The sequence below is a fragment of the Tamandua tetradactyla genome, chromosome 24 (genome assembly GCF_023851605.1).
Source record: "Tamandua tetradactyla isolate mTamTet1 chromosome 24, mTamTet1.pri, whole genome shotgun sequence".
Classification (NCBI taxonomy): Eukaryota; Metazoa; Chordata; class Mammalia; order Pilosa; family Myrmecophagidae; genus Tamandua; species Tamandua tetradactyla.
Genome location: NC_135350.1, coordinates 14,851,603 through 15,125,975, shown reverse-complemented (window position 1 = coordinate 15,125,975; position 274,373 = coordinate 14,851,603). Strand labels below are relative to the sequence as shown.

General features: G+C 39.4%; 2 protein-coding genes and 1 pseudogene across 7 annotated transcripts; 2 read left to right on the top strand and 1 right to left on the bottom strand.

Moving 5' to 3' along the window:
* The first annotated feature begins 39,304 nt into the window (after positions 1-39,304).
* On the top strand, positions 39,305-130,807 carry HADH (hydroxyacyl-CoA dehydrogenase). The gene is made up of 8 exons (XM_077142597.1): positions 39,305-39,570; positions 94,700-94,828; positions 98,314-98,471; positions 104,114-104,240; positions 107,730-107,819; positions 112,209-112,281; positions 128,204-128,320; positions 129,932-130,807. Exons 1-8 carry the CDS (start codon positions 39,439-39,441, stop codon positions 130,048-130,050), a joined length of 945 nt encoding a protein of 314 aa, XP_076998712.1. The 5' UTR covers positions 39,305-39,438; the 3' UTR covers positions 130,051-130,807.
* LOC143668444 (small ribosomal subunit protein uS2 pseudogene) lies at positions 58,950-59,961 on the top strand (annotated as a pseudogene).
* An 8,597-nt stretch (positions 130,808-139,404) lies between the features above and the next one.
* Positions 139,405-271,920, bottom strand: LEF1 (lymphoid enhancer binding factor 1). Of its 6 annotated transcripts, none has more exons than XM_077142592.1 (12): positions 271,588-271,919; positions 269,107-269,173; positions 267,585-267,718; positions 176,240-176,372; positions 172,060-172,150; positions 170,094-170,177; positions 167,870-167,992; positions 166,769-166,931; positions 160,635-160,742; positions 155,747-155,795; positions 154,977-155,011; positions 139,405-140,607 (listed from the first exon to the last, which is right to left on the bottom strand). In XM_077142592.1, exons 1-11 carry the CDS (start codon positions 271,795-271,797, stop codon positions 154,983-154,985), a joined length of 1,191 nt encoding a protein of 396 aa, XP_076998707.1. In that variant the 5' UTR covers positions 271,798-271,919; the 3' UTR covers positions 139,405-140,607; positions 154,977-154,982. The 6 variants fall into 6 exon arrangements, with proteins under 6 accessions (XP_076998707.1, XP_076998706.1, XP_076998711.1 ...); XM_077142591.1 differs by having other exon boundaries at positions 154,977-155,017; positions 271,588-271,918; XM_077142596.1 differs by lacking the exon at positions 271,588-271,919 and adding an exon at positions 270,335-270,523 and having other exon boundaries at positions 154,977-155,017.
* Between the last annotated feature and the right edge of the window lie 2,453 nt (positions 271,921-274,373).

Genomic DNA, 274,373 nt, shown 5'->3' with positions numbered 1-274,373 from the left:
TTTTGTTATTTAAAAATGAATAGAATAAATGCAGAGGAACTATGGGTGAGTAGAGAGATTGTTGTATAGTTTAAAAATAAGTAATACATGTGTGGATTACACTGTACCTTGGGAAAGATTTTTTGTTTCCAATATGTAATTTGTTTCATATGATTTTGAATTGCACTGATGACTGGACATTGGCATATTTATTATTCAATTTATACAGCACTTTCAGCATAACCAAGGAGATTTTAACATACTTGAGAAAAAAGTTCTGTTTTCTGTGAGATTATTTTGAAATCAGATTTGTATTAAACTTTTAAATGGAATGGTTCAAACTGCAGCACTTTACAAAAATTTACATGATAAGTCACTGAAAGGACTGAATACTTTTCTCAAACGTGTTAGCATTTTTACAATTTTGCACTTTATGGCCTATTGAAATGTGAATTAACCGTACTTTGTTTTATGAGTTTGCCTAATATCTAACTTTTAGTCCTCTTCTTCAGCATATTTTTTGATGTTTTTATTAATTTGTTTTATTTGAACCGAGATCTTGTCTGCTTTGTGTGTTTTTGAATTGCTCAGCAAAATTCTGCTTTACTAAATGTCAAATCAGGAAGTGGAGGATTGAGAAGACCTCCAAAAAGAGATGGCCACAATATACTATAAACATGGTATATGCTGGTGTTAGGGAAACCACAGATACCTGATAAGTAGCCATCACCCAGACTCTCACCTACCCCCACCTCCTTCTCCTTCACATGCCAAGTGCCCATGCTCTGACCTTCTACTCTCCCCACTTCCTTTTCTATTGTGTGCCCTTCCACAACCTGGGGAAGAGGTTAAGTCTAATAAAAAGGCCTGGCCTGAACTTATACCTGCAAATCAGTAATAAGCTGCCCCAAATGCTTATTAGAACAGGAATTCTCAGTGGCAGGGGCCCCTTCCACTGAGGTGGATAAATACCATATTCAAACACTATAGATTGGTCTCTCTTCTCTCTCTCGAAGTGGGGCAATAAGAGCTGCCATCTGTAGACTTGGACCCAGAGCATTTTTCTTCCATGTGGGGATACCAATGGTGATGGGACTCTTTCCCCTGCACTTTTAAACTCATTGTGCTGTGTAAATGACAAAGAGATTATTTGCCCTTTCTGGACTCTTTATTCTGTGCAATAAAGGGATCATTTGCTGGAAGTTTCTGTCGTGCCCTGAACCTGTGTTCCCACTACACACGATTGTAGGATGATTCTAAAGCAGCCTGCTGGGAGCCCAGTTACTCACAGAAATGTAATCATGGTCCAAGTTTTTGCACTATTCCAGGGAGGTTACAACCTATGTAAGTCCAATGTGGCCAAGTATGGAAGCATTATACTTCCCAGCTCAGGAGAAGAGCTTCCCAACACTGTTTTACCTTTGGATGCATGCCCTGCGGACTTCTCCATGGCACACTCATTCTGCATGCCCCAGCTCAAAGGTCACCACCTCAGATCCCCTATCTAAATTGGCCTCTCCCAGTCACGCCCTGATTTCATCACCAGTTTATTTCCTTCAGAACTCTCATCACTATCTGTAATAACCTTGTATATGAAAAACCTGAGTTCCCACCATTTCTCCTACCTTCAATTCAGGAGGCTGTACGGGGCTGACTGTCTTATCAGGCTCATGTGACCTCCGATGACGCCTTATACAGAGCAGGCATCAGTAAATATGGTTGGGCAAATGAAGAACGAAGAAGAGTTTAGAGTCAGGATGTTGTCTGATGACTTTATAACCTAGAGAGCGGTTGACACAGTAAAGCCTGTCACCATTCTCTGACTCCCTCTTCAGTGCTTTTGATTGTAACATAGAGTATGAATTTCAGTTGAAATAACATGTGATATTAAGGAAACACTGAAAGCATAATAACTTGGCACCCTCAAGTATGCTTCAGTTTTGCCGTACTGTTTTTAGAAACCCATTTCATGTAGTGGGGCGTTTGGTCATTGGTAAACTAGATGTGGTTTTATTAGCTAAGTGGTAAATCTAATTGGAGCATTATCACAATTGAAATGATATTTTGTATTCCTTTCAGTTCTTCCCTTTATATGAAGATTTGAATGCTTCATCAATTTCCATTGAGGAAATGAGTTATTTAAATGGGGCATAATTAAAACTCAATTTCTTCACCCTATTTAGTTAAAGATTTCATGGAGCATCAAGTCTAAAGTTTTTCTGTTTAGAGGCAACTTTGTTTATAGGACAACCTAGTTAATATTTATACCTAATATACGGTAGCTACATTTAACAGATCCTCTATGGCATATTTTTATAAGAAACCCATGGGAAGACAATGTGAGGCAATCTTCTAACTTTACTAGCAATATTATCTATTCATATGTATTTTTTAAATGTCCACAGGAAAGCACTAAAAAGGCCCTATTGAAATTTCAGACACTTTATTCTTGGAAGAAATACTGTCTAGAAATGAAATGTCCTATGAATTTTTCTGTTTAGTAGGAACACTCATTCACTGCTGGTGTAATGTAAAATGGTGCAGCCACTGTGGAAGACAGGTTGGTGATTCCTCATAGGGCTAAATATAGAATTACCATATGACACACAATTATAGAGTGGTAGAGGGGAAAGTATTGCATGCTATGGCCTATAGTTAACAGGAAGACATCAACATCTCTTTTAGAGAATACGTATAAGAAAATTGGGGCCTAGATTGTAAGCTCTTATAGCTGTCACATTTAGTCCAGAGTTATAAGTGTATTTCTAGATTCTGAGATGCTGTGCTATGTATGTATAACCTGGTATTTCCCTGGAACTTTGGATACCTGTGTGACACCTTAGACTCAGACTTGGAGTTCTGCAGCTCTGAAAGTCAGCATTGCTGCATACAATAACTGTTAAAGTAACTGAAAACGAGATCAGCCTTCAGTTAGAGATAAGAATGAAGTCAATCTGAACGGGACTAAGGTAAATCAGAATACAAGGGAAAGGAGGCTATTATCTCTATTATACGCTTCACCTCCTGTATGAGACCAAAGGCAGTGAGGTTTATTTTGTCCAAAACATAAATTTTCTGTAGCACACTGTCGGTAGCCGTCTCGCTCGGTGTCAGGTCCCCGGCCGGCGAGGGAGACAGGGGGAGAGAGACGGGCACAAACAAAACGACTCGGGCGGTAAAAACGGGTTCGAGACACACGGCGGTCGTAAGCACAGGCTTTTACTGGAGTCAAGCTTGCATACTCTCAGGCAGATTCCGCGCGGGCGAAATATCCCGCGGGGGGACAACCTCTATGCGGCCGTCAGGTACGGCTCCCTGTGGGTCGTCTCCACCCACCCTGTCCGGGTAACCTCTTATATACTGTGCCCAAACCCAATAGGTTAGTGCCACGTATACAGAGGTGATTGGAAGATAGGGTTGGTGGGCGCGTGCGTCATACGCGGAAACAGGATGCGGGCGCCATCTTGACTCACTCGATGGGCGGGGGGAACTCTAGAGCAGGCCGCAGCGTGTCCACTAGGCCAGACCCGGGAGGCGGCTCTCCACAGCACACAATCTAAATCAACCCGCCTGGATAGTTCATTCAAAGGACCCAAACACGTGGAGACTAGAATGGGAATGAGGGCTTGTACATTACATTACATTGCGTTAGGCTTGTAAAGTATAATGTAACACCCAGATACATCCCAGGGTATGTTGGGGAGATAATTAGAAAGTCTTGGCAAAGTCCCCTGACAAGGGACTAGGAGGAAAAATATGGAGCTATTAAACTTTCCCATCTGGGAAATCTCTGAAACTCTCTCAAACATTAGGGACTTCCAAGTTATAGGTCAAGCCCTTGGCTGTTGTGGGGCGCGCCAAAGGAGAGACCACACAAGTCAAAGCAATTTGCAAGGAGTCTTTATTAGCCAGCCGGTGACTGCCTCAGAAACCCAAGAAGGAAGATTCAGAGAGCAGCCCCGAGAGGTTCTCAAGGGGGGCTTATAAAGGCAAACACCACAAGCATATCCACAGAAGCAGGAAAAGGGACATTATGTTTTTAGAGCCACATCTTGGTTTGCAGCTGTGAGCAAGCAAGCTTATCCACAGAAGCAGAGGAATGCCATTTGCTCTTGCACAATGCATCCCATTCTTTTAGTTTCTTAACAATGATTATTGTTTAATTTTTAACTCTTGGGAACTTTCCACCCTGGATCTTGTGACTCCGGATGCCTTCTTCTTGCTAGGGCCTGACTTACTGCTCCTGACCCCCCACATTGACCTTGAGCCTTGCTCTTATGAAACTTATTTCAGTAGTGAAAAAGCTAAGCCTAACTGTAATTATGCCTAAGAGTTAGTTCCAGAAAACCTCTTTTGTTTCTCAGAAGTAGCCTCTCTCTCTTTCTAAGCCCAACTCTGCAAGGAGAATCATGACCACCCCCCTCACATGGATACGACATTCAGAGATGAAAGTCTCTCTGACAACATGGGACAAGACTCCTAGGAATGAGCCTGGTCCTGGCACTATGGGATCAACAATGCCCTCCTGACTATGAAAGGGGGAAAAGAAATACAGCAAAATAAGGTATCAACGACTAAGAGAGTTCAAATAGAAGTCAAGAGACTTTTCTGGAGGCTACTCTTATGCAAGCTTCAGCTTGAAATTGCCAATTGCCTTGGTTTGCCAAATCCCAACCAACATCAGTCCTGTTAACCCTAAAGAACACCTAGGGCTCTATCTGCTATTCTGTAAAAGTTTCATGTACTAAGTTTGCTTTCCTGGCACGTATAACCTCTAGATGGTTCCTTGGCCAGATAAATTCTAAAACCCACAGGGTTTCATCAGCTAATTCCATCCCCCATCCTATATTAACACTATCCCTTTTGAACGTGAAAAAGATACAAAGAGCATAGCCCTAATATCCCTAAAAATTGGGAGAAGGATCAAAGGAGAAGGAGGAGTTATAACAGAGAAGATAGGATTTAACAAATAAGTATGACTGCTGAATCATTATACTGGTATTTCTTTTAGTCTCCAGTATCTTAGAACAGCTAGAAGGAGAAACTGGAAATTGTGGAACTATAACCCATACCAAACTTTGAAATCTGTTCTAAACTACTTGTTAAAATGTACTTTGAAATTTATTGCTTTTTTGTATATATATTTCACAATAAAAAATATTAACAAAACAAAACAAACAAAAGAATTACCATATGACCCAGCAAATAATGCTTTGGGGTGTTTACCTAGTAGTGGGATTGTCAGGTTTTCCTATTTTTTGGCATCCTCTCCAACACTTGTGATTTTCCATTTTTTAAAGAGAAGCCATTCTAATGGGTGTGAAATGGTATCTCACTGTGGTTTTGATTTTCGTTTCCTTGATAGCTAATTATGTTGAGCATCTTTTCATGTGCTTTCTGGCCATTGGTATATCTTGTTTGGGAAGATGCCTAATCAAGTCTTTTGACAATATTTTAGTTGGGTTGTTTGTCTTTTTGTTGCTAAGTTGAAGGATTTCTTTATATGTTCTGGATATTAAGCTCTTATCATAAGATACATGGTTCCAAAATATTTTCTTCCATTGTGTAGGTTGTCATTTTACTTTCATTATAAAGTCCTTTGGTGCCCAAAAGTTTTTAATTTTGGTGAAGTCTCATTTATCTGTTTTTTCTTTTGTTACTTGTGCTTTTGGTACAAAGTCTAAGAGACCATTGCCTAACACAACACAAGGTCCTGAAGATGCTTGCCTACATTTTCTTCTAGGAGTTTGAGAGTTCTAGTGCTTATATTTAGATCTTTGATCCTTTCTGAGTTGATTTTTGTATACGGTGTGAGATAGGGGTTCTCCCACCACCTAGTCTTTTTTTTTGCAATGGAGATTCAGTTTTCCCAACACTATTTGTTGCAGAAACTATTCTTTCACAATTGAGTGGCCTTTGCTCCTTTGTCAAAAATCAGTTAGCCATAAATGTGAAGGTTGAGTTCTGAGCTCTCAGTTTGATCCCATTGGTCTATATATCTATCCTTATGCCAAAACAATGCTTTTTTGGTTACTGTGGCTTTGCAAGAAGTTTTAGGATTTGGAAGTCTGAGTCCTCCAAATTCATTCTTTTTCAAGATGGCTTTAGCTATTCAGGGCCCCTTATACTTCCATATAAACTTGATGATTGGCTTTTCCATCAAAGAAGCTTTTTGGAATTCAACCATTGAATTTTTTCTAACCTTTTTTATTGTATAACATAACTTATATACAGAGCAAAGAAATAAAAAAGCAATATTTTTCAAAGCACTCTCCAACAAGTGGTTACAGGAAAAATCCCAGAGTTTGGCATGGGCTACCATATGATCTTCTCATATTTTTCCTTCTAGCTGTTCCAGAATATAGGAGGCTAGAGGACTTAATTTTTTTTTTTATGAACACAATCGACTTTTTTACCTTTTTTTATGTGTGTGTAAAAAATAACATATATACAAAAAAGCAATGTATTTCAAAGCATAACACTGCAATTAGTTGTAGAACATATTTCAGACTTTGACATGGGTTACAATTTCACAATTTTAGATTTTTACTTCTAGCTGCTATGAAATACTGGAGACTAAAAGATATTAATTTAATGATTCAGCATTCATATTCATTTGTTAAATCCTATCTTCTCTGTATAACTCCGCCATCACCTTTGATCTTTCCATCCCTCTCTTTAGGGGTGTTTGAGCTATGGCCATTCTAAAGTTTTCATATTGGAAGGGTCTGTCAATAATATGGGGTAGGGAGATGGAACTATCTGATGTTCTAGAGAGGCTGGGCTAAGTTTCAGAGCTTATCTAAACCAGGGACCCATCTGGAGGTTGTAGGTTTCTGGAAAGTTACTCTAGTGCATGGGACCCTTGTGGAATCTTAAATATTGCCCTAGGTGTTCTTTAGGATTGGCTGGAATGGTTCTGGCTGTGGGTTGGCAGGTTATGATAGGTAGCAAGGTCTAACTGAAGTTTGCATAGGAGCAACTTCCAGAGTAGCCTCATAACTCTATTTGAACTAACTCTGCCACTGATACTTTATTAATTACATTTCTTTTCCCCTTTTTGGTCAGGATGGAATTGTTGATTCCTCGGTGCCAGGTCTGGATTCATCCCTGGGAGTCATCTCCCACATCGCCAGGGAGACTTTCACCTCTGGATGTTTTGTATCACATAGGGGGGAGGGCAATGATTTCACTTGCAGATTTGGGCTTAGAGAGACTGAGGCCACATCTGAAAAACAAAAGAGGTCCTCCAGAAGTAACTCTTAGCTATGCCTATAGGTAGTCTAAGCTTCTCCACTCCCTACATAAGCTTAACAAGAGTCAGCTTCATGATTGAGGGCATGGCCTATTGATATGGGTGCCCCTGAAGTTTGACACAGTATCTGGATTCCCTGGTGGTAAGGTTTAATAGTTCCATATTCTTTCTCCTGTCCCTCAGTATTGGACTTTGCAATACTTTTTGAATATCTGCTTAATATACTCTAGGATGTTTCCAGGCATTACAATAATCTATACAGGATTAAAGGACCTCTTTCTTATTCTGTGATCCCCATATTTCATTTGTTCAAGTGAGCTATACAGATAGGTTGAATTAGATTATGCACTACAGAAAATTTCAATTCCAGATCAAATAAACCTTTCTTCTATTGGTTCCAAAGAGTATGTGTGGTTCTAAAATATAGACACTGTCTTCCTTACCCCTATGTTCTGAATTAGTTTAACCCCAACCTGTTCGGCTTCATTCTTATCTCTAAATATCAGGTTACATATATAAAACATTCTCTCAAAATCCAGAAATAATAATCATCACTCCAGAATTAATGTGTCTGCTCTAAAAGCTTATAATCTAGGCCCCTGTTTTCTTATAAGCATTTTCTAAAGGTGACCATACCATTCTTGTTCTTCTGTTTCAGGCTTATTTTGTCTCACCAAATGCCCCACATGCTCATTCATTTCATTGCATGCCTCATGACTTTGTTCCTTTTTTGTAGGAGCACAACCTTCATTCATAAGTATACACCATCATTTGCCATTCTACTTCTCTGTCAGTGCATCCTTCAGCCACCTGCATTCATTGGGCATCATGTAGAAGGCCCAAAGTCCATAGTCCATCAGCGTTCTTTATGCTGGTCATAAAAGTGGAATCATACAGTATCCTTTTATGTCTGGCTAATTTCACTCAGCATTGTGTCCTCAAGTCTCATCTATCTTGTCATGTGCTTCAGGACGTCATTTTGTCTTGCTGCATAATATTCCATCATGTGTGTGTGTGTGTGTGTGTGTGTGTGTGTGTGTGTGTGTGTGTGTGTGTATACCACATTTTGTTGATCCACTCATCTGTTGATGGGTATTTGGTTTGTTTCCATCTTGTGGTGATTGCAAATAATGCTGCTTGAATATCAATGTGCCGATATCTGTTTGTGTGGTTGCTCTCAGCTCTTCTGGGTATATACCAAGTATTACTATTGCTGGGTCATAGGGCAACTAAATATTTAGTTTCCTAAGGAACCACCAAACAGTCTTCCATAGTGGCTGCACCATTATACATTTCCACCAGCAGTGCATAAGTGTCCCAGTTTCTCCACATCCTCTCTAACATTTAGTTGGAGTCCAAAAAATACTTTCCTGTTTGTTTAATAGCAACCATTCTTATAGGTGTGAGGTGGTGTCTCATTGTAGTCTTGATCTACATTTCTCTTATAGCCAATGAAAATGAGCATCTCTTCATGTGCTTTTGAGCCATCTGTATTTGCTCTTCAGAAAAATGCCTGTTCATATCTTTAGCCCATTTTATAATTGGGTTGTTTGTTCTTTTGTTGTTGAGTTGTATGATTTCTTTGTATATACAGGAAATCAAACCTTTGTCCGATACATTCCAAGTCTTTTCTCCCATTTGAGTTGGCTGCCTCTTCACCTTTTGACAAAGACTTTTGAGGTGCAGAAGCATTTGATTGTGAGTAGTTCCCATTTATCTATTTTATCTTTTGTTGCTTGTGCTTTGGGTGTAAAGTTTAGGAAGCTACCTCCTATTACTAGGTCTTGAAGATGTTTCCCTACATTTTCTTCTAGAAGCTTTATGGTGCTAGTTCTTATATTTAGGTGTTTGATCCAATTTGAGTTAATTTTTGTGTAGGGTATAAGATAGGGGTCCTCTTTCATTCTCTTGACTATTGATATCCAGTTCTTCCATGCCCAATTACTGAAAAGACTATTTTGTCCCCAGTTCAGAGGATTTGGGCTTTGTCAAAAATCAGTTAATCATAGATTTGGTTGTCTATTTCTTCACTCTTGATTTGATTCCATTGGTCAACACTTCTATCTTTGTGCCAGTACCAGGCTGTTTTGACCACTGTGGCTTTATAATAGATTTTTTTAATATATAATAGATTTTAAAGTCAGGAAATGTTATTCCTCCCACTTGGTTCTTCTTTTCTAGGATGCCTTTAGCTATTCAGGGTCTCTTACCCTTCTGCATGAATTTGGTAGTTAGCTTTTCCAAATCTTCAAAGTAGGTTGTTGGAATTTTGATTGGTACTTTGTTGAATCTGTAGGTCAATTTGTGGAGAATTGGCATCTTAACTATATTCAGCCTTCCTATCCATGAGTAGGGAATGTCTTTCCTCTTATTTAGATCTCCTTTGATTTCTTTTGGCAATGTTATGTAGTTTTGTGTGTACAAATCCTTTACATCTCTAGTTAAGTTCATTCCTAAGTATTTGATTCTTTTAGTTGCTGTTTTGAATGGAATTTTTTCCTTAAACTGACTCCTCAGCTAGGTCATTGCTTGTGTATAGAAATGTTACTATTTTTGCACGTTAATTTTTTATCCTGCCACCTTTCTGAATTTGTTTATTAATTCAAGTAACTTTGCTGTAGATTTCTCAGGATCTTCCAAGTATAGTATCAACTCATCTGCAAATAATGAGAGTTTTACTTCTTCCTTTCCAATATGAATGCCTTTTATTTCTTTGTCTTGCCTGATTGTTCTAGCTAGAACTTCTAACACAATGTTGAATAATAGTGGTCACAGTACGCATCCTTGTCTTGCACCTGATCTTTGGGGGAAAGATTTCAGTCTCTCTCCATTGAGTACAATGCTGGCTATCAGGTTTTCATATATCCTTTTTCATGTTGAGGTAGTTACCTTTGATTCCTATCTATTGGGGTGTTTTTATCAGAAAAGGATGCTGAATTTTGTCAAATGCTTTTTCAGCACCAATCGAGATGATCACGTGATTTTTCCCTTTCGGTTTGTTATTGTGCTGTATTACATTAATTGATTTTCTTGTGTTGAACCATCCTTGCATTCCTGGTATAAATCCCACTTGGTCATGGTGTATAATTCTTTTAGTGTGCTGTTGGATTTGGTTTGTTAATATTTTTTTGAGAATTTTTGCATCTATGTTCATTAGGGAGATTGGCCTATAGTTTTCCTTTCTTGTAGTATCTTTACCCAGTTTTGGCATTAAAGTGATTTTAGCTTCATAAAATGAGTTAGGTGGAATGACTTTTTCCTCAAATTTTTGGAAAAGTTTGAGCAGGATTGGAGTTAGTTCTTTCTGGAATGTTTGATAAAATTCCCCTGTGAAGGCATCTGGCCCTGGGCTTTTCTTTGTAGGAAAATTTTTGACGACTGATTGAATCTCTTTACTTGTGATTGGTTTGTTGAGATTTTCTATTTCTTCCTGAGTCAGTGTAGCTTGTTTGTGTGTCTCCAGAAATTTATCCATTTCATCTAAGTTGTCTAGTTTGTTGGTGTGTAGTTGTTCATAGTATCCTCTTATGATTTCTTTTATTTCTTCAGGGTCTGTGGTATTGCACCCCTTCTCATTTCTGATTTTCTTTATTTGCATCCTCTCTCTTTTTTTCTTTGTCAGTCTTGCTAGTGCCCATCAATTTTATTGATTTCTCAAAGAACCAACTTTTGGTTTTATTGATTCTTTCTATTGTTCTTTTGTTCTCTCATTCATTTATCTCTGCTTTAAGCTTTGTTATTTCTCTTCTATTTACTTTGGGGTTAGTTTGCTGTTCTTTCTCAAGTTCCTCCAGGTGAGTTGTTAAGTCCCTGGTTTTTGCTCTTTCTTATTTTTTAATATAGGCATTTAGGGCAATAAATTACCATCTCAACACAGCCTTTGCTGCATCCCATAAGTTCTGATAAGTTGTATTCTCATTTTAATACATCTCCACATAGCTAGTGAATTCTCTACCAATTTCTTCTTTGACCCACTGGTTTTCTAAGAGTTTATTAAATAACAAATCTCCATATATTTGTGAATGTTCTTTTTCCTTGGTGATTATTGAGATCCAGTTTCATCCCATTGTGATCAGAGAAAGTCCTTTGAATAATTTCACTGTTTTTAAATTTATAAGACCTGTTTTGTGCCACAGCATATTGATCTATCCTGGAGAATGTTCCAGAGCACTAGAGAAGAATGTATATCCTTGTACTTTGGAGTGTAATGACCTATATATGTCCATTAGGTATCATTCATTTATCAAGTTATTTAGCTTCTCTGTTTCCTTGTTGATCTTTTGTCTGGTTCTTCTATCTATAGAGGAGAGTGGTATGTTGAAGTCTCCTACTATTATTGTTGAAACATCTATTGCTCCCTTCAGTTTTGCCAATGTCTGTCTCATGTACTTTGAAGCTCCTTGATTGGGAGCATAAACATTTATGATTCTTATATCTTCTTGGTGAATTGATGCTTTAACAAGTATATAGTATCCTTCTGTGTCTCTTATGATGTCTTTACATTTAAAGTCTATTTTGTCCAATATTAGTATAGATACTCCTGCTTTTTTTTTGGTTACAACTTGTGTGGAAAATCTTTTTCCATACTTTCACTTTCAATCTATTTCTATCCTTGTGTCTAAGATGAGTCTCCTGTAAGCAGCATGTAGCAGGATTATGTTTATTTTTTAAATTTTTATTAGTTTTTTATTATGTTCTTTTTAAATTTATTGTTTTAAATACAAAAAAACATCAAATAAATGCAAAAATTCCTATTTTGATCATTTAATTCTACATGTATAATCAGTAATTCACAATATCATCACATAGTTGCATATTCATCATCATGATCATTTCTTAGAACACTTGCATCAATTCAGAAAAAGAAATAAAAAGACAACAGAAAAAGAAATAAAATGCAAACAGAGAAAAACAAAAAATATACATACCATACCCCTTACACTTCCCTTTCATTGATCACTACCATTTCAAACTAAATTCATTTTAACATTTGTTCCCCCTATTATTTATTTATTTTCCATATGTTCTACTCATCTGTTGACAAGGTAGATAAAAGTAGCATCAGACACAAGGTTTTCAGTCACACAGTCACATTGTGAAAGTTATATCATTATACAATCATCAAGAAACATGGCTACTGGAACACAGGTCCACATTTTCAGGTAGCTCCCTCCAGCCTCTGCATTACATCTTGAATAACAGGGTGATATCTACTTAATATGTAAGAATAACCTCCAGGATAACCTGTCGACTCTGTTTGGAATCTCTCAGCCATTGACACTTTGTCTCATTTCACTCTTCCCCCTTTTGGTCGAGAAGGTTTCCTCAGTCCCTTGATGCTGAGTCTCAGCTCGTTCTAGGGTTTTTCCCAATCCCATGATGCTGAGTCTCAGCTCATTCTAGGATTTCTGTCCCACATTGCCAGGGAGGTCCACACTCCTGGGAGTCATGTCCCACATAGACAAGGAAAGGGTGGTGTGTTTGCTTGTTGTGTTGGCTGGAGAGAGGCCACATCTGAGCAACAAAAGAGGCTCACTTGGGGGTGACTCTTATTGGGGGTGACTCTTAGACCTAATTTTAAGTAGGCATGACCTATCCTTTGTGGGGTTAAGTTTCATATGAACAAACCCCAAGACTGGGGGCTCAGCCTATAGCTTTGGTTGTCCACACTGCTTGTGATAATATCAAGAATTCAACTTGGGGAAGTTGAATTTTTCCCCGTTCTCATCATTCCCCTAAGGGGACTTTGCAAATACTTTTCCACTCCCTGACCAAATCACTCTGGGATTCATCGGGGCATCACTCTGGACAAACCAACAAAATCTCATGTCCTACCCAAGGTTCCAAGTACTTATGTTGTTCAACCAAGCTCTCTACATAAGTTATATTAGGAAATGCACTAGTCAAAATATAAATTTTGTCCCAAATGAACATTTTTGCTTTAGTCTCACATATAAGTTGAAATTTTTAAATATTAATTACCATCTATTTTCAGCACCCTGCAGTAATGACCTTCTTTGTTCTTCCTCATGCAAAAACATTTTTAAAATTTGTACATTTAGTCAATATCATTATACACTCTAGGCATTCCTAGATTATACAATCTCAATCTTTATGGTCTATCTTTTTTCTGATTTCATTTGTGCCCCCAGCCCTCTTCCCTCTATCATTCTCACATTCAGCTTCATTCAGTGTTTTAACATAATTGTATTACAGTTAGGTAGTATTGTGGTGTCCATTTCTGAGTTTTATGTTCAGTCCTGTTGCACAGTCTGTATCCCTTCAGTTCCTATTACCCAATATCTTACTCTATTTCTATCTCCTGATGGTCTCTGTTACCAACGAAATATTCCAAGCTTATTCACTAATGTCAGTTCATATCAGTGAGACCATACAGTATTTGTCCTTTTGTTTTTGGCTAATCTCACTCAGCATAATGTCCTCAAGGCCCATTCATGTTGTTACATATTTCATCACTTTATTCTGTCTTACAGCTGCATAATATTCCATTATATGTATATACCACAGTTTGTTTAGCCACTTGTCTGTTGATGGACATTTTGGCTGTTTCCATCTCATTGCAATTATAAATAATGCTGCTATAAACATTGATGTACAGATGTCCGTTTGGGTCCTTGCCTTCATGACCTTTGAGGAGATACCTAGCAATGATATTGCCGGGTCACATGGCAATTCTATTTTTAGCTTTTTGAGGAACTGCCAAACTGCCTTCCACAGCTGTTATACCATTTGACGTTCCCACCAACAGTGGATAAGTGTGCCTTTTTCTCCACATCCTCTCCAGCACTTGTCATTTTCTGTTTTATTGATAATGGCCATTCTGGTGGGTGTGAGATGATATCTCATTCTGGTTTTGTTTTGCATTTCTCTAATGGCCAGGGAAGTTGAGCATCTCTTCATGTGCCTTTTGGCCATTTGTATTTCCTCTTCTGAGAAGTGTCTGTTCAAGTCCTTTTCCCATTTTGTAATTGGATTGGCTGTCTTTTTGTTGTTGAGTTGAACAATCTCATTATAAATTCTGGATACTAGACCTTTATCTGATATGTCATTTCCATACTGTCTCCCATTGTATAGGCTGTCTTTTTACTTTCTTGATGAAGTTCTTTGATGTGCAAAAAGTGTTTAATTTTGAGGAGTTCCCATTTATTTATTTATTTATTTATTTATTTATTTATTTATTTATTTCTTCAGTGCTCTTGCTTTGGTTGTAAGGTCTATAAAACTGCCTCCAAGTATAAGATTTATAAGATATTTGCCTATATTTTCTTCTAAAAGTTTTATGGTCTTAATGTTTAGGTCATTGTTCTATTTTGAGTTTACTTTTGTATAGGGTGTGAGATATGGTTCCACTTTCATTCTTTTGCATATGGATATCCAGTTCTCTAGGCATCATTTATTGAAGTGACTGTTCTATCCCAGGTGAGTTGGCTTGACTGTCTTATCAAAGATCAACTGTCTGTAGATGAGAAGGTCTATATCTGAACACTCTATTCGATTCCATTGGTCAATATATCTATCTTTATGCCAGCACAATGCTGTTTTGACCACTGTAGCTTCATAATATGCCTTAAAGTCAGGTAATGTGAGACCTCCGACTTCATTTTTTTCCTCAGGATACTTTTAGGGAGCACCCTGCCCTTCCAGATGAATTTGGTTATTGTTTTTTCTATTTCTGAAAAGTAAGCTATTGGGATTTTGATTGGTATCGCATTGAATCTGTAAATCAATTTAGGCAGAATTGAAAGCTTAACTATATTTAGTCTTCCAATCCTTCCATCTATATGGTCTTCTGTGGTTTCTTTTAACACTTTCTTGTAGTTTTCTTTGTATAGGTCTTTTGTGTCTTTAGTTAAATTTATTCCTAAATATTTTATTGTTTTCGTTGCAATTGTAACTGGAATTCGTTTCTTGATTCCCCCCTCAGATTGTTCATTACTAGTGTATAGAAACACTACAGATTTTTGAATGTTGATCTTGTAACCTGCCACTTTGGTGTACTAATTTATTAGCTCTAGTAATTTTGGTGTGGATTTTTTGGGTTTTTTGACATATAGCATCATATCATCTGCACACAGTGAGAGTTTTACTTCTTCCTTTCCAATTTTGATGCCTTGAATTTCTTTCTTGTCTAATTGCTCTGGCTAGAATGTTCAACACAATGTTGAATAACTGTGGTGATAGTGGACATCCTTGTCTTGTTCCTGATCTTAGGGGGAAAGTTTTCAGTTTTTCCCCATTGAGGATGATGTTAGCTGTGGGTTTTTTATATATTTCCTTTATCATTTTAAGGAAGTCCCTTTTATTCCTATCCTTTGAAGTGTTTTCAACAGGAAAGGATGCTGAATGTTGTCAAATGCCTTTTCTGCACCAATTAAGAAAATCATGTGGTTTTTCTGCTTTTATTTGTTGATATGGTGTATTACGTTAATTGATTTTCTTATGTTGAAGCATCCTTGCATACCTGGGATGAATCCTACTTGGTCATGATGTATAATTCTTTTAATGTGTTGCTGGATTCAATATGCTAGAATTTTGTTGAGGATTTTTGTATCTATATTCATTAGAGATTGGTCCGTAGTTTTCTTTTTTTCATAATATCTTTGTCTGGCTTTGGTATGAGGGTGATGTTGGTTTTGTAGAATGAGTTACATAGCTTTCCCTCCTCTTCAATTTTTTTGAAGCATTTCAGCAGGATCGGTACTAATTCTTTCTGGAATGTTTGGTAGCATGTGAAGCCATCTGGTCCTGGATTTTTCTTTTGGGGGAGCTTCTTAATGACTGATTCTATCTCTTTACTTGTGATTGGTTTGTTGAGGTCGTCTATTTCTTCTGGAGTCAAAGTTGGTTGTTCATGCCTTTCTAGGAAGTTGTCCATTTCATCTACATTGTTTTATTTAGTAGCATAAAGTTGTTCATAGTATCCTGTCATTACTTCCTTTGTTTCTGTGGGGTCAGTGGTTTTATTTCCTCTTCCATTTCTGATCTTATTTATTTGCATCCTCTCTCTTCTTCTTTTTGTCAATCTTGCTAAGTGTCCATCAATCTTATTGATTTTCTCATAAAACCAGTTTCTGGTTTTATTGATTTTCTCAATTGTTTTCAAGTTCTCAATTTCATTTATTTCTGCTCTAATCTTTGTTATTTCTTTCCTTTTGCTTGCTTTGGGGTTAGTTTGCTGTTCTTTCTCTAGTTCTTCCGAGTGGACAGTTAATTCCTCAATTTTTGCTCTTTCTTCTTTTTGACGTAGGCATTTAGGGCAATAAATTTCCCTCCTAGCACTGCCTTTGCTGCATCCCATAAATTTTCATATGTTGTGCTTTCATTTTCATTTGCCTCAAGATATTTGCTGATTTCTCTTGTAATTTCTTCCTTGCCCACTGGTTGTTTAAGAGTGTGTTGTTGAGCCTCCACATATTTATGAATTTTCTTGTACTCTGCCTATTATTGATTTCCAACTTCATTCCTTTATGATCTGAGGAAGTGTTTTGTTATGATTTCAATCTTTTTAAATTTATTGAGACTTGCTTTGTGACCCAGCATATGGTCTATACTTGAGAATGATCCATGAGCACTTGAGAAAAAGGTGTATCCTGCTGTTGAGGGGTGTAATGTCCTATAAATGTCTGTTAAGTCTAGCTCTTTTATTGTATTATTCAAATTCTCTTTTTCTTTATTGATCCTCTGTCTGGATGTTCTGTCCATTGATGAGAGTGGTGTATTGAAGTCTCCAACTATTATGGTAGATGTGTCTATTTCTCTTTTCAGTGTTTGCCACATGTATTTTGGAGCATTCTGGTTTGGTGCATAAATATTTATGATTGTTATGTCTTCGTGCTGAATTGTTCCTTTTATTAATACATACTATCCTTCCTTGTCTCTTTTAATTGTTTGACATTTGAAGTCTAATTTGTTGGACATTAGTATAGCTACTCCTGCTCTTTTCTGATCATTATTTGCATGAAATATCTTTTCCCAACCTTTCACTTTCAAGCTATGTTTATCTTTGGGTCTAAGATATGTTTCCTGTAGACAGCATATAGATGGGTCCTGTTTTTTAATCCATTCTGCCAGTCTATGTCTTTTGATTAGGGAGTTTAATCCATTAACTTTTATTGTTAATACTGTATGGGTAGTACTTTCTTCTACCATTTTGCCTTGTGGATTTTATATGTCATATATAATTTTCCTTCCTTTTGCCTTTACTCGTAGTCTTCCTTTCTACACTCTTCTCCACACCTCTCTCCTCTGTCTTTTCGTATCTGTCCCCAGTGCTCCCTTTAGTATTTCTTGCAGAGCTGGTCTCTTGGTCACAAATTCTCTCAGTGATTTTTTTTGTCTGAAAATGTTTTAATTTCTCCCTCAGTTTAGAAGGACAATTTTGCTGGATATAGAATTTTTGGTTGGCAGTTTTTCTCTTTAGTAATTTAAGTATATCATCCCACTGTCCTTTTGCCTCCATGGTTTCTGCTGAGAAATTTACACCTAGTCTTATTGGGCTTCCCTTGTATGTGATGGATTGCTTTTCTCTTGCTGATTTCAAGATTCTCTCTTTCTCTTTGACCTCTGACATTCTGATTAGTAAATGTCTTGGAGTATGTCTATTTGGATCTGTTCTCTTTGGCGTATTCTGCACTTCTTGGATCTGTAATCTTAGGTCTTTCATAAGAGTTGGGAAATTTTCAGTGATAATTTCCTCCATTAGTTTTTATTCTCCTTTTCCCTTCTATTCTCCTTCTGGGACACCTACAACTTGTATATTCATGCGCTTCATATTGTCATTAAATTCCCTGAGTCCCTGCTCATATTTTTCCATTTTTTCCCTATATTTCCTTTTTCTTGTCAGATTTCAGATGTTCCATCCTCCAGATCACTAATCCTATCTTCTTCCTCTCAAAATCTACCATTGTAGGTTTCCATTGTTTTCTTCATCTCTTCTACTGTGCCTTTCATTCCCATAAGTTCTGTGATTTGTTTTTTCTGACTTTCAATTTCTTCTTTTTGTTCATTCCTTGCTTTCTTTATATTCTCCCTCAATTCATTGATTTGGTTTTTGATGAGGTTTTCCATGTCTGTTCGCATATTCTGAATTAATTGTTTCAACTCCTGTATCTCATTTGAAATGTTGGTTTGTTCCTTTGACTGGGCCATATCTTCAATTTTCCTAGTGTGATTTGTTATTTTTTGCTGGCATCTAAGCATTTAATTACCTTAATTAGTTTATTCTGCAGATTGTTTTCACTTCTTTTACCTAAGGTTTTCTTGCTGGATGAATTTGTTGTCTATCTGTTCTTTGATATTCAGTTCAGCTTTTTTCTGGACCACTAGCTTAGGTTTTGTTTAACAGAGGAGAATTTTTCAGTTCTTGTTTTCTTGTTTCTTGCCCTGTCTGTATGTTGCCTTTCCCCCCCACCCTTAGGAGGGTCTAATTAGGTATCATAGACCCCAGCCAGATTTTCCCAGACCAAACTGGCCTCCTATTAGGAGGAAAGAGTCACCTGCATTGGTTTCCCCTGAGGGTGAGACCCAGCAGGTTGAAAGACTTCCCTGTGAAGTCTCTGGACTCTGTTTTTCTTATCCTGCCCAGTAAGTGGCACTTGTCTGCCTGCAGGTCTCACCCGCATAAGATGATGTAGTACCTTTAACTTTGGCAGACTCTCCCTGCTGGCGGCTTGGTGGAGACAGAGGAGAGTTTGTAGGCTGGTTTTAATGGCTTCAAATTACCAAGCCCTGGTGTCTGAATTCCTTAAGGGAGGGATTCCACCTGAATTGGGCTTCACCCCTCCCCTGGGGAAGGCACAGGCTCCAGACAAGCCTTCAAATGAGCTTGATTCTGCCTATGCCTGGGGCAGTTGCAGCCTGAAAAATCCTACCGCTGTATCCAAAGGCTGTCAAGCCTTTGTAGAAACACATTCACCAAAACCTCTGTTTCTTCTTCTTCTTTTTTTTTTTTTTCCTTTTTCCTTCAGCCCTGTCCCCTTGGTGCCGGGGCAAAAATGAGCGACCTCCGCTTTCACCAGGTTCACCTGAGCTGGGGCCTATTTTTAGTTGTTAGAGTTTGTTAATTAATTCCACAATTGTTGTTTGGTTGGGCTAAGCCCCTGTTGATGGTAAAGTCTCTTTCCTTTCCCCTCTGGAAAGCAGCCTGTGGAGGAGGTGCACCGGCCGCTGTGGCTTGGGGAACTCATGTTTCTGGGGGGGCTCACAGCCTGTCCAGCTGGTCCAGACTGGGGTATGCTGTGTTTCCGGTCACTGACATGGCCCCAGGAGCTTCTCTGTATTGTTTCTGGTTATTTAGTAGCTGTTCTGAAGGATGAACTAAGTTGTGCACATTGCTAAGCCACCATCTTGCCTCTCTCAATTTCCAATTTCCTCCTCTTTTTTTAATGGAGGATCTCCTCAGATATTATAGACTCCAGTCAAACTTTCCCTGATCAGACAGGGCCATATGTCAGGAGAAACATGTAGCCAGCATCAGTTTTCCCTGAGGGTGAGACCCAGCAGGTTGACAGACTTTCCTACAAATCCTCTAGATCCTGTGTTTTTCCTATCCTCCCCAGCATGTGGCACTTGTCTGCTCATGATTTCCTACCAGTGTAAAGTGATGTGGGGTCTTTAATTTTAGCAGACTCTCTAGTTCTGTGTGGGGTCTCAGATGTTCCACCTGGTTCAGACTGGTGTTTATTGTGTGTCTGCCACTGATATTCTCCCAGCAGTTGTTCTGTACTGCTCCTGGCTATTTACTAACTGCTGTGGAGGATGAACTAAATTCCCTACCTCACTAAGCCACCATCTTGCTTTAAAAAAAAACAACTGTTAAAAATTGACCATAGCATGTACTTTGAGTTTTCCCCCTATACCCATCTATTATTAACTCTCTGTACAAGTAGTTTATGCAAGAACTTAATCATATTTGTAGTGTTCATTGGTGAGATACCCAGCTCTATACAACCCCTTTCAATCATAATCACCTTCCATATGTCAATATTACTTATAAACCCACTAATGAGCTAGCATCATTTCTATACCTTCCTGAACATTTAAGTTCAACCTCATTAGGTAACCATTCATCCATCTCTAGCTTCTGTGTATCTCTAGGTCCCCCATATACTACATTATAAGACTCTGAGTTTACCTTTTCCAGGGTCATATTAGCAAAATAATACAGTATCTATCCTTTTGTGCCTGGCTTCTTTCACTTGGCATTATATCCTCAAGGTTTATCCATGTTGTCATATGCTTCAGGGCATCATTTTGTCTTACTGCTGCATAATATTCCATCATATGTCTGTATACCACATTTTGTTTATCCACTTGTCTATTGATGGGCACTTGTATTGTTTCCATCTTTTGGCAATTGTGAGTAATGCCACTATGAACATTAGTGTACAAATGTCTGTTTGTGTCATTGCTTTCTGCTCTTCTGGGTATATACAAGTATTGATATTGCCAGGTTATAGGGCAATTCAATATTTAGTTTTCTGAGGAATCGCCAAACTTTTCCACAGTGACTGCACCATTATACATTCCCTCCAACAGTGAATAAGTGTTCCAGTTATTCTACACCTTCTTCAACATTTGTAGTTTTCTCTTTGTTTAATAGCAGCCATTCTTATAAGTATGAGGTGGCGTCTCATTGTCATCTTGATATACATTTCCCTCATAGATAATGAAAATAACCATATCTTTATGTGCTTTTTATCCATTTGTGTTTGCTCTTCAGAAAAGTTCTATTCATATCCTCTGCCCATTTTATAATCGGGTTGTTTGTTCTTTTGTTGTTGAGCTGTATCATTTGTTTATGAACACAGGATATGAAGCCTTTATTTGATATGTGGTTTCAAAATATTTTCTCCCATTGAGTTGTCTTCTTCTTCACCTTTTTTTTTTTTATGAAGTCCTTTGATGCACCGAAGCTCTTGATCTTAAGGGGTTCCCATTCATCTATTTTTTCTTTCACTGCTTGTGCTTTAGGTGTAAAGTTTAAGAAGCCACCTGGTATTACGAGATTTTATTATTATTATTATTATTATTATTATTTTTAATTTTTGCATGGGCAGGCACCAGGAATCGAACCCAGGTCTCCGGCATGGCAGGTGAGAACTCTGCCACTAAGCCACCATTGCCTGCCCTATTATTAGATCTTGAAGAGGTTTCTCTACATTTTTTTCTAGAAGTTTTATGGCATTGGTGCTTACATTTAGGTCTTTAATCCATGTTGAATTAATTTTTGTATAGGGTGCATGGTAGGTGTTCTATTTTGTTCTTTTGACCCTTTTTTTTTTTCATGGGCAGGCACCAGGAATCGAACCCAGGTCCTCTGGCATGGCAGGCGAGCATTCTTGCCTGCTGATCCACCGTGGCCCGCCCGTTCTTTTGGCTTTTGGTATCCAATTCTCCCATCCTATTTTTTTTTTTCACTGAGGTCCAGAGAGTGATAGCTATATAGATGGAGGGATAAAACTTGTCCTGTTTGCAGGACTTCTCTAGGATTCTTATCACACAACTGGGCTGACAGGTGGAGAGAATGGGGAGATTATGTTTTTGAAATTCAAGTCTGAAGATGCATTTCGTTTGCGCACGCGCGCGTGTGTGTTTTATTTGATATCTTTGGCAGGCTGTGTTTTCATCTGAACCATTATGACATTTTAAAAAATGAACAAATTTGAGCATGTTCATTTTGGCAGAATTGTGTTTCTTTGTGGTAAGAGATGTGGGAAACCTACAGCAGAGTAGTTGTGTATTTACTGTGTTCAGGAGGTTGAGATTAAGAGGATAATATTCGAAGTTCTGCATCCATGGGCACATACTTCCTTATGTGATGATGTGCCCTTCTGCTTCCTGTTTTGGCACAATAAATTACAAGAAATCTTATGTGGAGCTTGTGCTGCTTTGCTTCATCGTTCTATCAATATTTGGAGACCAGGTAGATATACAGTTAAATGTCTAACCTCCTTTTAGCAAGTCTTGGTTGGAATCCCAAAAATGTAAATCAGGGATTCTATAGATCTCTCTTTGTCCTATTTTTTGAAAAGACTATTTTGTCCCAGTTGAAAGGATTTGGGGGCCATATTGAAGATCAACTGTCCATAGATTTGCACTCTTGATTCGATTCCATTGGTTGATACTTCTATCTTTGTGCTAGTACCATCCTATTTTGATTACTGTGGTGTTTTAGTAGGCTTTAAAGTCAGGAAGTGTTAGTCCTCCCACTTCGCTCTTCTCTTTTAGGATTATCTTTATCTATTCAGGGTCACACACATTCCCTTACAAATAAATTTGATAATTAACTTTCCCAAGTCTTCAAAGTAGATTGTTGAGATTTTGATTGGTGTTGCACTGATTCTGTAGACCATTTTGGGTAGAATTGGCATCTTAATGACATTCAACCTTCCTATCATGAGCATGGAATGTCATTCCATCTATTTAAGTCATTTTTTACTTCTTTTAGCAATGTTTTGTAGTTTTCTGTGTACTAGTCCTTGATATCCCTGGTTAGGTTTATTCCTAGATGCCTAATCCTTTTGGTTGCTATTTTAAATGAAAATTTTCCCTTAATTGTCTCATCAGACAAATAATGTATATAGAAACATTACTGATTTTTGTATGTTAAAGTTGCATCCTGCCACTCTACTGAATTTGTTTATTAGCTCAAGTAGCTTTGTCATTGATTTTTCAGGGTTTTGTGGGTATAGGGTCATGTCATCTGTGAATAATGAAAATTTTACTGATTCCCTTCCTGTTTGGATGTCTTTTATTTCTTTCTTCTGTCTAATCACTCTAGTTAGGACTTCTAGTACAATATTAAATAATAGTGGTGACAACGGACATCCTTGTCTTGTTCCCAATTTTAGGGGGAATGCTTTCAATCTCTCAACATCAAGTATAATGCTGGCTAAGGGTTTTTCATATATGCCCTTTATGATTTTGAGGAAGTTTCCTTCAATTCCTACCTTTTAAAGTGTTTTTATCAGAAAGGATGCTGAATTTTATCTAATGCTTTTTCAGTATTAATCGATATGATCATGTAATTTTCCCCTTTTGATTTGTTAATGTGCTGTATTATGTTGGTTGATTTTCTTTTGTTGAACCACCTTGTATTCCTGGTGCAAACCCCACTTGGTTGTGATGTATAATGTGTCAGTGGATTCAATTTTCTAGCATTTTCTTGAGAATTTTTGCACCTATCTTCATTAAAGAGATTGGTCTGTAGTTTTCCTTTCTTGTAGCATCTTTGTCTAGTTTTGGGATTAGAGTGATGTTCGCTTCATAAAATGAGTTAGGTAGCATTCCTTTTTCCTCAAATTTCTGGAAGAGTTTGAGCAGGATTGTTTTGGAATCTGCTCTTTTTGGAATGCTTACTAAAGTTCCCCTGTGAAGCCATCTGGTACTGGGCTTTTCTTCGTGTGATAAGGTTTTTGATGACTGATTGTATCTCTTTACTTGTAATTGGTTTGTTGAGATCTTCTACTTCTTCTCATGTCAATATAAGTAGTTTGTGTGTTTCCAGGAAATGTCCATTTCATCTAAGTTGTCTAGCTTGTTGTTGTATAGTTGTTCATAGTAAACTCTTATGATTTTTAGAATTTCTTCATGTTCCATGGTAATGACTCCTCTCTCATTTCTGATTTCATGTGTTTGCCTCTTTGTCAGTCTAGCTGGGGGTGCATCAGTTTTACCGATTTTGTCAAAGAACCAACTTTTGGTTTCATTGATTCTTTCTATTGTCTTTTTGTTCCCCGGTGTGTTTATTTCTGCTTTAATCTTTCGTTATTTCTCTTCTTCTATTTGATTCGGGGTTAGTTTGCTCTTCTTTCTCTAATCTCTTCAGATGAGCGGTTAAGTCCTTGATTTTTGCTCATTTTTGTTTATTAATATAGGCATTTAGGGCAATAAATTTTCCTCTCAGCACCACCTTTGCCATATCCCATAAGTTTTTTTTTTCCCTCTTTTCACATGGGCAGGCACCAGGAAATGAACCCAGGTCTCCAGCATGGTAGGCAAGAATTCTGCCCCCGAGCCACTATCGCACCACCCTCCCATAAGTTTTGATATGTTATATTCTTATTACCATTCATCTCCAGATATTTACCAACTTCTCTAGCAATTTCTTCCTTGACCCACTGATTATTTAAGAGCATGCTGTATAATCTCCATATATTTGTGGAAGCTCTGGTTCTTTGGTGATTGCCGGTTCCCAACTTTATTACGTTGTGGTCAGAGAAAGTGCTTTGGATATTTCTATCTTATTAAATTTATAAAGATTTATTTTGTGTCCCAGCATATTATCTATCCTGGAGAACATTCCATGTGCACTAGAGAAGAAGGTGTATCTTGGTGTTTTGGGGGTGTAATAATCTATATATGTTTATTAGATCTAATTCACCTACCACATTGTTTAGGTTCTGTTTCTTTGTTGATCCTCCGTCTGGATGTTCTGTTTATAGTGGAGAGTGGTGTATTGAAGTCTCCCACTATTATTGCTGAAATCTCCATAGTTTCCTTTGGTTTTGCCTCATGTACTTTGGAGCTCCTTGATGAGGAACATAAATATTTATGATTGTTTTTTCCTCTTGGTGAGTTGTCCCTTTTTATAATATGTAGTGTCCTTCTTTGTCTCTTATGACATCATACATGTAAAGCCTATTGTATCTGACATTTTATCTGATATCCTACTTTCTTTTGGTAACATCTTACATACAACATCTTTTCTATCCTTTCACTTTTTTTCATCCTTTCGCTTTTGATCTATTTGTGTTATTAAAGTTATTCCTTTAAAGGCATTTCTTGAATCTACCATCTTATCCTTTAGTTTTTATTTGTCAGATTTATATATATTTTTTCTCTTTCTCTCTCTTTTTATCTTTTAAATTATGCTTAATGGTATCTTTCAATTCTGTGCTCTTCTCCAGGCGTCCCTCTCTTTTCTTTTATTTTCAGCTGGCAGGATGCATTTTAGTATTTCTTGTAGGGCAGGTCTCTTGTTGACTACTTCTCAGTCTTCCTTTGTCTTTGAAGATTTTAATCTCTTCCTCAATTTTGAAGGGCAACTTGTCTGGGTAAAGAATTCTTCATTGGAAACCTTTCTCATTCAGGATTTTAAATATATCATACCACTGCCTTCTTGCCTCCATGGTGCTGTTGAGTAGTCCAAACTCAGTCTTATGTGTTTTCCTTTGTATGTAGTAAATAGTTTTCTCATGCTGCTTTCAGGACTTTTTACTTCTCTTTAACATTTGACAGTTTGATTAGTATGTGTTTTTGAATAGGCCTATTTGGATTTACTCTATTTGGGGTTCATTAGGCCTCTTTGATTTGCATACTTATGTCTTTTATAAGGGCTAGAAAATTTTGCCCTATTATATCTTCAACTGACCTTCCTAGGCCTTTACGCTTCTCTTCCCCTTCTGGGACACCAGTAATGCTTATATTTGTGTATTTTGTTGTCCATCATTTCTCCAAGATTCGGTTCCATTTTTCCACGTTTGTTGTCATTTGTTCTTTTGTGTGCTCTACTTCAATTATTCTGCCTTCTAGCCCATTTGTTCTTCCTTCTGTTTCTTTGAATCGGCTATCATGTATCTCTAGTATATTTCTAATTGTAACTGTATCTTTCATTTCTGTGAGAGCTGCCATTTTTCTACTCAATCTTTTAAATTCTGCTTTATGCTCTTTTAGTGTCTTCCTGATATCCTTTATTTCTTTATAAATATCCTTGAGTAGTTATTCTTTATTGTGTGTCTCTTCCAGTGTTTTGATTTGGTTGTTTGGCTGGGCAATTTTGGCTTGAATCTTCACTTGCTTTGTGATTTTCTGTTGTGTTTGGAACATTTGATTATCTTAATAAAGTTATTTTGCAAGTTTGTTTCCTTTACTAGTCTGAAATTTTGTATTTACTTGGCTTTGCATTGACGGTTCCCTTTTGCACTTGGTTTGTCAGTAATTTCCCACCGAACCAAGGCCCTGTTCTCATATAGGGGCTACAATTCCACTTGAGGGTCTATTAAATGCTAGGCAGGGTTGCACAGGTGTTTCAATGGCAGAATGCCTGCCTACCACGTGGGAGGCCTGGGCTTGACTTCCAGCCCATGCACTAAAAACAAATAAATAATAAGATTATATATATATATATATATATATATACACATTATATATATAAACACCTCAGCAGTAGTAGGCCCCAATGTCAGAGGGAGAAATCCCAAGATATATTGAGAATGAACTCAGACTGGTGCCCACAGAAGGAAGAGAAAATAAATAAAAATATTAACATATAAAATACATAAAAATAAAAATGAAAAAAATAGTATATAGAAAAAATATATATTTTAAAGAACCCAGGCAGATAGGGCATTTGCCAGGATGCACTTACCACTTCTTCCCAGCAGATGGCACTCCAGAGCCACTTTCTCCCCTCAGGCCCACCTCTCCCTGACTGCAGCAGCTGGCTGGGAAGATGGCATGCACAGAAGGGATTCTGCTCCTGGCGCATGGAGGTGGGATGGGGGAGTCAATTAGAGTGCCCAGGGCAGCATCTAACCAGTAGTGCTTGGTGCCCAGTGGATCACATTCACTGCACCTGATGGGACGGCTACTTGTGGTGCCCGGTGGCATGGCTTTTCAGGTGGATGGCTAGGCACGCCTCCAGGTTCCCTTGGGCACTGCTGGCTCTGGGGCCACTTGGCAAGGTTTCCCAGCCAGCAGCTGGGGCAGGCTGGAGCGGAGGGATGGTCATTTTCCTCAGATCTGCACTTCCTCAAGTGCTGCTGCTGCCTGCTCTACCCGTTCTGATCTCCCCGCCTCTTTCCTCCCTGTGAAATATTGGAGGCCCTCTTCAATCACTCAACCCTGGGACTGCTGTCTTGGTCATTTATTCCGCATCCCCTATCTTGTCCTATGAAGCAGGGGTGACTCCGATCTGGTCTGATTCCACCATATTGTCAAGGAATATTGGGAGCAAGATGCCAAATTTTAAAGTAATCCTAGCCATCTAAAGCGATATAAGGTAGGATTACTGCTTTCTATTATTACCTAAGTTAAGTGGCATCATTTAAAAATATCTATTTCAAGCTATTCACTTTTTCATTTAAGAAATACATTGAATGGCTGCTATGTTCATGCATCGTTAAAAATCTTAAGATGAAAAAGTTTACCTAAAGGAAAAGCTATGCTTGTAGTTTCTTCCCAAATGTACACTTATTTTTAAAAAAGTAAGAAAGAAAGCCCAAGGAAGCACTTTAATAATAAAATGTGAGATCAACGTTGAATTTTAAGTTCTCTATAAACCATGTAATGAAAAAGCTCTTTGCTGCCCTCTTGTGGAAGAAAAAATATTTTCCAACTATAAATCTTAAAGGCAAGAGTTACAGTCGAAGTTACAAGATAATTTCTCTTTGCCGGGCCTGGGATTAGCAAGTTAGGTGAACACCCAGGGCTTAATACTACTTAGCTATATGAGCCATAAATTCTTTCTACTTGATTAACAGTAAGAAGTGTAATTATAAGGAAAATAATAGAGGCTTGCTCCTTTCAGGAATGGTTCCATGAGCTATGGAAAGGTAAATTATAGAAAGAAATTCCTAAGGGACCAGAACTGAAGTCAGTGGCAAGAGTTACTAACTTGGGTAAAAGTTACTAAATGAAGGAAGTGTTGCCAGGTAGGAAGCTGGTCATAGTGAGAAAATGAGAACAGGATTCAGAGGGTGGCAGATTTCAGGCCCAGTTCGTTCCTATGCCACTACCTGGCTATATGACCTCTCTGAGCCTAGGGCTCCTCACCTGTTAAAGATTTGGAGAGATGATCACTCAGGTCTCTGCCAGGCTTTACCATTCCATCTTTTTGCTCCTACCTTGAGCCTATTGGTCAAGTCCATGGACTGCTAACCCAATCCCCTTGTCCCTCACCCATATCAATTCCCAGATGTCAGGAGTTGGAATGCCCCTTGTAACTCCCATCTCCCTGCTTTTCCTGCTATTTAGCTTAAAGAATAAATGCATTTGGTGGAAAGAACACTGGACTGGAGTGCAAGGCCCTGGATTAGAGCCCTGATTCTGCAAATGCCCCTCTGGGTAACCTTTGGCAAACACTTAACTTCTTTGGTCCTTGATTTCTTTAGCTGTTGCAGCATAGAATTTACCTACATCAGTGATTTTCAACTCCTGTGGCATTTTACAATCACCTGGGGAGTCTGATAGCCACACAGGCTCCTTCCCATACCAATTAAATCTGACTCTTAGAGGGGTAGGGCCTGAGCATCCATAGCTGTAAAAAGTGCTAAATCTAAATAAAATGTATTTGTAAAAACACAGGGTCAAAATAGCCCAAACAAACTTGATATCAGATATCAAAACTCCTTATAAAAATATAACAAACAACATGTAAAATATTGGCACAGAGATAGACAAACTAAAAGAACAGAGCCACTCATAGAAGAGCACCTGATTTGTTGCCAACATGCCACAGTAATATGGTGGGGAAAGGTTGAAATTGTCAATAAATGGTGTTGTATCAATTAGATATCAGCAAAGCTAAAAATTAACTCGACTCCCTATTTCGTACTATATGTAAAAATCGATTCCAGATGGCAGGTAAACCTAAATGTGAAAAGTAAAACAATACATCTTCTGAAAAATAACGGAAAAAATCTTTATCCCTTGGGGTAGCGTAGTAGCTAGACTCCAAGATGACCCCTAATGATAATTTTGTGTGGTTCTCTTCCATAGTGGATAGGGTTGACCTGTGTAACCACTGAGATATTGAGGAAATGATGTGTAACTTTTCAGACTAAGCCATAAACAGCATTGTGGCTCCTGCTTTGCTCTCTTTCGGATCACTTGTTCTGGGGGGAGTCGGCTGCCATGTCATGAGAGCACTCAAGCAACCTTATGCAGAAATCCACAGGACAAGGAGCTGAGTCTTCCTGCTAAATGCCAGCACTAATTCACTAGATATGTGTGTGAACCACCTTGGAAGTGGACCCTCAAGTCCCAGTCAAGCCTAGTTGATATCTTGACCTCGATCTCATCCAGAGACCCTAAGCCAGAACCATCCAAGTAAACTGCTCGCAAATTTCTGAGCCTTGGGAAATATGAACTAATGGAGGCTTTTCTTCAGTCACTAAGTTTTAGGGTAATTTGTCATGCAGAAATAGAACACTGTTACATATTTTGGTACTGGAGGTGGGGTGTTGCTATAATAAAAACTGAAAATGTGATGATAGCTTTGTAATTGGCTCTGGTAGCCACTGGAAGGACTTTGAGGAGAGTATGAGTGAGGGCTTGAGTTAGCACCATAACTGAGTCTTTAAAAGGTGATTCTGCCATTCTGTCATTCCAGCTGCTTCACGATGGTGGTAACATAGTAAGACCAGCAAATTCCATGAGCAGGTACCCATCCCTGCACTTCATTTGCCGTGAAGTGGATTCCTTGATCAGAAGCAATGCTGTGTGGAATACCATGATGGTGGATGAGGCATTTTGTGAGTTCACAGATGGTGGTTTTAGCAGGAGCATTGTCTGCAGGGAAGGCAAACCAGTATCCTGGAGTATGTGTCTATCTAGTTAGAACAAAAATGCTACCTCGTCCACAAGGAAAGTGGGCCAATGTAACCAACCTGCCACCAGGTATGGACTGATCACCTTGGGGAATGGTGCCATATTAGGAACAGTTTGTTGGTCTCTGCTGCTGACAGATTGGGCACTCAGTAGTGGCTGTACCCAAGTCTGCCTTGGCGAATGGAAGCAATGTTGCTGAGCCCATGCATAACCCCCATCCCTACTACCATTGCTAATTTGTTCATGAGTCCATTGGGCTGGAGTGGTTGGGGAAAGAGGCAGACTTTTTTTATCCACAGAATAGGTTATCTTATTTGCTTAATTATTGAAATCTTCTGCTGAAGTCACCCTCCAGTGAGTATTCACATGGAATGCAAATATCTGCATGTTTTTAGTCCACTCAGAAAGGTCTATCCATATACCTTTCCCCCACACCTCTGTGTCAACAGTTTTTCAATAATATTCCTTCCAAGCCCCTGACCATCCAGCCAAACCGTTAGCAACAGCCCATGAATCTGCATACAAGCATACCTCTAGTCACTTCTCCAACCCAGCAAAATGAACAAATAGGTACACTCTCAAAGTTCTGCCCTCTGAGATATTATCCTTCAGCTATGTCCTAGAAAAGGCTGTAGTGCTACAGCTGTCCACTTTTAGATAGGATACGTGTATATCATGCAGAACCATCTTTAAATCAGGCTTGTGTTTTCTCATCCTCAGCCAACTGATTACAAGGAGTTCCCCAAGAGGCCATAGCTATGGTCTGGGAAAGAGAAGGTAATGTGGCCAGGAATGGAAGCCTTGTGCATTTGGGCTACTTCCTCATGTAACTTACTTGTGCCTTTAGGGCCTGCTGTACTGCTGTCTTGTATACAACACTTCGTTTTATGACGGAGTCTGCTGTGCATGCCCAACGTCATGGCCTGGTGGGTCAGACAACACCCAGTTCATGAAATTCAAGTCTCGTGGTAACTTGGTGTCCATGGTTAAGCATTTGGTCTCTACTAAGGCCCAGTAGCCAGCCAAAAGCTGTTGCTTAAAAGGAGAACACTTACTGGCAGAGGATGGCAGGGCTTTACTCTAAAACTCTAACGATCTGTGCTGTGACTGTCCCAAAGAGGCCCGCCACAGTCTCCAGACACCATCTCTATTTGCTACTGACACTTCTGGCATCACTGGATCTGCTGGATCATATGGCCCAAGTAGCAGAGCAAACGCACAACCTCGATTTGTTGCACAACTTCTTCTAGTTCTGGTCCCTACTCTAAACTAGCAGCTTTTCTGGTCACTCAGTAAATGGGCTGGAATAGCACACCCAAATGTGGATGGAATATGTTGTCTCCAAAACCCAAAGAGGCCATGTAGGCTGTAGGAGGGTCCATATGCAACAACTTATCCTTCACCTTAAAAGGGATATCTTCATATCTTGACATGTCACTTACCACTGGACACCTAGAAATTTCACTGAGGTGGAAGGACCATGAATTTTTGTTGGATTTATGCCCACCTTCTGACATGCAAGTTCCTTACCAACAAGTCCAGAGGAGTTGCTACTTCTTTCTCACTAGGGCCAATCAATATGATATCATCAATATAATGGACCAGTGTGATGTCTCGAGGGAGGGAGAAACAATCAAGTTCCCTGTGGACAAGATTATGACATAGAGCTGGAGAGTTGATATACCCCTGTGTAAAGTTATATTGCTCACCTTGCCAATTGAAAGCAAACTGTTTTTGGTGTTCTTTATAAATAGGAATTGATAATAAAGCATTTGCCAGAGCAATAGCTGCATACCAGGTGCCAGGGGATGTGTTGATTTGCTCAAGCAATAATAACACATCTGGAACAGCAGCTGCAATTGGAGTCATCACCTGGTTAAGTTTATGGTAACCCACTGTCATCTTTCAAAATCTGTCTGTTTTCTGCACAAGCCAAATAGGAGAGTTGAATGGGGATGTGGTGGGAATTACCACCTCTGCATCCTTTAAGTACTTGATGGTGGCATTAATCTTGTCAATCCCCCCAGGAATGCAGTATTGTTTTTTATTTATTACTTTGCTAGGTAGAGGCAGTTCTCATGGCTTCCACTTGGCTTTTCCTACCGTGATAGCCTTCACTCCACAGGTCAGGGAACCAAGATAGGGATTCTGCCAGTTCCTGAGTATGTCTTTTCCAATTTTCAACCTGTATATCCCCATTCCAATTTTCAGGATCCCATTCCTTTCCAATCAATGCCTTCACTTTAACAGCAGACACCCTGCAAGGTTAGAAATTCAATTTACATTGTAATTCAACCACTTGTACAATGAGAGTCTGGGGTTGGTTTTGAGAAATTTCAAGTCTGCAGCTACATAAAAGAAGAGTTTCTTTCAAGGCACATGTAGACATTTTCACATCTTTCATGTGGCACTTAATTTGGGAGTTTGAAGCCTTGAGCTCATTCCTTTCTTTTACAACTATATCCAGCAGATTTAGGAATGACCAGCCCAGCCAGCATTATTATACTTTTGAACTTCACAAACTCTGTTAATGTGTCAAGAACACTCTCATCCAGAGCCTTGCCTCTTATAAGTATTTGAGTAGTCATATCCAGTGGTGATGTTTTATGTACCTCTGTTGCCAAATTACACTGTGGATTATCAGTGATATCTTGACTGTTGGAAAAAAGTCATCTATATGTATGTAAATATTATGAGTTTTCTCAGGAATTGGCTCATGTGACTTGGGGGTGGGCAGGTGAAATTCCATAGAGTAGGCTGCAACTGGGATCTGACCTATCTACATTTCCTATTTCATCTTCACTCACCTAAAGGAACCCAGTGCTTTGCTTATTCTATACTGATTGTATTTCCATTCCCCACTCTGTTCTTTCACAGTCTCCACACACATTTTCTTCTCTGTCTGGAATGCCCTTACAACCACTTCTCTTTTTGAAAACCTTCTAACCATCCTCAAATCTTTGCTGTAATATCTCATTTATGATGATGCAGTTTAACACAGTGGTTAAAAGCAACAGCTTTGCACTCAGGTAGACTTGGGTTCAAGACCTGATCCTTTGTTTATCTATCAGACCTCAGGCAAGTTACTTGGCTCTCGCAGCCTTAGCTGTGCCATATGCGAAACGAGGGAACAAATAATGGCAGTCTTCATGATATTGCTGGGAGAGAATGAGAAAATACATAAAATATTCATCACAGAGCCTGCTGCATCAAGCACTCATTAAATGTCAGCTGTTACCCTTGTCATTCCGCCTCCTTTTCTGCCTATTCCCCCACTTTCTGCTGCAGTTAGCAACCTCCCATTCTCTTCTGGAAAGCACTGCTGACATTTCTATTTCCCCTAACACATTATGAGAGCTTGAAGGGCAAAGACCACATTCTACCAACCTATGATTTTTCCAACACCTAGGGCCATGATCAGCACATGAGATGGACAATAAATGTTTCTTGCTTTAATAAAACATTTAATAAAATATTTCTTGCTTTAATAAAATCAATGATTTTACTTTTAAATATTAAACAAGAATTCACTCTCAGCCTTTTTTAACTCTGAATGTCTGGCTGTGAAGAACATTGAAAATTATAGTTCGTCAAAACATATTATAGTACTGGGTTAGCTTTTAACTCATTTATAGGTAAAATGGCAATTCAGTTCTTTATGAAAGATAACTTAGCAATTAGGAAAAGCAATTTTGGTTCTTTATAGCTCAAATTTAGGGAACTTGGGATGGCATGGAAGGAAATAGAGTGTTGGGGTCAGGACCCAGAAGTTTGATTGTTAATCCTGTGATAAACCTTCTAAAGGAAGGAAGTAACAGGATCCAACTTGTATCTTGTCACCATCACTCTGAAAGGAATGTGGAATATGGTCTGGAATGAAGGGATATTAGTTACAGCAAGTCACATGGGAAAGGAACAGTTTCTAGACACAAGATGATAAGGGCCTGAATAAAAGGCCAGCAATTAGGTTAGAGGTAAAGCGAAATACAAGGGAGGGAGCCATTTCTAAGGCAGAATCAAAGACATTTGAAAATGTATTGGATGGAGATGTGGTGGTGAGGGTAAAGGAGGAAGTTCTTGATGATGCTTCTGGTTGGGGGTCATGATTAACTGAGATAGCAAATGGAAGCGGAGGTGGAAGTCTTTTTTGGGGGGTGGGGAATAATAGGTTCAAAATTTGAGGTTATGTTTGAAGTAGCTGAGAGGTTTCCAAGTAGAGGTGTCCAGTAGGCAACTAGAAATGCGTTTGTGTTTTAGAAACATGAATCTACCAGCTGAAAATCAGGATGGTTTCCAGCATGACAGTACTTAAAGAGTCTTTGGAAAAAAGAAAAAAAAAAAAGTCTTTGGGTATGTTCTATTTTGCTAGCTGCCAGAATGCAATATATCAGAAACAGAATGGCTTTTAAAAAGGGGAATTTAATAAGTTGCTAGTTTGAAGTTTTAAGGTGGAGAAAATGTCCCAATTAAAACAAGTCTATAGAAATGTTCAATCAAAGGCATTCATCTAGGGAGAGATACCTTTGTTCAGAAAGGCCGATGAAGTTCAGGGTTTCTCTCTCAAGTGAGAGGGCACATGGCGAATAGTCAGGGCTTCTCTCTCAGCTGGAAGGGCACATGGTGAACACGGCATCATCTGCTAGCTTTCTCTCCTGGCTTCCTGTTTCATGAAGCTCCCTGGGAGGCGTTTTCCTTCTTCATCTCCAAAGGTCGCTGGCTCATGGACTATCTGCTTCATGGTACTGCAGTATTTTCTGCTCTCTCCGAATCTCTCATTCTCCAAAATGTTTCCTTTTTTATAGGACTCCAGTAAACCAATCAAGACCCACCCAAATGGGTGGAGACATATCTCCCCTAATCCAGTTTAACAACCACTCTTGATTGGGATACATCTCCAGGGAGATGATCTAATTACAGATTTAAACATATGGTATTTAATAGGGATTATTCTGCCATTACAAAATGGAATTTTGATTAAATCATGGCTTTTCTAGGGTCCATGCATCCTTTCTGTTCTAGTTTGCTAGCTGCCGGGATGCAACACACCAGAGATGGATTGACTTTTAATAAAAGGGGATTTATTTTGTTGGTTCTTCAGAGGAAAGGCAGCTAACTTTCCACTGAGGCTCTTTTCTTATGTGGAAGGCACAGGATGGTCTCTGCTGGTCTTCTCTCCAGGCCCCTGGGTTCCAACAACTTTCCCCGGGGTGACTTCTCCAAAGGCCTGGGCTGAGCTGCAAGTGCTGAGATGAGGAATGCTGAGCTGCTAGGCTGTGCTACATTGCGTTCTCTCATTTAAGCACAAGCCAATTAAGTTAAACGTCACTCATTGCAGCAGACACGCCTCCTAGCCAACTGCAGATGTAATTGGCAACAGATGAGATTCACCTACCATTGGCTCATGTCCACAGCAACAGAACTAGGTGCTTTCACCTGGCCAAGTTGACAACTGAATCTAACTACCACATTTCAAACCAGCACAGGTATTAAATATTAGTAATCACTATTTGAAACTTGCAGTTCTCGGGTTTATTAGCAAGAATGTCTGAGTAAATTAATCTGCTTGACCTTCATGAGGATATTATATAATAGTTAAAGCTCCCAGTCTAGATATAGATAATGATTACTGGAGACCACTCCAATTTTTTTTCCCTTTGGTAGGGACAGTTTATAAGGTATATGGGATGATGGAAAGAGTGTGAGCATTGGGTCAGAGTAGGTTCAAATCCTAGCCTGGCTGATTACCAGGTGAATTACATTTGATAAAGTACTTAACTACTCTGAACCCCAATTTCTTCATCTTTAGATGAGGATAGCAGTACCAGTCTTAGGATGCTTTTGAAGAAAGGCAAGACAACATAGTGGTCAAGAACATGAGCCCTGAAAACAGATTTTCCTGTGATCGGATTCTGACTGTGCCTTTTATTAACTGTGTGTCCTTGGCTAAGTTTCTGAACCTCTCTGAGCCTTAATTTCCATACCAGTCACTACTATCACAAAGGGTTATTGTGAGGATTTAATAAATTAATTCACATGAAGCACCTGGAACACTGCAGAACACAGTAAACGGTTCCCAGGAGTTCCATGTTTCAGGCTTTCTAGATTTTAGCTTTCACTTGTGGATTGGGAATACCACTGTGCTCTTAAAGTGGAAGGAAAGTTTTCCATGCAGGGAAGAAAATCTAGATAGAAAACAGCTAGTATGTTGCTGGTATGGCAGGAAAAACTAGGAAACATTTAAAGTCTGCCATGATTCATTTTTTAGTAAAAGCTCAAGAGGATACATTTTTGCAAAACTGTTCAGTATTTGGGGTATATTAGAAATCTTGTCTTATATGTTTAAAACATGAGAGTATATTTTAGTAGGATATGCAAACACATGACTGTGCTTTTCAAACTAACTATCTGTCCTGATTACGCAAACCATTAGTTATTTCCTTGAAGACACTGTTGATAAGAGTTGTAGTATCTTCATTCATTTTGCAGTAGTTTAGCCTTTGGTTGAACTTTCTGGACTTTGCTATTGTGCCACTTTTCAGCCACCATGGCTTCTGGTTTCCTGCAGTATGAGATCTAAAAATTGCTCTACAAAATAGGAGTGGCAACATTAATTTTTTCACTCTTTCCCCAATAAGCCAGAAATCATGAATTTCACACACACACAGAAAGGAAAATTCAGATTTAATCAATGAGTGCCACCTCCCCATCAATGCTCCTCATTCATTGCTAACACACTCTGTCCTTGGGTCCACGTGTCTATCACATGACAGTGTAAAGAGCTCAGCTCCCTGATTGTCTCTATAAATCATGATGACTAGAGAGTCTTCGAGATCTTTCTGTCCACTGCTGTTTTGTCAGAGGCAACACTGCTGTTTTGCCGGAGGCAAATGACCCACCGCATTTCCTGCTTCTGCTGCTCTCAGAGTCACTACCAGGCATGTCTTCAGATAATGCTTCATTGATATCTATTTTTAAAGTATAACAATTGTGCATTTACAGGACAAAAATGAAAGCAGTTATTACTCCATACTCTGTGCCATCCCTTTCCTTTTCCAAAGCACTTGCATTCTCTGCACTGGTTCAGCGGCCAGGGTCATGCTTCCCAAGACTCCATTCTCTCTGCAGAGAGAAATGAAACTTGGCCCAGGAATAAGGTGAAGATGCAAATCAGGGATCACAGAAATCCTTAACTGTGCTTCCAAATGCCCAAGGCCGTGCTTGGGGAAAAGCGCTGCAGTCCTGGCGGAAGAAAAATGATTCCGTTGTAACCGCACAGGAGGAGGGCGGGGGTGGCTCCCCTTCTTCAGAAGACCATAAACAGGGATAGACTCTGCGTATGAAACAGTTGGAAAATTGTTCGTCCAACCATTTCTTTTGATAAATGAGGACCCTGGGGTCCAGGGAGGTAAGGTGAAGTGTCTTCCAGAAGATCATACTAGTAAGATCACACTAGTGGCTGAGCCAGGGTTCCAACTTTCACCTTACCTTTGTATAATACAGACTGATTGAATTTGAATATCGCCAGAAAATACTGCAGTGATTATGGTTTTCTTTCCCGAGGAAAAGAGATTATAGATCTCAAAATGTACCTGACTAACACTAACACTTCACATTAGGCAAAAATCTCATTTTTAGAAATTATAACACTCGAATATGTGTTTTGCTGTGTATTGGATCTTGTAAAAGAGAACTGCAAGTTAAAATTCAACTAAACCGTCCTCCTTGAGTCTGCCTAATCCGCTGTTTTAGCTTCTCCTCTAATCATACCTAATTCCTCATCCTTTCCTCACTGCAGTGTTTTCTCCTGCTTCTGCCTCTGCACATACTGCTTCCTCTGCCAGGAATTCTCTTTTCTTTATACATTTACTCATTTTTCAAGGTGCTAGGCATCACTGTCATGACTTTCCCTGCCATTTTAAGTTTTGTCATTTGCATCCCTGTTGCAATCTATAGACTTTAATTATTTGAATATAATGCTCTCTCCCTGTCCGGCAGTGATTTCCTTAGACAGCCAAGTCTAACAGGGTTCTCAACAACAGTGCTGCTCACATATTTCTACAGAGTTAGTTATAGAAAGGAAATCAAAGCAAAATACTGTGAACACAGGATTCACGATGATCGTTATTTTCAGTAGGGGGAGGTGACTATTGTTTGGATGGTGGATTTGTTGGTCTTTATTACATATTTAGAAATAAAATAACTAAGTTAATAAAAACTATGTGTCACTAAGGTACAAGAACTAGAAATTGGTCACCAGAGTGAAAAGATTGGCTTAGTTGGTATAAAGTCTTCCATTATTTGGAAAGACATTCTTTTCCTTTGCTTTTGAATATCATGAGATAATTCACAAATGTTGCTGTTCTTGACCTTCAACAGCTCAGGCGTTTTACAGCTTGAACGGAAGTCCAACGTTGTAATGTGTAACTAAGGGCAAGTCTCCTGCTCTCTTCCCTAAGTCAGATCTTTGTATTGGAACTCGTTGGTTAATACTAAAATACACATTTAGTAAATATATGTTTTGGATATGAGCAGCTTAAGTTTCCCTCCTTTTTTGCAGAAACGATCAATGTCCATTACAGTTAAATAAGCCCTAGAGTTGATTATTCAGTAACATGAACCACAAGTAAGCATTCTGGATAACAATATCACAGCAGCAAAACAGTATATATTTATTCAGCACCTAGGTATGCATAAGCATCAATGGCTAGGATTTAATAGGTTATTACCACGCACTTCATTTTTTTTGTATGCTGTATAGTGGGGGTCACATTTCATTCTTTTTTCCATCTGAGTATCCCCTTATTGCAGCACCATTTGTTGAATTTTTTTTTGTGGGGGGGGGGCCGAGAAATGCATGGGCAGGAATGGAACCTGGGTCTCCCTCATAGCTGGCAAGAATTCTACCACTGAACTACCCTTGCACCCCCTTTCATTTTTTTTTAACTTAATTTTAATAAATCTGATCATGCTGTGCTCATCTCTCTATATAAATTTGTAGGTTTACAGAAAAATCATGCAGAAAATAACAGTTCCATACACTCTCTCCCTTATTAACACTTCGCTTTAGTGTGGAAACTCGGTTACAATGAATGAAAAAAACAATCCACAGTTTACATTAGGGTTCACGGTGTTATACAGTCCCGTGTGGTTTTTTTTATTCTAGTAACATATATACCTGGAATTTCTCCTTCTAGCCACATTCAAACGCATAATTCAGCCCTGTTAATTACTTTCACAATGTAAAAGCACTTCGATTTAGAAAGGGCCTCAGCTTTTCTAAAGAAGAGCCTGCACTTTACACGATTGGGAACGTTGAACAGGGCGGAAGCCTCATAGCCCAGACACGCCTTTTTCCGCAGCCTGCCCGCCAGGGCTGCAGAGCCAAGCGCCCGCCTACGTGGCCCAGGGCGCCTAGCTCGGTGGGGGCGGTGCCCGAGACGTCTGGCCTCAGCCACTGGGCGGGGCAAGCGAGAGGCTCCGCCCCAACGCGCGGTGACGTCAGGGGCGCGCGGGGCGGTGGGGCCGCGCGGGAATTCGCTCCTAGAGGTCGGTTCTCAACCCGTGCCTCGGCCTTAGCGCCTGCGCCGCGCTCTTCTGGTCGCCGTCGCCGCTGCCGCTGCCGCCGCTGCACCATGGCTTTCGTAACCAGACAGCTCCTGCGCTCCGTGTCCTCTTTATCCACCGCCTCGGCGTCGGCAAAGAAAATCGTCGTCAAGCACGTGACGGTCATCGGCGGCGGGCTGATGGGCTCCGGCATCGCGCAGGTGAGCCGCCCCGCGCGGCCAGCGCATCCCCACCCCGGGCGGCAGGCGCGGGCGGGCAGGGGTCCCGCCCAGGGCCCCCACCCGCCGGAGACCGGGGACGTCTACCCCGCCCCTCCCCCGTGAAGGTGAAAATTTTGGAGTCTGGGCCTGCGAAGGCGCCATAGCCTTCACTCCCCCAGCGAGTAAGATCCTTGGACCGAGCCTCAGATTCCTCGTCTCTAAAATTCCAGCCGCCCCCAGGTTCCGATGAAGCTCCGCAGAGCAATTAGTGAAAGCGTTTTTGGAACCGGGCCGTGCAGAGAGGAGATAGCATTGTATGTGCACAGGGTTGAGGCATAACGTTTACTGGTTGATCGGCTCAAACAGCAGTTTACTTCAGAGACCGGGAAGAAATCAGATTTATTTTTGTCGGTTTTAAAAAATTCTGTAAGGTCTGTCAGAGTAGTTTTCTTCTTTCCTACACCGTCTCCCCACTCTACCCGGTGTTTTCTTCGCTTGCTAGATTGCAAAGCAAGACAATAATAAATCGCGTTTGTAGCGCTTGGTAAAGTACCGTCTTCCTCATCTGACTTCGCTGCCCCCCTGCGACTCTGCTGACACCAAGCAACCTGTCACCCTTTTTTTTTTTTGCCTTAAATTCTTTTTTTCCTCCTTGTTTTAAGGAAGCAGAATATAAATAACATATGAAAAGGCACAGATTAGGGTGACATTGATGGAAGATACATCTAACCCCCCACCCGGAAAGCTAGAGAGAACTGCCTTCACCGAGGTATCGGTGCTCCCGGCCCATCTGTTGGCAGCAGCCACGGGCCACGAGCTGCCCCTGGGAGGGATCTGGGGAGCCCTGGAATCGACCACCTCTCTCATGCTGCCTCTCTTGGGGAGGGCTCAAGGGCCAGCCAGCCAAGCAACCTCATCAAGCACAACCATATATCCTGGTTAAAGGGGACATGGGTGCCCCAGGGCTTGGAAATAGGATTTTATGGAGTGCTCAGGTGGAGAGGGCTACTCTCTCCTCTTCTGTATCATCCTTGTGCCAGAAGAGAGACCCTTAGTAAAGGAAACGTCACTAAAAAATGTGAATGACCTTAATCAGTTACCTGCTCTGATTATAGATTTATATTTGGCAGCCTTTAAGTTTCAAACAGAAGACTGAACCAACCTGAGTCAGCTTTGACCCGGTGTCCTCTGTGCGGAGAACTGTGTGGTTTAGGTACTGGGCCAGAATAAGAGGGGCAGATAAACGGGCAGAGGGCTCAGGAGGAGTCTCTAATCTCACAGTGCATCTTCAGGACTGTGCCCTCTTCCCCACTGGCTGTGGTTCAGAGTCATTGTGCAAATGATTACTTGGATACTGTATTGCCTGTATTTTATTTATTTGTAGCAGTTAACATTCCAGCTCACATTGGAGAACCATGATTTTCGTATCTCGACTAATTATACAGCATTTCAATCCTTTGCAATTTAGGTTGTTGGAGGGAGGGGCATCTAATTTTTCTTGTGGGGGATGGGCCGAAGTTCAGAAGCTACAATTGCAGAAGAGTTTAAATTTTGGGTCTTTCTAACCAAGACCACTCTATCATGCTTGCTTTTTTAAAAAAATCTTTTGTTATTATACTTCAGTTCCCCCCCTGCATTTTTTTTACAATATGTTATTTTGATTGCATTTTCTCCTGAAATGTGTATTTCTGTACTATATTTTATTCCTTTGACTTAGAGCTCCCATTTCTCTCTCCTGATAACCATATTTCTGGTACACATTGCCCTTTTTATGTGTGCTAGCTGATGGTGTTTATAATCTATGCTGTGTGTGTGATGGGAGGAAGAAGCCCCTTTAATCAGAAAAGTCCACAGAGAAGACAGCAAGAGGAATTTTGGCTTGTGAGCATTTATTTTCTGGTTTGGCCAAAGTCTCCTAAAGTCATGAGAGTGAGCCATGTTGTTGGTGGGAGTAAAATAATGTGTTTGTTTAAGAACATTTTAACAATATCTTGATTACAAGGTAGTAGAGCCTTGAGCCTCCAGTAGCAGATGGGTCCAGAAACTATTGTGGGTAGTGTCCTTGAAGACATCAGTGAGAGAGGATTAGAAACCAAGGAAGTATCACCCCAGGTTTTGTACAATATTGAGTTGCTCAGTCCTTGCGATATTGTAGCCATTATTGGTGACCTCCTGTTCTAGTTTGCTGGCTGCGGGAATGCAATATACCAGAAACGGAATGGCTTTTAAAAAAGGGAATTTAATAAGTTTCTAATTTACAATTCAAAGGCTGTGAAATTGTCCCAATTAAAGCAAGTCTACTGAAATGTCCAATCAAAGGCATCCATCCAGGGAGAGATACCTTGGTTCAAGAAGGCCGGTAAGTTCAGGGTTTCTCTCTCAAGTGAGAAGGCACATGGTGAACACAGTCAGGGCTTCTCTCTCAGCTGGAAGGGCACATGGCAAGCACAGCGTCATCTGCTAGCTTTCTCTCCTGGCTTCTGGTTTCATGATGCTCCCTGGGAGGCATTTTCCTTCTTCATCTCCAAAAGTCAGTGGCTCGTGGACTCTCTGCTTTGTGGTGCTGCTCTCTCTCAATCTCCTTCATTCTCCAAAATGTTTCCTCTTTTATAGGACTTCAGAAACTAATCAAGACCCACCCGAATGGGTGGAGACATGTTGTCACCTAATCCGGTTTAACAGCCATTCTCAATTATATCACATCTCCAGGGAGATGATCTAATTACAGATTCAAACATACAGTACTGAATAGGAATTAGAAGAAATGGCTGCCTTTACAAAGTGGGTTTAGGATTAAAACATGGCTTTTGTAGGGGACACACATCCTTTCAAACCAGCCCCCCCCCCCAAAAAAAAAAGAAAAGGTGTATTGTTGCAGGAAAAGGCCCAGAACAGCCTAAATCTGTGCTGTGGTATTGGATCTTTCATATGAAAAAAGAGGGAAGAGAAGTTACTGATGTTGGTGTGTAAAGCAGACTTGTGGATCAGATCCTTGAGGAGCTGGAAATAGAGGGCCTTTTTAAAACCTGAGGGGAATAAAGAGCTATTTACCCCACAGGTTCCAAACATAATGGAATTTGTCATTTCAAAAGGTGATGAAGACCAGGAAATCTAAATAGCATAGAGTAATAAACAGTAGTCATTCAGCTGATCCTGTGGAGGGAAGCATGCTATTCTGCAAAACATCTCTTTGCTCCGCTGTCAGCTAGTTGGTTGGTTTCAGCAGTATTTTCAATGGTTTTGAATATTAGCTAATTCGTTTTTACACTCTACTCCATTGGACACAGTTCTAGGCAATATTGCCTCATTTCTTTTGCTCCTTAACTGATTGCTTTTGGCATAGGGTAAATCTGCTTTATCACTGACTAAATACACACCAATGTATTTTGAGTACAGATTGGTTCCAGCTTAATGTAGTGTTTGAGAGTTTGAGCCTGGAGTCAGACTTGGCTTGGACACTGTTCCTGCCCCGTGCTAAGTGTGTTAACTTGGGAAAGTTACTTAACCTCTGGACCTAAGGTTTCCTTAGCTCTAAAGCTGGGCTAATACTGGCACTAGCTTTGAAGGGCAGTGAGAGGATTGAATGAGTTAATGCATGTGAAGTATTTACCATTGTATTTGTTACTTAGTATGAGCTCTACTAACTGAATAGCTGTCTATATTATTAGCTTCGTTGCAGTTATCTTTGCCCTGCTGCCTTCTTCTCTCATATCTACTTCTGTCCCTGATTGTCCTGCTGAGGTGTCCCAAAGTGTTTAGAATGGCATGTTTGACATGATTCTCTGATCCATTTTATTAAATCTTGAAAGCAAATGCTAGTTTATACTGCAGTTTCTGCAGTTTGTTGAGAGCCTTCTTAAAGGGGGAGGGGGGCACTGCTTCTCATCTTATTGTTAAACCTCAGTAAAGCCTTAAAAATACAACCAGCTGACATCTAGGTTACACTGCTAATTCGCATTTAGCATCACTCTTCTGTACTATTTCTGAAGAAATTGAATCAAAGTGCAGTTCTGTTTACAGTTTTAACTTTTTATTTAGTTATCATTTTTCCATATGTTCCAGTTCATACTGAGCAGAATGAAAAACAGTTAAACAGATTTTGTGGAGGCTTGATGTACAATAATCAAAGATTTAAACAATTTAAGACAAGCAAGCTTCCTGCTTAATTGTATTTGATCAGAGCACAGGACATTTGTACATCTGTGTTCTCCAAAAGTATCCACTTTACCTGTCATTTCTTTATTTGTTTTAGATTAAAACAAAACAAAACCCTTAGATTGCAGGTTAATTTTTAAGTAAGGGTGACTTGTTTTATGTGTTTGCCCATTATATGCTCCTCACTTGGTTCTGATTGCCAGTTTGTCTTCGGCTGGATACCTAGGCTGGCAGAGAAGCTTATAGCATTAAGTGATCCTTAAGTGAGGGTTTTAGGCTTTATGAAGGAGGGGAAAAAGAAAGCAAGCAAGCTACTAGCTGGACATTTCTCTAGTTTATAGAATTAATAATTTCTAACATCTGCTTTATTTGTTCCCATTTTTAAGAGAAACCCAGAGAGCTTAAAACTTTTGTTAAGTTATTGATAAATAGCCAGTGGGTTCCCTGGAAATAGGTAGATTTCTCTGGTCTTTCTGGTACAAACTTCCTTTTGTACTATACATCTTAAAGGGTGTTGGGAGTGGGTTCTTTTCACTCAAAGCTGTTTTCTTGTTGTGCTTCTTAAGAAGCAAAAAGTTGACATTTCTTCTGGAAAGAGCTTCTTAGGCTGTTTTTTTTTTTTTCAAAAAGGAGACATTCCAAGCCACAGATGAATATTTCCCTGACGTTTGTGGTACTTCCAGATGTTTGATGAGAACTGAAGTCTACCTGAAGGCTTCTCTATAGATGCTGAATGTGTTTACCCATGTCTTCCCCTTGCTGTCAGCTCTGAATTTTCTGTTGATAAACAGAAGAGTGATTTGGGTTGCTTTGTATTTTTTAACTTTATTCTTTTCTGGTACAACAGTGAGTATGTCTCTGTTGAAGATTTGTTTGCTTGAAAAACAATGTGGTGGCCTGGGAGTAATTTCAGAATTATAGGAGGCCAGCATAGCCACCTGGCTGTAAGCCCTCCTTTTGTACTGTTCTTTGTGGAAGGAATATTTTTATTCCTACGTGTTAACTTCTGCTTAAGGGTATGGGATGCATCTGTTTGTCGTGAAGTTATTCTCTCATTTTCTAGGTTGTTGCTGAATTCTTTATTGCGCTGTTCTGTGACATTAATTAATGTATTGGGACAGTAAAACCATCCTCTATTTGCTTATAGTCATAGGAATTAGAGTAGAGTTAGAGATACTGTCATTCCCAGAGGGGTAGAAGAGGTAGAGCTGATAGGTAAAGAAAAAGCATGCCGTGGAGTATGTTTGAACATTGTGTAGAGCGGAAGTGGTACCTTAATCCAATGTTGGTTTTTCTCTGCCATGCCTAGACCCAGCCTTATTGCTTCTTGCTCCTTGTTTGAGTTTCTCATTTCCTTCGCTCCCCATGTTCTCTTCTCCCCCTGTTCACCTTAGACACTCACCTCACTGCCCAATTGTACTGGGACAACAGGAAAATAATACTGCTGCTCTTTATTCTGTTTCTCCTGAATTATGCTAATGATATGATAACTTCTGGTGAATGGTCTTCTGGTACAAAAAAGAAGAGCTTGAAAATACAGGTTCTCAAACCTTGGAGTTTGAATCCCAGCTATTTTTATCCTAGATATATGAACCTTGGGCACTTAACCCTTCTTTGCTTATCTGGAAATAATGTTATTGGCCTCATGTTGTTGAGATAGAAATGAGCTAATACATGTAAAAGTGCTTAGAATAGTACTAGCATGTTTAATAGGAAGTAGCTATTTGATAAATATGCTTTCATAGAGATCCATCAGATCTAATCCAGTGAGGATTTCTCTTGTTCTTTTAGATTCTCTTAACTCTTTGAAGATATTTGAAAGGGAGATAAGGAGAGTTCAAACTATCATAAAGCTTTTACGACTAATTATGTAGGTTGTTGAGAATGATAATCTTGGTACTCCATTTATTCCCTTTTGGATATTATGAGTCCATATAAAGAAAAAAGGTCCACGTACACATCCAACATTTAGAACACAGACTGGCACTTAAAAAACACTCGACAAATGTGATACTTTATTCAGTATAAACACTTTCATGCCTATCACCTCATGTGACCAGTGTAATAATCACCCTTTCAGAGATGATATGTGGGGTCAAGGGCCAGCAGATGAGTGGGGGCTGGAACTCAGGTCTCAATTCCTGCTGACGGGAGACCCCCCTGAGACTGAGATAATCACAAGTTTTCCTGCATCCTGGCCCCTCCTGTCAAGGGAGGAGTGTGGTGTCCACAGGCTAGGGGATCTTTTGTGGCCATCTGGAATCAACTGACCATCTGCGTGGTATCTCCTAGGACCCAGACTCGCAGCTGGCTATCTCCATTTGGGTGCTCTGCTGCTGTCTTTGTGCCCGTAATAAAGACTCAGATTCACCTGTCAAAATTTGTATGCTCCCTCCTGGAAGCTTTTCCCAGAGAGTTTCCTTGTCTTAGTCATTGTTATTCTTCCAGCCACATGCACTTTGAAGATGGGGTCATGGTTACTGTCTCCTCCATACTGGAAAAGGCTCTATAGCTTTTCTTTCTGAGGACAGTCTGTTTGTTCTCTGCTCCGTCCTTTGCGTTTTCTGGCCCATGTCCTGTTACCTGAATTGTAGGAACCTTCTAATTGGTACTTTCTGCAAAAACTAGAAGGAAAAACCCACTCATCCTAACAAACAGTGCCAGGTTAATCTTTTTTTTTTATTAAGATTTATTAAAGATGGATAGTCTTAAATTTGCACAGTAGTGTGAGACCATAAAAATAACCATACAAACTGAAACCATGCAAAGCAATCTTGATCAGTGAGAAAAATTAGTATTGTTCCATAATCTTCAAAAAAAATTGTCAAAGAAATAAAAACTGTTGGTAATAAACGTATAGAGAAATAATAAAACAGTAAAACCAACTTATGTAGTACAGCAATTTAAAACATTAGCAACATGGAGAACTGAGGTGTTTTATTTCTTTGTAAAAAACTTATCTACAGTAGTTTGAACAGTGCATGTCTTCTAGTTGTTTAACTTAAAATATAAAGCACCTTTGCTACGTATTAGCAAATTATACATTTAAGTTTGGATCAGCTTCGAATAGCTAGCTTAACCTTTGCAGGTCCAAAGTCACAGAATCTCTATTGGGCCCTTCAAGGTGAGGACTTTTATGGGCATCCCTTCCTCCAGAGGATCTTCATCTTTTCATCACAACCATTTTCCTCAACGGTGTCAGTTCACCTTCACCAAGCTTCTCTGGCTGTGACTCTAGAAGTCTCTCAAACAGCAACAGCTATTTCGTCACTCCATTTATATTCACCTTGAATTTCCCTTCTGGCTTTATCATTTTTCATAACTGCACTATCATTTTTGTTGCCCAAGGTTAATCTTCTTGGAATCTCTTCTCTACCCATAAAATGTCTATCCTGGCAACAACTTTCAGGGATTCTTAAATACAACTCAGCATTGATTGAGATGCTGACATTACTTTCCTTTTCCAGAATTTGTGGGAGGAGGGATGGGAAAGTCCTGGAAGAGAAAGAGTCATTTCCTATAAATTACCAAATTGAGGTGCTTACTGAATTTTATTTTTTAGATTGTGTATTATAAAGTCTATTCATTATAAATGAAGGCACGTTTTCTTGTCCTTTTAAAAATAGTTTTTGATCCACGGTAAAACTACTAGAGCTAATAAATGAGTACAGTAAAGTGTCAGGTTACAAGATCATTCAAAAATCTGTAGTGTTCCTGTACACTAGTAATGAACAATCAAAGGGGGAAATCAAGAAAAAAATTCCATTTACAATTGCAACCAAAAGAATAACATATTTAGGACTAAATTTAACTAAGGATACAAAAGACCTATACAAAGAAAGCTACAAGAAGTTGCTAAAAGAAATCACTGAATACCTAAATAAATGGAAGGGCATACCGTGTTCATGGACTGGAAGACTAAATGTAGTTAAGATGTCAGTTTTACCTAAGTTGATTTATAGATTCAATGCAATACCAATTAAAATCCCCAAAACTTACTTTTCAGAAATAGAAAAACCAATAGCCAAATTTATCTGGAAGGGCAGGGTGCCCCAAATAGCTAAAAATATCCTGAGAAAGAAAATGAAGTCAGAAGTCTCACATTACCTGACTTTAAAGTCTATTACAATGCTACAGTGGTCAAAACAGCATGGTACTGGCATAAAGATATATATACTGACCAATGGAATCGAATAGATTGTTCAGATGTAGAACCTCTCATCTGTGGAGAATTGATCTTTGATAAAGCAGTCAAGCCAACTCACCTGGGACAGAACAGTCTCTTCAATAAATGGTGCCTAAAGAACTGGATATCCACATGCAAAAGAATGAAAGAGGATCTATATCTCACACCCTATAGAAAAATTAACTCAAAATGGATCAAAGACCTAAACATTAGACCTAAGACCATAAAACTTTTAGAAGAAAATGTAGAGAAATATCTTCGAAATCGTATAATAGGAGGCAGTTTCCTAGATTTTACATCCAAAACACGAGCATTGAAGAAAGAAAGAAAGAAATGGGAACTCCTCAAAATTAAACACTTTTGTGCATCAAAGAACTTTATCAAGAAAGTAAAAACACAGCCTACACAATGGGAGACAGTATTTGCAAACAATATATGAGATAAAGGTCTAGTATCCAAGATATATAAAGAGATTATTCAACTCAACAACAGAAAGACAACCTAATTACAAAATGGGCAAAAGACATGAATAGACACTTTTCAGAAGAGGAAATACAAATGACCAAAAGGTACATGAAAAGATGCTCAACTTCCCTGGCTATTAGGGAAATGCAAATCAAAACCATAATGAGCTATCATCTCACACCCAGCAGAATGGCCATCATCAATAAAACAGAAAACAACAAGTGCTGGAGAGGATGTAGAGAAAGATGCACACTTATCCACTGTTGGTGGGAATGTAATATGGTACAACTGCTATGGAAGGCAGTTTGGCAGTTACTCAAGAAGCTAAGTATAGAACTGCCATATGATCTGGCAATACCATTGCTAGGTATCTACTCAGCGGACATGAGGTCAAGGACACAAATGGACATTTGCATACCAGTGTTTATAGCAGCATTATTTACAATTGCTAGAATTGCCATATGATCTGGCCATACCATTGCTAGGAATCTACTCAACGGACCTGAGGGCAAGGACACAAATGAACATTTGCATACCAGTGTTTATAGCAGCATTATTTACAATTGCGAAGAGATGGAAACAGCCCAAATGTCCATCAACAGACGAGTGCCTAAACAAGCTGTGGTATATACATATTATGGAATATTATGCAGCAGAATAAAGTTATGAAGTATGTAACAACTTTGGATGGACCTTGACAACATTATGCTGAGTGAGATTAGTGAGAAACAAAAAAACAAATATTGTATGGTCTCACTGATATAACATTAGTGAATGAACTTGGAGAATTTCATCTAAGAACAGAGACCTCAGGAGAAAGAAATAGGGTAGCTATTGGGTAATTGGAGCTGAAGGAATACAGATTGTGCAGCAGGACTGATTGTAAAAATTCAGAAATGGATAGCACAATACTACCTAAGTGTAATACAATAGTGTTAGTACACGGAATGAAGCTGCATGTGAGAATGATAGAAGGAGGAGGGTTGGGGCACAAATGAAATCAGAAGGAAATACAATAAAGACTGAGATGGTATAATCTAGGAGTGCCTAGAGTGTACAATGATAGTGACTATACAAATTAAAATATGTTTTTGCATGAGAAAGAACAAAGGAATGTCCGTATTGCAGGGTGTTGAAAAATAGATGGTAATTCATATTTTAAAACTTTAACTTATGTGTAAGACTAAAGCAAAAAATGTTTATTTGGTACAAAATTTATAATTTGACTAATGCCTTTCCTAATATAACTTATGTGGACATAAGTACATGGAACCTTGAGTAGGGCATAAGATTTTGTAGGTTTGTTCAGAGTGATGCCCCGATAAATCCCATAGTGATTTGGAAAGTGAATAAAAAAGTATTTGCAAAGTCCATTTGGGGAAATGGTGAGAAAGGGGGATAATTCAGCTTTCCTATGGAGAATTCCTCATATTCTCAAAAGCAGTGTGAACAACCAAAGCTATAGACTGAGTCCCCAGTCTTGGGATTTGTTCATATGAAACTTATCCTTGCAGAGGATAAGCTAAGCCTACTTAAAATGAGGCCGAAGAGTCACCCCCAGAGAACCTCTTTTGTTGCTCAGATATGGCCTCTTTTTCTCAGCCAATATAACAAGCAAACTCACTGCCCTCCCCATCTCTACGTGGGACATGACTCCTAGGGGTGTAAACCTTTCTGGCAACGTGGGACAGAAATCCTAGAATGAACTGGGACTCAGCATCAAGGAAATGAGAAAACCTTCTAGACCAAAAGAGGGAAGAGAGAAATGAGACGAAATAGTGTCAATAGCTGAGAGATTCCCGACAGTTGAGAGGTTATACTGGAGGTTATTCTTATGCACTGTATAGTTATCACCTTTTTAGCTAAGGTATATTGGAGAGGCTGGAGGGAATTGCCTGAAAATGTAGAGCTGTGTTCTAGTAGCCATGTTTCTTGAGGATGATTGTGTAATGATACAGCTTTCACAGTGTGACTGTGTGATTATGAAAACCTTGAGTCTGATGCTCCTTTTATCTATGGTGTGGACAGATGAATAAAACATAGGGATTAAAAATAAGTAAATAATAGGGAAAACAAATGTTAAAATAGAGTAGATTGAAATGCTAGTGATCAGTGAAAGGGAGTGGTAAGGCATATAGAAAAAAATAGGGGAAACAAAGGCTAAAATGTATTGGGTAGTTGGAAATAAGAGCAGTCAGTGAGAGGGAGAGGTAAGGGGTATGGTATGTATGAGTTTTTTTCTTTTTTCTTTTTATTTCTTTTTCCGAATTGATGCAAATATTCTAAGAAATTATCATGATGAATATACAACTATGTGATGATATTGTGAGTTATTGCTCATATATCAAGAATGGAATGATCATATTGTAAGAATGTTCGTGTTTGTTGTTATGTTTAAAAAAAACTAAAAATAAATCAATATTGATATCACAAAAGTATTTGTTAATCATAAAATAAGATGCATGAGCAAAAAAAAAGTAAAAAATAAAAATAGTTTTTGGAATATAAAAATCTAAGTGTTAAAAAATGAAACCAGCATATGAATTTAACATTTTCAATAACAAAACAGCTGATTATACTGGTGGTCATTGAAATGCTCAGCAGAATATCCTTTTCTGATTGTTGAAGTTAATAAATGCAACTGGTGCTGATGGGAGAGTTCAAAGTATCATATGACTGGAGATAATCATAAACCCAGAACTGCCAGCTCTGAGAGGTACAACTGATTTATGTATGACTCTTTCCCTCTAGATCAAACCACGAGGTCTCAAAAGGGCAGGGCTTGATGTGAAGGCACAGCAGCCTGTGGGGTGCAGTCAGTCAAAAAGAGCATTGATTCAGCGTGTCTTTCTGGGGGTTGAAAGGAAGTCATAGTTTGCATGTGGTAGGTGATTTCACAACTTTGGAATTTTTCTTGGAGAAACAGTAAATTAGATGAAATGCAGCCCTCCTGTGGGGTAGGGGTAAATAGGACAGTCAGTGGACTGTGCTGAGGAGGAGGATATGGGAGACACCCGTCACAAGACCATTTAATGTAATTCTCACAAATTCACTTTTCAAATTATGCTTCAGAGAAACTACTTCAAATCTGGTGATATATTTGCAAAAATTTATATATCCAGTGATCCTCTTCCTGGCATGTTAACTTGGCTCTGTGGCTGTAGTTCTCAGTGGCTTTGACCATGTGCTAATCACTTAACCTATTTTTACAGCCCTGAAGCACGCCTGTCTAAAAATATTTCCTCTCTGGCTAAGCCTGCCTTCCACAAAGCCTAGAGGAGTTGTGGAGCAGAGGACATATCCCTCAAATAGAATTTTTTCCATTGCAGAGTGCTTATCCTCAAGGACTTACAGTGGGTAGGTCACTGTAATATAAAACAAGAGTTTTCAATGGGTTGATTAAATTATGGTCACTAATGCCAGGAAGTTTCCTTATTTGTCATAAAGATAACAGATGTCTGTGGGAGGAGAGAAAAAGTTCTTTTTGCTTTTGTGTTCTCCTTCGCTGCCATCTCCTTCTCAGTAAGTTGGGAGTAACTTGGGTGGTGTTATTGCGTAATCCAAGAAGAATGAGTGTGGTTGGTTTCCTTGCATCTAGGACACATGAAATTATTTTCTAAATAAGAGCCTCAAAAATATAATCATTTTTTTATTATCAGGGGAGGCCCTCAGCTATGCTAATAGGGTTATTTGCCAAAGAAAAGAGTCATGGACCACGAATCAGGATTCCCCATCTTATCTTGGCCTTACCAACATTTCCTGAGGGTCCGTCACAGCCTGGCAGGGGCTAGGTACCCTGCATGCAGAGATGGCTAACATTTAGCCAGGAGGGCAGTGTAAGGGAGTTTGGGAGACAGCACCTAAGGAGATGATTATAATACCCTGTGGTGGGTACAGTGATAAGAATATCCACTGGTATTACAGGAGCCTAGAGCGATACCTAGTTTGGAACTGAGAGAACTTTAGCAGGGCCTCCTGGAACTGATCCCAACATTGGAGAGAAGGGGTGGCTAAACAAAGTCCTGGAAATGAGAGGCAGCAGCAGGTGATGGGGAGCCGGGGGTGGGGGTTGGGGATGGGCATTGTGGTGTTGCAGTGTTAGGTAAGAGTGAAAGATGTGTCTACAGAGGGTTCGAATCCCGATCGTGGAGGGCCTTGCATACCAGGTATAGGGGGTTGGGTTTTATTCTTAGTAATGGGGAACCAGTAAAGAGTTAGACAGAGATAAGTGACATAGAGGTGTCTTTCACTAGAACTATGCTTAGATGAAGCACTGTAGTGTCTGTATATGTGATCTTAGGTGGATAATTTTCCTACTTTAGTCCTATTCCTCTACTTAGTAAAGTGAAGGTGTTGGATTAGATGAGAGGTTTTTACACTGTGCAGTGATGGATTCTGGGGATTCAATGAATCTCCTTGATGGTGCCTAAACCCCACCTTTCCTGACCTGTTTTACGTATCAGTGTTTTGTATGAGTTCGGATTAAGAAGGAATTCACAGCTAAAAAGTTTGAGAGCCACAACACTGGCTGATATCTAGGGTATCTTCTTGCTCTGAAAATGGCTAGTAAATCTGAACAATATATACTGTTGCTCATCTCTAACCTTTAGATAGTTGAGAGGCTAAGCTGCCTTGGTTTCCCCAGTGTCATGGAGAAGAAACCAGCATTGGAGGGAGTGAGCTTGTTTGTCTGAGGCCATCCCTGACCTGGCTCACATATATTTCCCTCACAGATGTGTATAGAAACTGGGTCTGTCCTTTCTGGCCCTGCCCATATCCCTGTAACAAAAGGTATAATACACATTCAGCATAAATTCAGCATAAATCCATCTCTGAACTCACAGACGTGGTTGCACTGCATAAGCAGTGCTGATCCTGCACGGCTCTTCTCTTCAGGCAATACACAGTGGTTGCTCTCCAGTTCCCTCTTTGCCTGGCCTTCCAACCCTCAGTGCCAGAAGGTGGTGAATCTGCTCACCAAAATAAAAAGAGACTTTTTAAAGTAGCGTTTTTGGGTAATTACCAATAGATTGACTTGGTAATTGACCAAAGACTGATTACTAGCTTCTAATCCTTTTCAGACTGATAAGTGATTTCTCATAATTCTAAAATAACTTGAAGGTCACGTTTCCATCTCTTGGCAATTGTGGATAATGCTTGTATAAACACTGATGTGGAAATGTCTCTTTGCATCCCTGCTTTCTGTTCTGAGTATATACCTAGTAGTGCATCATATGGCGCCAAATTGTCTTCCACACCATGAAAGCCATATAGTGGTGGCTCCACCATTCTGCATTCCCACCAGTAATGAGTAAGATTTCCTGTTCCTCCACATCTTCTCCAACACTTCTAGTTTCCTGTTTTGTTTTGTTTTGTTTTGATACTGGCCATTCTGGTAGGTGTGAAATAATACTTCATTGTGGTTTTTATTTGCATTGCTCTTTTGGTTAGTGATTTTGTACTTTTCGTGTGCATTTTAGCTATTTTTAGGTCTTCATTGGAAAAGTGGCTATTGAGCTGTTTTGCTCATTTTTTGATTGGGTTGCATATCTTTTCATTGTTGAGTTGTAGGATTCCTTTATATATTCTGGATATTAAACCGTTATCAGATATGTGGTTTCCAAATCATTTCTCCTGATGAGTAGGTTGCCTTTTTGTTTTCTTGACAAAAATCCTTTGAGGCACAAAAGTATTCAATTTTGAGGCAGTCCCATTTATCTATTTCTTTTGTTATTGTGCTTTAGTTGTAAGATCTACAAAAGCACCTCCTGCCACCAGATCTTGAAGATCCTTTCCTCCATTTTCTTATTTGATCTTTGATTTTCTTTGATTTTTTAGTTAATTTATATATGAGGTATGAGATAGGGGCTTCTGTTATTCTTTTCTTTTTTTTTTTTTAAACTCTTGTCTCTTGTTATTCTTTTGGCTATGTCCCAGCACCGTTTGTTGAAGAGACTTTTCCATCCCAGTTGCGTGGCCTTGGTAGCATTGTCTGAAATCAACTGATCATATAAGTGAGGTTCTATTTATGAATTCTTAATTTGATTCTATTGCTTATTATTATCTATCTTTATGACAGTACCATGCTATTTTCACCACTGTAGCTCTATAAATATGCTTTAAAGTCAGTAAATGTGAGTCTTCCCACTTAATTTTTTTTGTTTGTTTCTCAAGATGTTTTTGACTATTTGGGGTTTCTTGTCCTTCCAAATAAATTTGACGATTGGCTTTTCCATTCTGCAAAGTAGGCTACTGGAATTTTGATTGGGATTGCATTGTCTGTAAATCAATTTGGGTAGAAATGACATCTCAACAATATTTAGTTTTCCGATCCATGAACGTGGAATGGCCTTCCATTTATTTAGGTGGTCTTTGACTTCTTTTAGCAACGTTTTGGAGTTTTCTGTGTACAAGTGTTAATCTTCCTTGGTGAGATTTATTCCTAGATATTTGCTTCTTTTAGAAGCTATTTAAGTGGATTTTTTTCTCTAGTAGCTTTGTTGTTGATTTTGTTATAGATTTTTCAGGACTTTCTAGATATAGAATCATGCCACCTGAAAATTGTGAAACTTTTACTTTTTAATTTGGATGCCTTTTTTTCTTTCTCTTGCCGAACTTCTCTGGCTAGACCTTGCAGTACAATGTTGAATAACAGTGGTGACAGTGGATATATTTATCTTGTTCCAGATCTTAGAGGGAAAGCTTTTGGTCTTTCACCATTGAGTGTGATGTTAGCTGTGGGTTTTTTATATATGCCTTTTATCGTCTTGAAGAAGTTTCTCTCTTTTCTTATGTTTCGAAGTATTTTTATCAAGAAAAGATTCTGGATATTTGTCAAGTGCCCTGTTCTGCATCAATTGATATGATCATGTGTTTTTTCCCCCTTCAATTTGTTAATGTGGTATATTACACTATTTGATTTTCTTATATTGAACTACTTTTGCATACCTAATAAAACCCATTTGATCATGGTGTATCATTCTTTTCTTGTGCTATTGGATTTGATTTGTTGGAATTTGTTGAGGATTTTTGCATCTGTATTCATTAGAGAAATTGATCTGTAATTTTCTTTTCTTGTAGTATCTTTATCTGGCTTTGGTATTAGGGTGATTTGGCTTCATAGAATTAGGCAGGGTTCCCTCTCTTCAGTTTTTTTGAAAGAGTTTGAGTAGAATTGGTATTAATTCTTCTTGGAATGATTGGTAGACATCTTCTGTGAAGCCATCTGATCCAAGGCCTTTATTTGTTGGGAGTTTTTTTTTTTTTAATTTGTTTCCTTACATATATATATTTCTATATCTGTATGTATGTACGTAGAGGCGTATGTGATATATATACATAGGGATTTTGTTCACTTTTTTGGGGGGGAATGGTGCATGAGCTGGGTGTTGGGAGGTTTTTGATGTCCATTTCAATCTCTTTACCTGTGATTGGTTTACTGATGTATTTTATTTCTTCTAGAGTCACTGTAGGTTGTTCATGTATAGCTAGAAAATTGTCCATTTTGTCTAAGTCATCGAGCATGCAGTTGTTGATAGTATCTTCCTAGGATCATTTTAATTTCTGTGAGTTAAGTAATAATATCCCCCTCATTTCTGGTTTAATATATTTACATTTTCTCTTTTTCTTTGTTAGTCTGTCAAATGGTTTGTCAGTTTTATTGGTTTTCTCAAAGAACCCACTTTTGGGGTTTGTTGGTTCTCTATTGCTTTTTAATTTTCAGTTTCATTTTTTTCTCTCTGATCTTTGTTATTTTTTCTTTCAACTTGCTTTGGAGGTAGTTGCTGTTCTTTTTGTAGTTGCTTGAGGTGTGCAGTTAGATCTTTGATTTTAGCTCTTCTTTTTTAATACAGTGTTTGAGGCTATAAAATTCCTTCTCAGTACTGCCTTCGCTGTATCCTATGTTTTGATATGTTGTATTCTTATTTTCATTTATCTCAAAATATTTACTGATTTCTCTTATAGTTTCCTCTTTGTTCCACTTATTTAGAGTTTTGTTATTTAACCTCCATATATCTGTAAATGCCTGTTACTGATTTCCAGATTGTTTCCATTATGGTCAGAGAAATTTTTGTCTCTTTTTTTACACTTTTGCTAACTCTTACTGAAATACTTCATTTCTACACTCTCCTTCAAGCCTCTCTCTCCTGTCTTTTCTTTTTAGCCTGTTGTACTCCATTTACTATGTCTTGTAGGGCAGGTCTCTTCTTCACAAACTCATTCAGTTTTTGTTTATCTGTGAATATTTTAAATGCTACCTCATTTTTTTTTACGTTGATCATTCTGTTCTACAATAATCAGTAATTCACAATATCATATCATCACATAGTTGCAGATTCATCATCATGATCATTTCTTGGAACATTTGCATCTATTCAGAAAAAGAAATGAAACGAAAGTAGAAAAAAAATTATACATAACATACCCCTTACCCCCTCCTTTCATTGATCACTAGCATTTCAAACTAAATTTATTTTAACATTTGTTCCCCCTCTTATTTATTTTTATTCCATATGTTCTACTCGTCTGTTGGCAAGGTAGATAAAAGGAGCATCAGACACAAGGTTTTCATAATCACACAGTCACACTGTGAAAGCTTTATCATTATACATTCATTATCAAGAAACATGGCTACTAGAACACAGCTCCACGTTTTCAGGCAGTTCCCTCCAGCCTTTCCATTACGTCTTGAATAACAAGGTGATAGCTACTTAATGTGTAAGAATAACCTCCAGGATAACCTCTCAACTCTGTTTGGAATCTCACCGCCATTGACACTTTGTCTCATTTCACTCTTTCCCTTTTTGGTCGCGAAGGTTTTCTCAATCCCTTGATGCTGAATCTCAGCTCATTCTAGGATTTCTGTCCTACAATGCCAGGAAGGTCCACACATCTGGGAGTCATGTCCCATGTAGACAGGGAGAGGGTGGTGAGTTTGCTTGTTGTGTTGGCTGGAGAGAGAGGCCACATCTGAACAAAAAAAGAGGCTCTCTTCAGGGTGACTGGTAGGCCTAATTTTAAGTAGACTTGACCTATCCTTTGTGGGGTTAAGTTTCAGATGAACAAACCCCAAGACTGGGGGCTCAGTCTGTAGCTTTTGTTGTTCACACTGCTTATGAGAATATCAAGAATTCAACTTGGGGAAGTTGAATTTTTCCCCATTCTCACCATTCTTTGATTTTGCAAATACTTTTCCACTCACTGATCAGATAACTCTGGGATTCATCGGGGCATCACTCTGGACAAACCAACAAAATCTCATGTCCTACCCAAGGTTCCAAGTACGTATCGTGTTCAACCAAGTTATCTACATAAGTTATGTTAGGCAATGCACTAGTCAAAATATAAATTTTGTCCCAAATAAACATTTTTTGCTTTAGTCTCACATATAAGTTGAAATTTTAAAATATTTATTACCGTCTATTTTCAGCACCCTGCAGTAATGACCTTCCTTTGTTCTTCCCCATGCAAAAACATTTTTAAAATTTGTACATTTAGTCACTATCATTATACATTCTAGGCATTCCTAGATTATACCATCTCAATCTTTATCGTCTGTCTTTCTTTCTGATTTCATTTATGCCCCCAGTCCTCCTCCCTCCATCATTCTCAAATGCAGCTTCATTCAGTGTTTTAACATAATTGTATTACAGTTAGGTAGTATTGTGCTGTCCATTTCTGAGTTTTTATATTCAGTCTTGTTGCATAATCTGTATCACTTCAGCTCCACTTACCCAATATCTTACCCTATTTCTATCTCCTGTTGGTCTCTGTTACAAATGAAATATTCCAAGTTTATTCACTAATGTCAGTTCATATCAGTGAGACCATACAGTATTTATCCTTTTGTTTTTGGCTAATCTCACTCAGCATAATGTCCTCAAGGTCCATCCATGTTGTTACGTACTTCATCACTTTCTTCTGTGTTACAGCTGCATGATATTCCATCGTATGTGTATACCACAGCTTGTTTAGCCACTCATCTGTTGATGGACATTTTGGCTGTTTCCATGTCTTTGCAATTGTAAATAATGCTGCTATAAACATTGGTGTGCAAATGTCTGTTTGTGTTCTTGCCTTCATGTTCTTTGAGTAGATACCTAGCAATGGTATTGCAGAGTCACATGGCAATTCTATATTTAGCTTTTTGAGGAACCGCCAAACTGCCTTCCCACAGTGGTTGTACCATTTGACATTCCCACCAACAGTAGATAAATGTGCCTCTTTCACCACATCCATGCCAGCACTTGTCATTTTCTGTTTTATTGATAATGACCATTCTGGTGGGTGCGAGATGATATCTCATTCTGGTTTTGATTTGCATTTCTCTAATGTCCAGGAAGTTGAGTATCACTTCCTGTGCCTTTTGGCCATTTGTATTTCCTCTTCTGAGAAGTGTCTGTTCAAGTCTTTTGCCCATTTTGTAATTGGGTTGTCTGTTTTTTTGTTGTTGAGTTGAACAATCCCTTTGTAAATTCTGGATACTAGACCTTTATCTGATATGTCATTTCCAAATATTGTCTCCCATTGTGTAGGCTGTCTTTTTACTTTTTTGATGAAGTTCTTTGATGCACAAAAGTGTTTAATTTTGCTTTCCGCGCTACCCACAGAGGGGTCCATACGGCGTTGTCCTCGGTTCCCATCGTAACTTAAAGGGAAATTTAAACAATGTCCGGAGCCCTTGATGTCCTGCAGATGAAGGAGGAGGATGTCCTCAAATTCCTTGCAGCAGGAACCCATTTAGGTGGCACCAACCTTGACTTCCAGATGGAACAGTACATCTACAAAAGGAAAAGTGATGGTATCTACATCATAAATCTGAAGAGGACGTGGGAGAAGCTTCTGCTGGCAGCTTGTGCTATTGTTGCCATTGAAAACCCTGCTGATGTCAGTGTCATATCCTCCAGGAATACAGGCCAGCAGGCTGTGCTAAAGTTTGCTGCTGCCACTGGAGCAACTCCTATTGCCGGGCGCTTCACCCCTGGAACTTTCACTAACCAGATTCAGGCCGCCTTTCGGGAGCCACGTCTTCTGGTGGTGACAGATCCCAGGGCTGACCACCAGCTTCTCACAGAGGCATCCTATGTTAACCTGCCCACCATTGCATTGTGTAACACAGATTCTCCTCTGCGCTATGTGGACATTGCCATCCCGTGCAACAACAAGGGAGCTCACTCAGTGGGTCTGATGTGGTGGATGCCGGCCCGGGAAGTTTTGTGCATGCATGGCACCATCTCCTGTGAGCACCCATGGGAAGTCATGCCTGATCTCTACTTCTACAGGGATCCTGAAGAGATTGAAAAGGAAGAGCAAGCTGCTGCTGAAAAGGCTGTGACCAAGGAGGAATTTCAGGGCGAATGGACTGCTCCAGCTCCTGAATTTACTGCTACTCAGCCTGAAGTTGCAGACTGGTCTGAAGGCATACAGGTGCCCTCTGTGCCTATTCAGCAGTTCCCTACTGAAGACTGGAGTGCTCAGCCTGCAACTGAAGACTGGTCTGCAGCTCCCACTGCTCAGGCCACTGAGTGGGTAGGAACAACCATTGAGTGGTCATAAGCTGTTCTTGCGTAGGCTCGTAAACAAGTTGCCGGAAAATAAGCAAGTTTCTATAAAAAAAAAAAAGTGTTTAATTTTGAGGAGTTCCCATTTATTTCTTTCTTTCTTCAGTGCTCTTGCTTTGGGTGTAAGATCTGTAAAACCGCCTCCAAGTATAAGATTTATAAGCTATTTCCCTACATTTTCTTCTAACAGTTTTATGGTCTTAGACCTAATGTTTAGGCCTTTGATCCATTTTGAGTTAACTTTTGTATAGGGTGTGAGATATGGATCTTCTTTCATTCTTTTGCATATGGATATCCAGTTCTCTAGGCATCATTTATTGAAGAGACTGTTCTGTCCCAGGTGAGTTGGCTTTGACTGCCTTATCAAAGATTAATTGTCCATAGATGAGAGGGTCTACATCTGAACAATCTATTCAATTCCATTGGTCACTATATCTGTCTTTATGCCAGTACCATGCTGTTTTGACCACTATAGCTTCATAATATGCCTTAAAGTCAGGTAGCATGAGACCTCCAATTTTTTTTTTCCTCAGGATACTTTTAGCTGTTTGGGGCACCCTGCCCTTCCAGATGAATTTGGTTATTGGTTTTTCTATTTCTGAAAAGTAAGTTGTTGGGATTTTGATTGGTATTGCATTGAATCTGTAAATCAATTTATATAGAATTGACATCTTAACTATATTTAGTCTTCCAATCCATGAACATGGTATCCCCTTCCATCTATTTAGGTCTTCTGAGATTTCTTTTAACAATTTCTTGTAATTGTCTTTCTATAGGTCTTTTGTCTCTTTAGTTAAATTTATTCCTAAATATTTTATTGCTTTCGTTGCAATTGTAACTGGAATTCGTTTCTTGATTCCCCCCTCAGATTGTTCATTACTAGTGTATAGAAACACTACAGATTTTTGAATGTTGATCTTATAACCTGCCACTTTGCTGTACTCATTTATTAGCTCTAATAGTTTTGCTGTGGTTTTTTTTTGGGTTTTCACATATAGTATCATATCATCTGCAAACAGTGAGAGTTTTACTTCTTTCTTTCCAATTTTGATGCCTTGTATTTCTTTTTCTTGTCTAATTGCTCTGACTAGAACTTCCAACACAATGTTGAATAACAGTGGTGATAGTGGACATCCTTGTCATGTTCCTGATCTTAGGGGGAAAGTTTTCAGTTTTTCCCCATTGAGGATGATGTTAGCTGTGGGTTTTTCATATATTCCCTTTATCATTTTAAGGAAGTTCCCTTGTATTCCTATCCTTTGAAGTGTTTTCAGCAGGAAAGGATGTTGAATTTTGCCAAATGCCTTTTCTGCATTAATCAAGATGATCATGTGGATTTTCTGCTTTGATTTGTTGATATGGTGTATTACATTAATTGATTTTCTTATGTTGAACCATCCTTGCATACCTGGGATGAATCTACTTGGTCAAGATGTATAATTCTTTTAATGTGTTGCTGGATTCGATTTACTAGAATTTTGTTCAGGATTTTTGCATCTGTATTCATTGGAGAGATTGGTCCGTAGTTTTCTTTTTTTGTAATATCTTGGTCTGAATTTGGTATGAGGGTGATGTTGGCTTCGTAGAATGAGTTAGGTAGCTTTCCCTCCTCTTCAATTTTTTTGAAGCGTTCGAGTAGGATTGGTACTAATTCTTTCTGGAATGTTTGGTAGAATTCACCTGTGAGGCCATCTGGTCCTGGACTTTTCTTTTTGGGGAGTTTCTTAATGACTAATTCAATTTCTTTACTTGTGATTGGTTTGTTGAGGTTGTCTATTTCTTCTGGAGTCAAAGTTGGTTGTTCATGCCTTTGTTGGAAGTTATCCATTTCATCTACATTGTTGTATTTATTAGCATAAAGTTGTTCATAGTATCCTGTCATTATTTCCTTTATCTCTGTGGGGTCAGTTGTTATGTCTTCTCTTCCATTTCTGATCTTATTTATTTGCATCCTCTCTCTTCTTCTTTTTGTCAGTCTTGGTAAGGGTCCAATAATCTTATTGATTTTCTCATAAAACCAGCTTTTGGTTTTATTGATTTTTCTCAATTGTTTTCATGTTCTCAATTTCTTTTATTTCTGCTCTAATCTTTGTTATTTCTTTCCTTTTGCATGCTTTGGGTTTAGTTTGCTGTTCTTTCTCTAGTTCTTCCAAGTGGACAGTTAATTCCTCGATTTTTGCCCTTTCTTCTTTTTTTTGATATAAGCATTTAGGGCAATAAATTTCCCTCTAAGCACTGCATTTTTGCGTCCCAGAAGTTTTGATATGTTGTGTTTTCATTTTCATTTGTCTCAAGATATTTACTGAGTTCTCTTGTAATTTCTTCCTTGACCACTGGTTGTTTAAGAGTGTGTTGTTGAGCCTCCACATATTTGTGAATTTTCTGGTACTCTGCTTATTATTGATTTCCGACTTCATTCCTTTATGATCTGAGAAAGTGTTTTGTATGATTTCAGTCTTTTTAAATTTATTTGAGACTTGCTTTGTGACACAGCATATGATTTATCCTTGAGAATGATCCATGAGCACTTGAGAAAAAGGTGTATCCTGCTGTTGTGGGGTGTAATGTTTTATAAATGTCTGTTAAGTTTAGCTCATTTATTGTATTATTCAAATTCTCTGTTTCTTTATTGATCCTCTGTCTAGGTGTTCTGTCCATTGATGAGAGTGGTGAATTGAAGTCTCCAACTATTATGGTAGATATATCTATTTCTCTTTTCAGTGTTTGCCACATGTATTTTGGAGCATTCTGGTTCGGTGTATAAATATTTATGATTGTTGTCTTCGTGCTGAATTGTCCTTTTATTAATACATAGTATTCTTTTTTGTCTCTTTTAACTATTTTACATTTGAAGTCTAATTTGTTGGATGTTAGTATAGCTACTCCTGCTCTTTTCTGATTGTTATTTGCATTAAATATCTTTTCCCAACCTTTCACTTTTAACCTATGTTTATCCTTGGGTCTAAGACAGCATATAGATGGGTCCTGTTTTTTTAAGCCATTCTGCCAGTCTGTGTCTTTTGATTGGGGAGTTTAGTCCATTAACATTTAGTATTATTACTGTATGGGTAGTACTTTCTTCTACCATTTTGCCTTTTGGATTTTATATGTCATATCTAATTTTTCTTCTTTTTACCTTTACTGATAGTTTTCCTTTCTGCACTGTTCTCCACACCTCTCTCTTCTGTCTTTTCGTATCTGTCTCCATTGCTCCCTTTAGTGTTTCTTGCAGAGCTGGTCTCTTGGTCACAAATTCTCTCAGCAATTTCTTTGTCTGAAAATGTTTTAATTTCCCCTTCATTTTTGAAGGACAATTTTGCTGGATATAGAATTCTGGTTTGGCGGGTTTTCTCTTTAGTAATTTAAATATATCATCCCACTGTCTTTTTGCCTCCATGTTTTCTGCTGAGAAATTTACACCTAGTCTTATTGGGCTTCCCTTGTATGTGATGGATTGCTTTTCTCTTGCTGTTTTCAAGATTCTCTCTTTCTCTTTGACCTCTGACATTCTGATTAGTAAGTGTCTTGGAGTATGTCTATTTGGATCCATTCTCTTTGTGGCATGCTGCACTTCTTGGATCTGTAATTTTAGGTCTTTCATAAGACTTTCATTAATTTTTCTCCTCATTTTCCCTTCTCTTCTCTTTCTGGGGCACCATAACACGTATATCGTGCATTTCATATTGTCTTTCAATTCCCTGAGTCCCTGCTCATATTTTTCCATTTTTACCCCTATATTTTCTTTGGCTTGTTGGATTTCAGATGTTCCATCCTCCAGATCACTAATCCTATTTTTTGCCTCTCGAAATCTGCCATTTTAGGTTTCCATTGTTTTTTCATCTCTTCTTCTGTGCCTTTCATTCCCATAAGTTCTGTGATTTGTTTTTTCAGACTTTCAGTTTCTTCTTTTTGTTCATTCCTTGCCTTCTTTATATCCTCCCTCAGTTCATTGATTTGGTTTTTGATGAGGTTTTCCCTGTCTGTTCGCATATTCTGAATTAATTGATTCAGTTCCTGAATCTCATTTGAATTGTTGGTTCCTTTGACTGGGCCATATCTTCAATTTTCCTAGTGTGATTTGTTATTTTTTGCTGGTACCTAGGCATTTAATTACCTTAATTAGTTTATTCTGGAGATTGCTTTCACTTCTTTTACTTAGGGTTTTCTTGCTGGATGAATTTGTTGTCTTCTGTTCTTTGACATTCAGTTCAACTTTTTCTGGACCACTAGCTTAGGTTTTGTTTAACAGAGGAGAATTTTTCAGTTCTTGTTTTCTTGTTTCTTGCCCTGCCTGTATGGTGCCTTTTCCTCCCCACCTTTAGGCAGGTCTAGTTATGTTTTATAGACCCCAGCCAGATTTTCCCAGGCTAAACTGGCCTGTCAGGAGGAAAAAGTCACCTGCGTCAGTTTTCCCTGTGGGTGAGACCCACCAGGTTGAAAGACTTTCCTGTGAAGTCTCTGGACTCTGTTTTTCTTATCCTGCCCAGTATGTGGCGCTTGTCTGCCTGCAGGTCCCACCTGCATAAAATGATGTGGTACTTTTAACTTTGGCAGACTCTCCCTGCTGGTGGCTTGGTGGAGACAGAGGAGAGTTTGTAGGCTGGTTTTAATGGCTTCAAATTACCAAGTCCTGGTGTCTGAATTCCTTAAGGGAGGGATTCCACCTGAATTGGGCTTCACCCCTCCCCTGGGGAAGGCACAGGCTCCAGACAAGCCCTCAAACAAGCTTGTTTCTACCTATGCCTGGGGCAGGTGCAGTCTGAGAAATCTTGCTGCTGTATCCAAAGGCAGTCAAGCCTTTGTAGAAATGCAACCACAAAAACCTCTGTTTCTTTCTTTCTTTTTTTTTTTGTCAGCTCTGCCCCCTTGGTCTGCGGCAAAAATGAGCGACTTCCGCTTTGACCAGGTTCACTTGAGTTTGGAGCCTATTTTAGCTGTCAGAATTTCTTAATTCTACAATTGGCGTTTGGTCGGGCTCAGCCCCTTCTGCTGGTAAAGTCCCTTTCCTTTCTCTTCTGGGAAGCAGCCTGTGTGGGAGGCGCGCCTGTAGCTGCGGCTTGGGGAACTCACGGTTCTGGAGGGGCTCCCACCCGGTACAGCTGGTCCAGACTGTGGTATGCTGTGTGTCCAGTCACTGACATCACCCCAGGAGCTGTTCTGTACTGTTTCTGGTTATTTAATAGCTGTTCTGGAGGACGAACTAAATCGTGCACATTGCTAAGCTGCCATCTTGGCTGCCTCATTTTTAAAGGACAGTTTTACTGGATAAAAAATTCTTGGCTGGAAGTTTTCTTCTTTCGGTACTGTGATAGTTAGATTCATCAGCTTAGCCAAATGATGGTGTCCAGGTGTTCTATTGCTGTGGACTGAAGTCATCAGCACATGAGTTTTATCTGTGGCTGATTACATCTGCAGTTGGCTAGGGGAAGTGCCCCCCACAATGAGTGATATTTAATTTAATCAGCTAGAAAAGTTGGAAGAGAGAAAAAGCTCAGAGTTGACACAGACCCAGATGTCTGGAGATGCAGAAAGGAAACACTCCATAAATAGCCATTTGAAACCAGAAGCCAGGAGGGAAGGCCAGTGGACATTGCTGTGTTTCTTCCCATGTAACAGAGGAACCCAGATAAAAGCCAAATGCCTTTCCTTGGAGGAACTATAAATTTGTATCTAAATGAATTCCCTTTATAAGAGGCAGCCCTTTTCTGGTGTGTTACATTCTGGCAGCTTTAGCGAACTAAAATACGTACCTTAAGTGTATTGTTCTACTCCAATCTTGTCTCTGTTATTTGTGATGAGAAATTGGCTGGTATGTCCCTTGTATGTGATGAATCCCTTTTCTGTTGCTGCTTTCAGAATTCTCTCTGTCTTCGTCATTTGACATTTTGATTAGTATGTGTCTTGGAGTAGGTGTGATAGGATTTGTATTGAGAGCATGCTGTGCTTCTTAGATATGCACCTTTGTGTCTGTCATAAGAAGTAGAAAATTTTCAACCATTGTTTCCTCAGGTATTCTTTCTGCCTCCTTTCCCCTCTTTTCTTCTTCTGGGATGCCCATGATGCATATATTTGTGCTTTTCATGATGTCCTTCATTTCCCTGAGCCCTATTCCATTTTTTCCATTCTTTACTCTTCTAGTTTTTTTGTCTGTAGGGTACTGGATGGTTCTATCATTAGTTCACTTACTTTCTTCTGCCTCTTCATATCTGCTATTGTATGCTTCTAGTATATTATTTATCTTTTCTATTTGCGCTTTTCATTCCCATAAATTCTTTTTTTCATTCTTTTTAATTCTACTTTATGCTCACCCAGTATCTTTTTAATATCTTTTATCTTATTTGCCATATTTTCCTTTATCTCCTTGAATCAATTTAGGAGGTTTGTTTGAATATCACCGATTAGTGGTTTCAAATCCTGTTGTCTTGTCTGAAGTTTTAGTTTTTTCCTTTGACTGGGCCGTATCTTCTTGTTTCTTAGTATGGCTTGTAATTTTTTGCTGGTGCCTAGACATTACATTTTCTTGGTGAATTTACTTTGGAGGTCAGTTTCTTTCATATGCCTATGGTTTTCTTGTTGACTGGTTTTGTGTTAAAGCTTTTCTTTAATACTTGATTCAACTTGTTTTAAACTTTTGAAATAGCTTGTGTTCAGCTTGTCAAAGATTTTTTTCAGCTCTTATTCATCTGATCCTTGCTCTGCATATATGATATATTTTTGAGATTGCGCTATTTGTTCAGTTGTTCTGTCCTCTAGTAGAAAGTTTTCTTTTCTGTGTTCCTTTTCCAGGAATGTTGAACTTTAATGTTTGGTTTTGATTTGCCTCTGTGGTTTTTTTTTTTTTATCACCACAGTCGACTTTTTTTTTCTTTATTGTGAAAAATAACGTATACAAAAAAGAAATAACTTTCAAAGCACATCACAACAATTAGGTGTAGAGTAGATTTCAGAGCTTGGTATGGGTTACAGTTTCACAATTTTAGGTTTTTACTTCTAGCTGCTCTAGGATATTGGAGACTAAAAGAAATATCATTATAATGATTCAGCAGTCATACTCATTTGTTAAACCCTACCTTCTCTGTATAACTCTACTGTCACTATTGATCCTTCTCCCTCTCTTTAGGGGTATTTGGGCTATGTCCATTCTAACTTTTTCATGTTGGAAGGGGCTGTTAATAATATGGGACCCATCTGGAAAGTTATCCTAGTGCATGGAAACTTTTTGTAAGATCTTATATATTGCCCTAAGTGTTCTTTAGGATTGACAGTATGGTTTTGGTTGGGGTTTGCAAGCTATGATAGGTAGCAATGTCTAACTGAAGCTTGTGTAAGAGTGACCTCCAGAGTAGTCTTTCAACTATTTGAACTCTCTCAGCCACTGACCTTATTTGTTACACTTCTTGTCCACCTTTTGGTCAGGATGGCATGGTTGATCACATGGTGTCAGGGCCAGGTTCTTCCTAGGGAGTCATCTCCCATGCCACCAGGGAGACTTTTGTCCTTGGATGTCCTACCCCATGTAGGGGGAGGGCAATGATTTTACTTGCAGAGTTGGGCTTACAGAGAGGCCACATCTGAGCAGCAAAAGAGGTCCTCTGGAAGTAACTCTTAGGCATACCTATATAGGTAGGCTAAGCTTCTCCAACACATACATAAGCTTCACAAGAGCAGGCCTTAAAACCAAGGGCTTCGCCTATTGATTTGGATGTCCCTAATGTTTGTCACAGTATCAGGGGTTTCTCCAGTGGTAAAGTTTAATGGTTCCATATTTCTTCTTTCATCCCTCAAAGGACTTTGCCAATATTTCTTGATTATCTGCTTAATATACTCTGGGACTTATCCAGGCGTTACATTAGGCTATACAGGATTAAAGGTTCTCATTCTTATTCTGGGCTCCATGTTTGGATTGTTTTATCTATCCAGACAGGTTAAGTTGGATTATGTACTACAGAAAATTTAGATTTTGGACAAAACAAACCTTTCTTCCTTTGGTCTTAAAGAATAGATGAGGTTAAATATTTTTTAAATGAGCTCATACAATATTTACTCTTTTGTTTCTGGCTTATTTTGTCTCACCAAATGTCCCATAGGTTCATTCAAATGTTGCATGCCTCACAATTTCGTTCCTTTTTGTAGTAGCAGAATATTCATTCATATGTATATACCATCATTTGCCAATCTGCTTCTCAGTTAGTGTGTCCTTCAGCCATCTGTATTTATTGGGCATCATGTATAATGTCCAAAGTCAACAGTCCATCAACTCTTCCCAATTTTAGGTAATTTCATTGTTCCCAAGAGAAAAATAACCGATAAACATACCCTCACCAAATAAAAAATCCAAACCTCCCCTTAATTCTTGTCCCTTCCGCCATTATTTACTCTGGTATTGCTGTGGTAGTGCTGATGTTGTCCTGTTAAACATAGCCCATAGCGTGTGTTTTAGTTTGCTAGCTGTCGGAATGCAATATACCAGAAATGGAATGGCTTTTTAAAAGGGAAATGAAATAAGTTACAAGTTTACAGTTGTAAGGCCATGAGAATGTCCCAGTTAAAGCAAGTCTATAGAAATGTCCCATCTAAGGCATCCAGAGAAAGATATCTTGGTCAAAGAATGCCGATAAAGTTCAGAGTTTCTTTGTCAAGTGGAAAGGCACATTGCGAACATGGTCAGAATTTCTCTCTCATCTGGAAAGGCACATGGCAAACACAATGTCTGCTAGCTTCCTCTCCAAACTCCCTGCTTCATGAAGCTCCCCAGGAGGCATTTTCCTTCTTCATCTCCAAAAGTTGCTGGCTGGTAGACTCTGGTTTGTTGTTCTGCAGCGTTCTCTCTCTCTCAGAATCTCCAGCTTTGTGCAAAATGTTTCCTATTTTATAGGAGTCCAGTAAACTAATCCAGATGCACCTGAATGGGTAGAGTCACATCTCCATCTATTCAAGTTTAATACTGTTCTAGTTTGCTAGCTGCTGGAATGTAATATACCAGAAACGGAATGGCTTTTAAAAGGGGGGATTTAGTGAGTTGCTAGTTCACAGTTTTAAGGCCAAGAAAATGTCCCAGTTAAAACAAGTCTACAGAAATGTTCAATCTAAGACATCCATCCAGGGAAAGATACCTTGGTTTAAGAAGGCCGATGAAGTTCAAGGTTTCTCTCTCAAGTGAGAAGGCACATGGCAAACAGTCAGGGCTTCTCTCTCGGCTGTAAGGGTACATGGCGAATACGACGTCATCTGCTAGCTTTCTCTCCTGGCTTCTGGTTTCGTGAAGCTCCCCGGGAGGCATTTTCCTTCTTCATCTCTAGAGGTTGCTAGCTCGTGGACTCTGCTTCGTGGTGTTGCAACATTCTCTGCTCTCTGTGAATCTCTTATTCTCCAAAATGTTTCCTCTTTTATAGGACTTCAGAAACTAATCAAGTCCCACCTGAATGGGTGGAGACATATTGTCACCTAATCCAGCTTAACAGCCACTTTTGATTATATCACATCTCCAGGGAGATGGTCTAATTACAGTTTCAAACATACAATGCTAATAGGAATTAGAAGAAATGACTGCCTTTACAAAATGGAATTAGGATTAAAACATGGCTTTTCTAGGGGACACGCATCCTTTCAGACCAACAAATACCCACATTGCCATGGAGATAACCTAATCAAGTTTTCAACTTATAATGCTGAAAAGGGATTAGAAGAAATGGTCGCTCCCACAAGTTTGATTAGGTTTAAAACGTGGCTTTTCTAGGGTACATAAATCCTTTCAAACTGGTACAGCATGCAATAGCAGTTTTCTCCCTATGCCTTGTAATTATACACTCTTTGTACAAGATTCATACCTTTGAAGTAGTTCATGCAAGAACTAATTTATATTTGTAGCGTCAATTGGTGGGATAATGATTTATATATCCCCTTTCAATCATGTTCACTTTCAATATGGCAGTATTACTTATAAACCCATTAGTGAACCGCCTTCCTTTCTATCTATTCCCTTACATTTAAGTTCAACCTCATTAGTTACTGTTCACCCATCTCTAGCTTCCATGTATCTTTAGGTCCCCTATATTCTGTATTATAAGCCTCTGATTATATCTTTATGCTGGTCATAAAAGTGAAATCATACTATATCTATCCTTTTGTGTCTGGCTTATTTCACTCAGCATTATGTCCTCAAGGTTCACCCACCTTGACATGTGCTTCAGGACATCATTTCATCTTACTGCTGTATAATATTCCATCGTATGTACGTACCACATTTTGTTAATCCATTCGTTTGTTGATGGGCACTTGGATTGTTTCCATCTTTTGGTGATTGTGAATAATGCTGCCATGAACATCAGTCTGCAAATGTCTGTTTGTGTCATTGCTTTCAGCTCTTTGGTTATATGCCAAGTAGTGGTATTGCCGGCGTCATAGGGCAACTCAATATTTAGTTTTCTAAGAAGCTGCCAAACTATCTTCTATAGCAGCTGTACCATTATACATTCCCAGCAGCAGTGCATTAATATCCCAATTTCTCCACCTCCTTTCTAGTATTTGTAGTTTCTTGTTTGTTTAATAGGTATGAGTTGGTATTTCATTGTAGCCTTGATCTGCATTTCCCTTTAGCTAATGAAAATGAGCATCTCTTCCTGTGTTTTTTAACCATCTGTATTTGTTCTTCAGAAAAATGCCTATTCATATCTTTAGCCCATTTTATAATTGGGTTGTTTGTTCTTTTGTTGTTGAGTTGTATGATTTATTTATGTATACAGGATATCAAGCCTTTATCCAAAGTATGATTTCCAAATATTTTCTCCCACTGAGTTGTCTGCCTCTTTACCTTTTTGACAGAGTCTTTTGAGGTAGCAAAGCATTTGATTTTGAGGAGTTCCCATTTATCTGTTTTTTTTCTTGTATTGCTTGTGCTTTGGATGTAAAGTTTAGGAAGCTACCTCCTATTACTAGGTCTTGAAGATGTTTCCCTATATTTTCTTCTAGGAGCTTTATGGTACTGGTTCTTATATTCAGGTGTTTGATCCAGTTTGAATTCATTTTTGTATAGGGTGTAAAGTAAGGGTCCTTTCTTATTCTTTTGGCTATTGATATCCAGTTCTCCCATGCCCATTTATTGAAAAGACTGTTTTGTCCCAGTTCAGTGGATATGTGGGCCTTGTTGAAGATCAGTTGATCATAGATTTGGTGGTCTGTTTCTGCACACTTGATTCAATTCCATTGGTCAATACTTCTTTCTTTGCGCCAGTACCATGCTGTCCCTTTATCATAAGTTTTAAAATCATGGAGTGTTAATCCTAACACTTCATTCTTCTTATTTAGGATACATTTAGCTATTCAGGGTCTCTTTCCCTTCCAGATGAATTTGGTGTAATTAGCTTTTCCAAATATTCATAGTTGATGGAATTTTGATTCGTACTGTGTTGAACCTGTAGATCAATTTGAGTAGAATTGAATTAACTACATTTAACCTTCTTGTCCATGAGCAGGGAATGTCTTTCCACCTATTTAGATCTGCTTTGATTTCTTTTAGCAGTGTTATGTCGTTTTCTGTGTACGAGTCCTTTACGTACCTAGGTAAGTTCGTTCCTAGGTACTTGATTCTTTTAGTTGCTATTTTGAATGAAACTTTTTCCCTAATTGACTCTTCACTTAGGTCATTGCTTGTGTGTAGAAAATTACTAGTTTTTTACATTAATTTTATATCCTGCCACCTTGCTGAATGTATTAGCTCAAGTAACTTTGTTGTAGATTTCTCAGGAATTTCTAAATATAGTATCATGTCATCTGTAAGTAATGAAAGTTTTACTTCTTCTTTTTCAATTTGGATGCCTTTTTACTTCTTTTTCCTTCCTGATTGCTCTAGCTAGAACTTCCAGTGCAATATTGATTAATAATGATGACAGAGGGCATCCTTGTTTTATTCCCACTCTTAGGGGGAAATCTTTCAGTCTATCACCATAGAGTACAATGCTGGCTGTGGTTTTGTCATATATGCCCTTTATCATATTGAGGAATTGTCCTTTGATTCCTACCTTTTGGAGTGTTTTCATCAGAAAAGGATGTTGAATTTTGTTGAATGCTTTTTCAGCATCAATTAAAATGATCATGTGATTTTTCCCTTTTGATTTGTTAATGTGCTGTATCATGTTAATTGATTTTCTTGTGTTTAACCATCCTTGCATTCCTGGTGTAAACCCCACTAGATTGTGGTGCATAATTCTTTTAATGTGTTGTTTGATTTGATCTGCTAGTATTTTGTTGAGAATTTTTGCATCTGTGTTCATTAAGGAGATTTGCCTGTAGTTTTCCTTTCTTATAGCCTCTTAGTCTGTTTTTGGTATTAAAGTCATGTTAGCTTCATTAAATGAGTTAGGTAGTACTCCTTTTTCCCCAATTTTTTGAAAAAGTTTGAGCAGGGTTGGTGTTAGTTCTTTTTGGAATGTCTGATAAAATTTCCCTGTGAAGCCATCTGACTCTAGGCTTTTCTTTGTAGGAAGATTTTTCATGACTGATTGAATCTCTTTACTTGTGATTGGTTTGTTAAGATCTTGTATTTCTTCTCATGTCAATATCAGTAGTTTGTGTGTTTCCAGGAATTTGCCCATTTCATCTAAGTTGTCTAGTTTGTTGGTGTGTAGTTGTTTATAGTATCCTCTTATGGTAGATTTTATTTTTTCAGGTTCTCTGGTAATGACCCCTCTCTCATTTCTCATTTTGTTTTTATGCATCGTCTCTTTTTTTTCTTTTGTCAGCCTTGCTAGTGGTCCATTGATTTTATTGGTTTTCTCAAAAAAATAACTTTTAGTTATTGATTCTTTCTGTTGTTCTTTTGTTCTCCCATTTATTTAATGCTGCTTTAATTTTTGTTATTTCTCTTCTTCTATTTGCTTTGGGGTTAGTTTGCTGTTCTTGTTCAAGTTCCTCCAGGTGAACAGTTATGACCTTGATTTTTGCTCTTTCTTCTGTTTTTTTTTTCTTTTTAACTTTTTGATTATATAGTATAACATATATACAAAACAAAGAAATAAAAAAGCAATAGTTTTCAAAGCACTCTTTAACAAATAGTTATAGGACAGATCCCAGAGTTTGCCATGGGCTACCATACGATTCTCTTAGATTTTTCCTTCTAACTGCTCCAGAATATAGGAGGTTAGGAGGCTTAAATTTTTTTTTTTATCATCACAATCAACTTTTTCCTTCTTTTTTTGAAAAAACAACATATATACAAAAACCAATAAATTTCAAAGCACAGCAGCACAATTAGTTGTAGAACATATTTCATAGTTTGACATGGGTTATAATTCCATAATTTTAGATTTTTACTTCTGGCTGCTCTAAGATAGTGGAGACTAAAGGAGATACCAGTTTAATGAGTCAGCATTCATATTCACTTGTGAAATCCTATCTACCCTGTATAACACCACCATCACCTTTGATCTTTCCATCTCTCTCTTCGGGGGTGTTTGGACAATGGCCATTCTAAATTTTTCATGTTGGAAGGATCTGTCACTAATATGGGGTAGGGAGATGGAACTGTCTAATGTTCTGGAGAGACTGGGCTAGGTTTCAGGACTTATCTAAACCATGGACCTATCTGGAGGCTGTAGGTTTCTGGAAAGTTACTCTAGTGCCTTCTTTCGGATTGGCTGGAATGGTCCTGGTTGGGGGTTGGCAGGTTATGGTAGCAAGTTCTAACTGAAGCTTGCATAAGAGCAACTTCCAGAGTAGCCTCTCAACTCTATTTAAACTCTCTCTGCCATTGATGCTTTATTAGTTACACTTCTTTTCCCCCTTTTGGTCAGGGTGGAATTGTTGATCCTATGGTGCCAGGTCTAGATTCATCCATGGTAGTCCTTTCCCACGTCACCAGGGAGACTTTTGCCACTGGATGTCACATCCCACATAGTGGGGAGGACAGTGATTTCACTTTCAGAGTTGGGCTTAGACTGAGCAGCAAAAGATGTCCTCCAGAAGTAACTCTTAGGCATGTCTGTAGGTAGCCTAAGCTTCTCTGTTACTGCATAAGATACACAAGAGTAAGCCTCATGAAAGAGCATGGCCTTTTGATCCCTAAAGTTTGACACAGTATCAGGGGATTCCCTGATGGTAAGGTTTAATAGTTCCATATTCTTTCTCCCATCCCTCAAGGAACTTTGCCAATTCTTTTTGATTATCTGTTTGATATACACTAGAATGTATCCAGGCATTGCTATAATCTATACAGGATTAAAGGACCTGTTTTTTATTCTGTGCTCCCTGTGTTTCAGTTGTTCAAATGAGCTCTACAGATAGGTTGAGTTAGATTATGCACTACAGAAAATTTCAGTTTCAAACCAAATAAGCCTTTCTTCCATTGGTCTTAAAGAGTATGTGTAGTTCTAAAATACAGACACTGTCTTCCTTACCCCTGGGGTTCTGAATTACTTTAACCCCAACCTGTTTGGCTTTGTTCTTAATTTAAATATCAGACTATATATATATACAACAGCCTCTCAAAATCCAGAAATAATAATCAATCAGGACTCAGGACTTAATGTGTCTGCTCTAAGCTTACAATCTAGGCCCCTGTTTTATAAGTATTTTCTAAAGGTGACCATACCATTCTTGTTCTTTTGTTTCTGGCTTATATTGTCTCACCAAATGTCCCACATGCTCATTCACATTATTGCATGCCTCACTACTTTGTTCCTTTTTGTAGCAGCACAACCTTTGTTTATAAGTATACACTATCGTTTGGCAATTCTGTTCTCAATAAGTGCATCCTTCAGCCAACTACATTCATCGGACATCATGTATAGTGACCAAAGTCCACAGTCCATCAACATTCTCAATTTTAGATAATTTTATTATACACCAGAGAAAGGAAAGCAATAAACACACCCTCACCACATAGGAAATCTAAACCTCCTCTTAACTCTTGTCCCTTCCCCCAGCATTTACCTCTACTGTTGCTGTGGTAGTGCTGACGGTTGCCTTTTGAACATAGCTCATAGCGTGCACTAGCAGTTTTCCCCCTGTACCCTGGACTTAACCACTATTTGTACATGAATCATATCTTTGAAGTAATTCTTACAAGAACGAATTCATATTTCGAGTGTTTATCAGTGGGACACCTAGGTCTGTACAACCCTTTTCAATCTTCAACATGGATACTATTACTTATAGACCCCCCCCCCCCCCCCCCCCCCAGAAAACACCCTCACTTCTATCTTTTCTCTTACATTGGAGTTCAACCTCATTAGCTAATGGTTCACCCATCTCTAAATTCTGTGTATCTCTGGTCCCCTATATTCTGTATTATAAGCCTCTGATTATACCTTTATGCTGGTCATAAAATTGGAATCATGCAGTATCCTATCTTGTCTGGCTTATTTCACTCAACATTACACCTTTAAGGCTCATCCATCTTCATGTGCTTCAGGATATCATTTCGTCTTACTGCTGCATAATATTCCATTGTATGTGTATGCCACATTCTTTTGATCCACTTGTCTGTTGATGGGCATTTGGTTTGTTTCCATCTTTTGGCAATTGTGAAAAATGCTGCTATGAACATTGGTGTACAAATGTCTATGTCTTTGCTTTCAACTCTTCTGGGTATATACCAAGTAGTGCTAATGCTGGGTCACAGGGCAACTCAATATTTAGTTTCCTAAGGAACCGCCAAACAGTCTCCTTGGTGGTTGCACCATTATACATTGCCACCAGCAGTGCATAAGTGTCCCTGTTTCTCCACATCCTTTCCAACATTTATAGTTTCCTATTTGTTTAATAGCAGCCATTCTTATAGGTGTGAGGTGGTATCTCATTGTGGTCTTGATCTGCATTTCCCTTATAGCCTATGAAAATGAGCATCTCTTCATGTACTTCTGAGCCATCTGTATTTGCACTTCAGAAAAATGCCTATTCATATCTTTAGCTCATGTTATAATTGGGTTGCTTGTTCTTTTGTTGTTGAGTTATATAATTTCTTTATGTGTACGGGAAATCAAACGTTTGTCTGTATATGATTTCCAAATATTTTCTCTCATTGAGTTGGCTGCCTCTTCTTCACCTTACAGAGTCTTTTGAAGTGCAGAAGAATTTGATTTTGAGGAATTCCCTTTTATCTATTTTGTCTTTTGTTGCTTGTGCTTTGAATGTAAAGTTTAGGCAGCCACTTCCACTTACTAGGTCTTGAAGATGTTTCCCTACATTTTCATCTAGAAGCTTTATGGTGCTGATTCTTATATTTAGGTGTTTGATCCACTTTGAGTTAATTTTTGTGTCGGGTATAAGATAGGGATCCTCTTTCATTCTTTTGGCGATTAATATCCAGTTCTCCCATGCCAAATTATTGAAAAGACTATTTTGTCCCAGTTCAGAGGATTTGGGGCCTTTGTCAAAAGTCAGTTGACCATAGATTTGGTAGTTTATTTCTGCACTCTCTATTTGATTCCGTTGGTTAGTGCTTCTATCTTTGTGCCAGTACCGTGTTGTTTTGACAACGATGGCTTTATAATAGGTTTATATCCTGCCACCTTGCTGAATTTATTTATTAGCTCAAGTGACTTTGCTTAGATATCTCAGGATTTTCCATACATAGTATCATATCATCTGTGAATAATGAGAGTTTTACTTTTTTCCTTTCCAATTTGGATGCTTTTTATTTCTTTTCCTGCCTGATTGTTCTAGCTAGAACTTCTAGCACAGTGTTGAATAATAGTGGTGACAGTGGGCATCCTTGTCTCATTCCTAATCTTAGGGGGAAAGTTTTCAGTCTCTCTCCATTGGATACAATGCTGACTATTGGTTTTTTATATATTTCCTTTATCATATTGAGGTAGTTACCTTTAATTTCTATCTTTTGGAGTGTTTTTATCAGAAAAGGATGGGGAATTTTGTTGAATGCTTTTTCAGCATCAATTGAGATAATCATGTGATTTTTCCCTTTCGATTTGTTAATGTGCTGTATGGCATTAATTGATTTTCTTGCACTGAACCATCCTTGCATTCCTGGTATAGATCCCTCTCGGTCATGATATATAATTCTTTTAATGTGTTGTTGAATTTGATTTGCTAATATTTTGTTGAGAATTTTTGCATCTATGTTCATTAGGGAGATTGGCCTATAGTTTTCCTCTTATAGCATCTTTACCCAGTTTTGGTGCTAAAATGATATTAGCTTCATAAAATAAGTTAGGTTGAGTTCCTTTTTCCTCGGTTTTTTTGGAAGAGTGAGCAGGATTGGTGTTAGTTCTTTTTGGAATGTTTGATAAAGTTCCCCTGTGAAGCCATCTGGCCCTGGACCTTTCTTTGTAGGAAGATTTTTGATGACTGGTTGAATCCCTTTACTTGTGATTGGTTTGTTAAGATCTTCTATTTCTTCCTGAGTCAGTGTAGCTTGTTTGTATGTTTCCAGGAAATCTAAGTTGTCTAGTTTGTTGGTGTATAGTTGTTTATAGTATCCTCCTATGATTTCTTTTGTTTCTTCAGGATCTGTAGTAACACTCCCCTTCTCATTTCTGATTTTGTTTATTTGCATCCTCTCTCCTTTTTATTTTTGTCATTCTTGCTAGTGGCCCATCAATTTTATTGATTTTCTCAAAGAACCAACTTTTGGTTTTATTGATTCTTTCTGTTGTTCTTTTGTTCTCCCATTCATTTATCCCTGCTTTAATCTTTATTATTTCTCTTCTTCTAATTGCTTTGGGGTTAGTTTGCTGTTCTTTCTCAGGTTCCTCCAGGTGAGCAATTAAGACCTTGATTTTTGCTCTTTCTTGTTTTTTAATTTAGGCATTACATTAAGATGAGAGGGTCTGTATCTGAACACTGTATTCAATTCCATTGGTCAGTGTATCTGTCTTTATGCCAGTACCATGCTGTTTTGACCACTGTAGCTTTGTGATATGCTTTAAGCTCAGGTAGTGTGAGACTTCCCACTTCATTTTCCATTCTCAGGATATTTTTAGCTATTTGGGCCACCCTGCCCTTCCAAGTAAACTTGGTTATTGGTCTATTTTTGCAAAGTAGGTGCTTGGGATTTTAATTGGTATTGCATCTAATTTATAAATCAGTTTGTTTAGAATTGACATTTTAACTATATTTAGTTTTCTTATCCATGAATATGTTATGTCCGTCCATTTATTTTTATCTTTGGTTTCTTTTAGCAGTTTCTTATAGTTTTCTGCATATAGCATTGATTAAATTTATTCCTAAATATTTGATTCTTTTGTTTGTAATTGTAAATGAATTTTTTTTCTTGATTTTTCTCCTCAGATTACTCATTACTACTGTATGGAAACAGTACTGATTTTTTGGTGTTGTAGTCATTTATTAGGTCTGTTAACTTTGCTCTAGATTTTTTGCAATTTTCAACATACAGTATCATGTCTTCTGCAGCTAGGAATGTTTTACTTCTTTCCAATGTGGATACCTTTTATTTATTTATTTTTTCTTGTCTAATTGCTCTAGCTACTACTTCTAGCACAATGTTGAATAATAATGGTGACAGTGGGCATCCTTGTCTTGTTCCTGATCTCAGAGGGAAAGCTTTCTGCCTTTACCTATTGAATACAGTGTTAGCTGAGGGTTTTTCATATGCTCCCTTTATTATGTTGAGAATGTTTCCTCCTAGTCCTGTTCTTTGAAGTGTTTTCATCAAGAAAGGATGTTGAATTTTGTCAGATGTCTTTTCTGTACCATTTGATTTGATCATGTGAAATTTCTGCTTTTATTTATTTAAGTGATGTATTATATTATATTAATGATTTTCCTGTGTTGAACCAGCCTTGCAGACCTGGAATAAATCCTACTTGGTCATGGTGTATAATTCTTTTAATGTGCTGCTGGATTTAATTTGTGAGTATTTTGTTGAGGATTTTTGCATCTGTATTCTTTCAAGAGATGGGTCTGTAATTTTCTTTTCTTGTAGTATATTTTGTCTGGCACCCCCGTTGCTGGGAGAGAGAGAGCTTCTTTTTCTAGCCAGGGACTGGCTCTCAAGGCAGCCTGCTATGCCACTGGGGAATGGGCACAGGCCTCTGCAGCATGGAGACATCTACTCACAGATCTTAACCTCAGTTTATTAGTCTCTTCCTGCCGCTTTTCCCTGGATTGTGTACAGTATTCTTCTGGTTTCTGGATTCCTCCCCCCTCCATTAAATAGTTGTTTCAGGTAGTTTCTGGCCCTGGGGATAACATGAATCCTAGAGCTCTATATTCTGCCATCTTTGAAAAACAGTGACTTCATTTTTTATTTCTTGGTTGTGTTCACATACTGGGGATTGAGCTACTACGACTTAACTGAACAATCATGGGTAGCCCGTGGCTCACACCAGCACCACATTCTGTTTTCTTCCAGTATTTGAAGTCCTCTGCGTGAAAGATCTACTATATCTATAAATCAGTAGAGGACCACAGAAGAAGTGTCTCTTTTGCTGGGAGAATTTTCCCTAACAATGAGAGACTGTCTGTGTTCGACTCTGAAAGATGAGTTGGAGTTCCCCAAGCAGCGATGAGGGTGAAGCACCTTCCTGGCAAAGGCACAGAGTCATGAAATAGCATGAAGGAGGGAGAGGTATGGTGTGGCTGGAAAAGATTACAGGTTCAGGCTTACTGCACTTCAAAGCATTCATATTTAGACATTATTTACCAGACAACTACCATGTGAAATGCATGTGATGGGCACCAGGGAATACAAAGACCAAATCATTTTCTGCTATTAGGGGATTATAAATCTAAGAGCAGTGATTAGACAAAGACCCAAATGACAGTTTACTTTGTTATAGTTATGCAGTAAGAACAGGAAAAATCTAGCTCTGTGAAGTTCAAAACAGAGAAAGAGTACATTCATTTTTTCAAAAAAGGCTTCATGGAGAGGGTAGTGTTTGGAATGGGTCTTGGAGAATGAATAGAATTTCTTTGGACATTACTTAGGAGTTGTGGTTAAGAAAATGTATTTCTCAGAAAACTGTGACCTAGAGAAGAGTTTGAGGGAAACTGATTTCAGGGTCACAGGGATTCCTATAGCTCAGGATAGAATATGTTGATTTCAGGCACAGTTGGGATTGTGGGAATAGTTACAATTCCAGAAAAAAGAATGTAGAGATAGAAGAAAAGAGTGTTCAAAGCAGAACTTTGAAGGATACCTTTGTTTAAAGGCTAAAAAGATCGAGAAAATTATTTATATGGCTAAAAAAGGAATAAAAAAGAGAAGAAATTGACAGGGTTTCAGAATGGAACCCCTAGTCATCAATGTACAGGGCTCTGGAGAAGTGGAAGTTGAAGCCTAAGAACAGGCATTAGCTTCAGCAATTAGAAGATCACTGCCAAGTTATCTGTCATCTTATACAGCAGTGGTAATGGAGGAAACCACATCACTAGGGTTAAGGAATGTAATGGCTTCCGAGAAAGTGGAAGCACCAAGTGTTACAAATAGAGTAGCAGATGACAAGTATTGAGCACCTTCTCTGTTCTCTGTGGTCTAAGCACTTTAAACACATCTTGCTTAAGCGTCACAAAAGTGCTATGGGATGGGAATCATTGTTATCCCTTATTACAGATAAGGAAAAGAAGACAGGGAGAGGCTGCATGACCTGCCTAGAATCACACAGTAAGGGTTTGAACCTAGGAAGTCCGACCCCAGAACCTGTGCTGCACATACTACCGTGCCACTCAGAAAGTGACCAGAGGGCAGCGTTAGTGGTTAAGAAAGTTTTTCCTTCTTTCTTATTTTTTTACATGAAGAGAGAGACATGAGTCTTCCTAAAAATGGGAAGAGTCAAAAAAGAAAACCTGAAAATGAAAACTGAAAGGGCAACACAAGTTCTAAGATCAGAAGGTATATGATCAAAAGCATGATAAAATAATATACTTTAGGAGACAATAACTGGATCCAATAATAGAACTAAGACCCTTGGAGATGGAGAAAAAGTGCTGCGTAGGATAAAAATATTAAGCTATTGGGATGTGCGAGGCACTGTTCCAGGTGTTTAATGTGCATTCATTAATTTAATCCTCCCAACAACCCTGTTGCTACATTTTTACAGATGAGGCCATAGCCTGCAGCGATAAAGGCAGGTTTCCTGTCTCACAGTTGGTAGACCATCTGGCTCAGTACTGTCTCTTGTCCAGCTCAGTGCTGTCTTGACTGTTCCTCCTCAGACTCAGCCAGCCTTTCAGGGTCTAAAGCAGGGGTTTAGAACAGCCCATGAACTCTGGAAGCAGGCAGCCTTAGCTTCAAATTTCAGTTACATCTCAGACTTTCAGTTTACTTGTTGTTTCAATGAGAATAATAGCCCTACTCCAAGGGCTGTTTTGAGGATTACATGAGATAATTTATGTAACATGAAAGCTCTCTGAGAGCAGGGTTTTGTTTTGTTTACCATCTTATCCCAAGACCTGCATCAGGCACAGTAGAAGGTGTTGAATTAATCATAGGTACTTTAGTTTCCTAAACTTCTTAAATTGTACCATGCAGTGGGTTGGTTTAAACAATAGCAGTTTATTTGCTCATAGTTTTGAGGCCTGGAAAATGTCCCAATCAAGGCATCATCAATGATGCTTTCTTCCCCAAAACCCAAAGATCCTTGCTTCTTCTGCCACATGACAAGGCACATGGTGGCATCTGCTGGTATCTTTTTCTCTTCTGGGTGTTGTTGATTTCAATATCTTGCTTCTGTGGCTTGCTTTCTTTGTCTTGCTTTCTTGCTTGTGTTTGTAAAGGACTCCAGTGATTGGATTAAGACCCATCCTAATTGAGGTGGGTCACACCTTAACTGAAGTAACCTCATCAAAAGGTCCTATTTACAGTGAATTTACACCCATAGAAATGGGTTGGATTTAAGAGCATGTTTTTCTGGAGTGCATGCAGCTTCAAACCATCACAGTAGCTAATAGTCAATGAAGGAATGAATGTAGTAAAGTGCACAGTATGACACTAAATGACAGTTTCCATCCATCTCTAGGAGACCAGAAGTACCAGCAGTGGAGGATCAAAAGAGTGCACCTCTTTTGAGAAGCTGAGTTCCTACCATTTGCTGGAAAGCATTTTCTAATAAGCCTTGCATTTTTTACCCCCAAACTGATAAACAGGCCTTCTCACTTGAGAGAGAAACCCTGAACTTCATCGGCCTTCTTGAACCAAGGTATCTCTCCCTGGATGGATGCCTTTGATTGGACATTTCAGTAGACTTGCTTTAATTGGGACATTTTCTCAGCCTTAGAACTGTAAATGAGCAATTTATTAAATTCCCCTTTTTAAGAGCCATTCCGTTTCTGTGCTTTTTATACTGAAGTGGGAAGGGTGGAAGGAGGGAATTTAAAAATATTTCAATATAAAGAAAAAATTTTGCAATAAATTTCTGTCAAAAAGGAAAAACTATAGAAAAAGGTGTTTCAGAAAGTGGAGTTCCTATAACAACTATGTTTCCTTCATAGGGAATATTTCCGTGAACCAGTCTGCTCTAAAATGTGATATACATAAAAGATCACACCTTGGGAAGAGAAGAAAGAATAATTATTATAGAACTGTTTTTGCAGGTTTTTTTTTAATTTTGCTTTTTTGCAGATTAGCAAATAAAATCCTGTGCTAAAACTGGAAAAAATTCTAAAAGCCTTGTTTGCAGAAATGGAAAAGAAAACCATCATATTTTTTTGGAAGGGTAAAGGACATCAAATAACTCCAGCCATCTTAAAAAAGAAAAACAAAGTTGGGAGACTCACACTTACTGATTACAAAGCTGCAGTAATCAAAACCACATGGTAGTAGCACAAGGGCAGCTATATAGACCGATGGAATTAAATTGAGAGTTCAAAAATAAACTGTCACATCTATGGCCCATTGATTTTTTTGTTTTTGGTTGGGTTTCTCCTTTATTGATCTGATGCTTTTGTTTTTTTCTTTTTAATTAAGAAATATCCACATACATCCCCACATTGTATAATCAGTGGTTTACAATATCATCACATAGTTGTATATTCTTCCCATGATCATTTTTAGGACATTTGCATCACTACAGAAAAAGAAGTAAAAAGAAAAAAAAGAACTTATCTATCCCATGCCCCTTACCCCTCCCTCTCACTGACCCACAATATTTCAGTCTTCCCTTTATTCCCTCTTATTATTTATTTTTTACTTTATTATTATTATTTTTTTACTCTTCTTTCCATACCCCAGGTAAAAGGAGCATCAGGCATAAGGTTTTCACTATCACACAGTCACATTGTAAAAGCTTTATAGTTGTACAGTCCTCTTCAAGAATTAAGGCTACTGGAACACCCTTCAACGGTTTCAGGTACTTCCTTTGGGACACACCAATGCATCATAAACTAAAAAGGGATATTTTATAATGCATAAGAATAACTTCCAGGATAACCTTTTTGACTCTGTTTGAAATCTCTTAACCACTGAGACTTTATTTTGTCTCTTTTCTCTCTTCCTCCTTTTGGTCAAGAAGGCTTTCTCATTCCTATGATGTCAGGTCCCAGTCATCCCCAGGAGTCCTGTCCCATGTTACCAGGGAGATTTCTACCCCGGGAGTAATGTCTCATAACGGGGAGGGCAGCATGTTCACCTGCTAAGTTGGCTTAGACAGGCCACATATGAGCAACAAAAGAGGCTATCCCGGGGTGACTCTTCGGCATAATTATCAGTAGGCTTAGCTTCTCCTTTGCAGGAATAAGTTTCATAGGGGCAAGCCCCGAGATTGAGGGCTCAGCCTATTGAATTGGTTGTCCCCACTGCTTCACTTCTTGTGAGAATCTCAGGAATTCCCCATATGGGGAAGTTTAATATTTCCTCCTTTCTCCCCATTCCCCCAAGGGAACTTTGCAAATACTTTTTTATTCTCTGTCTAAATTACTCTGGGATATGTCGGGGCATCACATTAAACTGTACAAACCAACAAGATCTCACGCTCTATTTAAGAGTCCATGTAATTATGTTTTCATGTAAACTGACTATACAATGGCCCATTGATTTTTTTGGCAGAGGTGCCCATTTAGACACATACCAGTAGGAGAGGAATACTGCCCCATTTGAAGTAGATTAATAGAATCAAAGAACATTAGACCTGTCGTCCTGTGGATATTTTATTCAGCATCTAATATTTATTATCAGATGGATGGCTAGGAGTGGTTTGTTCATTCATTCAACAAATATGCATTAAATATTCACTATGAGTCAGGCACTGGGGGTTTCAAAGATGAATATGCCCTCAAGAAATTTCCAACCTTGTAACTGCAAAAAATGAATGCAAGGAACTTGAGCATTTAGTTAGGTTGTTCCCTAACAGATGGGCGAAGTGAAGAAACTGCTATAGCCTGAATCATTTGCAGTCATGCTGTAACAGTAGTTTATTACTATACAATAAATTGTGACGTGTTCCTCAGAGTTTCACTGTAGGATGGAAAACTATTCCAAGGTGAATTAAAATTTCTCTATTTCACCTTTATGTTATCCATTCAGACCTTACTGTATGTACTTTGGGTTTAAAGAGGAGTGTTCTTTCTATTTATGTTTGTGCAATGTCCATACCACAAGATTTCCTGAAGTAAAAAGTGTTTTTTGTTGTTTTTTAAAAAAATCATTAAGTGAAAAAAAAATCTGTGGAACTATACTACACAACCAGTGAACCCTAAATTAATCTATGGAATATAGTTAATAGTATAGTTATACAAATGTGCTTTCATCAGTTGTAACAAATATTCCACACCAGTGCAAGCTGTTAATGATAGCATGGTGTGCTGCTTTGAAAGGATTATGTTTTAATCCCGATCTGTCTTGTGGAAGCAGCTGTTTCTTTTAATCCCTATTCAGTACTGTAGGTTGGGAACTTGATTAGGTTATCTCCACAGAGATGTGGCTCACCCAAATGTGGGTATTAACCTTTGATTAGAGGCGGATGTGACTCTCCCCATTCCAGGTGGGTCTTGATTAGTTTACTGGAATCCTTTAAAAGAGGAAACATTTTGAAAAAAGCTTCAGAGCTTTTTTCAGAACCACGAGAGCCCACACAGCCAGAGACCTTTGGAGATGAAGAAGAAAAATGCCCCGGGGGAGCTTCATGAAACAAGAAGCCTGAAGAGAAAGCTAGCAGACGTTGCCATGTTCACCACTGCCTTTCCAGCTGAGAGAGAAACCTTGAACATCAATTATCAGTCTTTGTGAACCAAGGTTTCTTTCCCTGGATGCCTTAGATTGGACATTTCTATAGCCTTGCTTTAATTTAGACATTTTCACAACCTTAGAACATGAAAACTAGCAACTTAATTCCCTGTTTAAAAAGCCATTCCGTTTCTGGTATATCACATTCCGGCAGCTTAGAAACTAGAACAGGTGGTATATGGGAACCTTGTATTTTACACATGATTGTTCTATAAACCCACAACTTCGCTAATAAAGAAAAAAAGGAAACTAACAACAAAACAAAAAGACCTGTCACAGAGAATCAGTTGGAAAATGTAATTGTTGCCTTCTGTCTAGACCAGAAATGAAAGTTTGGACACTTTGGAGAGTTCTAAATTGCAGAAAATGCTTTAGTCATTTGATTGAGGTAGGGAGAAAAGTTGAGCTAAAGTTCCACAAAAGATACAGCCTTCTTAAGACAGTGAGGCAGCATGTGCCTAAGGGAAACCCTGTTAAGTGGAAATGGAATCGGTTAGGTTAGCAAAATGCTGAGAAAGAACATATCTTTTTTTTTCGCCTTCTGTTTGGCCCCTCCTTGCTCCTCCTGTATCTTATGGTTGAAATGGAAAATAAACACCATTTTAAACACTCAGTCACTTTGACTTGGTCATTTGACATGTATACTTTGCCCTCCTGGAGCGTTGCCTAGAGAGCCTTGATTTAATAGCTGTTTTTGGCCAGTGTGCATTGATGTGTTATCTCTGGTGTGTTCTTTCAGATGCCAAGATTAAGCAAGGTGGTGACTGAACTGGCCCAGTGTCTTACTCATGTGGGTGGGTGTTTATCTGAGGACTTTGGATGGGAGTAGAGAGTCAGCATTTAGGCTGAAAATGCTTTCCTAGTTGAGTTTTAGTGTTTTTTAGGTGTGCATGCCTCTCTTGGTATACTTGAATATTTGAGGGTACTTCCTCTCTAGGTTTGGTTCTCCTCTTAGTTTCAAAAAATACTAAATATGAAGACAGCATTTTAGCTTATCTTTAGCATAACCAGAAATACCCAGTGACTGTTAAAATCAAACATGCTTGTGAGCAACTTTAAAAGTGGCTGTCCAAAAAAAAGGCCTGATACCATGTGCTGGTTTGAAAATATTATGTACCCCAGAAAAGCCATGCTTTATTCCTGATCCAGTCTTGTGGGGACAGCCATTTCTTTTCATCTTGATTCAGTACTATAGGTTGGAAGCTTGAATAGATTATCTGTGCAGAGATGTAACACATCCATTTGCAGGTGTGACCTTTTTGTTTGTTTTTGAGTTGTTATTTATTGATACTATTAAGCATTACTTTGAAAAGAATACAGTAGGTGGCTTTAGAACTCATATATTCATATATTTAAAAAACAAATTATATATTTCATTCATATTATATCAGTCACAACATTTGTAAGACACTAGTTCTGGTAGACACAGAATTAAACCTGACAAAAAGGAAAAGAAAACATATTACAATGCAGTTATCCATGTGGTCCATTTAGAGCCCTAGCTTTATTGAAATAATCATTACAATAGTACATAAACCTAAACAAAACCAGTGTACTTTTTATGTCAGTAGACACATTAGCGTTATTGTAGCTGGTGGGCATTGACAATTTGATGAATTTCCAGGAGAATCACACATTTCACAGTGAAGTGTTTTTTTTATCCTTTGCTTCAGCTGGTAAATACAGGAACCATTGGTTTGTTTAAATACAGCCAGTTTAGGTCAATAAAAACTATGCAATTTTTTTTTGCCTTCTTTTGTCCTATAAGTTCTTCTTTATTCTTTTTTTTTAATTGTTTGCTGTCTATATATACAAAGCAAAGAAAGAAAAAAGCAATAGTTTTATTAATTTTTAAATTTTTAAAAAATATAACAAACACATTCTTAACATATGATGATTCCATTTTATATATATAGTCAGTAATTCACAGTATCATCACATGGTTGCATATTCATCGTCATGATTATTTCTTAGAACATTTGCATCAATTCAGAAAAAAATAAAAAGACAACAGAAAAAAATTCATACATACCATACCCCTTACCCTTCCCTTTCATTGATCACTAGCATTTCAATCTACTAAATTTATTTTAACATGTTTCCCTTATTATTTATTTTAATTCCATATGTTTTACTCATCTGTTGATAAGGTAGATAAAAGGAGCATCAGACACAAGGTTTTCACAATCACACAGTCACATTGTGAAAGCTTCATCATTATACAGTCATCTTCAAGAAACATGGCTACTGGAACCCAACTCTACATTTTCAGGCAGTTCCCTCCAGCCTCTCCATTACACCTTAACTAAAAAGATGATATCTCTTTTTATTTCTTTTTCTAAATTGATGCAAATGTTCTAAGAAATGATGAGTATGCAACTATGTGATGATACTGAGAATTGCTGATTGTATATGTAGAATGGAATGATACGTTAATATTTTTGTTTGTTAATTTTTTTAAATTAATAAATAAAAAAATTTTTTAAAAAAGGTGATATCTATTTAATGCATAAGAATAACCTCCAGGATAACCTCTCAACTTGTTTGGAATTTCTCAGCCATTGACACTTTATTTTGTCCCATTTCGCTCTTCCCCCTTTTGGTCGAGAAGGTTTTCTCAGTCCCTTGATGCTGAGTCCCAGCTCAGTCTAGAATTTCTGTCCCACATTGCCAGGAAGGTCCACACCCCTGTGAGTCATGTCCCATGTAGAGAGGAGGAGGGCGGTAAGTTTGCTTGTTGTGCTGACTGGAGAGAGAGGCCACATCTAAGCAACAAAAGAAGTTCTCATGGGGGTGACTCTTAGGACTCATTTTAAGTAGGTTTGACCTATCCTTTGCAGGGTTAAATTTTATATGAACAAACCCCAAGATGGGGGGCTCAGCCTAAGCAATAGTTTTTCAAGTATTTGATTAGATGGATGTGTGACTCTACCCATTCCTGGTGTGCCTTGATTCGTTTACTAGAGTCTTTAAAGGGAAACATTTTGGAGAAACCTCAGAAACGACAGAGCCAACAGAAACATCAGAACAGCATTGACACAGATGCCAACACTTGGAGAACAGAGACACAGATGTTTGAAGATGCTTGGAGCCCAGCAGACATCACCATGAGATGTTAAGCAAGCCAGAACCTGGAGAGAGCCGAGGGAAGCCAAGAGATGAAAGCCAGCCCCGGAGAAGCAAAGTGAGGAACCCCCACAGGAACAGAGGCTGAAAGCCCAGGAGGAAGGGACCACAGATGCCATCCATATGACTTCCCAGCTGCAGAGCTGGTCCAGAACCATCAGCCTTTCTTGGGTGTATTCTTGTTGGTGCCTTAATTTGGACATTTCACTTCCTTAGAACTGTAAATTTGTAATTTGTTAAATTCCTTTTAAAAAGCTGTTCCAGTTCTGGTATATTGTATTCCAGCAGCTTACAGAATAATGCATACTACTTCCCTTGCCTATTACATCCTACCTGAAGGTTTGATACTTAATTTTTTTTTTTAGAAGTTGGGCCCGTTTTGGGTTTCTCCTTTTATCCAGTCTTCTGAGATCTGCTGGCTGACTGGCTACTTCAGTTAGGTTAAATTTGTGGCAATTTTTATTGCACCTGATGTTATACATATGGAGTCTTATATTCATTTTTTTTTATTTGCTTATTTTCATGTTTTCTCAATGAGATTATAAACTCCCTCAGTAAAAGGGTGGCCCTGCTGTGGTTGTATTTCTTTGTCTCTCTTTACTCAGCTGTGGCCCCATCTTGTGGGAAATGTACTTGAATTTTTTCTCCAGCTTCCTTGAGTGCAAAAGTCTGAGTGTTGCTTCTAGAGGTAAAGTGAGGGGTGAGGGAGAGGATTGGGACTAAGAAGCAGGTGGGGATGGGAAGAATCTTGTTTGGCCTATTCCAGGGATGAACTAGATCAGAGGTTAAGAAGATCAAAGTGAAAATCATTGTGTCATTTCAGAGGGACTGCCTAATAGGAGCCAGAACAAAAATGGAAGGTCTCGAGCCAGCACTTCTACCCCAGCCTTGCAGACATTGTATCCCCCTCAGATGCCGTCATTTATGCCTGTCAGCTGCTGCTCCCCAGGGTGCCAGTCTCCAAGCAGTTCAGTTTCATCCCCAGAGCCAACTGGAATTTAAGATTTTTTTTCTTAGTTTCTGTGCTGGGAGTTCCCAAGACCAACTCCCAGGTTCAGGGATTTACTAGGAGGACTCACAGGACTCAGCATATAGTCATGCTCACAGTTATGATTTATAGCAGCAACAGGATGTAAAACAAAATCAACAAAGAGAAAAGACATTTCTGGTAGAAACCAGGTACAAGCTTCCAGGGGTCCTCTCTCAGTAGAGCCACACAAGATGCACTTAATTTTCTCAGCAATGAGTTGTGACAGTACGTTTGAAATACTATCTCCAGGGAAGCTCCTTAGAGACTTGATGCTCAGGGATTTTATTAGGGGCTGTAAGCACCCTCTGCCTGGCATGTACCCAAATTCTAGACTCCCAGAAGGAAAGCACATGTTCAGCATAAAACCGCATTGTTTGCACAAACAGTTTAGGGACAGTGAGCCACTCTTATCAGAGAATGGTGGGAACCCTCCCCACATCCAAGTTCTCAGACACTAGCCAAGGGCCAACCTTGCAAGCCGGCCTTTCTAAGGCTACAGTCTCAGATCTGATATGTTAACTCTTTGGTGCATAGTTTCTCTAAAGTTGCTTTTTTTGCTTTGGATTGATTGAGTTGGAGGTCCGAATTTGTTCCGAGTGATTTGAGTTGTTAGCTATATGGGTTTTGGCCTTTCTGCACTTTGGGAGAAACCTGGGTCTGGGTGATGGGTGTTTTACCTTTGGCACAGTGTTTTATTTTGACTGTGCTGCCTTCCCGTCCAGTGTTTGTGCTGATGGGGCAGGTTTTCTGTTAACCTCTGTCCTTTTATCAAGATAACTCATCCTGTTACTCTATTGCTGTACTCTGAATGTCAGGCCTTCCCAACTAAGTGGCATTTCCTTTTCTTGGTTTCTTGTCTGCTGCTGTCTGGGGAGAGTCTAGTAGAAGTACAGTTGTAATTAGCTTCCACTTAGAACCTGGCTTATCATTTAGAAATGTGTTCTTTGGAGATATTACTTTTGAATTTAAACATTTTGCCTTTGAGTTTTGCTCTTCTATTTTTTGTTTCTTTTCCTTTGGTTTTCTGCTTTGAGTTTTAGTTGCCTGGCTTCAAAAATCTCTCAACACAATGGTGATTTAGGACTGTTTATTACTTTCTCACCTTCTGCTTCTTTTTTTTTTTTTTTTTTTTTTTTTTTTTTTTTTTAAAGGAAAGACAGAGAGAAGGAAGGAAGGATAGAAGGAAGGAAGGAAGGAAGAAAGGGAAACATTTTTAAACATTTTCTTGTTTTTATTGTATTCTGTTTCTCCGTTTTTGTTACATGGGCTGGGGCCGGGAATCGAACCGAGGTCCTCCGGCATAGCAGGCAAGCACTTTGCCCGCTGAGCCACCGCGGCCCGCCCTCCTTCTGCTTCTTCATTGGGCTAGTTCACTGCAGCCAACCTGTCCTTCTCCTGTGCGCTGTTGGTGCCACAGAGCCTTAGGGCAGTGGTTCTCCAAAGAGCTTCTCAGACTGCAGTTTGAAAAGGCCTGGCTGTGGGGCTGGCCTTGTGGGTTATTTATGTTTTTATTAGGTCACACGTGTCCTCTTGCTTCTGGCTTGAACAGATTCATTTACAACATGCTGCCTGTAAGGTGACCTGATAACCTATTTTTAGCCTTACTACCTATTCCACAGTCCCTAATGAAAGTATTGGCAACTTGTAATGAAATGGGGATTTTCTTGACACTGTAGCTTAACTAAGCTTACTTGGGGCCGCTTTATTCAACTTACTCTGTCCTGTAGGATTCCTTCCTCAGCCAGGTTGGGTATATTTAAGGGAGGGGAAACACCTGTCCTAAATTGGATGAGTGCCAAAGACTTCACTTTTGTGGGAGTCTGTCACAAAAAGTCCTTGGGGATGGGAGTCTTTTTGCCACCATTAGAGCATTTGCGGTTTTACCAGCTGCTGATTTAATGATTGTAGCGGAGAAGGGCTGGGGAGCCAAGTTGCTTGGGATGTTCCAGCTCTACTGAAAGATGATGGCAGGATGGGAGGCGGGTACTCTGGAAATGGGGTTTTGAGCACCTGAAATATGGCTAGTATGACCAGGAACTGAATGTTTAATTTTGCTTAATTTTGGTTAAAGAGCCACCTGTGGTTGTTGGTTCTTGTATTGGTCCATACAGTGTTAGAGTCAGTTCAAGGATTTAGAGCATGGGCTCCAGCATCAGAGCTACCTTGATTTAGAGCCTAGCACTGCTGCTTAGTGTGTGTGCCCATGGGGAAGCTTCTTAACTTTAGAAGATTGTTTGGAGAACTTGTAACCCATATATGGGACTTACAGCAGTGCCTGGCAAGAAGTGTGCATTTAGTTAATGTTGGCTGGTACTATGTTTGCTCAGTTTTTTTGTTTTTTAACATTTTTTATGTGAAATATAGCATATATACAAAAACCAATAAATTTCACAGTACATTTTAACAAATAGTTATAGAACAGATTTCAGAGTTTGGTATGGGTTACAGTTCCATGATTTCAGGTTTCCTTCTAGCAGCTCCAAGACACTGGAGACTAAAAAGAAATATAATGATTCAGCAGTCATATTCATTTGTTAAATCCTAACCCCTCTGTTGTAACCCCTCCTTCTGCTTTTATCCTTCTCCCAATCTTTAGAGATATTTATTTATGCCCCGTTATAACTTTTTCATGTTGAAAAGTGGTGTCCACAATATGGGATAAGGGGATGAAACTACTTGATGTTCTTGGAGAGACTGGCATCTTTGGGTTTCAGGACTTACCTGGCTGAGGGACCATCTGGAGGGTATAGGTTTCTGGAAAATAAACTTAATACATGAAATTTTTGTAGGATCTCGGATAGAGCCCTGAGTGTTCTTTAGGGTTAACAGGAATGGTGTTGATTGGGGTTTGGCAAACTGTGGCTATTACCAATATTTAGTTGAATTTGCATAAGAGTACTTCCAGAATAGGCTCTTGACTCTATTTGAACTCTCTTAGTCACTGATACATTATTTTGCTACATTTCTTTCCCCCCCCCTTTGGTCAGGAAAGCATTGTGTATCCCACAGTGCTAGGCTCAACCCTGAGAGTCATGTCTCACGATGCCAGGGAGACTCATATCTGGGCATCATGTTCCACATAGTGGGGAGGGCAATGACTTTACTCGCAGAATTGGACGTAGAGAGAAAAAGGCCTTATCTGAGCAACGAAAGAGGTTAACTGGACATAACTTGTTTTAGTTTATAAAAGCTGCTAGAATGCAATATACCAGAAATGCAATGGCTTTTAAAATGGGGAATTTGTTGAGTTACAAGATTACAGTCTAAAGCCGTGAAAATATCCAAATTAAGGCACCAGCAAGAGGTTACCTTCACTCAATAAAGGCTGGTCTCATCTAGAACAACCCTGTCCACTTCATATGACTCACATCTGCTGGGGTCTTTGGGTCTGGTCACTTCTCTCAGCTGGGCTGGCACACAGTGACGTTGCTAGCTTTCTCTCCTGATTTCATAAGGCTGTCCCGGGGGACCCCTTCCTTCTGTATCTCCAAAGTTCTTTAGCTGTCTGGGCTCTGTTAGTTCTTGTGGCCCTTTCCAAAATGGTTGCCTCTTAAAGGGCTCCAGTAAGCAGCCCCACCTTGAGTGGGTAGAGACGTATCTCCATGTAAACCATCTAATCAAAAGTTACCACCCACAATCGGGTGGGTCACATCTCCACAGAAACAATAAAAAAGATCCCACCCGGCAATATCGAATGAGGATTAAAGGACATGGCTTTTCTGGGGTACATAGTAGTTTAAGAATGGCACTTAACTCTTAGGCATAATTATAGGTAGGCTTAGCTTCTCAGCTGTAGAAGTATGTTTCGTAAGAATAAACCTCAAGATCAAGGGCTTGGCCTATTAATTTGAGAATTCTTAATGTTTGACACAGTATCAGGGATTTCCCTGGTGGGAAACTTAATATTTCCATATTATTTCTCCAGCCCCCCAAGGGACTTTGCCAATACTTTAAAATTATCTACCCAACGTATACTGGGATGTATCCAGGTATTACATTAAACAGCATAGAATTACAAGCCCTTATTCTCATTCTGGGCACCATGTATTTGGGTTGTCTAAATGGATTATCCGGGCAGGTTGATTTAGATTGTGTGCTACAAAAATTTTAGATTTTGGATGAAATAAAGCTTTCTTTCTTTGGTTTCATACAGTAGGTAAAGTTCTAAAATACACACACTGTCATCCTTTAGCCCGTATTCTGATTTGCCTTAATCCCAACCAGATTGGCTTCATTCTTATCTCTGTTTGACGCCTGATCCCTTTATTGGTTTCTTTACCAGTCGTAGCACTACTGTAGCACTACTGACTTTCAGAGCTTTAGAACTCTAACTCTGATTCTTAGGTGTCACACAGGTACCCAGAGTTCCAGGAAAATATACACATACAGCAAAGCATCTTAGAATCTAGAAATAATGCTTAAGGCTCAGAAATAAATGTGTCTGCTATAAGAGCTTACAATCTAGGCCCCAATTTTCTTACAAGTATTGTCTAAAAGAGACCAATACCATTTTTGTCCTTTTGTTTCTGGTGTGTATTTTGTACAACATAATGTCCTCAAGCTTCATTCACCTCGTTGCATGCCTCATGACTTTGTTCCTTTCTGTAGCTGCGCAGTATTTCATCATATGCATACACCACAGTTCACCTTTCTGCTTCTCGGCCATTGTACCCTTGTGCCACCTCCATCCATTGTGCATCATGGATAATTCTAAAATAAACAATCCATGTCTCACAGTATCGTCACTTAGTTGTACAATCATCATCATTGCCAATTTTAGACAATTTTCATTACTCCAAAGAAAAAAAATAGCAGATGAACATATCCTCAGCAAAGGAAAAGATTTGTGAAAAATTCATACCTTTGAATTAGTTCATGTAATAATTTATTCATATTTGTAGTGTTAATCGGTGAGAAACATAGCTCTATACAACCCCTTTCAATCATTTTCACCTTCAATATGACAATATTACTTATAAACCCACTGAAGAACTTCCATCACTTCTATCCATTCCTGCACATTTAAGTTCAACCTCATGAGTAACCGTTCACCTATCTCTAGGTTTTGAGTACCTGTAGATCCCCTATATTCTACATTAGAGAACTCTGAGTTTTCCTTTTCCAGGGTCATATTAGCAAAATCATACAGTATCTATCCTTTTGTGTCTGTCTTATTTCACTCAGCATTATGTCTTCAAGGTTCATCCATGTTGTCCTATGCTTTGGTACGTTATTTTGTCTTACTGCTGCATAATATTCCATCATATGTATGTATATACCACATTTTATTTATCCATTTGTCTATTGATGGACACTTGGATTGTTTGCATCTTTTGGCAATTTCAGTCAATATTTTGAATGGAATGGTGGTAGAATTCATGGGCTATGAAACTCCTATACTGTTTTCTATTTTTTTATTGCTCTTAAGTTTTTTGTTTTTTCTCTAAAAATAAAACCTGTTTCTTTTGCTTTAGGTGGCTGCAGCAACTGGCCACACAGTAGCATTGGTGGATCAGACAGAAGACATCCTGGTAAAATCCAAAAAGGGTATCGAAGAAAGCCTTAGGAGAGTGGCCAAGAAGAAGTTTGCAGAAAACCCCAAGGTATTTCTTGTAATCATTGTCCTAAGTCCAGCCCTCTGACCTTTTCACATTTGTGAGGGGCTTCTGAGATTTACTTGCCTTTTTATTTTGCTGTTTGTATAAAATTCATTTCCATATAACTGTGGACCAATAAAATAACAGAATCACTTAATGCTGAATGTTCAGAGGGGGCTGATTAGACAAGGGTTGGGAAATAACCGTATCATCAGGTAGGAGATAAGGTTGAGGAGAAAATTTCTGCCCACTGAGAAGTTGGGATTGAAGGACACCTTTTTTGTTACAGAGATCTAAGAGGGTGAAATAGGAAAATAATTTTTGTGTTTGCAAGTTAAAAAGAGAGTGATAAACATTCTACTTAGAAAGTTTTGGTTGCTTAGATAATGTCTTATGTCTATTTATTATATAATACAGAAGAATGCACAGGATGAATCTTTCTTATTTTCAGAACAAAAGACACAAGAACTTGAGAAACTCTTAGAAGATTGGTAACTCTGGTTTACAGATTCTTTCTCATGGATCTTGCTGCCATGGAAAACATGGCACTTTCAATAAGTACTTTGAAGTTAAATAGAAATACAAAAAAAAAAATCACCCACGTGAATTTTTATTTACTTTGTTTAAGTTACTTAAGATTTATTACCTTGGAGCTTAGATGAAATTTCTCTTTCAGCTTGTAGGCAGTGTACAAATATATAGTAGTTTTCTTCTTTTTTTTTTTCGCGCAGGGTGTCCATGGTTTATGACCTTCTCCCTGAAGAAATCCAAACAGTAAAAATCACAGGTGGATTAAGATCACCCTTAACTGTTCTTAGCCTATAGCAGACCCTGTGTAAGGAGTGTTGTGACAAGGGTCCCATCTAGCGGAATTATAAGAGCCTTGGGCTGAAGGTTGAGTCTGAGCGGAGATCTGCAGTTTTCACTTGTTTACTCTGCAAACATGTGCTTTTTGTCTCCTGTGGGCAGAGGCTCTGGGCCATACCCAGAGTGAAAAGATGGCCCCTCTGCTAGAGATGCTGAACTCCTCACTGGCAGCTCCTCAGTAGTCTAGTCCCCTGATGTTTCCTGCCTCTGCCAGAAGTGTCCTTGGTTGAGGGAGCTGTCCGTTTCAAATTGACATTGTTTTTCTCTACCTCTGCACTGACCAGTGCTGTAGCCGCTAGCCAGAATTGGCTTTTTAGTGCTTAAAATATAGATCGTCTGAATCAGGATGGGCTGGAAAATAGACACTGGATTTCAAAGCCTTGGTACTAAAAAAGAATATAAAATCTCAATTTCAACATTGAAATATTGATCTGTTAAATACATTGGGTTAAATAAAGTTAATTTTACCTTTTTTCTCTTTTTTTATGCTACTAATAGAGAATTTTAAATTACATATTTACCTTGGATTATATTTTTGTTGAGCAGCTCTGATCTAGTTGTTTATTCCATGATGATTTTGGATGCCTTTTGCTAAGTATGACCATTTTGACACCCTGTGGACAGATTACATCCTGAAATAAAATGGCAGCTGGTAGAGGCACAGACTCTCTTTCTGCCCTGAATGAGGTCTGTTAGTGGAAACCTGGGGTCACAAAAGTAAAATGATGAAAAATTGAGACTGTGAGCTGAGAGCAGAGGTTGCGTCTAGCTTGTTTTTTAAAAAAAAATTTTACTGATAAAACAACATACAAGCATACTTAACATACAAACATTCCATACATGGTATACAATCAGTGGCTCATGATATCATCACATAGTTGTATATTCATCACCATACTCATTTTTTTGAACATTTGCATCACTCCAAAAAAAGAAAGGGGGAAAAAAACTCCTCTATATCATACCCCTCACTAGTATTTCCATCTACCCAATTTATTGTAACCTTGTTCCTCCTATTATTTGCTTATTTTTTATCCATATTTTTTACTCATCTGTCCATACCCTCAATAAAAGGAGCATCAGACACAAGGTTTCATAATCACACAGTCACTTTGTAAAATCTATATCATTATACAATCATCTTCAAGAAACAAGGCTACTGGAACACATCTGTCCATACCCTCGGTAAAAGGAGCATCAGACACAAGGTTTCATAATCACACAGTCACTTTGTAAAATCTATATCATTATACAATCATCTTCAAGAAACAAGGCTACTGGAACACAGCTCTACAGTTTCAAGTGCTTCCCTCCAGCCTCTCTAACATACCATAAACTAAAAAACAGTGTCTATGTAATACGTAAGAATAACATCCAGGATAACCTTGCCACTCTGTTTGAAATCTCTCAGCCACTGAGACTTTATTTTTTCTCATTTCTCTCTTCCCCCTTTTGGTCAAGAAGTTTCTCTCAACCTTTAATGCCAGGTCCCATCTCACCCCAGGACTTCTGTCCCAAGTTTCCTGGGAGGTTTACACCCCTGGGAGTCATATCCCATGTAGACACGGGGAAGGCAGTGAGTTCACTTGCCAGGTCGGCTTAGAGAGAGACCCCATATCTGAGCAACAAAAGAGGTTCTCTGTGGGTGACTCTTAGGCCTAATTTTAAGTGAGCTGAGCCTGTCCTTTGCAGGAATAAGTTTCATAGGGGTGACCCCCAAGATTGAGGGCTCAGCCTCTTGATTTGTTGCCCCCACTGCTTGCTAGAATATCAGAGATTTCTCCAAATGGGCAAGTTGAATATTGCCCCCCTTCTCCTCATTCCCACAAGTACTTTATTCACTGTCCAAATCTCTCTGGGTTTTATTGGGGGCATCACACTAACCTGGACAAACCAACAAAATCTCATGCCCTATTCAAGATTCCATGTACTTACGGTGTTAGCTAAACTGACCATACATCTAGATCGTTTTGGTTTTTGGGTGCATGGTCCGGGAATTGAACCCAGGTCTCCCACATGGAAGGCGAGTGTTCTACCATTGAACCACCCGTGCACCCACATCTCACTTGTTTTTGAAACCTCACTTGCTGAAAGTGATGGACAGTTATTGTTTGATGAACTGTTCAGTTTGGTTTTCTTACCCTAGGTCTTGCCCGTACAGCTCTTCCCTGGCACCTCTTAGTTAGCACCACCTCTGCAACTAATGGGGGAGTACTGAGCTAAGTTTCTGTCTTTTTCTGGAAGGACATACTGCAGGCTTTATGGGGACTCAAAATAGCTGTGGCATGCCAATACAGGCACTGCAAATAGGCAGTCTTATTTATGACCAGAGCCGAGCTGACCAAGGACTTGAAGGGTCCTGATTGAGCCAGGGCAGCAGTAGCCAACATTTGGGACTGTGCATATGCAGATGCTTGCCTCGTGTTTACAAGTACATCGAGATGCCATTGCCCCTAAGCAAAGACATTGGAAATTTTATTTCTCAGAATTTCAGGATGCATAAGCGTTGTATTTGGGATACGTTGGTCTATCCTAGCCCTCCTCTTGTCTTCTGCCTTAGCAGCAAATTACACGTCACTTACAGGTAAGACTGATGGCTGTTCTTCTTCCTCTCACTGCTTTAGGCTGGTGATGAATTTGTTGCGAAGACCATGAACAGCATATCGACCAGCACAGACGCGGCCTCCGTCGTTCACAGCACTGACCTGGTGCTGGAGGCCATCGTAGAGAATCTGATGGTGAAGAATGAGCTCTTCAAGAGGCTGGACAAGTTTGCCGCTGAGTACGTGACTCCCATATGCTCTTGTTCACCCTCCTCGGAGCTCAGGCTCTTCTCATTTGTTGCCTCTCGCCGGGAAGAGATCTTGTAACACTAAGTCTACTTCACTTTCTACCATCCTACAGCTGTTTTTAGAAGAGCCCATACTGTTTTTACTCTAATATGTGCCCTGAGGCTTGGGCTGCCCGGATCTGAACCTTGGGTGGAATTTCCTGCAGTAAAATGAAAGGGTCCATCCAGGGACAAGGCAGTATTTCACTTGTAGCGTCTAAGCCACGGGCCAAGCCATGCTGAAGGCTTGGGCATGTCTTTAAATATCTGCCAGGGAACCTTGAAGCGGCTTTGTGTTTCCCCTTTTTTTGAGGTAGAACTGATTGAGGTACATAATTGAAGGTAATATCCTTTTGCCTGTAAAATTTCCCCAAGATTCTGCAGTTTGGAGCTTTATTTGGGTTAAATTGAAACACCCTTGGGACTATTAAAGAAATATTGAAATCTTAGCGGGCTTCTTGCAGGGGGCTGGAGAGGAAGCCACCCATACTTCAGTCAGATACGGAGTGTCTGGGGCTCAGGACTGTCCATGCAGTGTCCACAGCATGTGTATGCATCATGCTCAATCCACAGCCTCAGATTGTGTCTGACTTGTGGCTTAGAACTATTATGATACATGATTGGTTCATTCCTGTTCTCCTTGTGGCCAACTTGGCCACATTTCACCCTTCTTGTTTGAAACTGAAAGTCAGAATAACATATGAGAAAAGTAATTCTCAGGGATCCACCAGTGAGTAGTGGCTAGAGAAACATTTGTATACCAGCCTGCTGGAATATCAAACCTCAGAGCCAGAGAGGCGTTGCCCCTGACAAAGAGAAGAGATCTTTCTTCCTATCACCTATAAATCACTCTGATGAGGTCAGCATGCTTATGTGCTTCACCCGGGCATATATGGGCTGTAGAAACATCTGAAAAATATAGATGTTTTTGGTAGGGAGGTTGGCTCTGACAAAGAGTCCTCTAAAATAAAACACCCACCCCAGGAAAGGGTGTTTTGTCAGCCAGTTTGACTTGACTTGAAATGTTGGCTCATTTCCCGGTACCCATCAGTGTGGGGTAGTGAAGAAGTGTTAGGATAAGAGTGCTTAGGCCTGGGGTTGCCCCCAGCCTTCCACCACTTCACTCTCTGACCTTAGATCAGTCGTGAAGTCTTTTTGGTCCTCAGTTTGAGCACGTGTAATCTGAATTGAGGGGTTTGGGGCAAATTATTTCCAAGATCTTTTCAGTTTTAACTCTGTAAAACTAGTTTCTGTGTTTGTAAAATCCAGGTCATGGTACCTTTTGCACCTTTAGCTCACATTTTCTGAGTGCTTCTTGTGTGTCAGGTACTGTCCTACGCTTTTGTACCTGAGTGTAATATAAACTGTAGAGATGTGATATTTGATATAAACTGTAGAGGTGTGGCATGTGATATAAACTGTAGAGGTGTGGCATGTGATATAAACTGTAGAGGTGTGGCATGTGATATAAACTGTAGAGGTATGGTATGTGATATGAACTGTAGAGGTGTGGTATGTGATATAAACTGTAGAGGTGTGGTATGTGATATAAACTGTAGAGGTGTGGTATGTGATATAAACTGTAGAGGTATGGTATGTGATATAAACTGTAGAGGTGTGGTATGTGATATAAACTGTAGAGGTATGGTATGTGATATGAACTGTAGAGGTGTGGTATGTGATATAAAGTGTAGAGGTGTAGTATGTGGTATGTGATATAAACTGTAGAGGTGTGATATGTGATATAAACTGTAGAGGTGTGGTATGTGATATGTGGTATAAACTGTAGAGGTGTGGTATGTGGTAGTGTGATAAACTGTAGAGGTGTGGTATGTGATATGTGATATAAACTGTAGAGGTATGGTATGTGATATAAACTGTAGAAGTGTGGTATGTGATATAAACTGTAGAGGTGTGATATGTGATATAAACTGTAGAGGTGTGGTATGTGATATAAACTGTAGAAGTGTGGTATGTGATATAAACTGTAGAGGTGTGGTATGTGATATAAACTGTAGAGGTGTGATATGTGATATAAACTGTAGAGGTGTGGTATGTGATATGTGATATAAACTGTAGAGGTGTGGTATGTGATATGTGATATAAACTGTAGAGGTGTGGTATGTGATATAAACTGTAGAGGTGTGGTATGTGATATAAACTGTAGAGGTGTGGTATGTGATATAAACTGTAGAGGTGTGGTATGTGATATGTGGTATAAACTGTAGAGGTGTGGTATGTGATATGTGATATAAACTGTAGAGGTGTGATATGTGATATAAACTGTAGAGGTGTGGTATGTGATATGTGATATAAACTGTAGAGGTATGGTATGTGATATAAACTGTAGAGGTGTGATATGTGATATAAACTGTAGAGGTGTGGTATGTGATATAAACTGTAGAGGTGTAGTATGTGGTATGTGATATAAACTGTAGAGGTGTGATATGTGATATAAACTGTAGAGGTGTGGTATGTGAAAGGCATGGCCCGTAGAAGGCACACCATAATTGTGACTTTGCTTCTGGCCTTCAGCCATCCTTTCTGTACTCTTTGTTTACATTTTAGGTCACTTCTGTGGTAGTTAGGTTCAGGTGTCAACTTGGCTAGGTGAAGGTGCCTAATTCTGTTGATGTGGACATGAGCCAATGGCATGTGAAGCTCATCTGTCGCTGATTACATCTGCAGTGGGCTAGAAGGCATGCCTGCTGCAGTGTATGATATTTGACTTAATTGGCTGGATACTTAAATGAGAGAGCTCAATACAGTATAGCCCAAGCAGCTCAGTATACTCATCTCAGCACTCGCAGCTCAGCCCAGGCCTTTGGAGATGCAAAGGAAGCACCCCTGGGAAAGCTGTTGGAACCCAGAAGCCTGGAGAGAAGGCCAGCAGGGATCAGTGTAAAAGTTAGCTGACTTTCCTCTGAAGAACTATATGTTTTTAACTAAATAAATCCCCTTTTATTAAAAGCCAATTCATCTCTGGTATGTTGCATTCTGGCAGCTTCGGCAGACTAGAACACCTCTATCACTGAAAGTGTGCTATGTTGTTTTTTTTAACCATCTTTATTGAAATATAATTTCCTGCTAAGTTTTACAGTCAATTCCTATAATGGAGGAAGATAAGTGGTAAAATTCCAGTTGAAGTCCCTGATTAAACAATTCCCACCCTGGAAAAGAACACTGCTTCCCCAGCAGCAGTATAAGAAGTACAAATCAGTAATTGTAGGAGGCCCGCAGTCAGCTTGAGTCGAGGCTTGGCCCTCTACTTTTGACAAAATGCAGACTCTCTCTGTTACAGTCCCCACTGCCCCCTCTTGTCTTCTCAACACTGAGGCCTGGGGAGTTTCTAATGATGATCGTGCTTGTACCGTCGATTTTCTTTCAGTAATTTAAGAGAAAAATAATTCTTCTATTATCTGAGTCTGTGAGAAAGGGGAAAAAAAAACCGCAAGATAGCTCAAGAGAGTCAGGTGTTCCCAGGAAACTGTGAGAGCATATTTTCTGGTAGAAGGAAAGAAAGTTGCTTCTGTTTAATATATAAACACACGGTGTTTTGGTTGAAAGAACACAGTATGAGACCCTATTAGGAGCAGAGCCAGCCTGACCATGGCCGCTGTTGGGACCTGGTGCTTGGAAGAGAGAATCAGGATAGGCTCCAGGAAGCCTTTCTGTAAATGAGTTTTAAAGAAGCAAGCACTCAGAGTTGAGGAAAAGCAGCCGAGTGGGAGAGAGAAAGGTCTGCTGAGGAGAGCCAGAGGTCTGCAGGGGCGAGACATTTCCCTTCAGGTAGGCTGTGCTGGATGTGCCCTGGGCCGGCTTCACCTGCGCCTCGGTGGAGCCTCCACGGGAACATGGCCTCTAGTCAGTGCCTCAGTGTCCCCTTTTTGCAGGTGAGTTGACCTTCAAATATCCTATTTAAAGGAACCACATTGTAGTGTGATATTACTCTTTGAAATAATCTTCTCTTTTCTCCCCCTCCCTTTTTTTTCCTTAGCAGTTTTATCAAAATATATTCACATATCCTACAATCCATCCAAAATGTACAATCAGTGGTTCACAGTATCATCAAATAGTGTGCATTCCCATAGTTGGGAAGTGTAGAGCAAGCTACTAGCATATTCTTCGGCCGAGGCCCTCGCTGGTGCCCTGCTAGGCTTTTCACTCCCTGGAATCCCTCAGAACATATGGCGCAAGAGAGTGCTTTATATCAGCCACACATGATTTATTAGGGGCAGAGGTTCTTTATTATTACCTTTTGTAAAGAGGGGGGTAGCTTATATTATTTTCTCCATTGGCAAAAAAGCAAGAAACTTTGGAAGCTAAAATATAAAACCTTAAAAATACATCTTTTTTTTTTTTTTTTTTTTTGAGGAAAAGCACCCCTCTCTAGCTTTTAAATTGGCTAACTTAGAAATCGTTTGAGAGAGGTGGGTATAAATGCTTTAAAACTGAAGCACTTTTCAGAACCGATGACATGGAAGGATCTTCACTTGAATAAGTCCCTCAGTCTCGTGGTAGCCATCCATCTACCCATCCATCCATCTCCCTGCCCACCTGCCTACCAATCACAGTGGTTCTCTCATTCTTCTCTCCTCTTTCCAAATTACTTACGTCTTCTTCCTTCCCCTCCTCCTTTCCTCCCAGCAGCCCCCTGAATTCAGGAAGACTGTAGTATTGCCTTTTTGATAGCAGGACTCCCCATCTGGTGAACCATCCCTTTTACTGCTCTGTGACCAAGCATTATGATGTTTACTTTTATCCACAAGGTGGCAGTATAAGAGAGTCTACAAGACTTGGCCTTTACTTAAAGATTTGCCTGTTAGGCCTTTTGGCAACCCACTTTACTGTTCTTTTAAAAGTTAAATTTGGTTTGGGTCTTTATCGATTAGATTAATAATTTCATATTTTATGCATGAGAGAAAGTAGTATTACTTTTTTTAGAGACTTTGTAAGCAGAAGTCCTTGAACTACATTTATATATGTATATGTATCTTTTCTTCCCTCGAATTATCTATGTAACTTTAAAATATCTTTTAAACATTGCTGGTTTTCTTCTGTTTTCTCTTTGATTTCTGTCCATTGGAAAAGGAGAGCTTATCACTTGGAGGAGAAAGATTCTAATTCATGTTTACTATCAGAGGTTTCTTGTTGAGGAGTTAAGGATTTATGTACAGTTTTTATTTCTTTGGGTTTTGGTGATACATTCTTCTTTCTTTCATTAATCTTTGGCAACTGAGACTTTTTATTTTGTAACTGAATTTGGTTAAGTAGCTTGATTGATGAACTTTCTTTTCTTATGTCCTGTGAAAATTAATTAACATATGTAGACAGGAGAAATTTTGCTCCTTAAATTTAAGGAAAGATTGGCAAAGATCAAATATGCCTTTGGAATAGTTAACTTTTAAATTACTTAATTTAAAATTTCAAACTTTCAGTTAAGCTGATGTCACTTGATTTTCAGCCTCGTTTCAAGATAAGGTACAACAGATCCAGGCAGTAAGCAGTCACCTTGCTTACTCTATCTGAGATTCATCCTGGCTATTTCCAAAGATGGGACTTATTCTGATATTCCACCATTTTTCTCTCCACAGACACACAATCTTTGCCAGCAACACTTCCTCTCTGCAGATCACAAACATAGCCAATGCCACCACCAGACAAGACCGGTTCGCTGGGCTCCATTTCTTCAACCCAGTACCTCTAATGAAACTTGTGGAGGTCAGTGGGCATCCGCTGGCGTGGGTCGGCTTGCTCTGCTGTCTTCCTCACCTTGCTTCTCCGTGTCACTCTGGCCCTGCCACCAGGGGATCACATTGAATTGATTTTGACGGTGGGTGGAAGGTTGTCCTTGTGCATGTGTTTTTCTTGCTATAGTCTGTCCTCTCAGCCAAAGGGAGGAAAAATACCTAGTCTGTCGGAAGGCACTTGTTCTTTGTTTCTTCTGCAACCCTGTGTTTTTCCCAGTGATGTCCAGGAGGACTCTTAACTTTGTGGCACGTTTACTTATTTGGGCTGGACCTGCTAAGGCCCAGAGAGGCATCGGGCTGGGAAGACAGAATGAAAGACCACTTGCTTGGTGAGGCCACAGAGGGGAGAACCACAAAGCACGGTATTTTCACTGAGGGTCAGTTTGTTCCAGGCTGTGAGTGGAATTGGGCCTGGCTTTACACAGGAGCAACTGTTCCACTCTGTCCCCTGTTCCTGGGCTGTTTTCCGGCCACACAGTACCTTCCTATTGCCCCCACATGAGGCAGACCTCCTGGCTGTTGTGAGCAGAGCCATCTAAAGCAGCTCCCAGTAGCTTTGAACCTCCCCACCTGATCGGGTGGCGAGGGGAAGAACCCGGGAGGGCTGCTTCTGTTTGATTGCTTGAAGACTAGGGGATGAGGGAGATGGAGTCATAATAGACAATTTGCAGCTGATATGTGTCAACTTGCCTTTTACAGGGGGCTAATTACAGGGCCTGGGGAGCCACTGCTATTAAAGTAGCATTTATTCTGAGGTTGAGGAGTTACTGCCGTGCCAGGTGTGGGGGACGCTGCCATGTGGATGACGAGGAGTCAGGCAGCCTCTGGAGACTGGGCTTTGGCCTCTCTGCGGGAATTGATAGTGGGGTGTGCTTTCTCCACTGCTGCCTTCTCCTGCAGCTGCCTTTCCTTCCTTTATTTCCTCCTTGCTCCAACAGCATAAGCATTAGCTTCTAGTTTAACAGTGACTATCGTTTCCTCTCAAATGACCCATCTTGCAATTGGAATTTGCTCTGCTAACATTGTTCCTCAGCTTCTTCCAGTTTGCTCTTGTCCCCTTGGCTGTTTTTGAGGAAGTTGAAGAATGCAGAGAAGGAGTGCAGAGAATAAGAGAAAAAGCATTTATATCTTATGCATAAAAAGCAGAGAAGTTGAATGGAGTTTATAACATTTCAGTACTTAGGGACCAATACAGACCAGTTAATTTCTTCCTGTGCTATGTCATGTACATATGTGTCTTGGGATAAAGACTAATTGTGTAGGTTTACTTCAAACTCTAATAATGTTGCCAACAGCATTTATCTGATAATGTCCATTCTGTGTCTTTGTAAATTATCATTTTGGTTTTGAGAACCTAATACTTAGCAAATGTAATGTTTTTGGAAACGTGTTCTGTAAGAGTGTTCCTCTCCATTCAACTTTAGTCTTTAATTTTTACTCTTGCAAGTGTGATACCTACCAATGCTGAGCACCAAAATGAATTGTATCATAAGCTACATGACTCCTTTCCTTTACTTGGGACTGTTCTCATTTATATATTTTTCAGACTCTTGTTTTGGAACCATTTACTTGGTTCCAAAACAAGACTGTTTACTATGTTTACTATGTACAGATTGTTTACTATGGCACATTGATATTTATTGAATGAATACCATGTATTCCTCCTGCTTAAATTTAAAAAAAAAACACTTTACTCTTGACTCTTTAACCAACAAATTATTTTTAAACACCATAATTAATAGCCTTTGCCCTAGCTCAATCTATGTCCTTCTGATGGAGGCTTTTTAGATAATCCTTTTGAACTCTAGGATTGCTATTTGATTTTTAATATCTGCAGAGCAGTTTCTGGTCCATCCCATCCCCTCCCCATCTCCATCTTCATGGTGCTTTTTTTTCAGTTTTTACTCATTTACTTCTCTAGTGTCATACCACCACAGCCCAGTCTGTGATCACTTTAAAACATGAGTGATAATCTGTGCTTTAATTTAGCTCCTTTCATGCCTTTGTAGACAGTAGCTCATTAAGACATCCAGCTCTCTAACGAGTAGAAGAGTGTCAAGTATTATTATTTCTATCTCATAGTAGAGATGAAGTCAGGAAGGGTTGATTTGACTTGCCTAAGATCACACAAAGAATCTGACATGGAAGCCAAGCCTGTTGCTTTTACTTTGGTTGAATTTTCTTACTGGCACTTACATTATCTACTTACTTACCTACCTTTCTATCTACGTTTCTATTGACCTTTCTATCTATCTATATCTATCTGTCATCTGTCCATCTGTCCATATATCTATCTATCTATCTGTCTAAAATTTAAACTCACCTGAGGCTCACTCCATTTATTGAAATCAGATTCCCTAACAGATGAATTCTATCACTGTTTTTTTTTTTTTTGAGGGCTGACTGTGCAGTCTCTGTGTTTAGTGCTGCCCCTAACAGGTCCCACTGGGCTGCTTTGAACAGGACTCGCAGTTGTACCCTTGCATCACAAGTTTCAGAAGGTTGGCAGGGCTGCAGGGAGCCTTCTTGAAGTGTCTGGGCAGCAATAGGCCCTGGCTGTTGGCCCATATTGGCTGTGAATTAAAGCCTTCCTCTCTTCTGTGTCAAAGAGGGCCTACTGGGCTGTTGGGCATCTGTGCAGGTACGATTGAAGTAGTGGAAGGAACAGTCATCTAGGAGTCCAAGAAACCTGTGACTTGAGCAGATCACTTTATTTTCCCTTCTCTTCGTCTATAACGGGAGAGGGTGGGGCTTCATGGTTTATTGTTTTGCAGCACTGATACTCTGTGAGATAAGAACAGGAACAGAAGTTTGGTCATTCCTTTTTTCTTCCTTCCTTACAGAGCACCTTAAAGGCAATCATCCTACACCAGTAGATTTCCGTTTATCTTCCTGACATAATTAGCAATAGCAACTAAAAGTGTAACAAAAGCCACCATTTACAGAACACATCATACCTCCTAGGAACTGCACTTAGTGCTTTACCCTAATCTAATTTCATCCTCATCTCAATTCTTCGAGGTGGGTAGAATAATTTCAGTAAACATGCCCATGGTCCCACAGCCAGCAAGTGGTAGGACTGGGATTTGAACTGAACTCTGTATCAGTTACAAAGCCTGTAAAACTCTCCTGCACAGACAGACACACACACACACACACACACCACACACACACACACACACACACACACACATATATATTTTTTTTTTTTTTGCATGGGCAGACACTGGGACACATTTATATTTTAAGCTTTGATTTTGTGTATTCTGTATTGCTCCATTGTCTTAAAATGGACATTTTGGTAAACATTTGTTTCTGACTTGGGATCTCTCCTTCTGTTATGAAACAAATTATTTTTGCTGTCTTTGTGGTCTCTTTTGATTGATAGGTCTTTGAAAAGTTCTTTTGAGGTTGTTTACTGACACTCAAGTCATAATTTCTCTCTGCTTTGCATTTCCAGGTCATTAAAACACCTATGACCAGCCAGAAGACCTTTGAATCTCTGATAGACTTTAGCAAAGCTTTGGGAAAGCATCCTGTTTCTTGCAAGGTAGAGTATATTTAGTATGGGAAGAAAGTGATCTTCCTTGGAACCTGACTCATTCCTAGTAGGGTTCCTCTTTGTAGAATCATGTGAGAAAACAAGGCACTCACCTGTTTACTGCATGTCTTCTAGTATGCTGAAAGGAGCAAGCTGCAAGTGCAGCCTCCATTCCACTTTGCTGGCAGGGAAAGGAGACTCCTACACCATACCTGAGACCAGCAGGTGGATAATCTGTGATCCACACGAAGCCCAGGGCTTCAGCTGCACAGTTCAGAGGACTTCAGCTGGACAGTGGGGCAGCTGGGCCCAGTGGACACATATATCTCTGATTTAACTTTTGGAAAGAAGGTCTCAGATGATTAAGGAAATAATAGGAGAGGGTAAGAGACCACCCTGCCCCGAAGAGTATTAATGAAGTTATTTCTCAGTGGAATGTAGTTCTATTCTAGTTTTGTTTTTTCACTAAGAAGCATGGTTGAGTAGAAATATGCTCGACCTCCATCTGGCCTTTTTCTCCCTTTCTTAGGATATCAGTTATTATATGTAAACTCATCCTAGTTGCTAAAATGATAATCTACTTCATTTTGATTACCTTCAGTGTCTCTATTTGCTTTAGTTCTCTGTCAGAAACTTAGATACTACACCTTTGCATGGCTTTGCAGTTTTTCCATAGGGAGCAGTTGTGTTAAAAAATGCCATGCCATTACTAATTTTTACAAATAAGCTCTTGTTTTTTTACCATGATGTTTTATATCATTATGGTTCTTCTTGTAGATCCTTTTGCTTTCTGAAATATTCTCATTTGAAATCATAGTATTATATCAATCCATGTAAAATCATATTCACAAATTACCTGGAAAAGTCAACTGTTGGACCTCAGTAGCCAAAGAAAACAGATTTCTGTACATGCTGGTCTGCCTAGTCTGAAAGATTAGTTTGTTACTAGGGAGTCTTATTACATCAGAAACCCATTTCGTTGTTGTTGTTTAGTGTTTTTAAATCTGAATTTAAAACATTATGTTAATAAGTGCATGCTATGGTTGCACTTTTTTACCCAGTGATGCTTTGTTAGTGGAAGAAAGTAGTAACTTTGTTAGAAAGAATCAGTATGTAGCAAATAAGGAGCTGATTATACAGAAATAAGTGTAGGAAAAGACCACTGATTATCTTCAGTGGCAAAATCATTAATTCATAGAGTGTAAAGAGCTGTTATATATCATAGCAGCCACAGCAGCTGCAAGGAAAAGGAACCCTTTGAACAAATTGCTCTTTTTTTTTCCATCACATAGTTGTATGTTCATCATCATGATAATTTCTTAGAACATTTGCATCAATTCAGAAAAAGAAGAAAAAAATTCATATATACCATACCCCTTACTCCTCCCTTTCATTGATCGCTAGCATTTCAATCTACTAAATTTATTTTAACATTTGTTCCCCCATTATTTATTTATTTTTAATTCATATGTTTTTTCGTCTGTCCATAAGGTAGATAAAAGAAGGATCAGAGACAAGATTTTCACAATCACATAGTCACATTGTGAAAGCTATATCATTATACAGTCATCTTCAAGAAACATGGCTACTGGAATACAGCTCTACATTTTCAGGCAGTTCCCTCCAGCCTCTCTGTTATTCCTTAACTAAAAAGGTGATATCTATATAATGCGTTAAGAATAACCTCCAGGATAACCTCTCAACCCTGTTTGGAATCTCTCAGCCGTTGACACTTTATTTTGTGTCATTTCTCTCTTCCCCCTTTCGGTTGAGAAGGTTTTCTCAATCCCATGGTGCTGAGTCCCAGCTCAGTCTAGGATTTCTGTCCCGCATTGCCAGGATGGTCCACACCCCTGTAAGTCATGTCCCGCGTAGAGAGGGGGAGGGCAGTGAGTTTGCTTGTCGCGTTGGCTGAGAGAGGCCACATCTGAGCAACAGAAGAGGTTCTCTTGGGGGTGATTCTTAGGCCTCATTTTCAGTAGGCTTGACCTATCCTTTGCAGGGTAGGTCAGCCCCATATGAACAAACCCCAAGATTGGAGTCTCAGCCTATTCACTTGGTTATCCTCACTGCTTATGAGATTTTCAAGAATATCACTTGGGGAAGTTGAATTTTCCCCTTTTCTCACCATTCCCCCAAGGGTATTTTGCAAATACTTTTTTATTCACTTGAACAAACTGCTCTTGTTACATTGTTCCAGAACCCTTTCTCCAAGTGCTACCTCAGGGCTTTCTGGGAGTCTTTTGGGCCAATTTTTCAGGCTCTTGATGAGGTATCCAGACAAAAGGTGGCAACCACATAAAAGAAGGGTCAGCAAACTTTTCTTTAAAGAGCTGGCTAGTAAATATTTAGGCTTTAAGGGTCACATAGTCTCTGTTACAACTACGAATTTATGTATTATAGTATGAAAGTGGCTACAGGCAATAAATACCTAAGGAGATGACCTTGGCTGTGCATCAATAAAACTTTATTTACAAAAACAGCTGGCCTGTGAAACCATAGTTTACCAACCTCTGACACAGAAAAATGATGTTAATGTGCCTGGAATATGTCTTTATAGTGAGGCATCTCAAGAAGAGCATGATGTAAAGGTTAGGGTGCAAACACTGGAATGAGCCTTGACTAGGTTCAAGTCCTGGCTCTGCCACTTACTGACTGTATAACGTTAGGCAAGTTACTTAACCTCTCTGTGCCTCAGTGTCCTTGTGCCTCACGTGGGAATGATAATAATACCTGCCTCAAGGGGTTATTATGAACAATAAATAAGTTAATATTTATAAAGTACTTAGAGCAGTGCCTGGCACATAGTAAGTATATAACATGTTAAATAAAATAAAGGATTATGAAAAATATAAGGTTTACAGTTATATAAAACTAAATTATGTTATAATAGGACTATGTCTGTTTACATTCCCATCAATATTATGAAGGTACCTTTCTCTTTGTATCGTCAGTAACATTGAATGTTATAATAATATTTAAAAACCTTGATAATCTTACTGTAAAAATGTTTTGTTCTAATAAATATTTCTTTGATTATAGGGAGTTTAAATATTTTGTGAATTTTAGTGGATTTTCTTTGTTGAGCTCTATGAGCTCTTTATATAGAGGGTGTTAACTATTATCATTGAAGCAAATATTTTTCCTAGACTGTTTTCAGGCTTTTAATCTTGCATATGGTACACATTCTCAGGTATCCTATCCTGAATTTCCACAATAAACCTTTTGAAATTGAAAAGCGTATTTTTGCCTCAGTTATGTAGTCAACATGGTTTAATTAATATATCACTGATTAAATCAATAAAGTCCTTCCATGAGTCTTTGTAGTCTTGTAACTTAGGGGTAGGGACTGGTTGCAGTTTTTCCAAACTTAAAGGAGGTACAAACCATGTTGTTTTTACTGACCAGTTTACAAGCACGTAGTCTGGTTATCCATAAGAGTAATGCATGAACCTGGTCATCTTTAATCCACATGTTTGTTGAGCGCTTAGTAAATGCTAGAATACGGGGCCCAGGGGCAGAGTGAGGATTTCTGCCTTCAGGAAGATCACAGCCTTATGACAAAAAAAAGGGGAGTCTTTCACTTAGTGGAAATCAGCTTTACATAAATATCACCAAAAAATTACCAAACTGGCCTACCCCATCAGCACCCAAAATATGTCAGTAGATAAAGTCCAAATCCCACACTAGTCCTCCAAAAAAGAGGACTAGTGAAGCATCTTAATGGGGAGGGAAATCAATGAAAGGTGTGCACAGTACAAGGAATCATCTTGAGAGCAGAGGGTCTCTCTGGTGGGTGTGAAAGACCAAGAATTCATTGGAAAATCTGCCCCAACTGTATATTGGAACCTGAGAAAATACCACGCAGCTGAAGAATGACCCAATGGAGCCTGGGAAGTAGTGTGTTTAAGATGGGGTGTTATTTTTACTAGATTCCTGAAAGATATGTGAGAGAGGAGAGGAGTAAAGGAGCTACCAGTTGAATGTAGGCTATATGCATGGCATTTTATATGGTTTTTAATTTAATCTTTAAAATAACTTATGAGCCAGAAATTTATTACCCCCAATTCACAGATGAGGAAATTGAGTTTTAGAATGACGCGAGGGCAAAATATGAGCTTTGGAGTCCAGATCTGCCTGCTTCAAGTGGCTCCGCTGCTTTGATCAGTCTTTCAGGATCTGCACAGTGGGGACTACTGGTATTTTTTTTGTTTGTTTTTAAAGTATTGTGAGTGTTAAATAAATTGCTGTATGAGATAGAAAAAAAGCTGTGTTGGCACTTTAAAAACAAATTTCAGAAATGCGTAGCTTGATGAGATGTGGGTAATCTGGTAACTTCACAAAGGATGGAGTTTTATGAAAATTAACTCGTCTTTATTTTTCTCTCTCCTAAAACAGGACACTCCTGGGTTTGTTGTAAACCGTCTCCTGGTGCCATACCTTATGGAAGCAGTCAGGCTGCATGAACGAGGTAGCTGTCCTGCCCAGACTGTGAAACTGGCCTCAGCCCCGGCACTGCCTTCCAGGTGTTACCACACAGTGTCTGTAGGAAGGAGTGGGTTGAGCGGAGTAGAGGAAGGGGGCTTATGTTCCCTCGCTGTGGCCTTGGCCCCTTGTCACTGGATCTCCAGGGTTCCCTGGCTGCTCCGAGGCCTCTGAAGTGAGGCTCTGGAACCTCCACTGCACACCTGGTCGGAGCAGTTCCAGAGCTGAGCACACTTACATCCTGCATCTGCTTCTGGGTAAAAGGTTTAGCTGCTTAAAATTGATAATAACAATTTAAAAATCACTAGGATAGATGATCTTTAAAGTTACCCTAAGGTGATAAAGTTTTATGCCAAGTGATGGGAAATGTGAGAAAAGGCTGATATGAGATGAGAACTGTTTCTAACAGCCCTCTCTACTAAATGATGCCATGATACACTTTTTTCAACCTTAAAATGGCCAAAAGCTTTTTCTTGATAATTGTTGATTGATGAAGAATGATCTCCCTGTTGTAGAAATACAAGGCTTGGGGCATGTTCCAATAACATGCATCTCCTGCCTGCCTTCCCTTCCCGGTTTCTGGAAAGATAACCATCGTGTCTGCTTCAAAGGCAAACAAGCCTTGATAGGACTGAATAAAAAGAAGGGTAATTGTTTTCAGTTACTTCATTCACAGTTGCTTGCTCCTGAGAATGTAGTTTTTAAAACAAAACATTTACGCCTGCTCTTGCAGAAAGATGAAAGCTCATTTGTCCCCTCAAAATCTGCTTTAAATATTAAAACTTTTCTCTATGGTTTATGGAAGCAGTTACCTCACTTTTGCTGCAAGATCAAACCAACACTTCAGTGCTTATCTATCAACAAATATGCCTAATTACACCTCAAAGAAAGTGTGAAGCGTTTGCTCTACCTTGAAAGATGGTTTTGTGTTTAAAAAAAAATGCAGTGTTTTAGAATGTAGCATGTGGGTGATTCTGTTAATGGTATTCTCACTGAAACACACTGTCACTTCTGATATATTTTCTAATTTACCATGTATCTAATTGTAAGTTGAAAGCCATTTCGTTTTCTTCTACTTGCCTCCTGTCAGCTGTGGTTTCTAAACACAGGGGTTTTCCTGTGGCCCTCTCTTATCATTAGCTGCTGGTGAGGTGAAGCTGGAAGAGCAATTTCCGACCTCATGTGGAAAGTGCTCTCTTAGTTTGCTCTTGGCACTGCTGTCAGTAGAGCCTGTCATTGCTTGTCCCGCTGCCTCTTTCTCCACAGCCTTCTCAGGGCCTGTGAGCAGGAGCATCCGCTTCTGAAGCAACTGGGTTCCATGACTGGGTTGGATGCTGGTTTCCCAGCAAACCTCCGTAAGGTCTTTATTATTTTTTAAAAAATGTTTTTATTGACAAATCTTCACACGTATACAGTCTATACATGGTGTGCTAGTTTGTAAAAGCTGCCAGAATGCAATATATCAGAAATGGAATAGCTTTTAAAAGAGGGAGTTTATTAAGTTGCAAGTTCACAGTTCTAAAGCCATGAAAATGTCCAAATTCAGACAAAGTTATAAAATTGTCCAAATTAAAGCATCCAGGGAAAGATAACTTGGCTCAAGAAGGCCAGTAATATTCGGGGTCTCTCTCTTAGCTGGAAAGGCACATGGCAACATCTGGTGTTTTCTCTCCAGGCTTCTTCAAAGGGTTCCCTGGGGGCATTTTCTTTAAGCATCTCAAAGGTCTCTGGCTGAGGGGGCTCTGTTGGTTTTGTTGTCTGTTTCCAAAATGGTTCCCTCTTGAAGGGCTCCAGTAAGCAACCCAACCTTGAATGAGTAGGGACACATCTCCATGGAGACCATCTAATCAGAGTTGCCACCCAGGATTGGGTGGGTCACATCTCCCTGGAAACAATAAAGAAGATCCCGCCCAGCAATTGAATGAGGATTAAAGGACATGGCTTTTTTGGGGTACACAGCAGATTCAAACCAGCACATTCCATACTTTGGACCCCAAAAGACATGTTCTTTCCAAATGCAGAATACACTCATTCCATCACAGTATCACAAATCCTTAAACCATTTCAGTAACAATCCAAGTACAATACAGAGTCAGAAAGCTCATCAAAGTCGGCTAAAGGCATGGTTTGTCCTAAGGCAAAATTCTCCTCTGGCCCTGGGCCTATGAAATTCATGACAAGTTATCTGCTGCCAATAAAGAAAGGACAGACAGCTGTAGGATACATGTTTCCATTTCCATATTGAGAAATTGGAAGGAACACAGGGGTCACCGGACCCAAACAGTTCTAAAAATCTCCATTAGATTTCAAAGTCTGAGAATCGTTTATCCTTGGGGCTTTAGAAAGCCGCAGTCCCACCCTTTCCAAGGGCTTATGCAGTGGCCTGGCTTTCTCCAAATGCAACCTTGGGGAACATTGGGAAAACCACCTTTTTCTCAGCTCCAACCTCTCCAAGCATCGAGGTGCACCTGGGTTCTCTGCCATCTCTGGGGCACATGCTCAATCCCTCCAACAATGTGGTGGCTGCCAGGCTCTACCCAGTCTCCAGGGAAAGTGTTCCACCCTCTACAAGGCCTAAGGTGACCCAGTTCTTCCTGAGTAAGGAGGTGAAAGCCCTGCCCTCTGCCTTCAGGAGAAACTCACGCTCTCCAAGTGCTTGGGTGGGTCCACCCTCCTGGCCCGAGATTTTGTGACTTCAAACCTTAGCTTCGATGGTTCTGCCTCTGAAATTATTTTTTCTCCAATCTGTCCCTTTTCTGTTCCTTTTAGTCCAGACTGGCAGTGCTTCCATTTATACAGATCCTGCAGCATTCTTGTGGTTTTCTGTGCAATATGCTGAGATCATGCCCATCAGACTAAAGGAGTCTCCACTAATCCTTCCTAGATAACTCCATCTCCAATCCTGGCTTTTTCTGAAATGGCTGACTGGTTTCACATTTGGTTAAATTTTCATGTGGGGGCACTATGCTCTGGGGTCTCACTTTCTGGAAGCCTAGACTTTTCCAAACCATCAGTTTCTTGTCTTTGTGCTGAAGAGTTCAGTTCTCATCTTATCTCTTTTCCTGTCACATTTCACTATAAGCTGTGAGGAGAAGCCAGGCCACATCTTCCACATTTAGTTGGGAAATCTCTTCTGCTAAATATCCAAGTTCATGGCTTCTAAAATCTGTCTTCCAGCCAAAACCACTAGTCAGTTTCACCAGATTATCTGCCATTTTAAAAGAAAGTTTGCCTTCCCTTCCAGTTCGCGATAGCACATTCATCATTTCTGTCTAAGCCCTTATCAGAAGTTTCCTTAGAGTCCACATTTCTACCAACAGTCTCTTCAGAGCATTCTAGGACTTCTCTATCAAGCTTCTCACAGCTCTTCCAGAATTCCTCTTATCCATTTAAAAAGCTATTCCAGCATGTTTGGTATTTGCAAACCATAGCAGCACCCACTTCTCTCGTTCCAAATCTGTTCTGGTACCAAGCTGTTTTAGGGTTCTCTACAAAAACAGAACCTACAGGATTTATCTGTAAATATGAGATTTATTATAAAAGTGTCTCACATAACCATGGGGAAGTAAGAGTCCAAAATCTGTAGGGCAGGCCTCAAACTGGCAGCTTCAATGAAGGTCCTCAGTGAACTCCCAGGAGGCTGGCTGGCTAAGGTGGAAAGAGAGATTCTCTCTTCTGAATTCTCTTTAAAGGTCTTCAGGTGATTGGATTAAGCATCACTCATTTCAGAAGATGCTTCCCTTAATTGACTACAAATGTAATCAGCCATGATGCAACCAACATGCTCCTAATTTAAGTCTATGAAATGTCCTCACAGTGACCAATAGGCCAGTGCTTCCTTGACCAGACAACTGGGCACTATCACCTGGTCAAGTTGACACATGGACCTGACCATCAACATGGTGTACAATTAGTGGCTCAGCATATCATCACATAGATGTGTATTCATCACCATGATCATTTTTAGAACATTTGCCTCACTCCAGAAAAAAGAAATAAAAAGAAAAAACTCATACATACATCCCGTATCCCTTATCCCTCCCTCTCATTGACCATGAGTATTTCAATCTACCCAATTTGTTTTACCCCTTATCCCCCCATTATTTATTTATTTTTTTATCCATTTTTTTTTTACTCATCTGTCCATACAGATGATAAAGGGAGCATCAGACACAAGATTTTCATAATCATACAGTCACATTGTAAAAACTACATTGTTATACAATCATCTCTCCAGCCACTCCAACACACACAAACTAAAAAGGGATATCTATATAATATAGATAATCTCTTGACTCTTTGAAATCTCTCAGCCACTGAAGCTTTGTCTAATATCTCTTTTCCTCATTTTGGTCAGGACAGCTTTCTCAGTCCCATGATATCAGGAGTTCTGTCCCACATTGCCAAGGAGATTTACACCCCTGGGAGTCATGTCCCACGTAGCAGGGAGAGTGTGAGTTCACTTGCCGAGTTGGCTTAGAGAGAGAGGCCACATCTGAGCAACAAAAAATGTTATTGGGGTGACTCTGAGGCATAATTATAAGTAGGCTTAGTTTCTCCTTTGCAGGAGTAAGTTTCATAGGTGCAAACCCAAGATCAAGGGCTCAGCCTATTGATTTGGTTGCCCCCACTGCTTGAGAGAATATCAGAAATTCTTCAAATGGGGAATTTGAATAGTTCCTCCACAGCAAGATCTTGACTTATTATGTTGCACCTCAGCCTTCTTACCATGTCCCTTTTGCTGCCTCACTGCTTCCCACTCTTGCAGCAAACACTGAGGAGTGCCATTTTAGTTTAATTGCTGCTGGAATACAATATGCCAGAAGTGGAATGACTTGTAAAAGGGAATTTATTAAGTAACAAGTTTACAGTTCTAAGGCCATAAAAATGTCCAAACTAAGGCACCCAGAGAAAGATGCCTTGACTCAAGGAAGGCTGATTTCTGTCACATGGGAAGGTATGTGGCTGGCATCTGCTGGTTCCCAGTTCCGTTGCTTACAGCTTCTGGTGCCAGTGCTTTCTTCTCTAAGCATCCGTGGGGCTTCACTTAGCTCCTCTGGGACACAACTCTGGGTTCTGGCTTGCTTTCCATCTCATGGGAAGGCACATGGTGACATCTGCTGGACTCTGCTTCTCTAAATTTCTGTGTCTAAGCGTCTTGCTGTTTTTGTTGGCACTTCAAGCATCTCCAAATGTCTGTATCTCTTGGCTCTGAGTTTTCTCCAAAATGTTTCCTCTTATAAAGTACTCCATAAACAATCAAGACCCACCTTGAATAGGCGGAGTCATTCAACTGGATGTTTCACATCTCCATGGAAACAATCCAGCCAAAGTTTCCACCCCACAATATCGAATCAGGATTAAAAGAAACATGGCTGCCCCCACAAGATTGGATCAGTAAAAAAGACATGGCTTTTCTGAGGTACATAACAGCTTCAAACCGGCACAGGTACTTAGAGGTACGCCACCACCCAGTCTCCATTCACCTGCCAGTAGCCATTCTTAGCATCCAGTTGACTGCAAGACTCCACTTTGAGACCTGAAGTCATCTTGGATTCTCTCTCTTTCCTGCTACTTTCGTTCCTTTGTCTTTTTTTTTTTTTTGTATGTTGAGTGGTGAGGGTCACGTTCATTGTTTTTCCATATGAGTATCCCATTATTGCAGCACCATTTGTAGAATTTTGGGGGGGGGGTGGTGGCGGCGCATGGGCTAGTAATCAAACCTGGGTCTCCTGCTTGGCAAGCGAGAATTCTGCCACAGAACTACTTATGTACCCCTCCCTTGTCATTTTTGACACATCCTTGTCGTTCTGGTTCTGCCTTACCCTGCTCTGCCTGTTTCGGTCATTTAGTAAGGCTTCTTCAGGCAGCACAGAAACTCATGCTACTTCATGTCTTCTGACACGCAGCATCCTCTGGAACACGAATCATCTGTCATGCTTCCTGAAGAAGCTTCATGTTGTCAAAGTTTAGGAGACCCTGCATCTTATATCATACACCCCCCACACACACACACACACACAGCTGGGGAGTCTGAGGATCAGCAGCCTGTGGTTGTGCAGTGAAAACACTTTCTTTAGCCCAACCTTTTCCAGACTCATCTGGGGGGAATTTCTGTACAACACTACTGATATCCCAGGATGGTGAAGACTCAGCTCACAGAGTGGTAAATGCTGCTTTGAGGGTAGAGGTTTATTGTAAACATGTGACAGAGACTGGAGCAAATAATCATCTCAGCCACAGTCTACTCAGACCTCCTGGGCAGCTGGGCAGCTTTCAGAATGACCCAAGGCGCTTCCATTTGGACTTCTCCCACAGCTTCTAGTAGTAACCCATAGGCCCTCTACCCACTGCTTGTACTACTCTGAGCCTCATGTCTGCCATGTTGGGCCTTCTTTCTCAGTGTCCTTCAGCTTCTGTCCTCTCTGTCACTCTCATTCACGCATGCCTAATGGAGGCTCAGTATGGTCAAGTCACTACCATCCCTTTGATCGTAGCCTCTCTCATCAGACCTTTGCATAGGCTGGTGCCCAACAGCTGCCTTGGCAGACACCCATTCCAGTGACTCGGCTCTGGCAGGGTGATGGGGACACATGGTTAGCTCTTCTCAGGACAGCTGTGATGGTGGCAGGCCCTGGGGCCATAAGGACCTGACTCCCATTCACTGTAGAAACCCTTGTGTCCTGCTTATGCTGTCTCTCCTCTGCTCGAGACATAACCAGTGGTTTGTGGTAAGCCGCTAAATACAGTGCCCTTTCCAGGGGACCACTTTTCTCATCCTCTGCCCTGTTTTCATCGTCACTTACCTTACTCCCAACTTCCTTACAAGGACCCACCTTAAGTTCCTCAGGGCTCCACGCTGGATGTAATCTTTGTCATCATAACTCGGAGTGCTTTGGAACCTTCCTTGAGACGCTTGCCGTTATTCCCTGTGACACGATATGGGTCTTCTACTACTACAGTGTGTTTTTTGTAGCAGTTTCTGGGTCCTCCTCCTCCATACACCCCTGAAGTGCTTGTATATGCCAGGCATTTAGTAAGTAACTTGATGAATAGAGGAATGGCGCCGCATTTTTCATCTGGTTGTACGAGTCCGGTTTGTGGTTGATGCTGAGAATGGTCGGTAGGTGGTGCTGATGAGCTCACCAGAGAAACATGCTGCCGCAGGTCCTAGGTCCCAGCCGGGAAAAAGACCTGGTAGTTCACTGATGAAGATTTTCTTTGTTGTCTGGCCCAGTGTTTTAGGGGCTTTTAACTTGGGGGAGGGGGAAGTCCATTCCATGAAGCTCCTAAGGTTGATGCAAAATTCTGCATTTTTTTATGGAGAGGGTGTCAGATTCTCAGAGAAGTACTTGACTACTTGACTCTAAAGAAGTTTAGGAATTATTAATCCAAAATATTTTACCATGCTTGGCTCACACTTGGCACATCCATCTGCGGGTGTTTATTGGTTGATTGGTTGCTTTTGCTTTGTAATACTCAGAGCAGAATTTGTACAGTTGTGCTTACTTTGCAAAACTATTTAGATCTTTTAGATGACATTTGATACCTTCCTATTATTATTTTTTTTAAGCTTTTTTTTTTCACATGGGCAGACACCGGGAATCGAACCCGGGTCCTCTGGCATGGCAGGCTAGCATTCTTGCCTGCTGAGCCACCATGGCCCGCCCCCTATTATTTTTTGAAATAAAATAGTCTCAAACGAGTCTCTGAATCTGGAGTTGTAGTCTCACCACTAGCTCTAGGGCTCATTGTCCTGTCCTTGAATGTAGATTTGACTAAATAGCTTTAGTTAAATTGGAACCATTATGCTATCTGAGTTCTGTCCCCATGGAGCGTATAGTATAGAGAGGGAGTCAGATCATAATAAATGAGCCAGTATTAACCTAACATGTTAGGTCATGATCTGTAATAATAGAGAAATAAAGTCAGGGAGATGGTGAGAGTCCAGGCCTGGAGTCCTGATAGTTGCTATTTTATATATAGGGAGGAGGAGGAGGCTCTTTCCTGAGGTGACACTGGAGTAGAGACCTGAAGTAAGAGGCTGAGCCTTCAAGATGTCTCAGGATATTATACAGGGAAAGAGCAGGTACTGAGCCATGAGAGAGGAGAGTGCAGTTATAATACCATAGCAGTTTTGGGTTCTCATGAAATCCTCTGATCAGAATTCACTTAGTAGTTGCAGAGCCACACTCCAAATACGACATGCTCTGTCTCGCCCTTGCACAAGCTATTCCCTCTGCCTGCCCTCCCCCTTCTCCCCTCCCCCCTTCTCCCCCCCCCCCCCCATCCTCTTCTTTTGGGATTGTCTTCATCCTTCAGAACCTGGGTCTCATGGTGGTGGCTTTGGTTGAAGTTGCAGTCTGAGTAAATTACTCTGTCATTGCTCACACAGAATTGTGTCTATCTTCATGAATGTTTAGCACTTATTATGTTGAAATTTTTTATTTACATATCTCCCTTTTCCCACCTTATCCTGAGCACCTTGAATGCTTGTCATTTTTTCTTTTTTGTGAAAAATAGCATATATACAAAAAAAAACCCAATAAATTTCAAAGTGCATTGCAACAATTAGTTGTAGAACAGATTTCAGAGTTTGCCATGGATTACCATTCCACAGTTTTATGTTTTATTTCTAGCTGCTCTCAGGTACTAGAGACTAAAAGAAATATCAATATACTGATTCAGCAATCATGCTTATTTATTAAACCCTGCCTTCTGTGTATAATTCTACCATCACCTTTGCTCTTTCTCTCACTCTTTAGGGGTATTTGGGCTATGGCCATTCTAATTTTTTTCATTTTGGAAGAGACTGTTGATAATATGGGATGGGGGTTGGAACTAGTTTATGTTCTCGAAGGTTGGTCCCTCTGCATTTCAGGACTTAACTGGTCCAGGGACCCATCTGGAGGTTGTAGGTTTCTGAAAAGTTACCCTCATGCAAAGAAGCCTTTGTAGAATCTTATGTAACACCCTAGGTGTTCTTTAGGGTTGGCAGGAATGGTTTTGGTTGGGGTTTGGCAAGCTATGGTAGGTAGCAATGTCTAACTGAAGCTTGTATAACAGTGACCTCCAGAGCAGCCTCTTGACTGTATTTGAACTCTCAGCCACTGATACCTTATTTGTTACACTTCTTTTTCCCCTTTTAGTCAGGATGGCATTGTTTTCCCACAGTGTCAGGGCTAGGCTCATCCCTTGGGCTTAAAGAGAGTGAGGCCACATCTGAGCAACAAAAGAGGTCCTCCAGAAGTAACTCTAAGGCATAGCTATAGGTAGGCTAAGCTTCTCTGCTATATACATAAGCTTCACAAGAGCAAGCCTCAAGGCTTGGCCTATTGATTTGGGTGACCCTAAGGTTTGACACAGTGTCAGGGGTTTCCCTGGTGGTAACGTTTAATAGTTCCATATTTTTTCTCCCAACCCTCAAGGGACTTTGCCAGTATTTTTTTTTTTAAACATAACATACAAACATGAACATTCTTACCATATGATCATTCCATTCTTGGTATATAAACAATATCTCACAGTATCATCACATAATTGTGTATTTATCGCCATGATCACCTCTCAGAAGATTTGGATCAGTCCAGAAAAGGAAGTAAAAAGAAAAATATTCGTACATACCTTACCCCCTCCCCCTCCCCAATGACCAGCATTTTAATCGACTAAATTTATTTTAACATTTGTTCCCCCTATTATTTGTTTATTTTTAATCTGTATGTTTTACTTGTCTGTCCATAAGGTAGATAAAAGGAGCATCAGACACAAGGTTTTCACAATCACAGTCACATTGCAAAAGCTTTATCATTATGCAGTCATCTTCAAGAAACATGGCTACTGGAACACAGCTCTACATTTTCAGGCAGTTCCCTCCAGGCTCTCCATTACACCTTAACTAAAAAGGTGATATCTATATAATGCATAAGAATAACCTCCAGGATAACCTCTCAACTCTGTTCAGAATCTCTTAGCCATTGACACTTTATTTTGTCTCATTTTGTTCTTCCCCCTTTTGGTCGAGAAAGTTTTCTCAATCCCTTGATGCTGAGTCTCAGCTCATTCTAGGATTTCCGTCCCACATTGCCAGGAAGGTCCACACCCCTGGGAGTCATGTCCCACGTAGAGAGGGGGAGGGCAGTGAATTTGCCTGTTGTATTGGCTGAGAGAGAGAGGCCACATCTGAGCAAAAAAGAGGTTCTCTTGGGTGATTCTTAGGCCTAATTTTAAGTAGACTTAGCTTATCCTTTCTGAGATTAAGTTTCATATGAGTAAACCCCAAGATTGAGAGCTCAGCCTATTGCTTTGGTTGTCTCCACTGCTTGTGAGAATATCAGGAATTCTCTACTTGGACAAGTTGAATTTCCCCTCTTTCTCTTTGCCAGTACTTTTTGATTATCTGCTTAATATACTGTGGGATGTATCCAGGCATTACATTAGCTATACACGATTAAAGGACCTCATTGTTATTTTGGGCTCCCTTTCTTTAGATTGTTTAAATGATCTATCCAGACAAGTTGACTTAGATTATATGCTACAGAAATTTAGGTTCTGGACAAAATAAACTTTTCTTCCTGTAGTCTTAAATAGTAGATATAGTTCTAAAATATAGACAGTGTCTCCTTACCTTTGTATTCTGATTTACCTTAATCCCAACCTGACTGGCTTCCTTTGTATCTCTAAATACCAGGTTACACATATATAAAACAAGCCTCTCAAAATCCATTAGTAACAGTTACTGCTTTGGACTAAATGTGTCTGCTACAAGAGCTTACAATCTAGGCCCTTGTTTTCTTATAAATATTTTGTAAATGAGACCATACAATATTTACTCTTTTGTTTTTGGCTTATTTAGTCACACAAGATATCCCACAGCTTTCATACACAGAGTTGCATGCCTCAGTTTCATTCCTTTTTGTAGCAGCACAATATTTGATCATATGTATACATCATCGTTTGTCCGTCTACTTCTCAATCAGTGACTCCTTCAGCCATCCTCAATTCCCCCAATTTTTTCATCTCCCCAGACAGAAACTCTGTACTCATTAAACATTTGCTCCCCATTCCCCAATCCACCCTTGCCCATGGTACCCTGTAATCTTTTGGTGTCTCCATGAATTTACATAGTCTAGTTATTTCATTTAAGTGAGATCATACAGTATGTGTCCTTTTGTTTCTGGCTTATTTCATTCAACATGATGTCTTCAAAATTCATCCATGTTGTCACATGCATCAGAATTTCATTCCTTTTTTTTGGCTGAATATGTATTCCGCACTTTATTTATCCATTCATCCATTGATGGACACTTGGGTTACTCCTACCTTTTGGCAAATGTGAGTAATGAATGTTGGTATACAGATATCTGTCTGAGTCCCTGCTTTCAGTTCTTTGGGGGTATATATCTGGAAGTGGAATTGCCAGGTTTTTTGGTAAATTCTGTGAAGTTTGTGAGGAATTGCCCAATTATTTTCCGTAGTGGCTGCCTCCTTTTACATTCCTACCAACAGTATGAGGGTTCCTGTTGCTCCACATCCTCCCCAATGCTTTTTTTCTTTCTGTTTCTCAAATAATAGCCATTCTAGTGGGTGTAAAATAGTACCTCGTGGTTTTGATTTGCATTTCTGTAATGGCTAGTGATGCTGTGCGTATTTTCATGTGCTTATTGACTATTTTGTAGAGCTTCTTTGAAGAAATATCTCTTCAGGTCCTTTGTTCATTTTTTGTTGGGTTGTTTATCTTTTTGCATTGAATATATATATATATATATATTCTTTATATAATCTAAATATTAAACCTTTATCAAATATGTGACTTCCAAATATTTTCATCTGTTCTGTAGGTTGTCTTTTTTATTTTCTTGATAATGTCCTTTGATGCACAAAAGATTTTAATTTTGATGAGGTCCGTGTTTTCTTGGCTGCTATGATGAACAACACATAATGGGGTAGCTCATGGTTTCAGTGACTAGAAGGTTTGTTTCCTCGGATTGGTAGCTGGCCAGCAGTCTTTGGGTTCCTTTGCTTTCCTGTCACATGGCAATGTCCTGTCCTTTCTCTTCTGGGTTCCACTGACTTCCAGCTTCTGGCTTCTCTCTGTGATTTTTCCTATAAGGTCCCCAGTAATAGTATTAAGATCCATTGTGATTCAGTTGTCCGCACCTTAACTAAATGTAACATCTTCTAAAGGTCCTACTTAGAGTGGGTTCATACCCACAGGAATGGATTAAGATTAAGAACATGTTTTTTTTCTGGGGTCCACAACTCAATCTGCTGCAGTCCAGTTTATCTGTGTTTATTTTGTTTCTTGTGCTTTTACAGTAAAGTCTAAGAAACTGAAACCTAATAGAAGGCCCTGAAGTTATTTCCCTATGTTTTCTTGAGGGAGTTTTATAGGTTTATTTCTTATATTTAGGTCTTTGATCTATTAAGAGTTCATTTTTGTATGATGTGAGATAGGGGTCCACTTTCATTCTTTTGCTGTGGATTTTCAGTTTTCCCAGCTCCATTTGTTGAAGAGATTATTCTTTTCCCGTTGAATAGACTTGGCACCATTGTCAAAAGTCACTGGGCTTTTTCTTTAAGCTGTTTTCTTGACTAAAGGCTTATGTGAATGCAGTTCTGGGGGGAATGCTCATTACTTGTAAAATCCAGAAAGTTGACAAAAATTTTTTTACATTCAAAGATAGAAAGCTTAGTTTCTTTTTTAAAAAAAAGCTAATTTCTCAATGAAAAATGTGCTCTTTATTTAAATGACTCTTTTAACTTTTTTCTTTGAAATACCATCAAACTTACAGGACATTTACAAATATAATACAAACCCCATATAAGGAACTCCAGCGTACCCTGTCACCCTAGATACTCAGATCCACCAATTTTAAAATTTGCCACATTTGCTGTGTCATTTGATCTTATCTGTCCATCACCTTTCAAGCCATCTATCCTATCTGTCTATCTATCCATTTGTACCTATCAATTTTCTGAACACTTACTTGAGTGTAGGTTACGTACGTTATGCTTCTTGAACACTTGACACTGCCGTGTGAATTTCCTAAGACCAAGGATATTCACTTATGTATCCATCTTAAATATAGCTATTAAGCTGAGGAAATTTAACAAATATAAAGCCTACAGTCTATATTCCAATTTTTTCCATGTCTCAGTAATGTCCTTTTTTTTTTGTATGCTGTATGGCAGGGATCACATTTCATTCTTTTCCCATGTGAGTATCCCATTATTGCAGCACCATTTTTTTGAATTTTTTGTTTCTTTGTTTGTTTGTTTGGGAAGTGCAAGGGCCGGGAATCAAACCCGCGTCTCCTGCATGGCAGGCGAGAAGATACCACTGAACTACGCTTGCATCCCCAGTAATGTCCTTTTGAGCCTTTTCCCCTCCCCTGTCACATCTCATCCAGGATCATGTAATGCCTCCAACTGCCATTGTCTCTTTAGTTGTTTCTTTTTCTTTTTTTTTAATTTATTGTAGGAACACATACACAACTTAAACTTTCCCATCTGAACGACACCCAGGCATATTGTTCAGTGGGGTTAATCATATTCACTCTGTTGTGGTACTCTCACCACTTCCTTTACTAAAACTTTCCCATCTCTCCAAACAGAAACCCTACACCCATCTCACATTAACTCTGCATTTCCCCTGTCCCCATCCCTGGCAACTTGTACTCTAATTTCTGCCTCTACAAGCTTGCATATTTTCCGGTATTTTCTTTATAGTTACCAGGAAGCTTGAATTTAACATCCTAAATTTGTAGCAATCTCATTTGCTTTGATACCGTCTTCACTTAAATAGTATATACAAACTATGTTCTTGTACTTGTGCATCCTCCACTTTTATGTAGCTCCTGTCACAAATGGCATTAAACATTATGAGTCCAAAACCAGTGGTTACTCATTACATTTTATGCTAATGCCTTTTCAGTACTGCAGGAAATAAAAAGTGGTTTTACCAACCAAAAATACAATAGTATGGGCATTTTTGTTGACCCTTGTCATTACCCTCATTGGAGATCTTTATTACCTCATGTGGCTTTGATCTGTTGCCTATTGTCCTTTCCTTTTAACTTACAGAATTCTCTTTGGTTTCTCTTATAGGGCTGGTCTAGTGGCGAGAAGTCCCTCATCTTTTGTTTATCTGGAAATGTCTTACTCTCTTCCTCATTTTTTTAAAACCTTTTTTTATTGTGAAAAAATAACATATATACAGAAAAGCAATAAATTTCCAAGTACATTTTAACAAATAGTTATACATCAGATTTTACAGTTTGATATAGGTTACAGGCTCACAATTTTTCATTTTTTCTTCTAGCTGCTCCGAGACATTGGAGACCAAAAGATATCAATATATTGATTCAGCCATCATATTCATGTGTTAAATCCTGTCTTCTCTTTTTTTTTCTTTTTTGTGAAAAATAACATATATACAAAAAAGCAATAAATTTCAAAGTACATTGCCACAGTTGGTTGTAGAACATATTACAGAGTTTGGCATAGGTTACCATTCCACAATTTTAGGTTTTTGTTTCTAGCTGCGCTAAGGTACTGGAGACTAAAAGAAATATCAGTGTACTGATTCAGCAATCATATTTATTTGTTAAACCCTGCCTTCTCTATATAACTCCACCATCACCTTTGCTCTTTTTCTCACCCTTAAGAGGTATTTGGGCTATAGCCATTCTAATTTTTTCATTTTGGAAGAGACTGTCGATAATATGGGATAGGGGTTGGAACTAGTTAATGTTCTCGAAGGGCTGGTCCAGGGACCCATCTGGAGGTTGTAGGTTTCTGGAAAATTACCCTCGTGCATGAAACCTTTGTAGAATCTTATATAACACTATAGGTGTTCTTTTGGGTTGGCAGGAATGGTTTTGGTTGGGGTTTGGCAAGCTATGGTAGGTAGCAATGTCTAACTGAAGCTTGTGTAAGAGTGACCTCCAGAGTCGCCTCTTGACTCTATTTGAACTCTCTCAGCCACTGATATCTTATTTGTTATACTTCTTTTCCTACTTTTGGTCAGAATGGCACCGTGGAATCAAGAATACCATATGTCTCTCGTTTTTGAAAGACAGTTTGCTGAATATAGAATTTTTGGGTGACAGTTTTCTTGCTTTTAGCACTTTATGTCCCCTCACTGCCTTCTTGCCTCCATGGTTTCCCATGGGAAATCATCCCTTAATCTTACTGAGGTCCCCTTGTTATGATATGTTGCTTCCTTTCTTTTCAGAATTCTCTTCTTTGTCTTTGGCATTTGATTATAATTTGCTGTGATATAAGTCTGTTTGGGTTTCTCCTGATTGGAGTTTGTTGTACATCTTGGATGTGATTATCCAGTTTGGGAGGTTTTACCCATTATTTTTGTGAATATTTTCTCTGTTCCTTTCTTCTCTTTCTAGAACTCCCCACAGTATATATGTTGGTATATTTAGTGGTATTCCGTGAAATTCCATAGCTTCCTCAGGTTCTTTCTTCTCCTCAGACTGGATGATTGTATTTCTCTTATCTTCACATTCTCTGACTCTTCTTCTGCTGGCTCCAATGTGCTATTGAAGTCCGCTAGGGAATTTTTAACTTAAAAATATTTAATTTCTGTTATTGTGATATTTTAGTAAATTATCATTTAGCAATATTTCAGAGTCGGAAAACCCACATCCATTAGAAAATAATATTTCCAGACTGTGGAGCCTTATGTCTACCTCCCATGGTGGAACAGCTTTTAAAATTTTGTTACCTATTTGGCTTATGCTTCTTATATGAGATCTTACCAGTGCCAGAAATCCTGATTATAGGAGGTTTTTGGATGTGCAAATATATGAAACTTTAGAAATTCGGGGACTACATGGTGATAGAAGAATTTTGGGAAAGATAATGGCGACTTAGTCTGCCCTTTTCTCCCTCAGGTGATGCATCCAAGGAGGATATTGACACTGCCATGAAGTTAGGAGCTGGGTACCCCATGGGTCCATTTGAGCTTCTTGACTATGTTGGGCTGGATACAACGAAGTTCATAATGGATGGTAGGAATTGGAGTTCTCATTGTCGTTTATTGAATTGGAGTTTCCCTTTCTGAACTATTAACTATATGGCCTGTTTAAAAGAGAAATTACAAGCGGTCTTAGTAGCCCTTCCAAAGTCCACCTCCCTACCTGACCTGCTTAAAGATATGTTAACAGATGGAAGGAGAAGGAAGAATGTGATTGCCTAGTCTCTCTCAATAGCCAGCCTTTTCTTATTTTGAAAAATTCGAGAGTCACAGAAAGTGCCAATTAGAGTACAGACAGGTCCTATGTACTCTTTACTTATTTTCCTCCAGTGGTTACATCCTGTGTAAATATAGTACAATCTCAAACCCAGAAAACAGGCATTGGTGCAGTGTATCATTTTATCAGGTGTTGATTTGAATAACCACTGCAGTCACAGTATACAGCCATTTTTAAAAAGTGTGCCCATTTTAATATAGTGACTCTGAAGACAGAGTAAAAGTAATTATTATAACTTGTCTACTGTTCCTTGTGATAGTGGCAGTGGCTTGAGAGCAGAGTACGCGCTGCTGCAGCTGGAGCTGTGGTGTGATAAGCTGTTAGCAAGTTTCTTCCCCTTTCTGTGCATTGGTTGAAAAGAGTGCAAGCTGAAACTGTAACGAAAGGAGGCATTATACGTCCAGAAAAATCTCAAGGAAAAGTATTGCAGAACAGTAGTAGTTGGCTTTGGATCTGAAGGGAAGACTGGAGAGATTCAACCAATTAGTGTGACAGTTGGAGAGAAAGTGCTTCTCCCAGAATATAGAGGCTCCGAGGTCATTCTAGAAAACAAGCATGATTTCTTACCTAGGGATGGCGACCTTCTTGGAAGTATGGAGATTGAAATAAATTGCTGTTGAAATTGTATCTTGTGAAGCTGCCCTTTCCATTGAAGTTTCAAAATCTTCCATAATGTAAATAATATATATATATCTTTAATAATAAGCTAATGATATCCAAACTAATGAAATCCAGTATCTCTAAAATTTAGTTTCACTGAATTGATACAAACATTTCCAAATGAAAATATGTAATGGAAAACGAAACTTTACTATTGAAGTCGAATTTAGCTCAGACTACTTGCCAAGTTTCAGAAAGAATACTCATACATTTGGGAAGAGTGTGGAGAATTCTAGTTGAAGCGGGAGATTTTGAATTTTTGAGGGTACAAAATAGCAGCAGCAAACTCAGAGTTTTAGAATGCATTCTGAAAGAAATGTGCCTCTGAGAAGTCTGTCCAACACATTAAAGGATAGACCTTTGGCAAACGAAAATCTGACATTAGTGATTATCAGGAAGAGATCGGATAAACAGGAGGATCTGAAATAGAGGCAGGGCCCTGAGCGGCATCAGAGCTGATATGGCTGCAGAACTGAGCTTTCACTATGCTGCTTTCTTGGTAGCCTCAGTGGCCCTTTCTCCCCAAGCTCTGCCTCCAAACTTGGTCTAGGAATGCTGTAGCATAAAAATAAGCCTGGCTATATGGAAATCTTATATTTTATGCATGATCAGTAAACCCATAATTTCTCTAACATAGCAAGATTACAAAAAAAAAAAAAAGAAAGCTTACCACTTCTCATTCTAAGCCCTTTTCCCTCTTCTCAACAGGGTGGCATGAAATGGATGCAAAGAATCCCTTGTTTCAGCCCAGCCCACTCATCAATAAAATGGTAGCAGAGAATAAGCTCGGCAAGAAGAGTGGAGAAGGATTTTACAAGTACAAATGATGCGCAGCTTCTCTGGCTCCAGGAAGAACCCACATGTACCAGCCAGCCCCCTAAGTGCCCATGGGAATGCTCTTCAGCCAGACATTCCCTCACATAGCACAGTCTGCTCGATGTGCTTTTTGATTATAATCTATCTGAAGTAATTATTTACACTGGTTACAGTAATAGATTCCTTCATTGAGAACTAATTCCTTTTTTTTAGTCTGTTTATTTCTCTGTATTTTCTAAAAAGCTTTATATCCTTGGTGCCTTGGACCTTTTGAACTTCGTCATTTTCATAAGAATGACCTGAACTCATTCACTTGTAAAGGGAAGAGCACTTCCGCCCAAAGTGCATTTCATCGTTCGTGGTCCTCAGGTGGAGAGCCAGGAGTCCTTGCTGCGTGGTGAGTCCGCATGGAGCGCTGCAGCGTTCCCTAATGAGACCTTTTGGTACCTGCAGCTTTGAGCATCACTCAGCATGCTGGGCATGACAAAAAGTGTTACGTCTTTCTGCAGCCCATCGTCAAGATGTTTTGTTGGATTGGAGGGAGTATCTCTGTGGCTTGGTTTGCAGGAAGAGGTCTGTTTTTGTGGTCATTCACATCTGCAATCTCGATTACTGTTCCTCTTTTGTTTTGTTTTAAGAAATCAGTGCTGCAAACTGCCTATAAATTGAACCTGTGAAAAATTTGAACTGAAAATTAAAATATGTAAAATTTAAAATTGAAATAAACTTAAATGATTATAAGAATAAAGATTGGTAATTTAGACCAGAGCTATGCCGCATCTTCTTTGGCTTATTATTTTTTGAAGTGGCAGTGCTGGGGAAGGAATGGCAGGGGAAGGCATTTATGTATAAACCTGCCTGTGGCTATCGTTTCCAGGAAATTTCTTACCAGGAAAGTAGTTAAAAAGGGCACTGAGGTTTTTAAGGAACATGTGTTTCTTCTTTGCCAACACAGAGAAATATTGTTACATAAATTTCTTTTAATCATTGGCTCAAAAAAGTGTCTTCCACGATAGAATTTTGAAACTGGAAAGGTGTCAGAAACCCTGCCAGTGGCCTCATTTATAGAATTTAAGTGATGTGCCCAAGGTCACCAGACGTTTTGTAGCACAGCTAGGATGGATTGATGAAATTAAATGCAAAATAGCAAATATGAAAATCTGAATTCACAGTTGCAGACAAGACTGTCACCAAAATGGGCAGCCTGGTTTGGTGTCCTGGGTTGCAGTTCTAATAGTTGAGAGGTTTGTTTTTTTTTTTTCCATGGCTGGTAAAAAGGAGCTTATTGATATTCTTTATTTGAATCTAACTATATAGTATAGGCAGAAAATAAATACATAAAACCTTGGTTTGGGTAACTTTTAGGTTATTCTTTTAAAACATTTCCTAAGGAAGAAAAGGCAGCACCTGTGAAACCACCATCACTTCCATTGATAAAGTTTGTCCTTGTGGTCTGACAGTTTCCTGTTCCCTCTCAGGCTGGCTGTTCACCTTTGACATGAGCCCTGGGCTTAGGAGGGGACTTCCCTTCCTCCTCACTCTCTGACCATAGTCCCCATAGGACGTGGACCCTTGTCCTGCAAATGGCAGGGCTCTGCTTGACTGCTGAATTCAGGAAAGAGATACGACTCAGCCATGTGCCTCTCAGCCTGAGAACCCTGCCTGCCAGGCTAAGTGAGGGGGCCCACTGATCTTTCTCTGGCTGAGGTTTCTAAATGCACTCTGTCTCCCCAAAGTCAAAACCCTGGCCACTGGACGTCCTTTTATCCTTTTCAGAAAGTCTTTTCTATATATCATGTTTCAGGCCAGGAAGAAATCTTGAGCATCCTTCTCTTCTTAAACGCAGCAGGCAGGGAGAGGCTCTCTCAGACCTGTACTTCGTGCCTTTGTTTTCTCAGGTGACTACAGCTGCTTCCCAGCGAGCGTTCCCAGGTGAGAAGGGAGGTCTCCTCAGTCAGGTGCTCTGCTTCCAAATACAGGCCAACTGCTTGTGGAGCTGCTGCTTGTTCGCTTCAGTCTGTGGTTGAAATCCAGACCTTAATAAGAGCCCTGCCAGGCTTTATATTTTTTGCCTCTACTGTGTTTGGGCAGCACTTGTTTAGGACGGAGGGCGAGTCCTGACAGCACCAACTTCCCCGCCGCTCTCTCTTCGCCTCCTCTACTTTACTCCAAGCAGAAATTGTGGAATCTTCTCTGAAAAATTTTAAAGTTCCTACCAGGTTTTAGGTCAACAGGATATTTTATTTGCCCCCATTGCCTCTATTTCCTCTTGGTGTTATTTTTATTCCTGTAGTTGAAATGAAAACTTGAGATTAAAAAGAAAACTATACAATTATGAAAGGACTTGCTGCAAGATATTAAGTGAGCCTCTGAACATAACTATCACTTGGGTTTCAATTATGTTCAGTTAAAAGGAGCTCTCCAAAGAATAGTTTTAATGCTTATTAAGATGTCTTTGTAAAATAAAAGTAGTACCCTTTAATGTCCATAAGATTCACTGTTAATAATAGTTTTTCAGGGGAAAATTGCTGGCTAACTTCTTTTGACATCATATTGTAAGAAGCATGTCCAGTTTTGGAACCGCTAAATGGAGCAGCTTGGGGGTAAAGTGGGACTAGGTTTTGAAACGGAGAAATTATGGTACAAATATCTGGTGTTATAAAATGATTCACCACTGGATTCTGTTGAATAGTGAGTTCTTTTGACCCTACATTTCAGCTTTTAGGAGTTCATTTGCGATTCAGCTACTCACGTAGTTGGATAGGGTAGAATCAGTGTTAGCCACGGTCTGGACAACATACAGTAAATATGCTCTTTTTGCAGGTTACACTTTTCACACATTTACAACAGGCTTCTGTCTTGTCCCACCTTGATTTTAATCCCCTTAACATTTCAAACTAAGCAAGCAATTAAGTTGACAAAACTTCAAGGTGTCACTGTAATTTCGTGGGACTAATTTTCTTGTACACAGGCACTGGTGGTACATAAATACTAACCTAAAAGTGCTTTGAGCAATGAAGGAATTGCTGTCCTTTCAAGGACTGTATTTTTTATTGTATTTTGTTTTTCCGTTTTTTGTTACATGGGCTGGGGCCGGGAATCGAACCGAGGTCCTCCGGCATAGCAGGCAAGCACTTTGCCCGCTGAGCCACCGCGGCCCGCCCCAGGACTGTATTTTGAAAGCCAGAACCATTTTGATTGTGTTAATTCTGTTTTTAAATCAATCTCAATGTTTTATAATCAAGTTTTGGCTTGATTTTAGGATTTTTCTTTACCCAAACAGCTGCTGATTTGAACTGGCAGAACAAAATAACTCCTGAAAGGCTGAAATCTCCCATCATTGATACTAATTCTATTCAATGCTTTATTTAAAATCACTAACTGTAGCTGCTGCAGTATAGTTTATTCTGATTGTTCAAAAGCTCTCAAATGAGCAGACTTGGGTTCTAGTTCTCAGCTCTACTCTCTTCACCCATGTAATATTGGGGGATCATTTCTGTCTTCCACATACTTCTGGTAAAGTGGGCATAGTGATGAAAACTCTTCCATAGGACTGTTGACCAAATGAGATGATGGATATCAACGAGTGAACACACTGCCCAGCATCTACAGGCCAGTTGTGGCCCCCTTCCCTCACTCCCAATTTGGAAGGAAACCACAGTTCCTATAAACCTAAAGGATGGCAGTAAGCCCCGAACACTTCACGCCTGCAGGGTGTGGACTGGAGATGGGGAACAGGCCCAAGTGTCTTCTGAAGAAGAGTCCTCCAGCTGTTGGGCCACCTGGCAAAAGACTAGCGCTGGAGCCCATACTCCATCCCCACAGTTGCTCAAACCTTGAGAGAGGTGCTGGTCAGAGCTAATCAGGAGGGTTCAGCACAGGGTAATGTTCGGTGGACCAGCCTGGAAGAGCTTATATATACAGAGTAGGCTGTGGAGGATTTAAGGCCCCAGGAAAAATCAAATGAATCAGAAGTTTCCTGAGATTCTTCAAACACATATGGTCATTAGGAAAGTGGTGGTAAATGAATAAGAAGAAAATTGAACTTTATCCTATCATAATGCAGTTTTAAAATGATACTAAATATTCCCTCTTCGGGACAAAACTGGCAGTAAGCCCCAACTAAGACAAAGGAGCAGCAGCAGAATTGCTCCTAATTCAAGCATCTCTTGGTTCATTGTCAGGTTACCAGAATGGAATCAAACATTTGTTCCTCAAGGCTGAGACTTTTTGCACGGCAGAGAAACAATGCTGGCCTTCAGGATGCAGGGAAGCTGCAGCGTCTAAATGAGGGTCTCTGAGCCTCAGCAAAACACCTCAGCCTCATTTCTTAACTTACTGGAATATTCCAACAGAAAAATGGAGTCTGTTTTCAAGCAGATTTTAAAGGGTAAACCTAGAGTAAGAACTCTGCTGCCTGCTTCCTCTTCATAAACAGCCCAGAAATGGCAGATTCAGAAGACAGAAAACTGAGAAGCCTCCAAAACCAGTGCTGGAGTGGGAAATGTTCTTGAAATAAAAGTTTTCTACTTGGGACAGTCTGACTGAATACTAAATGCCTCCTACTGGAGCCGTGCGGAGGTCTTGGCTTATACTTCTGGGAAGGTGCCTTTCTAGGGCACTCTAAAGTGCTCTTGCTCTCATTATTAAAGTTGGAGGGTAGTAGGGGAAGGATGCAGCACAATTTCTCCAGCACACTGATTTATAGTAGATTCAGGCAGACAGAGTGGAAAAGCCACTCACAAGTCCTGCTCCACTCACCCCTCTCAGACTTGCTCCCAGGGAGTACAAACGTGTTCTGGATTTTAGATGAGGAAGCTCCTGTTTAATCGCCTTTAGATGAAAGTGCCATGCGATAGGGAGTGAAGCAGCCAAGAGTCACCACCCTGAATCCTGCCTAGTTGGTGAAAACGTCAGTACATACACATGCCCTGGTCTGAGAAGGAGCAGTGCATAGAGATGTCAAAACTCATCAGCTCCCCTGCCCGCGCTTGGTTTCGTGGGTTCTGCCAGCAGCTGGCATGGCATTCTTTCACATCACAGGCCTTAGGGTAAGGTTATTAGTGCTTATATCTTGATTTTTCTTAATTCTCCTCTGTGTGTATACTTGGGAGAGAGTGCGTTTTGCTAGGAGAGAGAACTGGTTTATTGCATTCCTTTCTTAAAATCATAGCTAATCCCAAATACCGATTAGGTGAGAGAACACTGTGGCTCATCTCATTCACACGACTTGCCATTTGCCTCCCCTCTGCCCCCATCAGCCCCAGCCTCTGTGAGACTCTGCACTCCAGGATCCTTGGTCACACTTGAAATTTCCCATCTGACTTGTCTGAAGGTCTCACTATCCAATCTGAGAAACACTTTTAGGGAGAAAAGGCTGAAAAGAGAAGAAAGATAATCGTTCTAAGCAAGTTTCGGAATGAAAGTTTCAGCTGGCTGCAATATTAAGTGTGTCTCATTCACGTTGAAAGCTCATGAAAACAGGGCTCTTTTTGCAAGGGCTTTCTGGATGGTTTGAGTTCTCCAGGACCAGGCACTGGGGGAAGAACAGCCCCAGTTAGAACCTTAGAACTGGAGCAGGCACAGCACTTGCCAGCTTGTGGGAAACAGATGAAGTTTTCCACAAGGCACCGCTGGGCTTTTGTAAGCACCCCGGGAGCACCGTGCAGCCCTTGCTTTGTCACACACTCTGGGGCTCGCTGGGACATTCAGGTTGTCTCCAGAGCTCTGGGGATTGAGGGCTAAACTAGAATGGTTATCTGAACTAACTTTGAAAGGACCTGTAACAACAAACAGGCCAATTTGTGGGGCTCCATTTTACTTTGATGGGAAGGGAAAAAAAACAGTGATTACAGCATAGGACATAATTCAGTGATTCCACTGAGTTCAAATTCTGAGACAATCGAGTTAAACATGGAGAAGAGAAAATGACTAATCTACTAATTCAACTGTGACTACAAAGAGAAGCAGTTACAATGATGTGTGATTACATCTATTTGTATAGTGTTCTCACTCCATCTGGCAAATAATGCATTTTCTACCAATTTCTCTCACATTTTTAATGGAGATCAAAAGTTTGGCTGCTAATATAATTATAGATTAAGAAAAATATTTAATGAACACATCAGTATGGATGACCCAATAAAAATCTTACTCTGCTTTGCCTTTATGTAAGTACTTCCTTGATCTTGGGTCCAAGACAAATGGCTTAACCTTGGTTACTTGTGGCTTCTGTGGGCGGAAGAAATAGGCTCATGTTCTATGGCTTTAGGAAATACCAAACACAGTATTTTTCACATTGGACAAAAAAGCATGTTTTCTAACAAATTAGAGAACAATTCAAAGGGACAGTCATGTTTAGGCTTTTCCTTTGTGCCAGGTGTTTTGCATGTAGCTGTTTCATTTAACGCTACCCCTTTGTAGAGGTCAGGGAGGCTCTGATTTAGCCCCTGAGGAGGTGCGCTCAGAGGGCTGGGTGGTAGCACCCAGCCGTAGCCAAGCTCTGGGTGCCTCCCAATCTGGGCCTTTCTCCCTGTGCCGCCTTCCTAATAGATCAGCCTGTTTTTTTAAAGTCCAAACTAGCATTTTGGGAGCGGGATGCTGGTACATTATAACAGATGAAGACAGTGAAGAGTCGCCAAAAAACGGAACATTTTTCTAGTGTACAATTATTTGAGTTCAATGAAAACATATTGAATGAATGCATCGATTATTTCTAATACCAGTCTACTGTGATCCACAGCTCTGCTGATGATAAAATACATTATCATTATTTCCTCAGTGAGGGCAAGGAAATAACTGGTTTTCATGTGAGTTCAGATTTACTGTAAATTATTAATTTTATGCTATCTAATATTATATAAAATATGTATAAAATTCCAATTTAGGCAGATTCATGCTAACCTGTTTATTTTAAATAGCTTCTCTTGATACACTTCTTCCTCTCCTACCCCCACCCCCACCCCAGATGCACACATCTGCCCCAGGGACACTCTTGGTTGTGGAACGTTTTCCTATTTGGAGCATTGCAAGAGTTTAGAAGAGCAACTTTCAAAATGAAGTGCACTAAATAATGGTCAGCTAAATCAGTGATCTTATTTTTTTTCCATAATATGCCCACAAAAGCAGCATTTAGAATCACATCCTTGTGATTATTAGTATTTAGGTGCTTAACTGCAGTCAAATTTTAGTTTGTATTCAAAAAGCTCAAATTTCTGTGTGTGTATGCCAAGGTATTCAGTTTCACAGGGCAGATATTAAAATTCTCAGGAGTCAGTGCAGTTTGTTAACAAAAAGCTATTATGCCGTGTGGAATTTTTTTTCTTTTCTGTCAGTACCGTGCATTACTCCCTTTTGGATTTTCTTCTTTAAAACGAAAGCCACACTTGTTAGTGCTCACTGGCCCTTGATTAGTGATTTCCATTTTGTTTCATACTTACATTAAAATACAGAGGAGAAAATGATTGTACTTAGGACAGCTGTAGTTGTGAGACAGTTCAAAGTCACCTCCCAGCTAAACAGGTATTTCATTGCCAGCAAACCTAGCAACCAAACAAACTAAAACTAGCAAGAAAAGCCCCCTTCATGATGGCCAGGATGCCAGCTGCGATCTCACAGCAAAGCTCAGCTTGCCAGGGCTGACCCGGCCTCCTCTACTTTGCACACAGTTCAGCTCTGAGCTCTCCACGGTGGGGGTGGGGGGGTGGGGGTGAGAGGGGGGGAGCCAAATCACTCTCAGATCAAACAGAAGCCCTGGCGGGGGGAGCATCACTTGGCCCACAGATGCCCCCAAGGCAGTCTCCCTTTGGTCCATACCTCCAGGGCAGCTCTTGACTCTTTCCCAAGAACTGGTGTCTGCGGAAAGCAGGATTTTGGCCGAATGGGCCACTTAATGAACATTGCGCAGTGACATCAGTCATTTGGGAAAAATTATTTTGGAGGAAGTATAGAAAACCAGGAAGGGACCAAGTGTGTGGAGGGAATTACTGACTCCAAGAATCCAAACAACCCATTTCTATGTTGTTTGCTCATTTGCGTGTGTGTCAGAAATGTGCAGTAGGAGGAACTGAAGGGGGGGGTTGAGTTGGGTGGGCTTTGGCTAAACCTTGATTTTCAGCTTTACATCCTGTGTCTCTGGATACTTGAAGAACAAACTTTTACAATGAACTGACTGGTCTTTTCCTTAGGTCCCGAAGAGCCTAGTCCCGAAGAGCCTATCAGTGTGTTGGGATGTTTTCTTCCAGAAGATAACACTCCAAAGTCACCCCTTGCACCACTTTATGGGATTTTCTAGTTAACCCCTGAAAAGACCATGGTGGCAACTTTAGCCTCTTCTAAATACTTGGTTCTTGTACAAAACTCAGAGATTATTTCCAAGTGAAGTTCTGGCCACAGTTGAATATGAAACCTTTACAAGTAGGTCCCTGAACATAATAGAATCTCCCCCTCCCCACCCCACCCTGCCTGCATGTTTAGGACTAAATGAAGAGAAATTGGAGTGGTTCCAGAGGATAGGAATGAAAATGATTAAAGGACTGATGATGAAAGGTTCAAGGAATTGGGATTACTTAGCCCGAAGAAGAGAAATTTGAGGGGTGATTTAATGGCAGTCTTCTGTACAGTGTGTGTGGAGGGTTATTACCATTATGGTAGCCAGCTGTTCCCCAGCTGGGCTGAAGGTCGAAAAGGAAGACAGAACTAGAATTTCATTCTAGTTTCATTGACTAGCGGTATCAATGGTTCCAAAGTAGCTCAAGGGATGGAATACCATTGTGGGAGACCATGAAAGATTGGCATTTGGAACTTAAAATGTATAGTTTTTGCTAAATCAGGTACCAACTTAAATACTAGTATCATACCAGAGAAGGAGAAATTATGGAATACAAAGTCAAAATTGGGAGAGTGTTGGCTCTGGGGAGGCACACAGGGATTCAAACCCTTCGGCACAGGGACAGCTTGGTTTGGGGAGCCCCGTTTGAGAGCCAGCGAGCTGTGGAGACGGGAAGGACGTGCGCACTCACAGGGAGCATCCAAGCTGAGGGCCGAGAGTCCTCAAGGATCGTGAAATGGACAGGAAGGTAGAGAACACCACTCCTGTCCGAGCTCGGTGTGCCCTGATTTATGTCTGCTCCTGAGAAAGGAGGAGGAGGAGAACTAAGCCATGGAAGGGCTTGTGAGGGCCCGCACGTCTAAGAAGACAGGCAGGTCCTTCTTTCTGACAGGGGTGGGCCTGTCTCGGGGCTGCGCAGCAGAGCCCCTCCACATGGGCTGCCGGGGCACCACCAGTCCTGCCCGTGGCCTGTGGATTTAAGGTCACTGTTACTCAACTTTAGACTATTGGGAACGTCATTTAATTAAAATGACACTTCTTTTTAAAAGGTTTTATTACAAAGCGTCTTAAAAAATGCTCAGCACATTAACTCAAACTGGAATGACAAATGTTAGATGACAGTTTTGGGCAAAGGCTGTGCCTTGCTATTTTAAAAAAAAATGGGTACATCAATGCTCATTTTAACAACTGACATAAAATCCCACTAATCGGCTAATAAAAACAGATACAAATACAGAACATTTAAAGTAATAACAATTCAAGTGCTGGGCTTTTTACAATAAGGGGCTAAGAAGGAAAGAAATGAAAATTCACTGCAAACCAGTCTGCGGAAAGTATCTGTTAAGGTTTACCATTAAAAAAAAAAATCAGAAGAAAAAGTGAAATAGGATTGCCACTGCTACCAACTGAGTGGACTTGTTTGTTTTATTTCTTTAGCTCTGTGGAACAAGTGACAGGATGAGAGGCCACTATCTGCTTCAGATTATTCACAGAGAAGCCACTTAGCAGACAAGATAGCTCTCAGAAATAGAGGGCTTCTTTTATTTCCATTTCATTTCAAACTTTTTCAGATCTTTGAATTTTATTTCAAAGCTCATAGCTAGCAAAATATACAAGAAAATTAATACTAAAAAGTGTAAATTAAAACAAAAATTCAAGTTTAAAATAAAAAGAAGCAGACATAAGATTGATCCTTTTTGCACTGTTAAATAAAAGCTTTAGGAGAAAGGTAGAGAGAGAGAAATGAAGACAGAAACAAGGAGGGAACTCGTCCACAAATTCCTGCACTGGGATGCTGATGGATGTGCTGGTCGCTGGCTCCAGTTGCTCGCGGCAGACAAAAGCAGCCAAGTTACTGTCCTTGCCAAAAGGTTGCAGGTATGGATGGATGCACGATGCTCTGGGCACAGGAGAGCTGCTTAGCTGACCTAGGGGCTGCTAGCTAGCATTCTCATGTGCTTTGTAATTTTCTTTTTAAAAAACTTTATTTTTTTTTTAATGTGTCATTTTGGAATTTGGCTCTTGCAGTAGACAAAAGGGGGGGGGGTTGGCAGTGATTGTCTTTATGGATCAGCGTCTCTAGCAGGGACCTCAGGGTGAAGTTGGTGTCACTTCTCCTTTGGGGTCAACCGCTGAAGCCGGGGAGAAGGCCTGGGTTTTCAACAAGCTTCCATCTCCAGAAGAGGTCCCGGGGTTGCTGCCTTAGCTTTGCACGTTGGGAATGAGTTTCGTTTTCCACCTCAGAAAGGAACAAACGAAATACTATTAATATGAATTTGCCACAGGCCTTTGAAAGATTTTAACCTCTATCAACCCAGCACATGTCTTTCAATCTCTGCTTATAATTAATCCACTTTGATTTGGTGATAGGTAAAATGGCTCACCCTCTGGTCATCAGAAATCCTCTGAATACATTATATGGTAGGTAAAATTCTATTGAAATGTTTACTTTAGTCTTTTCTATGTGTATACATATGTAAAGGGTTATGATATAAAAGGTATTTAATACTTTGGGTCATGGTAAAAAAAGACATGTTTGAAAAATACCAGTAGGAAATGGTCAAATGTCAACTGGAAAGGCAGGTGCTGCCCAAATAGGAAACGATTTCTGTCATTCTGAAGAGTTTGGTCTTAGTCCACTGTGGGGAGCTGTTGTATGATTTCGCACGGGACTACAACCTTCACTTCTGCAGGTGGGAAGGGCAGCGACCGTTCATATACTCATGTTCTGTACGCTTTCTGTTTTTATTTAGAGCTTACACTGTCAGGATCTTTCCCCTGCATGACAACTAGGATCTCCAATGTTAGCCTTATAAAGTGTACTCATTAAGTATATTTAAGTAAATTTTGCAAGATGCCGGTGATGACAATGGATTTCAAAAAGAGAAAATCCCCAAATCCCCCAGGCTTTAATGATCTGAAAATTTTAAACTTGATTAAAAATAAAACATAACATTGTAACAAGAGACAAAAGCAAACAAAAGGAAAAGCATTCCAAAATTCCCGTCTTCTCTCGGGAGAGCATCTGCCTCCCCTGCTCTGAACTTGGAGTGGCTGTTTTCCCTTTTGCAGCAAAGTGTGAGAGAAAGCATGGATCTCTCCTCAGCTTCGGCCGAGTGGATTCCAGTTCTGCGCTCCTGGTGTCCTTGTAATGAGCAGAATCTCCTTTAAAAAATTAATTCTAATAGTGGATTCCTTAATGCTTTTTATTTCACCGAGTGGAAAGAGGAGAAATAAAAGGAAACTTGGAAATAGTTTAATAGTAGTATGGCATTTCATGGGACAGCAAGTGGCAGTCTATAAAGTGCTTTTCACTGAGCGGTCTGTGAAATGGGGGTTGTGACCCTACCTACCACATGGGCCGTTGAGCATCTCAGCTAATAGATTTCAGGTGCTTAGGTAGAGCATGACATTATTATTATCACTGCAATTACTACCAATGCTGTCCCTAAAAATTATTGATCTCAACTGTGAAGAAACTATATCTGGGTAGCTATAGGAAAAAACAAGCGAAAAAACACAGGAGGCAATCAGCCACACAATGTTTCTCAATGGAGAGGGCTTCAATGACAAATTCAATTTCTAGTCTCCTGAAAAATTAACCTTTCCTCACCCTGCAGACAAACACACCCTACGCAACAGTGTTTCAACTGAAGAGGGGTGCTACTCCAAGACGGGAGGACCACGGAGCTAAGCAGAATCCTACCTCTTCAAGGAGAAACAGGGCCCAAGCAGGGAGGCCGGAAAAGGTGGTGCGAGCATCCCACAGATTCCTATTTACATTGCACTTTTTTTGTCATAGATTTTCAAAGGTTAGGTCCAGGCAGCTCTTCCTGGGAAGGTTTTCCTCTCCATCTTACATGGAAATATTCAGCTTCCTGATGAGGACAGAATGGGAAGCCCTGGGCCAGTTGTTCCCAGCAGCCCCAGACAAGAGCTAGGTTTCTGAATGGGCTGGCCATGAGCAGCCAGGAAGGTCTGCTTGCTGAAGGAGACATGCTGCCTTCCTGGGGCCTCATCCCCACCATCTGGCCACTGGCTGAAATCATGATGTCAGGATACTTTCTATGGACCTGTGTGGCCCCCATTCTCAAGCAGGGCCCGACACCTTCCTGGCTACCCACCCTGCATCTCCGACTCACTCGGAGTCTTTCTTTGCCCTCTTTGCCTTACCCAAAGGCTCCTTCTCCTTCCTTGAGCTGAGCGTAAATAATTGTGAAATTACTGTAACAAACTGACAAACCAACCTGGCTGACCATTAATCACATGGACAAAACGCACCTTCCCTGGAAAGAATCCCAGCATGTAATAAAGCTAATTCTTTCTACAGCCTCGCGTTTTCCCACCCTTTGTTTCCTATTTCCACTGCCCCCTTACAAATCCTCCCGCAAAGTTGGCTTCAGAGATCTTCTGTAAAACTCCCTACCAAAAAGCAACTTATCCCCCTGCCCAGAGGATGCTCTTATGAGTGTCACACTTGTTTAAATAAATCAGCAGAGAAAATGCTTCACTCGCACAAAAAGGCAGTTTGTCCTTGGCCGCTCCTGTAAAATAAGGGCTCTTGGGAGTAAATCACCCCCACCCTCACACGGGAGAGATGGGTGCCTGTGTTAGTTAGATTCAGCTGTCAACTTGGCCAGGTGAGCATACCTAGTTCTGTCGCTGTGGACACAAGCCAATGGTACATGAGCCTCATCTATTGCTAATTACATCTGCAGTTGGCTAGGAGGCGTGTCTGCTGCAATGAGTGACATTTGACTTAATTGGCTGGTGCTTAAATGAGAGAACGCAATGTAGCACAGCCTAAACAGCTCGGCATTCCTCATCTCAGCACTTGCAGCTCAGCCCAGGCCTTTGGAGATGCAGAAAGAAGTCACCCCAGGGAAAGTTGTTGGAACCCAGGGGCCTGGAGAGAAGACTCGCAGAGACCATCTTGTGCCTTCCACGTAAGAAAGAACCTCAGTGGAAAGTTAGCTGCCTTTCCTCTGAAGAACCAACAAAATAAATCCCCTTTTATTAAAAGCCAATCCGTCTCTGGTGTGTTGCATTTGGGCAGCTAGCAAACTAGAACAGTGCCGTACGTGCTGCTTTACGTAGACATAAAACAGGTTAAATCAGGATTCTTTTCAAGAAACCACAAGCACGAGGCTTCAGAGACTGGAGACTTGCCACATCTAAGGCCTGGCTGGGGGGCTGGGGCTGCAGGTCTGCCCGGCCAGGCGAGCCCCGGCAAAACCCGATCCACCAGGGAAGTCGGCGGCGCAACCAAAGGCGCCAGTCAGCGCGCCCGGGCTGCGGTCTCGGCTTCAAAGGCAGCGCGGCGAGTCCGGTCTTCCGCATGGCAAAGCCTGGGAGCCGCCGGCCCGGCCGCCTGCAGCGTTACCTCGAGGGCGCGCACCGCCCTCCCTCCCCGCACCGCCCCCAATCCCACTGGAACTCATGAAGCAAACTTCAATCTTGACAAAAACATCCCACTGCCCGAACGGAGCCAGGAAGCTAAATGGGCAGGTCACGTCCTGAGAGCAGGGGCGGGGAAGGGAAATCTAAGGACTTCAAGGGCAGACCTGTTACTAGGAGAACACAGCACAGACCCTGAGGCATTAGGGCTTTCCAGGCGGGCCTCGAAAGATGCGGAGAAAAGGAAGGGAGGAAATTCCGCCTGCGTAAAATTGCATCAAAAGCTGAGCACATATCCTTTGGGGTCCCACAGCTTGGTGGCCCTGCCCCAGGGCAGCCCTCGGGCAGGAGCCAAGGGAGCACCCCATTAGTGAGCCCCCCCAACGCAGGGCAGCCGGCTCTGCAAGTGACCCTGGATACTCTCTCTCCTCAAGTACCCAGGCCAAGCACAGGACAGACAAACTGGTCTTTGGAGACTCCCCTTGGTGTCGTGTAACATCATGTCTGTTCCAAACTGGTGAGGAACCAAAAAAAAGTGAGTGGGAACAAAAGTCCCCACCCCACCCCCAAATGCTCCTAACATAGCACAAGAACCTTAAAACGTATTTTAGTAACGGCATGAAATTTCAGGAGCAAATATTAGAGATTAGTTTTCTAAGAGGTGAAAAGAGATGTAGATTTTAATTGCAAAAATTTCCTCACAGCACACCTCATGCCAACTGCCTTGGGGAAAACTGACAAAAGCCTGTTATTTTAGGGCGTGAACTTTTTCTGTTGCACAATGTCATGTGCACTGAGGAAGAGAAGCCCAGAATTCTAGCAGAGAAAGCAGGCAAGCGTGACAGAGCCAGTCTGGCCCTGCCATTTCGGAGGAGGGACTGAGTTGGATGGTTGTAAGGTGGTCCCAGGTGACCCCCAGAGAGTGGGGGGAACCCGGCCTCCTGTTTCCCTGCGTTGTCACAGCCTCCTTTACTTTGGGGTGGCCTTGTCTGTAAGAAGCTGATGCGCGGGAGAGAGGCACTGATGTGCCAGGCATGGGGATATGTACTTTACACATGTGATTTCACGTCAGCATCACGACAGCTCTGTATATCTCCCCCCATCGACAGAAAGAGGAAACAGAAGCTGTGTGAAGTAAAAAACTTGCCAAAGGTCTCCCAACCAACCCGTGAGAGAATCAGCTTTGAAGCCTTAAACACACTGCTCTCCCCATGATGTTTGGAGACTATCAAATTCCCATTCGTTCTCTCTTCTTCCGTCCTTCCTACCTTCTATCCATCTGTCCATCCCTCTCTCAACGTTAGTCACCACCAGCTGCAGCCCTCTGGAGGTGGCCCAGATCAAGAACCTCGCGCCCCGCCCCCCCCAAGACACTGTGCACAAGTGGCTCTGTCTGAAAGCAGGATAATAAGGAGGAGGAAAAGTATAAGAAATTCACGTTGAAAATTAATTCTGAGATTGATAATGCAACTTACAAAAGCCAGCTTTTACTGCTTGGCAGTAAACATTACCCGGTTGTTTGAGAAAAAGGAAAAGTGGTAACGCAGAGATGGCAAGGTCGGCACCGAGCCTGGTTTATGCAGCTGACTTCGCTGGCAGTCTGGACAGGGGAGGCCACAGAGTCCCTGAGCCATAAAGAAAGCTCTGAAGCAAAAAGGAGATCCCAGAACCCGGAGACAGGTTTCCCTGCAGTTATTCAAGGTGAATTATGATCAGTTAAACCAGACGTTGCCAACGTCTAAAAGACTCTGAGGCAAGCCTGTGTCTATGAATAAATTATTCCCAGAGAATTTTTGCTTTTCATCTGTAGCTGTTGGTTTCTCTTTCTGCAAGGCCCCTTGTGCCTCCTTTGTGGGGATGTCCATCAGGCATACGGGTGGGGAGGGCCTCCCTGGGCAGGACATACCCGTGAGGGCCTTGCTACTGCTGGAAAAATCCAAGAGGTGTTCTCGAGGAAAGCACTGTACAGTCAGAAAACCTCAAAACTCCATTTTAGTTCTGTAATGAAGAAGACAATGACCAACCAGATGGACCCATCTCATCCACCCACCTCCAACTTCTTTATCCAATCTACTTTTCTCTCAACCTAATATAAATTCTCCTACAATAAAGATGTCAACGCCACCTTCGAAAAATCACGTGACAGGACCAGCTCACACTTTTATCTTTTTTTTTTCAAACTAAGTATTTGCACTTGTTTTGTCTGTGTGGTATGTATGTGTGTGTGTAAGTGTATGTGGTGGGGTGTGGAAAGTGTGTGAGTCTGTGTATGCATGTCTCTATGCGGTGTGAGTGTGTGTTTCTCTGTGGCGTGTGTGTCGGTGGTAGCAGCAGCAGTGACTTATAGGTTGAGAGTTCGGGTGGGAAGCACTGGGCTGAATCTGAACTCTGGCTCCCTCAGTTATTGCCAGGGTTATCTTAGGCAATTTACTTGAAATTACCAAACCCCATTTTCCTCTTCTGTAAAATGGAGACAATAAACTGCTACACCGCATAGGTGAGAGATGAAAGGAGATGTGTGTGTGTGGCAGGCTTGGCACAGGGCCAATACTGGAAACAAATACGTGTTAAGTTATCGTTGTGGATCAAGATTCAGAGTTAAAGACAAAGAGATCCAGAAGAATAGTCCCACGGCCCTGGTGAAGTTACTGCTGATTTCTCATTCCTCAAATGGGAATGCAATGTGCCCCCGCAGAGGGCTGCACAGAAGGGGACGAGGTGACACAGGAGAGGCATCGATTACAGCACCCAAGAATGTAACAGCTTCACATGACATGCTTGGGCTAGCAGGCAAGATTCATGCTATTACAGAAATTCGGGTGTAAAAAAAGTTAGACCAATAGAGTACTCAAAAACACTAAAACACTTCTTATGAAACAGAATCTCTTCAAAAACACAGCCCTAGCCGAGCAAAGTAATGCCAAGAGGGCAGCACTAAATTTGTTATAATCATGGAGAAACTACATAAAAATTAAGAAAATTTCAGGCTAGATTTGATTAAACACTTAAGCAAAAATAAGTGAGGAAGTGTTTATTTAACTGATATGCTTTCATTTTCTTCCCTCATTCTGTCAGAAAGAACAGAGTTATTTTGCTAAAGCTCATGCTGGATCTCAATTACCTGGCAGCTTCAATGATAAAGAATGCAGCTGAAAGAAAAAGTTAAAAAGCCCTCCTACCATAAAAATAATGTCAAGATATTCATGCCCCAAATTAACACATTTTACTTCACATTCAAAACACCTCCTTGAGCCCAACTCAGATCCCATTTATGTTCAATTTATGTATTATTCAAATATGCTTGTATTCCTGGTTTCCAAATCCACACAGCAGAACAGAAAAACCATAATACTATAAGGGAGTAATATGTCATCTTTACTATACAAAAAACTTATAAAAAATATTTTGGGGTCGTTTTGAATATTGGTGAACATCACCATATTCTTTGTTAGCATATACTAGAGGGTATGTTATATGCACTATAGAATAATGCAATGAGGTTTTGAGAAATATTTAATTTCACTGGACTGTTGAAGAAGATAGAGTTGCACCCAAAAGAGCTAAATTATAATTTTTATGCTTTGATACTTAAAGAGATAAGCCTGGGAAACTCCATTTCCAGAAGGACCCATTTCCTCACAATTTCAGATGAGCTCAGAGAAAAAAAACATACCATGAAACAAAATAATTCTTTTTTTTTTTATTCTATAAACTATTTTAGTGTATTGGTCATAACTCTATTTCATGGACTTTCGGTAACAATACTAAATGTTAAGAGAACTCCCTCTTGTATTATTTTTTAATGGCACCTGATTAACCTTGATAGCAGAGAGTCCATTTCCCTGCTTCTGCTTCCCTAGGCAACTTAAGTACAATTCTAGTTCTTTTAATCATTTGAGGAGAGAAAAGGGGATTGATGGCAAGGATATTGCAACTTAAAGATTTTAAGTTTCCAACAAACATATGTTCCTCTCCCAAATTCTTCGTTGACATACAGTTGTCTATCTAAAACTGCCCTGTCAAATGAACAGCCCCCAACCATCCAGTGTAGTGAGCTGGTTTGCTGCCCACCTCCCCTTTTGACTATCCCAACTCCAACACACCCAAGGCTACAGCTGGGGGCTGACAGCCATCATGTACAATGTGACCTTTTCCTCTGGCCACAGGAGATTATGGATTGGAACAGATGTTTCACCCAAGGCGGACCAAATAGATTTTGTTTGAATCACTGGAATTTGCAGGAACCATCCTCTCTTTAGAAGACCAGTACCAAAAGCTTGGGTACTCTGGATGTGCAGATCAAATAAATGGAGGAAATGTAAAAGCAGAGGAGAGAAGGAAGCTGTTTTCAGGAGAGGGAGGATGTAAGAAATGGGAAAAGCATTTAGATAACTTCCCAGAGCCCTGTTTCAGTTTTCTCTTTGGCTGAAATGCAGTATCGCCCATTGCATTCCACAAGACGCTACTGTATCCTTAAAATAATTTCCCTTATTCTCCTAAAGTTAGCATGGGTTATTTCTGTTCATCCGATAAAAAGACTCTCGATATAAGAGTGTACATAAACCATCCTGGAGAAATGGAGAAAACTTGAGAACCTGTATACACATGCTTTAGTCAAACACATTTGTGCCATCATGCAGTCATCTCTATTTAAGACAATGTGGCCAAACCTGACCTCAGTCAGATGTCTGAGTTTTCCTCACTAGGGAATCCCGAGTAAGGAACTGTCATTGTCCTGGCAGTTTTCTACTAATGTATGACAAGCTTAGCAAGGGATAGGCCATCACCTCAGGCTGGACTGCTCCTGAGTGAAGTCCCAGGTGTGAGCCCCACTGGGCCATGGAGGCCTCTGTTTCCCAGGAAGCGTAAACTGGGGATCCCAGACAAAACAAATGGCATGCAGGGGCTGCTTCCCTCGGAATCTCACCGCAGTGGGAAAGCAGCAGACCAGTCACAGGGGGGACTGGGTCTTCACTCAAGGACCAGCATAGGCCAAGCAAAGCGCGGGTATGTTCCCAGGAGATGTGGTCTTGACCCTGTGCATGCTGCACAGCCACGTACTGCTGTGCCTGCCCTGGATTCTCCCTAATCTGACAGCCTGCCACCTCCTGCCTTGAGGCTCCCTTCCCAAGAGTTCCTGACCCTCATGTGTCTTCTGTTTGTTTAGCAATCATTACAGGTCAGGCGCTTCCACATGTCCAAGCATGGCACAGAAAATGAAGAATGGAAAACAAGACGTCTTTCTTTTCAGTTCCTAATTGTCAAAGCCTTAATTTTACATTGAGGTTTTGAACAAGCCTTAAGGTATCTCTTGCTGCCTCCGATTTCCTTTTTTTTTCCTTTTTTAATTTTTAAAGAGTTTGGCTTTGTTTTTTAACTAGATATGCCAACCAAGAAGCAAATCCCCAGAGGCTTACTGAATGTGGGTGGTTGTATTTGGATTTGCAGAACAGAATTCAAAGCAAAGATTAGGCAAAAGTGAGGGCGAGCTTCTGAAATTATGTGAAATAGATGTTTTTCTCAGTGAGGCCACTGAAAATATTTGGAATGTTCCCTTACTGTAAGAGGATAGGGCTAAATCCGGGCACTCAGGCAAGGCTTCTGGAAACCCGCAGGGCCATGGTCTTCTCTGCATCTTGAATATGTCTCTATTCCCACCCTGCACCTGGGCAGCTCTGCAGAAAGCCTCCAAAGGACCGAGGGGGCCAAGTTCCCAGACCTTAACCACCTCATTAGGCTCTAAATCACCATCATCAAGAACTAGCAAGACAATTTTTTTAAAGATCTAAATCCAGGCACGAAACAATGATCACTTTCTGTACTCTACTAGCAATTACTTCTCCCTACACACACCTCTGGGCCCTAGGAAAATAAAGGCTAGTGCTTTTATTTAGTAAAAAACAATTCCTGATTCATTTATTTTAGCAAGTCTACAAGACAAAGATTATGCCAAAGGCAAAAACAGTGTGTGTGTGTGTGTGTGTACGTCTGCATGATACACCTGGGTACGTCTGTACGTGAGTGCCTGGGGGTGTATCTGTGTGTGCCTGTGTGGGTTTAACACAAAGAGGTTTGTAAAGTAACAGGGCCTGTTTCTACTTTTAGGCTAGCTCGTAGTTCCTTGACATTATACAATCAATGGGAATACATTGAAAGACCTAAAATTATCTTTTTAAATAATCTCAAGATGGTGGGCTTTTTGTCTTTCTTTTACTAAAGCAAATATGAATTTTGAAAAACAAACTTATAAAGGTGTATCTTTTAAATTATTAACTTGTGATAATTCTCTCCAGTTTGAAAAATTCTATTTTTTTTTGGTTTTTTAGTTTTTCATGAATCTTGATTTAGTCATGAAGAAAGAAAAGGGAAGCTCAGTATTGGATGATAATCTCTGACTTCTGAAAAACTTTTGAGATGTTACATATTTGCAAACAACTATGAACCAAAGCATTGGAAACTCACAGCAATTCAATCACTGTTCTATCAACCTAGAATTCCTTTGCTAACCTGGTTGCTCAAGTGCCATCTATTCCAGTAAGCTTACCTTGATCGTCCGCTGAGTTACATTCTTGTTCTCTCTATTTTTACACAATTGCCCTTTATGCATCTGCTTCACCGCATTATATCTTATAATTATGTGTATATAATTTCATATTTATATATAATATTTTATTTTAATTACAATTTTAATAATTTATAATAATTCCACTGTATGTTAGTATCTTCTTAAACTGTGAGCTTTCCCAAGAAGGGACCACCTCTATTTTGGCAAGTACCCCGCCCCCCCGCCCCCACCCCCCAACCCCCACCTACTAGTTTATGACTTGTAGGAGTAGTCCTGAATGGATGTTCGCAGAGTTTATAAAGAGAAGCTTGGTGTTTATGATAACAGCCTTCCAGCTGGACACGGGGAATGCATGCCATCTCGTTCCCAAGGCCCAGGGTTCTCTGTACTGTCACCTGTTATTAGCTCGTCAAGAAGCTAAGGATGACTTTGCCTTTTTCTCAAAACACCCCACAGCCCGTAGCTCCAATCTAAGGGATGACTTTAACGGATCCCATTTCCAATTATCCTGAAAGCTGGTGCACAGTGTTGAGTCTAGGTTAACGCTAATTTGTTTCGACCTGATTTTACTAGCATGAGTATTCTTGTAATGCACAGAGTAGAAATACATGGGGCAACAGGACATAGCTGGGTGTATGAGGAACTGCTTAAAGGGCCAATTTCTACACTGGGCCATAGGAGCCAACTATAGTGGCATTTCCCACACACACACAAAATGAAAGCATTCGATGAAAGCCATTATGTTTTTGGGCGGGGGGCATGGGAGGTACTTGGTCTGGGAACCCATTTATCTTTGATGGAGCAGAAATATAAGTTTTTAAGAGAGCTTTTTTAGTTCACTGAGAAAGATCTTTTCCTTATTAGTGGGGAATTTCCCTTCGAGTTCACTGTTTTGCTAGTTCCGAGTAATGGGAGATTTCTAGTATTGGAGCTTCATACAGAGTGGTCTGAGCTCCAAAGTCTTTCTAATTTAATAAGAATTTTCTTTAAGGACACAACAGTGGTATTAAGTTTCACTGGGTACATAAGAAGAACAAACCCTCTCAAAAAATTTCTCCATATTGGAGTCGTGAGCTCATCCTTGCCTGGGCATGATGTTATATGAGTTTTACCCTTATAAAGAAAGGATCAAGAGGGAAAGTTCCAGCTAATATTCTACAAACTTCCTTTAAAAGGAGTACAGGAACACGACTAAAAAACAGCTGCATGAGATTTTATACCCCACTATTTGTAGGACTGGTTCTAACCAAATAATTTTATTTATTCTGGTTAATGGCTCTTCCTCAGCTCGTTTCTGTGACATCCGCACACATGATCATAGCCCAGGAAGTAATGAACCACATTATCCCATCGGTGGAGGGAAAATCAAGCCCCCAAGCTAGCAGCAATACTGGGAAAAGAAGGGGGAGAGGAAGGAATTGGAAGCACCACCGTACTGTGTACAAAATCACACAGATGCTTTAACAGTTACACAAAACAACTCAGACATGAATGATAACCACTGATTAGTAAATACAAAGGAACTTCTAGGAGATCCAAGTCCCTTTCATAGCACAGGGAAGCAGTGCAGACCGGGAAAGAAAAGCCCACCAGGAATCTGGATGGGGATGGATGGGCAGACAGGGACCTGAGAGGCTATGGGTGCCCTGCCCCTTCTCTTCACTCAGGGGGAGCTAGAGGTGCAGAGACCCCAAAGCTGATCCAGGGCTAATGTGAGAGTCCAGGCAGCCTGCTTCTTTGAGCTCTTTCCACGACATGAGGCTCTATCTCTCTGGTCCATTTTTCAGGGATAACAATGATTACTACTGAGGGACCACTATTCTGAGGCCCTCTCTTGTCCATTCAACCTCAAGTAGACCCCAAGATACTCCCTGTTTCATTGTTATTACAGCACACATATTTTCTTGTTTATTTTTTATCAACTACCCTCATAGCAACATAAGCACTATTAGAAAGGGACCTCCTTTGCCTCATTCAACACTGTATTTCCAGATCTAAGAACTCTATTTGGCATATATTAGGTATTGAACAAGTGCTGAACGTGGACTAAACAAGTCAACACCTACCCATAGAGAAAAGTTCCCTAAAGCAAAAAAAAAAAAAAAAGGTGAGAGAGTATCACAATATGAGTATCATCATCCTTGATTTACTGATGCAAATCTGAGCTTTCTGCTCCATAATTCACATCGAATGGCTGCCAGCTCTGCCCTCCAAAGCTGGAGAGAGTGGAGGGCGGACACTGACTTCAAAGGCTACACTGGGGATCTGGGGATGGGCGAGCACAGTAACACTAGAGACCCTGATTAAGTGAAGCCCAACCAACTGTAGCCACATCCAGCCGGGTGGCTTGGTGAAGAGTTGTTTTTGTTTCGTTTTGCTTTTCTGGCCTGGGGTAGGGGGCAGCTTAACCATTAGAAAAAATAAATAAGGTACAAGAAAGCAATCTGATAGCTGCAACTTATAAAAAAAAAAAAAGGCCAATATGCTAGGATAAGAATAGACTCAGCCGAATATTCTATCACTAAAATACTGTGTAAGGTTAAGATCTGGGCCCCATAAGATCCTCACTCATTAAGGACACGAAATCAAACATCAAATTCCAAAGTACAGCAATTAGTTTTCAAATGATTTTTTTTCTAAATGATTTTTAATCAGGGTAGTTAATGCTGCAGATTTCGGTACAAACAGACAATGGGGTAAATCGATGACCTTCGGCCTTTAGCACACTGAACTTCTTCGGGCTTTCTGTGTAGAGCGTGGGAGGGACTTGGTGCTGTCCCTTGCTCCTCACAAGCAAGCCCAGTGGCCAACTCAGACAATGACTTTAATTAACAGGCATTAAGTTGAATTAAATGTGGGTATTGTCTTCGGTGATGTTATTTTTCTGATACTGTTTGATGAGCTGCATGAAGGGATGGTCCTCCATTCACTTGGAGAAAAGCTTGCTACTCAGGTTTAGTTTGGAGGGGTTTTGATAGCCTAAACCTTCACATGGGATTTCTGATAAACCTGGGTTAAGTAAATATCAGGAAAGTTCCACAGAGGAGGATGCAATTGGGTCAGGTCTCGATGAGGGTTGGAGTGAAGAAGGAAATAGCATGTTGAACCCCCAATGTGTGCCAAGGGCTGGGTATATATTATACACATATAACCATAGGTGGTGGGTGTTATTGCCATGGTACAGATGAGGAAAGTGAAGATTAAAAAGCTGAAGTGGATTGCCCAGGCAAACACCTGATTTAAAATTCAGATCTATTTGGTTCCAAAATCTTTGTTGGCATTTCTGGGAGAGTGCATTGAAATTTCAGCAGCAAAATTAAGAACTAAAAGATAAGGTGGAGGTCATCTGGTTCAAATGATCTGCAGGCTAATACCCTTCTCCAAGGAAACACTCTTTGGGTAGAAGAAATGGTTCCTCCAAGCACAGGAACAGCATGTGCAAAGACCCTGACCTAATCATTTTGTTTGGTCTGAGCATAGAATTACTAAGGGCTGGGCTGGAGGTGAGAAGAGGCAGAGAGCAAAGGTGGAGCCACAAGGCAGAGCTACGCTGAGAAGTTTGTATTTTATCCTCTAGGCAATGGAAAACACTAGCTGTTTTTAAGTTGGGAAAGTGACACAATCAATTCGTATTTTAGAAAATCCCTCTGGGAGCAAAGTGGAGGATGAACTGGCAGAAAGTGAGTCTGCCGGCAGGCCCTTACAGCAGTCCAGATGCAAAGTCTGAGCACCTGAACTATGGCTGTGGAAGCGGGAGGGACGGTGGAGGGAGAGACTCAAGAGAGACCCAAAAGGCAGAAGTGCCAGTACCTGGTGACTGACTGGATCTGGAGAGAGTAGAAGAATTAAAGACAGCTCTTTTAGGAAGAATTGTGATGGGGGAAGATGTGGACACCCTGTGAAATCAAAGTTTAGCAAATACTTAATTCCCTGGCTGGTAGTCATGTAGTGGTCAGTGGTTCCCTGAGCTAATAGTCATGTAGTCAAAAGTGAAGGAATTATAGTAGAAAGAAATGGAAAACCTTTCTTATTTCTACGTGAGATCTAGCAATGGTTACCAGTAAAGAAGGTAATTGACTTGATAGCAGAAATACAGTTAATCAAGTGCCCATTCCGTATTTTGAAATAATAGAAAAACAGAAAGCACATCTATCTTTTTCAATAGGAACAAGTCTATTACCTTTTATGTGTTGTCACATACCATCTCTCAATTGAGAAAAAGTCTTGACAGAGCAAACAATGAGTCCCGAGCTAAAATAGTGCCCCGCAACCTCCCCCTGGGTTTGCTGAGTAAGATGGCATTTTGCTTGATGCTTTTTTCTTTTTAAGCTGACAGATTTGACACTTGTAAGGAATGGTTGAGAAGAAAGATTTAGGGGAAAAGGACTGGAGAAAGAGTAAAGGGACAAGGTTGGGGGGCAGACGAAGGGACAAAAAAGGAATAAGAGATAAATAAAAGCACGCTCTATTGCAAACACATAGCCGGTATAAAAACCATCAGATTTTCAAAAGCACAAATTTGGTTTTGTGGACTTTCCCTCTTTAAAGGGCAATGCTGAATGGAATCAACGTGAGCAAGAAGATTCACAAGCAAGTGTCTCTTTTTATAACTAACATCAGCAGTAGGACCAGAGAGTCAATCTTACCATGTTTCAGATGTAGGCAGCTGTCATTCTTGGACCTGTACCTGCAGAAAATTGTGTCTTTAACAAATTTTTATTGAAGAGGATTTTGTACATTCCAAATATGTAGTAGCTACAACATCATGAGGACTCGTTTGCTTTACTTTTTTGGTTCTTATACCAGCCATTTCTTTTTAAAGGAAAATAAATAGGACCTCACTGATGCTTTGAATTAATGTACAAGAAAGATAAACCCTATCACTACGCTTTATATTAAAAAAAAAACAAAGCCCCAGAAAAGATTCAAGCATATTGTACAACTATCATAGAAATCATAATTTTTAAGGAATTATGCAAAGGGAAATAAAGCAGAAGGATTAAAGTAAAGAGAACATAGAAAACAGAAGTGAAAAAGAAAAATCAACTACAGTTAACAATGAGGATTTCAAGTGGCAGGTTTCAGAGAGGAGCTTTTAGAAGTACCTTTGCATAGTCACATTTAAGAGAAAGGTCTCTATATTATTTTAAAAGAATTTCAGGAAGAAAAAGCAGAGTTAAAGAATCACAAGATTCCAGTGACAGGATAAAGCAGCATGTAGAATGATGGAGACCACTTTAAAATGGTATTTATCAGGGGCAGGCCACGGTGGCTCAGCAGGCAAGAATGCTTGCCTGCCATACCAGAGGACCCGGGTTCGATTCCCGGTACCTGCTCATGCTAAAAAAAAAAAAAAATTGCAAAATGGTATTTATCAGAAGCATGAAGATTGGCTGGAAATTCACAGGGCGCCTACCTGATGTGGATTCCTGCAATTTTTCTCTCTTCCTCTTCTTCTTCTTACCCTGGAAGAAGACAGCAGCATGTCAGGTCAGAGAGTGCATCCTGAGCGCGTGGAAGAATGTGATATGAAAGTGTGGGCAGGCGGTCAACGAGATAAAAATGGCTCATTATCTCTCTCTCTCTCTCTCTTTCCTTGCCATCTCTATCTAGAAACCCAGGGTCACCGAGTGAGAGAAAGAGAGAAAATAAATTCTTTTCCCATTGTGAGCTTTGTCCCTATAGCTCCATGTTTAATATCACCAGCACGGAAAGACACGTCCTAGGATGATGCTGTCCTAGGGCTGCAGCCAGACGCGTCTACGAGGAAAGCCTGTTTCATGGGGTATTCCTGTCGTTATCCACCAGACTCAAAACCCACACTTAACACAGGGTGAATTCGCCATGTTCACAGTAACAACGGTGTTTCCTGAAGACCCGAGGACCACGGCAGAGCAAGACAAACCAAGAACAGAGGCAGGAGGGTAAGACAGAACTTGAGAACACAAGATAATTTCAAAGGCTTATTTCCATATGCAAAAAGACCCTGTTTGCATATATAAAATTATTATCTTATTAAAATGATAAACTGCGCTTTATCATTTTGAAAACTCAGGATACAGCTTATGCATATCATTATGGGTCTCTCCAGTAAGAAGACATGCTGAAAGTTTTGTGCACACCAGTGTAAATTAGCTAAAACAACAGTATGTTTTGGACAAAGTTAAAATTAGTATTAGATTAAGGATGAAAACTTGAGAGTTTTTAAATTTCAAGGTGAAAGCTTGTGTGTTTTACACAGCATTTTTAATGTTCACAGCCTTTTCTCATCAAAGTGCCAGACACTGTTTTGTGCTTTTGATGGATTTTAATTTATATACATTATTTTTATTCTTAGTTTTACTTTGGAATGTTCATTAATGTACACTGTATTTATTTTTATACTTTAATTTTCATTAGTTTTGCTTCTAGGCAAAAGGCAAAATAAACTTTTCATTTTAAAGGAAAAAAAAAAAAGACCCTGTTTGCTAAGACAGACACAATAACACGGATACATATACAATTTTAAATACATGTCACGATCATCTATAGCAAATTTAAAATTTAAAGTTTTTCATCATAACTAGTTTCCCCTCAAACATTAACTTCAATAGGGCATAGCCAGGTCCGTCTCTATGAACAGTAAATGGCCAACCTGGATTAGCGGGATTTTCAAATACTTGTAACGGAACACATATCAGTATTTTTATCGCAGGTCATATGCAATAAGCACATTAGCAAATAACAACAAAACATAAAACTGTAAGGCTGTACTGACTATACTGTGTGAATATATAAAAGGATATATATTCATGCACCTCAAGGTATTATTTTCTTCATGTCACATGACCACTGAAGCTTTAAAGTTTTAAAAAGTTGACTGGGAAATTATCACCACAAACACTGAGGCAAATAGCAGATGCCACTGACCCCAGGAAATGACAGATGCAAAAAATGAAATCTTCTTTCAGATTATCTAAAGGGTGGGGGTAGGGAAGAGCAAGCTTCTCACAGCCATTCACTGCTTCCTTTTAAAATGGAATTACAGTGTTTGTCAGAAAGTGTTAGAAGGTTGTTTCATGTGTCTGGAACTTTCTTCCTTACCTTCTCCCCCTAAATGCCTTTAGACAACTCATTTCAAATATCATAGTTTCCAGGAAACTTCTCTGCCCAAACCCGAAGGGCAGAGCTGGGCTCCTCTCTGTAGTTAGCCCAACCCTGAGCTCCCCTCCAAAGCATAACCCCTCCCAGGTGCTACAGTGCTCCACTTCGCCGAGCCCCTCACCCGGCCAGGGGGCCGCCGGCTGGTAAGGGTGCCTTCTCTGCCACGCAGCACATGCCTCCAACCTGGCAGGCACGAACTACTATCTGTGGCATGATGCCATATCACTCAGTTGCCTTTGTGAAATCATCTATTTGTATTCTAGATATGAACCAGTGCTTCAAAACCTACATTTATGATATACAAAGGCTTCAGAAGTTTGGATGTAGTAATATCAATCTACATGCAAAAAATAAAATTTATAAGTGATAAACATAAAATTATTTTTCATGAAAATTACATATAGTACATCACACTGGGAAGCATTAAGTTCTAAATTTAAATTTAAAAGTTCTAGTAATGCAAATATTTGGGTGATCTCACCCAAGAAAACGTGTGCATTGCTGACTTATGAAAACTTTATTAGTCATTTATTAACGTTAAACAAAAATTGTATTATATATGTCACAGAATACCGCTTTTTAATCTTAAATCATTGGGATATATTTAATGATCTCAGTAAAGATCAGAATAACATAAAATGCCTTGTTTTGTTTTGTTTTGTTTAAAGTCTATTCCAGGACAGTTATTTTAAGAAGAATATCTTAAGTTAAAAGTGTGCCACTTGACTGACTTGTTTGCCATAATGATGGAGGTTTATTAATTTATAGGCTTGTTTTGAGTGTTAGAAAAATGGTATGCAACAAAGCTGGGCTTTCCTTTCATAAACGCTTGGCCCTAAAATCAAGCTATGTAAAAGTATTTCTTTTAAGAATTGTGCAGAGAAAATAAGTCCACATTACCCAGGCTTCCTTTAAAACTACCTCTCATCTCTCTGTGTGGAGAGAGTGACTCAGAGACTGAAAGAGGGCAAGAACACGTGTTTCTTTTTATCTCTTTATAAAAGTTGAAACTCATTCCTTTACCTAAGGATCAGAAACTGAAACAACTCAAGCACCGTTCACAATCTGTACAATCCACAGCACAGCAAAGCGCTTCAATGGGTCACAGAGGGAAGGTCAGCTCTTCCCTTTTTGGCAAACCACATCCAAAGGAGATCCAGGACAGGATTAGAAGAGGACACTGTGGAAACCCTCCGGGTGGGAGACTGATCTTCCCACATAAAGGGCACCGCAGAGGCTCTATCCAGATGGATGGTAAATCACAGCCCAGAGAACAGAAGCCCAATTCAGGGGAAAATTCTTCAACCAAAGCCATCTTCTTAAGTAGGCACTGGAGGACTGAGCTAATCCACTCAGGAGAATGGAAACCGCACAGATACCCTCGTCAGGACGCGATGGGTGTAAATCTCAGCTTACCCACCTACTACATGGCCTTGGACAAATTAAAAGGGATAATATTATCTATGTCAGAGGATTGTTGTAAGGATTAGAAAATAACACATAATGCATTTAAACAGCTCCTGACTCTCAGTCACATGGTAGATGCTATTAAAACAACCAACACAAGAGCTCAGGAGGGTGACCGAGCTGTGCTCACAGGTATGTAACAAAGGAGAAGAACTCTTATTTCCTATGTCACAGTTGTATCCAATACTTCAGCTCAAAATCCTGACCAGTGGGCGGGCCACGGTGGCTCAGCAGGTAAGAGTGCTTGCCTGCCATGCCCAGGGACCTGGGTTCGTTTTCTGGTGCCTGCCCATGTAAAAAAAAAAAATCCTGACCAGTAAAGTGACTTTTTCTTCGGTGCATATTACAGGGAACCGTGTGCAACCCATTCTCAGAATTAAGTTTAGATGTATGTTCAGAAAGTTTCGATGTCTCCCTCTGTGAAATGTATAAGCTCTAACAGTCTCTAATGGGAATTAAACCCCACAGGAGCGACAACACCCATGACCTCACATTAAATTATATATTGATTAATGGCTTCACTTCTGCTCTTCCTTAAAGGGAAATTTCACTTATATTTAAGACTTGCCTTACTGGAATGTCTAATGCGAGGCACACATGGAACATGAGAATGATCTTCAAAATTTTAGATTATTTTAAAAGCTTAGTAAAAAATTATTCCCCTCCTTAAAACAGGATAAAGCTTCAAATATATACACATTCATAATAACTTTCTCAGAAATATTCTTTGTTACATTACTAATATGCCCAAGCTCTATAGTAATAAAAGTCATGTCAAATTAAAATATGAAACTTCTTGCCAATAAAACTAGCACAACTTAAAAGTATGATGATACTAATGGCTGCCAGGGTATGTTAATATGGAACAAAATTATTTTTACCCAGTTCTGATTAGTCTGTGGCAAAACACTCAAATTGTAAAATGATACAATGCTTTTATAAAACAATTTGACAATATGCACCAAAATATTTATAAATATTAAAATATTTATATCCTTTAATTCTATAATTCTATTACTGTGAATCTATCTTACAGAAATAATAGTACTAAATACAGGGAAAAATTGTTATTACACAGATATGTTCATTGCAGGATTATTCACAATTGTGAACAAATAGAAAGCAACTTAAATGTCTTAAAGCAGGAAAAAATGGCTAAGAAAATTGTGACATTCACTCAATGCTGCATACCCATCGGAACTGATATTTACAAACAACATGCCATAACATAGCATATAGTTTTTATACATAAAGAAACAGGACACAAAAGTATATACACATATGCAAACACTTAGATTTATGTCCAAGAAAAATAACAACATGTACAGAAAAATACCAGAATGAATTATACCAAGTTAATGCTGCCTTTATCTCGTGTGATTATGGGCTTTGCTTTTTTTTAACGATTTTTTTCATCAATATTTTAACAATAAGGTGTCACCTTTTTTGATTAAAAAAGTTTTACTTTGAAAAAGAATGCATGAGCACCCAAACCCAAACTAAATAGTAATCATATTTTAAAGCTTTCAAAATGCAATGTATTCACAAAATCTTTATTACAAAGTTCATTAACTCCCCCAAATAGGAAACATGACCAGGCTTATCTGTACCCTACAACACATTTCCTTTTTGAAAGCAAAAGGGAAAGAGAATGAGTGAAAGTGCAGAGTCATTGGTACACAGAAGGGGCTTACGTAATTGTCTCTTGCAGACCAGCCTGGATAAAGCTGCATATGTAGCTGTCTTTCCTTCCGTGCTAATTCATAATATTTAGCCTGCTCTTCACGAGAGAGGGCATGCCACTGAAACACAACAGGGGAAAGGGGAAAAAAAATCAAACAAAAGCAAGCAATACAGCAATAGCATTATATATCTCAAGTTTCAAACATTGAAAAATGAAAATATTAAGTATTTTAACTTTATTTTTAAATGGCAAAAGACCAAGTACTGCGCCATTCCATTTGCAGCCTGGTGGCAACAGTGAAATTCAAACTTTGGTTTCTTTATCCTATTCTCCAGCAGTCACATGAAACACATCAACATCAACCAAAGCATATGAAGGAAAATGATGTCACTCATCCTTGCTCTTTTCTAATATAAATTAAATGGAAACTTAACTGGTAAATCTCAACACAGAACTGAGCCCCGTTTTCCCTAGTTTTCTAGCTTATTCTGATATCTGAGCACCATTTATTTATGCAAAATGTGATAATTTCCAGATGTCTGTTTCACATAGAGACACCCTCCCTCTCTTCTCATGGACACTTTCTCGTTCTGCCATATGAGAGTCTGAAACATTAAAAATAATGGGCTCACATCATATGATCCTGTCAATGGAGCAAGACATCAAAGTCAGTCTGTCTCCTCACCATCTCCACACACTTCCATAAACACTAATTGTCTATAGGGAGAATACTGAAAACACTGTACAATCACACAAGCACATTTCAGAACGATGGTTTTACCTTCCTTCTGATGGAAAACAAGAAGCATTATCTACATTTATTTTGCCATCTATAATTTGAGCTTATAGTATCTAATTTGGATAATGTAGCTGATATCCTTCAAACTTTCCATTTCCCTTTTACATAACTGATACACTTATACAGCAGGTGTAGTAGAATATCTTATGTAGGCAAGGTCTCCGTTTAGGATTCTAAGAGGCTTCCATGTGCACGCTGCTCTACGTACATTTGCATGTGACTTGCCCCAGCTCCAAGAAAATGGTTTCCAAGTATTTTACCTACTTCCCTAATGCTAGGATCTACCAACAGAGCCATCCGGGGGGACTGGCTGTGCGTGGGAGATGCGCCAGCAGCGAGGTGAAGGTTCAGGAGGCCGGTGGCTACAGGACAGGAAATGTTCTTTCCAGCCAATGCTGGAGACATGATCATCCCATTTGTGACCTGTCTGCACATATTGATTTCAATTTCCCTATTCTTGTTTTAAAAAGTGATAGGAGACACACACACACACACACACACACACACACACACACAAAAGGGAAAGCGTGGGAGGCTGGGAAGGAGGGAGGGAGAAGGATAAAACAGAATAAATATCTCATGGAACCAGACACATCTAGGTCCTTATCTACTTGGCCTCATCCCCTAATGGATGGTGTGCGGGTCTGAATCTGTGGTGGACCCCAGAAAAGCCATGCCCTTTGATCCTCATTCAGTATTGCTGGGTGGCAGCATTTTGATTGTTTCCATGAAGATGTGAACTACCCAATTGTGGGTAGTAACTTTTGATTAGATGATTTCCATGGAGGTGTGTCTCCACCCACTGAAGGTGGAGTTGCTTGCTGGAATCCTTTAAAAGAGGAAACATTTTGGAGAGAGTCCCTTTTGGTAGAGCCACGTGAAAGCCAGCAGATGTTGCCATGTTCACCATGTGCCCTTCCAGCTGAGAGAGAAACGTTGAACGTCGTTGGCCTTCTTGAACCAAGGTATCTTTCCCCAGATGCCTTAAATTGGACATGTCTATAGACTTGTTTTAATTGGGATATTTTCTCTGCCTTAGAACTGTAAACTAGCAACTCATTAAATTCCTCTTGTTAAAAGCCGTTCTGTTTCTGGTATATTGCATTCTGGCAGCTAGCAAACTAGAACATATGGCTAAGAAGATTTTCCTCCAGAAACCAGAAACACCTGCTGCTCTTCAACAACAAAATAAGAACCTCTCAAGGAAAGCACTAGACACCTTCCTGCATGGCCCATCCTCCCACGGCAGGCTCCAGGGCAGACAGGGTCTTGCCCACAGGCAGGAGAGAGGATTCCATTCCCTTTGAAAGCCCCTACAAAACCAAGCCTCTGTGTTGAGTTGGGCAGACAGTTTTTAAATTGCTTTAGAAGTGCAAGAGCATAAAGTTAAAAAGCAGGACACGGAGCAGGACGTGGTCTGAGCCTAAAGGCAAATCAGGTAATAGGCTTTTGAGGAGGGAGCAGCACAGCCGGAAACAAACAAGCAAAAGAAAACAGAAAAACAAAGGTGATGCTGGAGTTACACAGAGAAGATAGGGTTTGACAAACGGATGTGATTGTTGAATCACTAAATTGATATTTATTTTAGTGTCCAATATCTTAGAGCAGCTAGAAGTAAAAACATGATGTTGTAGAATTGTGATGCATGGCAAACTCTGAAATCGGTTCTACAACTAATTGTTGTGCTGTGCTTCGAAATTTATTGCTTTTTTTGCATATATGTTATTTTTCACAAAAAATGTCGACTGTAATGCTAAAAAAATATTTATTTCTCCCAGCCTCCTATATTCTGGAGCAGCTAGAAGGAAAAAATCTGAGAGGATCATGTGGTAGCCCATAACAAACTCTGGGATCTGTCCTGTAACTACCTGTTGAAGAGTGTTCTGAAAATTATTGCTTTTTTCTTTCTTTTTGTTTTGTGTGTATATTGTATTATACAATTTTTAAAAAGTTAAAAAAAAAACAGACAGATACAAAAACAAGGTACCTGAGACACAGTTCTTTGTACTGAGAGTAAATATAATTAGACAAATCAAAGTCAAGAACAAGGCATGCCAGGAGCGGCAGTGGAAGTTTAAATTCCACAGGAAAAGTCCTACTGCTTTTCCCAACCAACAGCTTTTCTGAATCAGAGACAATGACCACGTACCAGAGATATTTAGAAGGGAATAAAATAAAGCTGTATACAGTGGGAAAGATCTGATTGTTTTTCTTTTAAAGACTGATCATTAATATTTACACTATTAGCTCTGGAGCTAAGGAAATGTCATTGTTAAGAAGCAAAGTGTTACCAAAAAGGAAAAAAAAAAGAAAAAGGGACAAGAAAGGACAGAAACTTCACTTTTAAAATTTGCTTTTCCATTTCCTTGAAAAGCATATCCCCCCATATGCACCTTTTATTACTGCAATATATCAGTACAATTTTATATAATTTATGGCAGCTTTATAACTTGTTGAGAAAGCCTGGAATCTCATATAAACCTGTTCTTGCAGAATTCATATAGACATTGGATCTGGCTTCTACCGAGACAACCAGGTATTTTTCATTTAAAGCCAAAAAGTTAGGTTGACAAAAAGACCTTTGCTAACAAAACTTACCAGTTGCAAGGAGAAAAAGTGGGCATAAACTAAACAATTTACTTACATTTTAAGTACATTTAGTTCCTTTATATGTTTGCAACATGTAATGGTCTTTCTCAAACGTTATTTGGTACATTAAATTTTCCATTTTAACCATTTTTTCAGTGTACTAATTCAGTGCCATGAATTGCATTTGCAATGTTGTGCTACCATCACTACCATCTCATGCAGTGACTATTGATGTACAAAATATTTCCAAATGCACAAAACCTACTTACAAATAAAAGATCATTTACTAGACCAGAAGTGCAGGTAAAATGATGGCACCAAAGTTTTGTATTAAAAATGAAAATAAAATCTAGCACAGACTAGAAAGATCGTCTTTCTTTACAGGAATTTCTGGAACACTAAAAGTCCTTTTCTCTCTTTTGCTTAACTTAAGTTTGTTTAAATAAAATTTCTTTGTCAAAGTTTCATCAAGTTGTGGGGAAAAAAACCACTTAATTTGAAGAAATTTAGCTCCAAGATAAAAAAAAATCTGAAAATAAATCTCTGATTATTCTTTAATTCATCTGTTCATTCCTTTAATAATCTGGGAAGTCTGAGACGAAAAAGCCTATTTTAAAATGATATTTGTGTTATTGTTTACAATATAAATTAAGAAGAAAAGTTAGATTAATTCCATTCGGAATGAACATTTTCGTTTTAAAGATACAGTGAAAGTGAATAAAAGTCAAAATATAAAATATTCCAGGATGGATTTGAGATCTACCTTAACGAACTCTAATTATCCCAATGTAAAACATCAAGATTTTAGAGCCAGGAACTACAAAAAACTAGCAACAACTGCCCCACCCAAGAGGACTTATGAAAGAATAGAAAATCTGATCTCAATCAAAGATCTCAGAGCCCTATAAATAGAAGCAGGTGTCTAAATCAAAGACAGAGACCCCAAATGCAAGCCATTCTATAGGACAGATGCTCTGATCCGGGGATTGTTAAGAGAACTGAGAAAGCAGCAATTGTTGGAAATGTGCATTAAAAATAGGAAGCATAGCCCCATATCCTATCTTCATTTACTTTCCTAAGCAGGAAAATAATTCCTGCTGGAGGGCCAGATGCCTTTAACTGAACAAAAAATAAAATAAAAGAGAAGAGAGAGAGAAATCTAGGAGTTTTACACAAGCTGAAATAAAGACATCAACCCTTCTTTCCTCTGATTTCTTCTTTTAAAAGGTCAGGGAAAATGATCAGTCGTTAAGCTTTTAAAGGAGCTGTTCTTCAGAAATGATAGCAATCACTCACCTGCTATGATCTGGCTTGGAAAATCATTGTAATTACCGTTATTAAGTGTTTAAGAATCCACAGGGAGATAAGGCATGTACACAGGACACCAAAAAGCTATAATCTACCACCGCACCCAACTCCTGTAACACTGATGTGTTGCAGATTGGAAATAGCTGCATTTTAAGGCTCCCCAACAGGAATCCATAATGAAGAAGCCCTGCTTCCATCCTTCTTTACACACACGGACAATCTCCTAAATATTTTCTGTTATGAATGCTCCAATTTATTAGGTTTCCAACAAACATGGAAAAAAATTATCATGAGCAACAGCACCAGGTCATAATTTAACAAGCTACCACACATAAATGGAAGGCACCAATAAATTAAGGTGAAGCATTTCTAAAATTATAATGTAATTGCAATGAAAATGTAATAGGATTTTTAAATGTAAAAAATTCCTTCTTTTTTTCCCCACTGATCTTTAGAGACCTAACTAAAACCATTTCCATGCTGAAAAAAGTGCCTGAAAAGCCTGACTAGTCTTTTGGCTGGTGGATGGATTAAAGGAATCTTAGCGTGCCTATCTTAGCTGTAGCCCAGTACCTGGTACACTGCAAATGCTCAGAAAAATATCTTAGCATGGGTGAAGGAAGAAAAGCAAAGGGGCAATCCAGAAACTGGGTGCTTGTACACTTTAAGAATCAGAGAGTGATGCTTTCTAGAAAACTTCTCTGGCCCGTGTATGTTCTTCCATTTAAAGATTCAGGGTAGGGCACAGATGCTTCTGTGGCGGAGGGAGTGGACACCTCTGTTTGCCAGGGTTCATCCCAAAGTACTGCTGTTCCTCCAAAGGTCTTCCTGTAGCTACCTCAACAGGATGAGTGCTCGCTGCTTCCGTCTGCACATACAAGTTGTTTCATCTGGACAAAGTCCACTTCTCCCCACTGATCACTTGATTAACATCAACTCACCTCTCAGGTCTCAACTTAAATACTATTTTTTCACCAAGGCCCTCCCTCACCTCCAAGTCTAAATTATGCTCCGCCTATTATTCTTTCTCATAGAATCTTGCTCTTTACAGTCATTGCATTTATCACAATTTTAAATATATGTGCCCTGTCACTTAAGCATTAAGCTCCCCAAAGGCAAGGACCATTTCTGTTTTATTCAGCAATTATAACCTAATGCCTAGCACAGTGCCTGGCAGGACAAAAAATAAAGATACACAATAAATATTATTTAAAGAACAGTAATGGTAAAATCAGTTGTTAGCTAAGTTGTTTACAATGCTTTAGATCACTCAATCCTCCTAAAGGTTATCACCATTATATCTGGTGCCATTTGTCACTTCCTGAAGTGCTTAGAGGTTACACAAATTATTCAATGATTACCTGGTATGTAACTAAGTTCGGGCAGATTTTAATGAAGCAGTTCCTGGGTTACATAAACATTGATATACCATCCATCCCACTACTTACCCTTCTGCCTAGAATCTGGTTGATAGCTGCACTTTCTTTTAGAGTACACTCAGCTACGACATTTGCTCTCATTTCTTTCATGTATAACATAAAAGCATTCAGAGGCTTCTTAATGTGAGGTCTTTTTGGCTCCTGCTCCTTTCTCTGTTCATGCTGAGGCTTCCTAAAGGTGGTTATGGTGGTGGTTGGGGGAGCAGGGAAAGAGGAGATGGGAGGAGGAGAAAAGCAGAACATCTGTTTACATCACCAAAACTCAGCAGAGAACAACGCGCTGGGTTCTCTACAAGCTCCGAGAACACTATGGACTTTGAAGAGCAATGCTTGGTTCATTTCATGAAACACTGAGACTCAGACAACCCAAATCAACAGGCTTTCTTATTTGCTCACTGACTCTGTGAACAAGAGAAAGTTTACCTACAGCTTCATACACAGTAGAAATGGTTTTGAGTTTGTGAAGATGCTTCATCTAAGGTCCTGAGGTTAGTTCTTTGGTCATCTCAGAAGACGCTGAACATATAGTACAGGTGACAGTTCCCCTTTCAGGATAGAGGTTTTTAACTTTTGGGGGTCAAAGGCCCATATGACAACCCCTCTTTGAGAAAGCTTAGGCCCTCTCCCCCGAACAAATGCATATTGGCTTTGCACAAATATTTAGGGCTTTATGTCGATCACAGGCTGCTTGCCTCTCCCCACCCTCACCCCCGACCTCACCCCCTGCTCATGTCCTGCTTCACAAACCTTAGATCAAGAAGTTCAGCTACTCAACCTCTTTAGGCAATTGAGTGCTGCTAACACCCTGTGACAACCTTCGCCCAATAGGGAGTCCCGGACTTTGCTGGCACCCTTTACCCTTGAATTCTGTGCTTTTGAAACCTCAAACCAGGGTAACTTCATTTCCAGAAGGCAAAGTCTTAAACCCTTCAATCTACTTAACCCAGGCTCTAACAGGTCCTCTCCCACAGCCTGAGCCAAATGAAAACCTGGAGGTAAATGGTTACACAGCTCAGAATTATTCAGTGCCTAAACTCTGAGGATCCCTCCCTATCGGTGTTTAAATCCTCCATTATCTGAAGGCATTGGATGACCCAGCCGTGTACTCACACGTGCATTAGGTCGCTGTCAGTGTGGGGGTGCTCCTGTTTGACCTGAGGCGTCACGATAGCTGGATGAGGGATGCCGGTTGTGTGGGGACCAGCAGGACCAGGAATCATGTGATGGGAAAACCTAAGACAACGAAGGCGAAGAAAACAAGGTGTACTGGTGGCTGTGGTAGCAGAAAGGAGACGGGGTTCCAAACAACCCACTAACTGCCTCTGGCTCAGAGTGAAAACGTACCTCTTTACATACAAGATTATTAACTATAAATTATAGTGGGATGATAATTATTATTTTTTTACTTTCTGTAATCAGGTGGAAAATACTTATAATTATGCCCTGTATAATAGGATTTTTCTCAAGCCAGTAGGAGAATCTGGCATTTCCCCTGGGAAGGCTCTAGGCCATTGAATTAAAAAAAAAAAAAGTGAATCACTTTTCTTGCAAGGCAGTTTTTAAATGAGTGTTTCAATAAGAACAAGTATTGGAAATATAACACTTTATCAAGATGTAGCTTTTGATATGATTTTCAACTGGAAGCTAAAGACAGCACATTTGAAAATCTCTGCCTACATTCATAAGCAAACCATCACATTAAGAGTTTTTTGATATTGTTGGCTTCTTCACTAATATTAGGAGGGAAGTGTTGAAAAAGTAGGGGGAAGGAAATTTTTTTTCCAGTCCCTCATTTAATGAAGTTTCCATTAACATCATCCCAAAGAATTTTCTATATATATAAAAAGTCATATTTGAGAAATCTAGCCTTATGGAAAACCAGTAACCGAATTATAGGGAAGAAATTAATTAAATGGGTAGAGACAGTTCTACATCAATGTAAAAATGGCACACACCAAACGTAACTATTTGCTGGTTATTCTTGTAGAGTACCAGCCAACACAAAGGATTGAAACTGCCGTGCAGGAAAAATAAAATAAAGACAGAACTTCAACAAGTGTTCTGGATAAATTTGGATATGTGTTAAAAATTTTTCCTTTTCAAACTTTTGCTTTCAAGTTAACAGTTAATTCCGTAAGAACAATGTTCTCAATCTTTCACCACAGCCCATACAATTAATTATTTCAGCTGGGAAGGATGTTGCTTGAATATGCAATATTTTGGATATCTAAATATCAAGGAGGCAGGGTAAAAATACAATTATTTGACCAAATAATGATTCTTTGGTTAAGTATAGTGTTCGCAAAAATACACGATGTTGGTTACTTGCCTGGGAGAAAATCCTGTCATCAGATAGTTCTTACAATGTTAAGAATTAAGTGTAAAAAACAAATTCGGGGGAAAGGATTTTAATTCCTCCCTTATCTCCAGCTAGATTTACAATTCACTGGACAAACAGCATTATTAATTTATTAATTAATTAATTTATTCATTCATTCAAAGCTTTCAATACACACATATATATATTTAAAGCTGTAATTCACCACCAAAACGGAGACTTTCATACCTATATAAAAAGTGAAGATTCAAAGCAGTTAATAACCCGAGAGTTTGACTTTCAGCACAATATCACTAGTTCCCTTGAAAAAGCCACACTGAACACACAGATGATACACCACAAATGTGCGTGTCCATCAAGCACAGGGCACAGAAGCCATCCCTTCCAGAAGCAGAAGCATGACACAGAGCAGCCTTGGGGTGTGGCCGGGCAGGCCTCACAGAGCTTCGCTTGCATCAGTAGTCCACACAGAGCCTGATTCACACACTAGGGAGGCCTCCCGATGACCTGACAGCTCGTAAGCACTGCTCCTTCTCTTCTGACAGCTTTGGTCCAGGAAGGCGCTACGCTCTCTGGGCATCTTCGACCACTGTCGGGTTAAACTGGCACAACTTTCCCCAAAGGAAGCAGATTACAGAACTCAGACCAAACCAGTCTCAGCCCGCCCCAGCACTTTTGGAATCAAGCAAGCTCTTATTTTAATGTCTACTTTCTGGGCATTTCACATCCCATAGTGAGATGACACTGAATTCTTTTGGGGGCAGCACTTCCCAGTGTGGGTGAGTTGGTTCACGGATGGGTGGGGGGTACAGCAATCGGCTCCTACCCAGGAATCCCCAGGACACCTAGTGTGGGAGCCAGGCACACTGCACAGACAGACATGGGTTGAGTTACGCACCCTCCTAGCCGACTGAGAGGCAAGCAGAGGTGTACGAGATGCAAGCGCAGGAAAGAGCAACTTGTTCTCCAGTGTCCCGGGGTTCCACCTCCACCTACCTGGACATGGAAGTGTCGACTGACAGTGAGGATGGGTAGGGTTGCCTGAATCCACCCGTGATGGGATATACAGGCTGACCTTGCCTGAGGTCACAGAAGAAAGGAACCCATCAATGATAGAACACGAGTAACCAACCAGCAATAAGAATTTGATGAGGGGAAAAGAAGGAGGCATTCGTATAGAATGCTGTGGAGGTATTACAGACCACACATTCTCTTCAACTATAGGACTGTTTCCTTCTCTTACCCTCAACCCAATGAAAGCATCATTTGCCTTGAAGAAATCCCTCCCCCTTCAACTTTAAAAGTAAAACAGTCCAGAGCAGGCAATGGTGGCTCAGTGGCAGAGTTCTCGCCTGCCATGCCAGAGACCCGGGTTCATTTCCCAGTGCCTGCCCATGTAAGAAATAAATAAATCAAGTAAACCAGTCCAGGTTTTACTTGTCTCTCCTCTTCACCTGTTTCCAAACCCCGTTAATGCCTGCCACAATGTTTTGAACAAACAGGCACTTAATGCATGTTTATTGAATACAATGAGACCCTGAGAATTGGGAAATACCCCTTTCAAAGGAGGAGCTTAGTGAATGCGTTATTAAAATCTTTGAGAATTTCAGGGAAGGGAATAACAAAGGAAATGAAAGTTTATATTTATAGCAAAAATGAGCAAATTTCAAAAACACTGTACTCCCCCACCCCCAGAGACCACATACCCCTGTTAGAATCAAGAAATAAAAGATAATTCATTGGAATTATTTACTCTGCACCCTGAGAACTCCATTGTTTCCTCTGTTCTTTCTGCATCTCACATCTTTCGTTTACATGATTTTTATTTCTAGCTGCCACTGATGCAACTCGGCCTGGGATTATGGCCCCTAAGTAGCTAAATTCAGACAGAATAATTGATCTAGGCTTGAAAGTGTATGCATAATCAATTAAATTCAAACAGAGTTACTTGCTGAGAGATGTAATGCTTTAAAAGAGAGAGAGAAAGCTGGAATTTCCACGGAGGATGCCCCTTCTTGCTGAAGGAGCTGGAGAATGTAAGATTGGGGCGATGATGAAGGGCACGGGGGATGGAGAACCCAATGGAGAAAGGGGAGAAATGCTTGTTCATGTTGAAGCACCGTTTTTCACAGAGTGAGGAAGGGAAGTGGAGAGGAGTGGGGACGGGAAGGAAAAGGAGGAAGGAGGGTTTGTGCTGATAATACAGTGATTTTGAAAAGGGCCTACTATCAACACCGATTCTATTTCTTCCCAAAGAATAGTTCCTTTCCTTCAACTTTAGAATTAAAATATTTAAAGGGCAGCAGTAAGAATTTTTTCTTTTTAGAAATAAACATCAACACAATAGAGCACTGGCATTCGGAGTGCAAAAAAAGAAAGCTCAAGCATCACCTTTTTATGCCTCTGAGCTCAAATTCCCTTTTTTAAAATTCAAAAGATAGTTTTATACTTCTAAATTTCTCTTTGGTAAGTTGTCATTTTCTTCACTTGCCCATTTACAAGAAAAAGCAGACATTTAAAGTGTCTACATTGTTCATAAAAAGCTAGAATAGAGGGTGGGCCACGGTGGCTCAGCAGGCAAGAATGCTTGCCTGCCATGCCAGAGGGCCCGGGTTCGATTCCTGGTGCCTGCCCATGTAAAAAAAAAAAAAAAAAAAAAAAAAAACACTGGGACTTTGGGCACAGCAAAGGCCCAAAGCCACAAACTGAATCCATAAAACCATAAGCTTCAAAGCAAATTCTGCACATTTTCTACACATATTAGCAAACTGGTTCAATCCATTTCAAAGTCTGCCTGTTTTTTAATCTTTCAAATTGAAATGAAATAAACTTAGCACTTTGCTCGCTGATGTGAAATTTCTTCAAAGTCTACACATTTTACCATTCATAAGGCCAATTGCCACGAGAGGAAAGTGGAAGATGTGCTCAAATGCTTTGCGGAAAGCTGCAGGAAGTATCTTACCAGCCAAGAGGTGGGGTAATCTGTCCAACACCACCCGGAGACAAGGGGTAAAAGGTGGGGATATCAGGAGCTGGGGGATGTCTGGACATGCCTGTCACAAAGAACAAAGGAAAACTCTATTCAGATTCATTGGACATTGGACCTTAAAAACAATAAAAAAGCAGCAGTAAGATGGTACATATCATTGATACTGAGGGTCTAGAGTGAAATAATATTTAGTCATCAAATCAATTTAGCAGAAGTCAGTTTATTCAGCTTTTCGCAAGATTCCAACATTTGAGAAACAGGTTTTAGGAAAGTACATCTTGAAGAACTCATGAAAGAGCAGATACAAGCTAGTAAACTAGTCACTAGAATAGATTTTCAAAATATTTATTTTGTCCTCCTTCTTTTACTTTGGTTTAAAAATGGTAGACAACTGCTTTGTTTAGACGGTAAAATGACAGCCCTTCCTAAGTACCCAGTGTGCCATGGTGCTCGAGGATTAGGTAAATTGCCTTTTCATATTTTCTTTGGTTCCCTCATGGACACATAATTTTGGGAAATGCGATACCTCAGAGGATCACAGATTAATTAGGAATCATCTTCAGCCCCATCGTGGTCACACTTGATATGATTCATTTGGTCTCTGTTTGCCACTTCTGCTCCAACTAAGCACTTCATCCTGTTGAGTCCTCTGGGACCCAAGGTCAAACTGTCCTGGATTAGTTGTAGTCCACGGAAAATAAGAGTGACACCAAATTGTTTCTTGAGCTTACGTTCCCTGGAGTACACTGCCTTATAGCTGTAAAAACTACCTAAAGATTATATCTAATCTTCATCCCCAATAATGCTCCTTTGTTTATGTCTTACCTTAGGTGGAGAGAGAAAAGGAATAAGGCAAATGCACAGCATGCAAAATATAAAAACTCAGATTTAATATATCTGGGGGCAAGTGATCTTAAATAGAAAGAAGTCACAAGTGGCTTTACACAGCTAATAGAGGTTTTAAAAGACCATATATAAACATGCATTCCAAGATTTAACACTCAAAATAAGCATTAAGTGGTTGTAAATACATTGGCTGGTATGTGAAATTAGGCGGGCACATGGAAGATGCCCTTTAAATATTCTGGGCTTTGTTTTGTTTTGTTTTTTTCACTATTTAAAAATACCTCTGGACTTCATTTGGATCTTAAAAAGTATCAAAGGTCTTGAACAAATAGGAATGCCATTTTCAGGCTTCCACTTGCTTTCTCCCTTTTGCTCTCCCACCTACCTTCTCCCCGCTTCCTCACCTCAATAAATCTGTGAAGCTTTGAAGAAAAAAAAATTTTATTCAAATGATTCTACCCCATAGAATTTTCTCTGCCTTCTTTAGCTCTGAAAAGTCTTTCCCCTTTGAACCTACATTTTATTTGCACTTTTAATATCTTATTTAGGATGGTCTTCATTTTGTTTTATAGTTTGTGCAAATAATTTCCTGCATGCGCTTATACATTGCTTGGGAGAAAAGAGACTGCGTTTTACCAGTCTGCATATCAAAGCCTCCCTGTCTGCAAGTGGGGCTCTCAGTAAACATTTTTGAATGACTGACCAAATGAACAGGTGAAATAAAGTAGTGTTAAAAGGGGCCCATGCTGAGCTAATATGATCAACTATTTTAGAACAGGTGTATGATATGGATTAGGTCATTAAGTGAGCAGAAGATGCAACTGGGTTTTCTAAATATTTTATTGTTGTTTTAAGATGTTGTTTTCAAAGATTCTTAGATGTGCTGCCTCTCTAATAAGTGTTCTGTTACTGAACACACGAAGACACAAGCTCTGTGTCTTTGAGTAAGTTACAAAATCACTTTGTAAAATCGTAATAAAAACAGAATAGGTTTGTTAAAAGACATAAATGCATTAATACATGTAATACAGCAGAGTGCCCGGTACGTAAGAAATGCCATAAGAGTTTGTGATTATTTGTAAGGATATAATGGGTAATACAAAGATTTAAACAGGTACTTAAACCCAGCATCTCTTAATGAGAAGAAAACTAATGTGCTTTCTAATAGGTAATTAACTTAAAGCTATTCTCCCAGAAATGAGAATGAACTTTGCTGACAAACAGTTTATATTTATTGGACAGTTCTATCGAGAGTTGGATTGTGGCCGTGATACTCACCCCCCCCCCTTTCTTTCTGGATGAATCTAACCAGCCTAGAAGGAACTTTGAAATCATCAACTTTGACCTCAGTATCATCTGCTCTAACAACTTGAGCTACATCATATACCCAAAAGTCAGGCAGTAGAGAGAGAGAGAGTAAAAACAAGATGCCTAGCAAGCTTTATACTTATTTTTCTTTTGGTGATGAATACACCCCATGGAATTATATAAATTCAAAATACGTAAATGATGACATTGCAAACCAGAGTTTAGATATCCATAGAGGTACATGGTCATGAGGCACAGGAAGCCCAGGACAAACACGTAATTAAAAACAGGATCTTTATAATAAAAGGAGCACAAATAGTAAGGAATTGAGGCAAAAATCACACAAATATTTATGATAAAGATTCCAAAGAAACTGCACGTTGATAACTTCGGGCCATGCCCATACGTCCCAGAATGTTTGAAAAAACTACTGTGCCATGATGTGTTATTCTTTTAAAAAAAAAGTTAATGTTTTATAATGCTTAGAATGGGGCTTAGGATAGAGTAAGCACGATATAGTTGTCAGTTAAATAAGTTAAGTTTAAAAATAAAACACACCGTTGGATTCTTTTGGCTAATTACTTGAGGCTTCTACATTTATGTTCAATTGTCATATACAGCTTTATGGTTCCCAGATGCGTATCTCTAGCCCAGACTCTGGTCTGGGGTTGTGATTCCTGTGTTTAAATTGCCTGCCTCCTGCCTCCCGTTGTGTCTCTCAAAGGCATCTAAAACTCACTGTGACCGAGATCATCCTCTCCCTCTCCCCTCTCATATCACACTTCTTCCTAAGATCCCTAAGTTCCCTTTCAGACCATATATCACAGACCTGGCTATCTGACGTCCCTTATTCTTCAGAGACCCTTGATGAAAGCAGGCAGAATGTGGGAAAAACTTAGAATGAGGCAATAAGATAGATGCAAACCTGGGGGTGACTGCCTAGGTGATTTCACCTTCTCTGAGTCCAGATACTTGGGCTCCACTAAAGTCCAAGTCCGCTAGTAGCTAAGACCTCAAATAAAATTTCCATTTGAATAATGGAGGGAACTGAGGAGGTAAGTATTTAACCTAGAAGTGTTACTAGCACAGCAAAAAATACCCAGCCTCTGGACTCCACCTTCTTTCACACACTAAATCTGTTTTTCTTTTTTTGCCTATTGTAAGACAAAGATTGAGTTGGACAAATGGGTGAAATGCAGAAGGCAGAAAAATTTTACACCTTTATATTCTCTGCTGTCACAGGGTTTTTGAACTTCCAAAGATCCTGGTGAGGCCTGAGTGTTTAAGTGCATAAAAATAGCAAGGCTCATCGGGAGCAAATTCATCTTTGAAGTTTGTCCTTAAGCAGACAGACAGGAAGGCTGGGAGAACAGAGCTCTGTGCCCTACCACCCGCCCACCTCCTTACCCATAAGGCAGAAACTAGGCATTTTTATTTTTCATACTTCTGCTGCTGAATGTTTTCCTTTAAAAGAACTAGAAGGAGAACTTGGTATTCATGCAGAAGAGCAAAATAAGATTCATTAAGCGGAAATGGTTTTGAACTTTAATTATTATAACAGCAAAGAACCAAAGATATCACAAACAGCTCAGAAAAATAACATTTGAAGTAACAAGCTCCCTCTATTTTGTCACTTTCTAATTCTTTTTTTATACTACCATCAACCCCTTGTTCATGCAGACCTAAAGAAATACTGCAGGGAGCACTGAATGCTGAACTTTTAATACATTTGCATAACATATTGGTTTATATTGTGGATCATAGATTTTCAAAGCTGTCACTATGCAAACTACTCTGCAATGCTGTTTCTTCCATGTATTTTTTTTTTAATCCTGCAAAATAAAAGAAGCAACAACATAGTTTTGTCATATAAATTACGCCTGTCCCCTACAAATGTATTTTGATGCAACCAGCGATTTTGGGCAAAGACCACTAGTTGGGTCACTCTGGCACCACAGCGGGGGCTGAAGGAGGGAACTCGGAAGGCAAGTGCTCTCACCTTGTTTGGAGTTGACATCTGATGGGATGTGCGAAGGGTGCGATCCTGGAGAAAAGTGCTCGTCGCTGTAAGTGATGAGGGGGGTGAGAGGATGGACGGCGTGGGATGGCTGCACCACGGGCACTTTATTTGACTGCAAATAACAGCAAAGTCAATAGTTAATACAGAAGTACAGCTCTTGTTTCCTCTTCCACAGAAAAAGTCACACATGAGCAGCTGACTCGCCATCAGTAGAACTCAGCAAGCTTCTTCAACCCTGGACAACTGAAACACTGGCTCTCCTCACTTAGATCTTCAGAATTTCTCCGTATTAAATATTCCTTAAATATGTGAATATCCCACTATATTAAGGGCTATCAGTTATTTAACCAGTGCCCCTACAGAGATTTAGGGAGCTCATTATTATTCCAAAGGATGTGAATCTCTGTATGCACATGTGGACACTGCGCTCCTTTTTATTTTTTTATTTTTTTATTTTTTAGGTGCATGGTCCGGGAATTGAACCCTGGTCTCCTGTATGGAAGGTGAGCCTTCTACCACTGCACCTCTGCACCCCACACTCCTTTTTGGAGTATCTCCTCAGGTTAAGTTTGACAAAGGGTAACTGGAGCAAAAGTTATGAACATTTATAAGCTCTTTATTCATCAAATATAAATAAATTATATATAATTTGGTATAAAAAGGCACCCAATATGAAAACTGTTCACTGAACAAATAAATGAATAATTGTTGCCAATTTGAGGGGCAGAGGTTTTTGTTAGATAGTTTTTTTAATTGGAGAAATTGTAAGTTTACAGAAAAATCATACATGAAATACAGATTTCTCATATACAAAGAAGGGCAAAGTTTTAAATAACCCAATGAATATAAATTTATTGTGCAGGCATCACTTTAATTCATGAATTCATGATTCTATAGTTGTATACCTTAAAGAACCATTTTACACCATTTACCATGTTTTATAGTTTGGTCCATTAGACATGACCATACATTACGCTTTAGTCCCTACTTAGTTCAGCTTCTGGTTCTTTCTAGAGGTCTATGATGAAAGGGAATTTCCAATGTCAAGCTTAACTGTTTTTGAAATGTTTAACTGCCTGCAGGAACTTCTTAAATTAAGATTTTTATACTTTAAAATATTTTATATGTCTTATACCTAAAAATTTTGCTTAAAAATAAATTTTACTGTTTAACTTGGAAGTCTAAAACTAAGTAACACTTTTTAAAAGTTCAGGTTACTTATTTAGACTTCATTAAATTGGGATCTGTGATCATTTGGATTGAGTTATGATGAAGTTCATTTTTTTAAGAACATGCTTGCTAAGTATAAATCAATAATATAAACAAGACTCTGGCAGGTTTTAGACTAATTAAGGGGATCATTTTAAAGAAATTTACACACACACACAACGAAAAAAAAGAAAGGAAGCCCAGCACAATTATATACATGCCAAAAATGTTTCTAATTTTAAACTAATCTTATTTGTTAATTGAAGCAGCCTCAGAAATACTACAATAATGAGCAACTTGTGAATTTAAGGAAAATAGAGGAATGGTGAATATTACATTCACTAATTCAGGCATGCTTCGAATTAGTTTGAATTCGTGAGAATTTACTGTATGAGACACTAAAATACGGGTGGAATCAGTTTCTCCAGAAGCAAATATCCACCATTCTACCCCCCCCCCCCCCAAAAATTGGAGACAGAACTGAAAACCTACCCAGTGAGAAGTGTCCACTGTACACAGTTTACTACCTACAAGGCTGAGAGGGTGTCAGCAACACCCTCGGGAATGGACCTAAGACTCGCTAATTCTGCATTTGATATTTTTTACCAATCAGGTGTAAAAAGTGCGTGGAAGGACTACCCTCAAGAAAATTAGGAACAATTATCCTGGTAATACTTGATTCTCTTTACAGCTAGTAATACCTAATTCTCTGTACACCCTGTCATTACAACCTCCACCCAAAAGGAACTATGACATGAAAAGGCAAGGGGAAAAAAATCACTTTGTTAGACAATGATATAATTCCGTACTAGCTTTTCCTATTTTGTAATAATTATCAGCTCCTCTCTAATGACACAACTTGCACAGTCCATGGCATTTATTAAATGGAGCACCATTAGCGAAGTCATACGAATTTTCTCTATATTTTTTCTATACCTCAGCACAGACATCTATGCACATAAATGTGTAAAATGCTAAAAAGGTTTTGATGCTCTTCTGCTTTCCATGTGTTAATGATGCAGTCTGCCAAATACACAGAATGAGCTTCTTAAATACTAGGAACTTAGAAGGCCATGGGGATGGGGGTGGGGAAGGATGGGAAGACATTAACACTATAAGCCCTTTTAAAATGGAAACAAAAATCTCAACACTTACATGCTACAACGAATAAACTCACATGAATAGACTTCTGAAATGTCTCATAAGAAACAAAATGCCAAACAATCTACAAAGATGATTTCTTAGGGTAGTTATAAAGAGCAAGCAGAGGAGAATCTTCCGGAAATAAATATTTTGCGTGTGTTTCTTGTCTCCCGAGCACCACCTTAAGGAACCTGCACTGGCAGGCAGCATCTACTTACTGTCTGACCTATCCCTCCAGTCATAGAGCTCAGAATCTGGTGCCATGAATTTTTGCTAAATTATGCTATCCTTGCGCTCCTCTTAATTTTACGGTTTTCAACACAGATTTGCTTTTCTGTGGGAAGGAGATAAGAAGCCGAGGATTTTAATTTAAGCTCTGGCCTTGTCTTATATTTTGCAAGATGGATCGCGAAGGCAGTACTAGTAGGTGTGTTCGAGCCAGCAAGGATCACGTCCATTTTTTGTGACCAAATAATAACACTGATATGAAATCTCAGTAATATGTATGAGCAGAATCCTAAAAGGTTGTATTTTGCCTCCTGTTCACCATCTCCACCACGTATATATGTACATAGAGAACAAAGCTGATTCCAACCCACACCGCGGATACTTAGCAAATGGCCATCTCTGTCCGGGGTGGTAAGCCCTAAATGTGTGAGCTTCCTCTGACATCAGGATTGTCCTTGGATACTCTTTGCACACAGAAGCCGAGAACCCTGGCACTGCTACTTAGGTTAAGTGTTTTTGTTGGTTCGTTTGTCTTTTGCATGGGCAGGTACTGGGAATTGAACACGGGTCTCCAGCTTGGCAGGTGAGAATTCTGCCATTGAGCCACCATCGCAGTGCCCCTCAGGTGAAGTTTTAAGGCAGACTGTACAGCCATTCTTACTTCTATTTTTCCAATCTTCAAATAACAATGTGGTGTATTTTGGGGCTGAGGAATAAGTGGGGAAGAGGAAAATAAATAATCAAGTACCTGCCTCTATACACAAATTCATGTAACTATATTACAACGCATAGTTATACCTGTATCTGTATGCCAAGCTCTATTCTAGGCATCATTGACTAAAACAGACAAGGTCCTCATTTTCACACATTTTATGCCTTAGGAGCTTGGGAGCGGAGACGGCAGGTGGGAGAAAGAACAAATGTGTTTTTTAAAAAAGAACAAAATAAGAAGAGTTAGCGTCGAGTACGAGAAAGAAAATTAATCGGGGTGATAGGACAGAGTACGTATCTAATTATATAATCTGTATCACATTAAAGCTATAAGAACCCTAAGGTTCATTTAGTCCAAGATCCTTTGCAATAAGACAAGAAGCTGAGGGGCAAAGGTCATCAGGGAATGGGTGTTTGAGCCAGGACTATTGTCAGCAATTATAATAATATAGTCCCATTCACTGACTCACTACACAACTCCCAGAGTGCAGGGTCACTGTGAATACAGTGCGAATGGAATCCCTGAATCCCTGAACCGCCTAGCACAATGGAACTGAGAAGCAGATACTCAGTCTCCTCTGCTATTTATGCATGCTGGGCACCCTGTGCACACAGCACCTCATTTAACAGAACCCAAGTCTCCTGTGCTTTCCCCACTCTTACAGCTTGCTGTAAGGGAGGGAAACAGTGTAAAAATCACTTTGATACCTTTTCATTCATAGGTGCAGCCAGGTAAGTCTCAGCTCTCAGTGGAGAATCATCATGTATTCCCAATGGGTGTCCTTTGTTTTATTAGCCCAGAAAGCCTGGTAGAATGTATAATTACACCACTTTTATGAGATATCTGACAGCCTTAAATCATTCAAATGCTCCACTCCTGCTCAAAGGGGTTCAGTAACTCATCCAAGCTCATACAGTGTTAGGAGGCTGGGCCAGGTCTCAAGCCCTGTGCTTCTGATTCCAAATACACATTATTTTATTATTTTATCTCAGGTCATGTACTGGTCGGGCGAGTTATGACACTGGAAAGAGAGCAAGTACTGGGACAGGGGTAGAAAATATCAAGAGTGGCCTCTGGAGACAGCTCTTCTACCTGCATTTAATGCTCACACGAGGTATTCAATAGGAAGGCAAGACCTTTTCCTAAACTTGAAGAACCACAATCAGACCATCCTACCCACGGAGCACACATAATTATAACAGCTTGCACTTGCCAAGTGTTTAGTGTGTGCTAAGCACTTTATCCTCACAACAACCCTTGAGGCCAAGTACTATTATTAACCCCTTTTACAGGTAAAGAAACTGAGGCACAGAGAAATTTGAAACATTTTCTAAGGGCACACAGCTAATAAGTGGCAAAGTCAGATTCAAACACACAAAGTCTGGCTCTAGAGGCCGTGTTCTTTACCACTACACAATGGCATCCTCCTGAAGAGCTGAGTTAATAAAATCCTGGGCACTGAGCTGACCATCTGGGCCACACCTGGCCATATGTGACAACCATGAAAGGACAGTGTGTTCTTTGTCCCAGGCACAGGAATCACATCAGACAAGGAGGCATCTCAGTAGAAGTGGTCAGAACTGCAGAGACTCAACTGCTGCCTTTCCCTCCAGGACTGGAAAACATTCCAAGGAAGCTTGCTTGGCTGCCAGCCAGGCTGGTCTCTACAGGTAAGGACCTCTTTGGCATCATAGCCTATAAAACCCACACCTCCTGTGGGCACCGTATGGGTGCCACTTAGGGATCCTGAGAGCCACCTCCAAAGCAGCGTTCCCAGAAATGACCCACTCACCACTGGTAATAAATCAAATTGTTGTGAAAGTTGTCAGTCTCCAAAGGATGTGGTTCTGGGAAGGGCTAAAATGTGGCCCAAATCCCTATTGGCTAAGGCTGTGGAGCTGCTGGTAAGTGGAGTAATTAGGGGAGATACCTGCTGGCAAGGTATCTGGGCCCCATTTTGTACATCTCCAGATTCCAACTAAACCTAATGCATGGGATCCAGCTGTGCATAAAGGTCTTGAGTTCCATTCCAATTGGCTGTGCATTTTCATCACCAGTCCTCCCAGTGATAACCGAATCCAGGGGGTTTCAGTACTCCACCAACCTACTGATACGAGGAATTTCACCTGGCCTCGATGGTTATGGCCGCACTTTACATTTTATTAAACTCCTAAGAAGTCTGGTACTCATGAAATAAAAACCGTGTAATTTAATATCATGCCTTCCTTCTCTTCTGCGAATCCGAGTTTCTCAAGCCTTCTAACAAAAAGAGGCAAGCAGATTTATAGAACTCCAAAAGGATACACTGATTCTCCTTCTCCCACCTTCCTGGATACATTGATTCTTGTATCAACTAGACTTAATAATAACTGGGTACTGGAAATCTATCCTAAGATAACACCCGTGCCACACACTGCATCCGGGTGTGATGTGGCTTTTGGATCTAAGACGTATGGCTGGTTGTGAAGCAGCGGCCTTTCTCAGACGATGATAGTGGTCCCCAGCTCTGAAGTCTCCCCCAGCAGGAACTAGTATAAGGTTCACAAAGGACAAATATTCCATGAGCCCAACTCTGGAGGCAAAATATGATCCAGAGAATTTCCTGTCAACAGACAACTGGAATCTCTTGCTGAGAGGAGAAGGAACGTGTCATAGGACGAGGAAAAGAAATACCTATGCATTTGGCAGTTAAGTGCCAGTCATTACAGTAGCACTTTTTTATACACTCTGGCACTAATCCATATATGTTTTATTACCCCCATGTCAGATGGGGAGGCTGAGTCTTTTGGGACAAATAGCTAAGTAATAATTAGTCGAGAGAGGAGCTGTGCCGGCAATGCTTTGATACCAAAGTCCCTGCTCTTTCCCCAACATGCACTCAACTCCTCTCTCTGCCCCTGTTCCAAACCACCCTGCCGAGGGGCCGAGCATTGAAGTCTTTGGGCGGGAACAACTGACCACTCAGAGAAGACTGCTGTCACCAACTAGCATGACTGCAAACAAACTGCCAGAGAGAGAGAAGAAAATTAAAAAAAAAAATTAAAAACCCCCACTTTGGGCAAAAGCAGGCAATTTCCATATATTACATCATTTCATCCTGAAACCACCCATAAATTAGGTATAATAAAAAAGAAAGTTTTTTTTACTGGTTTACTGAGAAGTAAGTCGAGGTTCTGAGAGAGCAAGACAAAAAAAAACAAGGTTACACAGGTAGTTCAGCAGCAGAGCTAGGATCTAAACCCAAATCAGGAGACCCTGAAGTCTACAGCTTAAATTCCAAGGAACCAAATAATGACATTTCTGGCAACCACCGGATGCCAACTGGAAGAGACGAGTAACAATGTAGTTTCATACTCATGTTCATGGGTAGTTACTCAATTTTTTGGAATCTCAGATTCTCCATATCTAGATGGGTATAATGATACCTCACCGAATTAGGATGAGGATTCCTGACTAATGCAAATAAAACATCTCACTCAGGTTGTGGCATACAGCCTATGTCCAATAAATATTTGTGGAATTGATAAAGAAAAGAGGAAAGGACCAGTTGGTTAATTACCCTGAGCTGCTCCTTTCCAAGACTAGTAAGCACTAAAATTTAGAATTATGCTTTTGTTCAGGTGATTTCTCCACCAACTCCTCCCTTCCCTACTCTCCTACCACGTCTTTAATCTATGACTGCTATCCAAGAGCCTTTCTCCCACCACTGCTTGATGAAATCTGTCCCATCTTTTGAAACTTATCATAAATGGCACTTCACACTTCAAACTTTACATTAATAACACTCTGGCCTAGACCTTGTTATGGCATGCATATACACACACATTTCCTATATGCTTGCTTTATTTCCTCTATTAGATTATAGTAGAGAGTACAAACTATCTTGACTGATTTGTAAAAATCTCCTACAGTAGCCATTCTCAAACTTTTTAAACTCAGGGCACTTTCATCACGGAAGACCTCAATTTAGCTTTTATTGCTGAGGACTGATCTATCAATAGTTACATTAAAAATTATTTATATTAAAACATTAAAAATTATATTAAAAATTAAAACAAGAAATTAAAAAATATTTAGTAATTTATTTTTAAATGACAACACTAACCCTATTAAAATTTTAACATAAAGAATATGTTTTAATGAAAAATAACCATTTTCAAACCAAAATATTTCATGAGAAGAGCAGCACTGTTTTGCATGTTTGCAAATCTCCTTAGTGCCTGGTATAGTATAAGACAGCTGTATTCTGATATCTGCTTTTGCATTCACTCCATTGTGAAATGTTTTTTTAGTTGAAACATATGAAGAAAATCCAGCCTCATGGATCTATATATACACGGTAAAGGGAGGATTATTTTTAAGTCTGTTCAGATAAGTGTGGATCTTCTTCTTTGATACTATATGAAAAAGCAATGTGTTAGTTTCCTTCTTTCTTTTGCCTTTCGAGAAAAATTTGAAAGGCAAAGCAGCAGAAATAAGTACATATACCACATCCTTTTAAAATGATATTAAATTTTTTTAACTCTTTGACTCCTTTAATTTTTTTGGTTAAATTTGAATTATTGTTTTCAAAGGGATTCTTGATGTGCATTAACTGCAAATACGGATCAGTACCCTTTAGTGGCAAGAAGCCTTCTTCAATTTACTCAGGTAAACTCAACCATACTCTGCTCTGTACTTAAAGCTCCTAGGACATATTCTTTTATACATTTATCACCTTTGTCTGTGCTTCTATTCTCTCCCATGAGATAGAGGCTGTACCTTAGTGAGTTATCCCAGCATCCAGCACAGGGCCTGGCAAAGTGGAGATATTCAATACCTATTTCTGATGATTGTCTGAATGAGGCTTTCAATACTAACAAGACAGCTCTGTTCACGAGAAAGAATTCAGAGCCTTATAATAAAAATTGGGACTGGTCCTTTGTATTCACCTTTTCTGTGGGGCAGGATTCCAGCGCGCTATGACTGGGTTCCCTGCTAGGGGCAGCTCAAGGCTGCAGTGCAGGTACTGTCTGAACTGAGTTCCTGTGTGGAGGTTCCAGGGGAAAATCTGCTTCCAAGCTCACTGCTGTTGGCCGAATTCAGTTCCTTGCAGTTGTCCCCATTTCCTTGCTGGCTGTCAGGTGGGGGCTGCTCTCAGCTTCTGGGGGACACCCACATACCTTGATAGGTCATCCACTCCATTTTAAAGCTAGCAAAGGTGTACTGGATCTTTCTCCCATTTTGAATCTTTGAACTCCTCTTTTGTGATCAGTGGAAAAAACTCCTTGCTTTTTTTGTAACCAGGACAAGCCTATCACGCAGGATGAACTCTCAGTAAATCAACACTGAGAGTAGGGGAGGGGGCAGGAGAGGGTGGCTATGGTAACTCAGGGTGCTGGGGGGCCTAATGCCTGGACAAAGATAACCCCCTTAGCGTTCTATTTTTTCTCTCCTGTAGGTAAAGTCATCATTAATCTTTTTTATTATTTTACTTTATTTTATTTTTAAGCACTTTTATTCACACACCATACCATCCATCTTAAGTATACAGTCCCTTAGTATATGGCTCTTGGCATAATCACACAGTTATGCATTCACCATCACAGTCTGTGTGAGAACATTCTCACTTCTTCCGAAGGAAAAAAAGTCCCATACCTCTTATATCCCCCTATCATTTACATTTAGCTTTGGTATAGTGTCTTTGTTACAATTAATGAAAGAATATTACGATGTTACTGTTAACTATAGACCTTAGCTTACATTAACGGTATTTTTTTCCCATGTTAATATTAATACCTTGTAATAGGGACCTACGTTTGTGCTGGTTCATGTAGGAACTTTCTTATATTCAAACTATTAACGGCCACCACTGTCTACCCTAGGTTTCACTAAGTTATACGGTCCCAGCTTTTATCCTCTGGCTTTCCTTCTGGTGACACACTCGGCTCCAGCCTTCCTCCTTCCACCATGCTCACACTCACTCACAGTACTGTGTGACCATCACACACTACCTTGCTACCCATTTCCAAACTTTTACAATTACTTTCATCAATTAAGCTTTTGTAGATAAAAATAAAATGCATCACAAACATCATCATGAAGCTTTATAATATTTGGAGTATGTTATGAAGTTCTGAAGTTTTGTTTTGTGTTTTCTCTCTCACGCCTTTCTTTATCCAGAGGCACCAACTTCAAGAGCGTGTGTATTCACACATATGAGAGCTGACAGGAGTTGTAGTTTGGAGGGGAAGGGACAAGGGTAGAGATTAGCATACCTTCCCCTTCCTGCTGCCCAAACTGAGAGAAATTAAGGAGAACTGTGTGCAAAGTTAACCACAGGGTTACAGCTTAAGGAATTTTAAAAGGCAATGACTAAACAGGGTTGAGGGTCCACATGAATTCATTTTTAAGATTTTAAAAACTGAGCTTTTGCTTTCTTTACAATATCAACAATCAATGTGTCAGATTTGGCCACTCCTTTGCCAATTATTTAGAAAAATCGTTATTTTATATTTAAGTGGAACTCTTCTACTACAAGGTCATATATCACCTTAAGGTTCATTTTAACTTAATTATCTGGCTCCTGGGAGTCACTAATGGGTCTTATAATCAATCATCTTACCATTTATTAGTCACTCATAATGCACAAAATGCTTTATGAAGTGAAGCTTGTGGAAGGAAAATAAGTAAAAAATATAATTAAAGAGAGAGGAAGTATGGATGGTAAGCGTTAAATAAAACCTGTAATGTAGACTGAGAAAGACAAGAAAAGGCACATTTATTGAATAGTTACTATATTCTAGGAACCATACATAAGCTTTTACATTTGTGATCAGATTTTTCCCCATTTTCAAATGGGGAAACAAGCTCAGGAAAGTCACACGGGTTAGCGTGCAAAGGTAGAGCTCAGGTTATATACAGGTCTGTTTTATCCCAAACATGAACTTTTCACTGTGATGTGCTAAAAAGAAATGGTAACAAAACCAAATGGCTCATTCTAGCAGCCAAAGGGGATCAACACTTCCGTGACTGGAACCTGTGAATAGAGGAATTGGAGTTAAGGTCAGACACGGAGTAAAGATCAGAGTAAAAGGGAAAATTATGTCAAGTTCTAACATCCTATTATTTGATCGATTTTGTACCACTACCACCACACCCCTAATCTAAATTTTCCATGTATTTTTTCAGAGTAAAGCTGTTTAAGATTATGCTTTGAAAATTAAAAGAGAGAATTGGAGCCACTGAAGATAAACAATCAAAACAAACAAAACAAAAAAGCCGTCTTGAAACATACCATGCTAGTGGTAAAATAGTGTGAGTAAGGAGACGTGCTATCAGCTCAGCGGTAGAATAAAGGATGAGGAGCAGGTAAAAGAAAGGGTCACCAGGTCCTAAGGAGGCAGGAGAAGGGGGAGGAGCTGCCTGAGCTGCTAGATGTAAGAGAGTGGGGTCCTGTAGACGCATATATGTGTGAAAATTTTACTGTGAAAGGACATGGGGTAGGGCAAGATTCCAGTGGTTCATAACCTTCTCTGTAACACAGATGTTGAAAATTTGACGAAAGCAGTGTATAAATATTTTTATACCTAAACACAATCACACATCAGTGAATTGGGGTGGAGGGTATGGAGTGTATACGGGAGGACAGGTAACTAGATTAAAAAGTGCTGGTTTATTGCAAGAGAGAAGTGCTTTAAAGATCCCTGCATAATTTTTTATTATTACTAAGCTGACGTTTGGTCAGCTTGGTGGAAGCAGTATTTGTGTGGGTCAGTGGGAAATAATGGAAGGCAAGCACATTAGTGAAAGTGGCTGAGCAGTCAGAATAGAGGCAGCAGGTTATAATTTCCTCCTAGCGCAACTGGAAGGTTTTATAATGACAATGGGCAACAGGAAAAGACAAGAAAGAGGCAGCTCTAGGGACTCCAGAACCAGGGAGGGAGGGTATTGCTTTGAATTGCCAGAAGTCCTCCTTTGAACTAAATCAAGCCTAAATTCTGAACAGACTTGACCAGGTTTTCTGGTGCTGGTTTGGGCGCATGGTAAAAAGGTTCTCTCCACCCTCTCCTACCAAGGGGTGCATAACCAAAGGGAAGGAGCATTTTCTGTTGCCACCTCAACTGTACCTCTCTATTACCCAGTTTCAGAGGATTGGAAGATCTCCCCATGTGCTCAGAATGTCTAGTGGGAAAGGAAGAAAGATTGGGGTCTGAGAAGGCGGAAGACTCTAAATCCCTGGGGATGGGGTAGGTATCTGGAGCCTGGATAGGGCAGGGGTGAGGGAAATTCCACAGCCTCCCAGACAGGGAGTGCAGATCTGGTGTTTATATGTTCAGATTACAAAACAGATAGTGAGAAATTACATGGGGGGGGGGGGGGGGTGACAGACAAACTTAATTATTTCCTCTGTAAAGGGGGGGTGGGTCCCTCAAACTTGACCTATAGTATCCAGGAAAAGATTTATTTGCCTTATTTTCAGCATAAATAAAATCTGACTTTTAAGATCAGAAGTGGAGCATTTACGGAACAGGAAAAAGGTACCTATGTGCGAATTTTGTTCAAGCAAACCCTCCCTAATTTAAGTAAGTGCCAAATGTGTAAAGTAGTCTTTGCTTAAAATGGGATGTTTTGATAAGTGAAAAGAGGAATGTTTAAGCTGTCATCCTTATTTTCCTCCAGAATTTGCTGAAGAGCCCTTTAGAAATAAAAAGGGAAAAGCACAACAAATAAATTACATTGAGTTTGGCAACTATCAGTAAGTTCAGGACTAAAACTAATTGAGAACTGAAACGCCAATCATTTTCTGTGAATGTGTAATTGTGATATTTCTATTGTAACAGAAACATTAAAGCTATTCTACAGACTGAGTTGTTTCATATGATAACTGTTAGCCACCAGGCTCTGGGCCCTTAAGAATCTGTCTAGTCAGAATTGAGACGTGCTGTCGGTGTAAAATACACTCGGGAATTCACACACTTTAGTATGAAAAAAAAGTTGAAATATCTCAATATTTAAATATTGACTACATGCTGAAATGATAATATTTTGAATATACTGATTTAAATTACTAAAATTAATTTCGTACCTGTTCTTTTTTGCTGTTTTCTTTTGATGCAGCTACTAGAAAATTAAAAATTAGATATATTTGACTTGCATATGTGACATATCTCTTATCAGGGAGCTCTGCTTTAAAGTTGAAAAATATGTAGGTAAGACTGGCCCCTTCTCGTGCATTCCAATTTGCTAAAACAACAAAAACGCAGGCATTTTTGTTAACAGAAGTAATCTTTTATGGATAAGGAAATTGAAAATCAGAGCATGTCCAAGATCATAGGCTGGTAAACTGGCAAAACTGACAACTAAATGCTGGGTTTCAATACACCATACTGGCAGCCAAGTCAATATATTTAAAACAAAATATTTATATGACACAAGTACAAAACTGTAATATTTCATTTTATGGTATAAAAAGTTACTAAAATGATATCTATCTTTTATCGGTTCAAATGGTCTTTATGACCAAATGATGTGCTGCACATCAGTTATATGTAACTTCAGTTTGTCAGTTACTAAGATTACTTTTTAAAATGCCTAACACTATACATTTCAGATTCATTATGAGTGGCTAATGAACTCAATCTTTTCCATTTCCCATCACAGCCTAATGTCTGGGGGGGGGGGGGAAGGAGCGAATTTTCAGTGAAGAAAAACAGCAGAGACAGAGATATCACTATTCATAAGATATACTCACAAGAGTCAGGGGAAAAGAAACTTATATTTTATTTTGTATTTAAAAACAAAATCCTGAAATGAGTTAGAAATCGAGGCAGAAACCTTACAGGACAAAGAAAGCATTATTAATGTAATTTATATGACACAAACTGGGCTGGCTTATGTAACTTTAAACATTTTAAGTTCATCTTGAAACCCCCAAAGAAGTCAAACTAGGATAGAAAACTTTCTTTGAACACACTATTTGCTTCAATCATATAAAAAGAAGAAGCAATTGTACAGACCTTTTAAAAGATTCCAAGCTCTATTTACGTATTTTTAAAGAAGAATGTTCTATAGCCAGTGGTAAACTACAGTAGCAAAGGTAACAACTGCTATTCTCTGTTAGTGAAAAAAAGAACTTCTGTGAATAGAGTCAGAGACAAAATGTCTTTTGGGCCATTCATAGTGAATAAAAGAAATTTCTTTCCTGAATTTTACTGTGCATTTCCATCTTTATTTTTTTTGGGGGGGGGGGGGAGGCAGAGGACATAAAGATGAGCTCCAGGCAGATACTGAATGCTGATCTGTATTTTTCTTTCCCAAAAGGTTACCCTGAATTTACAGTAGGGTGCTGGAGCTGGCTTGTACTAGCTCGCAAGAGCTGACTGCTACATTTTTGGAATTTTAAGAGTATGTTACTATTACATGGGGAGCTTGAAATTGGCCATGGTAGGATTATTTATGCCATGGAAATTGGCGAATGTGAAAAGTTTGTTTCCTCTCATTAACTACACGCCACCCCCAGGTTGTTAAACATGTGACAGCACACCACTGACAGACACGGATTCCTTCCCTAAATTGCTAAATGGAACAAACTTTTCGTTATTTTTCCCTATTTGACAAGCAGCGAGATAATCCTGACCTCTGCCTGAAACCATCCCAGAATAAGAAATGTTCAAAGATCATCATTTGACATGATCTGGGATGATCTGACCCATGACCCACTTGCCGCACACACGGGTGGATGGACACTCAGTGGCAGTTACTTGTTCAGCCTGGTTCCTTGCCTCTAGGCCCATCCAGCATCGGATTTGAGTCACTGTATAGAAAGAAGCCACTACACAGCATTGAGAAGAGATCTGTAGAAGATTCAATGGGCATTTTCTTCCCAGTTCCTTTTACTTCTCAAGGAAAGATTTTAAAAAGTATAAAATGCTGATATAATTATTTTTGAAAGTTACCCAATACAAATCAATTTTATATATAAAAGCAAATAATTCAGACTACTTCCTATATGTAGTGAAGAATACAGATTGATATTTTGCAAAATGAGGTCAGTATATTAGAGTAATTGTCTAGGCCAAATGCATAGAAACTGGGACTGGACTAAACATTAAGGAAGAAGGAGATCAGAAACTGATGTCTTGGACACATAGTCACTCAACAAACAACATGAGTCCATGAGCTCTCTCCAAAGAACATGAGAAACAGCTTAGGGAGATCTGAGAGCAACTCTGAATCTCGGGGAAAGGTACAAACGAGCAAAAATAATTTAAAGGCTAATTGGAGAATGTTCTCAAGACACTTTAATCTTTTCTTAAACAATGCCTTTGCCCAGATTCCTAGACCAAGGCTTGGGAAACAAATAATTGCATATTAGATTTGAAGTCAATTGCATTCCTGGCTCTAAATGCTATTTGTTGTGTGTGCTTAAGCACGTTACTCAACTATTCTATAAATGAGGCTAATATTTTCCCTGGCTAAGTTTGTTTGAAGGATCAAATGATAGCATGCACGGCAAAGCACTTTGCAAATGGTAAAACACTTTGTAAATATAATATTAATTCCACTTGGTGAAAAAAGTCATTAAGCTCATTTCCTACATGGAGACAGTTATTCCTTCAGTCAAGTAGATTGGCAAGTTTCAAATAAAGCTAACTTTGAAATCTGCTGAAGCAGTTAATAATGGTGACAAAGAATCCTCTCAATAACACTGCTTCACTACTGATTTACAGCTTCAAGGAAATTTCTGCTTCCTTAGAAGACAACTTCATGCAAAAGTTTTTGTCTTGTGATACAATTGTGCTACAGCATGGTCCATCTAAATGCTTAAAGGATATTTCAATTTACCTGTTTAATGTATATGTCTCCTCCTTCATCTGAATACTGACATATTAATGTTTGCACGGATGGATGGATGGATGGATGGATGGATGGATGGATGGATGGATGGATGGATGGATGGATGGATGACTGGATAAGTTAATGCAGAAAGTGGAAATATATAAACTGGGGACGAAGAAACACCAAAATAAAACATAAGCTATTGTGCTGGTTTGAAACTGTTGTACAGACCAGAAAAGCCATGTTCTTTAATCCTAATTCAATATTGTTGGGTGGGATATTTTTATTGTCTCCATGGTGATCTGACTTACCCAATTGTGGGCAGGATCTTTTGATTAGGTAGTTTCCATGGAAATGTATCTCTGTCTATTAAAGGTATGTCTTAATCTGCCTTCTGGAGTCCTTCAAGAAGGAACCATTTTGGAAAAAGCCACAGAGCTGACCCAAGCAGATACTTTGGAGATAAAGACAAAAAACACCCCTGGGAAAGCTGTTTGAAATGAAAAGCTAAAACCCCAGCAGCTGCCAGCCATGTGCCTTTCCCTCTGAACAAGGTGTTACAGAGCCACTGACCTTTCTTGAGTCAAGGTATTTGTCCATGGATGGCTTAGTTTGGACATATTTTAGCCTTAAGACTGTAAACTTGCAATTTAATAAATTCTCCTTCAAAAAGCCATTCAAAAATGGATGTCAATATTGCAGGAAGTTGAAAATAGACTGCATATGGGGAAAAAACACAATCAATATAAGCTAGGGTTTGTAGTCAACAGTAACACTGTAATATGCTTCCACTGTATGTAACAAAGGCATTATGCCAAAACTAAATGTTAACAGGTGGGGGGATTGGGAAAGGGGTATGCATTCTTTGTGGAAGAAAAGGAAACATCTTCAGATAGAGTATGGTAGTGAAAGCATGTCTATATACTTAGATTGGATTGCATGATGTGTGAGTAAAACTGTTTAAAAATGATCGGAGAGAAACAAGTGCTAGAAAAAAATGCAGAGAAAGAGATGTAGCTATTCACCGCCAATAGGGAAATGAGAGGTGCAGCCCCTCAGAGGGCAGCGTGACGACGTCACAGGAGGCCAGGGGGTGGGTGGGTTTGCCACAATTCTGAAACCCCATTGCTCAGTATACAACTAGAGGAACTGAGTGTGGGGACACAAATGGACACTTGCACACTGGTGTTTCTGGTGGCCGTGTCCAGATCCACAATGAATGGAGGTGGCCTAAGGGCACAATGACTGAAGAATGGAAGGGGGCACTATGGTGTATACATACAGTGAACTACTGAGCTGCTACAAAAAGGAACGAAGTTGTGACCATGCAACTAAGTGAATTAACCTTAAGAGCTGTAAGTTGAATGAAATCTCAGGAACAAAAAGACAAATATTATCATGCCTCAATCATATGAACTAACTATAACATAAAAATTTGGTAAACTAAAGTTGAGAACATGGGTTATCAGGTTCGGGCTTATTGTAAAGGGTCCTAGATTGTAAGCTCTTACAGTAGTCACATATATTCAGGAGGTGTAACTGTTAATTCTAAATTCTGAGATACTGAGCTGTTTCTATATAACATGGTTTTCCCCCAGAAACTTCAGGTATTTATGAGACTCAGAGTGAGAGCTCTGAAGCTACGAAAGTCAGCAGCCCCCTATATAGGAACTGTTTAAAATTTGAAAAAGTACCAGACATCGAGTAGAGATATGAATGAAGCGGATCTGGATAGGACTAAGATATATCAGAATACTGAGTAAGGGATGAAATCATCTATATTTTAAAACTTTAATTTCTGTGTGAGACTAAAGAAAGAGTTGTTTATTGGGTGCAAAATTTATATTTTGGGTAGCGCATTTCCTAATTTAACTTGTATAGTCAGTTTAGTTGAACACCTTAAGTACATAGAATCTTGAATAGGGCGTGAGATTTTGTTGGTTTGTCCAGGTTAGCATGATTCCCCATTAAATCTCAGAGTGATCTGGGCAGTGAATAAAGAAGTATTTGCAAAGTCCCCTTGGGGGAATGGGGAGAAAGGAGGAAATACACAACTTCCCCCATCTGGAGAATTTCTGATATTCTCGCAAGCAGTGGGGACAACCAGGTAAGTGGGCCAAGCCCTTGATCTTGGGGTTCACCCCTATGAAACTCATTCCTGCAAAGGATAGGCTAAGCCTACTTAAAATCAGGCCTAACACCTAGAGGGCCCAGCCTCTCCAGAGCATCAGTTAGTTCCATTTCCCTCCCCCATAATACTGACAGCCCCTGCCAACATGAAAAAATTAGAATGGCAATAGCCCAAATACCCCTAAAGAGTGGGATAGAAAGATCAAAGGTAATGGTGGAGTTACATAGAGAAGGTAGGGTTTAACAAACGAATATGATTCCTGAATCATTAAATTGATATTTCTTTTAGTCTCCAATATCTTAGAAGTAAATACCTAAAATTGTGGAACTATAACCCATATCAAATTCTGAAATCTGTTCTACAACTAATTGTTGTGCTGTGCTTTGAAATTTATTGCTTTTTTTTGTATATATATTATTTTTCCCAAAAAAGAAAAAAAAAAAGTCAATTGTGATGATAAAAAAAATATTTACTTCTTCTAGCCTCCTAGATTCTGGAGCAGCTAGAAGGAAAATCTGAGATGATGGTATGGTAGCCCATGACAAACTCTGGGACCAGTCCTGTAATTGGTTGTTGAAGAGTACTTTGAAAACTATTGCTTTTTTCTTTCTTTCTTTTGCATATATGTTATATTATACAGTAAAAAAGTTAAAAAAAAATTAGGCCTATGAGTCACCCCCAGGGAACCTCCTCTCCTGCTCAGATGTGACCCTCTCTCTTTAAGCCAACTCAGCAGGTGAAATTACTGCCCTTCCCGCTACATGGGACATGACTCCCAGGGGTGTAAATCTCCCTGGCGACATGGGACTGAAATCCTGGGATGAGCTGAGTTCCAGCATCATGGGATTGAGAAAGCCTTCTTGATCAAAAGGGGGAAGAGAGAAATGAGACAAAACAAAGTTTCAGTGGCTGAGAGACTTCAGAGTCGAGAGATTATCCTGGAGGTTATTCTTATGCATTATATAGATATCCCTTTGCTAGTTTATGGTATATTGGGGTGGCTAGAGGAAAGTGCCTGAAACTACTGAGCTGTGTTCTAGTGGCCTGGATTCTTGAAGACAACTATATAAAGATATAACATTTACAATGTGACTGTGTGATTGTGAAAACCTTGTGTGAAACTCCTTATATCCAAGCCTATGGACGGATGAGTAAAAAATATGGACAAAAAATAAATAAATAATTGGGGGGACAGACGGTAAAATAAATTGGGTAGATGGAAGTACTAGTTGTCAATGAGATGGAGAGGTAAGGTGTGTGCATGTATGAGTTTTTTCTTTTTCCTTTTTATTTCTTCTTCTGAAGTGGTGCAAATGTTCTAAAAAATGACATAGTGATGAATGCACAACTATGTGATGATATTGTGAGCCCCTGATTATACACCATGTATAGAAAGTATATGTGTGAAGATCTCTCAATTTAAAAAAATAGCCATTCCATTTCTGGTATACTGCACTCCTGCCGCTTTAGCAAACTCATACAACTATGCAGTCAGATGTCTCTGCTTGTGGGATTCATAAACACAGTGGGAAGCATGGAAGGTAAATGCAAGTGAGAAGAGTGAGCAAGCAAGAACCTTGTATGCCAGACTTGAAGTTAGTGACCCATGCGTGTTGGATTCCTGGCATGAACAAATGATAAAGTGTGACCCTGAATATCTCCAAACCCTTTCCAGCGCTAATGACCTTATGATCCCAGGGACTCTAAAACTCGGAATTCCAATACTTTAAAATTCTGGAAGTAGCTATAGATCAAGGAAGTTAGAGAAGCAAAAGAAAGTATCATACATGGTCAGAAACAACTTATTTACCTGAATATTTGTAAAATCAGTTTTAAGATAGATTAACCCACATTGCTGATGGTGAGTGCTGGTTTAATGGCAATGTGCATTGGGAATCTGAAGGAGCATCAATAAAACTCACAGAACAGAGAGCAGGGGACTTTTAATTGTCATTAAAATTCTTATTGATGTCCCATACTCAACCTGATTTCTTCCACTGCATGGACCTGTGAGGTGTTACAAATAAATCATTAGGGACAGAAACTCTAGATAAGATGTGGTCATTTCTGCCAAAATTCCACGCAGAAAATTCCTTTTCTGCAGCTAAAGCAGGAATCACTGTGTACTCATGTGTCCCAAATCTGCCTCGACTCTCCACCACAGACAAGTTATGTCACCACAGAGGTAGCAGCCAACCAGACTGAGCTGCACAGGCACCAAAAGGCAGCCCAAAGTCTCCAGCTGACAAAGCGAGCTGAGGTGTAGTGCTTCTCAGTTCTATGAATCATATGATTGCATAGCTATGGTCATACATAACAGCAAACATTGAAGAAGAGTCCTGCCTCGTCCAGGAATCTGGATTCCAGGTCTCCTCTGAGTGCTTTATTCCAAAGAGGTTGCATCTTTGGCCAGCTTGGTCTAGCTATAAATAAGCCACTTCAAGGAAAGGCTGATGTCTTGGGGGAGAAAAGTCTGAATTGAAGTATAACAAAAGCAATACGAGTTACATTAGCTTGCAAAGTGTTTTCATGTCTCTCACCTCATCTCAACTGGATCTCACTACCAACTGGTAAGAATATGCCCGTTTTTCAGTGAAGGACAATGAAACTCAGAAAAGTCCCAAATCACAAAGTAAGCAGAGAAGCTGGGCTCAATCCTGGTTTCCTTTCACTAAAACATGATGTGGCTCATTTTCGGGTTATGCATATGGGCCTGCAGCTCCCCTCACTGTACCAGTCTCAAAAATTGACCTGGAGTGAACCTCCGAGGCAGGTATGAGAAATGTCAAGCACTAAGTGCAAAGTGAGATAAGAAACCACTTGCAGAAACTTCTCTTACTCCTAAAATGCCATCATTGCTATTATCATCCACATTTATGTTTAGAAATGGCTATGAAATATCATTGAACATGCTAATGAATAGTATAATCAATAAAGTGTCCACAAGCATTGCTGATAAATGGAAAGACAAGAAAGAATGCAAGCCGCTGTTCTATTTAGAAAATTTTTGACCATAGAACAAAGAATCATCATTTAAGGAATGCATCTATGTGCCTATATTTTTCACAGGCCCTTCAATTTTCCAGCTTATGTTAATAATGTTGTTTCCTTCAGGATCTCAACTTTTCCAGTTAATTATCAATGTTAAGAATGTCTTCTTAGCTTTGGCTATTATTGTTAATTATTTAAAATAATTAAGCCCTATTTCATCAGAGTTTGAATTTTTCTGTTTAAAAATTTATGAGAATTCATTTTTGCCACCCATCTGATATAACCCAGTTTTAATATGTAAATATAGAGATAATGTAAGTCAATTTAAATAATACTCTTTCTTCTGTTTGACAACTTGAATTTCTTTTCTCGGCTTATTACTAATCAACCTTGCTTTCTTTTATCAAATAAGTTAACTCATTTAACCTCTCCCTCCTTTTTACAAATATTTAAGTAGATGATTTTTAGTGCTTTAAAAATATGCAAAAGAAATAGTTTAAAGCAATTTTGCAGTTTCTCAAAAAGTTAAACATAGAATTACCATGTGACACAGCAATTCTACTCCTAGGTATATAACAGCAAGAGAACTAAAACAAATGTTCACACAAAAACTTATACATGAATATTCAGAGCAGAAAGAAAAAAAAACAACAGAAACAACCCAAATGTCCATCAACTGGTGAATGGATGAACAAACAGGTATATCCATATAATGGAATATTACTTGGCAGTGAAAAAGAGTGTAATTCTGATACATGCTAAAACATGGATGAATCTTGAAAACATTACATTAATTGAAAGAAACTATACTTGTGTCTGGTCACAAACTGTAGGATTCCATTTATATGGAATGTTCAAAGTAGGAGAACCCCTTAGAGACAGAAAGTAGATCCGTGGTTGCCAGAGGCTAGGGAATGGAGAAACGGGGACTGACTGCTAATAGGTACAGGATTTCTTTTGGTAGCAATGGAAATGTTCCAGAATTTAGACAGTGGTGATGGTTGCACAACATAGTGAATATCCTACTAAAGTGTACACATTAAAATGGTGATTTTATATCCTGTGAACTATATCTCAATTTAAAAAAAGGATTAAACTAAAGGTATAAGAACTGATTTGGACTAAGTGAAGGTTAAAAACTGTACTCTCTGCGTAAGGCAATTCAAGTGAAATTTTACTGTGCATGTGGATTGAATCTCTGAACCTTGTAATTTTACATGCAGTGATGACACGGGGATCTTAGCAGGCTACAAGTGGGATTATATATAATCAAAGCACAGACCACAGCAAAAGCCTAACATGCTGCAACATGGATGACACGAACCTTTGCACATTAAGGACATATCTAGGACCCTCCTCATGAACCCCGACCTGACACGGCCCTGGGCAATTCCTTGGCTACCTCACGGGGCTGGCATGAAGGCTGTTATTAGCCCCCCACCCAGCCTTGTTCCAAGGGCTCTCTCTCACGTTATCCCATACATGGCACCAGCTGGCTCTCTGCAGGCACCACTGGTCAATTAACAGTTGGGAGATGGAGGCGTGCCTTTGCAGACAGCCTCTAACCCATAAGAGGATGATCAGAGTGTTGACAAACTGGCTTGGGGACTGGCACTGGCCGCCAAGTGTGTCTTCTGTGCTTACTCTTTGGTGCCAGGTGGATAGCTGGGCATATGGCTCAGGAGCCTAAGGGAGCACACCTTGTAGATTGTGAATTGCAGGCATGCATGGAAGGGCACCAGGGGCATTCTGCCTGTCCAGCCACCAGACCTGGTTTAAAGTCTTCATCAATAATCTAGAAACTGTACATTTTTAACCCTGAGGTGCTCACAACTCTGGTTTACCTTTTTACTACATTTAAGAATGCAGCATTTTGTTTGTTTCTTTAACTTGCAAGTATGTAAAGGATCCACTTCAATGTAATAGTCGCTCCTTAAGAGGACTACTGGAATTGCGAGAAAAAGCTTAAAGGACACTGTCTTAGAATTTCAAAAATTGTTCTAACCTCAAATATCTCCATTTACCCAATGGTTTCAAAATCAGTACAATTTTAAATCATGATTTTACTAATACAAATGACACTCTTAAGTTCTCGGTCACATTTTTTTATAGAGGATCTGGCTTAATTCTTAAACTAGATCCATGGAAATTTTATCAAAATGTTCTCACCCACTTTCCCCCATTGGCCTCCCTGCATAGGATATGTGCAAAATGACTCCTGAGTTTGAAATGAAATATTCATTTTCTCTCATACAAGAGGGACAAAAACTGCCACTTCAAAGTGATCAACTGCAGAGCAGTTTCGAGAGTGTGAAGGAGCTTGGAGGGTTCAATTGAGTCTGCAGATGAGGAAAGTGAAGCCCAGAGAAGTTAGGTGATGCCCACGGGCAGGCAGCTAGCCGAATGCATTCAGGCTCTAGATTTCCCCACTCCTGCTGTACCTAGCATGCTAGGCTACTGCCAGCCTCATTCATGAGCTGCTCGATGTGAGCCCCAATCAACAATCCAAGCAATTCAGTTTCATTTTATCTAATTCAATAATCATTAAGGTGCACGCTGAACAAGTGTGGTGCCAAGGAAGCACATCAAAGGGGCCAAAGAAGAGTAAAACCTCAAGTGTGTACTCAAGGAGCTTAGTATCTACTAAAGGAGACAGATCATGTACACAGATAATTATAACATGGAATGTTAAAAACAAAACTAGGCCAATTAGGAAATGGCAAGTCCAAGCAGAAGATAAAAGAGATGGGAGGCAGGCAGTGACAGTGGGAATGGAACAAATAGGAGCCCACTGAGGAGGCAGAGGAAGGGGAGCTGAACATGGCAACAGATCAGGTGTGACAGGTGAAGGTCAAAGGCCAGGAGAAAAAAAGTCTCCAAGGTTCTAAGATTGCGACACTGCCTTTAGGGGCTGGCATGGACAAAGTAGGAGGGATGAGGAATGATAACAGGCTTGGCTTTCAGTGTTCAGTACAATAGACAGTGGTTTAAAGCAGCATAAAGAAACAGACCTCTAGGAAAGGTAACCATTTGGGTAATTATAAGTGCTAGTATTACTGGATTGCAGTTTTTGGTAAATAACTCTACTTATTTCCTACAAGTGCTAAAATGCAAATGTATAAAAAGTAATGGATAAAGCATTTGGGCAGGAGATCAATAAGGAAATACAAAACTTGAACAATAATCTAAACCAACCAGACCTGAGCAACATACATAAAACACTTCATCCAACAACAATGATGCACATTCTTCTTGAGTACGCATGGATCGTTCCAAGGATAGAAGATATCTTAGGTCACAAAATAAGTCTCAATAAATTCAAAAATATTAAAATCATACAGTGTATCTACTCCAACCACCATGGAATTAAGCCGGAAATCAATAAGAGAAGGAGAAATGGGAAATTCATAAATATGTGGAAATTAAACAACATACTGAAACAACCAATGGGTTAAAGAGGAAATCACAAGAAAAATTAGGAAATGTCTTGCGGCAAATGAAAATAAAACTACAACATAATAAAACTTAAGGAATGGAGGGAAGGGAGAGTTGAAAAGGAAATTTGTAGCCTAATGCTTACATTAAAAAAAAAAGGAAGGAAGGGACATCATCAATATGGAGACATAAGATAACTTCTTAAAAAACACACCCCAGAGATTTAGTGGAGTTCTAGAGTAAATTAAGCCAAGTGTCAAAGAAGAGCCTTAACACAAAGCCAATCAGCAATAAAATCTTAGGCAAGAGGGAGAAATGAACATTCAGAGTTAACCTATTAAGATAGGAAAACAATTACAAGCCAAACTAAGAAACAGGAAGATATGGCTCAAAGGAACAAATTAAAACTTCTGAGGAGACTCAGAAGTTGAACTAATCAAAGATGTTCCAACAAATCTCTTAAATCAATTAGGAGAAGAGATGAAGGAAAATATGCATAAAGGCAGAAAGGATATTAAGAAGACAACATGTGAGCATAAAGAAGAATTTGAAAAATATTAAAGAAACATAACAGAAATTATTGAGATGAAAGGTACAACAGAAGAAATTAAAAATAAACTAGATGGAGTTTGGCCCTGGCACTGTGGGAGCAACAATTCCATCCTGACCAAAAGGGGGAAAAGAAGAAAAATAAGTGTAACTAATAAAACATCAGTGGCAGATAGAGTTCAGAGAGAAAATCGAGAGGCTAGTTGATCGAGTTCAGATAGAAAATCGAGAAAGGAGGTTGCTCTTATGCAAGCTTCAGTTAGACCTTCTTACTTATCATAACCTGCCAAACCCCAACCAGGACCATTCCAGCCTATCATAAAGAATACCTAGAGCAATACATAGGATTCCACAAGGGTTCCATGCACTAGAGTAACTTTCCAGAAACCTACAACCTCTAGATGGGTCCCTGGGCCAGTTAAGTCCTGAAACCTAGAGGGCCCAGTCTCTCCAGAACATCAGATAGTTCCATCTCCCTATCCCATATTAGTGACAGACCCTTCCAACATGAAAAAGTTAGAATGGCCATAGTTCAAACACTCCTAAAGAGAGGTATAGAAAGATCAAAAGTGATGGTGGAGTCATAAGGAGAAGATAGGATTTAACAAATGAATACGACTGCAGAATCTTTAAATTGATATTTCTTTTAGTCTCCAGTATCTTAGAGCAGCTAAAAGTAAAAACCTACAATTGTGGAATTGAAACCCATGCCAAACTCTGAAATCTGTTCTATAAGTAATTGTTGTGCTATGCTTTGAAATTTCTTGCTTTCTTGTATGTATGTTATTTTTCAAAAAAAGTTGATTGTGATGATAAAAAAAATATTTATGCCTTCTAGTCTCCTATATTCTAGAGCAGCTAGAAGGAAAAATCTAAGAGGATTCTATGGTAGCCCATGACAAACTCGGGAATCAGTCCTATAACTACTTGTTGAAGAGTGCTTTGAAAACTATTGCTTTTTTCTTTCTTTGCTTTGTATATACGTTATATTATACAATAAAAAAGTTAAAAATAAAAATTAAAAAATAAATACACTAGAGGTGTACCATAGCAGATTTGAACAGGCAGAAGAAAAAAAATCAGCAAACTAAAAGGTCAATCAAAATCTTAGTCAGAAGAATAGATAGTGAAAAGAAGAGAAAACATTGAGCACTGTAGGGATTTGAGTGAAGGACATAGATAAACATATCATAGGTGTACTAGAAGGTGAAGAGAAGGGAAAAGGGGCAAACAATATTTGAGGAAATATGGTAGAAAATTTCCTAACCCTTATGGAAGACATAAATATAAATGTTGAACAAGTACAACATATTCCAAACAGAATAAAACCCTAATAGAGCTACTCAAAGACACATACTAATGAAAATGTCAAATTTGAAAGATAAAGAGAGAATTCTGAAAGAGAATTCAGAATTTTCTCTGAAAGAAAAAAAGCAGTTTGCTGCATACAAGGGATCCTCAATAAGGTTAAGTGCTGATTTCTGATCAGAAACCATGGAGGCGAGAAGACAGTGGTATGATATATTTTAAGGTACTGGAAGAGAAAACCTGCCAGAAAAAAACACACCTGTATCTGACAAAATTCTCCCTCAAAAATGAGGATAAACAGTTAACAGAAACCTAGAGGGTTCATAAACACAAATCTGCCCTATAAGATTACTGAAGGGAGTTCTACAGGTTGAAAGGTAAAGACAGGTTGTAGTGGCTTGGAGTAGTGTAAAGAAATGAAGAGCTCAAGTAAAGGTAACAAAAGGGTAAATTCAAAACCCAATGTTATTCTATCTTCAATATACAACTCTCCCCTTTAATTCATATAGCAATCAGAATACAACTGAACAAGAAAAAGGCTTATTTCCTGATAATGGATATACAAAACATAAACCAGCAAAGTGGACAATAAAGAGGGGAAACAGGGATATGGGAGGAGAAAACATTTATGTTATTGAAGCGAAACTGGTAACTTTTCAAATTAGTAGACTACAGATGTGGGTTGTATAATATAAACCCCAGGGTAACCATAAAAAAAGTATTTCAAAAATATACAGAAATAGATTTGAGAAAGGGATTGGCCAGATACATCACAAAAGATCAACCATACAGAAAAGGAGGTTGCAATAAAGGAAAAAGAGACAAAAAAGATATGATATATAAAAACCGGAGGACAAAATGACTAAAGTAAGTACTCCCTTTACAGCAGTAACACTGAATGTTAATGGTTTAAATTTCCCAATCAAAAGACACAAGTTGGGGGAATGAATAAATAGCATGATTCAACTACGTGTTGTTTAAAGAGACTCACTTTAGACACAAATCAGATGAAAATGAAAGGATGGAGAAAAGATATTCCATGCAATCAGTAACCAAAAAAAGAGCTGGAGCAGCTATACTAATATTGAACGAAATAGGCTTTAAGCCAAAAGTTGTTATAAGAGACAAAGAAGAACACAATATATAAATAAAGAGCCAATCCATCAAGAAGAAATAAAAATCATAAATATTTATGCACCTAACCATGTAGCCTCAAAATACATAAAGCAAACACTGGCAAAACTGAAAGCAGAAATAGTTGAAGACTTCAATACAACACTCTCATCAACAGACTTCTAGAAGAATATCATTAAGGAAACAGAGAAATTGAATAATATGATAAACTAACTAGACCTAACAGGCATATATAGAACATTGCACCTCCAAACAGAAGGACGTATATTCTTCTCAAGTGCACATGGGTTATTCTCTAGGACAGACCACGTACTGGTCCACAAAACAAGTATCAACAGATCTGGAAAGACTGAAAGCATCTTTTCTGACCATACTGGAATGAAGCTGGAAATCAATAACAGGCAAAGAGCTGGAAAACCCACAAAAATATGGAAATTAAATAACACTTTCTTAAACAATCAGTGGAACAAAGAAGAAATTGCAAGGGAAATTAGTAAATATACTGAAGTGAATGAAAATGAGAATACAACATACCAAAATGTATGGAATACAATGAAAGCAGTGCAGAGAGGAAAGTTTATGACCCTAAATACTTACATTGAAAAAGAACACTCTGAAATCAAAGACCAAACTGCACATTTCAAGGAACTAGAAAAACAACAGCAGACTAACCATAAAGCAAGTAGAATAAAAGAAATAACAAAGCTTAGAACAGAAATAAATGAAATTGAGCAACAAAAAAAAGGGGGGGGGGGAGGGGGAGAGAGAGAATCAATCAAACCAAAGGTGTTTTTGAGAACCCTTACCTCAACTGACAAAGAAAAAAGAGAGAGTACACAAATAACATCAGAAATGAGGGGGAGGCATTACAACTGACCCCACAAATAAAATTATCATGAGAATATTACGAACAATAGTATGCCAACAAATTAGTCTACTTAGGTGAAATGGACAAATTCCTATAAACACATGAACAATGTACACTGACTCTAGAAGAAATAGAAGACCCCAACACATCAGTTATAAGCAAAAAGATTGAATCAGTCATTGAAAATTACCCAAAAAAGAAAAGCCCAGGAACAGATGGTTTCACAGATGAATTCTATCAATCATTCCAAGAAAAACTAACACAATTCTGCGCAACTTCTTCCAAACAACCGAAGAGGAGGGAACACTAACTCATTCAGGAGGCCAAAATCACCCTAACACCAAAGCCAGATAAAGATATTACTAGAAAATAAAATTATAGACCAATTTCTCTAATGCATATAAATCCAAAAATCTTCACCAAAATACCTGAAAATCAAATCCAATAGTCCATCAAAAGAATTACACACTATGACCAAATAGGTATTATACCAGATATGCAAGGGTGGTTAAATATAAGAAAATAAATTAATGTAATACACAACATCAAGAAAACGAAGGGGAAAAACACAATCATTTCAATTGATGTAAAAAAGGCATTTGAAAAAATTCAACATTCTTTCTTGATAAAAATACTTAAAAATAGGAATAGAAGGAAACTTCCTCAACATGAGAAAGAACATACATGAAAAACCCACAGCTAACATTGTATTCAATGGTGAAAGACTGAAAGCCTTCCCTCTAAGTTCTGGAACATGACAAAGATGCCCACTGTCACCACTGTTATGCAACATTGTGCTCGAAGGTGTAGCCAGAGCAATTAGGTAAGAAAAAGTATGCAAATTGAAAAGGAAGAAGTAAAACTTTCACTATTTGCAGATGACATGATAGTATATAAGGACTGTCCAAAAAATCTACAGCAAAGCTTCTAGAGCTAGTAAAAGAGTTCAGCAAAGTGGTGGGATACAAGATCAATATGCAAATATCAGTAGTGTTTTTATACACTAGTAATGAGCATGCTGAGGAGGAAATCAAGAAAATAATTCCATTTGCAACAGCACCTAAAAGAATCAAATATCCAGGAATAAATCTGACCATGGATGAAAAAAAAACATTGCCAAAACAAATCAAAGAAGACCTAAACAAATGGGAGAACATTGGGTTCATGGATTAGAAGACTAAATATCTTTAAGATGTCAATTTTACTGAAAACGATTTACAGATTCAATATAATCCCAATTAATTTTCCAACAGCCTACTTTGCAGAAATGGAAAAGCCAATTATCAACTTATTTGGGAGGGTAAGGGGCCCCAAATAGCCAAAAACATCTTGAAAAAAAAGAAAGAAGTTGGAGGTCTCACACTTTTTTTTTTACTTTAAAGCATACTACAAAGTTACAGTGGTTTAAAACAGCATGATACTGGCACAAGGACAGATATGTTGACCAACAGAATCAAACGGAAAGTTTAAGAATAAGACTCTCACATCAATGGTTAATTAAGTTTTGACAAGACTGCTAAGTCCACTCAACTGGGAAAGAAGAGTCTCTTCAACAAATGGTGCTGGGAGAACTGGATACCTATATGCAAAGAATGAAAGAGGACCTCTATAGCACACCTTACACACACCTTACACAAAAATTAACTCAAAATGGATCATATATCTAAATATAAGAGCCAGGGTCATAAAACTCCTAGAAGAAAATGTAGGGAAGCATCTTTAGGGTCTTATCTTAGGCAATGGTTTCTTAACCTTTATAGGGGAAACACAAGCAACAAATGAAAAAAATGAGATGAAGTAAATGGAACCTCATCAAAATTAAAAATTTCTGTACATCAAAGGACTTTGTTCAGGAAAGTGAAAAGACAAACTACCTAAGAGGAGAAAATATTTGGAAACCACAAATCTGATAAGGGTTTACTGTTCATAATACATAAAGAAATCCTACAACTCAAGAATAAAATGACATACCACCAAGTAAAAAAACAGGCAAAGAGTTTCTCAAAGAGGACATACAATGGCTAAATAGCACATGAAAAGATACTCAATATCACTAGATATTAGGGAAATGCAAATCAAAACCATGAAATATCACTTGACACCTACTACAATGACACCTACTAAAAGAACAGAAAATCACAAGTGTTAGGATGTGGAGAAATAGGAACACTCATACATTGTTAGTGACAATGTAAAATGCTGCAGATGCTATGGAAGACAGTTTGGCAGTTCTTCTGGAAGCTAAGTATAGAATTACCATATGACCCAGGAATCATGATAGTAGTAACTACCCAGAAGTACTGATAGCAGAGATTTGAGCAAATTTTTGCACACCAATGTTCATAGGGACATTACTCACAATTGCTAAAAGATGGAAGCAACCGTAGTGTCCATCTACCAATGGATGAATAAACAAAATGTGGTATATACACACAATGGAATATTATGCAGCAGTAAATAGGAATGAACTTCTGATGCATGTGACAACATGGATGTACCCTTAAGATATCATGTTGAGTGAAATAAACCAGACACAAAAGGACAAATATTGTATGAGCTCACTGATATGAAATAATTAGAATAAGCAAATTCATAGGGCCAGAATCTAGATATAGGTGGGTAGAGGTAGGAAATAGAAAGTTAAGTCTTAAAATGTTCAGAGTTTCTATTTGGGATGATGGAAAAGTTTTGGTAATGGGTGGTAGTGACTGTAGCTCAACACTGTGAGCATAAGTTTACAGCACTGCATTATATATATTTATGTGGTTAAAAAGGGAAATGTTACATTGTATATATGTTACTGAAATAAAAATTTTTAAAAATCCATGAAACAGCATTACACAGTAAATCCTAAATTAAACCAGGGATTAGAGTTAATAGAGTTAATAGTCATGTGTAAAGATGCGCTTCTATCATTTGTAACAAATGTACCACACCAATGCAAGGTGTTAATAATAGGATGGTATACAGGAACCCTAAATTTTATGATTTTTCTGTATCCACAATTTCTCTAGTAAAAAAAAAGTAAGCGAGGAAGGGCAGTTTGCACATAATTATGTTTCTTTCAATTCTGTGAGTGTCCAGGGAAGGACCCATCTGAGAAGAGGTCATAGACAGGGTGAAAAATGGGCAATGACAGAGGGGCAAGTACAAATCAGACAGCAAAACAGACAAAAACTGCATGTCACACAGAGTCCAATAGCTGGTAATATGAGCCCGACTGAAGAATACAAAACATCCCACACCTCATATGCCTCTTAAGATAAAAAGGACCACTGATCTTGGTGGAAAGGCTGGTGGGACCTCTAAACAGTCTACTTCCCCTGCCCTTCATTATGATTATCATTTTTATTCCGTGTGAATGTACAAGCTCATGCCGTGGAAGATGGGCTGAGGTCAGTGGTTTCTGTAGGCAAACAGGAAGGATTTTATGGGTACCCAGAGAGAGAAAGTGTTTTTCTTCTAAAAGATCACACAGTGTAGAACAAACTGTGTATTTGAATTTAATTTTGGACAGGCACTGAAGTCAGACTCACAGGCAAATTCACGTTTTTTTCATAAAATTTCCCCTAGGCTGCTGTCAAATAATTATATTCTCTCTCTCTCTCTCTCTCAACACACACACACACACATTCTGAGAATATTTTAGGTCCACTGAAAAAATAATTGGGTGTTATGTCCTCTAACATAGAGTCTAATAGTCCAATTTCACTCCTCATCCCCTAGCCAGCTGCCATTTTCCCTGGTATTGATAAGAAAAGAACAAAAAATAGAAAACCTAATACAGGCACATAACTCACAGGGACAGTTACTTCATGTAGCTCTTATAGTAGGAGCCAGGATATCCCCAGAAGGCACAGCTCCAACAATGCAAAGCAAGATACCCATAGCACTAAGGCTGGCTCAAAAGGGACAGATCTCCTTGGTAAAGAAATGGATAAAGCACAGCCATGTAGTTAACTCATCTTCCCTTTCATGCAAAAGAGAGACAGAAGTATTGATAAGACTTAACTATCTATTCAATCATTCTGAAAAGTGTAAAGCTGCAAGGGACCTCAAACTTTGACATACGGCTTTAGAACCAGTGTGCTTCGATTTTTGAGGTTTCCTCTCCAAATTGCTCAGACTTTCCATATCAACCTTCAGGTGCTTTGCAAGAGATGACTGTTTTGTAACAAGCCATAACATACTGCTGGTAATGAAAAGGTCTTGGTTTATCATCTTCTTATCTGCAATCAGTTTGTCATAACGCCTCTTTCTTACTTTCGGCTTCCTCTAGATTTGACTCACTCATAATATACCCTTTCTCCCTGCAACCTGACCTGGTTCAGAGATGTAGCACTAACGTCTTCCTGGACTTGGTTTTTCTTATCCAAATGAAAGCAATGACATCAATAAAAATTGGTGTATTTCTTCTGAATGTGTACAATAAATTACAGTAAAATGTGCAGATATCCAGTGACCTTGGAATTTGAGACAATTCCATTAAAATAGGAGCTGCCACACCAGCAGCTCAGGTGGCCCGGAAATGGTATCCCATTTGTGCGGATCACCAGATTTCTTCCACGTGGCAAGCAGCAGCCACCCATGAAACCAATTCAAATCACCAACTCCTCAATTTCCTTTTTTACAAGTTACCCTTATACTGGATTAAGATTAACAGTTAAATATTGCACTTTAAACAAATAAACAAGCCCTTCTTGTTGAGTTGCAAGTTTCTCTCTCTCCTCACTAGCACTCCTACCACACACACAGCCCTGCCGTCCATGACCCTATGATTATATTTAAAAAGAATCTAGAATGAAGATCTCACAAATAACTAGAGTTGACTTACATGTGTTTTCCATTCTCCTTCTGCACAGGAATTCAAGACTGGATTCAGACTAGGCATAAATTCAATGGGTCCTGGTGAGTGCAAGGGCAGTCCAGTGGTCGCATTCACACAAGCCATGAAGGAGACCCAGGTTTGATTCCCGGCCCAAGAACTTCCCCCAAACAAACAAACAAACAAACAAAAATTCAACAAATGGTGCTGCAATGACGGGATATTCACATGGAAAAAGAAAGAAATGTGACTCCTGCCATACAGTATACCAAAAAAAAAAAAAAAAAAAAAAATTCAACGGGTCCCTCTTGTGTCCCCAGTTTAGCATGCAAACTTTGATGTGTAAGAACTTACATCTCTACCTAGGGATGTAGTTTTGATAACAAAGGAGCTTGGCAGACAAAGGATAATTTATTACATCTGCTAGAAGCTACTTCTCTACTGTAGGCATGCATTTTTTAGACATATTTGAGTTAGCACCTGTGTAGAACTTGTTAACTAGGAGGAAAGAAGAAAAATCCATTCCTTGTAAGGCCATCAACTATCGAGCACTTCCTCGGTGCTCAATTTGGTTCAGTTATAAAGGGGGAAAGCGAAATGCTGTTGATTTGCTGGAAGGTGTAATCATCTAGAAACACCTCTAAAAAATGAAGACAGGTCAAGTTGTCTTCCAGTGTAGCAATGCAATTAGACTTAACTCCAAAGCTAGACTGCCTGGTTTTTGAACATCATCGATTTTTCCTTTATCAGCTGGATGATCTCTGGCTTGCCACTGCATCTCCACGTGTCCCAGTTTCCTCAATTGTAAATGAGAATAAGGACAGGCGCCCCCACGAAGCACTGTATAAGGAATAGATGTTACTACTATAAGTATCAGTAAGATGCAATGTTACTACTTGCAAAGCACTTAGAACAGTGCCTGGCACATGGCAAGTACTATGTAAGGGTTAAACAAAAATAAATGTGCATTCAGTGCTTAGAATGGCGGCCAGTAAGCATCAGATCCTACCACTCCTGACGAATCTGTATTTTGATGTAGAAACAGAAGCCAAAACATTCCAGAATAATAAGACATGCCCGGAGGTTCTAAACTATAACCTCTTACTGTATAACACATAGATTTAAAAAAAACTCCAGCAAGTTGTTTTCCATTATCAATTCCCAAGTTCTTGGGTGGGAGGGGTTGGAGGGGGTGGGTACAGCAGGTCCACAAAAGTACACATTTGCCCAGTCCCACCATTAAAGAGAAGTCACCATTAGAGAACACAGATTCTTTTGAAGTTCACCAGATATTTACCAATACAAATTACTTTCTCCCAGCATTTCAAGCAATTATCACCTCTAATGTTTAATGGGGGAAAGCTGTGAAAGGTAAAGGAATGGGGATTTGTATTAGAGGGCTTTCCCCCCTTGGTTGTTAATAGTCAGCAAGAGCAGGTAGCTTCCAGTGGGGAGGAGAGGTGGGAAAGAAAGGCAGGTGGTATTGTTGGCTAAACAGTGTCCCAGGTAGAAAATCAACATGCTCCAAACAACACTTAGTTGTTAAAATTTCTGTCACCGCTATTTTGAGTACAACAGCAGCAGTCACTAAGTATGATAATTATTTCCTTATGGGGCATGTTTTCACTTTCTAAAATTAACACATTTCATTATTTTATTCTCATTTCTCTGAAGTCAGAGCTTCTCACAAATGTTACGCACAGCAAATTTAATAGCTTCAATCTATCCCTAGCAATACATGCACTTGTCTGTGACCTAAAAGGCTGCTAAATGGATGATCATAATTTCCTTCGAGATTGAACTTGTGCTACTGACATTAAAAAACAACAACACGAAACAAACAAAAACCTAAGGAGGTTATTTTCCAATAAAGAGGCGCGTATCAACATTCTCTATTTCGTCACCCTCCTGAAAATGCTCCTCTCTCCACTTCCTTCAGGAAATCGTCCCAGCTAACCCACGTGTCCTCCCCCAGCACAGGAACTGCACGCAGGGCTCCTGGGATGGTTCCAGACAGACAACTCTGGGTTCAAATCATGACCCTGCTCCTTTTTAGCCTTTGTCTAGTTATTGAACATCTCTATTTCCTCTACTGTAAAATGGAAATAATGTATCTACCCTACAGTGTTGGGGTAAGGATTAAAGAGAAGATGTAGAACTCACAATCCTTAGCTGCTCAAAAAGTATGTGAAAAATATGAAATCCTTCATACTATTTCAAACCATGGATGAGTGTGTTGAACTATATTTTCTTTTGTGGCACTTGAATGAAAGTGAGCATTTATTAAATTGACAGATAGATGGGTTACGCATCTTTCTATATACTGAATTATCTGAGAAACTGGGCAAACTTGGGCAAATAATTTCCTCTAATGTCCTCCAAAGCAGGATATGGGGGCTCATCAGCACCCACCTCCATATTCACATAGGATATACCAAACAAAAGAACACAGCTCCCAACAGGAGAAAGAAAAGATTATTTGTGATGGTTATCTGGACAGAGACCCTGTGAGGGCAAATGAAGACTGTGTGACTGTGAGATGCACCCAGGCAGACTTGACAGTCTCTGTCTCCTTCGGTTCTCATGGTTTGTTTGTTTTTAATCAGTGAATCTCAAGTTATGACAACTTCCAAGAGCTGTCAGTGTGTCTTGATTCTCAGCACATTTTTTAAATCTTTATTTGCAAAACTCTACACCCACCAAGTGAAACTCCCCCCACAGTGAAGTTCTGAAGGCACCACTGGCTGAGATATTCGACCAGTGGACTGAACAGTTGACTAAGTCACCTTTCAGCTACAGACCATCCTGCAAGAGTCCCCACAACTCCTGCATGAGGGAAGAGAGAAAGGAAGAACAAGGGAGAGTTAAAAGAAGACCCTTTCCTTTCTACAGCCACCTTACTAATTCCCAGCCCTGACCCTACCATTTATCCCCACCACCGTTTACATTACCTAATAAGTGGAGGGAGAGTGAAGGAAGGAAGAGGTGGAAGAAGACAAGAGAGGAAAGAAAGGTGCTGGCATACAACAAAAAGTGGCCCGATGGATGGAGGCGGATTACTGGAACTACATTTTGTCATCCACACCATCAAGCCCTGCCCTTCAGGAGTCAGAGAAGCTAGAGAGTTGGGGTGTTTGGAGACAGAAAAAAAAAGTGATAAGACCTGTTAGCGGTTCATTTAAGCTAGTGTGGTAGTGGCAGCAGCCAGCCTAGGCCGTGCTGGAATGTCAGGTCTTGGGTGCACATCGTGTGTGGCTCTGGGGGCTTGTGGAACTCCCATCTCTAGAAACCAGTCCTGTGGGCCCCCGATGGTTTGGTCAGATGGAAGCCGAGATAGCTGCTTCCATTCGAAGAGGCCCGGAGAAGGGTCGATGCCAATGCAAACAGCTCCTGGGTCTGAGGTCAGTTTTTCGTGGTGTGCCCCAATCTCCAGTGTAGCATGTTCTGATCCTGGTCCTCACAGGAAGAGAGAAGGACTTGCAGGCACTCTGGACGGTGTGGCGGCCCTCCTTCCAGCTGTAGTACCCACCCACTGGGCAGTGGTTAAGGGGACAGCGTATGAAGCCAGACCACCTGAGTCTGAATCTCAACTCTGCCACTTATTGCATGATGCTGCGCAAGTTACTTATTCTCTTAAAAATTTTTTCCAAGCACTCCCCTTTATTACTAATTCTTACTGCCTCTATTTTTACTTATCTGAAAAAAAAAATCTTAATAACAGTACTTATATTTCATATGGTCCTGAAGGATTAAGTGAGCTACTATTAAGTTCTTGGACTAGCTCTGGGCTCCTAATGATGATACACATATGTTTGTTATAGAGATAAAATGTAAAAATTATTCAGCATCAGCTGCAGAGTAACTGAATGTCATTACCTACAAACGGGTTTTAGTGCAAATGGTTTACCAAGAGCATGGATAGTATATGCTTTCATTTTATACCTAAATCCTTTTACAGAAACAGTCCTTTCAGAAAAGGCAGAATCAAACCAGGATCTAACTCCACATATGCAAAAAAAAAGCATCATCTGTCCCTAAGACATCCCCCAGATACCCATAAAGCACACCATTAGGCAGAGTCAGAAAAGCACAGTCAGAGACAGTTTTGTTGGCGTGGAAACAGCTGAAGAGGCAAGAGCCCAGGAAGGGAAGCCGGGAGCAACCACACATCTCTGAGCTACAAACTGAAGAATGTTATCCAAAGGTAAGATGTGCTAAAGAGAGAAAACACCGTGCATTTATTCATTAATGACACTGATGGAAACCATTCTCTTTGTTTAATGTCATACCAGAGAGAAACGTACACATCAGGCCAGTAAACCCACAAACCCATGCTTTTCTATTTGGAAACCAAAGAGGAAGCCATGGGATATTTAACTGATGATGGAGGCAGAAAGGCGCAACATAGGTGAGATCCAGAGCACAAACTAGGGGTCACCATGACCATGTGTGTGGGGGACAGCCGTTGAGGTTGGGGTGTAGGGAGCTGCGAATTCAGGGAGTTGTATTAAGGCACAGAAGGGAGGGTCTCCTGAATGACTGTGCCTTGACAAATGCTGAAAGAACCCCCAAAGTTGGAGGGGGACATGGGGGCCAAAGTCAGGGAGCCACCCTGCCACACCTCACCCCCTGTATAGTCGGGCTTACCTAAAACATCCTGTTTTTGCCACAGATCACAGACACCCTAAACCTAAGTCTGCCTCTAGTGCTGTCAAAATATAAGACATCTACATGCACTCCTGTGTTCAGAAAACAGATTGTTAGATATGGCAAATGTGGTAAAAAGTTAGAATTGGTGGATCTGGGTATCAGAAGGATTAGGGATATACTGGAGTTCTCTGTATGAGATGCGTTATTTTTGTAATGGTCCTATAAGTTTACAGATGTTTAAAAATTAAAAGTTAAAAAGGTAACCCAAAAGGTTACAGTTTTCTTGCCCTATACGACATTAAGTTTTGTATCTAACTTGGCAAACTTACTTCAGCATCTTTTCTTTGACTGACTAAGTACCAATCTCTCCTGTCCTTCCTTGAACCTGCTTCATCATCTGCTTGGATCTCCTATTAATGAGTTAGATAAATCTTTGCTCCACACTCACTGTGAAAAAAAAAAAAAGAGGCATCTACAAGACTGTTCTTCAAGGAATTCAACAGGATTTCCTTGGCACTCTTTATAATAGGAGAAAGGACCAATGCAGAAAAGCAGTAATCACGTAGGGAAGACAGGGCCAGGAATAAACTGCAGGTGCCTGTGCTGGCAGAATAAGGGGGGCAGGCAGGATGAAGAAATGGATGGCTACTTCTACCACCTGGGGAGGGGGTTTGTCAACGCTGCTTAGGACAGTCATTTGGCATACAAGAGACAGAGCCAGGTTGTAAGTTGGTTTGTTCTGCTTTTAGATGTAAAAAATTCATCTCTGGACCCTAGATTTACTGAAAACACTATGTGAAGACAATGAATAAAAGAAAGGCAACAAGTGAGTTTAAAACAAACTGAATTTAGAAACTCAGCATATTCACCTCTGTAGTCATTAAGCATTCAACTTTTGTGACTCTTTAACAGCCCAGGGTATTTAGCATGCAAGCAAAACAAGAAACAAAGAAAAACTGTCCAATGGAGATTTTTCTCTCTCCTTTATAGTGAGTTAACCATTTGGTAAGCAAACTAACTTATAAAATAATTTCAAAGTAAAGGAATCTGAAAATAAGCCAAGAAGAGGACCAAGCTTGCCAAAACCATAAAGAGGCAAAAGCATTTTGTATGCAGAGAGCTATCCACATGGGAGTATTATCATCATCATCACCAGCATCATCATTTTTCTTCTTCTTTTCCATCAATATAGCAGGATGATAAATATCATCTAGGTCCTTCCAGAAAGCAATTACTGCAGAAAGAAGGCTCTCACCTCCCCAACTCACTCCCAAGGGTTGTGTATTAAAGGTGAAAGGTTAAAATGAGGAAGAGGGCAGAGGTAGAGCGTTGAAAAGGTAAGCAATTTCGAGAAGCAGTCCAAAGTAAGATGAAAATATCTAGGAGATGTGGACATAATTTTGGTGCATAAGAGCAGACAAACTTGATGAGTTCAAGATACAGGATTTGATGTTTGGGGAGAGAACACCAAAGATGAGTGAACAGAGGCCAAAGGATAAGGAAGGCACCTAAGTTTGGAAAGGGTTTTAAGAGGGAGCTTAGGATCTCAGGGTAGAGTTGAGACTGCTGTCAGAGGCTGCCAAATGACATTAAATTGAAGTAGGTCTCCACTGACCAAGAGAACTACAAGTCCATAGTCTAAATGGAATAGCCGGGTGTTTCTGTGAACAGACACCTCCAGAGACCCACTGCCTGTGCAATGCCCATCACTGAATTATCCCAAGCAGCCATCCCCGGAGCTTGGTGAAGGCAAGGAGCTGCCTGCCTAAGAAGAAAGGGACAGACTGAGAATGACATTTGAAGAGGATTCCCAGTGGCCTGTCGTGGAAAACCTAAGTCCAAGGGACTGAATTTAAAGCCATCTATTTATTATCTATTTTAGGGTAGAAGCTTTTGATTAAAGGTCCCCTCCTTTTCAGATGGGGACCTTTAAAATATATATACATATACTGGAATATTCTTCTGTAGGAGACAGAAAATTTCTAATGGCCATACAAATACTCAAATACTCAACTTCATACACTGGAGAAGAGCTGTCCAACTGGCCAGACCAACAGACCACAGCTTAACACATGCGCCAGCCTGCGGCAAGGACAGGAGTAGGCAGAGACAATATGAAGCCCTGACGGACAGGATCTGATTTAATACTGGGAAGCTACCTTCTCTTTAGGTGCTATGACCAGGACACATCTTTCTTCTGCTGTATAACCCGAGGAAATTTCTATTCCAATGTTGTTTTAAAATGGTTCCCTTTGAAGAGATATTGGTCTTTCTAGAAACAATCTTGTTAATATTCCAAGAACTGGTAACTGTGAGTTCTCCATTGAAGGAACATTAGTACTGATGTCCTGATATGGATAGTTCCTATCAAAACAAAGGACATGGCTGCAATTCTCACCAGCCTGCAAGAGTTTAAAGAAAGAAAAAGAACAGTTGTGTGGTTGCTGTAGAAATACAAGATAGGACTGAAGCCTCTCCCTCTGTTTTTTGGCACATAAAAAGAATCTGCGATAGAAAATGTTGAAAGCTGCACTGAAATGTCTCAGAGCATATAAGGTGAGAGACCTCCTATTCAGTAATTCGCAGTTTGCATCCTCAAATGAGGAGACTGAGGCCCAGAGAGGCGAGGAGGTCCGCCTGTGATGTGACACACTTCTCAGAGGGCTTTAGCAGGTCTGTGGGTGGAAGGCCCAAGGACAGGGGCACTCTCTCCCCTTTCGCTTCTTTCTTCCACCTACTTAGGCACAGTTATGGAAAAGCTATTTTTGCATGGCTAATTGAAGCCACTGACTGTGGTAGAAGAAAATGACACAGCTGCTCAAATTCCAAGTGGCTGCGCTCACACCCAGGAAAGATTCTGACTCTCAGGCACCTGGTAACCAAGGTTGTCATGAGGGATTAGAACTGGGAAGCAAACACTGAAGCGGGCAGGGGGTCCTGAGCTGAGCTCAACTCACAGGCTTCTAGCCTGTGAGGTAAGAAAAACTGTCCCAAAGTGTCCTTTGTGTCCGTATATAACGGTTTCTGCCCATGGGACCCCAGTTAACCCTCACCATGACTGCACATATAAAATCCAACTTGAAAACCACTTGCTCCGAGTCTAGGCTCAGGGCAAAGCAGGATAGCCTACAGCTGTGGCATGGATTCTGGTGCCCACAAGCCTGGGGCTGAATCTTGACTTTGCCTCTCGCTGGTTGTGTGACCTTAGCTGAATACACCTCCTTAAGCCTCAGTTTCCTGAAAAGGAAGAATATCAGTAGTTGTGGTGAGGACTCAGTAAGTTCATCTACCTAGAGGGTTGACAGCAGGGCTGGGCATACAATATGCACTAAATAAGTGTTCACAGGCCTCTGAGGGTGGCGACATGTGAACCCAAGGTGGCTGCCTCTTCAAGATATTGCAAGTGACGCACAACTCACATTCACACATCCTCCTTTCTTTGAAGAGGTTCACCTTTTCAGCTGAAAGACAATTTGGCTTCTTTCTTAAAAAGAAAAAAAGGTTTTCATTTCTTCTTACTAGAATTCTTTTACTCCTGTTAACAACGAAACATACAGACAATGCAAGCAAAAATAAAACAAAATAGCCTTATACTGCCACCCAGAAAAAAACAACTTTAACACCAAGATATATTTCTTTCCAGTATTTTTTCCTCTATTTACAGTTTCACAGATACACATTTTTTTAAAACGTGAAATTGTTTTATAACCTAGTTTTTTACTCAATACATTGTGATATAATTTATAACACCATTTTTAATGGTTGTACTGTTCAACTATATTGTTATTCAATTTATTCCTTGTGAGCAGCTTTATGACAAAACTTGACCTCTACTTTCCCTTTCCCATCTTTACACACCCCCAAACAAACAAAACAAAAAAGTGCAAAAATTAAAGCTCTTAGCAGTGACCGAGAAATGGGCATTTCTCCTTTAGGTTTCTCGCAGCACAACTGAGCCCCAGTCCTCGGAAAGTGGTCCCCCAGCAAAACTCTATTTACATGCTGGAGCTTCGGTGGGAAAAGATATGGGAAGGGCAGCTCCTACAGACAGTAGATTGTCACTGTTCATGGAATGTCTGACCTTTCCCAGGCCTTGGATGGAGCAGTCCAGGGAGGGGAAGGACCAGTGGGAGTTGGGGCTGGGTGATGCAAACACACCGGAAATGGCCAGAACCATAGAGATCATCTCCCAACTCTCTCCCCATTTTAGAGATAAGGAAACCAAGGCTCAGCAAGATAAGAGGACTTAATTAGCACTTGCTAATACTACCATTTGGATAGCTAACTAGGCCCCTAGCATGGTGCTAAGTGTTTAATCCCAAAGGACAACCCAATGAGATCCCTATTATTATCATCTCTGTCTGGAAGGAGAGGGGGCTGAGGCTTAGGAAAGGGTGGCCTGAGATGCCAGGACCAGTTAAGTAACAGAGACAGGAGTCAGATCCAGTTCCTTCTCATACCAAAATCCATGCCCCTTCTCAATATCTTGTAAGAGTGAATAATTGTTTATTTTTATTGCAGTTTTAAAAGAAGAGATGAGCTGATTACTACTTATTGCTAATTCAGAAGGTAGCAAAGAATTAATGATTTTCTCTCTTTAGGCAGTTCACAAATCAAACTTTCCGCCTTTGCTAAACAGTGACATAAAAATACTCAACAGACTAGATTTACTGGTAGTCAACTTCAACATATTCACATGAATGTGATTTTGATAACGGCTTGTGTGTGAAGCTTAAACTGAACGTGAGGTGCCAAGTACAATGCTACAGTTGAGAGACTTGATAAAACACTAGGCATCCAAAGGACAAGACAAGTATTCTACATTTCTATGTAAGGCCACTTCAGGTTTGGAAAGGCCTTAAGCCAGGGACTCTCCCTAGTACATAATTACAATGCTTCTCTTAGATGGAAATCTGGTGGAAGACCAAGATTTCAAATAGTTTGTTTGTTTGTTTGTTTAAAGGTTCTCAGTCAGGTTGACTCACGAGAGCATTTAAACAAATGCAGGAGATGGTCGTAGCTGCCAGGTTTAGTGGGCAAAATGTGCTGCATCTGTGTGAGTTAATTAGATCAATCTTGGCTCATTTTCTTTAATGAGACAGTGTAAAGCACATCACTCGACCTGTTTTCTGGGTTTTGCTTTATGTACGTTAGTTTTATGGCTTAATCCGCAGTAGAACTTAAGTAGAACTTCATATTGGTTGAAGCAAAAACATTTTAATTTTTTTTTAAACCATGTCTTTTTTGTGTGTGTATTTACAACTGTTATACACTTCTGTGAGGGAGCTATATGTCACGCTCAAGTGGTTGGTGGTCAAATACATTCAAAGAACTCACAACAAATTTAAAAAATGCAAAATTAAATTTTAGAAAGGAGGATTTTTTTCAATGTCTCTGCCATCTTGGCAGGTTGGCTATGTAAAGATAAAAATTTTGCTTAAAGGTAGGCTTCACAGTAACAATGGTTTATTTTCCTCATTTTCTGAAATTTTGTATGGATACACGGTAAGATGATTTTTCTCTTTCTCTTAATCTCATCTCTCTTAATTGTGCTTCGTGGAATTTTGAGGTCTAAAGGACAAGAGGAGAAGCTGTGATCACAGCTTATCTGCATCCCACATACAAGATAAAGGCTCCATGCCAGGTTACCGAAAATGACACACTGAGCGAGAAAACACGTCTCTGGGGTTCAAAATCATTTATCTCTGTGTTGTGTTAAAACAGGGAAGTATTCTATATTTTTTTCCTTTTGTTTAGAATAAATCATTTCTATTGCTGGTCTCCTTTGAATGTATACACTGAAGTTTTGTTTTGTTTTAATTAAGGAAAAGCCAAGGAAGACATGATTAATTCTCATCATAAATTTTCATTCAGGACATTTCAGAGATTGCTTTACATACATGAAAGCATCCTGATTTGTAGTGCTCAAAGTATCATTTAAAAAATTAGACATGAACAATATGACATGAGAATCACCCATACTTTTAAAGAAACCCAGCTTTAAAGCGAAGGAGAAAAAAAAACATCAATACAAAGCTCAGTAAAGAGCTGTGCCCATTCCAGGACTGAGGCCTATTTGGAATTATGCTGAATGGTGTGCTTCGTCAATAATTACCATCATTCAGCCACATACATACTTACAACATGTGTCTGTGCATTTGGTAGCCTTAATTGTCTTCTTTGAAAGAATTTAAGCTTAATCCATCAAACTAGAGGTTCTCAAAGGTTTAATTTCAGGACCCCTTTTACACTCTTAAAAACTATTGAAGACCCTGAAGAGCTTTTGTTTATGTGGATTATATCTACAAATATTTACCATATTAGAAATTAGAAGTGAGATATTTTAAAAATATTTTTAAAATAACAATAATAAATTCATTATATATTAAGTAGCATATAGTGGGAAATATTTTCCAAAAACAAACAAAAAAATTAGTGAAAATGGTGAGGCATTGTTTTACATTTTTGCAAATCTGACATCTCGCTCAAAAAGAGATACCTGGGCTCTTGTAGCTGCTTCTACCTAAAATCTGTTGTGATATGTTATTTTATTGAACTGCATGGATAAAATCTGTCATCCCACACATATAGTTGGAAAATGGAGAAATATGTTTATAGCCTTTTTAGATAATTTGTGAACCTTCTCCTTTGATACTACACCAAAACTGGAAAAGTCATAGTTTTTTTTTTTTTACATGGGCAGGCACCGGGAATCGAACCCGGGTCCTCGGGCTTGGCAGGAAACCATTCTTACCTGCTGAGCCACCATGGCCCCATAGTTTCTTAAAGGTTAGCTGCAATGTGGAATCTGAAGCCATACCAGTGAACTCTTAGTTTATTATAATCCATTGGTGTTCTTTGCACTTGAAATGGATCTTTTACTGAAAGATGATTTTGTAACAAGAATGGATCATTTAAAAATTTTCGGTTTACTGAATTATGCAGATATTCCAATTGTTGACTTATTTCATTATACAGTATCAAAGTCACATTTGTCAACAACACAATGGATCACATCTGAAGAGTCTTCAAGGACAGGAAAGTTGTCAAGCTTATGATGAGGGATACATGGTTTCCAAAATTCTCATTTTATCATTGGCAACAAATATAATTATTTTCCGTAAGACTCACATATAATTTTTGATAAAATGTCCAGCAGATAATCAAATCTGAATAATCATAGCTGATCTGTCAATAATTCCATAAAATAAAAACTGATTTGTACAAGTGCTTTTCCTCAATACAACTGCGACATGTTGCTACAAAGCAAAAGTGTTCTATGTATGCTTCCCGTTTCACTAACAGAATATTAAAAAGGGCCAAAGTTTAATAAAATGAGTATCTTCTAGAACTGCTTTATCCAGTGATACTAGCATTTTCTTGAAACCAAGAACGCACGCTGATGAAGAAGATACTCACCATTAGAATTCTGCCACTGCCTTGGTTTGTGCTAAGGAAGCAGTTTTATCCTACCATCGCTTTCATACCACTGCGCAAATGTCAACACAGCGGAAAGGACAAAAACTGACTCAGTATTGCGGATACAGTTTTGCTCTCATGGATCCTCTGAAAGGGTTTCAGAGATTCCAATTGTTCAGAAATCACATTTTGAGAATCTATCTACTAAAACAAATGCTGACAACAACTCACTCAACTAAGGGACCTGGTTTTATTTTTACTCTGGCTGAAGAATAGAGATTGCAACATACAAGTAGCACGTGTCTTGTTTTGGGCATTATGGAGCTACCACCTCCTTTTTTTTTTTTTTGCTCTCTGGACCAGCTGATACCAATATCCTGGATAAATTTTCTAGCACAGATATTTAAAGATTGACTTTAAATATTTTTATTGAGAAACATCCACACACGTGCAGTCCCACCATATTATACAATCAATGGCTCACAATAGCATCACATAGCTGTGTATCCTTCATGATAATTTTTAGAACATTTCTATCACTCCAGAAAAAGAAATAAAAAGAAAAAAAGAAAACAAACTCATACATCCCCCATACCCCTTACCCCTCCCTCTCATTGACTTAACTATTTCAATCTACCCAATTTTATCCTTTATAAAGAATGACTTTTAATAAAGATTTGAACGCTCCCCCAAAACAGAGGCTATTGATTGCTAGCAGGAAAGGAAGGTAGTCATCTGCCTGTCCTGTGCCCCATTAATATGCCTCAATCATTCTCTTTGATCCACTATATTTATATTGTGCCTTTTAGCTGTTCTTTGCTATTATAAGAACTTAAGGTTATAAATTTCCTCCTAGGTACTCCTTTGACTGCATGACACTGTTCTTTTTTTTTAATCTTTTTTTCTTTTATTTTTTTCCATACATCCCATATCCCTTACTCTTCTCTATCATTGACCCCCTACTATATCAATGTACCCAACTGTTTACCTTTTATCCCCCCCATTATATATTTATCCTTATTTTTTTACTCCTCTGTCCATACCCTGGATAAAAGGAGCATCAGACACAGGGCTTTCACAATCACACAGTCACATTGTAAAAGCTATATATTTATACAATTGTCAAGAACGAAAGCTACTGGAACACAGTTCAACAGTTTCAGGTACTCCCATCTAGTCACTCCAATACAACATAAACTAAAAAAGGATATCTATACAATGCATAAGAAAAACCTCCCAACTTTGTTTGAAATCTCCCAAATTTTGTCTTTTTGTCTCTTCCCCCTTTTGGTCAAGAAGCCTTTCTCAATCCCATGATGCCGGGTCTCAACTCATCTTGGGAGTCCTGTCCCACATTGCCAGGGAGATTTACATCCCTAGGATGACACTGGTTTTGAAATGTAAAGTTTTTATCACCATTCAGTACTAAATATGCTCTTTGATCTTTTGAAGCACTTTTAGAAGAATTTTCCTTAATTATAAAACAGGATTTTTCTAGTTAGCTCTTTCTAAGTTTCAGATGCGCTGAAATCTTTTCCTAGAAGGTAGATTTGCTTATATTTCCTTGCTGTTCTATCATTTTTCCTTTATAGATTTTGAAGGTATATTAGTATATGTGTAAAGTTTAGAACAAAATCTTCCTATGTTTGTCTACTATTATCATAGTTCTATCAACTTATTCTGAGTTGGTACTTGCCTTGGAAAATATTTTCCATACCTTTAACTCTTAGAATCTCCTCTTTATTATTTCTCTGTAAAAATTCTGGATAATTTCTTCAGACCTTGCTTCCATTTCATTAATTCCTTCCTTCAACTAGATCTAATCTGCAGTTACACCCATCCATTGAGTTTTTAATTTGAAACATATTTTTTCACTTGTAGAAATTCTGTTTGGCTCTTTTTCAGAACTGTGTGATCAGTATTATACTCTCTCGCTTTTTACTTGTATCTTCTATTTCTTAAACATAGTAAAGCTAAATGTCTAATAATTTTATTTTCTAAAGTTGTGCTGTCCAATACAGTAGCCACCACCCATGTGGTTATTTTAATTAAAATTAATTAACACTAAAGATTCAGTTTCTCAGTTGCACTAGTTAAGTCTAAATAGCTACATGCAAGTAGTGACCACCATATTGTATCAAAAACCATCACAGATCCCGGACAACGATGAGCTAAAGACTTTGGTGTTAGACTCAACTGAGCCTGCTGCCTCTAGCTCATGGGAGCAAGTTTTCTTGTGTGTTGTAGTCTTTTTTCCTTTTCCCTCTTTTTTTCTTTTTACTATGAGCACATCCATGTTTTGTAAGTTTATCTATGAAGATTCTTTGAGGCCTATATTGATGCTAATTGCTCCTAGAGGGGATTTATCTTTGCTTCTGCCATGGGGGGGGGAGCATTACAAAACAAAGTCTCCTTTAAGCTCAAGTCTCAGTTTGAGGTCTTCCGGTGAGCCTGGGCAATGCGAATTCACACTGCAAACCTGAGCGAGAGCCAGCTTGTGGGTACAGTTCTTAAGGGAGTGATTCCCTCTTCTTCTAGTCAGTGCCAATGTGTGAGACAGGGAATTTTCTTCGAAGTTCCCGAGAAAGATTGATTTTTAGCCCATCTTTATATTGAAGGAATAGCTTTTGGGATCCCAGGTTTCTGCTAGGGTTGGGGCTTTTCTTCTCTTGCACTCTACACTTTGTCCCACGTACACTGCAAAGCAATGGAAACTGAAGCCTGAGTACACCGTGTTGGCCAGCTTCAGTGGTCCATTTACATCAGCAATTCTCTCTTACACTTTGCTGCTGGCCTGTGTATAGCCCTTGCTTGCTTAGTTAGCTCAAGGATGCATTCAAACTACATGTTTGAAAAAATGTTTTTATAGATTTGAAATGTGTGTGCATGTATTATGTATGTATGTATTTGTGTGGATGAGCATGTGTGTGTGTGTATATATAAAATACATCTGCATATTTTTAATTCATTTTAGCGGTAGGGTCGATTAGGTTCTGTTATCAGAATTAGAAAACCATACCATTTTTTAAGGTATCTAGTGTGTCAGTTGTAAATCTAAATTAATAATCAAAATTGTCATTTATTGAACGTTTATCACCTGTCAAGTGTTTCAGAAACTTTCAAAACGAACCAACCACTAAATGAGGATTTAAATAACCTGTCCATGGCCACACAATAAGAGGTAAAGATAAAATCCAAACCTAGATGTCTGTTATCAAAAACTTTTCTCTTAGCAAAATAGTATGATATTGTTATTCTAATTTACATGAGATTACTAAGATACTAGTTCACATGTCTTATATGAAATCTTTGGAGCTAGATGTTTCTCAGTTTTCAGAATTTTGATATTTATAAGAAGCAGTATAGGATGAATACCGTGCACTATTGTAATGCCCTCAGCCGAGTCTGGAGCAGCACCCTTAATCCCATCCATTACCACTTCTTCAGCAAAACTCAACAGTAGTCACACTCAGGGTAGATAAAGGCTATAAAACGTCTCATATCAATTCCAGTCAGTTTTGGCCACCAAATAAGTTATGAAAAACCATTTCAGATTTCAGGGCTTTTTTGTGGATTTCCACATTCTTTTATCGCAAACAATCTTTCCATAGTCCAACATGGACCTAGGACAAAAACTTAGATTTTCTAACATTCCTTTCTAGGTATTACTAGATTTGTGCTATAAACTTTCATGAAGCACTATTGGTACCAAGCTGTGGGAAACATTATTCTAGACTCTTTTGAATGTGAAATGAATTCTCCACTAAAAGGCTAATCATATAGAATTTAGCTTCTCCCAACTTATAATTCTAACACACCAACATATTTTCCCATGACAAACTAGCAATTATTTTTCTCTGGTCTAAGGATGCACTGAATACTAGCATTCATTACCCTTAACAATCAATATAATTTAGTCATTATAATATCAATATTATTTACAGTGGTAGGATTCCAGCTCTTTTAAATATATCCCTCCATGTATTATCATTTTTCAAATTCCCACCATTTCAGGTGAAAGGTTTAGTGTTTCAGAATTTACTGGATAAACTAGTGAAATTTTGTGAATGTTCAGCAGACATGTATAATATATTAGAGATAGTTAATATGATATTAGTGGGATATTTGTAATTTGGAGATGTTCAAGAAAAAATCATTTATTTGCTGCACAATGCCATCTCACAAACTTTTTTCAACAAATGGGTTTGGAAAACATTTAGTAGTCAGTTTTGGAAAACAACTGGGTGATAATAGATAGTTTAAGTGTAGTGGTGACTGTGCAGTCTCATGACTTAAGAGAGGCCATGGCTTGCCTAAGACTTCAATTTAATGTAATTCCTAAAGGTTGATTAAACAGGCTGTGATTCACATTTGAGGTAATCCTTAAAGAGTTTTAAATAACACAAAATAATGCAAAGTCCAAAAGTGACTTAACATGTTATATACTTAATATGTCAACACTTAATAGTGTTGACACTGAATAGATTTCTTCCACCAAAACCTACAAACTAACCGTAACTTACCCATTAGAATGTTCTCAGATCATGCATGTACACATGACAGCCTTACAGGAATGGGGTAGTCTTTTCTTATTGTTTGATTCAGGGAAAGGTCCTATTCCCAGAGTCTGATGGTCTTAATTATGTTCTGAAATTCTGTCCCATTTTTCACACAGATTTAAACCTCCTCCATAAACAGACCAATTGTAAGTTGCTTAAAATTGCAAAATATTTTATATACACATGGATATAAGAAACCAATTCTAAATTCTGACAATAACGAAAAGCAGAGATATCATGGTTATTTTTAGTAAATGTTCAGAAATTATCTTAGTCAATTGTTCCAACCTCTCTGTGGTAGTTAGATTCAGTTGTCAACTTGGCCAGGTGAAAGCACCTACTTCTGTTGCTGTGGACATGAGCCAAGGTATGTGAACCTCATCTGTTGCTGATTACATCTGCAGTCAACTAGGAGGCATGCCTACTGCAATGAATGATGTTTGATTCAATTGGTTGGTGTTTAAATGAGAGAGTACAACACAGCACAGCCCAAGCAGCTCAGCATACTTCATCTCAGCACTCACAGCTCAGCCAAGGCCTTTGGAGATGCAGAAAGAAAACACCCCAGGGAAAGCTGTTGGAACCCAGAGGCCTGGAGAGAAGGCCAGCAGAGATCACCCTGAGCCTTCCCACATAAGAAAGAACCTCAGTTGAAAGTTAGCTGCCTTTCCTCTGAAGAACTAATGAAATAAATCCCCTTTAATTAAAAGCCAATCCATCTCTGGTGTGTTGCATTCCAGCAGCTAGCAAACTAGAACAGTCTCCAAAAAACATTTTCCATCAGAGTTTCTAAGCAAAACTTAAACCTATCAGTTTGAATTTGACCTTCTTGTGCTTTCTGATAAATCCATAAGGGAGTGAAAGGGATGGAATAAAAGAAGGTAATTGCATTAGAATTAACAAAAATTATAACTGGAATAATTATGCTTTATGAATAGAAAGCTAATAGTTTCTCAATATATTCATCTCCTGATTTTTACTCCTTTCTTTTTTTTTAAGTAGACTGTGCCAGACATTTATTCCATTAGTCAATGATTTGTATATGTGTGGCTCTATTTTAGGAACTAGTCAAACAAAAAATGGTCCCTGTCCTTAAGAAGCTGTGCATAGAAGAGTGAAGGATATGAGGTGTACGTGAATAACTTTCTATACAGTGTGGAAAGTGTTATATGTGAGCCATGAATAAAATACTACAGGGGTATCTAAGGCCAACAAGGGGCCAAGGAAGGCTACTCAGGAGAGGTAACGTGAATTCGTTTAAGGCTGCATAAGAGTTTTCCACGTGGGCAGAGCACTGCAGGCAAAGTCCCAGTGGCTGAACAGCATGCTGGGTCCAGGGCAAAGCACAGAGACTGGACCTAGTCGATCAGCTAAGAACTCGACCAACTCATTCCTTTGAGGAAGGCTCCAGGAGGGGTAGTAGAGGAATGAATACTATTGAAAAATCACTTACGCCCTCTATAAAGTTGTATACCTAAGAAAATGTTTACCACTTAAAAGATGACTAATATAAACTGCTGAAGCTGAATCTCATGTGAACTTTCAAAAATGGGCTAGAGAGAATGGGAAGGGGAGGCAGGTGGCTAGAAAGAAACAAATCCGGGGGTTGCTGATTATAAGAAATGAGCTTGGTATTTAAAAAAAGAAGAACGTTTAGAGCAATTGTAGGTTTACAGAAAAATCATGAAGTGCAGAGTTCTCATGTACCAAGCACCCTCATTCACATCTTATTTTTCCTTTGATTTGCATAATGTGGGAGGACAGCTTTTTATTGAATGAGAGAGGCAAAAAGCAACTACAAATATTAGCACTTTTTTTTTTTACAATTGCTATTGGGTTGTCATAAGATTTATGTCCTCTCTCTGTCTCTCTCTCTCTTTCTCTTTCCAAATTCTTGAAAACCACATCAACTACCTCAGCAGGACTACTGGTAGTTTAAGCAGATTTTATAGCACATCTCACCTACTTAAGCAGAGGCTGTATTGTAGCCACTGCATCTCACTTATTCAAGCAGAAAATGCAACACACTTGACGCTGTGGGGGAACAGAGATTTTAGGAATGCAAATAGTAAGAAAATGGTAGTCATTGACAATTTAGAATACAGTAATAGGGGCTATAATTTGGTACAAAGTAATAAAGGCCGGATTGTGGGAAAGTACTCAGGATATGAAATTTTGGGGGCCAGGCAAAGAGCAATAGGTCAAGATTATGTTGTTTGTCCTTGTGTCCCTTTTTCTGGACCTTTCCACCATGGCCCTGCCTCTGTAGGGTTTGTGTTGGCCATGTGAATTCCACAAACCCTATTCCTTTACCTACCAGCCACTGGTGCAACACATGTAGAGTAAGTCCTCATAATACAGGTTGTTGGAATAAATGAGGAGACGGCTTATGTATAGTTCTCAGGAGGGAGTGGTAGAGACTATACTCGCAAAAACAAAATACACATGCAAATCCCACTATAAAAGTGAGAGTGTTTGCCTATATGAGGGGACGGAGGTTGTGGGAGTGGGGTCTTTCAAAGGAGATTTTACTAATGGAGACAGTCCAGCAGTCAGCACCTTAACGAGACCTTTCAATCCTTCCCTCCAAAGACAAGTCGGAAGCTCAAAGAAAACAACAAAAAGATGCAAAAAATTGGAATGAGAATTCCTAAACATTAATGTTTGCAACATAAGCAATTGCCATTCAAGAAAATTGTACCCATAAAAGCTTGGCACGAAATCAGTAGGTCATGGATAGAAAAGCAAAGTTCAGATTAAAATTCTCAAGGAAAAATAAAGGGAGTGGGGGGAGAAGTAGGGCTCTTTCTTTTTGTTTTAAGGATAAACTAATGACTGAAAGAAAAGAGAGAGACTTTTCTTCTGCCCTTTGGAAAAACATTATTGTTTTAAGAATAGCTCTAAAAGAGACCTTTCATATTTTAATATGAAATATGTCCATTCTAACCAGAAAATAAATATATAATGGTACATCACTCATACTTATTGAAAGGATATAATATCCAGTCATATAAGATTACAAAAATTTAAAACTACATATGTGTACGGGCAAGGACAGAAAACATCACGAATAATAAACAGTTATTTATTAAGGTAGTAAGGCTGTGTATACCAATTAGTTCATTTTATTTCCTTTGCTGTTGCTTCAACATAGACTGAAAATAAAAAAAGAGAAAAAGAAACTCATGGCAATGCCTATCATATTGTTTATAGAAATCAAATAAATATTGTCACAGATAAAATTAAAGAGTATTTCCAAAATTAATACATGATAGGCCAACACTTTTCCTTTGGAAAATAAGGCCAGGAAAAGCTCCACAGAGTGTTCACTGAAAACCATCTTCATCACTCCCTCTTCTCCCACCCCTTTAAGAAACTGAGTCTGAACCTTTCTTCTACTTCCTTCTTTGCAACTCCCTCCTTTTCCACTCATCCCCAAACCTGCTGCTTTGAAAGGAAGGTTGATACAAAGAACCAAGTTCCCTTGAACACCTCAGCAGGATTCTAGCCACTTCAAAGTCTTTCTGATTATATGTAACTTTGGTCAGTCCCAAATTGTTTCTTCTATAAAATGTAGATTAGTCAACCAACTCACTAGATGGAGGTAGACAAATACACACCTTTTTCATTCCCAAGAACCAGTGACCAATTAGAATGCTTTCTTTGCCTCTAACATTCCAAGAGCACTGGAATTCCAAAGAAAACTATAATTTTAGGAAGAAAAAATATCTTTGAATCATAGCTTCTCTAAGCCTCAGGGTCATAATTTTCTTGTAAAGAGTAGTTAGATGGTCATATCATGTATGGATTGCATAAATTTTGAATGTTTTATTCTAAAACCGGGGTCCTTCATGAATAATGGAGAGGCAGATGGAGAAACATTAACAATCCAAGTAAAACACTTTTCGGGATATTCTGAGACTATCTCATTTACAGAACAATGACAAAACTATCTATAATTGTTCTTCTCATTCTCCTTAAGTCTTTCCAACAGCAAAATGCTCCCAATCAATTCAAGTCATAACATGCATTCCAATTGCTTAATAAAGTTAGAAACATGCTTAGTTTATCTTATGCTAGTAAAAGGTAATTGCAAATTCTAGGCGCAAAAATGTGATATACACATTGGGCACTTATTAAAGTACAACCTTAGGAATCACATTGTATATTCTTGGAACAATTTCCTTAAGACTGTTTGAAGTATCCACAATAAATGTCTACTTAGGAAAGAAACATGGTCCTTTTTAGTCTGTTGTGGATAGCAATGCTGTCTACAGAGTGAATAGTAACCAAGGTATTCAATAGTTATCCCATTTCTCATTTCTTTTCTTTTCCAACATCAGCAGTTAGAGACAGATTACAGAAAAATAGTACCTCATACACTTCTCTTTGAGTTTTAAGATGAGCTAAAATAGTACTTCAATTCTCTCCCATCATACAAGGACTTTTAGAGCAGCAGCTGGCATTTAGGTTAAAAAAGAGGAAGCTTGTAGTATTGAAGACCAGAACCAATTACTAAGACTGCTCGCAGGATTCTCCTTAAATGAAGCCATTAAGAGCTTGACAGATAACTATTACCTGGATAATTTAGATGAGATCCTTAAAGGCACAAGAATGCTCTCTTATGTTACCTGCCAGTCCTGTGATGCTGTGTTATCAGCCTATGATTATGTCATTAACTATTTACAACTCATCAAAAGGCATTCCAGTTAATTTTCTACTTCATGAAAATAACGTGTTCCCTTTTTTTTGCCTTCCCCAAGTTGCTCCCTGGAACTTCTAGTGCTTCCCTGAGCAAGTAAAAAAAGGAAAAAATTGATGACACATATATCATCTTTTGCTTTAAACAATCAGACTATTACACGATGGTGGTGATAGGTGCTGTCTAAAACAGTTTTCTATAATTTAAACTACAAAACAACTCTTACACAATTAGGCAAGAGAACACCACAAAAACATACTTCCATATTACTAGACATAATTTAAGCTGGAGGAAAGACATTAGAAATACTGTGAACTCTGCAATAAGTGTATCAAAGTTTTACATTTTAATGACAGTTCAAATGTGCAGTTCAAATGGGTTCAGGAGGAGCAATAAAAAGAATTGGCTTTCAATCCTAGAACAGAGAAAACTTGGAAACTGATGGACAAGATAACTGGTTCAAATACTTCATGCGGATGAAGGATTAAATGTTACCTACATGATTCCAAAATGTAGAAAGAAACAGAGCTAATACTTTATGACCACTGCTATGTGCAAGGTACTTTGCTTGATGATTTACATAAATGATCTCCAATTATTACAACTGTTCTATGAAATAGGAATATCATCATTTTATACATGAGGAAATTAAGAACCCAAGACGTTCAGTAAATTCTTTGCATTCACACAGCAAGCCAAACACAGATCTGTGATTTTTCCTATCTGGATCCTTTGAATACATTTAAAGAGTATTGCTAACGGTTCAGTAAGTCTGTTTTTTAGCCCTGCTTCTACATGCGTTTTAATCAATGACTTTTTGAGAGGATGCAGATGGCAGCTTTTCAAATTCCCAACTGACAAGAAAATGGAAAGAATAAAAAGCACTGGGTTGAACTTCTGAGGAAGAGAGCAGAATGTGAAGCTCCAGGACTCACTCCTCCTCCAAAAACAGCAAGTGGAAAGGCAGAAACTGTCTCAAACAACTGTTTCAGGGCTCTGAAGGCCAGGGGAACACTCTGCAGCATCCAAGGAAGAGCAGGAAAAAGAAACTGAGAAATTGCAATTAACTGAGGAACTGTAAGTAACTTGCTGCGCAGCAGTTGCCAACACTCATCACCACTCTTGAGGTGAGCTGCCTCAGGCCCAGCTCTTGGTGGACTGCTGCAGATGGAGAGGGGTGTGAAAGTGCTCCTCCCCAAGCACTGGGTGGGGGTGGGGCTGAGATGGGGGGGATGGGCACAGCCAAGTACTGATCACAGCTTTTGATTGGCATATCTAGATTGTAAGGGCCCCAGAAGGGGACCATCATCGTCACTGTTTCAACCCTGTCCCCCACAGTGGGAAATGCAGTGGAATTGTAGATATAGGGCTTTTTAGGGCTGTGGGGAGAAGTTTGGTGACAAGTGCCATCTGTTGGGCAGGCCATCAAAGAGCAGCTTTGGGGAACCATCAAAAAGGATTTTTTAGCATCTTTCCTGACCCTTTCCCCAGGCTCTTCAAAACTGATCTATGCCTCTTCTGCGGATCCCTGGCCTTGTTTTGGCTGGGAAATACTGACTTGGGAATTTCCTCTCTAGGGTGACGCTCCTCCAACAATTTATAATCAGGCAAAACAATGAAAGAAAATGAGAACACAACTTATCAAAGCATATGGATGTAGCAAAGGCAGTGCTGGAAGAGAAATGTATAGACCTAAATGCTTACAATAAAAAAGAGTTAAAATCAAAGACTTAACTGCATACATGGAGGAACTAGAAAAAGGAGAGCAAACTAATCCCAAAGCAAGCAGAAGGAAAGAAATAACAAAGAGTAGAGCAGAAATAAATGAAATTGAGTATAAAATACCAATAGAGGAAATTAACAAAACCAATAGCTGGTTCTTTGAGGAGATCAATAAAATTGACAAACTCTTAGCAGAAAGACTAAGAAAAAAAGAGAGAGATGCAAATCAATAAAATAAGTCATGATGGGGGGGTACATTATTATTGATCCCATAGAATTAAAAAAGATACTAAGAACAACTGCATAACAAAAAAATCAGACAACTTAGATGAAATGGACAAATTCCTAGAAACACATAGCCTACACTAACTCTATAGAAGACCTCAAGAGACTGGTTACAAGTAAAGAGACTGAATCAGTCATTAAAAATCTCCCAAAAAAGAAAGGACAGGAGCAGATAGCTTCTCAGGTGAATTCTACTAATCATTCCAAGAAGAATTAACACCAACCCTGCTGAAATTGAGGAGGAGGGAACAGTATTAACTCATTCTATGAGGCCAACATAACTCTAATACCAAAGCCAGATAAATATACCACAAGAAAAGAAAAATACAGACAAATTCTTCTAATGAATACAAATGCAAAAGTCCTCAACAAAATACTTGCAAATTGAATCAAAGAGCACATTAAAAGAATTATACACCAAGTAGTTTTAATTCCAGGTATGCAAAGGTGGTTCAACACAAGAAAATCATTTGATGAAATATACCACATTAACAACTGAAGGGGAAAAATCACATGATCATCACAACTGATGCAGAAAAGGCATCTGACAAAATCCTGTATTGTTTATTGATTAAAACATTTCAAAGATAAGAATAGAAGGAAACTTCCTCAACATGATAAAGGGTGTATATGAAAAACTCACAGCTAGAATCATACTCAATGGTGAAAGACCTAGAACAAAACAAGATGCCCATTGTTATCCAAAATTATGCTAAATGTTCTCTCTAGAGTAGTTAGGCAAGAAAAAAAAAAACAAAAGTCATCAAAATTGTAAAGGAAGAAGTAAAACTTTCACTATTTTCAGATGATATGGTACTATATAGAAAAAGTCCTGAAAAATCTTCAACAAAGCTACCAGAACTAGTAAAAGAGTTCAGCAGAGTGGTGGGGTACACAGTCAACACGCAAAAATTAGTAGTGTTCTATACATTAGCAATGATCAATCTGAGGAGGAAATTGAGAAAATAATCCCATTTACAACAGTCACTAAAGGAATCCAACATTAGGGAATAAATCTCATAAAGGACTGCTACACATAAATCTACAAAACACTGCTAAAAGAAGTCAAAGACCTAAATAAAAGCAAGGACAGCCATGTTAATGGATTAGAAGATTAAATATTGTTATGATGTCATTTCTACCCAAATTGATTTAGAGACTCAACACAATACCAATCAAAATCCCAGCAGCCTGTTTGTAGAAATGGAAAAGCCAATTATTAAATAAATTTGGAAAGGTAAGGGTCCCTGAATAGCCAAAATAATCTGAAAAAAAAAGAAAGAAGTTTAAGGACTCACATTTCCTGACTTTAAAGCATATTACTGAGCTACAGTGGTCAAAACAGCATGGTAATGGCATAAAAATAGACACACTGACCAAGGGAAACATATTGAGAATTCAGAAATCAACCTTCACATCTATAGCCAAATGCTTTTGACAAGACTACCAAGTTCACTCAACAGGGGCAGACGGTGCTAGAAGAACCACATATCTGATAAAGATTTACTATCTAGAATCTATAAAGAAATCCTACGACTCAACAATAAGAAGACTGTAACAACTGTAACAAATGTACCACATCAATGCAAACAACCTAATTTTAAAATGTGCAAAAGTCTTGAATAGACATTTTTCCAAAAAGGAAATACAAACAGCTAAAAAGCGCATGAAAAGATGCTCAACATCACAAACTATTAGGGCAATGCAAATCAAAACCACAATGAGATATCATGTCACACTTACCAGAATGACCACCATTTTAAAAAACCCAGAGAACTACAAACGTTTGAGAGGATGTGGAGAAACAGGAACACTCACTGCTGGAGGGGACGTAGGATGGTGCAGCTGCTGTGGAAGAGTTTGGCGGTTCCTCAGGGAGCTAAGTATAGAACTGCCATGTGATCTGGCAATCCTGCAGTAGGTAAACGCCCAGAAGAACTGAAAGCAGGGACACAAACAAGACATTTGCATGCTGATGCTCATAGTGGCATTGTTTACAATTGCCAGAAAATGTAAGCAACTCAGGTGTCATCAACTGATGAACAGATAAACAAATATGGTATATATCAATGTGATGGAATATTATTCAGCTATAAGAAGGAATGAAGTCTTGATGCATGCAACAACATTGAACCTTGAGGATATAATGTTGAGTGAAAATAAGCCAAGTACAAGTGGACAAATACTGCACGATCTCACCAATATGATTTAATTAAAATAAGCAAACTCATAATCGAGTTCAAATCTAGAATACAGGTTACCAGGAGATAGAATAAGGGTATAGAATGGGGAGCTGATGCTTAATTTGTGCAGAATTTTTAATTGGGTTCATTGTAAATGTTTGTTGATGTATGGTAGCGATGGTAGCATATTATTGTGAATTATCAGCGCTGAATTATGTTTTTGAATGTGGCTGAATATGTTACTAGAAGGAAAGCTAGAGGATAAAACACAGGACTGCATAACACAGTGAACTCTGCCATGGATGATAATGGTTGATAATAGTACAAATAATGAAAATGTTCCTGCATAAGTTGTAACAAATGTACATCACTAATACAAGGTGTTGCTAATAGGATGGTACATGGGGAAAATACATCTGATGCAAACTATGAATTATAGTTAATAGTAATATTTTAATATTTTTCATTAACTGTAACAAATGTACCACATCAATGCAAAGTGTCAACAATAGGAGGGGTATATGGGTATGCCGCGTTTTTTACTTGAGTTTTATATAAAGCTACAACTTTTCTAATTAAAAAAAAAAGGAAAAACACATTATGCTAGGTGAAAAAAACAGACATGAAGAATTACATACGGCATGATTCCATTTGTATAGAATGTAAATATAAAGAAATCTATAGAGACAGAATTAGAATAATGGTTATGGGGGCTGGGGAAGGATAGAGGATTTGAGAGGTGACTGCTAACTGGAATAGGGTTTTTGCTTTTTTGCAGTAATGAAAATGTTCTAAAATTGATTATGGTGATGAATGCACAACCCTGTGATTCTTCTAAAGGCCACTTATAGTACACTTTGGATGGACGGCATAGTATGCGACTTTATCTCAATAAAAGTGCTTTAAATAAAAAAGAAGGCCAAACGCCAAATCAGGAGAAGTTCATTATAAATGTTTGGGGAAGACAACATTAAACATTAAAGTGTATACACAGCTTGATCACATTTAATAGAAATATATTTTATATGGGGTAAGGAAAATAAAGCAAAACCTTAATAAATTATTATTTCTGAATGGTAAAACAAACAAACAAATAAACAAAAAAACTCTATAGACACAAAGAGGTAACCTTAACCTAAATTATGGGCTTTAGTTAATAACAATATATCAGTATTTGGTTCATTAATTGTAACAAATGTACCCATACTAATACAAGATGTTAATAACAGGAAATTGTGAGTAGAGAGAGAGGCATATGGGGATTCTCTGTGCTATTTGATCAATTTTCTTCTGTAAACCTAAAACTGCTCTGAAAATTAACATCTATTAATCTAAAAAAAAAACACTGGATCCAAAATGACTACCAATGAACAACTGACATTGAGGAAGGGGCATTTAACATGCATTAATGTAAAATTTTGCAAGGTGATGGGTTACCAGTTAACATGCTGGAGGAAAACAGGAGTGTTGGTTGCCTAAAATTTACTCCTAGTCTAAGTGGTAATAATCTGTCATGATTCTAAAACCTTGGACTTCACTGGTAGAACTCTAATGTCAAAAATGAGAGAAACTACAGACCAGCCCTATCCTGTGGTGGGGAAGCCCAAGAGAAGTACTGGGGACAGCTCTAAAAACAGAACATCTAATGAGGATGGGGCCAGAACAGCACAAGTTGTGAAACCAGAAGGGACTAAGAATGTTTGTTTAGTCTCAGAGAGTGAAAAAGGGAATGGGAGGGAGGCAAATGACCGCTATCTCCAATGCATATGGAAGGGTGATTCCATTTGTTCTTGGTGATTGCCCTAAAACACGGGTGCCCTTGATGGCAGGGGCGGGAGAAGGTGGGGAGTGAAGGGTGAGTGGGTTATTCCAGCAGAGGTTTCTGCCTAACCAGGCTGCTTGGCAACCTGGCCCCTCCCCTTCCCAAGCATCTGTTACAGGCATTGAGTAGGGGCTGTAGGACACAACACCCCCGCTTTGTCTGGAGAGACCCTCTAACAGTGGGAATTTGGGAGCAAGGAGGCCGGCTGAATGACACTTCAATGGACTGCCCTGGCAGGGGAGATATTTTCAGGCAAGCAGAGACTTGTAGCCCTCCTCAAGCCTTTACAGCGTAGGTAATTATCCACTCAGTCCTTCATGGGCCAATCCCTCCTAGAGCATGCAATTCCTTCTGCCCTCCTCCCACTTACCCCATGGACTGCAAGGAACTTAATCTTTTTTGCTTCCTTTTCTCTCCCCAAATGTTAACTGTACATCAAAAGTACGTTGATTAAATACATCCTTTTAAAAGCCTTGAGTTGACTTTTTCCTTGTAGCCAGCCATAAAGAAAATCAGCCACAAAATTACTATACAAACAGGTCGCCTGGCCTTCTGTTGGTTTGACAGCAGCACAACTGTTCATGTGAGGGCAATGATGAGGTGTGGAAAGAATTAAATCCTTCAAGGTTAAAATTCAGGTTGGTGGTGAGGGGTGGAGGAAGACAAGAGTGAGAAGTTAAAAAAAAGAGAGAGCGAGAACTCTGAACTTAAAACACCAAATTCTCTTCAGAAAATAATGGTATTAACAACTTTAAAATTACGAAAGATACAAATCAGATCCAACAGCACATTTAAATAATTATAGGCCATGCTCAAGTGGGTTTTTTCCCAGGTATGCAAGGGTAGTTCAATATGAGAAAAGCAATCAATGTAACACACCACAATAACAGATCGAAGGAGAACCATGTGTTTAACTCAATTGACGGGGAAAAGGCATTTGACAAAATCCAGCATCCTTTCTTGGTAAAGAAAAACATTTCGAAAGATAGGCATAGAAAGAAACTTTCTCAACTTGTTAAAGGACATACACAAAAAACCCATACCTAACACTGTACTCAAGGGAGAAAGACTAAAAGCTCCTGCTCAAAGATACTCACTGCCAGTACTGTTTGTCCAACATTGTGCTAGAAGTCCTGACTTGAGCAACTTCCAAGAAAAAAAAAATATCCAAATTGCAAAGAAAGAAGTAAAACTTTCACTATTTGCAGATGACATTATCCTATATATAGAAAGTCCAGAAAAGTCTACACCAAAGCTACTAGAGTTAATAAGAGCTCAGCAAAGTGACAGGGTACAAGATCAACATGCAAAAATCAATAGTGTTGATGTATACTAGTAATGAGTACACTGAGAAGGAAATCAAGAAAATAAGTCCATTTACATTAGACAGTAACTACAAGAATCAAATATCTAGGAATAAATCTCATAAAGGATCTCTAAACAGAAAACTACAGAACACTGCTAAAAGAAGTTAAAGACCTAAATAAATGGAAGGACAATCTGTGTTCATGGATCAGAAGACTATCATTAAGATGTCAATTCAACCCAAAGCAATGATAAACCCAATGCAATCACAATCAAATTTCCAACAGCCTTCTTTGTAGAAATGGAAAGCCAATTATCACATCTGTATGGAAGGTTAAGGAGCCCTGAATAGTAAAAGCCATCTCGAAAAGTTGGAGGGCTCACTCTTCCAGACTTTAAAGCATATTACAGAGCTTTAGTGATAAAAACAGCATGGTACTGGCATAAGATAGATATATTGACCAATGGAATCAAATTGAGAATTCAGAAATAGACCCCCTTTCATCTACGGTCATTGATACTTGACAAGGCTGCCAAGTCCAATCCACTGGGACAGGACAGTCTCTTCAACAAATGGTCCTGGAAAAACTTAATATCCATATGCAAACGAATGAGAGAGGACCCCTATCTCTTACTTTATACAAAAATTAACTCAAAATGGATCAAAGACCTAAGCAAAAGAGCTACAACCATAAAACTCCTAGAAAAAAATGTAAGGAAGTATCTTTAAGCTCTTGTTGTAGGCAATGGTTTCTTAGACTTGACAGTCAAAGCATGGGCAATGAAAGAACAAAAAAAAGATACATGGGACCTTCTCAAAATTAAAACATTTGTGCTTCAAAGGATTTTGTTAAGAAAGTGAAAAGGCAGCCTACTCAAATATTTTAAAACCACATATCCAATAAAGGTTTAATATCTAGAATCTATAAAGAAATCCTACAACTCAATAATAAAAAGACCAACAACCCAATTTTTAAAAGAGCAAAAGACTTAAATAGATGTTTTTTCCAAAGAAGAAATACAAACGGCTAAAAACCACATGAAAAGATGCTCAACATCACTGTTAGGGGAACGCAAATCAAAACCACAATAAGATATTATGTCACACCCACCAGAATGGCCACTTAAAAAAAAAAACAACAGAAAAATACAAGTGTTCAAATGGACATGGAGGGATAGGAACACTCATTGCTGGAGGGGATGTAGGATGGTGCAGCTGCTGTGAAAGTTTGTAGTTTCTCAGGAAGCTTGGCAGAGAACTGCCACGTGATCTGGCAATCCTGTAGTAGGTAAATGCCCAGAAGAACTAAAAGCAGGGACACAAACAGATATTTGCATTCTGATGTTCATAGTGGCATTTTTCACAATTGCCAAAAGTTGTAAGTAACTCAGGTGTCATCAATTGATGAAAGCATAAACAAATGTAGTATATCCATGTGATGGAATATTATTCAGCTGTAAGAAGGAATGAAGTCCTGATGCATGTGACAACACGAATGAACACTGAGGATATAACTTACAGTGAAAATAAGCCAGGTACAAGTGGACAAATATTGTATGATCTAATTAAAATAAGCAAAGTCATAAAGCTAAAATCTAGAATATAGGTTACCGAGAGAGAATGAGGGTATAGAATGGGGAGCTGATGCTTAATTTATGCAGAATTTTTAATTGGGTTCATTGTAAATGTTTGGAGATAGATGGTGGTGTGGTAGCACCTTATTGTGAGTGTAATTAGCAGCGCTGAATTAAGGGTGTGAATGTGGTTGAAAGGGGAAGTTCAGGGTTGTGTATGCCACTAGAAGGAAAGCTAGAGGATAAAACACGGGACTGATAACACAGTGAATCTTGTTGTGGACAATGACTGTGGTTAATAGAATAAATATAAGAACGTTCTTTAATGAACTGGAACAAATGTACATCGCTATTACAAAGTGTTAAAAATAGGTGGCATATGCGGAAAAATAAACCTAATGCAAACTATGGACTCTAGTTAACAGTAATATTTTAATATCCTTTCATCAGGTGTAATGAAGGTACCACACCAATGCTAAGTGTCAATAATAAGGGAGTTTAAGGGGTGGGGCTTTCTTTTTGCAGTAACAAAAATGTTTAAAAAATAATTGTTGCAATGAATACACAACTCTAAAAATACACTGCAAACCATAGATTGTTGTACGCTTTGGATGGATTGTATGGTGTCTGAATATATGTCAATAAAACTTCTTTTAAAAATTATGAAGCATGGTTCATCTTTTCTAAGAGACACAAGCAAATGTTATAAGTTCCATGAAGAACTCTTAATCATAAAATTTCCATGTAGTATTGATTTAGCATTTTATAAAATGCCCACCTTACTAACATTTCTGCTTTGCCCTATACCATTCTTCCATATCTTTAAAACTTTAGTTCAACTGACCATTCTATCGAGTATTCTAAAATCAAGGTTTAATCTTATAGAAACATATATATGCTATATAAATGGAAATACATAAATAAATGTACATGTATGTACATGTATGTGTGTATTCTCTTGGCCTCAGATTACATAATACATTGCTTATGTAATGTTCAAATAGATCTAATGACATAATATAAAGCTCCTTAATTAAAAAAAAACTTTATATGCTTCTGCTACATAGTAACAATTCCAAGTTTGGATATTCCACCCAAATCTGAAAAGCTCAGCAATACATGGGATCAAATGCCTGAGATTTGTTTCTCAGGGGTCTTATACTGCAGAACCAGACTTAAAATTTACATGCTTTATAAAGTAAGTGATTTCATTCTGAATAATCAAATTAAATAACTTAGAGTCATGTGCCTACCAATAAGGCTTATTTTTTTCTTTCAAAACCCTACTATGCTTATAAGATTTTTAAAGAAATATTCTGACTCCACATATCCAAGCCTAAAAAGGGAGATGACCTCCAATGATTTTTATGAAGCTACAGTATAAATATGTAGTCACTGAAAATTAAATCGTGACAAAGAAGGGCTCTGAGCCTTCCTTTAAAATTCTGGGAGGAGAGACTCTCTGGTCATTTCTACTAAGAGTAAAGGAAATTAACTCAGACTAAGTTACTTTCTGCCTATCAAAAAAGTCAGCCTTTTCTTTCTTTTAGGTATTTTTAAATTGACTACAATCATTGTGAATTAAAATATATTCTGTTGCCCCTTCTCTAAGTAAACATTAGATTTATTCTTCAAACAGTACCGAACGCTGAAGCTAAAAATAGGAAAATAGTTGCTTAAATAGTTAAATAAGTTATGTTCAATATTTTTTTACACAAATAAATCAAATCATCAAAATTAGAGATTTCCTATTAAAACAGAAAGTCCAAGGAATATTTTATCTTCACACTGCAACTTGGGTTTTCAATGTGGTGTTTGTATGAAATTGCCTTGAAAGATATGTTGATTAGTTAGCACAATGGTGAGGAGCTGTGTGTGCTGGGGAAAAGAGGAGCAAGGTGTGAATATAGAAAATTAAGATATTAGTTACTTTGCTGCCCAGAATCTAGTTTTACTCCCAGAGGATTATAAAATCTATTAACCTGAGTCTTGCTTGTCTCATTCACCATCTCTCTGGATCCTGTAAATTTAAAATACTTAATTCATTTTATTTGTGATTCAAAATATCTGAATATGGCTTTCCTTTTCACCATTCCAAAATGCTAGTCAATTATACACGCATAGATTTTGTAATAACAGCTTAGTATTTTCCTATGGAATATAACCAACTAACTATAACACAGCAAAATAATACATTCAGATTTTAAAACTTTTTCCTTTGAGATGGCTGCCTTCTTTAGTAGACTAAAAAGGCTAGAAAAATGTGAATTACAATTTTGATTTCCTAAATTTCAAATTATGAAAACCTAAGAACTTAAGAAATTCACAATATGTTTTCTCATTATGCAGCCCTTAGGGCTCAACAAAACCTCTTATTTTTGCTTCTTCAGTAGAAATATGGGCTTAGACGAGACCTGCCAGATGTGACACATTCCTTCACACACTGGGCTTCACTCTGGGAACAGGGCAAATGTGGAAATTCAAATATCAAAAACACACAAATACATGAGAAAGTACATTTCACAAAGTTAATAACAAAATGCTGATCATGTTTTCATTGAATGCAGAACAGATTTGTTCTCTTCTAACAACAGCAATAATAATTATTAATATTGATTAGCACTTAAATGACAAATATTGTGCTCTGCATTTGCATTTCAGTTTACACAAATCCAAGAGTAGCTACTATTATTCTCATTATGCAGATAAGGGAATTGAGGATTAGGAAATTAAGTAATTTGCTTAAACTCTCACAGCCACTAAGTGGTGGAGCTGGGATTCAAGGCCAGTCTGCTTCACAACCTTTAAACACACACACATATACATATATACACAAGCAAATGCACACACACACACACAGGTAGGTATGCCTGACAGCTTACCTAGTGTCAAATGGGAAAGTAAGGTACTGTATGTGCATTCCTACACAGAATGGGTTTAGAACAGCAACCTGGTTGAAAGGAGGAACTCAAGGATGTATCTTAAAGAAAGGACTTACTTGGAATAGATTACGTATTGCTAGGAATTATGGAGGCTAGAGCCCCTCACCTCATTCCCTTCGAGTTGCCACGGCTTGTATGAAAGTAAAAAAGCTCAGAACTTAGGGCCCGGCATGTCAGAAGCCAAAGGTCCTACCGCAAGGCCAGAAAGGGGCCTGCCGAGGCCTGGTACATATGCCTCTGTGCCACACACACCAACTCGCCCCATTTTCCACCTCTGCCTTCTTTCTTGCATATAAACATGAAGCCACTTATAACAACATCCTCTAAGTACCTGGAAGGATAACAAGAAGGGATGAAGAATAGGAAATGGTGGAGGCAGGAGTGGAAATGCTAGCCGAACCAGCCTGGAGGAGAGTCAGAGGACAAAGGCCTATAAGTACAGATAAGGATTCCCTACTACAGCCTGATTATAAGGAGCTAAAGAGAATCTTAAATTCCACTTTTTCTCTTAGGGCCTACAGCAAATACTGCTAAGCTTCAATGTTTAAAACACATTCGTTAATAGTGTTTTAAAAAATTAAGCTTTAGATGTGTGAAAACAGCTCTGCCATTTTTCTGCTCATTAACTCTATACTAGGAAGTAAAAGTTAAACCAGCAGCGTGTGTGGTTGTTTTCCATTTGAGTTTACTTAGTCTTCAAAACAGTGAGCCATCTCAAGTATGCAAATGAAAGCTATGATGGTTTTACTCAAATGATTAACTGCAGTTTATATATAGAACAAGTTTCTTTAAATAGCAGGACATCTAGGTCTATGAGTGCCAAGCTAACTCTCCTTTTCTCCATTAAAACCTGGAAAGTGAAATCTTAAATGGCTGTAAAATGTGACCACATCCAGCACAGATTACACGACAAGGTGCAGACTCAGCTCCACAGTGGTGACGGAGAGGGACGGGCCTCCTCCATGCAGACAGGAACTCAGGAACAGAGCTCCATCCGTGAGAAAAACAAAGAGGAGTCAAGGGAAGGAATGAGGGTGAAATCCGTGTTGCTATCTTGTGAAAGACCTTTACGGATGCTAATTAGAAACTATATCCTATCATGGTGATGGATATGCAACCACATGATGATATTGTGAGCCACTGACTATACACCAAGTCTGGAATGCTCATATATTAAGAATGTTTGTGTTTGTATGTTGTTTTGTTTTGTCAATTAAAAAAAAAAAGGTGGAGGAAACTAAGAAAAACAAAACAAAACTATATCCTAGAGGATCTCAGCCATGTGTAGGGCTATAAAATTATTGAGAAAATTTGCTGACTATTCATACGAATATAAACCTGAAAATGTAAGCTTTTTTTAAAACTATAACTTAAAGTCATAAAAATACATACCGGCGCATGTTACCAAAATGCTGGCCAAAATGCTCCAGATTTATCTCCAAAAATATCTGGCATTACCCGTAAGAAACAGAAGAAAAACACAGATTTCTTACCTCAAAAAAGAATTCATGGGGGCTTTCCAGCTCTCCTTAGAAATTTGGCTTGAAGAAAGAACACACACTATAGAGATTTGCTGTACTTTCCATGTAAACCTACAGCTTTTAATAAACATTTAAAAAAAAAAAAAGAAACTCTCAATTTATATTCAAAATATCAAGGGACTATCAAAACCCTTAATTTGTTGTCAAAGCGCGTGTCAAATTTTATACATTCAGTGAGATGCAATCTAATTCCGATGTGGTTATGTTGAAAGTGGGGGTTTGGGGGTTGGAGATGAGGACTGCACTGAAGCCAATGCTCCAGGCAGCCCTGGAGCAGACTGGATCCAGTGTGAAAAGAACTGGCAACCCTAAAACTTTTTGATAAGATAAAATTTCATTGATGTTGGCTCACACGAGGCCCACTTCAACTCTGCACTTGTCCTCCGTGTTTCCTTGGCGCATCGGCTCCTTTCCTCTATCTGCTTTAGCATAACTTTATTTTTCTCTTTTATCTTTAGATAACTGCACCCAGGGACCGGAGGGGATTGATTTTTTTTGTTTTGACTTATTGTTTGAAGATCTGTAACTCAAAGCAGCTCTCACGCCTCTGATGTCTAAGCTGGAGCAGCATAAAAGGTAAGCCCAAGCCTGGGTATCAAACCGAGCAGGAGCAATACTGCTTTATAATCAGCCATCTAGGTTTTCATCTTATTTTGCCGGGTTTTTTTCCACCTTAGCCAGGCAAGCTGGCAAAATGTGAGCTTACTCCTACGCCTTTGTTAGGTGACAAGAGCAAGTTGAAATAAAAATAAATGCCTCCACAGCGTTGCGTGCCAGGCCTCTGAGATTAAACATATTTCTACATAGAGCAAAAAGTTATTTCCTACCTAGAAAAAAGACCATGCTTTTTATTCACAATGAAAGGAAACTTCAACGCATTTCAGAAGGTTGCTTTAGAAAAATAACACTTGAAAACAAGAGGAGATGGCACAACTGACTAAATTATTTCCCCAAGGGGCTTTAAATCAAGATAAACATGGGTAACGCTTAGGTTGGGGACAGATTAACAAATTCAGAACAAAAATATTATTCTTGAACCAGAGGATGTTTAAAGGATGTTTCACATCCATTAGGTTTGAAACTTGGTTGTGTTTTCAGAGCTCCGTGTGAGCAGTCTCTACTTCAAAACAGCAAATGTAATAACCCAAAGTCAAATTCGCTTTCTTTCTTTCAGTATAATCCTCAAATTATTAAGATTATTTTTGTCCTTAATTCAGGTAATAGCAAATTCCCCTGCTAGTGTTCGTGCATGCAAATATTCGCCAGAGTTTTTGAGGGTCTGTTCCCTGAAGTTGTTCAGCTTGCTGAAATATGGTTACATATGCAAACATTATCTCCCAATTGTAACCTCATTTTCTGCTCTGCTGGACAGCGTGACCAGCATTTGTCATCATGCCTCCCCCACCCGACACATCATTCATATGTCTATAATTGTCATCGAGATGTGGCATGTCAGCGGGACTCCAGTGTTCCCTGCTCCCCGTCTCCACACAGTCACTCAGGTAACAAACCCGTAATCTCGTCCTGTTTTCATGATGGTTGAATTACACATAATTGTTTCTACACAGTGATTGATTTCTGCCTGAATAGAGACCTCTGCCTTTTTTCAATGCAAGCGAGTGGCAGCCAAGTCTCTCCATCTAGGAGGAGGCAGCAGCCTTTGAAGAGATCAAAGCCAAGGCCGCAAGCAGTTGTGCGCCCTGGGAATATGGAAAGCCTTTATGCTCTCAACCCCATTTCCAGCATCATGTTGGATTGCAGCTGCATTACATTCTGCCAGCATTCTTAATGCTTTTAGTATTGACTCTGACATCACCGATAGCTGTTTTAAAGTAACAAAAGCCGAAAGATGACTTATTTTCACAACTCCTTAATTGGAACATGCAAAGACGGGGGTGGGGAGGCAAGAATGAAGGGGAGGGAGATACATTTGCTTTCAATTTAAAGCAGCACAAAAGAAAGCCCAGGGAAAAAAATTATATAAGTTTCCTCAAATGAAAAACATGTTTTTCATATGGAAAAACCAGCAAGGGGCATTTTATAACTCAGACCACACAAAATGAACTGATGGCTAAATACACACTTTTTCAAGCCTAAAGGGTAAATTGAAAACGATGGGGTAAGTGAATCCAATTGGGAAAGAGACTCTAAAGTGCATTTGGTCTGAAGACTTTGCAGACACCTGACACAAGGTAAAATGCTGCAGTTGCTCAAGAACTGCCCCTCCCCCCGGGACCTACTCCCTCTTCAATCAATTAAGCAGAGATGAAATTTGCATTTGTGATAAATCATAGCTGTATTTGGGAAAAATTATAAATGCATGATTCCTTATTAGCAGGAGAAGAACAGAAAAGTCAAAAGAGGTTTTCAATTCTGGCTCCAAACACAAATGAGACTACCATTTTACACCTTGATATTTGAATCAAAACCAAACAGTGGAAAAATTCTTAAAGACATAATAACAAAAATACATCAACACCATTATTCTGTTCTTTCTTAAACTAGTAAATAAGAGTGAAGTTATCTCTTTTTTTAAAGCAAGGCATTTTTGTCCAGTATTAAGTATAGAGTGTAAATAATCCATTATCACATTTAAAATGCACATAGAAAATTACCAGGTCAACTATAAATTGCTGCATTACATTGCTAGTGTCTATTTAGTGTTATGTACGCCCAATAACCTCCACTCATGAGCTATCAAGAAGCTCTCTCATATTCCAATTCCAATACTTAAATTGCTGATTTTGGAACTATCTAATTAATATACAAAGCGTTACAGAGAAGCTCCAAATGTAACAAAAGGATAAGACCTTAGAATGCAGAGAGGAGGGCAGTAGAAGAATTTTAGAAGATTTCTAAAATTAAATGCATCTTGTTTATTAAAGTCTCTTTTACACAAAGATTTAATATTGTTTACACAGATACGAGTCACTGAACCATCAGTGTTTTCTTTCTCCAAGTCTAAGAAGTTCTAAAACTTATTAACATAGAAGAAACGACTATGAAATAAATGTGCCCATTCATTCTGTACAAAATCTCTGAGTTCTAAAACACCAAGTAATTGGTGGACAAAAGCTGCCTTTGTCTGTCTGATAGGATTTTGACTCAACAGGCTGGGTTGGAAGGTACATAACTGTGAATTTTCTTTGAAAATTTTGCCTGAAACTGTACTGAACTAGAAAACTCTTTCTTTTAACAGCCTGCCTATTTCTGTTTACTAGGTTACAGTTTCAATGTTTGTTTTACTTGGGGGTTGTTTTTTGTTTGCTTTGGGGGAAGGGGTGTGAATTTCACGAACCCAGAACTGCAAAAGCAAAATTCAGCAAGAAAATTTGAATAATAACTTCCCAAAGCCTAGATCTTTTTCTCTTGGGAAAATGCCATCTTCCCTTAATTTTTACCAATTTCAGAAAATGCAAGAAATAAATTCTGATGTTATTAAATTTTTTTCTCTAAGTTGCATTTCTAATAAACTTATCACAGTTTTTGTATTCCTTATCACATTTTCTGTATTCCAAAGCTTCAATCTGATTTCAGGTTATCAAGCAAAAACCATTGCTTTTATGATTCTATCGTTAGCCTTCTCCAGCCAAGTTACAAGCAAAGCAGCCACTGGAAGCATCGCAGGTTTCTCTTTCCTACCTAAGGAAAAGTCAATATATCGCTCACTGAACCTGGGCCCCTGATCACAAACAAGTGTTCAGCTTTTCCTAAACTCTTTCCAGTGGGTCTGACATTCGTCAAGGCGCTCTTCAGAGAAGGCTGAACTTAGAATTTTAGAATTTTAGTCACCTGAACAGTATGGGAGATAATTCAGCACCATATGCTCGACCCCCAGCCTTGAGAGACACTCCGGGGGCCAGGCAGAGACAAACTGACAGCGTGCAGAATCCCAGTGGCTTCAGTAGCTGTGGGCTCCACGCACTCCTAAGACTGCCCCTCAGCAAAAATTGCCATAATTGAGAATTGAGGTGACAACACCATAATAATACACTGGAGACTCGTTATATATATATAGCATAATCTATATGCTGGCCTATTTATTTTTCCCTTCAGGTAGGAATATAATCTCTTTGAAAGCCTGAGGGGGGGGGGTGTTGCTGCTTACTGCAAAGAACAGAAAACTGCCTTAGAGGTGAAGTCGTGGGGGAGGCAGGCTGGAAAAGGGAAGGAGAGGAACAGGCATAGCCCCTGCATCTGCGATCCCTCCAGGTGAGGCATTTAAATGGCTTCATACAAGTAAACATTTATTCTCAAAATCTTTAAATAATCAGATTCCATGCTTCCCTTTGATAAACCATTCCAATGTTTCTTAATCCCTCCCTCTGAGCTAATTCTTCCAACCTAAATTCTTTCAACAATTTAAGCCCATTTCCTTTGGTTATTTCTTCAGTGAAGAACAAAGCTGGTCAAAGGCCTGTGTTAAAGGAACCGTCCTACTTACGAGATGATTTTAAATTGCCTTCCTGCCTTCTCCAAGGCAAAGGACCAGCTCCTTATCAGGCGGGTCCTAGCAAAGAGTTCGGCCATCAAAATGCATAAGAATATATCAAGCATTGGTCGGTGCCCAGTTTTAGACCGAGAACCGTCTCTGATAGCATCGAGTTTTCTTTTTAAGCTGTTTTGTTGCTTGTACACACAGTACACTTTTGGTTTAAAATAGCGAGGGCTCTAGTGCAGATGTCTCATCTAGGGGAAAGGAAGGCAGATTTCCCACACTGCTGCTAAAGGGTCGGGCCATACCACACCACGGGTGAGCAGGAGGCTGGGAGGACAGGGCAAAACACAGTCTCAAACAATGCAGCTCAGATGGACCACACCAGGGAGAATCACAGCCTCAGCCCACAGCCCTGTGCGCAGCACACCCAGGAGACTCTGAAAACTCTGCAAGGGACACATATAGCAAAGGATGATCCAACAGACCAAAAAGAGGCGTATTCTCACACATGCTGAATGGACAGCAATGCGAGTCTCAAATTTAAAAAAAAAATTGCTAGCCTTCACATAAATCACAAAACAGATGGTCAGAAGTATCTTATTGAAAGAAATAGGACTATGGTTCCCTTTTTCTTTCCTAAGTCAATCTAGAGGAATGGGTCATAACATATCACACAAGGAAAAAACAGGATTATCTGTTGGGGTACAGGAAGAAAATACTAGAACTCCAATATATAGTTTAATTTTTAAAAACTTAAGCTTTTCAAAAATATTTAACATACTCATTGTCTCTGGGCACCCATTTGCTCTGTATGTCATATGGGCAAGAGTGCCAAGTGGATTGAAGATGATGCTAGTGATGGAAACACAAATTAGCTTCAAGAAAATGGCCAAGAGAACAGTTCTCCTACTTCTAATATGAAGTCTTTAAGAGCCTGCATTACAGCTAAAATCTATGACAAGATCTAACAAGAAAAATGACCAAAATAATTAGAAATTATAAATTTTATGAGATACAGATTTGCAGCTTCCATCAATGACAATAACCCCTGCCCTAAGTATAAACTGTAACTGAGTTATACATAGCTATGTAGTTCAGGTATATAATTCGTCAACACTTACACAGTGGTCAAGATTTTTTATGGGACTTCAACCTTTGTGTGAGATCAAAGGGAGAGATGTTTATTTTGGGGCTAAATTTATATATTGGGAAGCACATTATCTAATTTAACTTGTATGGTCAGTTTACTTGAACACCATAATTGCATGGAATCCTGAATAGATTGTGAGATCTTGTTGGATGGACAGGTTAGTGTGATGCCCTAATACATCCCAGAGTAATTTGGGCAGAGAATAAAAAAGTATTTGCAAAGTTCTCTCGCTGGACTGGGGAGAAAGGAGGAAATACTAAAATTCCCTATCTAGAGAATTCCTGACATTCTCTCAAGCAGTGGGGACAACCAATTCAATAGGCTGAGCCCTCAATCTTGGGGTTCACCCCATGAAGCTTATTCCTGCAAAGAACAGGCTAAGCCTACTGATAATTATGCCTAAGAGTCTACCAGAGAACCTCTTTTGTTGCTCAGATGTGGCCTCTCTTTCTAAGTCAACTTGGCAGGTGAAATTATTACCCTCCCCCCTACATGAGACATGACTCCCAAGAGTTACATCTCTCTGGCAACGTGGGACAGACCTCCCAGGATGAGCCAGGACCTGGCATGAACGGACTGAGAAAGCCTTCTTGACCAAAAGGGGGAAGAGAGAAATGAGACAAAATAGAGTTTCTGTGGTTAGGAGATTTCAAACAGAGTCAAGAAATTATCCTGGAGGTTTTACTTATGCATTACATAGATACTGCTTTTTAGTTTATGGTGGATTGAAGTGGCTGGAGGGAAGCACCTGAAACTGCTGAGCTGTGTTCCAGTAGCCTCAATTCTTGAAGACAACTGCATAAAGATCCAACTTTTACAATGTGATTCTGTGATTGTGAAAACCTTGTGTCTGGTGCTCCTTTTATCCGGGGTATGGACAGATGAGTTAAAAAAGAGGATAAAAAATAACATGGGGAGATAAAGGATAAAAATTGGTAGACTGAAATACTGTGGGTCAACGAGAGGGAGGAGTAAGGAGCGTGGGATGTATGAGGTTATTTTTTTCCTTTTTATTTCTTTTTCTGGAGTGATGCAAACATTCTAAAGATGATCATGGTGAAGAATACACAACTTTGTGATGATATTGTGAGCCACAGATCGTATAATATGGTTGGATTGTACATATGTGGACATTTCTCAAAAATATTTTAAAAAAATCTTTGATGAGGATCCACAATTGAAAAGATGAAATCACGTAACTGACTTACAGAGCTGGTATATCAACTGACTTTCCTTCCTCCCCAAACAGACAAAACCAACTCCTCTTTCACTGCGCCAAAGTTCATGCCTGCATCAGGGAAGAGATCAGCCACAATCTTTCTGGAAGTAAATGCAGTCATGGAAAGCAAGAGCGGAAAACCCTCCTCATGCTATGATCTGCATGAGGAAAACTACCCTGTGGCTTAATCGTTATCCAAGGAAGCTACCTTGTGACTTTAAACAGCAAAACGTTTGCTCATGAAAATGAAGCATCTGGATGATAACTGAGGCCAAGGAATCCTAGGAATAAATTGGGGCTGTGAGCAAAAGAGGAACGTATATGATGGATTGGCTCCACACAGGCAGGCCTTTGAGGGTAGACACTCAACCTGGTGAAATTATTCAGGCTAGATGCCCAGATCTCACTTGGGATGGTAAGTCTGCACTTCTGGTGCCCTTGCAAAGATATTTAATTTGACAACCACCACTGAAAATATGGCTAAAGAGAACAAAGATATTAATGCACAATTAATCCCTGAACCAGACAAAAGTAGCACTGGATCAACCTTCTACCTATCTCGTACCATCAGAACCTTCTTCACCCCTACAGCAGGAAAATAAAAAGTCTCCTTTGCCAAAGCTCTAAGGTCAATTCTGGTGCTTCTACCATTGATTAAGACAACTCCAGAGAAACCCAAGTACATTTCCATTTCTGAGCCAGCTCAAGCATCTGACACCAAGAAGCACCCGGGCTTTTAAGCAAAGAAAACAACCACCATTTACTAAAGGGAGAAGCTGTCTCAGTCCTTGCTTCCACACAGCAGTCCTTCCTGCCTAATACAATCACCGCTCGTTATTACCACTTTACAGATATAAAAACTAACGCTTAAAGAAGTGAGGGATTTGTTCAGAGACACAGGGCTAGTAAACAACTCCCCTAAGTCCATAACAGTATTCCCACCCACCCACCCCAACACACACACATGAAATAAACCACAAAATAACCTTGGGGTGGGGAGGGGGGAGCCTTTTAAAATGTGCTTTTCTCAGGTAGCGAAGTATATTCAAACTCCACACTGCATACGCATTGTTGAATTATTCCTGGCCAACAACCATTCAAATGAACAAACACAAAAAATTAAAAAATCCTAAACAACAAAGATATCTCTGAATTATGAACTGTTTTCTCCTTTGTAGGTTAAAGATCACATTTCTCCCACCACTACAAAGAGGCTTCTGTTCTTCCATAACTGATACCCAGCCATCGCAGGATGAAACAAAATTTTTTTGAAAAGTTTAACCTCTGACTCATTTTTCCAATTCGATACATAAGAGCCCCTCGTAAAACCTAGTTAATATGATCCTGCATTATTTAGCTAAGCATTTTCCTTAAATGGTATATAAGAAATGAAAGCAAATCCTCCTCAGGTCTGCAATTTGCGGATTTATCGTGTCCCCTTATTCTCAGCAGTACAATGATTCCTCCTCATGGATTTTGACCAAATAGTTTCTTATGTGTGGTAACTAAGTAACATCGTTTTCAAAACAGCTTTTCCTTCTGTATTTCTAGTCATCTTAACGAAGTCTTGAAATTTTCAAGAGTTTATAAGTCAAGAAATAGGAACGGAAAGGTTGAAGTAATTAACCCACCACAACACAGCTAGTAAGTGGGTGACCCTGGATCTGGGCTCAGCAATTCAAGATCAAGAGCGTGAGTTCTTAGCTACTACACAGTATAAATAAATGGACGCTTGTTTACCACCCTGGGATTCTGTCTAATCTAATTGTTGTCAAGTTTGACAACCACCACTGAAAATATAGCTAAAGAGAACACAGAGCAAATAACTCACAAGTGAAGGTTTCTGGGGATGGTGCTAACTTGAATTAGTGACATGGTATCCACAACCCAACACAGGAGGGTCTAACTCCTAACTTCCTCCATTACCAACCTACAGATAACACCTACGCAATGTTCAGAACAGTCTTCATTTAAAATGCTCTATCAGTAGTCTGGAGTACTTTTCTAAAATGTCTTAGGTTACTTAATATGTATCCCCCTTCTAATTAAAAAAAAAAAACAGTACTTATTAAGCACCTTTCCTGGCCAAGCCCAAACAGAGCCACCTACATAATCGTTTTTTAAACAAGTAAACCAAATATTCTCTACCAAACTTTGAATGGGCCACAATGAACTTAAAAGCAGGCAAAGAAAGAAGAGCATATCATATAGAAAAACCACCGGGATGGGCTGCAGCACCCCAGAATGTCATTTCCTGCATTTCTGAGTTTGCACCAATGATGGAGATCTTGTCTCATTCTGTGTTGTTATGGGTGTTTGCACAAACGTTTCTCCCTTAACTAAACTGTAAGCTCCCTGTGGGCAGTGACTGTCGTCATCATTGTTATGTCCGCGGAGGGTTCAGCACGATGACTTTCAAATAAGCACCTTCCATGAATATTTGTGACATGAATGATAAATATCTCCTGCTATAAAGAAATGCTCTTTGCTGATCATTTTCATTCTACCAGGAAACGTGCTTAACCCTAAATTTTAGATTCTCAAGAGCCTGCTACAACAACAGATATCATCTTCTGATTAATGAAATGGAATAAGCTGTCCTTTCTGGTTACTGGACCCACCTTCAAGAGTCAAAAGAGCTATACTAGCATCTTCTCTCCTGAAATAAAACATAATGAGCCAAGCTGATGTTGGAAAACAGTCTTTTGGGTAATAAATAGCTGGTTGTTGACACAATGACTAGCAGATCTCAACAGTGCAGTTGTAAAGAAACAGAGAGAAGTAATTATAACTTTGGTGCAGAAAAGTTTTGAACTATTATTATTTCAAGAGGGCAAGTGATTAAAATGGATAATATGCTCTCTATATAAAAAGCTCTCATAAATCAATATTATATGAACAAGCAATTCACATCAGCAAAAAGGGAAACACATAATTTTAACATGGTTTCAATGTAGCATTGCCTAAAACAAACAACAGAAACCTTAAAAGTCCTAATAGGGGATGAAATCAATAAATTAAAATACTCATGTGATTGGGTAGTATCTAGCTATTATAATCAATAATATAGAATTATATTTATTCACATGGAAAAGATGAGCACACACAATGTATTTTAATGGGAACAAAACGGATTCCAATAGAGTAACAACCTTATGAATTCATCTGTAAAAATGCTTCTATGATAAGTATAGACGCAGAAAGAAGGCTAAAATATGTATATATGTATATCAAAAGGAAACCATTTTATCTGAACAGGTACTTTTTACTTATTTTTTTCTGTTCTTTAATGGGTTTTCCAGAGGAAATAGTTCCTAGCAAATATCTCCTTAACAAGAAACATTTCTTCATTATTTAAAGGAAAATTACTGTTGCAACTTGTCAGGAATGATCTCAAGTCCAATTGCTTCTTAACTAATTTCTCTTACTTAACCTAACATCATAAAACCACAAAAAGCACCACTAACAGCTCCTAAAAATGAACGATATCCCATATTTTAGTTGCTTATTGTGAAAAGAACACTCTTTGGCAGCAGACTTTGCCTGTAAATGCTCAGTTCTTACGGAATAAGGAAGCAACATAATTTACCAAAGAGAATGTAACAATCACAAAACATATGGCTGCACAGCTATTTGATCCATTTATTTAGTCCTTAAGACTCAGGGACATTGGGCCCCTAGAAATAAGCAGTTACGATTCCCATAAAACTCATGTATCAAAATACATCTGATACACCCAAGGAATAAATATTTTTTGGGAATATTCAAGAACACATTAAATAATTACAAGGTTAGGCACGGAATGAACCAGAAAACAATTTTCAAGCACTCTTAGAACCTATTATTTAAACCATAACTAGAATCTAACCATTTACAATGATTAAAAATATATGTATCGAGGGCGTAAGGGTGGTTCAGTGGTAGAATTCTCTCCTGCCATGTGGGAGACCTGGGTTTGATTTCCAGTTTATGCACTTCCCAAAAAAAAAAAACAAGCAAAACAAACAAACAAAAATCGAACACACAAAAATTCAACGAATGGTTCTACAATAATGGGATACTCACATGGGAAAATAATGAAATGTGACCCCACCATACAGCATACAAAAAACAAATACAAAAACTACATAACAGAAGTTTTCATTCTCAAAATAGTTTATCAACATTGAGTAAGGATTACTCTCAAAATTCATTTGCAGGAGGTACTAAAAAAAAAATAGTTTATTATTTGAGACCCAGCTTCTGAACTGGGGAGTCTCTCTGGCTTTGGATTCGAGCTCTATCACTCACTAAATTTGGGAATATAGACAATTGAATAACTTCTCTGTGCCTCAGTTCATTTATTGGAGAAATGGGAATATTAGTAATATTCACTCAATAATGTTATAGAGAGAATTAAAAATGCATATAAAGTACACTCGTTATATATTAGATGTTGGTATATTATTAATACTGCTATTCTCTTCACGGGTCTATTTCTCAAAACAATGCTCTATTGAGGCTTCTAGTCAAAATCCAGGCAGCTTCACAGTAGGGCCAATGATTTTGTGAGATTATGTTATCTTAAATCAAGGGTGATCAAAAAGATATCCACAATGTAAAATGTTTGGTTCCGAGATCTTGGTTCATTTTTTGTTTCCTTAGTTTAAGTGAAAACACAGAATAATCCTTAAGGCAAACAAACAAATGGCTGAACCCAAACCTGCCCCTCTTTCTAAACTTATTATTTCCATTATGACCATCCTCTAATCATTGGTCTAGAACATTCACCTAGAACAGAGACCTTTTACGCATCTTCCTCCCTCTGCATGTAACTGGTTGTCTTTGGCTTCCAAGTTCTTGATCAATGACATAATAACCACCACTAAAATGAATGTTAAAGAAGATTACAATTTCATATTCCATCTCATTCTAATCTCACAAAAACTAAGTTGTGAATCATTCCATCTTATAAATGAGAAATCCATTGATTCAACAATGCTCCAGCATCTTCTTTTGCCAGTGGTAGCACAGGTAATGTGCCATAGGGCATAGGAGTTAGGTGACCTGGGTCCAGCTCTATCATGGTGTCACTACTTATCAGATGTGTGATCATCAGCAAAATTACTTACTTTATGTGACCTTCCGTCTATTTATCTGTGTTACAGAGGTCCTTAACCCTTTCTATGCACCCCCTATGCCTCAGTTTCTCAACCTTCTCTCTGCCTCAGTTTCCTGATATGCACCCCCTATGCCTCAGTTTCTCAACCTGCTCTCTGCCTCAGTTTCCTGATCTGTAAATGGGGATCTTAATAGTATCTAATCTCACAGGGCTATCGTGAAGATTAAATGAGCTAATACAATACAAAGTGCTTAGAACAGTGCCTAGTATATAGTACATAGTAAAAACCAAAGAGCTAATGTCTAGTCAGTCCATGGACTCTATATATAATGCCCAGATAATTTTTAAGCTTAATTTCAGTTTTGTGATTCTGCATGCATTTATGATTTTTTTAGAGTCCCCATTTAAATATGGATCAACATCTTCCTCTACACTACTGAAGTCATTATATTTCTGCTTCTTTTTATTCTACAAACATCCAGAGAGCAACCCACTCTATGCCAGGTACATAATAGGTTCTTGGAATCAGAGATGAATAAGACATTCCCCGTCCTAAAAGGAACTAACAATTAGTGAGGAATACAGACTTGGACACAACCGGCTATTATAAGCTGTGGTAACGGAGCCATAAGAGGTTTCCAGTGGGCTCACAGGAGAGCGCTTCGTCTTCTGGTGGTAGGGTCAGGAAGAGCTTCAGAGAGGAGGTACCATTTAATCTGGATCTTTAAGAACAAACAACTTTGTGCTAGCAGAGAAGAGGGAGCAGGGTATCTCAGGGAGTCTGAGCTTCCTATGAGTTTGGGAAGGGGTTTAGGATGCAGGTCTGGGAATGTCAGCTGCAGGACAGGGTGGAAGAAGTAAGGCTTCAAAGGTGGGAAGGTTCCAGATTGTGGAAGGCTTTAAAAATAATGCTAAAGAATGTTGGTTTCATTCTAGTCAGTGGATGAAAGTGCTCAAGGAGGAAACCTCATGAGATCTGGCTTTTATGAAGATAACTCTGGCAGCAGCGTGGAGGAGAGATTACAAGTGAACAGATTGGTAGAGATCTAGGTGAGTACCTGGATCTGGCTTTTATGAAGATAACTCTGGCAGCAGCGTGGAGGAGAGATTACAAGTGAACAGATTGGTAGAGATCTAGGTGAGTACCTGGATCGGGTTAAGTGGAGAGAAATTCTGTGAACTTTGGGGTTCAAAGACCTGGCTTTAAATCTAAGCTCTACTGCTTTATAGGTGTGAGAGCGTGTACAAGTCATTTACTTTTTATGACCTTCAGAATTCTTCAGTTAAATTATTAATAATCTCCTCTGTCAGTACTTTTCAAATTTTATTTTATACAAGAATTAATTAAAGAGCTTGTTAAAATTGCAGATATATGACCCACCTGCAGTTTTTGATTCAGGATATTTGCAAAGAGGCCCAGTATCTGTGTTTTTCATAAAAACACCAGCAATTCTATGCAGGCCCTTCTTCTTCCAGAAACACTGCTCCTGGCTCCAAACGGTACATACTTTCACAAGGAGAAGAGGTGACCATCCTTGTTGTAGATGAAGAAACCGAGGTTTCGAGAAAAAGTAGCTGCTGAAGATCACACATTTCATCAGATCCCAGCAGAGTACTGGGACCAAGGTCTTCTGCCTCCAAGAGCAAAACTCTGCCACTTCATTTTTTTTTTTTTTAATCATTACTATCCTTGGCACCCTATCTGACTGATCCACCAAGAACTGTGACTCAGAAGGCAACCACCTTCTCCTCGTTTCCTCCTCCCAGCTTGGCCAAAAAGCAGGGATATCCTCCCTCCTAGCAGTGGTTGCTGCCCTTTCCTCCACTTACTCCCTCATTTACTCCTCCACAAGTGGGAAAGAGGGACTCTTCTCCTTGATGATTTGGAAGAAGAAACTGATCAAGGATGGACGAGTGTTTGGTTTTCTCTATGGGGGCCGGCCTGCCAAGTATGAATTTGTTCTTTTCTCCTGTTCCACAGTAGCCAAGTTCCTGTCTCTATGGGAGAGGCCTGGGGCTTGGCCGTGTGTTCAATCTGGGAAGTCAAAGAAGTCCACATGTGTTTCTCAGTGCAAGCCACACTCTCCCATGCAGCCTTATCAGCCATGAAGCTGACGTTCAGCTCTGCATCTGTCTGACTTGAGTCTGCTGCCAGGCTGATTCTAAACTGGAAAGAGTCACATAGGAAGGCATGAACATTCTCAGCCTCCAAGCGCTAACCATAACTAAAGATGAATGAAAGCGTTTATATACTTTTAAATATAGACTATAAATAGATGTTTTTTAAGGCTAAATTGAAACATTGGGTTAAGCTTTGCAAAGGAGCGTTGGCTTTGATTCTCCAACTCTACTTCTAGCAATTTATTCCAAATAAACAATCTAGCATCTGTATAAAGGTTAGAAAAAAGGTGACCCTATCCAGATGTCCACCAACAAAGACTGGTTAAACAAATTAGGTGACCATTTAAACGATGTTACAGGAGAGTATTTATTGACAGAAAAGGATATCTGTGGTATGTTGATGGGAAAACAAACAAGTCACAAAATATTATGCTTCCATTGCCATGTATATGGAACATATACCTAGGTATGTTTATATGTATTTTTATATGTGCATAGGGAGAGGTCTAAATGGCGACATAAACAAGTTCTAAGGGTGATCGTCTGACAACAGGAACTCGGAAATTTAATATTGTTATTTCTTTGGCTCATCTGAATTTCCTACTTTTTCTAGTGAATACATATTGCTTTTGTAATGAAAATATTACTTATTTTTCTTTTGGTAAAAAATAATTAAGCATTATTGAAATTTCAAAAAAAAAACAAAGTAATCACTGCTTTTATACTTTACATATTAAACAAGATTATGATCACTTTAATAAGTTTTATGTTCTCAAAGGCAAATATGATTTTTTTAATGAAAATTTAAAAATTTTCTGCCCTTAAAGGCCCTGACTCCACAATTAGGTGAGGTTACTGCTGTACCAGAGAATGGCTCTTTATGTTTGACATGGGTATATACCAGCCCCTCCCCCACCACACAAACACGTTTTCTTACTGGGATTAAATTAAAGATAATTATGTAATTTACCTAGCACAATCTGGCACAAAGCAGTAGTTAAAAAAAAAAGTTAACTGCTTTCTTCTTTTCCTTTCAAACAAAAAATGTCTTGAGTTTTCATTTAAAAAATTTAAAATGTATACAGAAAAATGAGTAAAAACCAATTTAAGCAACGTTTAGGACTAATTCTTTTCCTCAACCTGACAGCTATATGTATCATTAGCTCAATTATAGTAATGGGAAATATTTTTCACTTTAGTACTTTTAGTTTTGTCTCAGACTTAAACTACTTGTTGGAATCTAAGACAAAGTCTAAAGCATTTGGGATAGGATTACAGTGCTTCTTCCTTAATTAAAGTCATTTGAGGTAGTGTGCCAAGATGATACCATCACTACTATTAAAAGGCACTGTATACAGTGTTCAAAATTGAGGAATCCCGAACACAGAAAGCTGACTCAGGCTGGTATATGTTAACATTCACTGGGCTTTATTGAGAAAGATCCTGAATGTGGGAAATTTCCACCAGGCTAGAGAAATACTGATTTCTCCTGGCTGCCAAGACAACACATCCCCTTAAATCCGATCCGTCTGGGTTCAAGAAAATTAGGAAAATGCAAGGCAGAAGAAAATTTGAAGAGGAAAGAAATAACTTTCCTGCAGCCCTCTCTACATCTTGTGATTATATAAAGCCCCTCTCTATATAATTTTTGTGGTGGGGTCAGGAGCTCAGCTTCTAAAGGATTAAGGAAAAAAATTTTTCCAAATCAAACATATATTCTTTCTCATGCCCCTCAGGGAGTTCAGAGTTAATCAGGCAATCTGACAATTTCATATCAAATATCAGAAGGATACAAGGTTTTTCGCTAACAGAGCTGAAATTTAGAAACCTACTCCCTGGTACATCCCCCTCCATTCCCTTATACAGGACCTTGTGCTAGAGAGGAAATCAAGAGCAGAGAAAAATGAACCCAACGGAAGAAAACCACCTCTGTAAAAGATGTAATAACAATCCAAAAAAGTTGTAATTATGCAAACATTTTCTAAAGGTTAACACAAGGCCTTTACCCAGTGACCGAATTCCAGGTCAGCATGGTGGAATGATAAGAAGAACCAAGAGCTGCTTCCTGTCTTAGGAGCTTCCTGGGTGGGTGTGCATCTGCTGACACCATTTTAGACACACGCTCTGCTGTCACAGCCAGAAAGCAGACCTTTCGCCGGCTTTGTTCCAGCTGAACTTCACATCAACACTTACGAGGTAGGCAAGCCAGACATTAATATACCATTTTCTAAATGAGGAAATGAAGGGTGACAGAGGTTCAACACCTTCCCAAGGCTACTGAAGGAGGGTGGTGGACTTGGAACTAAATCTCAAGTCTTTTGACATCTGACGAGTCCTTCCCTCCTCCACAGGCTTAGCCTTTCCAAGGCACCGCCTCCCTCCACCTAATAAAGCTTCAAGCATTTTATTATCCACGTTGCAAGAACGTGGATATAACTGCATATACTAGCCTTCAAAAACCACACTGATGCTGCCACATGCATTCATAAGGAACACAGGGAGTTTTCTAACAGCTGAAAATATCTCAAGTGTTAATGAAAAATGTACTTTCTGTCTGGGAGAGAACAAAAATGAATTGCAAAGCCTTAACCACATGACACTAGAATATATTCCAAGTCTGTTTTCTTTTTATTGCTATTATATTTCTAGCTCAAGCACCTTTCTCAAAAAAAAAAAAAAAAAAAAAAAAGCCTATCTATTATGCCAGGTTGAAACTGCTATGCACCTAGAAAAGCTGTGTTCTTAATCCTGATCTGATGTTGCTAGGTGGAATCTTTTTTATTAAGTTGCTTCCATGGAGATGTGACCCACCCAACTGTAGGCAGGACCTTCTGATTAGGTGGTTTCCATGGAGATAAGTTTCTACCCTTTCAAGGTGGGTTGCTTACTGGAACCCTTTAAGAGGTAATCATGTTGGAAAATGCTTCAGAGCTAACACAGATGGAAGCTTTTTGAAACTAGAAGCCAAAGGACCAGCAGACACCAACCACATGCCTTCCCAGATCGGCCCTTTTTGAGGAAAGGTATCTTTCTATGGATACCTTAGTTTGGAAATTTTTTTGGTCTTAGGACTGTAAACTTGTACCTTAATAAATAAATTCCCTTTAAAGAAGCCAACCCATTTCTGGTAGATTGCATTCCTCATTAATTGAGTAAATTTACTGAGGGTCTTTCTGTGCTAGCATTATCAAATTAAAACACCTATCAACTTCTTTTCTTCAATTAGGTTTCTAGGACCTGAGTAAGAGATAAATATTTATTATGATCAACCCTCTGATAAAGGTCTAGTCCATTCTTTTATAATCTGGCAGTGAGCTTCCCTGTACTGTTTTTAGTTGTAACCTGGAAACTTAGCATTCTATTAGCAGTGACTCTGACTTCCTCATTAAAGACCCTGGTCTAGTTCTCTTTTGGTTTTCTTGTTTTTTTAACTGATGCAATAAATCAGAGAAAAGATAAAATAATAAAATACTAAGAATTATTTAGCCAGCTCAGATTTTGCTTTTCATGTAGCATTTGTTTTCATAAAGAGAGATGATCTGGAAACATCCAAAAACATATATGAAGCATTTCATATACATTCTTTATTAATTCAGCAAATTTACCGAGGGCCTATTCTGAATGTGACTATCTCATAACTCATCAGTTGTCTCTAATAGTTGATAGCTTTTATTGCAAAGTTTTTCAAGATTTAAAAAAAATAAAAGGACATCCAAATATATCAGTATGTCGGGTTTTTAAATTATATATTGGTGACTGTTTTATGAAGAAGCTGGTAGCAATAAAAAAAATAAAATTAAAGTTAAACTAGAACCACTCCCCTTTTTATATAACAGGGCCTTCCCTCCAGCCACCCCTTCATTCAAACTTAGTCTATATTGACTAGCAAAAGGCATCTTTTTAAAAAGTAATTATAACATCAACAATAAACTACTATGATGAAGATCAAATTTTTGATTCTTTGCAAAGGTACGAAACAGTCAAGTTCCACATAAGACGGTCTGTGGGCATTTTTGCCTGTGGTGGCATAGGTAGACATAATGGTCAATAATCAGAAGTTTTCAAGAGTCCTCATGCACCCCTCCCAACCCCACCCCGTTATCTGCAAAATAAAACACAGTTCTAGGCTCTCTGTGGTGCACCATCTTTGCCAGTCATACTTCTTTTACAAATGAGGGGAAGGCAAACAAAACTGTTGCTTGTTCTTATTGCCCTTGCAATTTTTCCCATCCAGATCTGAAGGCATGGGAGTACCATCCTTCAGTGAACTTTGCCAGTTATCTACGTATAGTAAGTTGAGAATAATAGCAGGTGGAGAGGTCAGCTAAAGTGGGTACTGGGTATAAAATGAGTGTTTTACAGAGACTTTATACTCTTCTAAACTGCCTCTGTTACTACTCTACAAATAGTCCTCAGATCATCAGAATCTCCCTGACTTAGCAATCTCTGCTTCCTGCCCAGTCCTCTGCTCAACTCTTCACCATTCCCTGTGGAATATTTCATCCCCAACCCCCACTCTTTGTTGTTGCTCTCTAGGTCATTTACAGGCTTTGAGCCTCCAAATCTTAGAGATTACTGGGTCATTGATATGCCTAATATGATTTAAAGGCTTACAGCAGAGTCTAGAGTTCCTACACTATTGTTTCATAAGGTTACAATTAATATTTTTTAAATGTTCGCAAGGCCTAAAATATATGTTAAGATTATTTAAATAGACGTCCAACAGCTGACTTTTCCAAATGAGTAAGAACCTGTTGAGACAAAAGTAAGGACTTCTAAGTCTCCTGATTGGTACAGTACTAGCATCCTACAGATTGGCTCAGCTTGGTATAATCAGTGAAGCAGTAACTTTAAAGAAGTTATGTTTTAAATGAACAATCCCGTTTAAAAAACTTCAGCCCTATGACAACAGCACCTACATAATGCCAAGCCCCAGCTTTGCCTGGGAATACACCATGCACTCTTTGCTGGCCCACCTACAGTACTGGCACATTTTCCCCTTAATCTCCCAGGTCTTGCACTGAAATCAAAGGGAAATCAGTTTTATAGAATCCCAAGCATGCCTATTATACATACATGAACCATAATGGGAGTCAGAGAGGAATGAAGTGATCTGATTGTTTAAAAGTTTTCAATGGCAAAAAAAAAAAAAAAAAAAAATAGTTCTGCTTAAAGATCCAACAGGATTCGTTGGGGAAAAAAAGGCAACATCTGCCAAATTCTCTCATTTGATTATGGAAGAGCACTTGGGAGACCATGAGATCAAGTTCAGACGGCCCCGTCTGTGAGGTCCTCCCTCTGTCCTGTGAAATCACGTGTGAGTTTCTGACCACAAGAGAGACTGGATCAAAATAACGGGGTGGATAAAAGCAAATCCAGCCTGGAGGGGGACAGGAAGAAGGCGTACTTCAAAGGGCAAGACCGTCTGCAGGTTGGTTCAATGGTCTTAGTTCAGTGAAATTGCTGAATATTTTCTAGATTGTTCTTATGTTTTTATGATGAAGAAATTACTAGAAATTTAAAAAATATGTCTGAATAAGGATCATACGCTTGCTTTGCCAGTCAGACAAGGGCAGTGTGAGCTCTTGAAGGGTCACCTGCAGTAGGGTCCTTGGGACACATGAATAAGCAAAACGCCTGGCCATGAACTCTCTGAGGGGGTATGGCAATTGTTACCGATTATCCTGACTGTGATCCTTTCTAACTTAGCAGTGCAATTAAGAATGAATCAAACAGAAGAGTTTGGGGGGACCCTGAGGAATTTTTCCACACGTGTTTCTGACACATACATTCAAACGAGGAGACTAGACCTTCTAAAACATAGCTACTCCTGCACTGAAGTACAGGAGAAACTAAATATGCTTTGCTTCAAAACACAAATTAGATCAGTAAATGACAAATAATTTATCAGCAAGTCAAATGAAGTAGCTCCTTGTAGTAAACTATAAAGACACTCCACCTCGAAAGCCTAGTTTGAAATATAAACCAGAATCTCACGCTACTCTTGAATGATCACTTCTGTGATTATTTTCAAAGCTATGCAACAATGTGACATGCAGCAGTATTCAGAAGCTTACTGATTAGACATGTCCACCTTTGTTCCTTAATTCCAGATGTGCCCAATGACAAAATCAAAGTTGTGCTGCTTAAGCAAGTACATACATAAGGGGGGGGGGCAGTTTTGACAAGGTAAAATGGATACAATTCTGTCCACCAGACATCAAAATGTCAATTATCTTGGGTGGGCCACGGTGGCTCAGCAGGTAAGAGTGCTTGCCTGCCATGCCCGAGGACCTGGGTTTGATTCCCAGTGTCTGCCCATGTAAAAAAAAAAAAAAAAAAGTCAATTATCTTTAAGATAAAACAGTCATACAACCAAATGAAGTTCCTCAAATTCAGTAAAAAAAGAACCCCTGAAACATGTTCATAGCAATGCCTACCAAAAAACTTCCCCAAGAAAACACAAAAAAAACAAAACAGAAACACAAATTATCTTCCTTTTCCACCTCCCGCCTAAAACATCCATTCTAAGAAAGATCACAAGAAACAAAAACAATGAAGCTAGCGGCGCTCTACTGACCAGGTGTTATTGTGGTTTGGGTATGACTTTGAGCTGCAACGTTTGCTGCAGCTTCCTGCGCTGGGTTTGCTGCTTTTCCCTCCCCCCAGCATCTGAAGAGAAACGAGATGGTTCTTTTCTGAAGTGCTAAACATTTGGGTTACGTGGGGGACAAACCGAACACGGATGACCACAGTGCCCTAAACTACTGGGAACTTTCACGACGTCAAAGCCAGGCTGACTATTCACATGGTGTTCAGATGACACAAAAATGCCAGGACCGAAACAGGGATGCAAAGAACTATTTTGTCCTTAAATACCTGACTACTGATTGACCTACAATCAATTGGATAAGTGAGGTTCAAATAAAAAAGGGTTGGGAATATGCATTTAATAAACTCTCTAGGGTCCTTGCTCTCAAATATTTGCCCGGCTTTGCATCACCTTTCCACATTCTGTGAAGAAGATTGACTCAAGGCAAGGTTTACTGTGCTTTAAAAACTCACAATGACACCAAATCTATTACTGTACATGCTTTCTTATTAGGCCCAATTTATCTGCATTAAGAATTCTTATTTATAATTCTATTAGTGACCCATGCGTAAGACTTCTGGTAGGAACTCATACCCCTAGGAATTCCAATTCTGGAAGAATGAAATTTAGCAATTAAAATTTCCCTTCAGAAGGAAAAAAAAGCTGGATTGCTGAAGGAAGTCTTTCCCGAGTATATAATAATGTACTTAGGTCACAGGTAAAAGTTGTGTGAGGATATGTACCTCAGTGTTTGTCTAAAAAAAGAGCAAAAGAAAGCACATAAAATTGTTAAAATGAGCTTCCAGCAGAAATGCTTCTCTGTGTGCCAGCTGGCCGGCTATAGTTGGTATTCTCTGGACTACCTGCAGTTATACACAAATGGAAGACTGTAGAGAGAAACAGTCAGGGCCCTGAGATGTTTTCTAGTCTCAACACCCTCAGGCAACAGATGCAGTAAACAAGCACTTGTTTTATAATGCAAATTCAAGCCACAGGGAGGCCACAGAAATGCCCCCATCCTAAGTCCATCCACAAATGGTTACCCTGCTCCTGACACCCCAGATAAAAACCTATCACTGTGGATGTCCTGACAAAAACACCCAGTCCTACTAAGGACAGAGAAGCAAAGAGCAGGAAGATAGAAGTGTGGTTTGGGGTGAAGAAGACAGGTTGCCTTCCGGTTGTTTTTGATCTCAGGGCACATTAAAAACAGCTGTTAGGTATTAAAAATCAAAGATGGCAACTCACTTTGGTTGGACCCCCCCAAAAAAAATTCTGACATAGCCTTGTGGTTAAAACTGAAAAGCTTCTGGAATTGTGCAAACTGCAGAATATCCCAAGGAAATGTGCCTGATATAAATATGTTCTGAAATGTAACAGAATAAAGCAAAGCAGAAAATAACAGGGTAAAGTAACTGTTTTCTGGCCACACCCCTTTCCTCTGCTCTTTACCTACCACCGCTTATTCTGGTCACAAATCTTTCCTAAACAATGAATGACTGTTCTATTCTCTGACTTCAAAATTTTAATACCTACATTAACAATAAACACCTTCCATTCTATCAAAATTTAAAAGTTATTAATACACTGGGAGGCAAGATAAAAGGACAGAAAGATATAAGGCAGAATGCTGGCTCAAAGAGGGGAAATTCAATATTCAGTGTTCTTAGGGATAATTTACAAACACCAATAGTTTTTTTTATTATACTGACTTTTAAAGAATACATATAGTGTTTCAAAGGGAGAAGTGCTGATCTCTAAGGAATAAATTACACAACATTTATTATGCACTAACTGTATGCACAGCCAAAACAGCGTACAATTATTTTAATAGCTATTTTCTATTGTTATCAAATCAGAGATTATAAATTTGATTTGTCAGAAAGATTACGTGTTGTTCTAAATGCCTTTAAACAGAAGCCAGCTTATTTACGAACTTCAAAGCTAAATAGAATTTGCTTCCTTCCAACTAAGTTCATGATTATTGTAACACTATAATAAGTGTCTTCAATTATTCCTTATCTAAAATGTGTTCTCCCTCTCCAAAACAAACAAACCCCAAACAAAAAACTCTACCCAACTATAAAAGAAGCACCTTATAAACTTGTATGTTTAGTCAAATATAAACGCTCCCCAAAATTTCACAACTTAGAAGCATTATTTGGAGGTAGTCTCTAAATATTAAAAATGTATTTGGTTTTATTAATTCATTCACTTTTTAGGTAGGAAATTCAAATGCACCAGAGAGACATGTCTCTCATTACATATTTGAAAACCTTTTAAAACAAAATGTGAAATTGGCTATCGTCCTATAACAACCATCACAAGATCAATCTTCGCTGCCATCTGAAAATGAGAAAAATCTTACACTCTACCGGAAAGAACACATATTCTTTTGAAATTTGTGGAAAAATAGTTAGAATAACTTCTAAACCATAGTACCCACATGAAGTGGTTAAATTTCACATATCTACCATTTCAACAAGTGAGAGCTTAAATAATCAAGATAACCCCCAATACTTTTTGCTGTTGGTAACTCTTGAGAGTCAACCATTGCTCTCCACTGGTTTGGTGAATCTTCTCACTCCCAGATTCTGTTCACTAAGGTATTAACAACAGTACTCTCCCGCGTATTTCTGAACTGATTTCTGCAATCGGTGAAAGCCCTGGGCTGATAAGGCAAAGATCAGAGGCTCCGATTTAGGATTCTAGACATATAGGAGGTCCAGTTAGACTGAAAGGCTAATGCCCAAGACCATTTATATTTTTGTTTGGGGGCTGGGCAGTGGAAGGAGAATGGGACTAACAAGAAAGTAAATATATTGAGGGATCAGTAGATATTCATAGATCAGTAGATATTCATAACCATTACTCGGGGAATGATTCTCACGGCCCTTTGGAGACCAACTCAATCAGCAACACAGCTTCACATTTACGCATACGACACAAGTTGTCCTTTAGATGTTTTCTTACTATATAAATGAAGTTATTTCCACTTCCTAAGAAAAGAGAAATATCAAGTAGCATACTTGAAATTCTACTGAGTATAATGCCACTGCATTTTTGGGATTTTACATGTTAACTGAACCACGAGATTAAAAAAAGAACAACTTTTATTAGGGCTATCTTCAAATAATATTTTCTCAACAATTGACTAATAAAGTAAAAATAGTCTATTTTTTCTCCTGACAACTGACATTAAAGTAATTCAGGTAAAACAGTGATGTAAGACATTGTTTTAAAAGTCAAAGTAAAATCTAAGGTAATTTAGCTATTTCCCTAGATCTGATTCTAACTAGCTTACAAGCAGAGAAAGCCAGTACTTAGCTAAATGAAAAAATTAAGTCCATATTTTCCCTCTCATTAGCATAGAAATCAAAATACTCATAAAATCATGGATTTGTTGATTTTACTTCAATTGATTTCCCGATAACTTGTAATCTGTTAATAATCTTTAGATTTCAAGTGCAAGATATAAAAAATGACACTATTTAAGGCAGCCATTCACCATAACAGGCCTTATAAAGCAATGATCAGTCATATATAATGAAAGCATTTTCAATGCGTTTGAAAAAAAAAAATCTGCCAAAATACAAATTAATTTGCACTTCTGAAAATAATTTGCAGCATCAGCATGTTACTCACTGTTCTCGGGATGGGTGGAGAAAGGGATCCATTTGACATGTACGGGTCGTTGTTCATATTTGGCATCATTATATACCCAGAATAACCCGAATAGGAGGGTCCCTTGTTATAGAGACCTCCATCTGGATGCTTTCCTGAGAGAATACAACAAACAAACAATCAAGAATGCACTGACTTCCCTTTCTATATGTATTTTTCATCTGAAAATCTAATAGTTCTAAGACAAAAATCAGACTTTACGTAAAAGATTTGTTTACAAAATATTGTAACTATATTATTATGTTCTATTTTAGATTGACAGTATTTATTCTCTTAAATGGTTCAACAGTGAACCAGATATTTAAAAAACATGTGTTTCAATTTACTTCCACTATTGACTGGTATTTTTTACAAAATTAGTATTGTCCATCTAACTTAATTCACTCTAATACTAACAAACCAGACTAAGAAATACACACACACATGAAAGAACATATACAAACCTAAAGCTGTAATATAAACATATTAAGCTATCTATCTACACATACATGGAACATATATTTATATATTTGAAATTATGCTTCCCCTTACAAGCAAACTGAAAATTCTACCTGTGCTTCTAGATTTCTGAAAGAAATATTTTACTATGGGTTGTATGCATTATAGGAGAAATGACCCAAATTTATGAAGGATTAACTTCAGGAGGCTTAATTTTATGTGCTACACTTACATCATTCTGTCAAAGTAATCTGTGTGTCATTATATGCATTTCATCTTTTTAAATCTGTTTAACTACTTTGTAGCTGAGATGGAAGCCTGGTATTAGTTTTTCTCCAGGCTGACATACTGCATGTAGGAACACTTCATTCTGGTCAGGCCAATTGTAAATAATTAAGGGAGAGCAGAAAAAAAACCCTGTAGATTACATGAATCTTTTAAAATCACAGGCAGTCCTCCTTAAATTAAAAAAAAAAATGCAATTAAAAAATTTTGAACGAGAATCAGAAATGGGAAGGGGGGGAGTCTGATTATCATGTTTGATACGCAAAGTTCCCAATTACAAGAATAAAGTTTTATATTTTAATCTAAGACTCTGCTTTATAGCATTCGCTGCCTGTCCTCTCAGAAACAAGAAACACCAATTTTGCAAATGAAGACCCATTCAAGACTATTTCTCTTATAAAATAAACTGGAAAATATATTGATGTAGACTGTCATTCTTCCTAAGAACACATGAAAAAAATGCCAAAGATCTACTACGAAAGCTAATTAGAACTTAAGGTAAAATGAAGAAAATAAGAAAAATTCATTATGGGTGCTTCCTCTATCCCAAAGAATGTGGAAGCCAACTGAAATGCACAGTCCCCTATGTTTTATATGATGTGAATATACTGTAGAGATAAGCAATAGGTTCTCTGGGTTTTCGTTCCCATTTTGTTAAAAAAGTGGGCCCAGCCTTATCACATCTAGGACACAAATAAAAGTAGCAAAACATGTTAAATAAGAAAGTTCAGAAAAACAGACTCCATCATTAGTGTCTTACCTTCATCAGGGTGTTCTCTGGCCTTGTCGTGGTAGGACTCCTGAGAGGTTTGTGCTTGTCTGGCCACCTAACAGCACAAATCCCCATGCCCAAAAGAAAGAAAATCACCTTAGAGTCTGTGACAAAAATGACACAATTATGTGTCCACTGGTAACTCAAAGGAAGAGGTTTAAGTGCAACTTATTTGACCTGATTTTATTAACCTGAGAGGGGCAGGCTGGGACCAAATAGTAGGGGGCTATTTGTTTTATTCAATATATATTTTTGAGTGCTTATCTACCAGGACTAGAAAGCTTAATAATCTTAGTAATGATAAAAACAATAACAATACAGTAAATCTGGCGATGATCCACGTACTGCTCTGACTCTGCTGTGTCCTAAAACACATTAAGGCTACACGGAGGCCTAATACGATAGGGGTTTGAGTTAATGGGGTTGATCATTCTGATAGCCTCTTCAAGAGCTGTTCACTTCAATCAGAGATGATTAAAAGCAGACCGAAATATCATTTTGCAACTGAAAATGACATTTTAACATAAACAAGCCAATCACCCACAGATGGGGTTCTAAGGCCAGTGCCCTGAGCCCAGTCCCAGCTGGAGCTCCATGAGGACTAGTACTTACCACGGCTGGCTGGGTTGAGGCTTACAAGAGAAAAGTAGAACTGTTTTGTGGTTAACGGGAGAAAAGTTGAGAACCAGGTTACAGACTTCTAAAAGGTAGCTCAGCTAATATCAATTCTGGTAACCACCATCCACCCAGACTCAACCACGTGTAAATCAGTGGTATGACCCATTCACCATCTTTCTTGAGCCTGTCCCATGCCCACTTATCACTGCTGTAAGATTAACAGAGAGCCCTAATTCCCGGGTTTTCAGCTTCAAATGCAGAGGTCCTCTCCCCAGATCAGACAATGTGAAGTGGGTAGCAAAATTAATCTATGGACTAGGGAAGGACAAGCAAAAAGGGTAGAAAGAAAAAGAGGCTGTTCTACAAATAAAACAGCTTTGCAAAAAGCTTTGGATGTTATTTGGTTCCTTGGACGTGTCTTCCCATTGACACCCTCCCCCAGTACACACATAGTCACAAACCTTTCAGTGGGGTTGGGTGCACCACCCCTCCCCCCCACGACCTCCTCTCAATTGGCATGTGGGATGAAAGATTCTGCAGATAAAGCTCCTGTGTTCTCCTCAGAACCAGATTCCCACTTTCCAAAATATGTACTCACCCCTGCCATTTGGGTAGAGAAGGTAACTCTGAGGTGTTCTTAAACGTGTTGTTTAAAACCCCAAATTTCCCCGCCCCCGAAACCACACGCTTTTTTTTAGGGGCAGAAGGATGCCATTTAAGGAAAAAGGGTATACCCTCCAATTTCTTTGGAGGGAAACAGCTTCGGTGAAATCATCTGAGGGTAAGGACCTTTCTACCGGATATCCTCCAAAGGGTCTCCCAGTTGTTTAAGTAGAGTGGCCAGCGAAGTGTCTAATATCAGGGTCCATCCGCCCCCACCCCCACCCCGGACCCCCGGGCCAATTTGAAGCTCTAGGCGCGGCCAGAAATAGCTCTCCCACGGGGTCCCGCTCCCAGCTTTCTCTCGCTGGCAACCCACGTGTTTCTATTTACTCTACTCGGGTTACTTGCGCTATCGCCCGAAGCAGGCCAGGAGATCTGATAAAGCGCCTTCCAGTCCCCACTGCTTGGTACTCCGGCTTCCGCCGTACCTCCCTTAGATCTGCTTTTCTTTTGCATAGATTTCAGGCCTACCTAATTCAGGCCCAAATTAACCCAAATAGAGGCGTTTTTCCCCTCCTCCTTCTCGCAAGTGACGGGGGTCGGGGAGAGCTAACGTTGCGTGGGGCACAGCGAGAACCCCGTGGAGTGTGGCTAGAACACGCGCGTCCCGGCCCAGGCTCTGCGGCTCCCCAGCCACACCGACCTGGCCCCTTGCGGCGGTTGGGACCGCCCCGCCCGCCCCTCTTCCTCCGAGCCTCTCGCTCTTTTCTTCTCCACCTAAGCCTTTTGGTGGTTTAACGCACTTTTGCATAGACATCCACCGAGAGAGAGAGCGACGAGCGGATACACTTTGTTTTCCTTCCTACAGAACTTTTCAGTAGTGGTGGTGTTCAGACACGGACGGTGTTAACTCATCGCACCCACTCAAGACCACCAAAAAGTCCGGAGGTGAAACGTTATGGGTTAAGGGCAGCTTTTCCTGCCCCGCAGACCAACGGCTTATCCACAGAACCCCCCAAATGATCCTGATGGGATAAGTCTCCTTGCGCACCCCCCTTCCGTCCCCGACACACACAAAGGGGAACTGGTGATCAGGAGCCCATTTTCACCCCATCGCCACCACCCGAACAAACGAGGCAGCTTCTCAGGACCGGTCAGTTGGGCTGCCCCAGGTCCTTGCACCCTTCCTTTCTGTTGTCCCCTGGGCTCCCGCCACACCTCTCGGGGTTCGGGCAGCAGCCCGCTCACCTCATGTCCGTTGCTGGCCGGGATGATTTCGGACTCGTTGACTAAGGAGGACTTGATGTCGGCTAAATCGCCTTCCTCTTCGGGGTGACTGATTTCAGCGAAGATCTTCTCCTTCTGGGGGTCACCCTCGTCCTTGAAGGGAATCATCTCGTCCGTGGCGCAGAGTTCCGGGTCTCCCCCGCCGCCGCCTCCCCCGGAGAGTTGGGGCATCCCGACGGCTCTGTAATCTCCGCTCCGCTGGAGGAGCACACGCAGCGACAGCAGGAAAAAGAGGTCAACGAACAGGGTGGGGAAAGGAAGGAAAAGGAGAATTGGAAGGGTGCACGTAAGGAAGGAGAGCAGGCGGAAGCCAGGCGGGCGAGCGCGGGCCCGCCGGCCGGCAGCAGGAGCAGCTGCGGTGGCGCCCGAGCCCGGGCAGCCGCCCGCGCCTTCCCGCTGGGCCGGGACAGAAGCCGACGCCCGCCCACGAGGCCAAAGAGCACCGCGCTGTGAGGATCACGGCTGCCCGCGCCTCTGGAGGGAGTTTGCGCCGCGCGCCGCGCGCTGGGCTATGCTGCCAGTAGCCTGGCAGCCACCCCACGCCCCCCGCGTCGCCGGGTCTGCGCGTGGAGCACGCTGGTTCCAGAGGGTGGACAACTAGCCAAAATATAGGGGACGGTCCGTCAGCGCGTCTCGGCGCAAACCTCTCCACCGTAGCTTTCCCAGATGCCGATTTGGAAGTTTGTTTTCCGAAAAGAGAGGAGGAGGTAGGCAAAAAGGCTCCGCGTGCCCCAGCGGAAAAGATGCAAGGAGAATCAGAAGATAACGAAATGTCCACTTCCTGGAGGGCGAAAAAAAATAATAATAAAGAACAACCCAGATTGGAGATGTCCGTTTTAGAGTTTATTTCCTGCCCTTTCGTTTCGGTTTTCCATCTCAAAGCGCATTTAATTTGCTGGAAGGGGAAAAAGGTGGGGGCGGAGGAGGATAGGAAGAAAAAGAGAAGTTTGCCAAGAATAAAGTTCGTGCGGGCTAGCGCTGGGACTCTGCAGTAGAGGGCGCGGCGAGGTCTCGGGGCGTCACAGCAGCGGCCTCGGTCCCAAAAGCTTCTGCCCAGAGCTTGAGCCGGCACAACCACAAGGTCCGATCCCTCTTTGTTCCCTGCCGGAGTTTGTCAGTCTGGCTCGTTAGCTAGCTAGTCGCTCTCCACGCCTCCGCGGGGCCCGCTCTCTCAAAGCAAATAGCTGCGTCCCTCGGGTTCGCCCGGCCGATGGGTGGGAGAGACCCTGAGCTTGGCAGCGAACGGGGCTCCGGACGCGTCCCGGGCCCTCGGTCCAGAGCGCGCAGCCCAGGTCCCTGCTCCTCGCCCTGCCCCGCAGGTGAGCCGCTGCGCCTCCCCACGGCTTCTCCTCCTTCCGCGCCTCGCCGGCGCTGAAAAGCTACCCACATGCGTCGCTTCTCCTCCCCCTCCCCCGCCTCCAGCTCTCCTTGGCTGCCCGCTCCGGGCTGGTGGGGGTGGGGGTGTAAAGGAGGTGGTGATTGAGGACTTTTTTTTTTTTCTTTTCCCAGAGCCTGTAGGGCGAGTCCTAGTTTGGGGGTGGGGTGGAGGTGGGGGTTGTCTGTGTCTGGAGGAAAGGATCAGGCCACCGGTGAAAGAAGTAAAGATCTGGAGCTGCTTGTAACCCACGGAGAGGTCCACTTTGCCCGCGTGGAATTGACAAGGAACTCTACCCGAGTGGCTTAACTTCTTCGTCTAAGTAGCTCCTCTCTTGCTTCCCTCCCCACCCACTCCTCTTCCTCGGCTAGTCTCGCCCCCACCTTCTTTCCGCCTCCCTCTTTCCCTCCCTCTCTCTAGCAGGGCGAAGAAGATGAAAGAGAAGCCGCCGCCGCTGTGATCCTCACCACATTGATAGATGCTCTGACGGGGAGGTGAGGGGGTGGAAATCAGGGACAGATAGAAGGGGAAGGGGAAAATATAACACACTGCTCAACTACTGAGAAAGAACGGAAGCAAGAAGGAAGAGGAAAAGAGAATTGTGGCTCTCCTAAATAAAATATCATGTATGCGCCCTTTGTAGACAAGACACGCTAATGAAAATAAAATCTCCAGGCTTACCGAGAAAAATAGGACCAGGAAGAAGGAACTGAAGACTGGATCTTAATTACCGCTTTTTAAACAATATCTCTTTCATTTCACCCTGTCCACGGGATCTACGGAGAGAATTAAATGAGATCTTTCCTAGGTTTTCAGAAATACACACCACGGTTCGTCTGTGGGTGCGTGCATGTGTGTGTGTACCACATAGAGAATGAAAAAGAAAACCCAAACAGTGGAAATAGGCAAAAGTACCCAGGAAAGCAAAGCCAGGAGAAGAAGGGGGAGGACAGGGCAGTCCCTGGCATCTTCAAGTGCCCGCTCAAATGAATCCTTGAAGATGCAAATCCAAATCCAACCTCAAAAATTCCCCAGCCTGCACTGACTCTGATGCAGTTGTACAAGGACAGAACTTTTAAGGAGATGCTTTGTGAAAGTTACAGTATAAGCGAAGCTGAAGTTTGAACACATATCTTGTCCCTTAGCTCTAAAACACTCTAAATTAAAAATTATTATACCCAATACAGTAGCCATCAGTAAAGCCTCAAGAACAGTAAACAGGGTGCAGAAAGAAACGTCTCTATTTTCTTGAATTGAAAATAAGGAAAACACTAGGAAAGAAATTTTAGCTCTATTATATAAGCATGGCCATGTGGTGGTCCCTCTTTTTTACCCTTGGGGGAAATTGCAGGCTGCTGGAATAGTGTTTAAG

Coding starts and splice junctions, on each gene's coding strand:
- HADH (XM_077142597.1), top strand. CDS start 39,439: ATGGCTTTCGTAACCAGACAGCTCCTGCGCTCCGTGTCCTCTTTATCC. Junction 112,282..128,203: donor AGTCAGGCTGCATGAACGAG/GTAGCTGTCCTG, acceptor TTTCTCCCTCAG/GTGATGCATCCAAGGAGGAT. Junction 128,321..129,931: donor AACGAAGTTCATAATGGATG/GTAGGAATTGGA, acceptor TCTTCTCAACAG/GGTGGCATGAAATGGATGCA.
- LEF1 (XM_077142590.1), bottom strand. CDS start 271,797: ATGCCCCAACTCTCCGGGGGAGGCGGCGGCGGGGGAGACCCGGAACTC. Junction 269,174..271,587: donor CGGCCAGCAACGGACATGAG/GTGAGCGGGCTG, acceptor TTGTGCTGTTAG/GTGGCCAGACAAGCACAAAC. Junction 170,178..172,059: donor ATTACCCCACCTCTTGGCTG/GTAAGATACTTC, acceptor CTGTGACCTCAG/GCAAGGTCAGCCTGTATATC.